Consider the following 265,355-nt stretch of genomic DNA (forward strand, 5'->3'; position numbering starts at 1 on the left):
TGGCTTCTGCCTCTACGGCACCCGCTGCTGCTTCCAACATGGCCTGCCGAGCAGCATCCAGGGGGGTGCCCGCACCCATCTGCTGTCCCTAGCTTCAGACAGGTTCTCATCTCCCTGCTCCTCATCCTCCTCCTCTCCACCATCTGGACTGCCCTCCCCGGTCTGGCCTGATGATTCATCCACCCCGCTGAACAACCCCGTGGCCCACAATGCCTTCACCTTCTCCAGCCAGCTGAATGATGTGCTGCTGCCTCTGGCCCTCAGGCTCCAGCAGCTGGACAACAGCCAGGCCATGGAGGCTGCCTGCAACATGCAGGGTGTCTGGGGGAACAAGCTTTAGTCACTTGACAAGAATGGTATTGTAACTAATGCGATGTATAGCCAGCCTACTGTATATTGTGATGGTTTGCTATGATCTTGGAAGCCATATGTATTTTAATAGAGGGGTGGTGCAAGTGTCTTTTGGGATGTTCCATGTGACGATCTTCAATGTTAGTTTGGAGAGACTGATTACTGTCCTGCATTACAATTTGTATGGCCTCATTGGTGTTTTGACTGATCCACTCATTTTTGTTTATGTAGATTAGGCCTTGTAACTGTACATTTTAATGAGGTTATACATGTTTATTTATGAGTTTTAACTTAAGTTTTTATTTATTGTGTTACTTCTGCCTTGAATAAACCACAATTTTTAATTACTTGCCCTTCATTCACTGAACTAGCCAGAACTTTTCACTGCTATCATGCATTCCATTTTAGTTATCTGTTTTCTATTTTTGGCCAATGGGCAACTCCTTTTACCTTGTCTGGGTAGGCTTTAATTACCTAAATTATGCTCTTAATTGAGACTTCCCTAACTGTACTTGACATTTGGGACGCAAGCCCCATTTGACTTGGCCTGCACTAAAAGGGCATGCTCTTCTTCTCTTCCTGACTTCTGCTGGCCTTAATTTTAAACGACTACTTGCAATCACTTGATTCCTTGAACGTGCTTGATTGCACTGACTGAAGACTTGGCTCATTGTCTCTTAATACAGTCTTAAGCTCAAAAGAATCAATTCGAACGGAAGCATTTTGCTGCGGTTGGTCATCAATTTGACAGCTGTGTGGCTGCACTACGCATTTACACCACCGTCAGGAGGGTCTTTGTTTTAAATTAAAGGGCGGGGGCTTGGTCGGCGTGACGGACAATTCCTGATCTGCTAAGTGAGCAAGTCTAGAATTGTGTAATGTGTCGCTTTGCACAAATCTGTTGGCATTGGTGCACGCAAAGTGGCTAGTTTACGACTTAACAAACAATAGTTTACACAAGTTGAACCTGTGGTTTATTTTTCAGCAATGTCCACGAGGCGGCGCTTGGCGGACAGGGAGCAGAGGCGCGTCACTGAAGCGTACGAGTCAAACTCATGAGTCATGGCCGAAAGTGCGCGAGTTAAGCTTAGTGACGATGTCTGCTTTGCTGGCTGAAGATGTCTGCTCCCGGCTTAGGGAAGCCACACAGGTACATAATGAAGCAGTTAAATCAATGGCGATTGTTCGATGGCGTTAGTGTGGCCAGAAGCGAATACATATTTTTAAACGAGACGAGGCACAATCTCTAAACCAAAGAGATTCGCTGCTGAAGTGTCCAACTGATGTGGAGAACAAGCCTCCAAGGACGTTCATTCGCAGAGACGGACGAACCCCCGCTCGCTGGTTCTAGCAGTGAAGAGGGCGAACCGGATGAGTCCGAGCCGTGCACTTCCACCGATGATGACAGCTCCCTGGGTGGACAAGAGCAGGTGGTCGCACCAGGCTTAGCCACACCTCCAAACAATGCTGGCAGAGACCCTACTATCTGAGACCCGGACTCAGATTCGTCGCGATATGAATGGATCTTTACGGGATATGTTAGTGCAGGCTGGGCCATATCAGGATAAGGTAGGGGAGTTGAGGGCCAACGAAAATGTTCGGTGGCCAACTACAATATGAGGATGGCGAACGGAGAGAGAGTGGAGATACCATGGCTCGTTAATTCCAAGCAAAATGATGCGGCCTTCTATTTTTGCTGTTTTTCACGAGGGCAAATCTGCGCTGGTCTTGGATGGAACCAGGGACTGGGAATAATCTGTGCCACCTCCTCAGCTCGCATGAGAAGTCGCATGACCGCCTAGATAGTATCCAGAGGTGGAAGGAGCTGGAGATCAGGCTGGTGTCCAAGGAAGCTATCGATGCCCAAGCCCAACGGGCTATTGACAGAGAGACTCTCCATTGGCAGTATGTGCTGCAGAGGCTCATAGCCCTGATATGTGTAATGGCCACCCAAAACATTGCGCTACGTAGGACCAGGCTGAACGAGCCAAATAATGTGAACTTTCTGAAGTTCTGGATTTCTTTGATTTGATTTCAGGACCATGGACAGCTACCGAGAGAAAACATCGCTGACTGCAATGCAGCATCACAGCAAAGGGAAGAGACCACTCTAGGCGGGCCACGAATTGAAGAAATGCTGAAATGTATGTTGGACAATCAAATTCGGTATGTAAATAAACCATATTTGGTAAGAATGGGTCATTGACAGAAAGCGTATATTACCCTGCTCCAGCAAAACGAGGTCCGCCATGTATAAATGAAAGCACTTGTTTCCAAAGCTCAAATGATCTCACTCCTTTTACAGTTCTAAAGGAATATTAAATGATATGTTAGATATGTTAAATAAAAGTGTCATTTGCAACATTGTAACTCTGATGCAGGAGTTCAAGTAAAATTCATTTTTGCCCGGTAAGGGACCTCCTATATGTGCACGCGCGCACCAACTATTTTTATGGGCCAAATCATATAATTAGAATTGGAGCCTATTTCGTCCTATTCAAAAACGTGGTAGGCCTACCTGTTTGACAAATACTATTATGCTATCCATAGATGTCGGTATAGCCAAATCCTCCAATACTGTCCCATGCACTCCTTAAATACATATCAAGTAAGAAGTTTACACTTAAGTTGGAGTCATTAAAACTCGTTTTTCAACCACTCCACAAATTTCTTGTTAACAAACTATAGTTTTGGCAAGTCGGTTAGGACATCTACTTTGTGCATGACACAAGTAATTTTTCCAACAATTGTTTACAGACAGATTTTTTCACTTATAATTCACTGTATCACAATTCCAGTGGGTCAGAAGTTCACATACACTAAATTGACTGTGCCTTTAAACAGCTTGGAAAATTCCAGAAAATGATGTCATGACTTTAGAAGCTTCTGATAGGCTAATTGAAGTCAATTGGAGGTGTACTTGTGGATGTATTTCAAGGCCTACCTTCAAACTCAGTGCCTCTTTGCTTGACATCATGGGGAAATCAAAAGAAATCAGCCAAGACCTCAGAAAAAATGTGTAGACCTCCACAAGTCTGGTTCATCCTTGGGAGCAATTTCCAAACTCCTGAAGGTACCACGTTCATCTGTACAAACAACAGTACACAAGTATAAACACCATGGGACCACGCAGCCGTCATACCGCTCAGGATGGAGAAGCATTCTGTTTCCTAGAGATGAACATACTTTGGTGCGGAAAGTGCAAATCAATCCCAGAGCAACAGCAAAGGACCTTGTGAAGATGCTGGAGGAAACGGGTACAAAAGTATCTATATCCACAGTAAAACGAGTCCTATATCAACATAACCTGATAGGCCGCTCAGCAAGGAAGAAGCTACTGCTTCAAAACTGGCATAAAAAAGCCAGACAACGATTTGCAACTGCACATGGTGTTAAAGATTGTACTTTTTGGAGAAATGTCCTCTGGTCTGATGAAACAAAAATAGAACTGTTTGGCCATAATGACCATTGTTATGTTTGGAGGAAAAAGGCGGAGGCTTGCAAGCCGAAGAACACCATCCCAACTGTGAAGCACGGGGGTGGCAGCATCATGTTGTGGGGGTGCTTTGCTGTAGGAGGGACTGGTGCACATCACAAAATAGATGGCATCATGAGGGAGGAAAATTATGTGGATATATTGAAGAAACATCTTAAGACATCAGTCAGTAAGTTCAAGCTTGATCGCAAATGGGTCTTCCAAATGGGCAATGACCACAAGCATACTTCCAAAGCCACCATATTAAAGTCAAATCAATGCACATTCTGTGTTTATGAGATGTAGTAACATTTATAGTGACTATGATTTGTTCTCCTACTTGTGAACATGTCTTACTGTATCTGATAGGAAAGGGAACGTGGAAGTTTAAGATACAGGTAAGGGCTCTGAGTAAATGTGAACATTGAGTGAGATTTACTCCCATAGCTTTTGCAGAGTTGTTGAGCCCTCTCTTTGCCCTCCTTCAAATTATCCGGTGCTGTACAAACTCTCTCTGAGCATCTACTTATGTACAATCAGCCTGCCTATCACCTGGCTCATACTGGGAGAGGACCCACCCCTTATGAAGGCACACTACAGTTTCCCCCTGAGATCTCCATGGAATACAACTCAATTGAATGGAGAAACTGTTGAAATCGCTCTAACATGTAATCCATGGAGGATTAACTATGTATTCTACATGTGGCTTTGCTGGGTCTCCAGTCCAACTGTAAGACTGCTTCCCTCCTGCAATAGTTTGTACATGTCATCAGTGGGGTATGTTATACTTATTTCAAACATTTAAAAAAAATCTAACTTCATTAATGTCACTTCATACATTCAATTGTCCAGTCATTTAGTGCCTATAGGGCACAGAGTTTATCTTGACCACATGACCTGACCAGGGCTGATCATTTTGGATGACAGTAATTGGCCAGCCAAATGACCACAGTCACCATAACTAATTGAGTAGCATATTTTCCCCTTTCTGTACTAAATCCATGCTTCCTTTTCTATACTAAATGTAGCTAATACTGTATTTCATATATCCCCTCTCATCCCCCCCAGGTGAAGTCTGTTCTCCTCTCATCCACCCCTTTCTCCACTCTGCCCACCAGGTGAAGTCTGTTCTCCTCTCATTCACCCCTCTCTCCACCCCCGGGTGAAGTCTGTTCTCCTCTCATCCACTCCTCTCTCCACTCTGCCCCCCAGGTGAAGTCTGAGCCATGAACTAGAACAGCTTAACTGCGTATATGGTGAAGAGCCTGCAGACTCCATATGGTGAAGAGACTCCATATGGTGAAGAGCCTGGTTCAGAACCCTGTACCTCGGCTCGTAAGTACGCATCCTGGTGTCCAGCGTCGTGTACTGCATCCTGGAGCCGCTGGTCGCCTCCAACTCCCTCAACGACCACTGGACCCTTATGGAGTACGCAGCTCTGTGGGTCACCCACATGTTCTGGTATGTTATCCAGCTCTCAATACACGGGGCCCTGAAAGTTATGTTCCCAGTGTCGTCCTCCTCTCCCTTTATACCAATCTGATATTCATGTGTTGTGTGGCTCTGTCGGGAGAGCATGGCGCTTGCAACTGCAAGGGTAAGGGCTCAATTCCCACTGGGTCTACCCATACATATAAATGTATGATGCATGACTTAAGTCACTTTGGATAAAAGCGTCTGCTAAATAACATATATTTTATTGTGTGACCATGACATTAGACACCAAACGGAAGTCAGACACCACACTGATCCATCCTGTTAAAATGTCTTTTCATTTCCTCTACACAAGATGGTGGAGTAGAAACATGGCCATACTTCAACCATTGATCTAATTCCCTCCTAATAGCAACATGGCCATGCTTGAACCATTGATCTATTTTCCGTGTCTTTGCCAGGACCCATGGAGACCTGGTCAGTGGTCTGTTGTCTCTGCAGAAGGTTCTGTCAGACCCGGTCCGCCCGCTGTGTTCTCACTATGGAGTTGTAGGGGGCTACATGCACTTAGAGGAAATGTATCCACCTCCCATCCATCTTGTATCCATCTTATCTATGTATGAAAATATAATTTCTTTCATTTAGAGATCCTTGGCTTTGTTGATCACTGTGTGTGTTGTCTGTCTTTGTAGGCTATTGAGTGAGTCATATACCCTTACCTGCAAGCTGTCCTGGATGACTACTCTGTCTCCAATGCCCAGGTGAAAGCAGACAGACACAAGTCTATGGAGCAATCCTGGTGAGTACAGCAGACCAGTCACTGAATCTGAAATGTTTTCTGGGATGCAAACAGAGCTGTCCAAAGTAATACAAGAGAATCCCAATAATGTATTGTTACAAATTGCATTTATGTATGACCTTTCACCCAATCTCAAAGCACTTTGCATTTTATGTTGGTTAAACTCCCTGTCAACCACCAAGTACCAATGCCCTCTCTGTCCTGCCGGTGGCAGTGGAGCACCTGCTAAAGATTAGAGCCCTGTCTCTGTCCCTGCCAGCAGAGGGGTCGACAGCACCCAGCCACGCTTCGGGAGTGTGATTTCCGCCGGGCTCAGCCTCTCTCCGAGGCCACGCTGGGCATCGTCAGTCCCCTGCAGGGACCTGGGGGAGCTGGAACCCCCTGGAATGACTGGACCACATCCCCCTGCCCGCCATGTACTGTGAGCAGGTGGTTAAGAGTGTTGGGCTAGTAACCAAAAGGTTGTTGGTTCGAATCACCGAGCCGACGAGGTGAAATTTTCTGTCTGTGCCTTTGAGCAAGACACTCAAGTCTAATTCCACCTGTAAAGCACAGCTGTCGCTATTTGATATTTGATATTATTTATAAATATTGGATTTAGTTGCATATATTATTAAGTTGCATACAATAACTGTACCATTTACAATGCACTTCTCTGTGCAAACAGGTAATAACTTTCTATCATCTTACACATTGTCCTTGGGATTGGTGGACAGTCAAACTGAAAGGAAGCAACTTCTATTGCTTAGGGATGGATCGACATTTACATAATGGGTACCTGATGGAAAATGTGGGAGGTTCATGCTTTTAATATTTCAGCCAAGGGGTTTCAATTTTTTTTTAAATCTAGTCCAGGGGAGGGTCATGTCATTTATGAAATGTCAATATTTTTCAGTTGCTTATTAGGCTATATATACACATCTGCATTGTTTGCTGTTTGGGGTTTTGGTCTGGGTTTCTGAACAGCACTTTGTGACATCTGCTGATGTAAAAAAGGCTTTATAAATACATTTGATTGTGTTGGAGTTTATTTCGTCCTATTTAAGAAATAACAGGTAGCCTGCTATATCCATAGATTTGTCAATCAATTCCTCCACCCACAATGCACTCTTTAAATATCCTATCTCCGTGTCAGTGAAGTGACGGGCTTTCCGAGTCTTTTAGGTGAGCCTACTCATTTGGCTCCACACCGCTCTTCGTTCAAAATGCTTAAAAGTGACAAGCCCTGATCTGTTTCACCTGTCTTTGTGCTTGTCTCCAACCCCCTACAAGTGTCGCGCAATTTTCCCTATTATCCCCTGTGTATTTATACCTGTGTTCTCTGTTTGTCTGTTGCCAGTTTGTTTTGTTCGTAGAAACAAGCAGCGTTGGTTCCCTGTTCCTTGCGCCTGTTTTCTAGTTTCCCGGTTCTGACCGTTCTGCCTGACCTGACACTGAGCCTGCCTGCTGTCCTGTACCTTCCATCCTCTCTGGATTATTGACCCCTGCCTGCCTTGACCTGTCGTTTGCCTGCCTCGTCTTGACGTTTGCCTGCCCCTGTTTAAGGAATACACTTGTTTCTTCAACATTGTCTACACATGGGTCAAACCTTAAAACGTGAAAAAAAGTCTACCTAGAATCCTAGATATAGCAAATGTAAAGCCCAAAAGGTAGGCTACTGTTATGTGAGATCATGAAATGTGTTTTCAAATACATTTTGACCTGTTTTTTTTTTTAAAATACTACTTTTTTTTTTAACACACTGAAAACATTTGCGTGGACCAGATTGACCGTTCTCCCCACAATTTTTTGTTTCTTCAGTTAAGATTCACAAGTATTTTGTATCTGCAGAAAAATGTTGTTTTGAGCTCAACAAGCAGTAGCATCAGTATACAAATCAGGGAGCCAAGTGAACAGCTCTTTTCTTCGATGCGTTCACCAAAAAGATCTGTTCAAAAAGAGCCGTACGACTGATCACTATGGCAGTGAAGCGCTGTTAAGTGAAAACCACGACTTGAATTCAGGAAGTAGGAGAGGGTATGCCATAGGCCTACTAAGAAAATGGCAAAAAGCACAGGCCAACCTCTTGTTAGCTTAAGATTTTGAAGAAAATAAAATGGATCCGATTATATATAACGATATATAACAGCAACATGTAGTGTTGGTCCCATGTTTCATGAGCTGAAACAAAAGAAAATGTGTTTACATCCCTGTTAGTGACTTTTTCTCCTTTGCCATGCATATCAACAAGCTAATTATGCAGCTTGCACACAGGTGCACCTTGTGCTGGGGACAGTAAAAGGCCAATCTAAAATGTGCGGTTTTGTCACACAACACAATGCCACAGAGTTTTGAGGGAGCATGCAACTGGCATGCTGACTGTGGGAATGTCCACTAGAGCTGTTGCCAGATAATTGGATGTTAATTTCTCTACCATAACCTCCAATGTCGTTTTAGAGAATTTGACAGCATCTCCAACCGGCCTCACAACCGCAGACCACGTGTAACCACGCAAGCTCTGGACCTCCACATCCAACTTCTTCATCTGCGGGATTGTCTGAGACCAGCCACCCGGACAGCTGATGAAACTGGGGTTGCACAACCAAGGAATTTCTGTAAAACTGTCAGAAAACATCTCAAGGAAGTTCCTCCGTGTGCTCGTTGTCCTCACCAGGGTCTTGACCTGACTGCAGTTCGGCGTCGTAACCGACTTCCGTGGGCAAATGCTCACCTTCGATGGCCACTGGAGAAGTGTGCTCTTCACGGATGAATCCCGGTTTCAACCTTCCCGGGCAGATGGCGTCGTGTGAGCGAGTGGTTTGCTGGTGTCAACGTTGTGAAAAGTGCCCGGTGGTGGGGTTATCGTATGGGCAAGCATAAGCTATGGACAACGAACACAATTGCATTTTATAGATGGCAATTGTAATGCACAGAGATACCATAACGAGATCCTGAGGCCCATTGTCGTGCCATTCATCTGCCGCCATTACCTCATGTTTCAGCATGATAATGCACAACACCGTGTTGCAAAGATCTGTACACAACTCCTGGAAGCTGAAAATGTCCCTGGCCTGCATACTCACCAGACATGTCACCCATTGAGCATGTTTGGGATGCTCTGGATCAAGGTGTACGACAGCGTTTTCCAGTTCCCGCCAATATCCAGCAACTTTGCACAGAGGAGTGAGTCAACATTCCACAGGCGACAATCAACAGCCCGAGCAACTCTATGCGAAGGAGATGGCAAATGGTGGTCATGCCAGATACTGACTGGTTTTCTGACCCACGCCCGACCTTTGAAAAAAAAGGTATCTCTGACTGATAGATGCATATCTGTATTCCCAGTCATGCGACATCCATCTATTAGGGCTTAATGAATTTATTTCAATTGACTGATTTCTTTGTATCAACTGTAACTCTTTGAAAATCTTTGAAATTGTTGGATGTTGTGTACATCGGCCCTAAAGCAGTCTTTTGAACAGCATACACTACTCTACACTATCCTCAATAACAAACTACAACAAGCAAGAGCCTGACTTTCAACCTACCACATCATCAGAACTATAGATGGGGCAAGCAAGCCTACATATCTACTCTATTCCGAGGTAACCAGAGCACGGTTCCCAACTCTCCCCATTAGCATTACATTTCAGTCTTTCAGAATATACAGTATATGGTGATTTGGTCCTCTGTACTGCTGTAGCAGTACAGCTAATAGTCTTCCTCTTGGGGATGGATACATATATTTATTTGTTTAAAACAACTTTAACAGATATGTGAATATGACCACCAGATGGTAATCTAGTCTACACGTAGGCTGCTAAGGGCCATTAAAGTCATCTTGATTGTAAATATGTTTAAAAGATTATATATTCATAGTCAACAGATAATATTTATTAGGACTATGTAGAATGATGTAAATCATGTGATGCGGTGAGTTTCTTTTATGAATGTAAAACCCGTAGAAGGGTTGTGTTTGTGTATTCTGCCTGTGTTTGTGTATTCTGCCTGTGTTTGTGTATTCTGCCTGTGCTTGTGTATTCTGCCTGTGCTTGTGTATTCTGCCTGTGTTTGTGTATTCTGCTTGTGTATTCTGCCTGTGTTTGTGTATTCTGCCTGTTTGTGTATTCTGCCTGTTTGTGTATTCTGCCTGTGTTTGTGTATTCTGCCTGTGTTTGTGTATTCTGCCTGTGTATTCTGCCTGTGTTTGTGTATTCTGCCTGTGTATTCTGCCTGTGCTTGTGTATTCTGTGTATTCTGCCTGTGCTTGTGTATTCTGCCTGTGTATTCTGCCTGTGTTTGTGTATTCTGCCTGTGTATTCTGCCTGTGTTTGTGTATTCTGCCTGTGTATTCTGCCTGTGTATTCTGCCTGTGCTTGTGTATTCTGCCTGTGTTTGTGTATTCTGCCTGTTTGTGTATTCTGCCTGTGTTTGTGTATTCTGCCTGTTTGTATGTTCTGCCTGTGTTTGTGTATTCTGCCTGTGTTTGTGTGTTCTGCCTGTGTTTGTGTATTCTGCCTGTGTTTGTGTGTTCTGCCTGTGCTTGTGTATTCTGCCTGTGTTTGTGTATTCTGCCTGTGTTTGTATGTACAATACAGTTTAGTGACAATGTTTTTCTACATCCTCTGTGTGTTTTAAAAAGATAAGAGATAAAAGTATCTGAGAAGCCAGCCTTAACAATAACTAATAACAGACCGCCTTAACAATAACTAATAACAGACCGTCTTAACAATAACTAATAACAGACCGTCTTAACAATAACTAATAACAGACCGTCTTAACAATAACTAATAACAGACCGTCTTAACAATAACTAATAACAGACAGTCTTAACAATAGCTAATAACAGACAGCCTTAACCATAACTAAGGTTAACAGCGCCCCTTCTGCGGCGCTGTTGTTTTGGGTCGCCTACTGGGATCCGATCCATTGTCCTGGGTGGTAGGCCGAACAGAGGATCCGCTTCGGGAAAGTCGTATTCCTGGTCTGTAACGGCTGTCGTGGGAAGAAGGTGAGGACCAAAGCGCAGCGAGGTGAGTGTTCATCTTATTTAATGAAAACTGAACACTGAATAACAAACAACAAAGAAACAACCGGAACAGTTCTGTCTGGTGTCGACACACAAAGACGGAAAACAACCGGAACAGTTCTGTCTGGTGTCGACACACAAAGACTGGAAACAACCGGAACAGTTCTGTCTGGTGTCGACACACAAAGACGGAAAACAACCACCCACAAAACACAATCGAAAACAGGCTACCTAAATATGGTTCTCAATCAGGGACAACGATTGACAGCTGCCTCTGAATGAGAACCATACCAGGCCAAACACAGAAATAGAAAATCATAGAAAAACTAACATAGACAACCCACCCAACTCACGCCCTGACCATACTAAAACAAAAGACAAAACAAAGGAACTAAGGTCAGAACATGACATGGTCGTAATGTTGGTCAGTTGACATTGCTCTTATATCCAATAGTTCCCCCAGGCTGTAAGTAATAAGATTTAAGATTTCCTGTGGTAACAGTGTAAGAAATAATACATTAAAAAAAAAATACTGCATAGTTTCCTAAGAATGCTTTGTGTCATGAGAAACAAAGCATTTTAATTTCTCCCACTCCATACTATGACTCAAAACTAACAAGAATGGCATGCCTATAGGTACTCCAGAAACAATTGTGGTTAGAATCGAAGTCCTACACTTTGCTATTACAAGTGGTAGTCATCTAAATGACTGACAATACAGTCCGTCCCTAATGAATGCAATGGCTTAGGACTGTCATGATCACGAATGCACTAAACAGTTGTGGTATAAGTTTTCCTTATCCATAATTGAACCCGATTTTTATTCTGGGCATGCTCTGTACATGTTTTTCTTGCAGTTTCATAATGTACCTTTCTTTTACCAAATCAAATGGAAACTGTACCCTATCTTGTGAGAGGAGCTCTCTGATGACGCTTTGTCATTGACAGCAGCCCAGTTAGTGGTAGTTCTGCCCTGCTTAGACTCTGTTTCTGTGTGAAAGAGTGAGGGCCTGTGGACCATGACTCAGAGCCTGTGCCCAGTACTGGCAACCCTGCCCTGGCACCAAACCAGCCAGCTGCCCAGCCTCCTAGGCACCCACATTGCCTCTCTAAACACATCATCCACAGCAGTGCTTATTAGGTCATTCTCTTGAATTAGGTCATTGTGAGGGTGTTAAACTGGATGTGGGTATGCATTGAGGTGGTATCTTCCTAGTTATCATTGGATATAGGAACATGTTTTTGATGTAATCTCACTGTTGCTGAGATTTGTAATATGGGTATGAGATTGTGTTCGGTCTTTTCAGTACTGTCTATATGAATGATATACAGATTTTAAGATGACGACATGACCGGAATATCAATAAGACCAGTAGCATACCACTGCTGGCTTGTTTCTGAAGCTAAGCAGGGTTAGTCTTGGTCAGTTCCTGGATGAGAGACCAAATGCTGCTGTAAGTGGTGTTGGAGGGCCAGTAGGAGGCACTCTTTCCTCTGGTCTAAAAAAATATCCCAATCCCCCAGGGCAGTGATTGGGGACACTGCCCTGTGTTGGGTGCTGTCTTTCGGATGGGATGTTAAACGGGTGTCCTGACTCTCTGAGGTCATTAAAGATCCCATGGCACTTATCGTAAGAGTAGGGGTGTTAACCCCGGTGTCCTGGCTAAATTCCCAATCTGGCCCTCAAACCATCACGGTCACCTAATAATCCCCAGTTTACAATTGGCTCATTCATTCCCCTCCTCTCCCCTGTAACTATTCCCCAGGTCGTTGCTGCAAATGAGAACGTGTTCTCAGTCAACTTACCTGGTAAAATAACAGATAAATAAAATAAGTTTAGTAAAGACGTTTTTTCACAATATTTTAGTTTAATTAGGTCCAATGTGATGATATTATAAAAACATAAAGTGCATATTTTTCTCTAATGACCATTTAATAAAAACATTACAACTCACCATGTTGCTGAATCAGTGGGAGCCCTGAGCTTGTTTCCCGGCAACAAGATGGTCCCAATCTAGGGGTGATGGGAGACAGTGACATGTTCCTTATGTCCAGTCTACTCCGTAATTGCGTTTTTTTGGCGTCATTGCGGAAAACCCTGCTTTGCAGAAATAGGATGTTGGAAATGGAAGCAACGTTTTCAGTGCTTTTGTGGCTATCTCAGGATATTCAGCCTTGATTTTAATCTAGAAGTTCGGCAGAGATGAAGTTACCTCAAACATACTTTTAAGGCCACCGTCATTTGCAACCTCAAGTAGTTGATCTTCTTCCTGCACGGACATGGACGGTTCACCTGGGACATTCACAAATGGGTCGCGGATCCATTCCCTGTGCATTTTGTGGGTCTTTGGCGGTTGGAAAGTTATGCTCGAACTTCGTTGACAGTGAAGCTAGGTGATCGCGCACCAGCTGGAAGAAAGACGGCCTGGTCTCAGTCTCTCCCAAAATCTCCACTAATGTTTGGAACATGTCAAATATGTCCCTGTCCACTCACCGTCCCCACAGTTCTAGTTTGGCTTTGAATACAACCACTTCATCTGCCAAATTCAAGACAGATGTCATTCTCCCCTGAAGTGACAGTGAGTTCGTTGAGCAGGTTGAATATGTCGCACAGGTAAGCGAGTTTTGCGACCCATTCCTCGTCATTGAAATGTGCTGGCAGTGGTGACTTTTTTTTCTGAAAGAAATCTCTGCAGCGTCTCTCGTAACTCAAATACTCTGGCAAGCGATCTCCCCCTGGATAGCCATCCGACTTCTGTGTATAAGAGAAGGCGTTTGTGCTCTGCGTCCATTTCCTCAGACGCGAGTTAAGGGCGTGTGCTTTGATGTGATTCATAACTTTAATAACATCATTCAATACGACGTTACATTCAGGTGACATCTTTCGGCTAGCCAGCATTTCTATGTGAATGACAGTTCGTAGACTCACATTCAGGCGCAACATCTTTAACCCGGGTAGTGAAACCAGACAGCCGTCCAGTCATGGCAGCAGCCCCATCCGTGCATACGCCAATGCAGAATGACCAATCCAATTTTCCTCACATGTAATCATCCAAAGATTTGACTAGCTCTGCGGCCGCTGTGTTAGTCAGCAGGGACAGCGCACACACCAAATCCTCATGCACATCATCCTGAAATATATATCGCACATAAACAAGCAGTATTGCCTTGATGTCGATATCGGTAGATTCGTCAACCTGGATTGCATACCACGGTGACTCGTTAAAGCCTTTCTAACAATTGTGCCTCAACGTCCTCCGCTACTTCATCAATTATCTTAGTGAAGGTTGGTAACCGAAAGAGGAACCTGTGCTATCTTTTTAGCCGCAGCCTCTTCTAAGAGTTCACGGCAAATGTCCTTTAGCAGCAGGTAGAATCAACTCCTCGTCAATAGTGAAAGGCTTCTTGGCCTTAGCAATACAGCTAGCCACTAAGTATGAAGCTCTGTGCAGCCACGTTTGTTGATGCGGTGACTTTCAAAACTTGCTTCTGTCCTTCTTGTTCACGTTTTCTTCGCTCAAAGTATTCAACAGTTTTGTCTTTAAGTGTAGGGTGTTTGGATTCGATGTGCCGAAGCAGTTTTGAGTTCTTCATTGCCTCGTTAGAGCTCCACATACTACACACGGGGCTTGGAGCATGTGAGTCGCAATAAAGCCATATTTTAGGTAGGACTGATCATATTTTATATTGAATGAAGCTTGCTTTTTTTGGCAGTCTCGGGCTCTGCTGTCTCTGCATTATTGACATCGTCGTTGGACCTTTTACCTCCCTTACCCCTTCCGAAGAAGCTCTCCAGCAACGTTTGTTTTTATTCATGTCAGCTAACGTAGCTAGCTTGTAAAAAGTTGTCAGGCAACACAGCACACGCGGACCGTGTTGAACTCCTGGTGCACGCTGCTGTGGCTCTGATCTGTCTCCATGACTCATCTCTCTCCATTAACACCATGTTATTTTTTCACTCTTAGAAAGAGAGGGACATTATGGCCTTTTCTCAGTCAACTATTTAGTTGGCAACTATTGGAATTCCCCTAAATTCCAATGTGAACTGACGATTCAACTTTGTGTCACAGAAAAAGCTTGTGACAGAAAATAAACTAGCCTAATTAACACAGACTTAATGGATGCTATGTTGACCTCCTGTGGCTGAGACTTCCCACCCATTCATCCTCTACTGATATTGTAAACAAACCTGGACAGGATCCTTATCTCAAACGGTGCTCTCATTAGAGGCGTGACATGTTGTGCCCCATGCCATTTCCCCCAGCACATTTGTGGACCCAGGTGGCACTGAATAACAGTGCAGCTGGAAAACAGGAAGTGGAGCGACCAATGGGTGGCCCACCAACAGGAAATATATTGATGTGGAAACATATTACCTCTAAATAACACCCTAGAACCTGTCTACATTAGTTAATAAGGGAGTTATTCTCATCTCTTGGGGCAGAGAGTGTGATAGTTTGTGCTAAGTAAAGTAAGTCAAGTCAATTCTTGGGACAAAGTGAATGGCCATTGTATAAAAAGCTTGTCAGACAACAGCAGTGGTGTAGTGGAGGTACACGCCATTTCAATTAATAAGGCTGATGGAACAGATCATAATGCTTATCTGAAAATGTTAAAATATTATTCATTCACATTTTAGGTGCAGCAATGTGCACAGGACAGCAGGGCCATAACTAAGGTTTGAGTCGTTAGGTCCGGAAGGAGGGAATTCTCCCCAGGATATTTTTTGAACGTTGAAGCTTGTTTACTTTCTTTATATATAACAAATGCTATTTGGAGAACAGCAAAAACAAGCAAAAATGACCCTTTCCATTACCACATTGGCTGCTGTAGGTACATTCAGCTATATTTAGCTATGCAATGGTAATGCTATACCCCTGAAAATTGGGAAGTATGATAAATGATTCACACTGACACGTAGCAACAGTGACAAAACAAAAACGTATGACATTTTGAAACTATATTGTTTGAATTTTGATAGCATTTTAATATCGGCCTATAGGGAAGATAGGCAATGTGGATATATTCATATATATGTTTCAATATCTTATTTTTTTAAAGTTCCTAACTTGTTTGATAAGATTGGTACAAGTTTAGGAACAACTGTGCTAACCTGTCTCTCGGCTTGCTTCCGCGATGACCTAGCTAAACGGCGCATGTGGAGGATACATTCAAGGTAATGTGGATGGAGAAAGAAATGCATTGCTTTACAAGGTGTAACCTTTCCATGCACACTAAATGTTTGGAATTTTGGTGACTTGACCTACATTACTCTGTCAATATTGCATGATTTATGGACTGTATTTAATTTTATATATTTTTTAATTGAACCTTTATTTAACTAGGCAAATCAGTTAAGAACAAATTGGAAACAGAGATGGAAACATTCGTTAGAAATGTAGAAAGAGGGGAGATCTAAAGATGCAACAACTATCATGGGTTGCTAATATGACTAGGATAATGCCTTTGGCTGCTCGACAATGAGAGAAAGTTGAAAGAAATCCAGTAGAACAGGATAACACATATGAGGAAGTCTTTATAAAATAATTGCATCTATGTTTCTATGGTGGGATTTTGGCTATAGACTACTTTGAAGCAAGGAAAGCCATGCCACATAATATGAAGTAAAACGTCAAAGTTTCAAACTATTAAGGAACAGGAAAAATATAGAGATGGTAATGATAGGCCTAACTGTCTTCTGGTAGATGGAGAGGCTTCCCAAAAACCTTCTCTATTAAATGTTAATTAGCTACAAAGAAGCCAATGCCTACCTGGCAGAATTATATGATTATTTCTATCAATCCAGTGGCCATTTGTCTTGCAAACTGGGTAACTACACTCAAATCAAAATGCATTACATTTTTTCCTAGCTGAGGAAAGCTCAACTGTTCTCTTATATTGAGGCGGAGTTGAGTTTGGTAACTGGTCGCAGGTTTTGCTAGCAACAACATTGAGTCACCATCAGTAGCAGTGCATCGGTAAAATCCCTGAGGATGCAAAGCCAAGCCAGTCAAAAGGCCTTATTACAACCTATGTTGTGATAATTGCGTTGTTTTCTCTATAACACATTTCGCCACCGTGATATACAATTTACAAGGCCGTGACAACAAAAAGGCAACAGTCACACAGTGGCAGAATAAATGTAACTACACATACGTTTGTTTCATCACAAAACCGGAGAGCAACAAAGCAAATATAGCATGTAACAAACATTCATATGATCTGCAGCATGGTCAAGAAAGTTAATGTTTTTGACAGTTTACTAAACAATTACTGATTTACAACTACAGAGTTACCGCAAGTCAGCACAAAGACAACAGGAGCCCTGCCTCCGCTATTCCAGCACCATTTTAACTTAAACATTTAAACATCATCAAATCAACAAGGCTATATATGTTTAGTTTAACACACGGAAAACAAACTTAAAAAATACCAAAAACAATTTAGTCCAATCAATTTAGCTAAATATCACATGGCTGTCCATGGTACTGATTTCTGTCTCTCTCTGTGTGTGTATGTTTGTGCAAGTACAACAAAAATGTTTGGACTCACTCTACTTGTAGACTAGTTGAACGCCAATGCCATCCTTCTGTCTTTGGCGAAACGGTCTATGGCTCTATCATTCAGTACACTTGTATTTTTTGTTGTCATAGGCTACCTAGCTAAAATGCTTGCTTGCCTAGCTTCCTTGCATTGGCAATAATGAACTAGCTAAGTTAGCTAGCTAGTTAACATGAGTCTGCTAGGCTACATCTAGTGGCACAACTTATGAATATATGTTTAGCTCAGAATTGCCATCATAATCATTGGCCTGTACAGAGAATTAAGTCAAAACCACCAGTCCAAATCCCCATCTCTATCCATGGTTTAGGAAAGGACTGATTTAGAAAGCTAGCTACTGCAGGACATCAACACAAGCAGACCAAAAACAGACACCTTTTTCTGAAAATGACATTTTGCTTAGGAAGTGATTTGATTGGTGTGAAGCGAAATCCAAACTGGCCTCCCTCGGAGGGCGTTTCGTTGCACCAGCACTACCCACAGGTGAGGTCAGCTCAAAGCTGATTTAGCTAATCCTTTCATTTAAAAAAGCATCAACGGAGACTAAATGCTTGCTGGCATCAATCAATCAAACAAATGCTATGGTAAAAACATGTCATACTCTTTTGGTCCAAACAGCATCAGATACATGGGCTACACTGAGACAGAGGGGCTTGGTTTCCCTACCTCCAATGATTTCTCCGGTGAGATTCAGCTACTTGCGAATTGACAGAGAAATTATGAAAACACAGACAGAGACTAAAGATTCATTTAATTTAATTTATATAATAGTTTTACAGGTCAAATTTTGGCCCTGGCCATCCATGAATATACACCACTGGTCACCATTAGTTGATTCTTGTAAAAATGTCAATTCTGAAAACTCTTACCTGTACCTACAGTATGTTTGTCCTGTACAACCAAGGCCCTTTCGCCGGGTGCTGAAATTCATACTTTTAATAAAAACTTTTATCGACTACAACCATCGATTTAAAAAAATGAATGATTCCCCCCCTCATTTGTGTTGCTCAGCGTGAATGTGCATGTGTCAATTGAATTGTTCAGTGCTATTCGGATTTCCTTGGGACGTCCCTACCCTAAACCCTAACCTTAACTCTTACCCTAACCATAAACCTTACCTAACCCTTCCAGGAACCACTACACCACTGGCCAACAGGTACATATTTGTCCTCATTTGATATATGAGCAGCTCAGCGTACAGGAACAATATCATTAAAATCTATGAACTCCCTGACCCACATTACCAAAAATATTGTTAACATATTGGAATGGGATTAGGTCCTGGAAAGACCTGCAGTTTTACATCCCAGAGCAGATATTTGTACTGGTACTGGTATCAGAGTCCTCACATTTCCAAATATATAGTTAATATATTGATTAACTTGGTTAATGTATTCGTTATAGTTAACATAGGGTTATAGTTAACATATTGGTTAGTATAGTTAACATTTTGGTTTTAGTTAATGTATTGGTTAATATAGTTAACGTATGGGTTACCGTAACGTATTACGTTGTGGGATGTCCTGGGATGATGCTTTGCAGGGAATATTTCAACAAGTTAGTATATGTATCAGAGTCTTACTGTAGCTTCAAATAACAAAATCCGTTCCTAAATGTCTACACTAGTGTATTAAATAGTTATAACACTACTACTACTACTGTAATATTACTGCTTGGGTTTGATGAACTGTTGTCTGTTTCCAGAATTTAAAGCTCTGTAATTATAGCTATTTGGGACCAGGAAATACAATTCCAAGAATAGTTTATCAGATAAACATAACCTCACCATAATGGACCTTTGGCAAAGGACCAACTAGAAAAAGACTGGTATTCCCATGTGTGCTGAACCCTCTCGTTTCTTCCTTATTTCTGCCTTTAGCTGGCGGGACTTTTCCAACCCGAATCCAGCTGCTTCCCAACTCAAGCCCTGCTGAGAAGGAGGATGTGTGTGTGCAGACAGGCGAGGTTAAGCACACATGGAAGCAGCTCATAGGAATGGGCTGGGAACAGAACCCATCATTCAGCGTCTGTCAAGGACTCTCACCATAGCCTACATTTCGCGACAGATTTATGACCTCACAAAAAAAGAGTCTAGGAACTGACCAATGGCATTGCTCCACCAATATGACTAGATAAAGTAACCCTATGGCAACATATTAGGATTTAGACTCGTAGAAAAGAAGAAAAAAAACGGAATATTATTGATTCATATTCAGTCATAGAATAATCGTATATAAACTGTTACATCATATAATGTATTGGGCAGCCATGGGAAGAGATATGGTTGTATTGCTTCTTGTTTTTTCTTCTTAGGGCCAGTAAGAAAATCCCCAGCTGCCTGTGTCTGTCGGCGTTGCGCCACTGTTTATAAATAAACGGCAGATTAAACAGGATCTGTTATTGGGGACAGTGTACCGTAGCCTATGGTTTGCTGTGTGAAGGGGCTAAACTCCAGCATATTGGCCTGACATGTTTCCTGACCCCACAAGAATTCCAGGTCTCGCGTGTTCCCCAGTTATTTTTGTAGGCTATTGGTACCTGTTGAATATCACTTACCACACCTAAGCAAAAACAAGCAACCTAGTGAGTGTGTTTTTTACCATGGGATGACATCATACTTTGAATAATTGACAAACATCATTTTCATATTTAACCAACATAATTTGCATATTCCCCTCCCAGCCCTTTACTCTAAAAAGGTACATTGCTTTCCCACCTTCATCTCAAACAATGGTCTAAACCAGGCAATGCTTTCTGTTTTTTCAGACTTAAAAAAAATAAAAAATCAGTAAAATATGATTTAAACAACATACAGGTCAAATGTAAAATTGTAATTGTTTTTAATAAAGTCATAGGCTACTAGGGATAATGCATTCACTCTAATAATTTTTAATTACAAGTGTTATGATTAGCTATTAAGTTTTGTGTTTGGGGTGCCACCGCTCGTTCCTGTCGCAGCGTGCATTTGTTTTGCTTCAGTTCTGTGTGTTGTGACATTCTAGACGTGAAGTTGTGAACACGTCAGTAAGACTGTTGAACATTGAGTGAACATCGACTGTCTTTCTTGCGCAGCAAACGCAAGTGCTGCATCAACAGACTCCTTGGCAGAACGCGAGGAGGGCAGAGGGGTACTGTGACGACGATTTTAGTAATGTCTCTTGAGAAATAACATTATAGCGTCTCTAAACATGACTTCGGTGTGGAAGAGACTTCAGCGTGTCGGCAAGAAAGCGTCGAAGTTCCAGTTTGCGGTGACTTTTCAAGAACTGACAGTAGAATGCACGAAGAAATGGTGAGTAAACATGTTTTTTTGTTGTTGCCTTGATAAAAATGGTCATGTCTGAACCGATAAAACGCAACCTCGTGGGACCTTTGTCACTGACTGTGTCCCCAGCTCGAGCTGTGATGTTTTAAGGGCATACTTTTAGATTCACATTTGGTTGGTGCAAAGCTATGTTGTCAGTTATATAGGCTAAATGATGGTTTAATGTTGTCAGTTGCGTACTGCTATCACATTGTCTTCCCCATTACTTTTTTTGTTGATTGTACACGTTTATGCCATCAGTGCATCGTGCATTACACTGTACTGTACAGCTTTGGATGAGCGTACGCCTTTGACAGCCAATGCACTTCCGCATTTGCTCTTTTCCTATTCTAATCATCGTCATGCGACAAGCATCCTAATTGACATTCAGTTATTCAGAGGGGAAACATTAAAACTGGTTGTTTTGAGGGTAAGCAATAGATGTGTCCAAATTCAAATATAAAAATGTGTAAGCCTAAACTATGAAGTATCACAGGTCTATAACAGGTGAATGAACTACAGGTGATGCTGTACGATGATGATGATGATGTCATTTATTCATGGTTCATCATTGTTGTCATCACATCATGGATGATCATCATCATCCATCATCATCATCACCTGTAGTGCATATAATTTCCCCTTGTTCCAAGCAGGTGTTATTATTTTTCGACCATACAGTGCATTCAGAAAGTATTCAGACCCCTTGAAATGTTCCACATTTTGTTACGTTACAGCCTTATTCTTAAATTGTTTTCCCCCCTCATTAATCTATACACAATATCCCATAATGACAAAGTAAAAACTGTTTTTTAGAAATGTTTGCAAATGTATTACAAATGTCAAACTGAAATATCACATTTCCATCAGTATTCAGACCCTTTACTCAGTACTTTGTTGAAGCACCTTTTGTCGCGATTACAGCCCCGTGTCTTCTTGTGTATGTCGCTACAAGCTTGGCACACCTGTAGTTGTGGAGTTTCTCCAATTCTTCTCTGCAGATTCTCACACCCCTGTCAGGTTGGATGGGGAGCTTTCAAGTCTGGGCTCTGGCTGGGCCACTCAGGAACATTCAGATACTTGTCCCGAAGCCACTCCTGCGTTGTCATGGCTGTGTGCTTAGTGTCGTTGTCCTGTTGGAAGGTGAACCTTCGACCCAGTCTGAGGTCCTGAGTGCTATGAAGCAGGTTTTCATCAAGGATCTCTCTGTACTTTGCTCCGTTCATCTTTCCCTCGATCCTGACTAGTCTCCGAGTCCCTGCCGCTGAATAACATCCCCACAGTATGATGCTGCCACCACCATGCTTCACTGTAGGAATGGTGCCAGGTTTTCTCCAACGTCTAGTTTGATTTACATTTGGTTGAGTTGTCAACTAACGTGAAATCAACCAATAATGTTCACCTTATCATAGGATTTAGCTTAAAAGTTAGGTGGGGAATTTTTTTTATTCCCTTACCTTGATGACTTTTTGCAAATCCAATCAGTTATCCATGTTGATTCAACGTCATCATATAACATTTTTGTTGTGGAAATAATGCGGAAACAACGTTGATTCAGCCAGTTTTTGTCCAGTGGGATGTTATTTCAGCATTTTAAGCTGACACTGTATCTCTTAGTCTGACCTAACCTAATATAATCATGTAATCAATCGCTCATGTGGAATAAAGACTCTCAGGCTGGTGAGGCAGAGTGCTATGCAGCCCCTCTGACAACCCAATGCACTGCTGCCTACGACTGCTGTGCAGCCAGGTGCTGCTCACACACGCGGCAGGGTTTTAACTTAAGTCAGTTCTTATGTATGTATGGAATGCGCGTACAGCCAGTGGTGCTGTGGTTCCTGTCTGGGCCCTGGCTCTGCTTGAATTCCATTAGCATTACTCACATTGTACCTAGAATGTGCTTCCTCCAACCGCCCAGCCCTAGCTGGCAGACGACCTCCCTGTCTCTCTACCTTCATTGTTCTATTATACACCCCCTTAGTAGTATTAGCATGTTCTTGGTATTGCTGTCTATCGAACCATTCTCCTATACCTAGTGTATGCATATGCAGCTTGATGATAACATCATTCAGTACAGTGTCATTTTAATGTGGTAAGAGTCAAGTTTGACCAGTTTGAAAACAAGGTCATCAATTGCATGGCTTTTATGACTGTTTGATGTATGAGATTAACACAAGTGGTGTTTTGTCGGCTGGTGATTGAGTCAGTATGTTTTGGTGATCTGACTCTTGGCAGCAAACTGTGGGTTCTGTATGGGCCTCTGCTTGTTCACTGTTTAGCAGTAATATCATGTGATGCTGTGAAACCACAGACCACGCAACGTCACATCAGTCACTCAATCAGCCCCAGCAGCACAGCATTAAAAGACCAATATCGGCAGTTAATATTGTTGAAATGATATATTGGTCCGACTCTACAGAGAATAGCAGTAATGTTACCAGACGTGGTGTATGTTTCCATGTTTCCACTTCGCTAGAAGAATGTGAACAATGTGGATCAGCTAGACAGGTCGTCCTGCTTAACTGATTAGCAAAATGACTGTTCAGTTTGCAACAATAGAGGTGTGTGTGCGTACAGTGCATTTGGAAAGTATTCAGACCCCTTGACTTTTTCCATAATTTTGTTACGTTACAGCCTTATTCTAATATATATATATATTTAATAATCCTCATCAATCTACACACACAATACCTCATAATGACAAAGCGAAAACAGGTGTTTAGACATTTGTGAAAATGAATACAAATAAAATAACTGAAATAACTTATCTATATAAGTATTCAGACCCTTACAACCAACTAATTGCAGCATTACCGCAAAGCGGAAGGGGGGAAAAGTAAGGATCTTGTAAGTCGGGCCTGCATTAAAGATCAAAGTTATTTAAAGAAAATTGTGATAAAAAAAAGATATACCATTTTCATTTAAGGACCAAAAAATTGACAGCTGTGTCATATAGATTGCAAAATAGTTGTGAAGAAATTTTCGATGTACCGATTCCATGGCACAACTGATATGCAAAACGACACCGGATTCAAAACTTCACATTTTTCAATTTAAATTATTATACATTTACCTGGAGCTAACGCTGCATATAGCAATACTGGGTGATTTGAAAAGTCATAGTCAATCGGTCAATAATATAATAACACTTTTAGTAAAAAAAATTATCTTTAATTTACAATCTGTAGATGTAGGTATATAGTGTTTATACATGTTGTTGTTCATTAGTTTTCAACCAATTAGGGGAGGGGTGGTAGGGTTAGTGGAAAATAATAAAGTAAATATATTTTAAATAAGGTATGTGTGTGTATATGTACACTAGCGTTCAAAAGTTTGGGGTCACTTAGAAATGTCCTTGATTTTGAAAGAAAAGCACATTTTTTGTCCATTAAAATAACATCAAATTGATCAGAAATACAGTGTAGACATTGTTAATGTCGTAAATGACGATTGTAGCTGGAAACGGCAGATTTTTTTATGGAATATTTACAGAGGCCCATTATCAGCAACTATCACTCCTGTGTTCCAATGGCACATTGTGTTAGCTAATCCAAGTTTATAATTTTAAAAGACTAATTGATCATTAGAAAACCATTTGGCCATTATGTTAGCACAGCTGACAACTGTTGTCCTGATTTAAAGAAGAAATACAACTGACCTTCTTTAGACTAGTTGAGTATCTGGAGCATCAGCATTTGTGGGTTCGAGTGCAGGATCAAAATGGCCAGAAACAAAGAACTTTCATCTTAAACTTGTCAGTCTATTCTTGTTCTGAGAAATGAAGGCTATTCCATGCGAGAAATTGCCAAGAAACTGAAAATCTCATACAACGCTGTGTACTACTCCCTTCCAGAACAGCATAAACTGGCTCAGACCAGAATAGAAAGAGGAGTGGGAGGCCCTAGTGCACAACTGAGCAAGAGGACAAGTACATTAGAGTGTCTAGTTTGAGAAACAGATGCCTCACAAGTCCTCAACTGGCAGCTTCATTAAATAGTACGCGCAAAACACCAGTCTCAATGTCAACAGTGAAGAGGCGACTCCGGGATGCTGGTCTTCTAGGCAGAGTTGCAAAGAAAAAGCCATATCTCAGACTGGCCAATAAAAATAAAAGATTAAGATGGGCAAATGAGCACAGACACTGGACAGAGGAAGATTGGAGAAGTGTTATGGACAGACAAATCTAAGTTTGAGGTGTTCAGATCACAAAGAAGAACATTTGTGAGACGCAGAAAAAAAATGAAAAGATGCTGGAGGAGAGCTTGACACCATCTGTTAAGCATGGTGGAGGTGCTTTGGTGGTGGTAAAGTGGGAGATTTGTACAGGGGAAAAGGGATCTTGAAGAAGGAAGGCTATCACTCCATTTTGCAACGCCATGCCATATACCCTGTGGACGGCACTTAATTGGAGCCAATTTCCTCCTACAACAGGACAATGACACAGCTCCAAACTATGCAAGAACTATTTAGGGAAGAAGCAGTCAGCTGGTATATTGTCTATAATGGAGTGGCCAGCACAGTCACCGGATCTCAACCCTATTGAGCTATTGTGGGATCAGCTTGACCGTCAAGCCAATCCAACTTGTGGGAGGTGTTTCAGGAAGCATGGGGGGAAATCTCTTCATATTACCTCAACAAATTGACAACTAGAATGCCAAAGGTCTGCAAGGCTGTAATTGCTGCAGATGGAGGATTCTTTGACGAAAGCAAAGTTTGAAGGACACAATTGTTATTTTAATTAAAAATCATTATTTATAACCTTGTTTCAATGTTTTGACTATATTTCCTATTAATTTTGCAACTAATTTCATGTATGTTTTCATGGAAAACAAGGACATTTCTAAGTGACCCCAAACTTTTAAACGGTAGTGTATGTTTTTCACAATTCCTGACATTTGATCCTAGTAAAAATCCCCTGTTTTAGGTCAGTTAGGATCACCACTTTATTTTAAGAATGTGAAATGTCAGAATAATAGTAGAGAGTGATTTATTTCAGCTTTTATTTCTTTCTTCACATTCCCAGTGGGTCAGAAGTTTACATACACTCAAATAGTATTTGGTAGCATTGCCTTCAAATTGAACTTGGGTCAAATGCTTCAGTAGTCCTTCCACAAGCTTCCCACAATAAGTTGGCTGAACATTGGCCCATTCCTCCTGACAGAGCTGGTGTAACTGCGTCAGGTTTGTAGGCCTCATTGCTCGCACATGTTTTTTTCAGTTATGCGCACAAATTTTTGATTTGATTTGAGGTCAGAGCTTTGTGATGGCCACTCCAATACCTTGACTTTGTTGTCCTTAAACCATTTTGCCGCAACTTTGGAAGTATGCCTGGAGTCATTGTCCATTTGGAAGACCCATTTGAGACCAAGCTTTCACTACCTGACTGATGTCTTGAGATGTTGCTTCAATATATCCACATAATTGTCCTCCCTCATGATGCTATCTATTTTGTGAAGTTCACCAGTCCCTCATGCAGCAAAGCACCCCCACAGCATGATGCTGCCACCCCCTTGCTTCACGGTTGGGATGGTGTTCTTCAGCTTGCAAGCCTCCCCCTTTTTCCTCCAAACATAACGATGGTCATTATGGCCGAAAAGTTCTATTTTTGTTTCATCAGACCAGTGGACATTTCTCCAAAAAGTACGATCTTTGTCCCCATGTGCAGTTGCAAACCGTAGTCTGGCTTTTTTATGGCGGTTTTGGAGCAGTGGCTTCTTCCTTGCTGAGCGGCCTTTCAGGTTATGTCGATATAGGACTTGTTTTACTGTGGATATGGATACTTTAGTACCTGTTTCCTCCAGCAATCTTCACAAGGTCCTTTGCTGTTGTTCTGGGATTGATTTCCACTTTTCGCACCAAAAGTACGTTCATTTCTAGGAGACAGAACGCGTCTCCTTCCTGAGCGGTATGACGGCTGCGTGGTCCCATGGTGTATATACTTGCGTACTATTGTTTGTACAGATGAACTTGGTACTTTCAGGCATTTGGAAATCGCTCCCAAGGATGAACCAGACTTGTGGAGTTCTACAAAACTATTTCTGAGGTCTTGTCTGATTGCTTTTGATTTTCCCATGATGTCAAGCAAAGATGCACTGAGATTGAAGGTAGGCCTTGAAATACATCCACAGATACACCTCCAATTGACTCATGTCAATTAGCTTATAATAAGCTTCTAAAGCCATGACATACTTTAATGGAATTTTCCAAGCTTTTTAAAGGCCTAGTCAACTTAGTGTATGTAAACTTCTGACCCCCTGGAATTGTGATACAGTGAGTTATTTCAATTTCTTTTTTCCAGTTTTGAATTAAATATACCTTCCTCCATCCCGCCTCACCCAATTTTGTACAGATCTGTTATTTTTTAGACCTTATAACTGGAACCTCTATCAGAAGCTAGCTGTCAGAGACTAGCTAGCTAATTAGCTACTAGCTATTTAGTCATTGTTAGCCACTGCTAGCAGTCTTTACCTTTAGCTCAGACACTAGACGCTTTAGTCTGGATAATACCTGCCAGTCTGCACAGGGTGATATCAGCCATGAGCCTATCAGACATCACCGGATTACTGCAGCAAGCTCTGGACCATTACACCGGATCATCACAGCTAGCTAGCTGCTACTGAGTGGCTATTGTGGCTAACGCCCTTGTCCAGAAGCAAGCACCAGTTAGCCTCGAGCTAGTCTCGAGCTAGGCCCATCTCCCGGCTAGCCAACGAAGTACACCAACTACAGTACCTCTCTTGCCAATTGGCCTGGACCCTTTGTCGACACGGAGCCCCGCCGATCCATCACTGCTGGTCTGCTGACGTAATTCGGCCGATGTGCTCTCAACCGGCCTCTGCGTCGTGTATGTCTGCTAGGCCCGGCCCGCTAGCTTTCTGAATGCTGTGTCTCCCACTCGCCTAGCATAGTAACGACTACCGAACGGCTCCTTGTTTCATCTATTGCTGCTCATTGAACCCTATGATCACTCGGCTACACAGCTGATGCCTGCTGGACTGTTCATTAACACAGTACTTCATTTTGTTTATATGTCGGCCGCAGCCTCGAACTCAGGCCATGTGTGTAGCTAACTGACCCTCTCTGCTCATTCATCGCCATTTACCTGTTGTTGTTGTCTTAGCTGTTTACCCGTTGTTGTCTTAGCTCTCCCAATCAACACATATGATTGCTTTATGCCTCTCTCTAATGTCAATATGCCTTGTATACTGTTGTTGAGGGTAGCTCTCATTATTTTATTTTACTGCGGAGCCCCTAGTCCCACTCAACATGCCTTAGATAGCTCCTTTGTTCCCCCCCCCCACACACATGCAGAGACCTCGCCTAGCTTAACTGGTGCCTCCAGAGATGCAACCTTTCTCATTGTCACTCAATGCCTAGGTTTACCTCCACTGTACTCGCACCCTACCATACCCTTCTCTGTACATTATGCCCTGAATCTATCCTACCACGCCCAGAAATATGCTCCTTTTATTCTCTGTTTCCAACGCACTAGACGACCAGTTCTTGTAGCCTTTAGTCGTACCCTCATTCTACTCCTCCTCTGTTCCTTTGGTGATGTAGAGGTTAACCCAGGCCCTGTGTGTCCCCAGGAGCTCTCATTTGTTGACTTCTGTAACCATAAAAGCCTTGGGTTCATGCATGTTAACATCAGAAGCCTCCTCCCTAAGTTTGCTTTATTCACTGCTTTAGCACACTCCACCAACCCTGATGTCCTTGCCGTGTCTGAATCCTGGCTTAGGAAGGCCACTAAAAATTCGGAAATTTCCATCCCCAACTGCAACATTTCCCGTCAAGATATAACTGCTAAAGGGGGCGGAGTTGCAATCTACTGCAAAGATAGCCTGCAGAGTTCTGTCATACTATCCAGGTCTATGCCCAAACAGTTCGAGCTTCTAATTTTAAAAATGAATCTCTCCAGAAATAAGTCTCTCACTGTTGCCGCTTGTTATAGACCCCCCTCAGCTCCCAGCAGTGCCCTGGACACAATATGTGAATTGATTGCCCCTCATCTATCTTCAGAGTTCATACTGTTAGGTGAACTATTCTTTTTTTCATGTTTATTTAACCAGGTAGGCCAGTTGAGAACAAGTTCTCATTTACAACTGCGACCTGGCCAAGATAAAGCATAGCAGTGCGACAAAAACAACACAGAGTTACACATGGGATAAACAAACGTACAGTCAATAACACAATAGAAAAACCTGTATACAGTGTGTGCAAATGAAGTAAGGAGGTAAGGCAATAAATAGGCCATAGTGGCTAAGTAATTCCAATTTAGCAATTAACACTGGAGTGATAGATGTGCAGATGAGGATGTGCAAGTAGAAATACTGGTGTGCAAAAGAGCAGAAAAACAAATCTAGGGATGAGGTAGGTAGCTGGATGGGCTATTTACAGATGGGCTGTGTACAGCTGCAGCAATCTGTAAGCTGCTCTGACAGCTGATGCTTAAAGCTAGTGAGGGAGATATAAGTCTCCAACTTCAGTGATTTTTTGCAATTCGTTCCAGTCACTGGCAGCAGAGAACTGGAAGAAAAGGCGGCCAAAAGAGGTGTTGGCTTTGGGGATGACCAGTGAAATATACCTGCTGGAGCGCATGCTACGGGAGGGTGTTGCTATGAGTTGAGTGAGTTGAGATAAGGCGGAGCTTTACCTAGCAAAGACTTATAGATGACCTGGAGCCAGTGGCTTTGGCGACGAATATGTAGTGAGGGCCAGCCAACGAGAGCATACAGGTCGCAGTGGTGGGTAGTATATGGGGCTTTGATGACAAAATGGATGGCTCTGTGATAGACGACATCCAATTTGCTGAGTAGAGTGTTGGAGTCTATTTTGTAAATGACATCGCCGAAGTCAAGAATCGGCAGGTTATGAAGAGTCAGTTTTATGAGGGTATGTTTGGCAGCATGAGAGGAGGCTTTATTGCCAAATAGGATTAGTCTTGTTCAAGGAGGTGACCAAGAACTCGATAGTCACTCTGACAGAACTCCAGAGTTCCGCTGTGGAGATGGTAGAACCTTCGAAAGGCCAGATGAAGCCACTCCTCAGTAAAAGGCACATGACAGCCCGATTTTCTGGTCTGATGAAACCAAGATTGAACACTTCGGCCATAATGCCAAGCGAGCAAAGTACAGAGAGATCCTTGATGAAAACCTGCTCCAGAGCACTCAGGACCTCAGACTGGGGCGAAGGTTCACCTTCCAACAGGACAACAACCCTGAGCACACAGCCAAGACAACACAGGAGTGGCCCAGTCAGAGCCCAGACTTGAACCCGATCAAACATCTCTGGAGAGACCTGAAAGTAGCTGAGCAGTGACGCTCCCCATCCAACCTGACAGAGCTTGAGAGGATCTGCAGAGAAGAATGGGAGAATCTCCCCAATTACAGGTGTGCCAAGCTTGTAGCGTCATACCCAAGAAGAGTCAAAGCTATAATCCCTGACAAAGGTGCTTCAACAAAGTACTGAGTAAAGTGTCTGAATACTTATGTAAATGTGATATTTACGTTTTTTATATTTAATACATTTGCATAAATTTTGAAAACTTTTTTTGATTTGTCATTATGGGGTTTTGTTTGTAGATTAATGAGGAAAAAACAATTGAATCAATTTTAGAATAAGGCTGTAACGTAACAAAATGTGGAAAAAGTCAAGGGGTCTGAATATTTTCCGAATGCACCATATGTCCTGGTTCGTTCTGCACGTTCTCTCCAAATACAGCGCATTAGTCTGTCAAGTGTTTTTCCTCAAGAATGCATGCTGGGAGTGGGAACAAAAACATACACTCATGTGACAGGATGTAATATGAAAGTGTTATGGTACAGATTATCTCTTATAACACCGTGACCTATAAGACGATGTGGTCCCATTCACACAACTATGGTTATTTCCCTTAGGCTACTTGGTATAACTACCCCTGTAAACACTTGTTTCAGTGGCATCAGCATGTTGAGGGACCCAATTAGGTGACAGGTCAGTCAGATGTAAGCTCGGGTTAGTTACCGACCATTACGTCTCATGTATTTCCCAATTAGGTAACTTCATTGTGCAACACATCAGTGCTTATGTTGGGCAGGTCCTAAAATGTTCTACTGCTTGATTACCTGCACCTCTTATATAACATTGTCTCTAGAAAAGTTTAGAAACCTTACAATACATCCCCAAAGATAGACTGTGGTTTGTAACACCTCTAGAGCGCGTGGCGGGCGTTGTGTGAGGCAGGCTGATATTGGGCTGGCAGGTGTATGGTTGCAGGCTGATATTGGGCTGGCAGGTGTATGGGGAAGGCTGATATTGGCCTGGCAGGTGTATGGGGCAGGCTGATATTGGGCTGGCAGGTGTATGGGGCAGGCTGATATTGGCCTGGCAGGTGTATGGGGAAGGCTGATATTGGGCTGGCAGGTGTATGGGGCAGGCTGATATTGGGCTGGCAGGTGGGTGAATTAGCAGTTAACCTAATGGTTAAGCCCCACCATTCCACGGGTCTATTTCTGTGGCCCCCCCACCACCTCACCTTTCCCCCAGCCTCCTCCACTTTGCCCTTACTCTCCGATCCTACCAACTTCTATAACTGGCCTGCAACATGAGAGAGGCCCATCCCGTCCAGTCATACTGTTTACTCTACCCTTACTCTCTACCTCCCTACTTCTCTCATCCTCAGCCAGCAAACAAGTAGTTAGTTACTCACAGGCAGTTCAACTTTTAAGAACCTATGTTCATTCTAGCGTACTAAGAAGACATAAGAGTGCATTCTGTTACATTTCCACATGCAAATAGCCTGTTGCTTGTTTTCTGTCGGAGTCATCCGGACTGACTATCTTGCCGACTCTCACTATTGGTTCTTGTTATTGGGAGATGAAAAAAGGTCAACAACATGGCGCTAGGTTATTTCACATCCACACAACGAATCTCTTCTAGGATTACATAATAGCTGATCTAGTCTAGAATAGGTCTGTTGGTATACAACCATCTTTGTGTGACGTACATGTAGGAGGTAGCTGGCCTCAGCTGCTGGAGACAAGGTGAAGTATTGTGGCCTGACGGTTGCTAGGGACCACACCCTCCAGTAATAGGGCACTGAGGACTGTAATTGCACAAGTGAAAAAAAACATGCCCAAGCTGAGATTTGTTCAGTAGGGAGCAAGGAGGTGTGAAACATGGAGTGTAACATGGAGGTTCTACCTACCCCAAACGTGTCCAATGATGATGTTTTAGAAAGTTTTTGCTACAGTGGGACCTGCTGAACACTACACTCATCATGTGTCTCATAGCAGAAGCAACCAGAGGAGGCATCCTCTTTGACACTCAGGCTATAGTTAGTTTGTTGATGTTGATCCCATTGTGGAGTTCATTCTATACTCAGTCTGTTAGTTAGAGCTTTGATTATTTCAATCAGATGTGTCGTGCTAGGGCAAAAACCAAAACGTGCACTCGGAGGCGGGACCAAGCCCTGAGTTACAGCCCCGAACAGAGTCACAAGATGGCTGACGCTTCCCCTCCTTCTCTTGTGTTTACGCAGCAGGCAGATGTGTGTGTTTGAGAGAAGGCCAACGGGTCATTCCTTAAGCTTTTATCTTTGTGTCCCTTAATTCCAATCACTTTATGGGGGGTATTCATAAACCCTCGACTTAGTCCACATTTTGTTGTGTTACAGCCTGAATTCAAAATTAATAGCTGTAAGCCATTCTTGGTAAGAGCTTTGAACACCTAGATTTGTACGATATTTTCCAATTGTTATTTTCAAGCTCTGTCAAATTGGTGGTTAATCATAGCTAGACAACCATTTTCAAATCTTGCCATAGATTTTCAAGCAGATTTAAGTCAAAACTGTAACTCGACCACTCACTGTCTTCTTGGTAAGCAACTCCAGTGTAGATTTGGCCTTGTGCTTGAGGTTATCGTCCTGATGAGAGGTTATCGTCCTGATGAGAGGTTATCGTCCTGATGAGAGGTTATCGTCCTGATGAGAGGTTATCGTCCTGATGAGAGGTTATCGTCCTGATGAGAGGTTATCGTCCTGATGAGAGGTTATCGTCCTGATGAGAGGTTATCGTCCTGATGAGAGGGGTTATCGTCCTGATGAGAGGTTATCGTCCTGATGAGAGGTTATCGTCCTGATGAGAGGTTATCGTCCTGATGAAAGGTTATCGTCCTGATGAGAGGTAAATTAATCTCCCAGTGTCTGGTGGAAGCAGACTGAACCAGGTTTTCCTTTAGGATTATGCCTGTGCTTAGCTCCATTCTGTAAATGTTTTATCCTGAAAAACTGTGGTATACAACCATCTTTGTGTGACGTACATGTAGGAGGTAGCTGGCCGCAGCTGCTGGAGACAAGGTGAAGTATTGTGGCCTGACGGTTGCTAGGGACCACACCCTCCAGTAATAGGGCACTGAGGACTGTAATTGCACAAGTGAAAAAAAACACTGTGTGAATACTGTTCATAGTATGTGTTTACATGCAGCATGTTTGTGGCATGCTGTGACCAGAAGGAAGGAACAGAGGATACACTGAGAGCTCTGTCCTGATAGTTATTCTGTGCTATAGTACCGGTATCTTCCTATGCACTGTACACAATTTGAATACCTCAGGCTAGGCTTGAGCGGTATCCAGATGTTCATTTCGTCATACCGTCCTTCTCTCATCCCGGGGATTTACGCTATTACGGGGGTAGCACACAAGGGGGTGCTAAAAAGGCAAGAAAAGCCCATTGGACCTCTATTACCAGAATGCTAATTACATTTTCACAAACTAATAGCGAAATCACATAAGAAAACTAACATAAACTAATTGCAAAGACGGCTCAAAGTTATCCAAGCATAGCTAGTAGTTATTAAATCTCATTTTCGGTAAGTGTGGACATTTACAAGTGAAAGGGAACGATATAAATTGTGCAAATAAACAAAGTTGTTGTGCATGCTTTTCTGAAGGAAGTACATGGAGCAGAGGGGAGAAGAAGAGAGGAGAAAAGAACACCTGTGTCGGAAGCACAGGGAAAAAATGGCAACTGTACAGATAACTCCTCCAGAGTTCTTTGACTTCTGGCAGAAAGACATAAGATATCTGATGGCAAACATTTTGTAGTGAATTGAATAACTTCATCACCTCATGTACGCTGAACAACAGACTCGCTGCTAGATATAGAACTTTATGAACTCAGCAGCTCCCGCTTTCTCCCGCTGTGCTATTTACAAACAAACACGTGACTGTCTCAACTGTTCTGGGGAACTACAGTACGCTTCATAATGTAAAATAATGTGACTGGCTCAACTGTTCTGGGTAACTACAGTCAGCATAATGTAAAATAATGTGACTGGCTCAACTGTTCTGGGGAACTACAGTAAGCTTCATAATGTAAAATAATGTGACTGGCTCAACTGTTCTGGGGAACTACAGTAAGCATAATGTAAAATAATGTGACTGGCTCAACTGTTCTGGGGAACTACAGTCAGCTTCATAATGTGACTGGCTCAACTGTTCTGGGGAACTACAGTAAGCATAATGTAAAATAATGTGATCGGTGAAATAAAGAGCGCAATCTGCTTTATCTCCTAATGTATTGCACAAGTTGACTGCAGGTAAATATTCACATTTATTGAACAGCTCATGTAAAAAGCATATCAAACAAACTTCCTCTCAATTAAGTGAGAATTGGCAGAAAAATCAGAGTATTTTTGTTAACAATGTTAATGTATGTTCATACATTGTATTTTTTTTACCCCCTTTTTCTCCCCAATTTTGTGGTATCCAATTGGTAGTTACAGTCTTGTCTCATCGCTGCAACTCCCTTACGGACTCGGGAGAGGCGAAAGTCGAGAACCATGCGTACTCCGAAACAGAACCCAACCAAGCCGCACTGCTTCTTGACACAGTGCCCATCCAACCCGGAAGCCAGCCGCACCAATGTGTCGGGAGGCTTGCTTTAACATTGTTAATGTATGCTTATACAATGCTTATGTGTGCTGTTACAGTGTGTATGTGTGCTGATACAGTGTGTATGTGTGCTGATACAGTGTGTATGTGTGCTGATACAGTGTGTGTGTGTGTGTGCTGATACAGTGTGTGTGCTGATACAGTGTGTGTGCTGATACAGTGTGTGTGTGTGTGTGCTGATACAGTGTGTGTGCTGATACAGTGTGTGTGTGTGTGCTGATACAGTGTGTGTGCTGATACAGTGTGTGTGTGTGTGTGTGCTGATACAGTGTGTGTGCTGATACAGTGTGTATGTGTGCTGATACAGTGTATGTGTACTGATACAGTGTGTACAGTGCCTTGCGAAAGTATTCGGCCCCCTTGAACTTTGCGACCTTTTGCCACATTTCAGGATTCAAACATAAAGATATAAAACTGTATTTTTTTGTGAAGAATCAACAACAAGTGGGACACAATCATGAAGTGGAACGACATTTATTGGATATTTCAAACTTTTTAAACAAATCAAACACTGAAAAATTGGGCGTGCAAAATTATTCAGCCCCCTCAAATTAATACTTTGTAGCGCCACCTTTTGCTGCGATTACAGCTGTAAGTCGCTTGGGGTATGTCTCTATCAGTTTTGCACATCGAGAGACTGACATTTTTTCCCATTCCTCCTTGCAAAACAGCTCGAGCTTAGTGAGTTTGGATGGAGAGCATTTGTGAACAGCAGTGTTCAGTTCTTTCCACAGATTCTCGATTGGATTCAGGTCTGGACTTTGACTTGCCCATTCTAACACCTGGATATGTTTATTTTTGAACCATTCCATTGTAGATTTTGCTTTATGTTTTGGATCATTGTCTTGTTGGAAGACAAATCTCCGTCCCAGTCTCAGGTCTTTTGCAGACTCCATCAGGTTTTCTTCCAGAATGGTCCTGTATTTGGCTCCATCCATCTTCCCATCAATTTTAACCATCTTCCCTGTCCCTGCTGAAGAAAAGCAGGCCCAAACCATGATGCTGCCACCACCATGTTTGACAGTGGGGATGGTGTGTTCAGGGTGATGAGCTGTGTTGCTTTTACGCCAAACATAACGTTTTGCATTGTTGCCAAAAAGTTCAATTTTGGTTTCATCTGACCAGAGCACCTTCTTCCACATGTTTGGTGTGTCTCCCAGGTGGCTTGTGGCAAACTTTAAACAACACTTTTTATGGATATCTTTAAGAAATGGCTTTCTTCTTGCCACTCTTCCATAAAGGCCAGATTTGTGCAATATACGACTGATTGTTGTCCTATGGACAGAGTCTCCCACCTCAGCTGTAGATCTCTGCAGTTCATCCAGAGTGATCATGGGCCTCTTGGCTGCATCTCTGATCAGTCTTCTCCTTGTATGAGCTGAAAGTTTAGAGGGACGGCCAGGTCTTGGTAGATTTGCAGTGGTCTGATACTCCTTCCATTTCAATATTATCGCTTGCACAGTGCTCCTTGGGATGTTTAAAGCTTGGGAAATCTTTTTGTATCCAAATCCGGCTTTAAACTTCTTCACAACAGTATCTCGGACCTGCCTGGTGTGTTCCTTGTTCTTCATGATGCTCTCTGCACTTTTAACGGACCTCTGAGACTATCACAGTGCAGGTGCATTTATACGGAGACTTGATTACACACAGGTGGATTGTATTTATCATCATTAGTCATTTAGGTCAACATTGGATCATTCAGAGATCCTCACTGAACTTCTGGAGAGAGTTTGCTGCACTGAAAGTAAAGGAGCTGAATAATTTTGCACGCCCAATTTTTCAGTTTTTGATTTGTTAAAATAGTTTGAAATATCCAATAAATGTCGTTCCACTTCATGATTGTGTCCCATTTGTTGTTGATTCTTCACAAAAAATACAGTTTTATATCTTTATGTTTGAAGCCTGAAATGTGGCAAAAGGTCGCAAAGTTCAAGGGGGCCGAATACTTTCGCAAGGCACTGTATGTGTGCTGTTACAGTGTGTATGTGTGCTGTTACAGTGTGTATGTGTGCTGTTACAGTGTGTATGTGTGCTGTTACAGTGTGTATGTGTGCTGTTACAGTGTGTATGTGTGCTGTTACAGTGTGTATGTGTGCTGTTACAGTGTGTATGTGTGCTGTTACAGTGTGTATGTGTGCTGTTACAGTGTGTATGTGTGCTGATACAGTGTGTATGTGTGCTGTTACAGTGTGTATGTGTGCTGTTACAGTGTGTGTGTGTGCTGTTACAGTGTGTGTGTGCTGATACAGTGTGTATGTGTGCTGTTACAGTGTGTATGTGTGTACAATGCTTATTATGTGAACTTCATTGGTCTGTGTTTTTGTTACTTACAGGCAGCCAGACAAACTGAGAGTAGTATGGAGCAGGAGAAACCGGAGAAATTGCACCAAGGTAATATGGGGAAGGAACTTCATTCAACAAGTAGACTAGTGACATATGTAGGCCTGTTTGTCTAGCACTTGTCATCACGATAAAGTGTGATAAGGCCCCTAATGTATGTAGCCTACCTGAGGGTGTGTAGCCTATAAGGTGAAAGGTCAGATTTTCTGGTGTTTGAGGAAATGGAACCATGTATACATAGAAGTGTGGTATGTTTTGAGTTCAGACATAAATCATTCTGGCTTTATTCATCACAGTAATTGCTTCATTAATCACATCACATTTAAGGTGCACTATGCAGAAATCACTCTGCCATTTCCTGGTTGCTAAAACTCTAATAGTTGGCCTTATTTCAGTTTATGTGACAAACTAAACAAGTGTAGTGTAGAGAATTATTCTACCCTCTAAACCCGCTGTGAAATGTCTTTCCCATAACCAAAAACATTGTATTTCCAGCTGTTTGAAGCTGGTGTACAAAAAGAAAAGGAGAATACAGGAAGCATAGAAATATCGCACATAGAAGAGATCTACAGTTTCTTAGACTTGCTTTCAATGAGAATGACAGATCTATAACTCCCATTTCTATGTGAATTTGGTCGGGTCGCCCAAAAAGTGACATAGTGCAGCTTTAAGGCTCAGTTGCTTATAGTCACAATGTGTTCATTATTTATCACGTTCAACACTCTACAAGCCACACGTGACTTATTCAGTATACAGTACAATTCATAGGTATGACTGGGTTCCCCCAGTCAGCGTATTATCAGATCCTTTCCCTGACTTGATATTTACCCCATTTCCTCAGCTACATGGGTGGCAGCCTGGCATCAAGAACCCCTACAGGGGCACGGTGGTGTGGCAGGTGCCCGAAAACCTGGACATCACTGTCACACTCTTCAAGGTATGGAAACTCACCCCTGGAAAGATATGTGCAAATGATTGGGAAATTATTTAGATGAATCTGTGTTTGGATGGACAAAACACGTTTCCTTATTCTCAGAATCGCTCTTCTTTTAGGACCCGACTGCAGATGAATTTGAAGACAAGGACTGGACATTCATCATTGAGAATGTGAGTCTTTTTGTCTGATGTGGTGGCATGAATAGATGTTTCTATCAATTAGAATTTTGAGTCAAAACACACATACAGTACATTGAGTGTTTCAAGTTTGACAGAGCTGTTGCGGATGACATAGTGCATGTTACCCAAAACATTTCCTGGGTTTAAGCCTTTATACAGTTTAGGGGGAAAAAATCCTCTTGGATATACCAAAGTATTGGATTTAAACAGCATCAGTAGGAAAGCCTGAGTTAACCCCTGACCTTTGCCTCCCAGGAGACTAACAAGGGCCACAGGAAGGTGCTGGCGTCGGTGGACGTCAACATGAAGAAGTTTGCCAGCGCCACCCCTGCCCAGTACGACCTGACGCTGAAGCCCAAGCCCCTGTCTGTGAAGGTGGTGGAAGCCACACTCAAACTGACCTTGACCTGCGTCTTCCTCAAAGAGGGCAAGGCCACGTGAGTTGCCATTTATCTAATCAGTCATGCTTATCACAGGCTTACCGTATTATGTTGAGTCCCTTGGCTACTAAAATGCTTACCGTATTATGTCGAGTCCCTCGGCTACTAAAAGGCTTACCGTATTATGTCGAGTCCCTCGGCTACTAAAATGCTTACCGTATTATGTCGAGTCCCTCGGCTACTAAAATGCTGACCGTATTATGTCGAGTCCCTCGGCTACTAAAATGCTGACCGTATTATGTCAAGTAGACAGAGATAGAGATACTAAATGGTTTACCACATTATGTGAAGTAGAAAAGGCCTTGAGTCAACGGTCTCTCAACAAAGCTTACCGTTAAAAAAACAAAGCTTTGTGATGAGGTATAACCTTTTGAGTTTATTACTGACCTGTAATGTTATAGTCAGTTAATGGTGTTTAGTGATTAGTCATATACAGTCAATTAAACAGTATTACTGTTTCTGGACAAGTTATAATACAAGGCTTCTTCCTTTGTAATCCAACAGAGATGAGGACATGCAGAGTCTGGCCAGTCTGATGAGCCTGAAGCAGAGTGACATCGGCAACCTGGACGACTTCAACGATAGTGACGAGGAGGAGGGCGAGAGGAGGGTCAGCATCGGAGCCGGCATGGGCCCCGCCACTCCCGTCACAGGTATGGGTCTCGACACAAATGACAAGTCATCCGCTCTCGCGTTCCAGGATCGAGTCAAGATGGAGAAGAATGTGTATGAGACCGAGACACTCAAAATGCTCTGGTCTTGACACTGATAAACACAGTAGCTTTGTACAGTACTAACCCTGCATGCACACCGGAAAACAAATGCCCACTTATCCACTCAATCTCACAGGTAAACAAAACTGCCATAGGAGATACTTACTTTGCATATGTTTGCCAGCCTTCTGAGGTGTGACAGATTTGAAGTGTTTAATGTTTGAAAACATTGCTCAATACACCTGCATGGCATATTGCTCCACTCTCCAGCCTCACACGTAATGTCTCAACTACGGTTGCCCAGTAGGAACTCACAATTGCCCTCCTATACATTTTCCCTTTCGAATGTATGAATGCCAAACAAATCTCTTTCCACGCCAAATCTCTTTCCACGCCAAGCTTCCCTTTCCATAATAAATCAATATCCTTTCCTTCCTTTTCTTTTCTTTAATATTTTCCTTTTCCTTCCCCTCCCCTCCCCTCCCCTCCCCTCCCCCCCCCCCCTCCCCTCCCCTCCCCCCCCCCCTCCCCTTCCCTTCCCTTCCCTTCCCTTCCCTTCCCTTCCCTTCCCTTCCCTTCAACTCTGAAAGCACCCACGAGAACAATACATGATCAGGTGTGATTGACCCAGAGCCCACAGGTAACTTCCTGTTTCTGCCCCTGCTCCCGCCTCCTATGAATCCTGATTGGATCTTTTCCCTGGCTCTGGTCCTATCCCCTCTCCTCCTATATAACATCCCATCCCTCATTTGAAATGTTAATATTTATGTGTTATAAGCATTTATCTAAATATTGATCATCAAATTATTCACATAATTTGTATGGTTTGATTAATCATATTTATTAAACCCAAAGGATATTAGCCAATGAGGTGTCAAATGAAGTTGTTTACCTCATTACATTCTCATGTTAAATCATTAAATCAGATACTCTCTGCAAGGCAGTACATGTACCTCAAACTTGTCTGTCCATAACACTTTTTTCCAATCTTCCTCTGTCCAGTGTCTGTGCTCATTTGCCCATCTTAATCTTTTATTTTTATTGGCCAGTCTGAGATATGGCTTTTTCTTTGTAACTCTGCCTAGAAGGCCAGCATCCCGGAATCGCCTCTTCACTGTTGACGTTGAGACTGGTGTTTTGCGCATACTATTTAATGAAGCTGCCAGTTGAGGACTTGTGAGGCGTCTGTTTCTCAAACTAGACACTCTAATGTAATTGTCCTCTTGCTCAGTTGTGCACTAGGGCCTTCCACTCACTGCTCTTTCTATTCTGGTTAGAGCCAGTTTATGCTGTTCTGTGAAGGGAGTAGTACACAGCGTTGTACGAGATTTTCAGTTTCTTGGCAATTTCTCGCATGGAATAGCCTTCATTTCTCAGAACAAGAATAGACTGACGAGTTTAAGAAGAAAGTTCTTTGTTACTGGCAATTTTGAGCCTGTAATCAAACCCACAAATGCTGATGCTCCAGATACTCAACTAGTCTAAAGAAGGCCAGTTGATTTGCTTCTTTAATCAGAACAACAGTTTTCAGCGGTGTTAACATAATGGCCAAATGGTTTTCTAATGATCAATTAGCCGTTTAAAATGATAAACTTGGATTAGCTAACACAATGTGCCATTAGAACATAGGAGTGATGGTTGCTGATAATGGGCCTCTGTACACCTATGTAGATATTCCATTAAAAATCAGCAGTTTCCAGCTACAATAGTCATTTCCAACATTAACAATGTCTACACTGTATTTCTTATCAATTTGATGTTATTTTAACAGACTAAAACATGCTTTTCTTTCAAAAACAAGGACATTTCTAAGTGACCCCAAACTTTTGAACGCTAGTGTAAGTAAACAAATTAGAAGTCGTTTCAATAACTGTTTGAAGTGATGGAATCTGTTACGTGTTAATCTTTATAGTTAAACAATATGGATTCCTAATGTAGTCATTTATAATGAAGAGTTACAGTGAGAGAACATTTATTTGAGCAACTGTACCGTTTGAAAGTCTGGGATGAGTATCTGAGTACTATCCCTATCCATTTCTTATCTACTTTCATTCTTCCTCTCTTTCCTTTTCTCACTTCCCCTTCCCTGCTGTTCTCATTTTCCCTCTTCTCTTTTCTCTGGAACCCTCTTCCTCAACTGCATTTCACCTCTTTTAATGTCTTTGATACCTGTATATCTCTACAACACTTTGTCTCTACTTTCTCTTCTGTTCTCTCCTGCATCTGTCCTCCTTCCTATCTGCTGCTCCACATCTTCTCCCACCCCATCACCTCTTCTCCCACCCCATCACCTCTTCTCCCACCCCCATCACCTCTTCTCCCACCCCTTCTCTCCCACCCCATCACCTCTTCTCCCACCCCATCACCTCTTCTCCCACCCCATCACCTCTTCTCCCACCCCATCACCTCTTCTCCCACCCCATCTTCTCCCACCCCATTACCTCTTCTCCCACCCCATTACCTCTTCTCCCACCCCATCACCTCTTCTCCCACCCCATCACCTCTTCTCCCACCCCCCCATCACCTCTTCTCCCACCCCATCACCTCTTCTCCCACCCCCACCCCATCACCTCCATCACCTCTTCACCCCCCCATCCCTCTTTCTGCCCATCACCTCTCCCACCCCCCCTTCTTCCACCCCATCACCCCTCATCTCTGACCCCCCTCCCTCTTTCTGCCCATCACCTCCCCTTCCCTTTCCTGACCCCACCTCCCCTTTCTGCCCTCATCTCTGACCCGCCTCCCTCTTTCTGCCCATCATCTCTCCTCTTACCCCACCCTCATCTCTTTCACCCAGCTGCCAGTGAGATAGATTGGAGTAGCTCATTTAGCACTGTCTCTACCATCTCACTCCTGTCACACCCCCCTCTGCCCGTACCCCTCGACCCCTCTGCCCCGCCCCTGCCTCCCGCTCCCGAGTCAACACCGACCCCGAGGGCACCACTCACCCGGCACGACCCTCCCCCTATGCCTACCAAGTGCCAGCCTTTGTCTGCTCCTACCCACCTGCACTGGCAGAAATCTTCCAGCCCGCCGCTGGCTCCGGTACTGGCAAACAGACTGACTGACTCACGGTCTTATCACTGTGATTTTGAATCACAGACCGCACCTATTGTAATAAGTAAATAGTCAAGTTGCAGCTTTTATTCAAGGAGTGAATACCCGCATGTTTGATTCTGTGCATAGCGTTAACTAGTACATCAGGTAGAATATTTGTTTGACATTTGATACATGATTAAAGGTTGATTGCTTTAAAGAGAAGAGAGAGTTCTGAGAAATTGAGAGCGGCATTTGTTGTTTGGGAATTCTGACTCATGGGCAGACATTAAAGGGGCCTCAGACTTGTTATATAATGTAACTGTCTATGGTCTGAGGCACCCCCTGCTGTTGAAAACAGTTTAGCCACAGCAAGATTGAGAAAAACACGTCGACAGATTCCTGGACGAATGAACTGAATGTCCTGAATGTGCTGAATTACCTTGAGACATACACAGGCCTGGAATAATTTTTTTCTCCACGGACCGAAATGCTAGCCGTTGAAAGTTTTATTGCCGAGGTTGCCAGGGGCGACTGCCTCATTTCCATAGCAACTGTCCTAACTCGCAGTGAATTTGTTCATCAAAGCGGTGACATATTTTATGGTTTCTGGTGTTGGTCCATTTACTTCCTGTCACGACTGTTGCTAGGGAAGTGAGGTCGCAGTTAATAGGGCTGTTCAGGGAGATTTTTGGACACACTAGAGGAATGCTTCTTTGCTGGATTTCTATGTGGAGTAGTTTAGTTGTTGAGTGCTTTACTTTATTTAGGCTAGTTTTAAGAGAAAGCATGTTATTTTTTTGAGAACATTTAGCCAAGCTTAATGACGATGTATTTCCTGTATTTTCTCCGTACTGGTCGGAGTACTAGTAAATCTATGACGTTATCCACAGATGTTGGCATATTTCCCAGAATGCTCTGTTGCAGGTTTGTTTCAATATCTGTGTTTTCGCATGTGCATTGATTGTTTTTTATCTTGAGCTCCACAAGGATAAGAAACTTAAATTTTTCTAAACTAATCAAATCTCTAAGTGATTGGATTCATAGCAACCGTTAGTTGTTGGTGGAGGTCGTCTTCTTGTAGTATATATTCTAACCTACTCTCCGGCATTTTAAATGCAAGATGTGAGTGATGGAAAAGTGATGGATATCCAACACAGATTGGATATCACATTGCAAACCACCCTTATAACACAAAGGAAGTCAACTGAAACACAAATGTACTTTGCTGTAGTTGATTTTTTATGAAAAACAACACAAAAGTGTAAAAAGGCAAGGGAAAATGACAGGGAAAACAGTAACATGGCAATTGGAGTTAAATTTAAGAAACTTTCTGAGAGTTGGATGTTTATACCATTTAGTGTCGTTTTGACTCCAAAAATATCAACACCATGACCAGAGTACTTTTAACACAAAATAGGGTTGGGACCATATAAACCCCAAAATAGTGTTCAATTTGACTCCCTAGAAGTTTAATTAACGCTTGCTATTTTACTGGCTTCCAGAGTGACCCGGGTCTGGACCCTGACAGTCTTTCTGAGGGCCACATGGCTCCGGGTCTCTCCACCGTCTCTCCATCAAGACCCCTCACAGCCTCCATCACTAGTCATTCCTCCACCTCTCCTCTCTCCTCTTCCCCCTCTTACCCATCCGTTCTTCCACATCCCTCTTTCTCTGATATTCCACAGACAGGTACTGCATGGGGAAAAAATTATGGGGTAGTTTCAAGGAATTTGTCCGTAGTTGTAATTTTTTAAAATTCCAATCTCATCTCTTTCTTTCTCTTTATTCCAATCTTATCTCTCTCTCTTTCTCTCTCTTTATTCCAATCTTATCTCTCTCTCTTTCTCTCTCTTTATTCCAATCTTCTCTCTCTCTCTTTCTCTCTCTTTATTCCAATCTTCTCTCTCTCTTTCTCTCTCTTTATTCCAATCTTCTCTCTCTCTCTTTCTCTCTCTTTATTCCAATCTTATCTCTCTCTCTTTCTCTCTCTTTATTCCAATCTTATCTCTCTCTCTTTTTCTCTCTTTATTCCAATCTTTCTCTCTTTCTCTCTCTTTATTCCAATCTTCTCTCTCTCTCTTTCTCTCTCTTTATTCCAATCTTATCTCTCTCTCTTTCTCTCTCTTTATTCCAATCTTCTCTCTCTCTCTTTCTCTCTCTTTATTCCAATCTTCTCTCTTTATTCCAATCTTATCTCTTTATTCCAATCGTATCTCTCTTTATTCCAATCGTATCTCTCTTTCTCTCTCTTTATTCCAATCTTCTCTCTTTATTCCAATCTTCTCTCTTTATTCCAATCTTCTCTCTTTATTCCAATCGTATCTCTCTTTATTCCAATCGTATCTCTCTTTCTCTCTCTTTATTCCAATCTTCTCTCTTTATTCCAATCTTCTCTCTTTATTCCAATCTTCTCTCTTTATTCCAATCTTCTCTCTTTATTCCAATCGTATCTCTCTTTATTCCAATCGTATCTCTCTTTCTCTCTCTTTATTCCAATCTTCTCTCTTTATTCCAATCTTCTCTCTTTATTCCAATCTTCTCTCTTTATTCCAATCGTATCTCTCTTTATTCCAATCTTATCTCTTACTCTCTTTATTCCAATCTTATCTCTCTCTCTTTCTCTCTCTTTATTCCAATCTTCTCTCTTTATTCCAATCTTATCTCTTTATTCCAATCGTATCTCTCTTTATTCCAATCGTATCTCTCTTTCTCTCTCTTTATTCCAATCTTCTCTCTTTATTCCAATCTTCTCTCTTTATTCCAATCTTCTCTCTTTATTCCAATCGTATCTCTCTTTATTCCAATCGTATCTCTCTTTCTCTCTCTTTATTCCAATCTTCTCTCTCTTTCTCTCTTTATTCCAATCTTCTCTCTTTATTCCAATTGTATCTCTTTCTCTCTTTATTCCAATCTTCTCTCTTTATTCCAATCTTCTCTCTTTATTCCAATCTTCTCTCTTTCTCTCTCTTTATTCCAATTGTATCTCTTTCTCTCTTTATTCCAATCTTCTCTCTTTATTCCAATCTTCTCTCTTTATTCCAATCTTCTCTCTTTCTCTCTCTTTATTCCAATTGTATCTCTTTCTCTCTCTTTATTCCAATCTTAATTCCTTTTCTTCTCTAACCACCCATATACAATCCCTCTTTCTCCCTCACCCCCTCTATTTCTCCCTCACATCCCTCTATTTCTCCCTCACATCCCTCTTTCTCCCTCACATCTATTTCTCCCTCACATCCCTCTATTTCTCTCTCACATCCCTCTATTTCTCCCTCACATCCTCTCTCCTGTTCCTCTTTTTCTCAAACTTGTGCCTTATTTTAATCCCTTGTTACCTTTCCCTCCCCCATTCTTCCCCTTCTCATCCCTCCCTCCTACCCCTGCTCATCCCTCCCTCTGTTCTACCCCTGCTCATCCCTCCCTCACAGTTCCTTGGCAGAGTGAATGGATGCCGCCCAAAACCCAGGCCCCTCTGGCCCAGCCAGGCCAAATTTCTGCACCCCTCTCCCCCTGAACCAGTAGAGCTGGTGCCCCTGGAGCAGACAAAGCAGAGCATGGCAACATGTAATCCTGCTTTGTGTCCCTCCGTGTCCTTCTCCCTTGATGTGTCCCCTTCTCCCATGTCGCAGTCTCCTCTCCCTTCACCACCCTCTCCCCTTCCTTCACCTCCTTCTCTCCTCACCTCCCTGTCTCCTCACCTCCCTCTCATTTCACCTCTCCTCTCCCCTGTTGCCCCATGTTGTGACCCCGCTCCTGGTTCCTCCCCTGATGCTATTGGTGCTTCTCCATGTGCTGCAGATCCCACTTCTGCCACTGTCCCCCAGTCAGGTATAGATCTCAAAGATAGACTCAGCCCCAAGCATTGACATTGGACAAATGCTTGTCTAACCAGTCTACAAAATTATACTATGATCGCAACTGGTTGATACGTTTATGAATCAAATTCTTTCCTCTACTCCCTCTTTTCTCCCTTGTCCTTTCCTTTCCTTCTTTGTCTTCCCTGTGCCCTACTATTTTTTCTCTGCCCTCCTCCGGCACTCCCCCCTCACCCTCTCCTCTCACTCCCTATCCTGCTCCTCCTCCTGGGCTCTCTCCTGGCCAGCCCACTCAGACTCAAGTCCCCAATTCCCCCCTCCCAGTACCAGTCACTACTCCCCTGTCTGTCCAAGAGACAGGTATACAACCTGAGGCAACAGACAGAGAAGGCAATCACTGACAAAGTCCTTACGTTTAGTAATGAGGGAAATACATGGCAGAATGTTATGATGAAAACATGTATTCCCTTCTCAGACTTCACATGAGAACACCTGGCTCCTGGCTAGTTGTTTTGGTTGTAACAGTCTCTTGCCAATTCTAGTTGAATGTAAGAATTGTATGTTAGCATTTTATGTTTCCTTCATTCATTGGTCACTTCACAGGTGTCAAGCCGGTTGCCAAGCCAACTCTCTCGTTCAGATAATCGTGTCTAACCAGGTCCTGTCTGTCCCCTTCTAGAGTTTCAGAGGCAGTTGAGCACTCTGACAGAGGAGGAATACAGCACTGCCACAACTCCCAGTGAGTAAGACCTAATGCAAACACAATGCCTGTTAGGAACATCCCCAAATCTATACAACAGGGCCAAATCCTAACTTGAGATCTGTGTGCTTAACTTTGCTCAAAACTTCAAATTTATAGGGCACAGTGTTAAAAAGGCTATGATATACTAGCAATTTTTTGTGGCAATATTGCTAAGCAATGTTGCTTGGCAACAGATAGGGGTATGAGACACTGGAGCAATGGTGAGCAATGAGCAACATGGACAGGAATAATATATTTCATATGAAACGTAGATCAACTTAAAACTTAATTTTCCCATTTATTTACTCATCTTTTATACCAATACCAATATTTCTTGTTATCAAACTATAGTTTTGGCAAGTCGGTTAGGACATCTACTTTGTCCATGACTCAAGTAATTTGACCAACAATTGTTTACAGACAGATTATTTCACTTATAATTCACTGTATCACAATTCCAGTGGGTCAGAAGTTTATATACATTAAGTTTACTGTGCCTTTAAACAGCTTGGAAAATTCCAGAAAATGATTTCATGGCTTTAGAAGCTTCTGATAGGCTAATTGACATAATTTGAGTCAATTGGAGGTGTACCTGTGGATGTATTTCAAGGCCTACCTTCAATCTCAGTGCCTCTTTGCTTGACATCATGGGAAAATCAAAAGAAATCAGCCAAGACCTCAGAAAAAAAATTGTAGACCACCACAAGTCTTTCATCCTTGGGAGCAATTTCCAAACGCCTGAAGGTACCACGTTCATCTGTACGAACAATAGTACGCAAGTATAAAGACCATGGGACCACGCAGCCGTGTCAAACCGCTCAGGATAGAGAAGCATTCTGTCTCCTAGAGATGAACATACTTTGGTGCCGAAAAGTGCAAATCAATCCCAGAACAACACCAAAGGACCCTGTGAAGATGCTGGAGGAAACAGGTACAAAAGTATCAAAAACCCTATATCGACATAACCTGATAGGCCGCTCAGCAAGGAAGAAGCTACTGCTCCAAAACCGCTAATAAAAAAGCAAGACTACGGTTTGCAACTGCACATGGGGACAAATATCGTACTTTTTGGAGAAATGTCCTCTGGACAAAAATAGAACTGTTTGGCCATAATGACCATAGTTATGTTTGGAGGAAAAAGGGGGAGGCTTGCAAGCCGAAAAAACACTATCCCACCCGTGAAGCATGGGGGTGCAGCATCATGTTGTGTGCGTGCTTTGCTGCAAGAGGGACTGGTGCACTTCACAAATAGATGGCATCATGAGGCAGGAAAATTATGTGGATATATTGAAGCAACATCAAGACATCAGTCAGGAATCCTAAGCTTGGTCGCAAATGGGTCTTCCAAATGGACAATGACCCCAAGCATACTTCCAAAGTTGTGGCAAAATGACTTTAGGACAATGAAGTCAAGGTATTGGAGTGGCCATCACAAAGCCCTGACCTCAATCCTATAGAAAATGTGTGGGCAGAACTGAAAAAATGTGTGCGAGCAAGGAGGCCTACAAACCTGACTCAGTTACACCAGCTTTGTCAGGAGGAATGGGCCAAAATTCACCCAACTTATTGTGGGAAGCTTGTGGAAGGCTTCCCGAAACGTTTGATCCAAGTTAAACAATTGAAAGGCAATGCTACCAAATACTAATTGAGTGGATGTAAACTTCTGACCCACTGGGAATGTGATGAAAGAAATAAAAGCTGAAGTATATCATTCTCTCTTACTATTATTCTGACATTTCACATTCTTAAGATGAAGTGATGATCCTAACTGACCTAAGACAGGGAATTTTTACTTGGATTAAATGTAAGGAATTGTGGAAAAACTGAGTTTAAATGTACTTGGCTAAGGTGTATGTAAACTTCCGACTTCAACTGTAGCTGGTGTATCATCAGGGTTGACTTCAGCTTCATGATGTCCTCCACTGTTATCCCCTCTAGACCACACTGCTGGAATGATCAGTATTGCCAGTCAGAGGCCAGACCCATCAACATCCACACTTGACCCATTGGCTAAGCCCTTTGGGACAACAGTCCATGAGAGAAGGCAGGAGGCATTCTCAATGTTTGGAGTGGAGGTTGTCCAGGCAATGGCAGGGTGAGTAAATTCAAAGGTTGTACAGCTATAGACTGTTTGGTTGTCTAGCAACAAAACCGACCTGTGGTTGTCTAGCAACAAAACCGACCTGTGGTTGTTTAGCAACAAATCCGACCTGTGCGCAACTATGGGGCAAAACAGACGGGGTTGGCTTGGAATGTTGATAACATGTAAACTATATTTCATCTCCAATGTTTATTGAAAACATAAATACATTTGCACAATGAGCACGTGTTGTCTCTCAAATACATAATTACAGTTATTGGTTAGCTAGCTAGCGAATTTAAGCAATAAAATTAAATTAATCAAAACATCTCAAAACAAGACATGGTATCAAGAACAAGATGAAACTAGCTGAAACGAGCCTCTGACGATTCCCCACATGGCAGCTTCGTGTCATTGTTGCTAGCTGTCTGGCCATCCAGAATCACAACAACTCACAAACATCTGCCCCATTGAAGCGTGCTGTCACGGATCCCTCTGGAACTGTGTCATTACGCACACCTGGTCCCCATTTCCCCGATTGTAATTGTGTAAATGTGCCCTTTGGTTTCCATTGGGCTGTTGATTATTGTTCCTATGTCCGTTGGTCGTGTGAGTACCTGTGCTGTGTTGTTTTGGCGTTCGGGCCACATGTATTGCGCAGATGATTACGGGTCTCACCCTGGTGTATTTATTTGAGGTACTCCTCGCACTTTTGTATAGATTTCAACCATGTGTTTTGTATACGTGTTTGTTTGGTCTTCGATCCCCGTGCCTCTACACGGCACGCTGTAATTTGGGTAAATAAAAACCCCTATTACGTATTCCTGCGCCTGTCTCCCGATCCCTTTATACCGACATGCACGTTGCTTTGGTGATGTTGTTTTATTTTTTTTATTTTACTAGGCAAGTCAGTTAAGAACAAATTCTTATTTTCAATGACGGCCTAGGAACAGTGTGTTAACTGCCTGTTCAGGGGCAGAACGACAGATTTGTACCTTCTCAGCTCGGGGATTTGAACTTGCAACCTTCCGGTTACTAGTCCAACGCTCTAACCACTAGGCTACCCTGCTATTAGTGGCAGTGATCATTATTTCTGCTTGGAATGACTGGATTGGTTTTAACCTTTGCATGATGGAAGTTTGTAAGACAACGACAGAAGATGACACTTTGAAAGAAAAAAAAGTGTGTTCATTTATCCTTAATTTGTGAATTTCACCTTCCTACTAACTTGAAGTAGGCCTAAAACATGTGTGCTACAGCATATCATGGAATATCAGGGGCAGTATAGATGTGTCTTATTAGTTTATAATGGTGACATAGATATACTGTCATGGATAACTGTATGAAGGAGTTTTTCCTAAATTGTTGGAAGAATGGCAGGTTTCATAAAAGTTGTAATTATAACCACTTGTTCGCTGTGGCACAAGATAGAACTACATATTCTTTCATACTCAGGATGCATGGTCACTGTAACAACGTAACAACGTATTCGAAAGGTCGCTGGATCGAATACCCGACAAGGTGACAAGGTAAAAATCTGTCATTCTGCCCCTGAACAAGGCAGTTAACCCACTGTCCCCCGGTAGGCCATCATTGTAAATAAGAATTTGTTCTTAACTGACTTGCCTTGTGATTCATTGAAAACTACTGGAAACCAAAATGATTGTATAAGTTTCCAGTTGGCAGACCGATAGTGTGTCAAGTTTCCTCAAGCTGCAATACTGTTGCAATACATATCAAATCACTGCTCATCTTGACCCAGGGATGGTCTTACACGATGGGCTTCTTTTTACTGAACGCTTGCTGGTTGGCTACTCTGTGTGCAGTCTAGTAGTACGCTACCTCAGGTAGCATGCCAAAGAATTCATGTAAGATCCTTAGCAAAGCTCTTCTTACAGTAGCACCCCATAGAAGGGTCTCTGACCGTGCTTGAGATGGGCAACCTTGCCTGTTTTTTTGTCTGCATTGTTGCCATCGAGATACAAGCTCCCCCACCCTTGAGCTCTGAACTCTGACCTTGATTTTTTGTCCCTCAGACCTGAGAGCATGACCCCTCTCTTACCCTTTAGCCCCAGAGGCACCCTCTGTTCCGGGACTCCAATATTTTGAGATGCCATAACTGTAAAAAGCAAAGAGTTAGGGAGAGGGGAGGTCAACCAGGGCACTCCCAGTTCCAACACCCCCAACAACCTCTTCCTTCTGCACCCATACAAGGGCCTGGCTTACCTGAGCCCACAGCCATGAAGTCACATGACAGAACAATGAGTCACTTGATCAAGATGTCCATGTAGATAGGGACACCATTATGCCAAAACCAGAGCCTGAACAGATTGTGGCGGTAGCCATTGGATATCAGAGCGTGCTGCCAAAAGGGTCTGACACTTGGTCCCTAAGAAAGACACTCCTAAAGATTCTCCCAAAAGAACAAGAGGGTACAAGATGTTCAAGAGGTTTCAAAATAACAAGTGGTACCCATGGACTGGGGGTGTGGCATGGTGCACAGTCACTACACACCCATGTTCCTCAATGTGTCACTCTCATTAAACTAGTTCTAAAAGATGTAAGCATGTCCTGAAGACATGTAATACTAATGTAGGTTTGCATTTCAATAAATATTAAGGGCTTTTCCCACTAGTTATTTAAATACAATAGCATGTTTTGGGAACTACATTGGCACCATTTTCTGGGATATTTCCTTGTTGTCCCCTGTTCCTTTAGAACTAAAAGTATGGCTGCCTTGCTGCCATCTTGTCCAAGAGTGTGCAGTTTTCCTGGTTTCCCAGCCGTATTGATTAAGAACAGACTTAAGGCTTGACCTGAAGAATGGCCCATTAATAAAAGCCCATTATGGGAGAAGCCACTGAAAGGAACCCCAATAATCACCACTGCTCCTGAAAGATTGGATGAGGACCAGAAAGTAACGGAACATATGGCTGCCCTGTTGCTAAGTTATCCAAGGGTAGCCAGTGTTCCTGGGTTCCCCTCGGCACCACCACCCAAAACAGAAAGACCAGCACAACAACCCAAAACAGAAAGGCTTGAAAAACAAATGGAATCAAGTACGGGGAATCTAGCGCCAACTTGCACAAGGGTATCCAGTGTACCCGGTTTGGCCTCCAGGAAACCAAAGAAGACTGAAGGGGCTGAGACTGTAAGCTGGGCTGTAGATAAGAAGCTGCTATGGGAGAGATCACATGATGAGAAGACAGTTATAGGGCTTTCTCCATCAGTTGCTTTAGACAAGGTGTATTCGAGATGTTGAAACGTATGGTAGAACTTGTCACATCTTGTCTAAGTGAGAGTACTTTTCCCAGTTTTCCATCTGTTCCAAGGCCCAAAGCCCAGGTTGTGCCAAGCATACATACATAATGCCAACTTGCCCAAGGGTATCTAGAGTTCCTGGATTGCCAACCACAGACCAAACAAAGGCAATAGACAGGTCAGTAGATATTAAGTCTCTGTTTAAGAGGTCACCTACAGATGTAGAATTATTGATGGTCCATTTAGAGGATGTTGACACAGTCTATCATGATAGTGAAAAGAACAAGGAAATAGTGTCTCTTGCACCGCCCTGCCCAAGAGCAGACAGTATTCCTGGCTTTCCCTCTGCACTAGGGCAAGCGCCAACCAAATGACCCAATGTTGGGATAATAAGCCTTTCTGAATCTGAGCCGAGTATGGTTAACCTTCTGCTTACATGCCCTTTAATGGCTTGAGTTTCTGGTTTACCCTCTTAAACAGCCAATTAGATCAGATAATGTTAACTGGCATGTCACTTTTAGAGAAGCCATTGAAGAAAATAACTTACAAATAACATGGTACAGTAGATATGTTACCATCTTGCCCAAAGAAAGCCAGGATTCCTGGCTTCCCTTCTGCAACACAAGCAAAAGCTCTTATAGCAGCAAAAGGGGGGACCAACTCCATATTAATGCCCATGAAGTGTGAGCTGTAGATCAAAGACCATTCTGGAAAAAAAGACAGATTGAGATTCCAGCTTTTGGAGTCAGTAGATCTGGTGATGCAAAGGGTATGGCAGCTATATGTGCTTGGTTTCCATTCAGCACAGCATCCAATTATAGAACCACGAGAGCCAAACATGGTCAGTCTACAAGAGTCAAACATGTTCAGGGACCATGCCTCAGGACTACCTGGCCTGATGACTCCTTGCTGTCCCCAGTCCACCTGGTCGTGCTGCTGCTCCAGTTTCAACTGTTCTGCCTGCGGCTAGGGAACCCTGACCTGTTCACCGGACGTGCTACCTTGTCCCAGACCTGCTGTTTTCGACTCTCTCTCTCTCCACCGCACCTGCTGTCTCTAACTCTGAATGCTTGGCTATGAAAAGCCAACTGACATTTACCCCTGAGGTACTGACCTGTTGCACCCTCTACAACCACTGTAATTATTATTATTTGACCGTGCTGGTCATCTATGAACATTTGAACATTTTGGCCATGTTCTGTTATAATCTCCACCCGGCACAGCCAGAAGAGGACTGGTCACCCCTCAGAGCCTGGTTCCTCTCTAGGTCTCTTCATAGGTTCCTGCCATTCTAGAGCGTTTTTCCTAGCCATCATGCTTCTATATCTGCATTGCTTGCTGTTTGGGGTTTTAGACTGGGTTTCTGTATAGCACTTTGTGATATCAACTGATGTAAAAAGGGCTTTCTTTATATATACATTTGATTGATTGATTAATTGATTCAGTCTTTTGCCAATTTGCCCAATGGTTACACATGTCTAAAGGATCCCATCTACAAAAACGCTAAGTCAAGAGGATCCTCTGATTCAACAGTGGCCTGTGGAGGAGAGGCCATTTTGGGAAAATACACTGAAAGAGGAAACAGTGAAGTCTGGCTCCCGCGCATGATGAATTAAAGAAGGGAATGGTGGCTGTTGCCATCTTTCCCAAATGAGGCCATTGCCCCTGGTTTTCCATCGACACATTCTCAAACGCCTCTGTGGTTCTTCTCTCCATCTGTGTGGACAGAGGAGATCTATGACTGCAAGAAGGCGAGCCATACAGAGCCTAGCTACAAACCTCAACTAACCAAAGTAGTGCTGAATGAGAACAAACAAGAATCTGGACATGGCTCAGTGTTGGAGGGGCACAAAGAGGAGGGGGGCATTGAGACTAGATATGAGGTATAGGAAGTGGGCGTTCTAGAAAAAGGGTGAGTGAGTGGGAGTAGGAGAGCAAACAATTCCAAATCTGCATTATGACGTTTTTCTAAAACTTTAAAGTACATTTCTATGCCTGTCAGTTGAATTTCAACCCTGTTTTCAGACACTTGCACTGCAGAATGTGGCTCGCCATTCCTGCAGACATGTCATTATTCTTGACTGTCAGAGATAGGTGGGTTGTGTTGATTTGCTGCAGGAGTGCAGCTGTTCTTGTTTGGCCGCTTTTGAACCATCTCATCCACATCTGACTGACATTACTGTGCTTCTTGCACTATTCTTGCAAGGCGCCTGCCCTGTGCTCTTTTCCCTCATTTATTTAGTATCTCTCTTCGTGTCGCTCTCTTTTCAGCCCTTCATGTCAGTCTCCCATCCAAGTGGGACAGACATTGCAGTATGAGATGGGAGCAACTGTTGACAATGAGCCAAAAGAGCCAGACCACAGCCAGACCACTTGTGAGGTTGTGGCCCTGGCAAAGTGTCAAGTTGTAGAGGACTTGGAGATGATATGTAAGGAAGAAATGGAAGAGGAAGTCATAGAGTCAGGCTCCGGAATAGAGCATTCTGGGAAGGAAGAGGTTACTGTGGCTAGGCAGGTGGAAGTGTATGAGATGCGGTAAGTGTATAAGGGCCACAGCGCTCAACCTCACCACCTGCCATAATGGTGCTGGTTTAGGAGTGTTGATCTGCATGGTGCTGGTTTAGTAGTGTTGATCTGCATGGTGCTGGTTTAGTAGTGTTGATCTGCATGGTGCTGGTTTAGTAGTGTTGATCTGCATGGTGCTAGTTTAGTAGTGTTGATCTGCATGGTGCTGGTTTAGGAGTGTTGATCTGCATGGTGCTGGTTTAGGAGTGTTGATCTGCATGGTGCTGGTTTAGCAGTGTTGATCTGCATGGTGCTGGTTTAGTAGTGTTGATCTGCATGGTGCTGGTTTAGGAGTGTTGATCTGCATGGTGCTGGTTTAGGAGTGTTGATCTGCATGGTGCTGGTTTAGTAGTGTTGATCTGCATGGTGCTGGTTTAGGAGTAATCTGCATGCATGGTGCTGGTTTAGGAGTGTTGATCTGCATGGTGCTGGTTTAGGAGTGTTGATCTGCATGGTACTGGTTTAGTAGTGTTGATCTGCATGGTACTGGTTTAGTAGTGTTGATCTGCATGGTGCTGGTTTAGTAGTGTTGATCTGCATGGTGCTGGTTTAGTAGTGTTGATCTGCATGGTGCTGGTTTAGTAGTGTTGACCTGCATGGTGCTGGTTTAGTAGTGTTGATCTGCATGGTGCTGGTTTAGTAGTGTTGATCTGCATGGTGCTGGTTTAGTAGTGTTGATCTGCATGGTGCTGGTTTAGGAGTGTTGATCTGCATGGTGCTGGTTTAGGAGTGTTGATCTGCATGGTGCTGGTTGAGGAGTGTTGATCTGCATGGTGCTGGTTTAGGAGTGTTGATCTGCATGGTGCTGGTTTAGGAGTGTTGATCTGCATAGTGCTGGTTTAGGAGTGTTGATCTGCATGGTGCTGGTTTAGTAGTGTTGATCTGCATGGTGCTGGTTTAGGAGTGTTGATCTGCATGGTGTTGCATTTCTATTGCCGTTTTTGCGGTTGGGATTTAAAACGACTTAAACAGAGCATTTAGCCCCCTGCAGCAATGGAATAAAATCACATTGTAGGATTTGTGCTTTAAGACTTGTTCATTATATTTTACAATATTTTGCATTCTCCATTTTAATTTGGATGAATATATAACATTTTGCGAGCAAAGGCTTTGAAAAAGGATTTACATTTGATTGTATGGTATTTATGCACCTTGGCCGGCTCTTATACGGTTGCGTTATTAACTGTCATTTTCATGAATAGTCAGATAATATTTTTGAGCGTGAGTTTTGGTTTGTGTGTGATATTTTTAGAACTTTCCATTTGATGGCTTTGTTCTTACTGGAAGACTCTGCTTTCTTGGTTTTCATAATCACCTCTGACCATGGTCTCCCCTCTCCTCAGACCTGAAAACATGGTTTCTCTGCCGCCATCATGCCTAAGAGTTGCCAGTGCACCAGGGTTTCTATCCACTCAAGCATCCTGTTCAGAGGCTCAGTTAGAATACCGTCCAGTGGACAATAGCATATTATGGGAGACGCCAAGAAAGGATGGGTCAGAGCTCTCTATCGAAAGATCAAAAGAGAAGAGAGACATGGTGAGAGGAATGGCAGATATGGTCTCATCTTGTCCAAGCACTGTCAGCATTCCGGGATTTCTGTCTCCACATCTGTCCAAGGAAGTCAAGTTAGAGAGGGAACCTAGCATGGCAGATCTAATGCCATCCTGCCCAAGACTGGCTGGCACACTCGGATTTCCTTCTCTTGAAAGTCAAGTAAAGGAGTGTACAACCAACATTGAGGCCATTTGGGAGAAGCCCCCGAAGGGGAAAAAAAGGATGGCCTTTATGTCCACTCCACATTTGGACAGATTAAACGAAGACAAAGAGCTAATGAAACACATGGTGGCTCTGGTACCATCATGTCCTACTACAACAAATCTTCCTGGCTTCCCCTCTGCACCACATCCAAAAACGGAGGTGGGGCCAAGTAGTGTGAATCTTGTTCCCTCCTGCACTAAAGTTTCTAGTCTCCCTGGTTTTCCATCCATTGAGAAGGATAGGTGGGCAGGGTGGGTTGTTGACCAGGGGCCATTGTTGAAGAGACCACTAAAGGAGAGGAAAGTCATTATTGACAGCTCAAAAGCAGACCAAGAGGAAATGAAAACCAATGTTCCTTTGAGGCTATCATGTCCACACGCTGCAAGGATCCCTGGCTTCCCATCTGTACCACAACCCAATATGATGATTATTTTGCCTGCTTGCTCTAAAGCTTCCAGTGAGGAGGCTACAACATTAAAGTGGCTTGTTGACCCCAAGCCTGTGTTTGAGCACTTGCCGAAGAAGGAGGAGGAAGATGTTTTTCCAAAAGACAAATCAAAAGAAGACATTGACAAAATGAAACCAGTAGTTGCTTTGGTGCCATGTTGCCCAGAAGCAGCCATCATTCTTGGCTTCCCCTCTTGTTTCCCTTCTGTACCACAACCCAAAGATGTCTACGTGGGGCAAACTGTAGTCAACCTTCTTCCATCTTGCCCAAAAGTCTCCAGTATTGCAGGTTTCCCATCTCATCAGCAAACTGACAGAAACTATTGGCACACAGATCCACCCAGAGATCATCAGCCATTATGGGAGAAGCAACTGAAAAAGAAGCAGAAGTTATTGATGGAAATATCAGAAAAAGACAAACAAGGAATGAAAGGAATGGTGGCTCTGGTACCATCATGTCCTACTGCAGCAAGTATTCCTGGCTTCCCCTCTGCACCACATCCCAAAGCTGAGGTAGAGCTAAGTATGTTGAGTCTTGTGCTCGCTTGCCCCAAAATGTCCAGTCTCCCTGGTTTTGCATCCACTGATGGGGCTACAGCATTAGAGTGGCTTGTTGACCCAAAATCTATGTTTGAGCACTTGCAAAAGAAGAAGGAAGAGGAAGAAAACATTCTCCCAAAAGTCATTGGCAAAACGAAAGCAATGGTTGCTTTGGTGCCATGTTGCCCAGAAGAAGGCAGGATTCCTAGCTTCCGCTCTGCACCACAACCTAAGAGGGAGCTTCATAGTGTGGATCTCACGCGATCTTGCCCCAAAAGCTCCAGTCTCCCAGGTTTCCCATCGACGGCCAACGTCCAGACAGGAGATTGGCACGTTGAACAGAAGCCTTTGTTTGAGAAGAAGCTGAAAGATAAGACCGTAATGATCAAAGATTGGTCACCAGAAGACAGAGAAAATAGGGTGTCACTGGTGCCATCTTGCCCATGTGAGAGTCTCACTTCTGGGTTCCCGTTCTTTACACAACTAAAAGCAAAAGAAGAACAAACCGTGTTTTCCCTAATGCGAGCTTGTCCAAGTGAATCTAGAGAACCAGGATTACCTTCTAGACAGCCATCTGAATTAGCTCGAACCCAGGGAGAAGAATCTGTGAGTTCTATGCAGCCAATGTGGGAAAAACCATTGAAGGATAATAGGTCAGAGGATATGGTGCTTTCCAAGCCTGACCTAGGCAGTGCAGTTGGAGATGAAAACCTGAAAACTTTGCTTGCACTGGTACCATCTTGCCTCGAGGCAGCAAGCTTTCCTGGTTTCCCGTCTGCCCCTCCTCACAGTCTAGAGTCTATAGAGGCAAATGGTAAGGCGTGTGTGGTTAGGCATGCAATATCTTTTTTTCCAGTGTCTCGCATTGCAAGTGGAAAGCAACATACTTTTGTTTTTTGGTTTCTAAGAGACAAGTATGCAGACAGAGAAGAAACAGGTTACTGGAGAACCAGCAGAGTGTGTTCTAGATAAGGGGTAAGTGTTTGAGCATATGGCTCTCTGCATGGAGTGCAGTGGTAGTGAAACAGTTTTTTGTTTGGTCTGCAACGGCCACTGTAAAGCCAGATATTTTAGCTTTGGCAAACCTCTTAAGACTACATGGCGTGATACTCTGCATCTGAGATGTGCTTTGGGTCTGTGAACCTGTTACATGGAGATAATATATTATAGGGTGATATTCCTTCTAAATTTGTGACGGATGAGTTGTTTTGGTGCATGCCAATGCATGTGTGTTTTTCTGTGTGTAGCATGGATTCTGTAGGGATGTTCGTTTCAATGTTCACCTCTCATGTTAGTGTCCTCGACAGCCCACAAATAGAGAAAATCCCATCTGAGGAAATCCAGAAGTCCTCTGCAGTGTTAGAACCAGAGCTGGTCTTAGGATGGGAGGTGTTGGAGGCTGAGGGGTCTGTGGCAGAGAAGCAGCAGGAGGCCTCTGGCCTAGTACAGACCATTTTTGGTGTCTTCTCCAGGGGGTAAGTGGGAGATTGTAGGCTCCTATGTAGCACGGCAAAGTGTGTGGTGTGTTCTGTAGATTCTTAGTCTAATTGTCACCAGTGTCACCCTCATGTTCACTGGTTTATTTATATTAATGTTTGCATACAATGGCATTTTCTATTTTTGATCTGCGTCATTGATTTAACAAATCCTATTTTGGTCGAATCAAGTACTTTTAGCAGCTCTCACATACAGTTAATAAAATAAATGTCTTGAAGTTTGAATGATCTGTGTTTAATCTGTCAGATTTTTAAATGTGTTGAGACTTTTTTTATATGGTTTCGAATGCTCCCAATGTTTACCATGCCTGTTTTTAAAGCTCAGTCCCTCAATTACAGTAAATAATCCCTCTCTCACAGTTATGAAACAGTAGCAGCCATGCTGGGTCCGTCTGGCTCCTCTCCAACAGAAGGTGCAGCCCCATCAGAGAGCTCCTCTGAACCTGTCCCAGATACATCTACCCTCGTCCAGGAAGCAGTGTCTGGAAAGGCACCGCACCTTGAGGGTGAAACCAAAAAAACTATTGAACTCCCAACCACCGCTGAGCCATGCTTGTTGAATATGGAAGACCAACAGTCAATGAGTGAGGCAATGAGACAAGACACTGAGGATGGGTTTGTTCAAGTCCAAGATCTAAGCAGTATGAGAAAATGGCCGTCATTGACGGAGGCTGACCTTACTGAGATCTCCAGAGGAAAATTTGTGGTAACTGGGGAAGAAGAGATTTACCTTGACTTGTGGGCGCAAATAGGGGAGAAATCGACGTTAAAAGCACAGGACTCTGGACAGATAACAGGTTATGTTGACATTTATTCAGCCGGGTCACCTGTCGAGACAGAATTATCAACTTCATTACACCAGGACAAGGGGTGAGTGTCCTGGCAGCAAACCGGTGTCTGAACTATTTGGCTGCACTGCTTGAAAATACAAATGCGGTATTATGTCATAACATTGTCTTTCGTTCGCATAAAGTTTGGCTCAGCCATGCTTGCTACTCAGTGAACTGTGATGGACAAGTCTACAGTATGTGTCAAATTTAAGCTGAGTCTTGATGTTTAAGGCACTTGTTTGTGGGCCCAGGTGTTCTAATGTTAACTAAGGTCTTCAGTGTCTCTGTGTACTGTTTATGCTGCTACCTATGTCATGCATGTTTGTCTCGTAAAGAAAAACCTGTGGCTTTTTCTTAGTTATAATCAGTCAATGTGTTGAGTTTTTCTATATCTGGAACAGTTCTCCAGTGTCTGCTCAGTGGAATGGGATATGTAATCGCTTCAGTGAGGTGTGCCAGCTTGTGGACTGTGAGGGGCTGCTTTACTGATATTACCATTTCAATAGTCATTTAATAGAATGTAATTATATAGCAAGATCTGAGCCATGATATTTTCTCACCTTTTATTTATTTTTTTAACCTTAAGCGCCCAACATGCAAGCACAGAGGAAGCCTCTGCCCCTACCTCACAACCTACTACAGACAAGTTGCTGTTAGAGGACAAGGCTCAAGAACATATAGTCCCCATCCCAGATAAACCCTCTGATGATCAGATACTCACCTCAGATGAAACACAATCGGACGTTGCCCTTGTTGTCGCTGGCCAGGCTGTCCCTGCACAGGTAACAACTGAACTGGTCGCTCCTCATCATGCAAAGAAACGAGACGGTAGTCTTCCTCCAGAAACTCAACAGGAAGCTGATGATCAAGGGATTGTTTCTAAGGTAGTCCCTTCACGGCCTCCAAGGAGAAAAGACTGTCTCACTTCAGAGCACACACAGAAATCTGAGAATGTATCTGTACAGAAGCCCACTGAAGTGAGAGGAGACCGTAGTCTTTCAACAGAACCTCTAAAGAAAGATGATGTCCAGAAGGGTTTTACTGCCCAGGCACCAGAGGAGATGGTACCATCACATCCTGGTAGGAAAATAGATCGTTGTCTTTCAACAGAGCCTCAACAAAAAACTGATGCCCCTGTCCAGGTGCCCACTGAACTGGTCCCTCCTCGCCGTACTAAGACAAGCCTCACTAAAGAGACACCACAGGCAACCGGCGTTATCCCAGCTCCACGCACAAGGGGAACCTATAGTGCTTCCAGTGCAGAACGTTCACAGATACCTGGCCAGGGAGCCACTGAACTGATTCTACCATGGCCTGTGAAGAAACAAAACATCTTCACTCCAGAGCCATCTCAGAAAGCTGATGAGCCAGAGAATGTGATTGCCCAGGCGGTCGCTAAGCTGATTCCACCTCAACGCACCAGGAAAGCATCTCTCTCTCCCGAACCGCGACCGAAAGCTGACGATTTAAAGACTGTTACTGGTAAGGCCACAATTGTTCCCCTAACTCCATATCATGTACCTACAGAGTCATACCCCGACTTTGGTGTGGGAGAGACTGCCCCCCTCTCGATCATCAGAAAAATAGCCCCGCCCAGGCGCAGCAAAAGAACTCATTCTCCCCCAGTGGAATCAAGCAAAGCAGAGGATGGCGCAGATGAAGCTATGGCTTTAGAGGCCCTGAATGCTGCCAACCAGGGGTCTACAGCTCCAGCCCAGACACAGGATCTTATGATAACCTTTTCAAAGGAGTCTGAGGTGGAGACGCAGTCTCCGGAAGTGACCGAAACAGCCACTGAGTCACTCGAAGATGAGCCAGCTCAGAAGTCCTCACCAGAAGTTACAGACCCATTCGAAAAGGTTGAGGCGGAGAAGCAGACCTTGGAAGTGACTGAAACAACCAATGATTCACTTGAAGATGAGCCAGCTCAGAAGGCCTCAGCAGAGGACATTGCACCAGGAGTAAAGATGAAAGGCAAGCAGGAGATCTTTCCAGTCCCAAAGCCTCGTGGGAAACGAGACCCAACCCCACCTGTCCAAACAGATGCTACCCAACCAAAGACCTGGCATGCCTCTATTGGGGATAACACCCAGTCTACCAGAGATGGAGGACAGTCACCTGCAGCCTCTGGGCTGGTACCACCTCAACGCAACAAGAGGAGCAGTAGTCTTCCTCCCGTACCCCCTCGTGGCCAGCTTGCAGCATCTGGGGAAGTGGTGGTTGCTCCTCTGCGTAAAAGGAGCAGTAAGCTAAACATAAAACGATCGAGCATGCCTGTTCCAGTTCCCCGCTCTAAAAAATGCCTTAGTTCCTCTTTTTCTGATGGAAATCCTCCAATGGACTCCTCATTCACCAGACAGGCAGACTCCCTTGAGGGCTCACTGTCTCTCTCTCAGGAAGACAAACAAGACACCAGCCAGGAAGCCTCAGAGGGTTCAATATCATTAACCTCAAACATGGCCTCCGATGGGAGCTTTGTCACAATTTCTCGCTCAGAGGAGATGTCACCAGAAGTTCAACTCTGTGAGAAGGGACTGGAGGAGAGCTGGATCTTCACAGAAACTACTATGTTCACAGAGGCCTTCACAGAAACTGCTATGGTCAGTGAGTTCTTCGTAGACACTGTAAGAGAGGACATTGAGAGGGGTTCAGTGGTAGAGGCTGTCTTTGAGAAGGGCCTGGAGGAGAGCATGGAAAGCTGGACCTTTACAGATACTACCATGGTCACTCAGGCTTTCACAGAAACCCCTATGGTCACTGAGTTTTTTGAAGACACTGTAATCAAGGATATTGAGAGAGGTTCAGAGGCAGAAGTGCTTGACACGACCTCTCCAACCACCGGTACACCAGCTGAGGACGTCTGGTTACGTGTTGAGGGAGCCAAAGAGACAGAGCAGATGGAGGTAGAGAGCAAAGACATGTGGGTTGAAGAGATGGACTTTGGCTTTGAGTCAGTAGACATATCTGCTGGTGGCTTAGATGAGGAGAGGTACGTTATGTTGAGTTGGACACGCCTGTGCAATACAGTGGTTGATTGACACGTGGCAGTTTTCTGAGTGCATTTACATATAGTTGTTAATTCTGTGTGACTAGAATGCTTTTATGAAAGGAAACTGATTGAGAAAATGCCATATATTTAATCCTTTACCATTATTTGAAATGTGTTGCTTCTAAACTGTTAGAACTAAACATCCAGAATATACTGTGAAGTCAGGTCATTAAATTAAATCCCGGTCTTTCTCTATTTAGACAGCAGGGGGCAGCAGACGAGCCAACAACACCTAAAGGCAGAGCTGTAAACTCTCAGGAAACGGGTCTAGGCAGTGCTGAATCCCCAGAAGTATGTTATTTATAGTCTATCAGTTGACCAATCCTCCACCATCATTTTGCATCAGTGACCTTTGAAATGAAATTCTGATTCATAACTGTCCATTTTGTCAATGACAAAAGCTACTTTTTTAGGTTATTACAGTGTGATACCTGGTCATTTCTGCACCATAAACTGAAATGCCACATGTATTTTACTCTGAATTGACCTATTTTATCTGATGTAATTTGTTGTCTTAGGGCCTCATGGCCAGTCCTGGCCTTGTTACCTCCAGCCAGTCCCTACTGGAGTGGTGTCAGGAAGTCATCAAAGAACACAAGGGGGTCAAGATCACCAACTTTAGCACATCCTGGAGGAACGGCCTGGCCTTCTGTGCCCTGCTACACCACTTCCACCCGGACAGGATGTAGGTACCCCCTCTGTGATGCGTTTAGACATAAACGTGAGCAGGCATTGTGTTATGGCTTGTTTGTTAACCTTTAAAAATGACATCATCATTTTTGTGTTAACGTGTTTCCTGTTCTTGTAGTGTGTATTGATGATCTATTTCTTTGCTGCTTAGAAACTTTGAGATGCTGGACCCTTATGACATCAAGCGCAACAACAAGAAGGTAGTTTGTTTTCTTTATGTTATCTCATCATGTCATAATCACTATCAACAGCCAGGCCTTAAATGTGACCATCAACTGCTGAATATTTTCCCCACCCAACCCATCTTCTCTCATTTCCCCCAAGGCCTTCGACGGTTTCGCAGAGTTGGGCATCTCTCGGCTGATAGAGCCCTCGGACATGGTCCTCCTGGCCGTGCCTGACCGCCTCATCGTCATGACCTACCTCAACCAGATCCGCACCTACTTCACGGGCCAGGAGCTGAGCGTGCTGCACATCGAGGCGGACAGCAGTGAGTCCAGTTACGGCATGGCCGGGGAGAGCCGGGAGGGCCCCGACCCGGAGGCCGCCGCACGCTACTGTCAACGGATCCAAGATGAGGCCCTCACAATGGAGACCAATGTGGGCGCTGCAGAGAAGAAGGCAGATAGTGACACTAAGGAGGGCACCAATAGGGAAGTGGTCCCACCCCCTAGAACCAAACGGCTGCAGGCTGCAGGGGAAGCAGGAGGGGCCCAAGCCCCCGTCGTACCCCCCAGGACACATTTTTTATCTGCCAAGTCTGGGTTCTCCCACCTAAAGGATGTAGATCTGGTTAAGAAACGACGGTCACAACGCAGGTCAATAGACGAGGCAGACTCAACCGAGGTCAGTGGCCTACGATCTCTCTCTCTTCACTTTCTCTCCCTCTCATCCCCCCCTCTTTCGCTCTCTCTCTCTCTCTCTCTCCACTTTCTGCCACTTAATCTCTCTGTGAGTGATTGCTTTGTTGTTGATACAGGTTGCTGCAGCACAGGAAGAGAGTGGAGCTGACAGAATAAAATCGGAAACAGGTACATACAGTATATTGATTTTGTATGATGTGTTCTGAGTTCACACACACACACACGACTTACTGAGTCCCCAGTTTCCCAGGTACCTTATGATTGTGAACCACCCCTCAGAGGAGCAGTGGAGAGGAGAGATGGAGAGGAGGGATGGAGAGGAGATATGGAGGGATGGAGAGGAGATATGGAGAGGAGGAGAGATGGAGAGGAGAGGAGGAGAGGAGAGATGGAGGAGAGGAGGAGAGATGAGGAGGAGAGATGAGGAGGAGAGATGGAGAGGAGAGATGGAGAGGAGAGATGGAGAGGAGGGATGGAGAGGAGATATGGAGAGGAGAGGAGGAGAGATGGAGAGGAGGGATGGAGAGGAGAAGATATGGAGAGGAGAGATGGAGAGGAGCAGTGGAGAGGAGGGATGGAGAGGAGAGATGGAGAGGAGATATGGAGAGGAGAGGAGATGGAGAGGAGAGAGGAGGAGAGGAGGAGAGGAGAGGAGAGGAGGAGAGGAGAGGAGGAGAGGAGAGATGGAGAGGAGAGGAGGAGAGGAGAGATGGAGGAGAGGAGGAGAGATAGATGGAGATGAGAGATAGATAGAGATGGAGAGGAGAGGAGGAGAGATGGAGGGGAGAGATTGAGAGGAGGATAGGAGAGATGGAGAGGAGAGATGGAGAGGAGGGGAGGAGAGATGGACTTGTGTCTGTACTCCATCCCCTGAGCGGAGAGAGAGAGGAGAGATGAAGTACAGACAAGTCATCACAGTTGTCTCTGTTGTACTTGGCTCATCCATCCCCTGAGAGGAGAGAGAGAGGAGAGATTGAGTACAGACACAAGTCATCACAGTTGTCTCTGTTGTACTTGGCTCATCCATCCCCTGAGCATTGACTCATTCTAATTACTTTGATGGCTTCCTGTCGTTAGGATTAGAGTCCTTAGCCTATCAAACGATGTTAATTACCTCATCATCACAGTCTAGTTTGCCACTTTCATGCTCTTCCAGTAATTGGAGCTACTGCATCATGTTGCTGTGTATCTCATTACGCTGTGTGTGTGTGTGTGTGTGTTTCATATAGGAAGGACAGCTGTTGAAGAAGGACGATCGGCTGAGGAGGTCTGTCACTTTCACAAGTCACTGTCTGCAGCTGTCATAAACACTGGAAATACCAATGTTCTTTATCAGAAAGAAGTATCATTCTCTTGTGTGTGTGTGTGTGTGTGTGTGTGTGTGTACAGGACACCAGCCAGTATGTGCTGAGGGAGATGCAGGCCCTAGAGTTTGAACAGAAGCACATTGACAGCAGGGCAGACATCGTGGAAAGTAGTCTACGGCGACTGATGGAGTCAGGTGAGAGGAGGATGGAGAAAGAGAAAGAAAAATACCCTTGAATAAAGGCTTTCAGTATTTTCAAAACGTCTCCTTATAATGATGTCCTCTCGGTCTCCACACATGTAGGTAGTGACAAGATGCAGGAGGAGAAGCTGATTCAGGAGTGGTTCACTCTGGTCAACAAGAAGAACGCCCTCATCAGGAGACAAGACCAACTACAGCTACTGTAAGATCCACCATCCCCACCATGTTCTCCACCGTTACCTAGTGCTTTAAACAACACGGTTTATTTTTTTTATTTAACCTGGCAAGTCAGTTAAGAACAAATTCTTAATTACAATGATGACCTACACCGGCAAACTCGGACGACGCTGGGCCAATTGTGTGCCGCCCTACGGGACTCCCAATCATGTCCGGTTGTGATACAGCCTGGAATCGAACCAGGGTGTTTGTAGTGACGCCTCAAGCACTGAGATGCAGTGCCTTAGACCACAGCGCCGCTCGGGAGCCCTAAACACGGACATATTATAGACACATTACATTGATCTAACCACAAGGCATTCTGCTCCACAGGCAAGAAGAGCAGGACCTGGAAATGAGGTTTGAGATGCTGAACCGAGAGCTGAGAGACATGATGGCTATTGAAGGTAAGACTACAGTACCAATATACTGAACTACAAGATCCATGATGCCACTCTATTCTGTGATACAGCTCATTAATGTGGCCAGATGTGGTCATAGTGACACTACAAACCATACAATAACAAAAATATCTCTGCAAAAGAAATGAGAATAGTGTGCTGTTCCGTATGGCAGTGTTAGGTTCTAATTTCTGGTACAATGGACGGACTCAGACAAACTCTAACTAAATATATGCAACACACTGTGTGTTGCAGTTGCAGAGCACAAACATACACTGACAGTGTCATCTGCAAAACACCATCACACCTTTTCCTCCGTGCTTCATGGTGGGAACCACACATGCGGAGGTCATCTGTTCACCTACTCTGTGTCTCACAAAGACTGCGGTTGGAACCAAATATCTCAAATTTGGACTCATCAGACCAAAGGACAGATTTCCACAGGTTTAATGTCCGTTGCTCGTGTTTCTTGGCCCAAGCAAGTCTCTTATTATTATTGGTGTCCTTTAGCAGTGGTTTCTTTGCAGCAATTCAACCATGAAGGCTTGATTCACGCAGTCTCCTCTGAACAGTTGATGCTGAGATGTGTCTGTTACTTGAACTCTGTGAAGCATTTTTTGGAGCTGCAATCAGAGGTGCAGTTAACTCTAATGAACTTATCCTCCACAGCAGAGGTAACTCTGGGTCTTCCTTTCCTGTGGCGGTCCTCATGAGAGCCAGTTTCATCATAGAGGTTGATGGTTTTTGCGACTGCTATTGAAGATACTTTAAATGTTCTTGAAATGTTCCGTATTGACAGATGTCATAAAGTAATGATGGACTGTCATTTCTATTTGCTTATTTGAGCTGTTAATGCCATAATATGGACCTGGTCTTTTACCAAATAGGGCTATCTTCTGTATACCACCGCTACCTTGTCACAACACAACTGATTGGCTCACACGCATTAAGAAGGAAAGAAATTCGACAAATTAACATTTAACAAGGCACACCTGTTAATTGGAATGCATTCCAGTTGACTACCTTATGAAGCTGGTTGAGAGAATGCCAAGAGTGTGCAAAGCTGTCATCAAGGCAAAGGGTGGCTACTTTGAAGAATCTCAAATATAAAACATATTTAGATTCGTTTAACACTTTTTTTTGGGTTACTACATGATTCCATATGTGTTATTTCATAGTTGTGATGTCTTCACTATTATTCTACAATGTAGAAAATACTAAAAATAAAGAAAAACCCTTGAATGAGTAGGTGTGTCCAAACTTTTGACTGGTACTGTATATTTATACCTTCTGATTAGACTGAGTGCCCTCCGTGTATTTCTAGGATAAACAATCAGTCTCTGAGTCTGTACTGAGTCTGTTCCTCCTATTGGTATTGTCGTGGCCCAGCCTGAGTCCAGAACCTTGGTGCTCCTCCTTGCCTTTCACAGGTCTTCTCATCAGTCAGGAGAGGCTTTGAGTTATTGGGAGGACACATCCGCACAGGTGAATTTTTTTGTCTTTTTTTCACCTTTATTTAACCAGGTAGGCTAGTTGAGAACAAGTTCTCATTTACAACTACGACCTGGCCAATATAAAGCAAGCAGTACAACAGAGTTACACATGGAATAAACAAACATACAGTCAATAATGCAATAGAAAAAGTCTACATACAGTGTGTGCAAATGAGGTAGGATAACGGAAGGCATAGTGACAATTAATAGTCCATAGTGGCGAAATAATTACAATATAGCAATTAAACACTGGAGTGATAGATAAAAGTATGGGGATGAGGTAGTTGGATGGGCTATTTACAGATGGTGTCACGACTTCTGCCGAAGTCTGCTCCCCTCCTTGTTCGGGCAGCGGTCGACGTCACCGGCCTTCTAGCCATCGCCGCTCCATTTTTCATTGTTCCATTTGTTTTGTCTTTTTCCCCGCACAGCTGGTTTACATTCCCTAATTACACTGCATATATATATTCCTCTGTTTCCCCCATGTCTTTGTGTGGAATTGTTTTGTTAGACGTTTAGTGTTACGCGCCAGACTGTTTTTTCCCCGGGTATTGTGTTTTGACCTGTAGTATGTTTATTGTCATACATTTGCATTATTGTGAGTGTTTTCGCGCTTATTCACTTTTTCCATTGGCTGGAGGTTTTTTGACGCAGTTGCGTCTGTCTTTTGTGTTTCTGACAAATAAAGTGCTCCTGATCACAACTCTCTGTTCTCCTGCACCTGACTTCTTACCAGTAGCGCACAACCTTGACAGAATTCCACACCATCCATGGAGTCAGCGGGAGCAGGTATCCCATTCAGAGGAGTCGAGGAGCGCGTCCGGGAACACTCGGCGATGCTGCAACATCTCGGCACCACGATGGATCGCGTTGTCCAGACCATGGCCTCGAACAGCACAACCAGGGGTATCTCTACCCGTCCCTCCTGTATCCGGTCCCATTGGGATGAGTCTCTCCCTTCCCAAGGAGTATGATGGGACGGCAGCACAGTGCCAGGGGTTCCTTTTACAACTGGGCCTCTACCTGGCCACCGTTCACCCAGCTCCCTCGGGAAGAGAGAGGGTGTCCGCCCTCGTCTCGTGCCTCTCGGGGAGAGCTCTGGAGTGGGCAAACGCTGTGTGGGGAGAAGGAGATACGGCGTTGGACCACTTCGAGGAGTTCACCCACCACTTTACCCTCGGACGGATGGTCGAAGAGGCAGGGTTCGAGGAGTGCCCAGGAGTTCGCCCTGGAATTTCGGACCTTGGCCGCTGGAGCAGGATGGAACGACAGGGACCTCACCGACCACTACAGATGCAGCCTGCGCGAGGACGTCCTGTGGGAGTTGGCCTGCAGGGATGCCACCATCACCTTTGACCAACTGGTGGATCTGTCCATCTGGTTGGATAACCTGCTGGTCACCCGCGGGCGTCCAGAGAGGACTCTGTCGGTTCCATCTTCCAGCACCACCTCTCCGGTGCCAATGGAGCTGGGAGGGGCTGCGCTTAGGGAGGCTGGAGGAGGGGCCTTCACGTGCACCATCTGTGGCCGCAGAGGGCACTCTGCCTGTCGGTGCCGGGTTGGTTCCTCTGGGAGTCGAGGCAGCAGGCAGGGTTCTCTGGCGTCACGCTAGGTGAGTCTGCACCACTCTCATCCAGAGTCCTCTGTTGTCCATCTGTTTGTTTTCCTGAGTTTTCCCCGCATTCCCAGCATAAGGCTCTCGTCGATTCAGGCGCAGCTGGGAATTTTATCGACAGAGCGTTCGCCCTTAGTTTAGGGATCCCCATTGTTCCTGTGGTTAGACCTTTCCCGGTACACGTCGCAAGCGGAGACGGTGGCTATGGAGACATATGTCTCTGAATCCCTGCGTCAGGGGTACATTCGGTCCTCCACTTCACCCGCCTCAGTTTATTTTTTGTGAAGAAGGAGGGAGGTCTGCACCCATGCATTGACTATTGAGGTCTAAAACAAATCACGGTGAGGTACAGTTATCCGCTATCTCTCATCGCCATGGTGATTGAGTCAATGCACGCGGCACGCTTCTTCACGAAATTGGATCTCAGGAGCGCTTACAACCTGGTGCATATCCGGGAGGGAGACGAGTGGAAGACGGCGTTTACTACCACCTCAGGGCATTATGAGTACCTCGTCATGCCGTACAGGTTGATGAATGCTCCATCAGTCTTCCAATCCTTTGTAGACGAGATTTTCAGGGACCTGCATGGGCAGGGTGTAGTGGTGTATATCGATGACGTTCTGATATACTCCGCTACACGCGCCGAGCATGTGTCCTTGGTGCGCAGGGTACTTGGACGACTGTTGGAGCATGACCTGTACGCCAAGGCTGAGAAATGCCTGTTCTTTCAGTAGGCCGTCTCCGTGCGTAATTGTCCGTTTCCCACCACAGTAAAGGAGGGGCAGTGGTTTTTAGGGTTTGCCAATTACTACCGGAGATTTATCAGGGGTTTTGGCCAGGTGGCTGCTCCCATTACCTCACTGCTGAAGGGGGGGTCCTGTACGTTTTCAGTGGTCGGCTGAGGCGGACAGGGCTTTTGGGCATCTAAGGGCTCTGTTTACCTCAGCTCCCGTGCTGGCCCATCCGGATCCCTCTTTGGCGTTCATAGTGGAGGTGGACGCGTCCGAGGTTGGGATAGGAGCCGTGCTCTCTCAGCGCTCGGGTACGCCACCGAAGCGCCGCCCCTGTGCTTTCTTCTCGAAGGAAGCTCAGCCCGGCGGAGCGGAACTATGATGTGGGGGACCGGGAGTTTTTCGCTGTGGTTAAAGCTTTGAAGGCGTGGAGACTTTGGCTTGAGGGGGCTAAACACTCTTTCCTCATCTAGACTGACCACCGCAACCTGGAGTACCACCGGGCAGCGAGGAGACTGAATCCTCGTCAGGCAAGGTGAGCCATGTTCTTTACCCGTTTTGTGTTTACCCTGTCCTAAAGACCAGGTTCCCAAAATGTTATGGCAGACGCATTGTCCCGGCTGTATGACACAGAGGAGCGGCCCATGGATCAGACTCCCATACTCCTGGCCTCCTGCCTGGTAGCGCCGGTTGTGTGGGAGCTGGACGCGGACATTGAGCAGGCGTTACGTACAGAGCCCGCTCCCCTCCAGTGTCCCATCGGGCGTCTGTACTTTCCGTTTGCTGTCCGTGACCAGTTGATCTATTGGGCCCATACGTCATCCGGGGATCGGCCGGACGGAGCGCTGTCTGAGTGGGAAGTACTGGTGGCCTACCTTGGCAAAGGACGTGAGGGTTTATGTTTCCTCCTGCTCGGTGTGTGCCCAGTGTAAGGCTCCTAGACACCTGCCTTAGAGGTAAGCTACATCTCTTACCCGTTCCACAACGGCCTTGGTCACACCTGTCGGTGGATTTTCTGACCGATCTTCCTCCCTCACAGGGAAACACCACGATCCTGGTTGTTGTGGATCGTTTCTCTAAGTCCTGTCGTCTCCTCCCTCTGCCCGGTCTCCCTACGGCCCTACAGACTGCGGAGGCCTTGTTTACACACGTCTTCTGGCTCTATGGGGTGCCTGAGGATATAGTGTCTGATCGAGGTCCCCAGTTCACCTCGAGAGTCTGGAGGGCGTTCATTTTTAAACATTTTATTTCACCTTTATTTAACCAGGTAAGCTAGTTGAGAACAAGTTCTCATTTACAACTGCGACCTGGCCAAGATAAAGCAAAGCAGTGCGACAGAAACAACAACACAGAGTTACGTGGAATAAACAAGCATACAGTCTATAACACCATAGAAAAAAAGAGTCTATACACTAGAGGTCGACCAATTAATCGGAATGGCCTGATTAATTAGGGCCGATTTCAAGTTTTCATAACAATCGAAAATCTGTATTTTTGGGCGCCGATTTTCGATATATATATATAATTTTTTATAGCTTTTATTTAACTAGGCAAGTCAGTTAAGAACACATTGTTATTTTCAATGACTGTCTAGGAACTGTGGAATAACTGCCTTGTTCAGGGGCAGAATGACAGATTTTCACCTTGTCAGCTCAGGGGTCCCAATCGTGCAACAGCACAGTTAACTAGTCCAACGCTCTAACCATGGCACTCCACGAGGAGCCTGCCTGTTACGCGAATGCAGTAGAAGACAGGGTAAATTGCTAGCTAGCATTAAACTTATCTTATAAAAAACAATCAATCATAATCACTAGTTATAACTACTGATCCAGTTTAGCAGGCAATATTAACCAGGTGAAATTGTGTCATTTCTCTTGCGTTCATTGCACGCAGAGTCAGGGTATATGCAACAGTTTGGGCTGACTGGCTCATTGCGAACTAATTTGCCAGAATTTTACGTAATTATGACATACATTGAAGGTTGTGCAATGTAACAAGAATATTTAGACTTAAGGATGTTAGATAATATACCGAACGGTTCCGTATTTCACTGAAATAATAAACGTTTTGTTTTCGAAATTATAGTTTCCGGATTTGATCATATTAATGACCAAAGGCTCGTATTTCTGGTGTAACCAATGTGAAATGGCTAGCTAGTTAGCTGGGTGTGCGCTAATACTGTTTCAAACGTCACTCGCTTTTAGATTTGGAGTAGTTATTCCCTTGCGCTGCAAGGGCCGCGGCTTTTGTGGAGCGATGGGTAACGATGCTTCGAGTGTGGCTGTTGTCTGTGTTCCTGGTTCGAGCCCAGGTAGGACCGAGGAGAGGGACGGAAGCTATACTGTTACACTGGCAATACTATAGTGCCTATAAGAACATCCAATAGTCAAAGGTATATGAAATACAAATGGTATAGAGAGAAAGTCCTATAAATACTATATTAACTACAACCTAAAACCTCTTACCTTGGAATATTGAAGTCTCATGTTAAAAGGAACCACCAACTTTCATATGTTCTCATGTTCTGAGCAAGGAACTCAAACGTTCGCTTTTTTACATGGCACATATTTTTATGTATTTTTATTACTTTCTTCTCCAACACTTTGTTTTTGCATTATTTAAACCAAATTGAACATGTTTCATTATTTATTTGAGGCTAAATTGATTTTATTGATGTTTTATATTAAGTTAAAATAAGTGTTAATTCAGTATTGTTGTAATTGTCATTATTACAAATTTAAAAAAAAGTTTTTTTTAAAAACTTGTCCAATTAATCGGTATCGGCTTTTTTGGTCCTCCAATAATCGGTATCGGCGTTGAAAAATCAAATCGGTCGACCTCTAGTATATACAGTGTGTGCAAATGGCATGAGGAGGTATGGCAATAAATTGGCCATAGTAGCAAAGTAATTACAATTTAGCAGATTAACACTGGAGTGATAGATGAGCAGATGATGATGAGCAGATGATGGTGTGTAAGTAGTGATACTGGTGTGCAAAAGAGCAGCAAAGTAAATATAAACAATATGGGGATGAGGTAGGTAGGTTGGGTGGGCTATTTACAGAGGGACTATGTAGCTGCAGCGATCGGTTAGCTGCTCAGATAGCTGATGTTTAAAGTTAGTGAGGGAAATGTAAGTCTCCAGCTTCAGCGATTTTTGCAAATCGTTCCAATCACTGGCAGCAGAGAACTGGAAGGAAAGGCAACCACGGTAGGTGTTGGCTTTGGGGATGACCAGTGAGATATACCTGCTGGAGCGCGTGCTACAGGTGGGTGTTGTTATCGTGACCAGTGAGCTGAGATAAGGCGGAGCTTTACCTAGCATAGACTTATAGATGACCTGGAGCCAGTGGGTCTGGCGATGAATATGTAGCAAGGGCCAGCTGACTAGAGCATACAGGTCGCAGTGGTGGGTGGTATAAGGTGATTTGGTAACAAAACGGATGGAACTGTGATAGACTGCATCCAATTTGCTGAGTAGAATATTGGAAGGTATTTTGTAGATGACATCACCGAAGTCGAGGATCTGTAGGATAGTCAGTTTTACTAGGGTAAGTTTGGCGGCGTAAGTGAGGGAGGCTTTGTTGCAAAATAGAAAGCCGATTTATAGATTTGATTTTGGATTGGAGATGATATGAGTCTGGAAGGAGAGTTTACAGTCTAGCCAGACACCTAGGTATTTGTAGTTGTCCACGTATTCTAGGTCAGAACCGTCCAGAGTAGTGATGCTTGTCGGGCGGGTGGGTGCGGGCAGCGAATGGTTGATAAGCATGCATTTGGTTTTGCTAGCGTTTTAAGAGCAGTTGGAGGCCACGGAAGGAGTGTTGTATGGCATTGAAGCTCGCTTGGAGGTTAGTTAACACAGTGTCCAAAGAAGGGCCAGATGTATACAGAATGGTGTCGTCTGCGTAGAGGTGGATCAGGGAATCACCAGCGGCAAGAGCGACATCGTTGATATATACAGAGAAAAGAGTCAGCCCGAGAATTGAACCCTGTGGCACCCCCATAGAGACTGCCAGAGGTCCGGACAACAGGCCCTCCGATTTGACACACTGAACTCTATCAGAGAAGTAGTTGGTGAACCAGACGAGGCAGTCATTTGAGAAACCAAGGCTGTTGAGTCTGCCGATAAGAATGTGGTGATTGACAGAGTCGAAAGCCTTGGCCAGGTCGATGAATACAGCTGCACAGTATTGTATTTTATCGATGATGGTTATGATATCGTTTAGGACCTTGAGCGTGGCTGAGGTGCACCCATGACCAGCTCAGAAAGCAGATTGCATAGCGTAGAAGGTACGGTGGGATTCTAAATGGTCTACTGCCGTCCGCTAGATAATTACACCTCAAATACACAAAGAGCTTAAACCTAACACTACTTTCCATTCTCTAAGAATATATTTAAACTGTATATTCATTCTAAGAGTATATAATGATTTGAAACAGTGACAATATATAAGAACCGTAATTTATGATCTATCAGCTCCAACTCATGGCTCCTATTCAACCCTAATGGACTCATTCTGGCACTCAGAGACAGCCCTCTTTGTACTTTCCCTCTGCCCAAATACAATGCTCATAGATCATTCCATCTAACCCATGTTTACTGCTGCTAGGCTTATTTAGAATTAGAAACGGATTCAAAAGGGCTCAAGTCAGAGTCTCCAACAGCAGTAAATTTTGGACGTGATTGACTCACACAATTAATATGTCTGTTTCGTAAAGTCAGACTTCCCAACTATGCCGTGGTATCTGTCCACCTGCTGGTTTGAGGAAGTGACCCTTTCTTTAATTACGTAATTTATTGTAATCCTTTGTTTACTTCCAGTTGAATCACAAGGGTATAGTTTAAAATTAAACACATTGCAATAAAAACCTGGTCATGGAACTCAATTTCATGTTGGCAAAGCAACAACTGTCTTCTCTACTCTGTACCACCCTCAATCTCTTACCGCTCTCTCCCTCTCACTCTCTTCCTCTCCTCTGCTCACTGTCTCCCCTCTTTTCCTCTCTCTCTACCTCTCCTCCTCTTACTCTCTCCCTCTGCTATCTTCCTTTCACTCTCTTCCTCTCCTCTGCTCACTGTCTCCCCTCTTTTCCTCTCTCTCTACCTCTCCTCCTCTTACTCTCTCCCTCTGCTATCTTCCTTTCTCCCTCTTCCTCTCTGCTCACTCTCTTCCTCTCTCTCCCTCTCCCTTTTTCCTCTCTTCCCCTCCCCTTTTTCCCTGTCCTCCAGAGTGGCAGAAGACAGTGGCCCATAAACACAGGGAGCAGCTGCTACTGCAGGAGCTGGTGTCTCTGGTCAACCTGAGGGACGAGCTGGTCCACGACATGGACGCCAAGGAGAAAGGGTGAGACAGCCAGGGCTGCATCCCAAATGGTACCCTATTCCCTATATAGTGCACTACTTTTGACTAAAGCCTAATTGGCCCCTGGTAAAAAAAAAAAAAAAGAAAGTAGTGCACGATATAGGGAATCGGGTGTCATTTGGGATGCATCCCATGGCCCAGCTGAGTCACACACGCTGAATACACACAGCAAACACAGGAGCTCATCTGGGTGGACGGGGTGCTATGGGGTGAATGAGATGTCAGGTGTCTTTTGAGTTTTGTCTTCCTCTGCCACACAGTTGAACGTAAGTCTGAGAGAGTGACTGTTTGATATGAGACTACTGTTCTACCTGTTCTCTGCGTCTAGGGCTCTGGAGGAGGACGAGAGGCTGGAGAGAGGCCTGGAGCAGAGACGAAGGAAGTACAGCAAGAAGAGCAAGCAGGAAAAGTGTGCACTGCAGTAAGGCCTGGCGTTGGACACACCCGAACCAGGCAGCCCAGTGGAAGGTCACACCCGAACCAGGCAGCCCAGTGGAAGGTCACACCCGAACCAGGCAGCCCAGTGGAAGGTCACACCCGAACCAGGCAGCCCAGTGGAAGTTCACACCCGAACCAGGCAGCCCAGTGGAAGGTCACACCCGAACCAGGCAGCCCAGTGGAAGGTCACACCCGAACCAGGCAGCCCAGTGGAAGGTCACACCCGAACCAGGCAGCCCAGTGGAAGGTCACCTGGATGCACATTGGGACTAAAGTGGTATGTGTGTGGATCATGACATCAACACTGCATGGAAGAGACTGAGAACTGTGTTATGGGACTGCACTAGGAGGACATTAAACAATGTTCACTCACCCCCCTCTATGATATGACTGAGCCTCATCGCAACCTATGACTGGTTGTCAACAGTCACCCTGCTCTTCAGATTGTGTTTTGATTGGATTTAAGTTGAGTTTTTTTGTGCATAGTGTGTGTATACTGTTGGGTTTTAATTTTGAGTAAATAACTCAAGGACACTAGAGAAGCTTAACCAAGTTGAATTCTTCCAAAAGGGTCGATATAGCTGTAATTCAGACAAAGACATAGCTTCCCCCGCGGCAGGGTAGCCTAGTGGTTAGAGCGTTTGGACTAGTAACCGAAAGGTTGCAAGTTCGAATTCCCGAGCTGACAAGGTACAAATCTGTCGTTCTGCCCCTGAACAGGCAGTTAACCTAGTCCTAGTCATTGAAAATAAGTATTTGTTCTTAACTGACTTGCCTAGTTAAATAAAGGTAAAATAAATTTTTTTACTTCAGGTCACAAAGACATATCCCTAACAAACTAATCACCAGATTAAGTGCCTTACACTTTTAGAAAAAAGCATTCCAAAATGGTTCTTCAACTGTCCCCATAGGATTTTTGGTTCCAGGTAGAACCTTTTTTGGTTCCAGGTAGAACCCTCTCGGGTTTTACATGGAACACAAAAGGCTTCTACATGGAATCAAAAGGGTTCTACCTGGAACCAAAAATAGTTATTCAAAGGGTTCTCCTATGGGGATAGCCAATTAACCGTTTTAGGTTCTAGATAGCACCTTTCTTTCTAAGATACTGTAGAATCTGTTACAGTAGTGTATTATGGGTTACTTCAAAAAGGTATTTTCTACTGAATGGGATATTAGGGAAGGGGCAGGGCTCCTGTACTTAGCTACATCAAATACCTACATTAGACCCATGCAGCAGGTGGATTGATTCACCCCTTTTCACCTATTGTTAAATAAGCAGTCTGATTATTGAAAATTACAATGGCGAAATGGAAGTGAAATGCTGAATTTGTGCAAACAAAGAATGCCAAAACGAGCCTCCTCATTTATTGCAGTATGTTGGCTTGGACTGTGCAGACAGCGAGCACCTGTTGTCTGATTCTTCATTGAGGTGAATGTATGTGGATGCTCCAACACTCAAGCAGAGTGGGAGATCTTGGATGAAAGAGGCAAAGGACAGAAGTCAGTATACTGCAGCTTGGTGTCTGAAAGAACAAAGCAGTTTAAACGTGTTGGAAATATTTGAAGCTTTTATTTATTGAATAGGTATTCGACAGATAATCCGACCTATCCTGCCTGTCATATGTGCCTTTAACCAGATCCAGAGTTTTAAAAAAAATGTTCAGAAGTAGGACTCAACTTTGTGTTCCTAGTTCTCAAATGTTTATGCAGTGAGTTCAGTTACTGTTTGTGACATTAGTCTTGTCATGCCTTGTTTTCCATTGATTGCTTTTTGTTGTTGTTTCGAAAGGTAAATAAGGAAGCGGTGGAGTCTGAAAATGATCAATTTCAAGATGCTCTAAAATGCTAGAGAACAGGAATATTCAAATGGAAAACGTGAGGCAAATGCATGTTTCTTAGTGTTTCCATCTTAACCATACAACTATCAATTGCTATAGTCTTATTAGCAAATCTGTAACGTGCAAAAGTGTATGCGTTAAACGAATAACCCTCATACATGATACAAAAAAATACACTTTAGCTAAAATATATTCTAGTATTAAAACTCCAGCACTTCGCTACAGCAGGATTACTGCAGATGTAGGATCTGAATTTGAGCCAGTTTTCTACAGCAGGAAAATAATCTTGCAGCAACAGGAAATGTGAATTATTATGTGGATTATAAGTAATGGACATTTTGTATGGGGTTGATACATTTATAATTATGGCAAATCAAGTCTGAAATTTCAAAGTGGAAATTACAAACTTTAGAAGCATTTTTAAAACTCAAATACACTACAAGTTTGTGTTTCCTGCAACAAAAGAGTGATCAAATGAAGATCCTACATCTATATTATTGGCCAGGCAGGAGTGCACCAGAGCATGATATTTGCTTGACATCTTCTCCACTACACTTTGTGTAATGTTAAGTTATCATGAGCGCAGGCGTTTCTATTTCAGTGGGAGGAACTACTTAACAGAGTAAAAACATGATTCTGTCCGGAGTTATTTTGGGTGACACTGGAGAGTGATTTTTTTTTATTTTTAGAAGTGTTTGAATTGTTGTTCCAGCTTGTTCCCCCTCTGCCCCACTGTTAGTTACTGTGTTAATGTTCCTACCACTGTGTGAGTTTGAGAGATTTTACTTTCAGTTTTCTGAAATAGCTTTTGGGGAAGGTTTTGTTTATTTTAATGTACTTTTGCACTATTTGTGATGTTTGGAGAATTAAAAAGGTATCTTGGATCAGTATTTTGGATCAGTATTTTTGTAAACGACATCCACCTTGTTTATTTTAATTCATATGGATATCATACATTTACATTATGAATCCATCAGGATTATCAGTTGTGCATAATATAATACAAAGTACATTTATATTCTCACTTAACCCCCATATTGATTTGTCCTTTAATGCTATAGCCGATAGAAAAACGTTGAAACAGTCAAAAAATAAATCATAAGGAATAAGGTTTAGAAGTGTCTGTCCTATATCTAAGAGATATAAGAAAGTTCAGGATTTAACCCCTTTTTTTTGTCAGCACAAAACTACTTCCATAATTCCTTCCATTAATTGTTTCAACCAGAACAGGGTTACCTTCAGACGAGTGTTTTGCGAGTCTCCCCTTTCCATAGTGGGGTCATATTAGTTTGTAGCCCAAACCGTTAGGACGCTACAGATGTTTTCATGAGAAGACTGATTTTCGGGATGTCTCCTGGTCTGACAAACAGCACTGTAGGTCTTCCACGGCAGATGGGGAAGGCCAACACAGGCAGATGTGGTGGATTGCGATGTAGTCCATACTCAGTGACCTCAGCTGAAATGCCCAATAATAGAGTATAAAGTTGGGTATATGTAACAGTATAACGCACCGCTAACTAAGCTAGCCGTTTCACATCCGTTACATATAGAAAGCCTTCCAAACTTTTTGGGACGCTGAAGCCCTAGGACGGTTCCCAAGAATGACGTTAGGGGAGGAAGAGGAAGCATTGAAAACAGGAAATTAATACTGGGGATTTTGGTGGGGATTTTTGTATTACGTTAATTATATTGACGTCAATCGATTCATTAACCAACAATTATACCTGGCTACACTTCAAAGCCGAAACATATCCATAACTGAACGTCAGTGCTGAGAACCAACACCTCAAATGTATTTTTTTATTTCACCTTTTATTTAACCAGGCAGGCTGGTTGAGAACAAGTTCTCATTTACAGCTGCGACCTGGTCAAGATAAAGCAAAGCAGTGTGAACAGACAGCAACACATAGTTACACATGGAGTAAACAATAAACAAGTCAATAACACAGTAGAAAAAAAGGAGTCTATATACATTGTGTGCAAAAGGCATGAGGAGGTAGGCGAATAATTACAATTTTAGCAGATTAACACTGGAGTGATAAATGTTCTACTGCTTGAGCTCCTGTTCGTCTAATAGAATATTAGCGCAAAAGTATTGTGCAGCTCCTAAATATAATACGTTTCAGCAACCAAAATGAGTACCGGCACATATTTGAGTTCAAGTCGAGCACTGCTGACCGTAGAAATCGACTTACTACCATGAAAGTCATTTTTAGTGTGCCAATGCGTGGATGCTATTTCCCTTCGGGTTGTTTTTACTCCCAAACTATCTTTTGATATTTGTTTCATTAGTCCATTGTTGGTATTGTCCCAAAATGTTCTGCATGTCAGCCATCAAGATGTCAAGATATATAACTTTCAAAATAGAGAAATACAGCCGCTATTTCCCTTCAGGTTGTTTTTACTCATTAATTTCCATTCCACTGAGAGTTGGTCCTCATTGTTAGTCTCAGTGTATTGCCTATGGGCACAATGATGATTTAGTTAGTCCAGGGCACGGAGCTCTAGATCTGGAACTATAGGGGCCTGCCCAACAATAAAAACAATGTTCATCGGGAGTATCCCATCAAAGGTATGTTGTTTAGATTGGGTGCTGGATCATGTTGTAATGCGTTTTCCTGTTATTAAGGAAACGAGATTGAATCTCGGGAATAATACAGGACTGCCCACTCCTGAAAGACTTGTTAACCCCTTATTGTCTCATGTCAAAGGATTATGTAAATTGCTCCTGGCCATAGAGAAATATGTACTTCCCTGACCTCTCCAATACATTTAAAAAAATGTATTGTATGTATGTGAGCTATCAAAAATAACATTTCCAGAGAGCTGGTGTGTAATACATTGTATGCCACTGGTATGGCCTGAAACTAAGAAGGATAGTATACTTAATTATAAAGTGAGAAAGTGCTGTGAAAAGTAATCATTCAGGAAACAGGCTCGAACCGCACACATGGAGCATGTCTGGCTACACAATGCATCCCCATGGGTCATATCCACAATGCTTTGTCAGCATGAGAAACAGTTACAGTGGGGCAAAAAAGTATTTAGTCAGCCATCAATTGTGCAAGTTCTCCCACTTAAAAAGATGAGAGAGGCCTGTAATTTTCATCATAGCTACACTTCAACTATGACAGACAAAATGAGAAAAAAAATCCAGAAAATCACATTGTAGGATTTTTAATGAATTTATTTGAAAATTATGGTGAAAAACAAAAGTTCTCTACTTTGACTCGCGCTCTCTCCCTCCCTCCACTGAGACATAACCAAGAGTAACGAATTTACGTATGCCTACAGTGGCAATTTTAGCTGTAAATCTTGGTGGGGCAAACTTACATTTTGTTGTTGATGCATGCCAGCAAAGCCACCACACAACACTAAACAATACATGCACTATAATGGTGACAAACGGTGCCCATAAAGCCTACATAAAACTGTCCCAACAGCCGAGATTTGTTTTCAGCACAGTGGAGTGAATCCCTGCCACCGCTACACCTGGCTATCAGTGGAGCCTTGTCTGGCAGCGAAACAGTTCATGCAGCCTCATTTACTGCCTTTAAAAAAACATGGCTGACTTGCTTAAACAAATGTAATTTCTTCTGACAATTGAGATGTAAAAACTATGGCATGAGCGGATCAGAGGCAATCCGTAATTTAGATTGACATTAATGAGCGAGCTAAGACGGATGTAGTCAATATAACTATTTATTCAGCACTTTTGATATGTACAGTGACAGAATTCAGAACATGGAGCGTTCTTACAGTATTCTCCCTGTACACCAACTCAGAACCGTAGGATAAATAAAGGGGGCATATAAGCAGACAATGAAAGCTCTTACAGTGTTCGATGATGACATTTCTCTAAAACAGGCTATAGGCTACATGTACACCACCAATTTAGAACAGTAGGCTAAGTTATGAGGGGGAAAGGGACCAAGTGATTAGGGTGAGCCACATGGGCTACGAACAGCTTACTACACAACATACACTTAGTATTATTGTCGTAGCTACAGTATACATATCTCACTGGAATATTACATAATTTCTGCAGCAGCATACAATATGTTGTTGGACTCACCTTGTTGTGCTGTGCTCACTTAAACAGCAAAGCTGCATGGCGGTCCTTCTTGTGGGCAAACTTTGTCATCAAAGTCTGGCATTCTCTGGATTTGTGGAGTTTAACACAACTGGGAACTCGGAAAAAAAACTAGGTTAAATCATGACATCAGTGATCTTCAGGTCAGAGCTCTAGGAAGAGGCCTGAGTTTCCGACTTGGAATTGCATGTTGGACAACTGTTCAAAATGTATTTTCCCAGTCGGAGCTTGTTTTTTTCCTAGTTCCCAGTTGTTTTGAACTCACTGGTGTCTGAGATTTCCCCGTTCTGTGTTTCCAGTTGTTTTGACTGCAGCTGAAGTCACGCTGGATTGACAGCATGGCCAATATATGTAATATTTTCTGGCCAGTGGTGTTGCATGTGAATGTTTATCATTTTAAGCTTGGAAAAGTGAGCCTTAAAACCAGACTTGGACCACCTCTCCACTGAATAGAAGGCTAGTGATTGCTTTGCAGTTAGCTAACGCTTGCAATTAGCCACTGATTCCTTCCAAACCACTCTGTTGAATTTGCGATTTCCAACTTGTTGTGTAATGTTAATGTCCAATGGCCGATGAGCACCGATATGTTTTATCTATAATTTCTCTTCATATGACAAGGATTTGCCAGTAGATTGTCAACATAATTCTTGAAGATGACTGCTTGTCTAGCTTTCTAGCTAAGATTTTGAAAGTATGATGTTGACATGATCAGTCCAATCAAGGCTACAGTAGATATAATGTGATTTGACGTAATTTTATCTGTGACCAATGACCTTGAGCCTTATTGGATTGGCACTTCTAATGTAAATCTATGGCAGAACCCAAGGGGCTTGAATTTTTGAGTTCTCCCTGTAGATTTTGTGGTGACGTAGTGTCCCCATGAATGACATAACACTGATCCAATCACTGCGCAGCTAGAGAACATTACCAACGCGTCCGCTCTGTATTTTAAGCTGGCTGCCCCACCACCACAGAAAGCACTGAGCTAGGCTGAAACATCTGCATTTTGAGGCAGCCTTTGGTGGCAAACTAATATGTGATATGTATTGTCGCCAAACAAACATGCAAAACAGGTGGGTCTTTCACAATGACCGGTAGCAACTGTGCCTACAAGACTACTTGATCTGAAAAGTGAAATCACAGTCAGATTTTTTTGTTGTTGTGTGCGATAGATGACAGCAGAAAAATATTTAAAAGTTCGTAATACAACTAAAAAAGTATTTACAAGCAAAACCAGCCAAGATTACCATTTGTACAACATAACTGTCATCGATGACAGTTGGCCCACATACTGCACATTTTAGCTGGCCCTGCCATCAGTAGATTTCTGCCTACGCCACTGAATTGAACTAAATGAAAACCTAGAGTGCATTTTAAGAAGCTATTCATTAGACTTCTACTTCTTCTACTGTTTACCATTACTCCACAATGATTGTTGCGACACCTCAGTCTTATAAGCAGGCCACAAATATCTGTTTTCTTTGTACTTGTACTGTGGAAAGCAGAAATTGACCAAAATGGCAAAGTCATGTGATTTCAAATCTGAAAAGAAGAAGAAGTGGGAGATATTGACCAATACTGGGCTTGTGTTGATCAGTGGGAGGACACGCATCCTTCATGGGATAACAGTAAGTCTGTACAGGATGACATCAGAAACGAGTGAATAATATGCCTCTCCTCAAGACTTCTCTGCCTTCATATGACCTGTTATGAGCAGTTTTGTATGAGCGATTTTACACCTTTCTAAGCTTGATGAAGTTAACAAACTGAAAATCATCTTGATATATAATATTTGATTGGTTGATCATCATCATCGTCATCAACAAAAAACAACAACAGAGAAAACAAAAACAGTGACAGCCCCCCACTGACCCTTTCAGAATTATACTATTATTCTAATGTAAATTATTCTAAAAAGTATTCTGAAAAATTAAATATTTTGATAAAGCTAGGACTAGGCATCTATGCATTTTTAATGGAGCTACTACTATAGGATATTTGAGTGACGGAATGGAGGTTATCAAATTAACTTCACGCCTCAGCACTCTAATCTTCCTTTCTGTCCTATTGTTATTCTAGCAAGGGGTGAGTGGAGGAGGGAACAAAAAGTAATGTAATAGCCTTCAGGCGTAGCGACATTCTTATGGTCAAACTGAGGATTCCAGGCTGAAAGAATTTCCCGCTATCGCAATATGACCAAAATATTTGACATGTAGCCCAGTTTAGCTATAGACTTCTTACAGACCAAATGCATTGTGGAAAAAGTGGTTCCTGTTTAAACTTCTTCATAATAGCACTTCGTCGTCGCTTGAAGACAGCGTGTTCTGATGTATATTGACAGAACTTGAGAAGACTGGGAAGTGTGCGGACGATGTCGGCCGTCAGGTGGAATGTTGTACTTTGGTTATGTATATACTGTGGCTGCACCTTTGCGCAAACAACCTCGCGAGAAGGTAAGTCATTCATACAGGTGTTCAAGATGACGTCCGAATGATGTACATTGTTGTGTATACGTTGACGAGCACGCAAATAGCCTGTACTGTATATTTGATCATATTTTCAGATTAACAATAGTTTTCTTTTCAATTCTCCTGGTAGTAATATGCCTCTGTATTGTACATTACACTACTAAAATGAATAAAATTATACTTGTATTTATATATATATTTTAAATAGAATAGAACGTTTTGTATAATGTAATTACTGCCACTGTCTGTGCACTTTACAGTATTTACATTTCATGCCAGAACACCATGTTATTTGAGAGCTGCAAAAGGCTTACATTATGGGTCATATAAACCCTTTTTACTTCCAATCCTCTCCCGTCGTTCCCCGCCTCTGTCCCCTCTCTTCTCTTCCTTTCAGTGGAGCTCTTCAACTCAGTCAAACAGGCCAGTCTGAAATGGACATCTTATCCAGACCCAAAAGCAGTACGTAGAATGGCTACCCATTCTGCTCTCTATGTCTAGCAGAAACACTAGATGCTGTGGAGGTTTAGACCAGTTACTTTATAGATCATTTATGAAATACATTTTTGGCCAGTTTCCCTGACACAGTTTAAGCACGAGAATCTCTGTTGAATAGGCTTTTTAGTCCATTACTTGGTTAAATCTGTATGAGGGAAACTGCCCCCTGGTGTTTTTGGCCCTGTCCTACAGTAGGCCTATGGCTGTATGCCTAATAACATGTTGTATCCTCCTCTCCTGTCACTACAGTGGAGTGAGAAATTACTGAAGATGGGTTCAGAGACCCAAGTCCCAGTCTATCAAGCCTGCGCTGTCAACAACAAACCCAGTTCAAGATCACTACTGACTAATTGGATTGCACGGAAGGATGCCCTGCACCTGCTATTGGACCTACAATTCGCCCAGGAAGAGGAGTCATCATCTAATCAGCTGAGTCCACTCCAGGTCCACCTTCTGGAATCAGACTCTCCACTCACCAAATTTAGTGAATCCCAGAATCCCCTCAATCTAAAAACCTCTCAGACTTTCAGCACCACAACAGAAGTGCATCGGATCAAGGAGTACCTTAAAAACAGCCTGGAATTAGTGTTAAACACTGAGCCTCTCTCACACAACGGCTTCCATCTTGGATTCACCTACTCAGGGCCCTGCATCTTCCTATCCTCTGTCAGGCTGTACTACAGGAGATGTCCTCGTTTGGTCAGCCACCTTGTTGGGTTTGAGGGAGCGTCTGCAGGAGCGGGGCCATTGACAGGGTCTTGTGTTGAAGGCGCCGTGGGGGTAGAGGGGCAAGTGGAGCCCCCTCAGAGGGAGTGCCAGGTGAATGGGGTGTGGGGTCCACTGCAAGGGGGGTGCACCTGTGCCCCGGGTCACCAAGAAAAGGTGGACTCTTGTGAAGGTATGTGACGACCAACCCGAAAAACACCACTATGATGAGTTTGACTCTAGTAGATACACAGTATATTTTTTGGGACAGGAATTTTTCCAGGTCAGGTCGCATAGTCGGGAAAAGCTCCTGGCCCCATGCATCTTAAAAGGGCTAGCCGTCTATTTGTGTAGTAGCCTTGACAGATTTATTTGGGTTTCTTCCAACAGCCTGTGGAGTTGGATACTACAAGGCAGCCAATGAGAGTGGGGGTTGTCGCTCGTGTCCACCCAACAGGAAGACAGACAGGGAGGGTGCAGAAGGGTGTGACTGTCGTCAGGGGTACTTCAGCCTCCCGGGTGACCCGTATGTCATGGGGTGCACACGTAAGACACTCCGACGAGTTCCTCAAACCACATTATTTTTGTAATTTCGTAGTATCAAACAAGATTTATGGATGAGTTGTGTAGAATGTAGTAAATAGTTCAACAACTTGCTTCAACTGAATAGGGATGTGCCATATTAGAGGAGTCAGAGGGTAATTCATGAATCTTAATAACAATGGGAAACAGGTTTGTAGATGACAACCATGTTTCTTTCATTTCCTAATTTTCTTATGTTGCAATATCTCGAGCTGTTTGGAACTTAGTATTTCTCTTCCACAGGACCACCCTCTGCTCCTGTAAATGTAACAGTCCAGCACCTCAATGACTCAATACTGACTCTGCTTTGGGACCCTCCCATTGACCTGGGGGGGAGGCAGGAAGTGATGTATGACGTGGAATGCTCAGAGAGAGAGGGAGGGACTGCTGGTCAGTGGGCAGTGTGTGGGGAGGCGGTCATCTTTCTCCCTGCCTCAGCGGGACTGACCGTCACTGCAGTCAACCTCACATGGGTCAGCCCATGGTCGGACTACCGGCTGTCGGTCCAGGCAAGAAATAATGTGTCATTCCACCAGGGGGCAGCAGCGTCATCAACAGCATCTATAATCATTCATAGATGTGAGTGTCTGGATGATGTCATTACTACTACCTCATTCTAACACAGCTGTAACTGCTGCTGCTGATACAACGGGTGGGTCTAATCCTGATTGCTGATTGGTTAAAATTAAGGAAGAACATGTGAGTCATGATCAAGATAAGAATTGTACCATCCTACTGTGATCATACCCTTATCATATCATAACATGTCATCGTGAGTTTGGATGATGTCATCACATTTGGCATCGCTGTTACGGTATATTAACAAAACCAAAACGGCTGATGCTAACAACGCTGCTTAAAGATAATCATGACTCAGAGCACTAACCTTGGCTGTTAAAAGCCTCACTGTGCTGATGCACACATGTGCAAGGTTATGGGTAACACATACAGCTCATTTCCTTTTGATGTAGAAGGACATGGAATGTCAGGACAGATATGAATCCAACCCACTTCAAATGATGTGAAGATACCCATCTGTCTACAGGGAAATCTCTAGTGACAAGCACCCCTGGTTCCATCCCCCTGGATCCCCACCACTCCCATGTGGAGGGTCCCTCTCCCTGGGTGATCATAGGAGCTCTACTGGGAGTCCTACTGCTGTTGATTCTGGTCCCTGCTGCTGTTTATTCTCTGCTACGCAAATACACCAAGCTCAGGTAAATACACCAAGCTCAGGTAAATACACCAAGCTCAGGCAAATACACCAAGCTCAGGCAAATACACCAAGCTCAGGCAAATACACCAAGCTCAGGCAAATACACCAAGCTCAGGCAAATACACCAAGCTCAGGCAAATACACCAAGCTCAGGCAAATACACCAAGCTCAGGCAAATACACCAAGCTCAGACAAATACACCAAGCTCAGGCAAATACACCAAGCTCAGGCAAATACACCAAGCTCAGGTAAACCAGAATACCCACCTGGGGACCAGAGGAGGCTGGTGGGAGGAGCTATAGGAGGAGGGGCTCATTGTCATGTCTGAAATGGAATTATTGGAACCGTATCAAACACATCAAACATATGGAAATCACGTTTGACTCTGTTCCAAAAATTACATTCCAGCCATTACAATGAGCCCGTCCTCCTATAGCTCCTCCCACCAGCCTCCTCTGCTGGGGACAGAGCCTTTGTGATCTAGCTTGGATGTAGAGGTTCATATATATATATATATATATATATATATATATATATATATATATATATATATATATTTATTTATTTTCCAGTCAAGACCAAGAGGTGGAGCTGCTGCCTTCTCACTCAGGTGTGAGCTATGGTCGTAATGAGGGCCCACACGCTGCCCCTCAGGAAGTCAACAGTGAGTCTGAGACATGGCCAAGAATTCACTATAAACAGTAGACACAGCATTTGACTCAGAAAGACAGGACTGTCAGATGAACTATCTAGATAACAGTGTTGTGTCCCCATTTGACTCCCCCCTCCGTTCTCTTTTGCCCCCTTTCCTTTCTCTCGTCTCCTATAGTGGTGTTGGTACCTGGTGTGGTTCAGTTGCTGGAGAGTGTTGGTGACAAACTACTTACCAGTCTGAGGGATGTCCTGGTGGACAGGAACCAGCTGACCCTGGGAAAGGAGCTGGGAGCTGGTCAGTCAAGGAGACGTATCATATAACATTCTATTCTAGTCTGCAGCCTGCTTTACTATTCTATCCTGATAATGAAGCATGTTCCAGTGAATTATAATGGGTTTTGACTGTACCTCCAGGAGAGTTTGGCTCTGTCTACGAGGGGATCTTTACTCCAGAGGAAGGGATAGACATCAAAGTAGCTGTCAAGACTATGAGAGGTACGCATCATTCAGGGAATTATCCCCATGTAACACGAATGGATATCTTGAAATATCCCCATGTAAAAAAATGGATATCTTGAAATATCCCCATGTAAAAAGAATGGATATCTTGAAATATCCCCATGTAAAAAGAATGGATATCTTGAAATATCCCCATGTAAAAAGAATGGATATCTTGAAATATCCCCATGTAAAAAGAATGAATATCTTGAAATATCCCCATGTAAAAGAATGGATATCTTGAAATATCCCCATGTAAAAAGAATGCATATCTTGAAATATCCCCATGTAAAAAGAATGCATATCTTATCAAACACATGTAAAAAGAATGCATATTTGACCAATATCATTCCATTCCAGCCAAGAATGGCCCTATCCTGAAATATTTATGTAAAAAGAATGTTTTCTTGAAATGTGGCTTCAGTTGGAAAAGAATGCAGGATCTTAGAAATATTTCTGTAAAAAGAATGGATATCTTGAAATACCATGTAAAAAGAATGCATATCTTGAAATATCCCCATGCTCAAAAAGAATGGTATCTTGAAATATGCCATGTAAAAAGATTCCATATCTTGAAATATCTTGTAAAAAGAATGCATATCTTGAAAAATCTGTGTTAAAAAGAATGGATATCTTGAAATATCCCCATGTAAAAAGAATGCATATCTTGAAATATCCCTTCATGTAAAAAGAATGGATATCTTGAAATATCCCCATGTAAAAAGAATGCATATCTTGAAATATCCCCACAAAAAGAATGGATATCTTAAAATATCCCCATGTAAAAAGAATGGATATCTAAATGAAATATCCCCTCCTAAAAAGTTTGGATATCCTCATCCCCAGTAAAAAGAATGGATATCTTGAAATTGCATGTAAAAAGAATGGATATCTGAAATATCACATGGAATGGATATCTTGAAATATCTGGCTGTAAAAAGAATGGATATCTTAAAATATGCCAGTCAAAAAGAATGGATATCTTAAAATAGCCCCATGTAAAAAAAAATGGATATCAGGAAATATCCCCATGTAATTGGGAAGGATATCTTGAAATATAATGGATGTAAGTGGAATGGATATCTTAAAACATCCAACGCATGTGTAAAAAGAATGGATATCTTGAAATATCCCCTCCCCTCAAAAGAATCCATGATCTTGAAATATCACCATTGTATTCAAAAAGAATGCATATCTTGAAATACCAACAGGTTCAATGAGAATGGATATCTTAAAATATCCCCATGGTAAAAAGAATGGATATCTTGAAATATCAGACATGATAAAAGGAATGGATATCTTAAAATATCCCCAGTTGGTAAAAAAGAATGGAAACAAAGCCTTGTCACATTGAATATGCCTGAAAGATCACCATGCAAAAAAGAATGGATATCTTAAAATATTTATTAAAAAGAATGTATATCTTGAAATATCCCCAGTCAAAAAGAATGTGATATCTTAAAATATCCCCATGTCTTAAAAAGAATGGATATCTTGAAATATCCCCAGGTAAAAAGAATGGATATCTTGAAATATCCCCAGGTAAAAAGAATGCATATCTTGAAATATCCCCATGTAAAAAGAATGGATATCTTAAAATTTCAGGTAAAAAGAATGGATATCTTGAAATATCCCCATGTAAAAAGAATGGATATCTTGAAATATCCCCATGTAAAAAGAATGGATATCTTGAAATATCCCCATGTAAAAAGAATGGATATCTTGAAATATCCCCATGTAAAAAGAATGAATATCTTGAAATATCCCCATGTAAAATGAATGCAGTCTATTCCTTATGACTGTATGTCTGTAGCACAGGATGCTGTTGAGGGGAGGACAGCCCATAATAATGGCTGAATGGAATGTTATCAAACACATGGGAACCGATATGTTTGATACCATTCTATTCATTCCATTCCAGCCATTAATGAGCCCTCACCTGTGGTTTATATAGCTTATACCGTATGTTTTCTCCCTATGTGGCTTCAGTTGGACTCGACAGGCAGGAGGACTTAGAGTCGTTTCTGAAGGAAGCAGAGATCATGCAGCACTTTGACCATAACAACGTTGTCAAACTTCTTGGTAATTCTGCCCTACTAGCTCACCTTACTCTAACGTATTTTAATGCCGACTTTAATGCCATCACTCAACATTCCATTCATCCTTCAAATTCTTGTTGCAGTATTGGCATCCTCTGAAAGTATCTGTGTTTGTCCTGCAGGGGTCACCTTGGAGCAGGATTCTCCTTTGCCAGTCCCTCTGGTGATACTACCCTTCATGAAGCATGGAGACCTGCGCCGGTTCCTCATCGCTACCCGCTACGGGGATATTCCCATGGTGAGACACACACACCCACACACAAAGAGGCATGGACACAAGGACGCACATCACACGTGCACAGTCTCTGACTAATATGTATAATCTAAATGAATACCTCTTCCCTCCTCACAGTTTGTGCCTCACCAGAGTCTTCTGCGCTTCATGGTTGACATTGCAGCAGGGATGGAGTATCTGAGTTCACATGGCTTTTTGCACAGGGACCTGGCTGCACGCAACTGCATGTAAGTCCACCAGGGGGTGCCAGTCAGTCAGAGTGTACTTACACGGGAGCCTCAGATAAGGAAGACCGCATGCATCTATGTCACAGGAGGTCGGTGGCACCTTAATTGGGGAGGACGGGCTGGTGGTAATGGATGGAGTGGAATTGTATCAAATACATCCAACGCATGTGTTTGATGCCATTCCATTTGCGTCATTCTAGCCATTATTATGAGCCGTCCTCCCCTCAGCAGCCTCCACTGATCTATGTCCACACCATTGGTATTCAGCTAAGGGAATACTATACGATGAAACCTACCAACAGGTTCAATGAGGATGGGTAAGGTTCTTCCAGGTCTTCGAGGACATGGTACCAAGAAACACAGACTGATATCAGGATAGTGGGATGGATGAATACACCAGTTGGTAAATCAATTGAAACAAAGCCTTGTCACATTGAATATGCCTACAGATCACCATGCAATAGTAAACATGTTTTCTTTGTAGCTGTAAGTACATTTTATTAAATAGTGTATAACGTAGTTGACTACCAGTCAGACTTGTTGTGTTTGTATCTGTGTGTGTCTGCGCTCGTGTGTGTCTTTCCCAGGTTGGGGATGATGTGTGTGTGTGTCTTTCCCAGGTTGGGGGATGATGTGTGTGTGTGTCTTTTCCAGGTTGGGGGATGATGTGTGTGTGTGTGTATGTGTATGTGTGTGTGTGTGTGTGTGTGTCTTTTCAGGTTGGGGGTGATGTGTGTATGTGTCTTTCCCAGGTTGGGGGATGATGTGTGTGTGTGTGTCTTTTCCAGGTTGGGGGATGACGTGTGTGTGTGTGTGTGTGTCTTTTCCAGGTTGGGGGATGATGTGTGTGTGTGTGTTTTCAGGTTGGGGGATGATGTGTGTATGTGTCTTTCCCAGATTGTGATGGGGATGTGTGTGTGTGTGTGTGTGTGTGTGTGTGTGTGTTTGTGTTGGGTGTGATGTGTGTGTGTCTTTCCCAGTTGTTTTCAGGTTGGGGGATGATGTGATGTGATTTGTGGTGTGTGTGTGTGTGTATCTTTTCTAGGTTGGGGGGATGATGTGTGTGTGTCTTTTCCCAGGTTGGGGGATGATGTGTGTGTGTGTGTGTGTGTGTGTGTGTGTGTGTGTGTGTGTGTGTGTGTGTGTCTTTTCAGGTTGTGGGATGATGTGTGTGTGTGTCTTTTCCAGGTTGGGTCTTTCCCATGGGGGATGACGATGACGTGTGTGTGTGTGTGTGTGTATGTGTGTGTGTGTGTGTGTGTGTGTGTGTATGTATGTGTGTATGTGTGTGTGTGTGTGTGTGTGTGTGTCTTTTTCAGGTTGGGGGATGATGTGTGTGTGTCTTTCCCAGATTGGGGGATGACGTTTTCAGGTTGGGGGATGATGTGTGTATGTGTCTTTTCCCAGGTTGGGGGATGATGTGTGCATGTGTCTTTCCCAGATTGGGGGAGGTTCAGGGGGGATGATATGTGTATGTCTTTTCCCAGGTTGGGGGATGATGTGTGTGTGTGTGTCCCATGTATGTATGTATGTATGTGTGTGTATGTATGTATGTATGTATGTATGATGTGTGTGTGTGTGTGTGTGTGTGTGTGTGTGTGTGTGTGTGTGTGTGTGTGTGTGTCTTTTTCAGGTTGGGGGATGATGTGTATGTGTCTTTCCCAGATTGGGGGATGATGTGTGTGTGTGTCTTTCCCAGATTGGGTCGTTTTCAGGTTGGGGGATGATGTGTGTATGTGTCTTTTCCAGGTTGGGGGATGATGTGTGTGTGTGTATTTTCCAGGTTGGGGGATGATGTGTGTGTGTGTCTTTTCCAGGTTGGGGGATGATGTGTGTGTGTGTGTGTATTTTCCAGGTTGGGGGATGATGTGTGTGTGTGTGTCTTGTGTGTGTGTGTGTCTTTTCTAGGTTGGGGGATGATGTGTGTATGTGTATTTCCCAGGTTGGGGGATGTGTCTTTCCCAGGTGTGTGTGTGTGTGTGTGTGTGTGTGTGTGTGTGTGTGTGTGTGTGTGTGTATGTGTGTCTTTTGTATGTTGGGGATGTGTGTGTGTGTGTGTATCTTTTCCAGGTTTGGGGGATGATATGTGTGTGTGTCTTTTCCAGGTTGGGGGATGATATGTGTATGTGTCTTTCCCAGGTTGGGGGATGACTTGCGCGTGTGTGTGGCTGACTTTGGCCTCTCCAAGAAGACATACAGCAACAACTACTACAGACAGACAGTGACTATCCGAATGCCGGTCAAGTGGATGGCCATAGAGAGCCTTTCAGAGTCCATCTTTACTAGCAAGAGTGACGTGGTAAGTCACACATGACTAAGAGATGACTTGCTTGCATGACATCTGACTGACCCATCACTTGGACCAGCAGTGTGAGCTGACCCTGTGACCTGACCAGGGCAAACTCATTCCTGAAGCTAGCAGAGGGTGATCCTAAAGATAGCTGTAAATAACTGGCTGTTATGACAATGCATGTTTAAATTGAAGAAAGTGTGTGTGTGTGTATCCCTTTACTACAGTGGTCATTTGCGGTCACCATGTGGGAGATAGTGTCCAGGGGAAGGACACCGTATCCTGGGGTCCACAACCATGAGCTCCTGGAGCTGCTGAACGCTGGACACAGACTCAAGCTTCCTGAGTGTGATGACAAACTGTGAGTCCTCACTTTATTCTTGTCTAGTTTAGTAGTATGACCTCACTTGTTATGGAGTCAATGGGGGAATGTAGCTCAATGCATGTTCACAAGAACTGATGCTAGTTTTGTGAACGTAGATATGGTTACCAGTAGCCTGTGTTTACAATGTAACGTGTGAATGCAATAATTAATTGAATTTGAGGCTGTATTTAGTGAAAACTTCAGTTTACAGATTCACACAGAGTTGCTGACAACTTGGGCCATGTTTGAATCCCACTGGGCAAAAACTGGTTGAATCAATGTTGTTTCCACATCATTTCAGCCAAAATCTGTAATGTGATGACGTTGAATCAACGTGGAAAACTGATTGGATTTCCAAAAAGTCATCAAAGTCAGGGAATTTTGTATTTTTTCACCCAACTTTTAACCTACATCAAATGACAGGGTGACATTTTTGGTCGATTTCACGTTGAATTCACGTTATTTGACAACTCAACCAAATGTAAATCAAAGCCAGTAGTGAAAAAAGTACTCAATTGTCATACTTGAGTAAAGATACCTTAATAGAAAATTCCTCAAGTAAAAATGAAAGTCACTCAGTAAAATACTACTTGAATAAAAGTCTAAAAGTATCTGGTTTTAAATGTCCTTAAGTACAGATGTGGAAGAAATACTAAATTGTCATACTTGAGTAAAAGTAAATGCTGTACATCAAATTCCTTTTATTAAGCAAACCAGATGGCATGATGTTCTTGATTTTAAAATTTACGGACAGCCAGGGACACACTCCAACATTATTTACAAATGCAGTATTTGTGTTTAGTGAGTCCTCCAGATCAGAGGCAGTAGGGTTGACAACATGTTATATTAATAGGTATGTGAATTGGACCATATTGCTGTCCTGCTGAGCATTCAAAATGTAACGAGTACTTTTGGGTATCAGGGAAAATGTATGGAGTAAAAAGTACATATTTTCTTCAGGAATGTAGTGGAGTAAAAGCAAAGTAATGTCCAGATACCCCCCAAAACGACTTAAGTAGTACTTTAAAGTATTTTTACTTAAGTACTTTACACCACTGATCAAAGCTAGATGTTGAACTGACGTCTGTGCCCAGTGGGACATAAAGTGCGCCTGGTTTCTCCCCAAATATTTATTGGCTAGCTTCTGGACCTCCCCTGTAGTTCTAACTAATTGAATCAACGTGAGCCTTATTGGCACGACAGGCTGTAACTGAGAGTTGGGCAACATGGAGCATGTCCACAGAGGTGATATTGTCTGTGTAATTAATTCTATGTTCACCCTGCCTCTCCCTCTCAATCCATCTTCCTTCCTCTCTCTGATACGGTGTCTCTTTCCTTTGTTCTATCTCAATCCATCTTCTTCTCCCCTTCTCTCTTCCTTTCTGCACTGTCTGACTTATTCCTCTCTCTCCCTCCCTCTCTACCTCCCTCTCTCTCTACCTCCCCCTCTCTCTACCTCCCTCTCTCTCTCTCTACCTCCCCCTCTCTACCTCCCTCTCTCTCTCTACCTCCCTCTCTCTCTCTACCTCCCTCTCTCCCTCCCTCTCTACCTCCCCCTCTCTCTACCTCTCTCTCTCTACCTCCCCCCTCTACCTCCCCTCTCTCTCTACCTCCCCTCTCTACCTCCCTCTCTCTCTCTACCTCCTCTCTCTACCTCCCCCTCTCTCTCTACCTCCCTCTCTCTCTCTCTACCTCCTCTCTCTCTCTCTCTCTCTACCTCTCTACCTCTCTCTCTACCTACCTCCCTCTCTACCTCCCTCTCTCTACCTCCCTCTCTCTCTACCTCCCTCTCTCTCTACCTCCCTCTCTCTCTCTACCTCCCTCTCTCTCTCTCTCTACCTCCCTCTCTCTCTCTACCTCCCTCTCTCTCTCATCTTGCGAGATGAGGGAGAGAAAGTAGATATATATACTGTATATATGCACTGCACTCATCTCATCCCTGCACCTCTCATCTCCCCCCTAGTTATGAGGTGATGCTGAGTTGTTGGCACAGGGAGCCAGGACACAGGCCTGATTTCAGGGAGCTGGGGGAGACGCTCAAAGCCCTTCTGTTTGAGCTGCCCCCGCTGGAGGCCAGCCAGGAGGCCCACTACATCAACCAGGGCCTGGAGGCTGCCACTTACAGTCCGTGGGTTGCCGATGGATATGACAACCCTGGTTTTGAGGAGGGCGCAGTGGGGAACGTGTACCTGCCCACCCCTGTGGGGGCTGGGGCTAATGCCAAACCTCCACCCAAGAAAGATGAGGAAGGATGAAAACTGAGTCTGCTGTGTAGACAGTGGATTAGGAAGGCATTGTGAAAGAGGCTCTGCTTTTTAAAAACGTTCTCTGGTGTTTTTGTGTTTCAGTCAGTTTGGTGTTTTATGTTCTGTCAGCTACGGTTATAGCCTACAACAATCCAAGCGTGTTTGAATGTGTTTATTCCATGCGTCATCTCTGTGGTTAGATACCTCTGCACAAATCAACATATCAAATTTCGATAAATTCAAATCACCTTGACACTTTTATATGTACAGTATCTCGCTCTCCCTATGTGTGTGTGTGTGGCAGACAGATTGCTGGGCATTACCTTGTCTACTGATGATTGGTGTGCCACAATGTTTCTCCAACTTCTGTAAATAATGTTTGATAATCAAATATGATTTTTTTATGAACATTGTTTTAGGGATGATCTTTGAAACCCATAACTACATAAAAGCATTACATTTTTTCCAGAGTTCAAATTTGCATGAAGAAAGAGTGATATTATGCAAGAATAGAGTGTGATGTGTCACCAAAGACAGTACAGTATGAAGATAAGCTAAAACTGCTTCTCCAAAAGAAATCCCCGATCACACTTGTTTGCGAGCTCAAGGCGACGTTAGCTTGCAATGCTCATGCGTAGATACACGTCATCTGGTCTAACCGTCGTCTGGAGCGGAACTGCGCATATGCAGGCCGTCAAATCAAAGGCACTCCGTAATGAAGTTGTTTTTCACGAAAGTGTAAACGTGTCAGTTTGTCACTTTCGCTAGTTTGGAGTAATAACATGTTCAACTACTTAAGACATTGGCTCTGATCTAGGTTGTGCCTTCAGATTTCGAAAAAGTAACAATTTTTCAATTTTCTCATTGTCTTCTCAAACCCCGGCCGGTCTGTTTGGTCTGTTTCGCTAGCGTTCGCAGCAGTCTCGCGATGTTGCGCCTTTGGGCTTAGAAAGTCTGCGGTGTCACCATGTCCAGGTATGGTGTATTCATGACAACTGGGAACTCGAATAGAAACGAGGTCAAATCACGACGTCAGTGATCTTTAGGTCGGAAAGTCGGAGCTCTAGAAAAAGGTCCGAGTTCCCGACTTGGAATACAGAGTTGGAGCAATTTTTTTTTTCGAGTTCCCAGTTGTCTTGATCGCACTAAAGTCGGATATTTCCGAGTTCCTAGTTGTTTTGAACGCGGAAGTAGACTTTGAACTACAACTCCCATCATCAGACCCTTTCTAGATTTGTCTGTAGTGCCACGTCATTTGATGTCACTGCCGCACCTGCGCAGCCATCTTGTACTTCTAGCGAGGAGCGGACACAGAAAGAAATCAAAAGGATCAAATAAACCTTGTCAAAACAGAAGAAAATAGGAATGTCTTTAAACGTTATATAGCCTCATAACGATTAGACACCCAAGAAGGACAAGGTTAGGTTAAAAAAAAGACGGTGAAATAGACATTCAAGTGCTTCGGATATCCAGACCTACAAGTCATCTATATTTTGCTTGTGAGTGAGAGGAGGAAGGAACTGTCAAATCGCCGAAAGAAAAACACATCCCGAACATCAGTCAAATCATGAATCCAGAATAGTGAGTAGACCCGCCGACCCACTAATATATTTTACTGTAATGGTACATGAATTATCAAACAAGCTATTGTTTGGTGCGGTCAGTTCCATAACAAGAGTTTCGAGCGGTATGTAGCTATTCAGCTAGCTAGCGTCAGCTGATCTCTTTCCCGTGCCAACCAACGCTAGCTGGCATAATGTTTTACATACACATAGCTAGCTAGGCATCACGTCATTGATATAACGTTACGCATGGTCAATAAATACAGCTAGCTTTCTTGTCCCTCAAACATCTGTCACTTGTGTGTGGCCCTGAAATGCTCGGTGCGGTGGCGACCGGAGAATTAGGACGTTGTGCTTAAACGTCACCCCGGTGCAGTCGTTACAGTAGCAGGTGAGATCTGAGATCGCTTGGTCAGAAACACACAGTTCTGTGAAGGTTCTTTGTCTCTAGCTGCAACGTAATGTAGCTAATTAGCTAATAATAACTTTGTTAATGTTCGGGACAAAACTTAGGTCATCTTAGGGACAAAACTGAGCCAGAGTATATGGGCTTGAGGAGACGAGATCTTCTCTGACGCACAGGATCCTTCAATTCAAAGTCCCATTGACCAGCTGTGCAAACGTTATGCCAATTCCTTTCGGTGCTCACCAGAATATGCAATTTCGCCGAACAACTATCATCATTACTGCCGTTGCCAACGTTATGTACTTTTAAAAAAAAGGTCTAGAATAAAAATAATATTCTTTCGTGATACTGTATTGCTGCTGGATCAGTCGACCTGTGCGCGGCAGTAATGAGTGATTTTTTTTTTTTTATCGGAGGTGCTGAAGGGAGAAGGAGCCTCGTAAGGAGACCAGAGTGTGGGTGTGTCAAAAGCGCTCTGCCATAGATTAGACCAGGGATTGGGCAATTTTGATGGGGCTGGGGGCCACAAAAAAACGGAACTCATCATGAGGGGCCAGTGGCTCATGGGTCTGCATACCCACATTCATACCCCCCCACCTTGCAGGCAAAACATTTTAGCAGCCCCCCTCTTGACAGTGAAGAGAACATTTACGTTTTAAAGTTCATCTCCTGCAATTCTACACATTTTTCCATAGGGTGGAGGCAGATGTTTGCAGTTTTTAATATAACTGATGATCAATTGGTTTAGATAGTTGGCCGCTAGACTAATTTACCAATCTATAAAATGTTAGCTGACACGGGCTAATTGAGTGACTGCTGATTAGTTTTCCATACACCCACTCCTTTCCGTACACCCACTCGCCCATACTCCGGTCGCCATATTGGACTGCAGCTAGCCATACTTGGCCGAAGGTGGATTTGGGAGTACATACCGTGTGTAACAGCAGTAATGGCAGTCATGATGATAGTTGCTCAGCATAATATGAAACATTTAGTTCTGTGTACAGCCAGAGGCACAGCTAAATGCCCTATGTAGAAGTAGTTGCTTGAACACAAATTAATATTGGTATCACCATGATGTGATCATTTCTTGCCTCGGCAGTCTTTCTCCACACTTTCTCTATATTGGGCTTAAGCCTACAATCCTAAACTATCCTAAGTAGTGTTGCAAGGTATACTAGTACCACCGCAATATCACGGTACCAAAACATAATTCAACTTATGATACCAACATTTTAGAATACCGTTTCAAATGATACTACCACATTTTTCAGCCCTACCGATCGAAAGAACCTGCTGGCGCCTGTTGTAAGATGTTTATAAAGTCCTTTTTGTTGATAAATTCAGTTGAATTTAAGAAAAAGCCATTAGTCTCCTTGTATGCGCAGGTCCAATAATATCCATTTCACTTTCATGCACATATCACGTGTGGCAGCTGTAATCATCGAGCTACATCCTCTGCCAGCCCTCACTCACCTCCATCTCTCCATCCTCTCTTCATGCGCATCTATTTTTCCATCAGTTTTTAAAATATAATTAAGCCATGATGGCGAGCAGGGATGCAGACCCTGATGAGTCTTCTGTTAGAGTTGTACATTTGTTACATTGGAGCAGCGTGCAGAGTGTGCCATGTTGATACATTGTATAATTTCATCGCCTGTTATAACCAAGAGCACCCACCAGCCTGTGTAGACTTTGCAAGTTCACTGTCATGCCGCCTCTGAGTGTCAGACAGGGAAACTGGAGCACCGTTCGCGACAGGCATGCCTGCACCTTTACAGCAAAGAAAACGGTTCGTCTCTAGCCTAAACGGTTCAAATATGACCCATATTACCTATTGGGATTAGCACACATTTTATATAATTTCACAAACAACATTGTTCAGTCATGTTACCAACTAGCTGACAGTAGGTCTAGGCACATTTGATTGGCCCAGGAAAAAAGGACAAGGCTCTGCTCTCTTGAGATGTATTTCAAAAAGTAGGATTCATATAGGCCTAATAACTATTTCAAAAATCTATTTCTTACAAGTGCTCTTTAAATTCTGTTTGGTTCCTAACGTCTTAAAAGTTGGTTGCAGTGTGTGTGTATTTGTTGGAGAGGGAGACCAGGGAGTGTGTGCGGAACAGAGGGAAAATGTGTGTGTCTGTTAACTGAAGGGTAAAGAAGGTTTCATGTTGTGTTTTCCCCTTACTGCTACAATAACATGTAGATCATTATGCATGTATACTGAATGAAAATATAAACGCAACAATTTCAAAGATTTTACTTAGTTATAGTACATAGAAGGAAATCAGTCAATTGAAATAAATATATTAGGCCCTAATCTATAGATTTCACATTACTGGGCAGTGGCCATGAGAGGGCATAGGCCCACCCATTTGGGAGCCAGGCCCAGCTAATCAGAATGAGTTTTTCCCCACAAAAGGGCTTTATTACAGAAAAAAATACTTCTCAGCAACCCTCCTCCTCAGACGATCCCACAGGTGAAGAAGCCAGATGTGGAGCTCCTGGTCTGGCTTGATCCCATGTGGCTGTGGTTGTGAGGCCAGTTGGATGTACTGCCTAATTCTCTAAAATGACGTTGGAGGTGGATTATGGTAGAGAAATGAGCATTTAATTCTCTGGCAACAGCTCTGGCTGGCAACAATTCTCTGGCAACAGCATGCCAATTGCACGCTCCCTCAAAACTTGAGACATCTGTGGTGTTGTGGGACACAACTGCACATTCTAGTTGCCTTTTATTGCATCCAGCACAAGGTGCACCTGTGTAATGATCATGCTGTTTAATCAGCTTCTTGATATGCCACACCGGTCAGGTAGATGGATAAACATGAAACACTTTGCATGTTGCGATTTAAATTTTTGTTGAGTATATATTCCTTCCTCCCATTCCTCCAGCCAAATCACAGATATGCCTTTGCAAATATGACCAAATCAGCCATTCTATGCCGTATTTTATGATTTGTATTGAGTGAGAAGTGTGAATTTCAGTGACAGGTTTTTGCGTAGCACATGCGTAAAACGTTTAGAAAACGGAAACAACCGTCCGGGGGACGGGGCGAACAGGACACTAGGCCACTGATTATAAAAATGTTTCTTCCCGTGGTATTGCGATACTACTCTATCATATCGTTAGTAAAACTTTGGTACCGTGACAACACTAATCCTAAATAGAATAAATTGATGCAACTTGACATCAGTGGTAGGGCTTATTACTAGAGTCAAGTAGCAACAGTGTTTATAATGTCTAGTCTTTGGTCTAATGCTGGATGCTTTCATTTCAGTGACTACCTGTTCAAGCTCCTCCTTATTGGTGACTCCGGTGTGGGAAAGTCCTGTCTTCTGCTCCGCTTTGCTGTAAGTCTACTCACTGTATATACTATTACTGTACACAGCTATTTAGTAAGTGGCGTTCGTTCTGGTGCCTTCTGTCAAAAATGCAGTTTCCTGGATCTGTTTAACTGTTCTCTCTTCCCTGCCTCCAGGATGACACCTACACGGAGAGCTACATCAGCACCATCGGTGTAGACTTCAAGATCCGTACCATCGAGCTGGACGGCAAGACCATCAAACTACAGATTGTGAGTCTGACACAATGACCACCTCTACCAACACCACTACCACGGTCGACCGATTTATGATTGGAGGACCAAAAAAATGCAGATACCGATTAATCTGACATTTTTTTAAAATTAATTTATTTGTAATAATGACAATTACAACAATACTGAATGAACACTTATTTTAACTTCATATAATACATCAATAAAAATCCATTTAGCCTCAAAAAAATAATGAAACATGTTAAATTTGGTTTAAATAATGCAACAACAAAGTGTTGGAGAAGTAAAAGTGCAATATGTGCCATGTAAAAAAGCTAACGTTTGAGTTCCTTGCTCAGAACATGAGAACATATGAAAGTTGGTGGTTCCTTTTAACATGAGACTTCAATATTCCAAGGTAAGAGGTTTTTAGGTTGTCGTTAATATAGTATTTATAGGACTATTTCTCTCTATACCATTTGTATTTCATATACCTTTTGACTATTGGATGTTCTTATAGGCACTATAGTATTGCCAGTGTAACAGTATAGCTTCCGTCCCTCTCCTCTCCTCGCCTCGAACCAGGAACACATCGACAACAGCCACACTCGAAGCAGCGTTACCCATCGCTCCACAAAAGCCGCGGCCCTTGCAGAGCAAGGGGAATAACTACTCCTCAGAGCGAGTGACGTTTGAAATGCTATTAATGCGCACCCAGCTAACTAGCTAGCCATTTCACATCGGTTACACCAGCCATTAGGCTGATAGGCTTGAAGTCATAAACAGCGCTGTGCATGCGAAGAGCTGCTGGAAAAACTCACGAAAGTGCTGTTTGAAATAATGCTTACGAGCCTGCTGCTGCCTACCACCGCTCAGACTGCTCTATCAAATCATAGACTTAATTATAACATAACACACACAAATACGAGCCTTTGGTCATTAATGTGGTCGAATCCGGAAACTACCATTTCGAAAACAAAACGTTTATTATTTCAGTGAAATACGGAACCGTTCGGTATATTATCTAACGGGTGGCATCCCTAAGTCTAAATATTCTTGTTACATTGCACAACCTTCAATGTATGTCATAATTATGTAACATTTTGGCAAATTATTTCGCAATGAGCCAGGCTGCCCAAACTGTTGCATATACACTGACTCTGCGTGCAATGAACGCAAGAGAAGTGACACAATTTCACCTGGTTAATATTGCCTGCTAACCTGGATTTCTTTTAGCTAAATATGCAGGTTTAAAAATGTATACTTCTGTGTATTGATTTTAAGAAAGGCATTGGTATTTATGGTTAGGTACAGTCGTCTAACGATTGTGCTTTTTTTCGCAAACGCGCTTTTGTTAAATCATCCCCCAGCGTTGCATCGATTATATGCAATGCCGGACACGCTAGATAAACTAGTAATATCATCAAGCATGTGTAGGTATAACTAGTGATTATGATTGATTGTTTTTTATAAGATAAGTTTAATGCTAGCTAGCAACTTACCTTGGCTTCTACTGCATTCGTGTAACAGGCAGGCTCCTTGTGGAGTGCAATGAGAGGCAGGTGGTTAGAGTGTTGGACTAGTTAACTGTAAGGTTGCAAATTTAGATCCCCGGGCTGACAAGGTGAAAATCTGTCGTCCTGCCCCTGAACGAGGCAGTTAACCCACCATTCCTAGGCAGTCATTGAAAATAAGAATGTGTTCTTAACTGACTTGCCTAGTTAAATAAAGGTATAAAAAAAATCTGCACCCAAAAATACAAATTTCCGATTGTTATGAAAACAGCTTGAAATCGGCCCTAATTAATCGGCCATTCCGATTAATCGGTCGACCTCTACTACCAACATCACCGCACCACCACTACCAACAGTGTGACTACCACCACTGACCCCAATTATTCGTCTGGTTCAAGATTTTTTGTTGTGTCGAGCAGCAGCAAATGTATATTTTTTGTTATGGCACACGAGACACCTGTCTTATTTGCACCCATCTCAGTGAACTAATCCACTGCGGAGGCACAGTTCAAGAAGGGGAGTGTGGCTGTGCTATGCACATCTCTCTAGAATGCACTCTCTCCCGCAAATTTGTGCACATTCATTGTTTAACTTCATTGTGTAAATCGTTTGCGTTTTAATTGCTAGTATCTATCAATTCCCCATTACATACAGTATCCCCAGTAGTACATTTACTGTTAATTCCTTTCATTTCTAATCTACAATGTTTGTTTGGTTAAGGTAATGTCTGGTAATGCGTTCAATATATTATTATTCTAGTCTTTTACCATTCTCATTGAGGAGTGGACATGTTATTTACAGAGCGCACAAGCTATGCTACATTTATGAGAAACTTGTTTTTGGATTATTTCATTCCATTTACGAATTTAGTCAATTTAGTCATTGTCTGTTGTTTGGAGCGCTCCTGTCCATGTTGAGTAAGGACGCGCTCCTGATTACGCATAGAAGCAGGCCAATAGGCTACCGTGCATGCTCGCAAATGTAGGCATATAAATGTGCCCATTTGTGGATCTGATAGTATTTCTGATTGGCTTAATGCACCACTGCTAATGACCTGTGGAGCTTCTCAAAGTAATGTTTTCTTCACCTCTAACAGCAAGCAAAACACAGTCTGTTTTTAACATCCATTGAGAATTACAATAGTTCCTCATTAAATAGGCCTACGTGATTACTTCTTATCCCAAGCGCAAATAAGGGAAAGGGGGATACCTAGTCAGTTGTTCAACTGAAATGTGTCTTCCACATTTAACCCCTCTGAATCAGAGAGGTGCGAAGTAGCCTACAGCTGTGTGTCTGTCCCGAGCTTACTGGCACAGTAAAGGCCCAGAATATTTTAGACAATGTTGCAAGGAGCTTCCGTTCTGACCCAAGTTTATAGTTTATACAATGTTTTAAGTTCATTGCAGACAGGCCATTTTTAGCCAATGTGATTTATATAATATTTATTTGAATCAGGATATTTTCTACCTGCAATGGGTTTATTTGTTTGCTTCATAGGCAAGTTTTACATATTTGGCAATAGAAGTAACTTATGTTTATCATTTTCATTTAGGTTTGGATAGAATTTTGATTAACCACATGACAATGATTTTGGGATATGAAGACATTATTATAAATTAAATGAAACTATATGCATATTAAAACCATAACTGGCATGCAGATTGGTAGAAATGGTAAGATAAATGGATGTTCCACATGACAGTTTGCAGACTCTTTGTGTAGCCTTTTACCGGCAATTTCCGGAGAGTAACGACAGAATCTGGGAAAGCCAGTAGGAGCGGGAAGAGGATGGTCGGGACAGGTTAGGTTTTTTTTCCTTCTGGTTATCTGTATCTCTGGCTCCCTCTTGAGTAATGTGTGTCTTATTTCATCAAACAGTGAAAAGCATCAGACAAGCTCAATGCATATATCGTTGATTTGATTAAAACAACACCACCATTACTGCCACTGCCCACTCCCAACACCACTGCCCACTCCCAACGCCACTGCCCACTCCCAACGCCACTGCCCACGCCACCCCACTGCCCACTCCCCCACTCCCAACACCATTTCCTGATGTTCTAAAGGCTTGAGTAGATTTGATAAACGGTTCAGTAACCTAGTTATGTTGCTTAGCTTTACCTCCTGTGTTTGCTCTGTAGTTTAACGACTCGCCCTAAGGCTAAACAACAGGGACCCCGTTCTGTTCCTAACATGCCTCTTTAGATCCAAGGAGAGGAACTATAGATGTTAGTGTGATTTTTCTATTGACCATACATACCTAGTGCTAATCCAGATGCTTTCAGGACAAGAAAGATGTGAACTTGGGTGACGACAAGCAAGTGTGTGTTTTTTAGTCATTTAAATGAACCTGGTCTGTTTTGTTTGTTGGCATTAAACAACACTCTCTCTCCCCTCCATGTCACTTTTGTCATTCTCCACTCCCTCCCTCTGTCAGTGGGACACTGCTGGTCAGGAGAGGTTCCGCACCATCACCTCCAGTTACTACAGGGGCGCCCACGGCATCATCGTGGTCTATGATGTCACAGATCAGGTGGGTCATTAGTCCAGAGGTGATCTGTGCTAAGACCTAGTCCTACTGGGTTTGAACTATTCTTAATTAAATGCTGTACTTCCCAAGTCCTTTTGACATACTAAAATGTTGTCTTTTGCATGGACATATTAGGCCTCTACCTGTTTCTCACATGCCTGTAGGATAGGCAGCCATTCACTGTCACTAATCTCACACTCTGTCTTGTGTATCTCCGTCCTGCTCTGTAGGAGTCATACAACAATGTGAAGCAGTGGCTGCAGGAGATCGATCGCTACGCCAGCGAGAACGTCAACAAGCTGCTGGTGGGGAACAAGTGTGACCTCACCACCAAGAAAGTAGTGGACTACACAACAGCCAAGGTACAGCTACCATACAACACCTACAATCTCAGATGAAATGCACTCCCAATGAGTAGTGTTTAGGAGATTTCAGGCTACACAAATCAATTATTGAATTTCTTTGTTTTGAGCGCTCAATATCTCTCTAAATCTATATTATCATTAATGTGGTAATACCTGAGGGGATCGAATGCATAATATATATTATATAATATTATATTATTTCATTGGTCAGATAAAAAAAAAAGATACTTTGAGTCAAAAGTACAGATATAATATTGTGATATGCAACTGTATAAATAATTTCCCCACCACTAGTGCATATTAAACTCAGACAAAATTACGCACCATACTGCCAGTACTTTTTGACAATTTAACGCATACAATACCAACATTTTTGAACCGTTATACAGCTTTTTAATGAACAATACAACAGGCTGAGAGAGGCTGGACTGAGGGCTTGTTGGCCTGTTGTAAGGCAGGTCCTCACCAGACATCACTGACAACAACGTCGCCTATGGGCACAAACCCACCGTCGCTGGAACAGACAGGACTGGCAAAAAGTGCTCTTCACTGACGAGTCGCGGTTTTGTCTCACCAGGGGTGATGGTCAGATTCACGTTTATCGTCGAAGGAATGAGCGTTACACCGAGGCCTGTACTCTGGAGGGGGATCGATTTGGAGGTGGAGGGTCCATCATGGTCTGGGGCGGTGTGTCACAGCATCATCGGACTAAGCTCGTTTTCATTGCAGGCAATCTCAATGCTGTGCGTTACAGGGAAGACATCCTCCTCCCTCATGTGGTACCCTTCCTGCAGGCTCATCCTGACATGACCCTCCAGCATGACAATGCCATACTGCTCATTCTGTGAGTGATTTCCCGCAAGACAGGAATGTCAGTGTTCTGCCATGGCCAGTGAAGAGCCCGGATCTCAATCCCATTGAGCACGTCTGGGACCTGTTGGAACAGAGGGTGAGGGATAGGACCATTCCCCCCCAGAAATGTCCGGGGACTTGCAGGTGCCTTGGTGGAAGAGTAGGGTAACATCTCACAGCAAGAACTGGCACATCTGGTGCAGTCCATGAGGAGGAGATGTACTGCAGTACTTAATGCAGCTGGTGGCCACACTGTTACTTTTAATTTTGACCCCCCTTGTTCAGGGACACATTATTCCATTTCTGTTAGTCACGTGTCTGTGGAACTTGTTCACTTTATGTCTCAGTTGTTGAATCTAGTTATGTTCATACACATATTTACACATGTTAAGTTTGCTGGAAATAAACGCAGTTGACTGTGCGAGGACGTTTCTTTTTTTGCAGATGTTACATACACACACACACACACACATAAAATACATACGTTTGACCCCTATCTATTCTGTCCCTATTTGCCGCCTGCAGGAATTTGCTGACTCCCTGGCCATCCCCTTCCTGGAAACGAGTGCCAAGAACGCCACCAACGTGGAGCAGGCCTTCATGACCATGGCTGCTGAGATCAAGAAGAGGATGGGCCCCGGGGCCACAGCTGGAGGGGACAAGCCCAACCTGAAGATAGACAGCACCCCTGTCAGGCAGTCTGGAGGGGGGTGCTGTTAAACTGGACTCTGTTCTGGATGCTCTCCTCTTCTTCACCCTCCCTGCTCTGGGCTTCACTTCCTCCACCTCTTAATCCCTCAGCCTCCCTCCCATCTCCCGTTCTCTTACTCTTGCCGCGGGATGGGTGGTTGGATAGGGAGGGGAGGAGTTGAGGGGTGAGAACTGGGGACTGACTTTAAGACCGTATCTCCCCACAAAAAAGTAAAGAGAAAAGTTAGGTGGGGGTTAGGTTGAGAACTTTTTTTCTTTTTTTCCAAGCGATGAGTCAGGAATGTGAACTGATATGAGAAAAGATTGGTATTGACTTAGAGGAGAACTGGGTGATAGAAGATTAGGTTTTAGATTCCGGCGAGCGCTTATCTTTCTCCCTCTCCTGTGTACACACACACGCACACACACAGACAGACAGAACAGGGGGCGGAGTGATTCTCCCATAGGAAGTCGTCACAGGTGAGGTTCTCTTTCCTTTAGGCTATGTCTGTCATTGCTATCCAATGGAAGTCCTTTAGCAAATTCAGTTTAGAGTGCTACAGTAATCTGTCATTTATGTATTGGACCTGTTTTATCTCAGACTGCTGGGGTGCCTTGTAGTCATGGCGACGTGTCACCGTCTTAAGTCCGTTTATAGGTATCAAGTGAGTGACGTTTTCAATCTAGCCTACGGTCTACGTTCCACATGCAATAGTAACACTAATGCACTATTTATACCCATGTATCCATCCATCCATCCAGTATGAACTGAATTGGCATTGGGGCAGACTGCACCACTACCAGCGTCCTAACAACTGAGTCATTCATCATATTAATCGATGAGGATACGGGTATCTAGGATACGGGTATCTTAGAAATAGAATGAATAGACCGGACTCTGAAGGAAGGCATCAGCAGAGAGGGGAGAGACATACACTTTGTCTGTGTGGAGAAGAGGGTGCTGGGAAGGATCGCTCTGACTCCCCGTAGAGCCTGAGCTTTAGGTTGATTCGACACAGAACAGGAGAACTTTTGGTTGAACTTGGAATCACTCCTTCCCTTCATCCCTCTACATGCAGATGGGAGGATGTAGTGAGAGACTCTTGGTTTTTGAGTGCTTTAATATACTGTATGGTGTTAGTTAGCTCACATCACTCCTCTTGTTAGGATTTCACATGTAAAAAAAGACCAAGCATAAATATTTGAGATCTGCTTAAGTCATGTTTGTATGTCTTTTAAGTTGTCAGGACTCCATATTACAGTATGCCCAAGGTGGTTCTTCAACATAAACAGACAGTGTACACACACACACACACACACACACAGAACGGGGCATGACGTAGTACTAGATTAGTGACGGGAGTATGTCGGGGCTTGGGCAAGCGATATTCAACTAATTAACAGGACATATGAAATAAGAAATTGGCAATATTCTCTCTTCATATTCATAGATTATTGTTCATATTTTATTGTTATTACAATGATTTTATTATTTGATATTTGTATTTTCTGTCATTTTTTCTAATGGAAAAAGCTTGTAAAAATTGCTTGAAATGTTGTCCAACTTCCTTTATCGGGTGGGTTGGGATGTTGTTTGGTCGGGGGAGTTGGGGAGTTGTCTCTGAAAGCTACTGTTCCCTCCTGTGCCTCACTGGACTCCGAAAGATACGGACCGCGTGCATATCCTCTGTAGCATGTCACACCACAGGATCTTTACGCCTTGGCCATGGCCCACTTCTCAGACCGTGTTGCCATCCACCATTTGTCATCACGTGTCCCACAGTGCAGTTCTTTTATGGTTGTCATGGTTTCATGTCAGTTAGTGTGGTCATTATGAAAGGTAGCCATTATGAAGCGTAGCCAACTCATTACCCCTCTCTCTAGATCAGTGCGTGAATGGTGTTCTTCAATCTTCATCATTGTCAACTGCTAGCTAGTTCCAGTAGCCTCTATATAGCTTAAGACATGGAGTGTGTTTGGCTGATCAGAATGTGTGTTAATGGGCCTGGCTTTCCTGACTGAGTCCCCCTTCTACAGGAACCTGCCCTGCGCTGTTCCCTTCCCAGTCTGTTCTCATGGCTGTGTGTGATTTCTCAGGCATTCCTATGGAACTATGGAACCTAGCAGGAAAGTGGAGAAAACCCTCCAACCCCTGACCTTAACCTACCCCTGACCCTAACCTACCCCTGACCTTAACCAACCCCTGACCTTAACCAGCGCTAGTTTTGAATTAATGTAATGCACTACAGTACGGCTAATACTACTAATATGGCCTCTAAGCTTTTTATGTTCTTGACAACAAAGAATATAGGCCTTTGTCGGTTATTACAACCTCAGTTTTCGATCCATTTTTCTGTAGAAGTAGTCATGGTTTACAACGGGACTGGGAGGAAAATGGTTGAAATTGCAGTGACGTACTGTTAGCCAGGACTGGACCCACAGACCCGTTACAGCACTATAGTGAGCCTGTTGTGGAATGGACACCTCCATCTGGTCCTCTTGGTTAGCCCTTGGTGTTGCCAGTCTGACATGGTGCAGTAGGCAGTGTGTGACCGTTCTAACCTTCGACCTGTACGTCTTTATGACTATGAGAAGAGCAGACTGGAAGGGTCGTACTCTTAACGACAACTATGTAAGCGTGTTGCACTGTCATGTTATATGGTCATTGAGCCTTGTTCAGTTTGGCGTTGAGCATTCCATTGGGTTTGAGCATGTTATGTCATCATGGTCACGTTACGGTCTTAGAATAAGTCCTAGATTCTGGTTCATTGGGTCGGAGTGAGTTTGACTGTGCTTGAACGTTCAGGGGTAGCAGGGACTGACTGGTTTTGGCATGCAGACCGGATAGGAACTCCCATCGGCCTCTTTAAGCCAATCAATATATTACAACAATGTTCTCTGAATGGCTCCTACTACTCATCGATAAAACGGAAACTGGCTTGGACTTTCCCGGTCGGTCTTTGACAGGTAGTTGAAGTTAAGGTGGCACAGACTCGGCCTCCCACAGCCTCGGCCTCCCGGCTCAGAGCTCCATGTAGTAACGTGAAGTTGCAGCCTCAAACTGATGTCCAATGTGTACTGACGAGTTAGTGAGCGCTTACTCTGCAGAACACAGCTACCAACCAGTCTATGGCATTAAGGTCTAGAAGAGCGACGCGAGGGCTGAGAGCAGGTTTAACAGAAAGTATCTGTTTGTAGATGTGATTCTTTAGGGTAGTAGATACAGCAGTCATCTTAGCACTAATGTTAAGGTGTTGTCTTTTTGGTAGAGCCTTTTACAGATGTGGTTTGGCCAAGCCTGCGATGCGATGCAAGACTCAACCAGACTGGATTGTGTGCCAGCTCTCATTTCATGCTCATTCAGTTTGGTATGATGAATTTGAGGATCTGGTAGGCCTAAGTAATCGCTGGTAGGAAGGGAGGGAACAGTAGTGTGTGGGGTCAGGGTCGGGGACGGTCTGTGTGCGTGACATTCCTGCTCCCTGAGCACAGGTAGGCTTTTCTCTCAAATCTCACAAGTCCTTCTGAGAATGAAACGATTGTTTGCAACTCTCCACACAGACACACGCACACTCGGTCACACAGACTCGCTAAATTGGACGTTTCACGCTATAACAGTGCTTTTTGATTTGTTCTGAATGTGCTTTTCCTACCAAGAATTCTTGATATTCTGATTTTAATATATTAATTGAAAATATACTGTGGTAATATTGTGTCCGGTCCATCGACGGATATGAGGGAGGGGTTTAGGAAATGAGGGTGGGACAACACGTGGGGGTGGAGTTAGCAGCTGGCTTTGTTTGGGCTCGTACTCAAATGTGATTGATGGAACTGCTCAAATCTTTTATTTTTTTTATTTTTTTCTGTGTAATTTGCACACTTCTTTGTGGCTTTCCCATGGCTTAATAATGGAACACGTGTTCTTTAATAGCGAGCGTCATGCAGGTCCCCTCCTGATCCTCAATTTTTTTCAGTTTTTCGCTTGTCCACTTTGGTGCTCTCTGTCTCACTGCTGAGTTTGATCATGATGTTTTTTTTTATGTACATATTATAAATATATATATATAATAAAATGAATACAAAAGATCAATGTCAACATGGGTAAACTGTCCCTCATTCCCCTCCCATGTAATGTGTATTATTATTATCAGTACACCAGTGTTGTCAGCTATATGAAGGTCTGTTTTATATGTACAAGTCAATGTCAACCGTGTGTGTCTGCAGGAGGGTGTTTGGCTGGAGGTGCCGCAAGAGGTCACTTTCTTCCCTGAATCACCACCGGAGGGCAGGAACAGTTCCTGTATCTGCCTGGCAGCCTGCCTATCAGCTCTACTTTGTCCTTGATTTGACACACGCATAAACAAATGTTGAGAGTGAAGAAGGCCCAGACAGCTGTTCATCTGATGGTGTACTCTTTTACTCTGCATGAGAGGGAAGTAATGTGTTCAGTATGGAGCTGCTTCAAATAGAATCATTTACAATGAGTATTGCTTGGGAGAAAGAGTATGCTGTGGGCAGGGAAATGACAGCTCTAATATAAAGTACTCTAATATAGTCTTAGGACTGCTGCTGCAGACTACTCATTGCTGTAGGAAGACCCTCTCAGCAAAAAACATACCAGCTAATTCCATTCTAGCACTTTTTGGATTACATATTAAACAATGAAGCTACTTTTAGCATGGCAGTCTGAAAGTCACTACAATGGAGAATTGCAGTCGTGTGTGTACTGAAATTCATATTTTGATTTTGAATTCAATTAGGTTTTGTGATACATGCCAAATACATCATTATTTTCAGTCATCAGCCAGACAATGGTCTAGACACGTATCCTTAAGTAGCGGTCAGGCTAAGAAATAGGACATTGTCCAAAATCAGTCCAATGATATATGCACTGATCTGAGAGTGTGATACGGTCATTGAACAGGGCCTGTATTCACAAAGTGTCTGGAGTGCTGAGTGCATTTTAGATCACAGTAAATACGATTACATGGGCGGGGGGGGGATCTGATCCAAGATCAGCTCTCCAGGACCCTGACCTATGTGGAATCTCTCATGACTAAACTGACCCATTGTCCTTCCTTCATCTCTCCCTCCCTCCTCCTGTCGTTGTGGCAGGGCGCTGCTGACCTTGAGTGGGTTATTTAAAGTGTGGTGACGCCGCAGACAGGGAGCAGGGTACCAGACACTACTCAGGGGGAGACTGAACAGACAGAGAGAAACAGGGAGGTTCTGTAGGTTGAAATCAAACCTCACTGAATGGGTTTTCTCAAGTGGAGGATGATAACCACTCATGTCATCAATTAGCTGTTGAGGATGCTGTTGATTGGCTAATGGCCTGGTAGGAAGTCAGCCCTCATGGTGCTTCAGACCCATGCTGATGAATCCGATTTAATGAGTCAATCACCAGGATAGAAACATGTAGCAGATCTAGCTCTAACATTGAGTCAATGTAAACACCATCACACACAATGGATGGTTTCATCATTAGATCTGATTCATCTGGATTGACTAAAACTAGTAGTCCGACGACCCATCCACACCGCTCCGGCCAATTGCCACACCCTCTAGTGTTTATTTTCCACACGATTCAGGATGAGTGGTCAGGCAATGAAACCATAGCCAGTTCACCAGTTCAATTAATCTGATGATGAACCTATTCACGCCTTTTATCTACAATAAGTAATCCAAAAATCACCAAACACTTGTCACGTTTTCATTTCAACACATTTTATTTACATATTCCCCAAATACAACTTAAATACCATTTCTGCTTCATCTGCTTCCATCACGTTTCCCTCTTCAGTTCAGTCCATCTTCATTTCAACAGTTTTTCCAATGATTGTCCCTTCATGTTTCCTTTTAGACTTTTCCATAGTCCACCCTCCCTCCACCCTGCCCTCTATCTCACCCCCCAGGGGCAGGCTCAGTCGACGGGCCCCTGAAAGATGAGTTTGATGTGCCCGTGCTCGCCCGTCAGCCAGGTGCCACAGAAGGGGCATGCGGCGTGGAAGGCGTGTGTGCCGTGCGGCAGCGGGATCTGGCTCCAGCCCGCCACTGTCTTTTCCGAACACACGTGGCCACAGGGGCAGAAGGCGTGCGTCGGGGGGCCCGCGTCCAGGTACAGCCCGCCCTCACAGCCCAGCCACAGGGGCACGTAGGGGCCCACGCGCCGGCACATGGGGCACTCCCTTTCCCCGGTGCTCGCCGGAGCCGTCCCTCCGGGGCCCACGTTATGGCCCTTGTCTTTCCGGTAGCCCCAGTTGTGGTAGCCGTGGACGTGACCACAGTTGACATAGACCCAGGGCTGCTTCTTGTCCACAATCTCTCGCCGGGCCAGGCTGGGGAAGGCCAGGGTGTTGAAACCCACGGGGCACTGGGGCCGTGCGGCATTCAGCTCCTGGCGGAGGGTCTCCAGCTGCTTGAGGGTGGGGGTGCGGCGCAGGCCCGACGGGGTGCGCCACAGAAGGGTTGCGCCGCACAGGTCGATCAGAGAGCCATCCTGCAGGGTGTTGGACTCGTTCTCCACCTGGGGAGGAGGGGAGGGGGGAGGAAGGGAGAGGGAGGAGGGATAGGGGGAGGATTAGTAAACAAGCCCAGAAAATACTGTAAATACTGACAAACCCATAACTATTTGCATATGTTGTTTCCTTTTTCGGTGTTTGGAATTTTATTTCCTTTCCCAACAACCACTTGATGGCACTGTGATCATCCCATTAAAGACATTAAAGCCATTATTCACATACCATCAAGAGTCTAATCAAATGATTCACATACCATCAATTATCTAATAAAATTATTCACATACCATCAAGAGTCTCGTCAAATGATAATAATACCATCAGGAGTCGAATCAAATGATTCACATAACATCAAGAGTCTAATCAATTGATTCCAGTAGTCCTGATAATCAGACAGGTTTGAGGCTTTATTCCCCCCACCTTACCACTGATGACCCCCTTCTCACCAATGTTCCCCTCTGCTGGGCCGAGCGTGTCTCCCGCAGGGCAAAGACGTTCCCACACACCGAGATCTCCCGCCACACGCCCGGCGCCGGCTCAGACACAAACTCCCCCGCCGGGTGCATCACCAGCACGCCATTGGTGGTCAGGCCGTCCATCAAGCCGTCCGACGTCCGCCATTTGGCAGCCCGCTCCTGAGAGACCCACCCCCGCACACAAAGAGACAGACAAAGAGCCAAGGTAAGGGATAGTGATGATAGAGGCAGATAGAGAGATCAAGAGGGGAGGGAGGTAGAGCGAGAGAGTGGAAGAGAAAAAAAGAGAGAGAGAGAGGGGCTGGGGCAAATAGAGAAAGAGGGGGAGAAAAAAACAGCTAACATTGCTTTTTTGTACTTCTATATTTAGCACAGAGTAGGACTGCTATACTGAGATGCACACACACAAACATTGCAGGGCATTCAATCCCTCCAGCGGCTGTGTTCTCTGATATTCTCTCAATGGACATAGAATTCAAAGCAGTCACGACTGCAAGCCATTCAACCAGTATTATTGTATAAGCTTTACAGTAAATGTACGTCCTTATATATTTTTTTACAAATCCCCCCTCTCTCTTTCCATCCCTCTCTCTTTCCATCCCCCTCTCTCTTTCCATCCCTCTTTTCTCCACCTCCACACTATCAGTGTGCCAAGCCGCCTGCCTGACCCCGCTTTCTGCCAAGGACATTGTGTGTGCCAGTTATAGTATAGAGGAGGTTATTCAGCCTGCGTTTCATTGACAGCAGCTAGCAGCTCTTCAGCTATTATCCTGTTCTCTAGCTGTATGTTTAGCATAGCCGTGCACCGACGACATGCTACGAAGCAGAGATGAGTTATTAAAGTCTCTATAGTTGGGTTAGGTTAGTCATCTGGATGTTTTGTCACAATTATGTCATGACTTGGTAACATTGTCCTTGTGGGTTGACTTTTTAGTGTCACGTCACACTATAATTGTCATCAACGTCATCATTTTGTGTTAGCTGGAAGGCAGGGCAGGAGGCAAGATCAGGTGGGACCATTCTAGCCAATGAAAGGGCAGATACGGGTGTGAACAATAGGCACAATGGGCACAAACCTAACCACTATGAAACTTATATTTGATCAAATAAGCCACACATAGCAAATATGCCATATATTCTTTCTCAACCAAATTTGACACGCTCTCAAATTCCTCGCTTGGTGAGCAAAAAATATATTTAAAAAAATAAAAAGATTTTGGACTCAGCTTTCCCTCTCGCTTCTCTGGCTGTAGTCAGTTAAACCATTTTCAGAATAAACAATGCCTTCTTGTGTTATATTCACTAAAACACATATAATGTATCACAACTGCATGTATCATAATTAATAACTGCATTTGGTGTATTAACTATCCTGTCATTGGTCACTGTTGGCACAGGATGCAGTATTCATCCCCAGGACAAACTTTTTAAAAAACATTACCTCCTTCCTTAATCCAATCCAATATGGCCACCCTTCCTGCCCCTCATAATCAAGTGCTAGTGGAGGTCAGTGGCAGTACAGTGTGTCTGACTATGACTCTGGGGCTGGGGAGTACTGATGAGTACTGCTGGACTCCTGCCTCCAATGTCTTCCACAATGACAATGCCCTCCCTCTCTACCCCCTCTCTCTTTTCCTCCCTCCCCCCACTGGCCTCCCTGTCTCTCCCCTTGCCAACTCTCTGTCTCTCCGTTTACAAATTAATCTTGCAGAACCCCTTCAATAGCTCATTCCATGGTATAGGCGAGAGGAGAGGGGAGGGGGAGAACTGAGTGTCTCTGCCAGGAATGGATCAAAAGCTTATTTTGTCAATGAGTAAGCAAGCAACCCCCCCCCCCCCCCCACTTCATGACACTGGACCACTGCACTGTGATTTTGTGCCAGTCGATTGTTGTGTTTACTGATTGGAGCGGTTTTCAGCAAACTCACACTCACACACACACACATAGACAGACACAAGTGTTTGCACACACACATAACATGCATTCATATCAATTTAATCACAGCTCCTTGACTCCCACAATTCCCATTTCCCTGCAGTTTGTGTGTGTGTGTGTGTGTGTATAGCATCCAACAATGCTGTCATAAATCCAATCCATTAAAAGAGTTGTGGCCCTTAGAGCCTGACAAAGCAAATGCGGCTTGGCCATCCCGGACGTGTGTTTATTGATAATTACCGTTGATAGTACTGTTGATCTTTAAACAAAGTGCAGGCGCAGGCTGTTTCTGTGGCTGGGAGCTGGGCCAACCGTGAGAAGCCCTAAGCACTAAGGCGAAAAAGATGCCCAACACCAGAGGAGTGTGTATGTGTGTTTGCTACGTGTGCTCCCTCTTCCGCCTCTAGGTCACCAGGCTGCTCGTTATGGTGCACGCCAATCACCATCGTTACGTGCACCTGTGCGTCATCAGACTCACCTGGAGTCCATCACTTCCCTGATTACCTTCCCTATATATGTCACGGCCTTTGATTCCTTCCCCAGGCTTCATTGTTTCTGTTTCATGTCTGTGTGATGTTAGTGGTTCTTGTTTTGTATTATGTTGCATTTAAAATACCCACTCCCTGAACTTGCTTCCTGACTCTCAGCGCACATTGTTACAATGTCAGTGGAGGCTGCTGTGAGAACAGCTCATAATAATGACTGGAACGGAGTGAATGGAATGGTGCATTTGATACAATGCCACTCCAGCCATTACCACGTGCCCATCCTCCCCAATTAAGGTGACACCAACCTCCTGTGGAGACCAGAGGTGTTTGTGTTTAAGATGGGGACAACAGAGTGCTAATGGGTTTGTCCAGTACAGAATGCTGTGTATGAATGTATACCTCGACAAAACATTCCCAAGAAGCAGATCACAGGGTGACGATTCACACAGCCACTTACAACTCCTCCACACCACACCACCACTTCCGCCCTGATTTGTCTCCACAGTATATCACACATAACGATGACATCAATGGGGTGTGATGTCGCCCATGCTGTCACTCACACTGTAGTCGTCACCGCGATGACTCACCCCCAGGAAGATGTTTTTGGAGGAGTCGAAGCCGGCGGCGTAGATGCGGGCCGTGTACGGGGCACTGCGTTCGCACATGATACGGCACGCATAGCGGGATATTGTGCTCTGGACCGACTGCCCTCCTCCTCCGCCCCCCTCGCCCACCGCACCCTGGCCCTGCCCCCTGGCCACGCACCCTGGCCCCGCCCCCTGGCCCTGCCCCCCACCACCACTGGTGCTGCTGCCTGCCGTGTCCGTCACCACAAAGTCAATCATGTTCTCTGTAGAACGCCCGATCTGTTGAGGGAGATAGAACGTAGGAGATAGAACATAAGTGATAGAACATAGGAGATAGAACACAGGAGATAGAACATAAGTGATAGATTATAAGTGATAGAACATAGGCGATAGAACATAAGTGATAGAACATAGGAGATAAAACATAGGAGATGGTTCATAGAATTATACAATAAAGTACAGCAGAAGAGAGTGGAGTAGTGTAGAGCAGTGTGGAGCAGTGTAGAGCAGTGTCGAGTAGTGTAGAGCAGAGTGGAGCAGTGTAGAGCAGTGTGGAGTAGTGTAGAGCAGTGTGGAGTAGTGTAGAGCAGTGTGGAGTAGTGTAGAGCAGAGTGGAGCAGTGTAGAGCAGTGTGGAGTAGTGTAGAGCAGTGTGGAGTAGTGTAGAGCAGTGTGGAGTAGTGTAGAGCAGTGTGGAGCAGTGTCGAGTGGAGTAGGGTGGAGTAGAGTGGAATAGTGTGGAGTAGGCTGGAGTAGGGTGGAGTAGAGTTGAGTAGTGTGGAGTAGTGTGGAGTAGAGTGGAGCAGTGTGGAGTAGAGTGGAGCAGTGTTGAGTAGAGTGGAGCAGGGTGGAGTAGTGTTTGGTAGAGTGGAGTAGAGTGGAGTGGTGTAGAGCAGTGTGGAGTAGAGTGGAGCAGTGTGGAGTAGAGTGGAGTAGAGTGGAGCAGTGTGGAGTAGAGTAGTGTGGAGTAGAGTGGAGTAGGGTGGAGTAGAGTGGAGTAGTGTGGAGCAGAGTGGAGCAGAGTGAAGCAGAGTGGAGTAGTGTGGAGTAGAGTGGAGTAGTGTGGAGCAGTGTAGAGCAGTGTGGAGTAGAGTGGAGCAGAGTGGAGCAGTGTGGAGTAGAGTGGAGCAGTGTAGAGGAGTGGAGTAGGGTAGGGTGGAGTAAAGTGGAGCAGTGTGGAGCAGTGTGGAGTAGAGTGGAGCAGTGTAGAGGAGTGGAGTAGGGTGGAGTAGGGTGGAGTAAAGTGGAGCAGTGTGGAGCAGTGTGGAGTAGAGTGGAGCAGTGTGGAGTAGAGTGGAGTAGGGAGGAGTAGAGTGGAGTAGTGTGGAGTAGTGTGTAGTAGGGTGGAGTAGAGTGGAGTAGTGTGGACTAGAGTGGAGAAGTGAGGAGTAGAGTGGAGCAGTGTTGAGTAGAGTGGAGTAGGGTGAAGTAGTGTGTAGTAGGGTGGAGTAGGGTGGAGTAGAGTAGAGTAGTGTGGAGTAGTGTTGGGTAGAGTGGAGCAGTGTGGAGCAGAGTGGAGCAGTGTGGAGTAGAGTGGAGCAGTGTGGAGTAGGGTGGAGTAGAGTGGAGTAGTGTGGAGTAGAGTGGAGCAGTGTGGAGTAGAGTGGAGCAGTGTAGAGTAGAGTGGAGCAGGGTGTAGTAGTGTGTAGTAGGGTGGAGTAGTGTGTAGCGGGATGTAGCAGGGTGGAGCAGGGTGGAGTAGTGTGGAGTATGTTGGAGTAGGGTGGAGTAGGGTGTAGCAGTGTGGAGTAGTGTTGAGTAGGGTGTAGCATGGTGGAGTAAGATGGAGGAGTGTGTAGCAGTGTGGAGTAGGTTGGAGTAGGTTGGAGTAGGGTGGAGTGGGGTGGAGTAGGTTGGAGTAGGGTGGAGTAGGGTGGAGTAGGGTGGAGCAGTGTGGAGTAGAGTGGAGTAAGATGGAGTAGTGTGTAGCAGGGTGGAGTAGGGTGTAGCAGGGTGGGTAGGGTGTAGCAGGGTGTAAGATGGAGTAGGGTGTAGCATTGTGGAGTAGGGTGGAGTAGTGTGGAGTAGGGTGTAGCCGTGTGGAGTAGGGTGGAGTATGGTGTATCAGTGTGGAGTAGGGTGGAGTAGGGTATAGCAGTGTGGAGTAAGGTGGAGTAGGGTGTAGCAGTGGGGAGTAGTGTGGAGTAGGGTGTAGCAGTGTGGAGTAGGGTATAGTAGGGTGTAGCAGGGTGTAGCAGTGTGGAGTAGGGTATAGTAGGGTGTAGCAGTGTGGAGTAGGGTGGAGTAGTGTAGAGTAGAGTGGAGTGTAGTGTGGAGTAGGGTGTAGCAGTGTGGAATAGTGTGGAGTAGGGTGGAGTAGGGTGTAGCAGTGTGGAGTAGGGTGGAGTAGGGTGTAGCAGTGTGGAGTAGGGTGGTGTAGGGAGGAGTAGGGAGGAGTAGGGTGGAGTGGAGCAGTGTGGAGCAGTGTGGAGTAGAGTGGAGCAGTGTGGAGTAGAGTGGAGCAGTGTTGAGTAGAGTGGAGTAGTGTGTAGTAGTGTGGAGTAGTGTGACAGTAGTGTGTAGCAGGATGTAGCCGGGTGGAGTAGTGTGGAGTAGGGTGGAATAGGTTGGAGTAGGGTGGAGTAGTGTGGAGTAGAGTGGAGTAGTGTGGAGTAGTGTAGAGTAGGGTGTAGCAGGGTGGAGTAAGATGGAGTAGTTTGTAGCAGTGTGGAGTAGGTTGGAGTAGGGTGGAGTAGGGTGGAGTAGGGAGGATTAGGGTGGAGTAGGGAGGAGTAGGGTGGAGTAGGGAGGACTAGGGAGGAGTAGGGTGGAGTAGGGAGGCGTAGGGAGGAGTAGGGCGGTATAGGGAGGAGTAGGGAGGAGTAGGGTGGTGTAGGGAGGAGTAGGGTGGAGTAGGGAGGAGTAGGGAGGAGTAGGGTGGTGTAGGGAGGAGTAGGGTGGAGTAGGGCGGTATAGGGAGGAGTAGGGTGGAGTAGGGAGGAGTAGGGAGGAGTAGGGTGGAGTAGGGAGGTGTAGGGAGGAGTAGGGTGGTGTAGGGAGGCGTAGGGAGGAGTAGGGTGGTGTAGGGAGGAGTAGGGAGTAGGGTGGTGTAGGGAGGGGTAGGGTGGAGTAGGGAGGTGTAGGGAGGCTTAGGGAGGAGTAGGGTGGTGTAGGGAGGAGTAGGGAGGAGTAGGGTGGAGTAGGGTGGAGTAGGGAGGTGTAGGTAGGAGTAGGGTGGTGTAGGGAGGAGTAGGGTGGAGTAGGGAGGAGTAGGGTGGTTAGGGAGAAGTAGGGAGGAGTAGGGTAGTGTAGGGAGGAGTAGGGTGGAGTAGAGTAGAGTAGTGTGGAGTAGTGTGGGGTAGAGTGGAGCAGTGTGGAGCAGAGTGGAGCAGTGTGGAGTAGAGTGGAGCAGTGTGGAGTAGGGTGGAGTAGAGTGGAGTAGTGTGGAGTAGTGTGGAGTAGAGTGGAGCAGTGTGGAGTAGAGTGGAGCAGTGTAGAGTAGAGTGGAGCAGGGTGTAGTAGTGTGTAGTAGGGTGGAGTAGTGTGTGGCGGGATGTAGCAGGGTGGAGCAGGGTGGAGCAGGGTGGAGTAGTGTGGAGTATGTTGGAGTAGGGTGGAGTAGGGTGGAGTAGGGTGTAGCAGTGTGGAGTAGTGTTGAGTAGGGTGTAGCATGGTGGAGTAAGATGGAGGAGTGTGTAGCAGTGTGGAGTAGGTTGGAGTAGGTTGGAGTAGGGTGGAGTGGGGTGGAGTAGGTTGGAGTAGGGTGGAGTAGGGTGGAGTAGGGTGGAGCAGTGTGGTAGAGTGGAGTAAGATGGAGTAGTGTGTAGCAGGGTGGAGTAGGGTGTAGCAGGGTGGAGTAGGGTGTAGCAGGGTGGAGTAAGATGGAGTAGGGTGTAGCATTGTGGAGTAGGGTGGAGTAGTGTGGAGTAGGGTGTAGCCGTGTGGAGTAGGGTGGAGTATGGTGTATCAGTGTGGAGTAGGGTGGAGTAGGGTATAGCAGTGTGGAGTAAGGTGGAGTAGGGTGTAGCAGTGGGGAGTAGTGTGGAGTAGGGTGTAGCAGTGTGGAGTAGGGTATAGTAGGGTGTAGCAGGGTGTAGCAGTGTGGAGTAGGGTATAGTAGGGTGTAGCAGTGTGGAGTAGGGTGGAGTAGTGTAGAGTAGAGTGGAGTGGAGTAGTGTGGAGTAGGGTGTAGCAGTGTGGAATAGTGTGGAGTAGGGTGGAGTAGGGTGTAGCAGTGTGGAGTAGGGTGGAGTAGGGTGTAGCAGTGTGGAGTAGGGTGGTGTAGGGAGGAGTAGGGAGGAGTAGGGTGGAGTGGAGCAGTGTGGAGCAGTGTGGAGTAGAGTGGAGCAGTGTGGAGTAGAGTGGAGCAGTGTTGAGTAGAGTGGAGTAGTGTGTAGTAGTGTGGAGTAGTGTGACAGTAGTGTGTAGCAGGATGTAGGGTGGAGTAGGGTGGAATAGGTTGGAGTAGGGTGGAGTAGTGTGGAGTAGAGTGGAGTAGTGTGGAGTAGTGTAGAGTAGGGTGTAGCAGGGTGGAGTAAGATGGAGTAGTTTGTAGCAGTGTGGAGTAGGTTGGAGTAGGGTGGAGTAGGTTGGAGTAGGGTGGAGTAGGGTGGAGTAGGGAGGATTAGGGTGGAGTAGGGAGGAGTAGGGTGGAGTAGGGAGGACTAGGGAGGAGTAGGGTGGAGTAGGGAGGCGTAGTAGGGCGGTATAGGGAGGAGTAGGGAGGAGTAGGGTGGTGTAGGGAGGAGTAGGGTGGAGTAGGGAGGAGTAGGGAGGAGTAGGGTGGTGTAGGGAGGAGTAGGGTGGAGTAGGGCGGTATAGGGAGGAGTAGGGTGGTAGGGAGGAGGAGGAGTAGGGTGGAGTAGGGAGGGTAGGGAGGAGTAGGGTGGTGTAGGGAGGCGTAGGGAGGAGTAGGGGGTGTAGGGAGGAGTAGGGAGTAGGGTGGTGTAGGGAGGGGTAAGGTGGAGTAGGGAGGTGTAGGGAGGCTTAGGGAGGAGTAGGGTGGTGTAGGGAGGAGTAGGGAGGGTAGGGTGGAGTAGGGTGGGTAGGGAGGTGTAGGTAGGAGTAGGGTGGTGTAGGAGGAGTAGGGTGGAGTAGGGAGGAGTAGGGTGGTTAGGGAGAAGTAGGGAGGAGTAGGGTAGTGTAGGGAGGAGTAGGGTGGAGTAGAGTAGAGTAGTGTGGAGTAGTGTGGGGTAGAGTGGAGCAGTGTGGAGCAGAGTGGAGCAGTGTGGAGTAGAGTGGAGCAGTGTGGAGTAGGGTGGAGTAGAGTGGAGTAGTGTGGAGTAGTGTGGAGTAGAGTGGAGCAGTGTGGAGTAGAGTGGAGCAGTGTAGAGTAGAGTGGAGCAGGGTGTAGTAGTGTGTAGTAGGGTGGAGTAGTGTGTAGCGGGATGTAGCAGGGTGGAGCAGGGTGGAGTAGTGTGGAGTATGTTGGAGTAGGGTGGAGTAGGGTGGAGTAGGGTGTAGCAGTGTGGAGTAGTGTTGAGTAGGGTGTAGCATGGTGGAGTAAGATGGAGGAGTGTGTAGCAGTGTGGAGTAGGTTGGAGTAGGTTGGAGTAGGGTGGAGTGGGGTGGAGTAGGTTGGAGTAGGGTGGAGTAGGGTGGAGTAGGGTGGAGCAGTGTGGAGTAGAGTGGAGTAAGATGGAGTAGTGTGTAGCAGGGTGGAGTAGGGTGTAGCAGGGTGGAGTAGGGTGTAGCAGGGTGGAGTAAGATGGAGTAGGGTGTAGCATTGTGGAGTAGGGTGGAGTAGTGTGGAGTAGGGTGTAGCCGTGTGGAGTAGGGTGGAGTATGGTGTATCAGTGTGGAGTAGGGTGGAGTAGGGTATAGCAGTGTGGAGTAAGGTGGAGTAGGGTGTAGCAGTGGGGAGTAGTGTGGAGTAGGGTGTAGCAGTGTGGAGTAGGGTATAGTAGGGTGTAGCAGGGTGTAGCAGTGCGGAGTAGGGTATAGTAGGGTGGAGTAGTGTAGAGTAGAGTGGGTGGAGTAGAGTAGAGTGGAGTGGAGTAGTGGAGTAGGGTGTAGCAGTGTGGAATAGTGTGGAGTAGGGTGGAGTAGGGTGTAGCAGTGTGGAGTAGGGTGGAGTAGGGTGTAGCAGTGTGGAGTAGGGTGGTGTAGGGAGGAGTAGGGAGGAGTAGGGTGGAGTGGAGCAGTGTGGAGCAGTGTGGAGTAGAGTGGAGCAGTGTGGAGTAGAGTGGGCAGTGTTGAGTAGAGTGGAGTAGTGTGTAGTAGTGTGGAGTAGTGTGACAGTAGTGTGTAGCAGGATGTAGCCGGGTGGAGTAGGGTGGAATAGGTTGGAGTAGGGTGGAGTAGTGTGGAGTAGAGTGGAGTAGTGTGGAGTAGTGTAGAGTAGGGTGTAGCAGGGTGGAGTAAGATGGAGTAGTTTGTAGCAGTGTGGAGTAGGTTGGAGTAGGGTGGAGTAGGGAGGATTAGGGTGGAGTAGGGAGGAGTAGGGTGGAGTAGGGAGGACTAGGGAGGAGTAGGGTGGAGTAGGGAGGCGTAGGGAGGAGTAGGGCGGTATAGGGAGGAGTAGGGAGGAGTAGGGTGGTGTAGGGAGGAGTAGGGTGGGTAGGGAGGAGTAGGGAGGAGTAGGGTGGTGTAGGGAGGAGTAGGGTGGAGTAGGGTGGAGTAGGGAGGAGTAGGGTGGAGTAGGGAGGAGTAGGGAGGAGTAGGGTGGAGTAGGGAGGTGTAGGGAGGAGTAGGGTGGTGTAGGGAGGCGTAGGGAGGAGTAGGGTGGTGTAGGGAGGAGTAGGGAGTAGGGTGGTGTAGGGGGGGTAGGGTGGAGTAGGGAGGTGTAGGGAGGCTTAGGGAGGAGTAGGGTGGTGTAGGGAGGAGTAGGGAGGAGTAGGGTAGTGTAGGGAGGTGTAGGTAGGAGTAGGGTGGTGTAGGGAGGAGTAGGGTGGAGTAGGGTGGAGTAGGGAGGTGTAGGTAGGAGTAGGGTGGTGTAGGGAGGAGTAGGGTGGAGTAGGGTGGAGTAGGGAGGTGTAGGGTCATGAATAGAATAAAATGTATATGAGTGGAAATATGTCATTAGGGAGGAGGGAGGTAGAAAGACCCAATTCCATTTCAATCCCACTGAAGTCATGATATTGTCTGGGGCACAGTGGACAAATGCCCACAACATTTCATTAAACAAGACTGTCCCAAGCCCAATTTCTCTTCAAAAAGTTCAATTTCCTATCAGCTCCCTGCCAGGCTGCCAGGAGATAAAATGTCAGCCTCATCACAGCCCCTGGTTGGAGAGAGAGCTGACAGAGGAACAGATGGGCTCACTGCAGCCTTGGAGCATTCCAGCCATGCAGCCTGCAGCCCCTCCAATCCATTCAGTCTGCAGGAGTTGGGACTCCACATTCATCACAGGGATAAGAGAGATAGATATCGGATGGGAGGAGAGGAGAGGAGAGAGAAAGGAGGGGAGGACAGGAGAGGAGAGGGGAGAGAAAGGAGGGGAGGACAGGAGAGGAGCAGACACCACCACAGTCTTCTCCTGACTCTGCATTTCTAACAATCCCTATGGCATCTGCCAACAAATTGCATTTTCCATGAACTGTGACATCTGCTCACAGTGAGTGTGTAGGTAGACTGGTCCCAGGTCAGTTTGTGCCATACAGCCAACTCCTACGGCCGTTGTTTTGCTATAAAGTACAAACTGAACCAGGACCAGGCTAGCTTGTAGGCAAGAACAGGGGAGTCTGCAATAAGGCTGTGACTGTGTTGATCCCAAATGGTATCACATAGGGTCATACTCTGTTGTGCGTTTCTAGGTCCTTGTTTTGCGGAAGCGTTGGGGCTCTGGCTGAGTTGGCATGTCATGTTAAAGATGACTCACCTGAAACATATCTGTGTTGCTGTCATGGGTGTATTCTACAATGACCGAGTGACTCCTGGACAAGGTGTAGGAGATGCTGTGCTGGCTTTTGTTGCTGAGAGCCTGTCGATGCAGAACACACACATACACAGGAACCAGGTCATATAGCCAGCTACTTAGGAAAGGGCATTCCTGTTTGGAAATGTTTTAGTACCACACATGGTAAGAGTTAACAAACATAGTCCTTTATATGTACTACTCATTCCTGTAGTAAACATTTTATAGACAGTGTTTAATACCGTGGAAGACTGTATAATTATAATGTGACCTCTCACCTTTGACACCAGAGGGGTAGAGACATTGTGGATGACATCAGGTTTGACCCCGTTGGCTTTGGGTCTCTTGTAGAGGGCCAGGCGACTTCTCCTCCGTCCCTTGTCCCCATTGGCCAAGGAACCATTGTGCCTGAGTACAATATGGGTCATCATAGAAAACACGTATCCAATAATCAACATGGACAAAATATACACTTTGATTAGATGGTGCCTATATTCCATTCAGTTGGGATTGCTGCTTGCAGTTTTATCCTATTATATATAGTGGGATCTACACAACTAAAACATGTGACAGTCTTCTCACTGGGCACAGACGTCATTTCAACTTTTAGTGTTTATTTACATCTCGTTGAGTTGTCAACTCATGTGAATATTATGTGAAATCAACCAAAACAACGACCACGTCATTGGATTTAGTTTAAAAGTTGGGTGAACATCATCACATAGATTTTTGGGTTGTTGAATTGACGTGAAAACAATGTTGATTCAACCAGTTTTTGGCCAGTGGGTTTAGTTTTGGCGCAAATTATTCCTTTAAACCTGGACCAAATGTACTGAATCTCAATCCATAATCCTTGGGTTCTAAGGGGAATATTCCTAATTTAGGTTAGTCTGAGTAAATTCTATTAGCTGTCTATGTCATGATTGGATAGGGATCACAAAATGTCTGCAGTTGGCAATACACTGTTAAAACTGCCTCGAATCTATTGACGCACCAGTGCACAAACTAATGTGGCCCCACTGTGGAAAGAGGACATTCTCATGAACACGATAGTGGTGGATCACTGTCTCTCTCATTGAGGGTTTCATTTTCCTATTCTGCCCCATGGCTCTGTTTTTTATTGACATCTTTGTAAAGTAGGTAGGATGAATAGTGTTTTCAAATCATGTTTTAAGGTACACACAAGTCTATTGTACACACAACCACTCAGACTTGAAACCCCATATAAAATATGCTTTCTTAGGGCATGCTGTTTGTCAAACAGTCTGGAATGGGATGAATGGGATGGCAAATGGACCAACTGTTGTACATATCAACCACTAATGAAGACACATGAGCAAACACACACACACACACAACGTCACAGCCACACATGTACACACATGCACTCACAATCACAACCTTCACCACCACACATCTCCACCACATACATCAGAGGGACAGGTAGATGACCCACCCTAGAACCATGAGCTCCCCATACTTGATGGGCTCCTTGTCCCCGGTGAAGAGTCCGTCGTGGGGCGTGGAACATGAACCCGGGGGGCTCTTGTTGCAGGACGGGCGCAGCTCCAGAGAGGGTGGGGGACACAGGGCCTCTGAGCTACCCTCCAAAACCATGCCCACCGGCCACAACGTGGGCTCACACCTGGGAGAGAGAGAAGGGGGCGAGAGAGGAGTGAGGCAAGAGAGAAGTGGGGAGAGAGAGAAGGGGGAGAGAGAGAAGTGAGGCGAGAGCGAAGGGGGAAAGAGAGAAGGGGAGAGAGAGAAGGGGAGAGAGAAGGAGGAGAGAGAGAAGGGGAGCGAAATAGAAGGGGGAGAGAGAAGGGGGAGAGAGAAGGGGGCGAGAGAGAAGGGGGAAAGAGAGAAAGGGGAGAGAGAGAAGGGGGGAGAGAGAGGGAAGGGGCAGAGAGAGAAGGGGGAGAGAGAGAAGAGAGAGAGAAGGGGAGAGAGAGAAGGGGGAGAGAGAAGGGGGGAAGGGGCAGAGAGAAGGGCAGGAGAGAAGGGGAGAGGGAGAAGGGGGATAGAGAGAAGTGGAGAGAGAGAAGGGGGAGCGAGAGAGAGAAGGGGGATAGAGAGAAGGGGGAGAGAGAAGGGGGAAGAGAGAGAAGGGGGAGAGAGAAGGGGGAAGAGAGAGAGAAGTGGAGAGAGAGAAGGGGAGAGAGAGAGAAGGGGAGAGAGAGAGAAGGGGGAGAGAGAGAAAGAAATGGAGAGAGAGAGAAGGGGGAGAGAGAAGGGGGAAGAGAGAGAGAAGTGGAGAGAGAGAAGCAAGACAATCAGTGAAGTAAGAATGATACAACTGTAGACCATCACTGATGTATCATCACAGTATCAAACAGGGTCTTCCCTCCCTCCCTCATCCACCTGTCAGGTGTCCTTTGAATGGGACAATGTCATGAAAGGTCTCTATTCATTTCAAATGACTGGCATGAGGGGGGATGTCAGTTAGTCCTAATGCAAAGGAGCCTCTCAGCGTGACAGCTTGTCAAGTCAGGAAAACAAGTCACTTCCTCTTGGCATCCATTTGTGTTGGTTCATTACTGGCTCAAGCCCCCTGCACCTAAAAGCTAACCAATAGGCTTAATCTATGTAATGCGGCCCTCATCGTAGATGCTGCATTTGTGGTCAGACTCAGACAGTCATCCTGATGTTGTTGCTATACTAGGTCACCTGAATTGTAATTCTGCATTATGTGACTGAACAGAAGTACTGTCTCTTCTTTGCTGACTTGATGCATTTACATTACAGTGTAATTGTGTGAGTCCACGACAGGCAAAACTAATGGGACTGGATTTTGGCCTAGCATTTCCACACAGGCAGCTAAACAAGCGCCTAAATCAACAGCCTCAGTTTGTACCGCATTGTGTATCTGTCTGACATATCCTACCATGGTTCTAAATTAACTTGTGCTTCCTAGAGCTTTTAAAGTTAGCAACCAGATAACCATCAATCAATGTTCTGTCATGTCCGAGATTTTTAACGAGCCCTGTGAGAGTTTCAACCTTTCCCTGGGCATCGGGTCCCATCCAAGGGTGGACCCGGTTCAACATTATTGGTTTTCATTTCTTACTAAAGGTTTATGGGTGTCTGGCTGCCTGTGGCACTTCAACGGTTCGATTGGGGGCCCTGTCAAATTAAAACAAGCACTTGGCATTAAATGAATTGGACTAAAAATATATTTTTATGATAGCCTAATGCAATTGTATAATACCACAGGGTCACATTTTTTTTGTGGCGCTTTACAGTAACAAGCATCATATTTGATGAATTATGAACAGAGGGGAAAAAATTATATCCTAAACAGTGGGTGTGTTTAGTAAATGACTCACAATATTCATTTATATGTAGATACTTTGACATTTGCAAATGTCGCTACACAAGTAAAAACAAACCTCTCCATTGCTATCTGTCTTGGCAATGAGACAAACACAAATTCCATGCCAATGTTTAATATAAAAACTATATTATTCATCAGCAGTGGGCGAGACCACCTATACCACAAACCCAATGAAGCCAGTGACATCACACTGCCAGCCTAATGCCTTGTTCCCTATTTATGGACCATGCAAATTAACATATATTTTTATTTTATTTTACCTTTATTTAAACAGGCAAGTCAGTTAAAAACAAATTCTTATTTTCAATGACAGCCTAGGAACAGTGGGTTAACTGCCTGTTCAGGGACAGAACGACAGATTAGTACCTTGTCAGCTCGGTGGTTTGAACTTGCAACCTTCCGGTTACTAGTCCAACGCTCTAACCACTAGGCTACCCTGCCGCCCCTGATAGAGTTGGGGTTATAAACATACTGGAATTCCAACTCTCCAATATGTTATCTTCTCCCAGCAGCACACATACTGTACGTCTGATCATAGAATTCGATTTACTAGAACTGTCCATTTCTATTCTATTTCTATGTGACTGATATCTTAGATAACCTTGAGTTTGTGCTTTCATCCCTCTAAATGAATGGCCCGACCAGACAAAGAGCATGGGAACTACAGCTGTACCGACGAGTTGTCAATTGCGTCATGATGTGAACATCAGACTTTATTCAATATAAACACGTCTAATTGGAAGCCAGCGGGGAAAATATCCCCTTGTAATCAGGATGACATAGAGTAGATTTAGTCAGCCGGTCACCATTTCATTACGGCTCTCCATTGCTATGGCTGGGAGATGGAATGGTAGAGGCATGGGATGGACAGAGCGAATGGAGAGAAGGGGAGTAGAAAGAGAGAGAGAGAGAGAGAGAGAGAGAGAGAGAGAGAGAGATAGAGATAGAGAGAGAGAGAGAGAGAGAGAGAGAGAGAGAGAGAGAGGGTGAGGGGTTATAGAGAGAAAGAGAAAGAGGGGAGAGAAACAAAGAAAGGCAGTGTGACAAGACAGAAAAGGAAAAAGCATGGTGGCATGGTGGCATGGTGGATGGATGGATGGATGGAGGGAGGGGGGCTAGTGGTGTGTGTGTGTGTGTGTGTGTGTGTGTGTGTGTGTGTGTGTGTGTGTGTGTGTGTGTGTGTGTGTGTGTGTGTGTGTGTGTGTGTGTGTGTGTGTGTGTGTGTGTGTGTGTGTGTGTGTGTGTGTGTGTGAGGGAGGGAGGGAGGGAGAGAGTGTATGTGTATGCATGCATGCGGGTGCAGGGGTTTGGCAGGGTGATGGATTGCTTGTTCTCTGCCATGCACTTTCTAATCAAGCCAACGCCACAACCTGGGGGTGGAGAGAGATATATATATATATATAGAGAGAGAGATAGAGAGATAGAGAGAGAGAGATAGAGAGAGATAGAGAGATAGAGATGGAGAGAAAGAGGGTGGGGGTTAGAGAGAGAGAGAGAGAGAGAGAGAGAGAGAGAGAGAGAGAGAGAGAGAGAGAGAAAGAGAGAGAAAGAAAGAGAGAGAGAGAGAGAGAGAGAGAGAGAGAGAGAGAGAGAGAGAGAGAGAGAGAGAGAGAGAGAGAGAGAAAGAGAGAGAAAGAGAGAGAGAGAGAGAGAAAGAGGGTGGGGGTTTATAGAGAGAAAGAGGGGAGAGAAACAAAGAAAAGCAGTGTGACAAAGGAAGACAAAGGGAAATGGAATTATAGAGAGAGAGAGAGAGAGAGAGAGAGAGAGAGAGAGAGAGCGAGAGAAAGCGAGAGAGAGAAAGAGAGAGAGAGAGAGAGAGAGAGAGAGAGAGAGAAAGAGATCAGAGAGAGAGAGAGAGAGAGAGAGATCAAGAGAGAGAGAGAGAGAGAGAGAAAGATGGGTGCAGCTCTTCCATCTCCATCCATTTATAAATGAACAGAGAGCTAAATATATACACCAGGAAATGATCTCAGGAATAAATTATGAATTCCTCGCAACATTGATCATATTTTTTTCCTCTTTAGCCATTTAAAAAACACATTTTTTATATTCTTCCATATCTGATTTTTTTTTTGCCACTGTCATATCAGTAGTATACAATTATAGAGGTTGGGATATCAGTTGAGTTATTGTTTGTGGTTTATCACTCGTAGCAGTGGTACTGATGTTTGCACAGTAGCGCCACTATCATTGCTTGTAGTATTAGGGTTATTACTGTAGTGCATTCCATGTTATTGACTAGAGACTGCTCCCTGACGCTGAATATCATAGTGAATAAATCTGAGCTGCTGATGACCATACTGTCGTGGTCTCTCTGACTCCAGAGGCAAAGACGGAAACAAGCCAGGGACTTAGACGTAGTACCTTGCTAAGAAAAGCAAGATGTTGGCATGAGATAAACAGTAAATCTACTGTATGTTGACGTTCATATCTCTACCTCGATTCCTGACTTTGCCCAGTGCCAGCTGATAGAGGCTATCTAACTGTGTGCACAGGCACATGAGAACATACTACGCTATTGGCTCACTTTGTGTTATGGCATTGATTGCCAGTCACTGGTTGGTCATGGTCTATGGTAGCTAAGGCGTCACCTGTTATAGAGGCAGACACCAACAAATCCTGATAGCACCGGTGTTGTTTACTAATGGCCCTACCTGAGACTGTCTGTGACTGACCAGTGTTGTGTACTAATGTCCCTACCTGAGACTGTCTGTGACTGACCAGTGTTGTGTACTAATGTCCCTACCTGAGACTGTCTGTGATCGACCGGTGTTGTGTACTAATGGCCCTACCTGAGACTGTCTGTGATGGACTGGTGTTGTGTACTAATGGCCCTACCTGAGACTGTCTGTGATGGACTGGTGTTGTGTACTAATGGCCCTACCTGAGACTGTCTGTGACTGACCAGTGTTGTGTACTAATGGCCCTACCTGAGACTGTCTGTGATGGACCGGTGTTGTGTACTAATGGCCCTACCTGAGACTGTCTGTGACTGACCGGTGTTGTGTACTAACGGCCCTACCTGAGACTGTCTGTGACTGACCGGTGTTGTGTACTAATGGCCCTACCTGAGACTGTCTGTGACTGACCAGTGTTGTGTACTAATGGCCCTACCAGAGACTGGAACAGTAGTGGAGAGGGTAGCAAGTTTTAAGTTCCTCGGCATACACATCACAGACAAACTGAATTGGTCCACTCACACAGACAGCATCGTGAAGAAGGCGCAGCAGCGCCTCTTCAACCTCAGGAGGCTGAAGAAATTTGGCTTGTCACCAAAAGCACTCACAAACTTCTACAGATGCACAATCGAGAGCATCCTGGCGGGCTGTATCACCGCCTGGTACGGCAACTGCTCCGCCCTCAACCGTAAGGCTCTCCAGAGGGTAGTGAAGTCTGCACAACGCATCACCGGGGGCAAACTACCTGCCCTCCAGGACACCTACACCACCCGATGCTACAGGAAGGCCATAAAGATCATCAAGAACATCAACCACCCGAGCCACTGCCTGTTCACCCTGCTATCATCCAGAAGGCGAGGTCAGTACAGGTGCATCAAAGCTGGGACCGAAAGACTGAAAAACAGCTTCTATCTCAAGGCCATCAGACTGTTAAACAGCCACCACTAACATTCAAATCAAATCAAATCAAATCAAATCAAATCATCAAATCATAACATTGAGTGGCTGCTGCCAACACACTGACACTGACACTGACTCAACTCCAGCCACTTTAATAATGGGAATTGATGGGAAATGATGTAAATATATCACTCGCCACTTTAAACAATGCTACCTTATATAATGTTACTTAACCTACATTATTCATCTCATATGCATACGTATATACTGTACTCCTTATCATCGACTGCATCCTTATGTAATACATGTATCACTAGCCACTTTAACTATGCCACTTTGTTTACATACTCATCTCATATGTATATACTGTACTCGATACCATCTACTGTATCTTGCCTATGCTGCTCTGTACCATCACTCATTCATATATCCTTATGTACATATTCTTTATCCCCTTACACTGTGTATAAGACAGTAGTTTTGGAATTGTTAGTTAGATTACTTGTTGGTTATTACTGCACTGTCGGAACTAGAAGCACATGCATTTCGCTACACTCGCATTAACATCTGCTAACCATGTGTATGTGACAAATAAAATTTGATTTGATTTGATTTGACTGTCTGCGACAGACCGGTGTTATGTACTAATGGCCCTACCTGAGACTGTCTGTGACTGACCGGTGTTGTGTGATGCAGTATGTATGATGGAGTAGAATGTCCTTCAGTCCTGAATGGCCCTCACTGGCCCTATCTGGGTATACAGTCAGTGGAGTGGACAGCATAGCACCTCAGAGAGAGAGAGAGAGAGAGAGAGAGAGAGAAAGTGTGTGTGTGTCTGTTTCTTCTCTCCTTTCATCAAATTTTATGAGGGTTCCACCTAATCAGGTTAGGAAAACCACTCAATGTTCTACACTAGATAATAGAAGGAGACAAATCCTCATTTCACATTAAGCTGACACACAGACTGTAGCAATTGAGGATGCCTTGGAAAACAACAACAACAGTAACATCCATTACCAGGGCCAACATCCATGCCATACTATACCTTAGTCAACGTTCTATCTCTATCCTTTTGGAAAGGGTCCCTCTTTCATTGATAACACTATTTATTTCCCTTCAAAGTTGCATTACGGTCTCTTTGTCAGGTCTTTTTAGGTGATACATCTTTGGTTCAAAGTACCTTTTACAGATACAGATAGGGATTCAGAATTGCAGCACATTCTCTTCCTTTGAGACTACTCTTTGTCAGGTTCAACTGGGTTCATATCTCAAATGGTTCAACTGGGTTCATATCTCAAATGGTTCAACTGGGTTCATATCTCAAATGGTTCAACTGGGTTCATATCTCAAATGGTTCAACTGGGTTCATATCTCAAATGGTTCAACTGGGTTCATATCTCAAATGGTTCAACTGGGTTCATATCTCAAATGGTTCAGCTGGGTTCATATCTCAAATGGTTCAGCTGGGTTCATATCTCAAATGGTTCAGCTGGGTTCATATCTCAAATGGTTCAACTGGGTTCATATCTCAAATGGTTCAACTGGGTTCATATCTCAAATGGTTCAGCTGGGTTCATATCTCAAATGGTTCAGCTGGGTTCATATCTCAAATGGTTCAACTGGGTTCATATCTCAAATGGTTCAACTGGGTTCAAATCTCAAATGGTTCAACTGGGTTCATATCTCAAATGGTTCAACTGGGTTCATATCTCAAATGGTTCAACTGGGTTCATATCTCAAATGGTTCAACTGGGTTCATATCTCAAATGGTTCAACTGGGTTCATATCTCAAATGGTTCAACTGGGTTCATATCTCAAATGGTTCAGCTGGGTTCATATCTCAAATGGTTCAACTGGGTTCATATCTCAAATGGTTCAACTGGGTTCATATCTCAAATGGTTCAGCTGGGTTCATATCTCAAATGGTTCAGCTGGGTTCATATCTCAAATGGTTCAACTGGGTTCATATCTCAAATGGTTCAGCTGGGTTCATATCTCAAATGGTTCAGCTGGGTTCATATCTCAAATGGTTCAACTGGGTTCATATCTCAAATGGTTCAACTGGGTTCATATCTCAAATGGTTCAGCTGGGTTCGGACTACACTTTGCCTACGCTCCCCTAAAGACTACATAATATTTTGTCGGTAGGCAATAAAAATCTCCTCTCTATGTTATTGCCACCTCCACCTACCTGCTTGACCCTCTGGCTCTACAGGAAGACACAGGTGGGTCGCTCTGATACCTCATCACCTCTCCACCTCTACAGGAAAGCAAAGGTGGGCTGCTCTGTTACCTCATCACCTCTCCACCTCTACAGGAAAACACAGGTGGGTCGCTCTGATACCTCATCACCTCTCCACCTCTACAGGAAAGCAAAGGTGGGCTGCTCTGATACCTCATCACCTCTCCACCTCTACAGGAAGGCACAGGTGGGCTGCTCTGTTACCTCATCACCTCTCCACCTCTACAGGAAGACACAGGTGGGCTGCTCTGTTACCTCATCACCTCTCCACCACTACAGGAAGACACAGGTGGGTCGCTCTGTTACCTCATCACCTCTCCACCTCTTCAGGAAAGCAAAGGTGGGCTGCTCTGTTACCTCATCACCTCTCCACCTCTACAGGAAGACACAGGTGGGTCGCTCTGTTACCTCATTACCTCTCCACCTCTACAGGAAGACACAGGTGGGTCACTCTGTTACCTCATTACCTCTCTACCTCTACCACACACACTCTCCCCAGCCATTGTCCGGGTTAGAGTTTGGCCGGGGTAGGCCGTCATTGTAACTAAGAATTTGTTCTTAACTGACTTGTCGAGTTAAATAAAGGTTAAATAAAAAATGTAAATGATGGTTGTCTTTATTTGCTCTATGAAGTTGTAAACAGCATTAATATAGTTGTAAACCGTACTAATTAAGTTGTAAGCAGTATTAATGTAGTTGTAAACAGCATTAATGTAGTTGTAAACAGCATTAATTAAGTTGTAAATAGCACTAATGTTGTTCTAAACAGTATTAGTGAAGTTCTAAAACATATTAATTAAGTTGTAAACAGTACTAATTAAGTTGTAAACAGTATTAATGTAGTTGTAAACAGTATTAAGGAAGTTGTAAACCGTACTAATTAAGTTGTAAACAGTATTAATGTAGTTATAAACAGTGTTAATTAAGTTGTAAACAGTATTAGAGAAGTTCTAAAACGTATTAATTAAGTTGTAAACAGTATAAATGTAGTTGTAAACAGCATTAATTAAGTTGTAAACAGTATTAATGTAGTTCTAACCAGTATTAATTAAGTTATAAACAGTATTAATGTAGTTCTAACCAGTATTAATTAAGTTGTAAACAGTATTAATGTAGTTCTAACCAGTATTAATTAAGTTGTAAACAGTATTAATGTAGTTCTAACCAGTATTAATTAAGTTGTAAACAGTATTAATGAAGTTCTAAACAGTATTAATTAAGTTGTAAACAGTATAAATGTAGTTGTAAACAGCATTAATTAAGTTGTAAACAGTATAAATGTAGTTGTAAACAGCATTAATGAAGTTGTAAACAGTATAAATGTAGTTGTAAACAGTATTAGTGAAGTTCTAAAACGTATTAATTAAGTTGTAAACAGTATAAATGTAGTTGTAAACAGCATTAATGAAGTTGTAAACAGTATAAATGTAGTTGTAAACAGTATTAGTGAAGTTCTAAAACGTATTAATTAAGTTGTAAACAGTATAAATGTAGTTGTAAACAGCATTAATTAAGTTGTAAACAGTATAAATGTAGTTGTAAACAGTATTAGTGAAGTTCTAAAACGCATTAATGAAGTTGTAAACAGTATAAATGTAGTTGTAAACAGTATTAGTGAAGTTCTAAAACGTATTAATTAAGTTGTAAACAGTACTAATTAAGTTGTAAACAGTATTAATGTAGTTGTACACAGCATTAAGTTGTAAACAGCATTAATGTAGTTGTACACAGCATTAAGTTGTAAACAGCATTAATGTACTTGTAAACAGCATTAATGTAGTTGTACACAGCATTAAGTTGTAAACAGTATTAATTCAGTTGTAAACAGTAGTTGTAAACATTATTAATAAAGGTGTGAACCTTATTAATGAAGTTGTAAACCATATCAATGTGGTTATAAACAGTATTAATGAAGTTACAAACAGTTTTAATGAAGTTGTATATTTACTCTATAGGAGGAAGAGGAGGAGTAAACATTGAAGAAGGAGAAACAAAACAGACAGCCTCCCCGTAGGCTCTATTAAGGGCACAACAAGAGAACACCGAGGCCTCTTTAACAAGACGACTGTACATCATAGGGAATAGGAGACTGGTTATGGTGCACACAAATTGAAAATGAGTGTCTCAAAACATGCTGTTGAATCATGAGTGTGTGTGTGAGTGAATGAGTGTGTGTATGTTATGCTGTGGACACAATACAGTATATGGCAAATTAACACTGATTTCTTAGACTGAGGCTTGAGTTTATTTCTAGATCTATTAAATGTACAGATCAACCTACCTATACAGCTTATCATAAGAACTTCACAATATGTTTGTGTGTTGGACAAGAGGTCCTAAAGGAACCAAACATGCTCAATAATTGTTCTTACATAATATTGACACACTTCCAGGTTCCACATTGTGTACTTGTCCTCCAAAGTATGCGGGAGTTGTGAGCCATCTTGGTCCCCATTATCATCATGCCTGTCTCATCAAGCAGGCCTCCCCGAAGAACAGAATTTGCCACGCACCAATAATCAGAATAAATCAAATATGCACAAAGCCCGTTGGTTCTGCAATAAGGCTAAGCTAGAGATATTTTGATATGTATGTAAAACCAACTAGCTACACACTGATTTGAGAGATGAAAAAATGATCATGGCTGGTTCTGTGCCTTCAACCGGCAGATTGCAGAGGATTGCGTCTCCCTCTGTCACACTCACAACGGTCGTCTATGATCGCTTTAAGATGCAGTTGTGTTAAAAAGGACATGTCATTTGACTTTAAATAATCACAGCCGTAACCGTATGGAATGATGACATTTCCGTTGGTTATAAATATTGTAGCTATAACAACCTTTGTTTAATGTGCGTATAGGCTTGCTGAAAGAACCATCACTGAAAAAGATATATTAAGCTATATGAAAACATGTTATGTTATTGTAACATCAAAAATGTAATTAAATGTTATTACGGTGGAACGTGACGGTCTGTTTATTACAGTATCTTTAAACTTAATGAGGTTAGTGTATATTTTAATAGCCTATCCATTGTAATATGTTGTTCTTTGTTCAACGTTTCTCGGCTCCATAGCACAGCAGTCTATGAGGCAGAGAAGTACACAAGGGAATCCACTGCACAGACAATACATACTACAATGTAAGACATCACCACGCACGCAAGCACACACGCACGGACAACAAAATAGGCTATCCTATCTCCTAGCATCGTGTCATGAATGTAACAAAAGAAGAAAAAAAGCACACGACCGGCCAATTGTCACCACACTTCAGCACTCAAAAACACAATGATGGCCAGTAATTTAACAGGTAGCCAAATGAATCAATAAATACCCGCTGATGTTTTCCGAAGTAGGTCCGTAAATTTTTTTATTCCCTTTTAGATTGTGTCAATCCCCGTGTGGCCTCAATATCGGGCGTCGTGCCGTTGTTAAAAGACCACCTGCTAAGGTAAATTGGATGGAACAACCATTGGACAGGACAGTCGGCATTGCCTCTCCGTTGTCATCGGGTACATGGGAGACTGCGAGATGCTCTTTCCCCCTGGAGACTAATCGTGGTCCAGACACCCGGTTGTCACGCCCATCTCTCTCTAGCGCTGCTCTCCTTTGGTGAAAACTCAGTAGTCACACGGATCCACCATCGCCCACATTAATGCGTCTCTGCAGTTGGTCAGGATTCCGCGACTATTGCGTAAGGCCGTCTTCAGATTCGCACAACGTGCTGGCTCCAGCTATCTGCTGATTCCTGAGCGTGGTACTTGTACTGTACAGTAGGTAAACTACTGTAAAAAAAAAAAGGCGCGCTTCAGGCAGGTACAGTAGCATGTGTAGATTAGTCTGTGTGAATGACAATGTTTTTTTGTTTTTTTCAGAAACACCTCACTGCTCTATATTCTAGGGAGATACGATGTGGCTGTACATTTGAAGAATGAGCAAGCTGTTGACTTGCTGAGAAACATATGCTACCTTTCCCCAAGGCAAAAAAGGTAATTTCCTGCCTGCTACTTATGTATGTAAATTATATGAATAATAATGTATGAACATTTTTTTTAAAGTAGGCCTATAATAAAATTAAGAAGATTTGCATGTAGAGTTATGCTTTGCGTTAGCTTAATAAGACGTGAGAAAAAAAAATGCTCTAATACAAATGTTAATGTTTTTTTGTTAATTGACTGCCATTATACTCCTATTATAGTCCTAATAATCCACTGACATTCGAATGTGTCACGGGAAGGCGTGCGTCTGACGCCACATGATGACGATAAATTACAGCGCCCAGGATAAATTATGTGAGCGAGCAAGAACTGACATTTTTCTCAGCTCGCGTTTATGAATATTTTTTCACCAATTAAGGTGGTCAGGGAATTATCACACCACTGCATAATATCTTTGTCCAAACACAACCATTGACTCTGTACCCTCGCCATGGTAGAGGATGACGATTTAACGCCAAATGTTATGTCAAACCAAATGTGGAGCAGCAATGGCGAGTTTGTCCCTCCTGACGGAATATGTTGGGTGTCTGTTCTGTCATGTTTGCTGCTTGCCTGCTCCTACGTTGGGAGCTTATACGTGTGGAGAAGTGATTTGCCAAGGTAAGCCTCGTATTTCTTTGCTATCTTGATTCGTAGAAGATTCTACAGACATACGGAAGTGGTCGTTTGCCAGCTTGTCGGTGGATAACTACCTCGCACGGCTTTCGTGCAGGGCAATTCCATGGTAACGGAATTACGCTGAATCTCCGTTGTTTCACTTAAATGTATGCCAAACCAAAAACATCGATTTCAAAGTTGAACAAGCCATACTACTCTGAACAATTTGCATAGTAATTTCAACAAAAAAAGCTCAAAGGCCAGCAGATGGAGTTATTGAGGCGTTTACATATAATTAGTGGATTTTCTAAAGCATACTGGAATTGTAACTATTTTCTTTTAAATAATTCGTCATTTAGTTACAGTCTAAAGCACTTATCAGAGAGACCTGCCTCGATTCTGCTCTTTCTTCTGCTAACAAATACGAAATGATTCAATTCAGAATTGCCATCACTACTGGTAAAATGCCTTCACTACTAGTAAAATGCTAGCTCAGAAAAGATGATCCAAGCAGATGGATATTATTGTTGATATTAACAGGCTGAGCAATCAACTTGATTTAAAATGAAGATGAAAAAGCAGCGCTTGCTAAATGCTAATGTGATCTGGATGATATGTATAACAATTAGTCACAGAGTGCGTGTTGGCAGGTACCTAGTGTTTAGCACGTTGGGCCAATAACCGAAAGGTTGCTAGATCCCCGAGCTGACAAGGTAAAAATCTGTTGTTCTGCCCCTGAACAAGGCAGTTAACCCACTGTTCCCAGGCCATCATTGTAAATAAGAATTTGTTCTTTTAACTGACTTGTCTAGTTTAATAAAGTTTTAAAAAAGGGTGCCTTGATCAAAGACCAAATGGATTGAAAAAGGTGACCCTCCCCCTTATTTCTTTAATTTGAAGAGTAGGCAGACTAGTATTACATCCATTTGTGTAATTTACACTATCTGATTATCTTGAAGTGATTAATAAGAAAATACTCTTTCGACAGTTCACTATATCAATCTCATCTTTCAGAAGGCAACTTGGATTCATTTTTTGATTCAGTTAATAACTCTGCCAATAGAAGAAAGGTTTAAGAAACTTCTGATTCTGATATAGATATTACGGAGTTGGACCAAGCCATTAAACAAATGCCTATAGGTCAATCTCCTGGACCGGATGGTCTGACTCCTGAATTCTATTGACATTTTTGGCCTGATATTAGAAAGCTATTTTTTTCTAACTACAAAGAGGTTATTGCTAATGCTATCTTATCTCCTTCTTTGAGACGGGGAGAAATGGTTCTTATACCCAAACCAAAGAAGGACTCTCTTTACCTGGACAATTGGAGACCAATCACGTTGTTGGCAACTGACTATAAGTTACTAGCCCATGCCTGCTAACTGTTAGCTTGCTAACCCGGTCTGCTAACTGTTAGCTTGCTAACCCGGTCTGCTAACTGTTAGCTTGCTAACCCGGTCTGCTAACTGTTAGCTTGCCAACCCGGTCTGCTAACTGTTAGCTTGCCTGCCCGGTCTGCTAACTGTTAGCTTGCCTGCCCGGTCTGCTAACTGTTAGCTTGCCTGCCCGGTCTGCTAACTGTTAGCTTGCCTGCCCGGTCTGCTAACTGTTAGCTTGCCTGCCCGGTCTGCTAACTGTTAGCTTGCCTGCCCGGTCTGCTAACTGCTAGCTTGCCTGCCCGGTCTGCTAACTGCTAGCTTGCCTGCCCGGTCTGCTAACTGCTAGCTTGCCTGCCCGGTCTGCTAACTGCTAGCTTGCCTGCCCGGTCTGCTAACTGCTAGCTTGCCTGCCCGGTCTGCTAACTGCTAGCCCCTGCTATCTGATAGCTTGTCTGCCACGGTCTACTAACTGCTAGCCCCTGCTAACCCGGTCTGCTAACTGCTTGCTTGCTAACCAGGTCCGCTAACTGCTAGCCCCTGCTATCGGCTAGCTTTCCTCCTGCAGTCTGCTAACTGCTTGCTTGCTAACTGCTAACCCGGTCTGCTAACTGCTATCCCCTGCTAACTGCTAGCTTGCTAACCCGGTCTGCTAGCCCCGGGCCTACTGCTAGCCCACACTGCTAGCCCCGGGCCTACTGTTAGCTTGTTAGCATCGGCCTGCTAATTATCTGAATCGCCGTGTCCCCAGTCAGCCTAACCACTCACTGGACCCATATGTTCACTTGGCTACGCATGCATCTTCCAGAAACTCTCACTGTTGTCGCTTGCTATAGACCTCCCTCTGCCCCCTGCTACTAGGTGACCTAAACTGGGACATGCTTAACACCCCGGTCATCCTACAATCTAAGCTTGATGCCCTCAATCTCACACAAGTTATCAATGAACCTACCAGGTACAACCCCAAATCAGTAAACACGGGCACCCTCATAGATGTCATCCTAACTAACTCGCCCTCCAAATTCACCTCTGCTGTTTTCAACCAAGTTCTCAGCGATCACTGCCTTATTGTCTGCATCCGTAATGGGTCTGCGACCAAACGACCACCCCTCATCACTGTCAAACGCTCCCTAAAACACTTCTGTGAGCAGGCCTTTCCAATCGACCTGGCCAGGGTATCCTGGAATGACATTGACCTCATCCCGTTAGTAGATGATGACTGGCTATTATTTGAAAGTGCCTTCCTCACCATCTTAAATAAGCATGCCCCACTCAAAAAATGTACCAGCACAAAAACATCTTGTGGCGTTCTGCATTAGCATCGAATAGCCCCCGTGATATGCAACTTTTTAGGGAAGTTAGGAACAAATATACACAGGCAGTTAGAAAAGCTAAGGCTAGCTTTTTTAAACAGAATTTTGCATCCTGTAGTACTTACTCAAAAATGTTCTGTGACACTGTAAAGTCCATGGAGAATAAGAGCACCTCCTCCCAGCTGCCCACTGCTCTGAAGCTAGGAAACACTGTTACTACTGATAAATCCACTATAATTGAGAATGAAAAAAATATTGTCTGACAACTTGGATGGAAAATTACTGAGGATGATGGGGGATGATATTGCCACTACTATTTGCCATCTATTCAACCTAAACTTACATAAAAGTGTGTGCCCTCAGGCTTGTAGGGAAGCAAAAGTCATTCCGCAACTCAAGAATCGTAAGGCACCCTTTAATGGCTCAAATAGCTGACCAATCAGCCTGTTACTAGGCTTTAGGAAACTTTTGAAAAACATGTTGTTTGACCAGATACAATGCTATTTTATAGTGAATAAATTAACAAACTTTCAACAATTTATAGGGAAGGGCATTCAACAAATGAGGATTGATGGATATAAATTGATTGTGGGAGCTGTTTTGTTAGACATCTGCAGCTTTTGACATTATCGATCATAGTATGCTGCTGGAAAGAGTACATTTTGGCTTTACACCCTGTGCTATATTGTGAATTGAGTTAATTGTCTAACAGAACACAGGGTGTTCTTTTAATGGTAGTCTCTCCAACATAATCCAGGTTGAATCAGGTATTCCCCAAGGCAGCTGTCTAGGCCCCTTACTTTTTTTCAATCTTTACTAACGACATGCCACTGGCTCTGAGTAAAGCCGGTGTGTCTATGTATGCAGATGACTCAACACTACACACATCAGCTAATACAGCGAGTGAAATCACTGCAACACTTAGAGCTGCAGTCAGTTTCAGAATACCCTTTGCCTTGATGACAGCTTTGCTCACTTTTGGCTTTCTCTGAACCATCTTCATTAGTTGGTAGGAACCACAAATTGCACTCATCAGACCAGATTTCCGCCGGTCTAATGTCCACATTACTCGTGTTTCTTGGCTCAGGGAAGTCTCTTCTTCTTATTGTAGTTTAGTAGTTGCTTCTTTGCAGCAATTCAAAATGAAGGCCTGATTCACGCAGTCTCCTCTGAACAGTTGATGTTGAGATATCTGTTACTTGAACTTGGTAAAGCATTTATTTGGGCTGCAATCTGAGGTGCAGTTAACACTAATGAACTTATCCTCTACAGCACAGGTAACTCTGGGTATTCCTTTCCTGTGGCGGTCCTCATGAGAGCCAGTTTCATCATAGCGCTTGATGGTTTTTGCCACTGCAAAAGTTATGTTAACGTTAAAATGTTCCATATTGACTAGAGGTCGACCGATTTAATCGGCAGGGCCAATTTTCAAGTTTTCATAACAATCGGTAATCTGCATTTTTGGATGCCGATTACATTGCAATCCACCAGGAGACTGCGTGGCAGGCTGACCACCTGTTACGCGAGTGCAGCAAGGAGCCAAGTCAAGTTGCTAGCTAGCATTAAACTTATCTTATAAAAAAACAATCAAGTTTAACATAATCACTAGTTAACTACATATGGTTGAATATATTATTAGTTTAACTAGCTTGTCCTGCATTGCATATAATCAATGCGGTGCCTGTTCATTTATCATCGAATCACAGCCTACTTCGACGAACAGGTGCTGATTTAACAAAAGTGCATTCGTGAGAAAAGTACAATCGTTGCACCAATGTGTACCTAACCATATACATCAATGCCTTTCTTCAAATCAATACACAAGTACTGTATATATTTTTTTTCCTGCATATTTATTTAATATTGCCTGCTAACATGAATTTCTTTTAACTAGGGAAATTGTGTCACTTCTCTTGCGTTCAGTGCAAGCAGAGTCAGGGAATATGCAGAAGTTTGGGCCACCTGGCTCGTTGTGAACTGTGTGAAGACCATTTCTTCTTAACAAAGACCGTAATTAATTTGCAAGAATTTTACATAATTATGACATAACATTGAAGGTTGTGCAATGTAACAGCAATATTTAGACTTAGGGTTGCCACCGATTCGACAAAATATGGAATGGTTCCGTGTTTCACTGAAAGAATAAACATTTTGTTTTTTCGAAATGATAGTTTCAGGATTTGACCATATTAAAGACCTAAGCCTCGTATTTCTGTGTTTATTCTAATTTAAGTCTATGATTTGATAGAGCAGTCTGACTGAGCAGTGGTAGGCAGCAGCTGGCTCGTAAGCATTCATTCAAACAGCACTTTCCTGCGTTTGCCAGCAGCTCTTCGCAATGCTTGAAGCACAGCGCTGTTTATGACTTCAAGCCTATCAACTCCTGAGATTAGGCTGGCAATACTATAGTGCCAATAAGAACATCGACTAGTCAGAGGTATATGAAATACAAATAGTATAGAGAGTCCTATAATAACTACAACCTAAAACTTCTTAATTGTGAATATTGTAGACTCATGTTAAAAGGAACCACCAGCTTTCATATGTTCTGAGCAAGGAACTTAAACGTTAGCTTTCTTACATGGCACATATTGCACTTTCACTTCAACACTTTTGTTTTTTAATTATTTAAACCAAATTGAACGTTTCATTTTATTTGAGGCTAAATGGATTTTATTGATGTATTATATTAAGTTAAAATAAGTGTTCATTCAGTATTGTAATTGTCATTATTACAAATACATTTTTAAAAATCGGCCGATTAATCGGCATCAGCTTTTTTTGGTCCTCCAATAATCATTCTGTATCGGTGTTGAAAAATCATAATCGGTCTACCTCTAATATTGACTGACCTTCATGTCTTAAAGTAATGATGGACTGTCGTTTCTCTTTGCTTATTTGAGCTGTTCTTGCCATAATATGGACTTGGTCTTTTACCAAATAGGGCTATCTTCTGTATACCACCCCTACCATGTCACAACACAACTGATTGGCTCAAATGCATTAAGAAGGAATTCCACAAATTACCTTTTAACAAGGCACACCTGTTAATTTAAATGCATTCCAGGTGACTACCTCATGAAGCTGACTGCAAGAATGCCAAGAGGTCCTTGTACCTAGCATTGAGCATGGTGGTGACACAGTAAAGAGGCTCAGAGAGAATGCCACCGAATCGCTTGTTATGTGTGGGCAGTCTTGTTGAGCAGGCGTTTTAAAGCCATGACCGAGGGTATCACGTCTGCTGCAAACGCAGTTGATTAGCCTATTTCTCGAGTCAGTTGTTCGAATGGAGCTAGGAGTGATCATGTTTCCAAGTATCAAACGTTCTCAAATGCCATTGAAATGGCTGCAGCGGTCTGAGAACCAGCACATTCTTGAGTATGCAATAAGCCTTTCCTCAGTACGAAATCCTTGTCGACCTACTGTGCTGTCAGACTCCGCATGCTCATGGGGTTGACATCGCTGGTCCAAATGTCAGTCGTGAAGCTAATAGCAGTGACGCCCATAGCAAGCAGCTCATGGATGTGTGTTTTAGCATTGTGTATTGTTTTGTGTATTGTTGTGTAACTCCAGTCGAGCAATTTGAGAAATAGCGCCTACTTGATAGTATGTACCGGGGCTCGAGGTGTTCGACCAGTCGGCTAATACCAACATCACCCACGACAGAGAACGGTTGATTGTCAAGGTAAATTATCTTTGCGTTAATGGATTTCGCCTTTTGAGTTGTCTCGCTGAAATGTTCTTCTTTCAAATGACTGCTCGACTTGAACTTGTTTAGTTGTTGGAAGTGTGCGCTTAGTCTTTTTCTGCTTTTGTTCTGTGTAGTGCTGTATTCTTCATGCCATCATTACGCCAATTACCTACTTTATGCACGTCAGCTTTGTCATCGATTTTTCACATCGGCGTTAAACTAGACATTGTGCCGATGTTGGCATTTTTATCTGATATTGTCCGATTCCGATGTGCATCCCTGGTAACTAGTGTTCCATTATTAAAGATAAACCACGCAGGCCCTGTTGTGTGGTCAGGTGCCACAAAGAAGGACTTGGGAAAATTACAACTGGCCCAGGACAGCACGGCTGCCTCTTAAATGTACATGTACAGCTAACATTAATAATATACATGTCAATCCATCATGGTTCAATGTAGAGGAGAGATTCACTAGCACACCGTTCGAATACCCATGCATACGCCACAACAAATGTCACCAGAGGTCTCTTCAGTCACCAAGTCCAGAACAGACTATGGGAGGTGGACAGTACCTCATAGAGCAATGACTACATGATGCAAGCAGTAGAATCAGATTTAAAGACAGATAAAAATACACCTTATGGAACATTGAGGACTGTGAAAAGTCACACACACAGGTACACACACACACAGACTATACACACGTACATCTGGATAGTGTGTTGTAGGACACTAGTGACCAGAGGGCGCACACTTATTGTATTGTGAAATCTTTTGTAAAATGTATTTTAATGTTTAAAAGTTGTAATATAATGTGTATTACTGCCTTAATTTTTGCTGAACCCAAGAAAGAGTAGCTGCTGCCTTGGCAGGAACTAATGGGTATCCATAATAAACCCCAGGAAGAGTAGCTGCTGCCTTGGCAGGAACTAATAGGGATCCATAATAAACCCCAGGAAGAGTAGCTGCTGCCTTGGCAGGAACTAATGGGGATCCATAATAAACACAAATGGTGAGAAGGTGGAATAAAGCGGGGAAAATATGCGTACTTTCTTTATGAAACACCATTTTCCACCACCATGGTAGAATAGCTAATGCTAGTCCCAGATGTTGCGTATCGCGTTCAGCCAATCAGGTTGCAGCCATCTTTTTATTTTGAAACTATCAGACTAGGGGTGGAAGCTTATTTATTATGTAAACCGTTTAAGAACCAAACAAAACTGTGAGGGACCTTCCTAAATTTGTCCAATAGAAACTGCTATGTTAATTTTCTGTTTAGAGTGAACAGTGGTGTTTCTGTACTTTACTATTTATATATTTTTACAGATACTTTTACTCAAGTAGACTTTCACTTTTACTTGAGTCATTTTCTATTCAAGATAAACTGAAAGGCTAAAACAAACCATGACATCTTTTAATATTTAAATCTGGTCTACACCTGTTGTATTCAGCACATTTGACAAATAAAATGTGGTTTGATATGTATTTAAAGGTGCAGTATGCAGAAATCCCTGGGCCGTTTCCTGGTTGCTAAAATTAAAATGGTTCAACCTAAATTTCAGTTTGTGTCAAAATAAGCAAGTATAGGGTAGAGAATCATTTGCACCTTCTACACCACTGTGAAATATATTTTCCTTAACCAAAAATATAGTATTTTTAGCTGGTGTACAAAACCGAAAGTAAAAGATGCCAAAACTAAACTTTAGAATGGGAAGCATAGAAATAGAACAGATCTACCACTTTTTAGACTGGTTTTCAATGAGAATAACAGTGTTGCATACGTTCCCTTTAGACAGTAACATTAAATTACTTAATATCGCCATCTGCTGGCTTCTGGGCTCGTGCAGATGCAAAGTTTGGTAACAGAATTACTGTAACATCTCCCAAATATTGATTCTGTTACCAAACCCTTCTGTTTTTATAAAATGTTAAGTGTAAATTGTTAAAATTAGTTGTGCATTGTTATATGGTTTGTTAAACTTTGAAATGAATTGTTTGTGTTTGGTTATACATTTTTAAATTGAAAATTCTGAGTGTCCGTGTAATTCTGCTACCATGGAATTTCCGTGCAGCAGTCTGCTAGCCTTTCATTATTTGCTGATAAATTGGCAAGCAAACTAAACCAGAGAGCTTGTTTGTTTAGTTTCCTGCTTAACTGCAGTGTTCTTGCTCTTTGAGGGGCTGGTTTGTTTACAAAATGTAATGTTGACACGTGCATCTCCTGTGTGGCAATCACGTGCCTGCTCCCAGGGACCACCCGGCCGTTATCAAGAGGCGCTTCACCAGTGTCCTAATCGTGTCTGCCTTGTCGCCTGTCTTTGTGTGGACATGGAAGGTGTACACTGGTGTGATGGTGAGTCTCTACGCCGCGCTGTCTCAGCTATAGGTCGACTGCTATAGGCCGACTGCTATTAGATGACAAGGCTCATGATTGGAAATGACAGCTGAGTCCGTGTTGATGCTTTCAAGTGCCTTTGAATAGCAGTCTGCTGTAGTTTTTATATGGGGAAACGATGGGTTATATTAGCTTAGTGCGTCACATACGCCAATACAGTACAACTACACCATAGCCAGCTTTCCAAGAAACCTCTTGCCCTGGCCTATAATGGACTTGATACATTGCAATCCTTTATCTGGGCACAGATGCATGACACAGTTCATTTAAGGCTGGGGCACAGGATAACGGTTGATTACAACCTATTTCCTGGTTTGTTCATGGAGTGTTATGTTATGCTATACACAAGAACATTTCCATGAATTCCATCACTACTTCTCTTGTTCCCCTATAGCCCGGCCCGTCGTTGCTGGCTCTGATGGGCATTCGCTTCGAGGGCCTCATCCCAGCCATCATACTGCCTCTGCTGCTCACCATGGTAACAGACACAACAGACTGTTGTAGATATACTTTTGGTATTGTCTGACCTACAGTTGTTAACCTCTGACCTTTGCTCTGGTAGGTTCTGTTTCTTGGCCCTCTCATCCAACTGGCTATGGACTGCCCCTGGGGCTTCATGGATGGGATACGAGTGGCCCTTGGTGAGAGACTGTCTAGAGATGATTATTCACCCAATATGGTTATTACTGCGTTATTCTGGAGACTATCTCTCTCTCTCCCCTCCCCCTACTCCAACAGACCCATGGTTCTGGGCTCTGTGCCTCAGGGACATGCGCTGGCTGAGGAACCAGGTGGTGGCCCCTCTGACTGAGGAGCTGGTGTTCAGGGCTTGTATGCTGCCCATGCTGGTACCCTGCGCCAGCCCCTCCACTGCCATGTTGACCTGTCCCCTCTTCTTCGGAGTAGGTAAGTCCCATCAACATGCAGATCTGGTTTGCATTTAGAAAAATCTGCTTGCCTCAACCCCAACTGAATTGAACAAATAATGTATTGGATTTAGCAGCATTTCATCATGTATGTATGTGTCATGTCAGTTAATGTCTGTGCGAGTCAATACGAACACCATCTGCCATTTTGACCTACATAAATATTGATGGAAAAGCTGTGCTCTACACCAGGGGTGCAACAGCTGCAGCCAACATGTACAGTGCCTTCGGAAAGTATTCAGACCCCTTAACTTTTTCCAATTTTGTTATGTCACAGCCTTATTCTAAAATGGATTTAAAAAATAAAATTCTCAGAAATCTATACACAATACCCCATAATGACAAAGCTAAACAGCTTTTTAGAAATGTTTGCTAATTTATTACAAACAAAAAAACGATACCTTATTTACATAAGTATTCAGACCTTTTGCTATGAGACTCGAAATTGATCTCCGGTGCATCCTGTTTCCATTGATCATCCTAGATGTTTCTACAACTTGAATGGAGTCCACCTGGGGTAAATTCAATTGATTGGACATGATTTGGAAAGGCACACACCTGTCTATAAACAAGATTCTCTGGTCTGATGAAACCAAGATTGAACTCTTTGTCCTGAATGCCAAGCATCACGTCTGGAGGAAACCTGGCACCATCCCTATGATGAAGCATGGTGGTAGTGGCAGCATCATGATGTGGGGATGTTTTTCAGTGACAGGGAATGGGAGACAGGATTGAGGTAAAGATGAAGGGAGTAAAGTACGGAGAGATCTTTGATGAAAACCTGTTCCTGAGTTCTCAGGACCTCCGACTGGGGCGAAGGTTCACCTTCCAACAGGACAACATGGGAGTGGCTTCGGGACAAGTCTATGAATGTCCTTGAGTGGCCCAGGCAGAGCCCGGACTTCAACCTGATCGAACATCTCTGGAGAGACCTAAAACTAGCTGTGCAGCAATACTCCCCATCCAACCTGACAGAGCTTGAGAGGATCTGCAGAGAAGAATGAGAGAAACTCCCCAAATACAGGTGTGCCAAGCTTGTAGCGTCATACCCAAGAAGACTCAAGGCTGTAATCGCTGCCAAAGGTGCTTCAACAAAGAACTGAGTAAAGGATCTGAATACTTATGTAAATGTTGTTTACATTTTTAATTTTGTATAAATGAGCAAAAAAATAACTGTTTTTACTTTGTCATTATGGGGTATTATGAGGAGGAAAAAAACAAATGTAATGAATTTTAGAATAAGGCTGTAACCTAACAAAATGTTGAGAAAGTCCAGGGGTCTGAACACTTTCCGAAGGCACTAGTTTTGTGTGTGTCTTGATTAATAATTTTCATGCAAATGGAACACCTGGCATATCAACGTAAAGCGAGAGAGAGAAGCACTCTGCTTTTCTCTACTAGTTTTTGGGCTTCGCTAAGCTCATTTAGGTGCTTCGAGCATCTGGGCATAAGTCCAATCTATTATGATTATGATTAGTATTCATATTATTATCCATATTTGTATTATTATTATTATTATTATTATTATTATTATTATTTATATAATTATTAATTCATAGTATTAGTATTATTATTCATCGTCTTATAATTCACATTTATTATTATTCTTATTCTTAATGTTATTCATATAATTATTGTTATTATTCATATAATTGTTTTGATTCATATTATTCATTTTACAGAAAGGCAGTAGGCTTAAACCTCTATTGACCTGATATGTTCTTAATAATATAGGAGCAAACGAGACGATTTTCAGTCAGACCAACTGTCCTCATACAACTGTCGCTGGAAAGCAATGTTTTTTTAACTGCCACAAAAAAATTATTCATACGAGTTTTAGCTAGATTTTTTTTTTTTTTAATAATGAACCCGTAGCTCTCACCAGTACCGCAAAAATTATGCATGTGAAAGTGGTAAACAAAATGTAAATGGAGAATACATTTGGATGATGACATCATTTTTTAAACTCTGTCCATGATGTCTTATTTTCTTGTCCGGAAACTCTAAAGATGTTGTCTTCACAGCTCACTTTCATCATGTGATTGAACTGCTGCGATTCAGACAGGGCAGCGTGTCTGGGATCTTTCTCGCTGCAGGTAAGGACCAACCGATTAACTTCAGCTTTTCTACTTTGTCTCACATGTGGTAGATGGCTCCTGTAGCCTAGCTATGTGTTCTTCTTTTCCACTGACTGTTAAATAGACTGTATATGATTATTAATGCTGTGTGTTAATGTTTGCGTTGCAGTGTTCCAGTTTTCCTACACCGCTGTCTTTGGAGCTTACACTGCCTTCATATTTATCAGAACAGGTGGGTACTAGCTACACTACATGACCGACATGAGGTCTGTCTGGGTCTGTGGGCACTAGCTGGGTCTGTGGGCACTAGCTGGGTCTGTGGGCACTAGCTGGGTCTGTGGGCACTAGCTGGGTCTGTGGGCACTAGCTGGGTCTGTGGGCACTAGCTGGGTCTGTGGGCACTAGCTGGGTCTGTGGGCACTAGCTGGGTCTGTGGGCACTAGCTGGGTCTGTGGGCACTAGCTGGGTCTGTGGGCACTAGCTGGGTCTGTGGGCACTAGCTGGGTCTGTGGGCACTAGCTGGGTCTGTGGGCACTAGCTGGGTCTGTGGGCACTAGCTGGGTCTGTGGGCACTAGCTGGGTCTGGGGGTCTGTGGGCACTAGCTGGGTCGTGCCTGGGTCTGTGGGCACTCGCTAGGTCGGGTCTATGGGCACTCGCTAGGTCTGGTCTGGGCCTCTTGGCAGATTGGTAGTTGTGTGGGTGCAACCATTTTTGTTACCTTGAGTATTTCTATCTACCTAATATTGGTTAATATTTACTGAATATTTCTAGCTACTCTTTTCTCTCTGTCCTCAGGTCACCTGGTGGGACCGGTGCTGTGCCACTCTTTCTGTAATCACATGGGCTTCCCTGCCCTGAGCACGGCCCTGGAGCACCGCCACCGCCTCACCATCCTCTCCTGCTACCTGCTGGGGGTCCTCCTCTTCCTCCTCCTCCTCTTCCCCCTCACAGACCCCCTCTACTACGGCCTGCCCACCCCCGTCTGCACCCTGGCCTCTGTCCCCAGCTCCCTATGCATCTCCTGATCCCACGCCCACCCACCACACACACCCCTCTCTACTTGATGGACCGGTTCACTGATTCTACCACCCATCAGCAGCCAAAAGGAGGAGCAGTCCAAGTGGTCCTAGCACTAGGGGTGTTTTAGCTCTTCGGTCATGCCTGCTTGGATGGGCTCTCTCTGGGGGGAGGTGGGAAGGGTTATGGCTGTGTCAGGTATGGACATTCAGTACTATCGGCTGTCTATACTATGTATGCTGCTGGGGGCAACAGGGTAACTTAGACAGCCATTCCCTATGTTCAGGTTACATTTGCAGTCAGTTAGCCAGTCAGTTAATATGTGGTCTGTAGTGTCAACTCAACAAAGGAACTGTATCTGGCCAAGATGTGAGGCGCTGTAGTAGTAAGACATTCTGGTGGTCAATAACGTCAGTGTTTTCATCGGTTCTAGAAGCTGAATAAGAGTTATTTATTTACACATCTGCATGTTTCTATACTGTGGTGTTTTATTGGTAGGAGATAGTTGGGTTGTTCCAGTTGGACTGTAGTTGGACTGTAGTTGTCCATGATAGTTTAGCCACGGTTCTCAGTCTTCCTCTTAGGCTTTTAAGACACCAGACGATTGGTGTTTGGCGAGATCACAAAGTGTACAGTCTTTACCCAGCCCTGAATTCAGTCATACACTCGCGTTGTCGCTCATTCCAAGTCATGCCGATAGAAGCCTATAATCCCGAAGCTAACATTACCATTCTTAGGGCCAGGAGTTTTTCCCTGACTATGTGAACCTGATAAGGAAAAACTCTGGGCCCCTATCATTCTCTGCACACAGTTTGGCTCTTTGTTCTTGAACTGCTTCTTTATTTGAGCGATTTGAAGGGGGAGGAACCTTAAGGTGGGGTGGGATGATGGACAGTTTCCCCCTTAAGGGACTTGGACCCTTCTAAGACTCAGGTGTACTGTAGTCGTATGTATGTAGGTTTGAATGCTATCTAAACACTACTTAGCATGCTGCTACATGTTGCAATATGGATGTCAGACAAGATGACAGGTCTATATTCTTCTACAGATGGACACACACACACACACACAACAAACTACAGTGCATTTGGAATGTATTCAGACCCCTTGACTTTATCCAAATTTTGTTACGTTACAGCCTTATTCTAAAATTGCTGAAAAATTATTTAATCAATCTACACACAATGACACGTTTAAAAACATTTTTTTTTTACACATGAATTACAAAAGTAAAAAATGATACCTTATGTAAATAAGTATTCAGACCTTTTGCTATGAGACTCAAAATTGATCTCCGGTGCATCCTGTTTCCATTGACCATCCTAGATGTATCTACAAATTGATTGGAGTCCACCTGGGGTAAATTCAATTGATTGGACATGATTTGGAAAGACACACACCTGTCTATATAAGGTCACACAGTTGACAGTGCATGTCAGAGCAAAAACCAAGCTATGAGGTCGAAGGAATTGTCCGTAGAGCTCCGAGACAGGATTGTGTTGAAGCACAGATTCCTGTGGCATTTGAGGTTCCCAAGAACACATTGGCCTCCATGATTCTTAAATGGAAAAATATTGAAATCACCAAGACTCTTTCTAGAGCTGGGCAATTGGGGGAGAAGGGCCTTGGTCAGGGAGGTGACCAAGAACCCGATGGTCACTCTGACATAGCTCCAGAATTCCTCTGTGGAGAAGGGAGAAACTTCCAGGCGGACAACCATTTCTGCAGCACTCTACCAATCAGGCCTTTATGGTAGAGTGGCCAGACCGATGCCACTCTTCAGTAAAAGGCACATGACAGCCAACTTGAAGTTTGCCAAAAGGCACATAAATGACCCAGACCATGAGAAACAAGATTCTCTGGTCTGATGAAACCAAGATTGAACTCTTTGTCCTGAATGCCAAGCATTACGTCTGGAGGAAACCTGGCACCATCCCCACGGTGAAGCATGGTGGTGGTGGCAGCATGCTGTGGGGATGTTTTTCAGTGGCAGGGACTGGGAGACTATTCAGGATTGAGGCAAAGTACACAGAGATCCTTGATGAAAACCTGCTCTAGAGCGCTCAGGACCTCAGACTGGGGCAAAGGTTCACCGTCCAACAGCACAATGATCTTAAGCACAGAGCCAAGACACCGCAGGAGTGGCTTTGGGACAAGTCTGGCCCAGCCAGAGCCCAGACTAGAACCCGATCGAACATCTCTGGAGAGACCTGAAAATATCTGTGCAGCAACGCTCCCCATCCAACCTGACAGAGTTTGAGAGGATCTGCAGAGAAGAATGGGAGAAACTCTCCAAATACAGGTGTGCCAAGCTTGTAGCGTCATACCCAAGACTCGAGGCTGTAATCACTGCCAAAGTTGCTTCAACAAAGTACTGAGTAAATGGTCTGAATACTTTTTGTAAATGTGATTATTTAATTTTTAAAACAATTTATTTAGCGAGAAAATTGTTCCCTGTTTTTACTTTGTCATTATGGGGTTATTGTGTTTAGATTGAGGGGGAATAAAAACAATTGAATCCATTTTAGAGTAAGTCTGTAACGTAACAAAATGTGGAAAAAGTTGAGGGGTCTGAATACTTTCCAAATGCACTGTATTACCCAAAAGAAGGTAATGTACAGACAGTGTTACATCCCAATGTTTACTCACTCACCGCAAATGATACTTTGCGTTTGTGAAAATACATTTACTTGACCAGGCTGTGACCATTGTAGTCCATTGCACTATATAGACAGGGTGTAGGTTAGATTCAGGGTGGGTTGTTGATTTTTATAGGGCATTGTAATGGGACCTGATGTAATGCTATATAACAGTTCCACCTGACTAGAACAGAAGTGTGGTTCATGAACCAGCAGATTGAATCACACTGAATGTATTGCAACGGGATGTCGAGGCAGTTGAAGTCACTGGTCCGATTTATAAACAGACTTCACTGTGTAAATTGGAACCATATCTCTGGAGAGTCCCATGCAGGAGACGCTAACATTCACTGACAAAGATCTGTGAAGCGATCTACCACAGCAGTGAGGACTGTACTGTATAAGCTATGAAGGAGTTACATTATGGTTCTTCAGCAATAACTTAGTTGATGGACCAAAATCAGGGAATTATCTGAAATGGGTGTGTATGTGAATTGAAAAAGCTAAAAAGCCACTTCTTGTTGCTTGGAAATTTCAGAATAATGACCAGCCATTATTTTTAATAGATAGTTTATGTTTGGGCCAACCTCAGATGAGCCATGTATCTCCTAGTTGAAGGTTCAATAGACATGGTCTTGAATAAACCTGCATGGTGCGTCCAGACCATCTGTAATGACCTGAATTGTACGTCAGAGGGCGCAAGAGTACCATGTCTGGGCGTGCTGCCGTCGTTATGTGAAGCACAGGAACCTGGGACTTTCACACAGGCTGTTCATGGGGTTGTTCTTGACGGGTAGTCATCCGTCACTTGAAAAACCAATCTGTTTTTATTCAGTTTTTTCCTCCCACAAGCCTTGATCCAATAGACAGGACGGATATAGGCTTAGAGAAGAGAAAGTGGGTTTGAACCTAACAATTTAGTGATACAGATCGGCTAGCTACCTTCGCTCTGTTGAGTAATCTCTCAGATTAATTAAACAAGGACTGTAGGATCTAGCCTCCCTTTTTAGAGTCAAACTCTAAACTATCTTGATGTCTCCCTCTCACAACCTGCATGTGAATGTTTTGACTTGAGGCACTAGGCACTGGCCTAAGATGTCATTTTGGACCAATAACTCAGAGATGACCATTGTTTCCCCCTACAGTGATGACCGTTGTTTCCTCCTACAGAGACGAACCATCTGGTTCAGATAGCTGCTAGATTGACTTTGTTGTCGAAATTTACACACACAAATTTATACATGACGAGGCTGTGTCAAATTCTTATTAGGTAGGCTCAGGAGGCCGTACATCTACAGATTAATATTGTCAGGAGATGGCACATCTACAGATTAGAGAACTGTTTCATCAATACAATCAAATGTCATCTAACATCTCATTCTCCCACATCATCAACGTTGTCCCCTTTTGGAAAACATTTTGTCACTGGCTCGAATTGTCTGAATCCCGCCTTGTCATGGTTTAGGCTGCTTCTCACCAGAATGTTCTTATTTTATTTTCCTGATATTGACTTGAATTGAAATGCGTAGGCTACATTTGCAAGGCACTTGGGAGAAACGCTGACTCCCCTTTCCTGCTTGACAACACTTTCACTTTGTCTTTTTACATTTTTTTTCTCTCTAAAATGTCAGAACCAAACAATCCCGTCTATAGTACTCTCATACTAGTGACATCGTGTACATGCATGAAGCGGACACACAGCGGTAGAGACAGGAATATATATTTTTGCAAGTTAATATGAAGCTCTCTTTTACTAAAATGACAAAACATAAGAATGATATAGTATTTTAAAAGATTATATTTTTCCGAGTAGTTGACTCTGACCTGGTTGTGAAGACAATAAGATGATGCACATGTTTTATATTGGATACCCTATTTTGTAATCAAATCTATTTTAGTGACATGGACTTGAATCTACTGATCTGTGTATTTGGGTTTCTGGCCACAGTGTACAATGCAATTTTTTGAGACTTATCAATATTGAACAGACAGTGTTTTATAATGACCATCTTTTATGAGATCTTATAGAAATCGCACACTGTAAAAAGCTCAAGAATTTGGAAATAAACAAGCTAATTTTCTAAAATGTCTCTGGTGTTTATTATCGTCCTTGTGCCCAATGTTTTACTTTTCACTTAAATAATTTGACTCAATCGTTGAATTCCTGGTACCGTCCCCAGTTATTTTTTATTTATTTTTATTTCACCTTTATTTAACCAGGTAGTCCAGTTGAGAACAAGTTCTCATTCACAACTGCGACCTGGCCAAGATAAAGCGTAGCAATTCAACACATACAACAACAGAGTTACACATGGAATAAACAAAACATACAGTCAATAATACAGTAGAACAAAAGAAAACAAAAAGTCTATATACAGTGAGTGCAAATGAGGTAAGTTAAGGAAATAAATAGGCCATGGTGGCGAAGTAATTACAATATAGCAATTAAACACTGGAATGGTAGATTGGCAGAAGATGAATGTGCAGGTAGAGATACTGGGGTGCAAAGGAGCAAAATAAATATCAGTATGGGGATGAGGTAGGTAGATAGATGGGCTAAGTACAGGTGCAGTGATCTGTAAAATGCTCTGACAGCTGGTGCTTAAAGCTAGTGAGGGAGGGAGATGTGAGTCTCCAGCTTCAGAGATTTTTGCAATTCGTTCCAGTCATTGGCAGCAGAGAACTGGAAGGAAAGATGACCAAAGGAGGAATTGGCTTTGTTGGTGACCAGTGAGATATACCTGCTGGAGCGCGTGCTACGAGTGGGTGCTGCTATGGTGACCAGTGAGCTGAGATAAGGCAGGGCTTTGCCTAGCAGAGACTTGTAGATAACCTGTAGCCAGTTGGTTTGGCGACGAGTTTGAAGCGAGGACCAACCAACGAGAGCGTACAGGTCGCAATGGTGGGTAGTGTATGGGGCTTTGGTGACAAAACGGATGACACTGTGATAGACTGCATCCAGTTTGTTGAGTAGAGTGTTGGAGGCTATTTTATAGATGACATCACCAAAGTCGAGGATCGGTAGGATGGTCAGTTTTACGAGGGTATGTTTGGCAGCATGAGTGAAGGATGCTTTCGGAAGCCGATTCTAGATTTAATTTTGGATTGGAGATGCTTAATGTGAGTCTGGAAGGAGAATTTACAGTCTAACCAGACACCCAGGTATTTGTAGTTGTCCACGTATTCTAAGTCAGAGCCGTCCAGAGTAGTGATGCTGGACGGGCGAGCAGGTGCGGGCAGCGATCGATTGAAAAGCATGCATTTAGTTTTACTTATTGAGTGCTCAACGTACGGGCTAACGATTTGTATTGAGTCTGTGTCTAACTGATGTCGAATTTCCAAACCTCTCTATGGTTTAGAACAACATGTCAATGTCTGAAGCACACAGAGTTATGTAGTGATGAATGTGAGCCAACCACATCAAGTAGACCCATAGTCCATGTGGTATTCATCATCACATTCTTATGTTACTGATACAATTTGTCTTTATCTTCTATGAACTGCAATCAAGGCATTTCTGCATCGCTTGCTGTTTGGGGTTTTAGGCTGGGTTTCTGTACAGCAGTTTGACATCTGCTGATGTAGAAAGGGGCTTTATAAATATATTTGATCGATAGATCGGTACACACATCGTGGAGTTGTGTAACTAGAATCCATGCCTATTTATTCCTGGTACACACGTATTACCACATTATACTCCAGAATAATCATCCTTGCCATTGTCAACACAAGAAAAGCCCAGCAAATGATTTATCATTAGTTAAAGGCCAGGCTCCATTCAATGGTGCTGCAGACACTTTTTTTTTTACACAATGGAAAGTTGTCTCTTTGTGCTGGGTCTCCTGTGGTGCATCATATTTGAAAAGATGAGTAGACGCACAGAGATTGCTTGAAGTTCTCTGCATGGTGATGAGCCATGGCAGAAAGGCGATGTGGGGACACTGTTGGCTAAAACCTTGTGTGTGTGACACACTGATTCATCAGTGGCACAGTTGCACTAGTATGAATTGTGTGTGTGTGTGTGTGGGGGGTCCAGATCTGTCAATTACTGACTCTCCATTCCTATGATATTTTCTGATAGTTTTCTACTTCCTCTCCCTGCATCGTCCCCTGTGGCATCTTTCACATCTTACCCCACCCACCCTTTGTCTCTGTGTTTTCATACACTTTGTAGAACTCAGTCTTTTTCTAAAGCTGCCCTTGTTCAAGGGCTGTGAATCAGGCTTCGTGAAAACATCTCAAAGGAGAGCGAGAACGTTACTCACTCCGTAACAAAAATTCTTTTTTAATCTGAATGGTCGGCGTGGGCGCAAGCAAACAGCTTCTCTAATTCGATCATAAGTGCATCTTCCAACCTTGATGCGTATGTTCATATATAAATGAACTGGTGCTCGCCGGGAAACTAGCTTGCGATAGTGTGTTAATGTGTGTCATACGCGTGGATGCAGCTCTACATAAGACTCCCATCATGGATTTTTATGTCTGCGTCACATTCAATTCCACTTAGGCTACTTTTAGACAGGCAGCCCAATTTCTGTTTTCAGATCAGCTATTAAGATCAGCTCTAAGAAAAAGAGTAGATGTCATGATTGGTCATAAGAACAATTAATGTAAAACTGGGCTGCCTGTGTAAACGCAGCCTTACTGTCTCTTATTGCAGCAGCATGAAAGGAGCTGATTATGGAGTCTCTAGTATTGCTTCATTTAGATTCCTCCTCACCAGGATCTCGATAAGACTACGAAGCAACTCAAGTTACGAGCTTGTATCAATATTGAATAAAGGTTTATACACCAATGATTTGAGTGATGGCAGCTGGCGGAATGTCGTCTGTAGGTTATCATTCATACTTGTTCCTGACTTACGGGTCTGGATTGATATTTCTTTACTGGCCTGTCCTCACAGCTTCCAGATGTAATGTTTCTCTGTCTTGGTCTTTAAATCCAGACCCAGTCCCTCTTAACTGTAACTCTCAGGTTATTGCAGTTAAACAGAGGGTGAAGGCTTCTTAACAACGTCTACCACCCCCCCAAGCCATAAGACTCCTGAACAGCTAATCATATGGCTACCAAGACTATTTGCATTGTCCCCTCACCCCCTCTTTTACGCTGCTGCTACTCTCTTGTTATTATCTATGCATAGTCACTTTAACTCTACCTTACACTACCGATCAAAAGTTTGGGGTCACTTAGAAATGTCCTTGTTTTTGAAAGAAAAGCTAACTTTCTTTGACCATTAAAATAACATCAAATTGATCAGAAACACAGTGTAGACATTGTTAATGTTGTAAATGACTATTGTAGCTGGAAACGGCTGATAATTAATGGAATATCTACATAGGCGTACAGAGGCCCATTATCAGCAACCATCACTCCTGTGTTCCAATGGCACGTTGTGTTAGCTAATCCAAGTTTATCATTTTAAAAGGCTAATTGATCATTAGAAAACCCTTTGGCCATCATGTTAGCACAGCTGAAAACTATTGTTCTGTTTAAAGGAGCATTAATATTCCATTAAAAATCAGCCATTTCCAGCTACAATCATCATTTACAACATTAACAATGTCTACTCTGTATTTCTCATCAATTTGATGTCATTTTAATGGACAAAAAATGTGTTTTTCTTTCAAAAACAAGGACATTTCTAAGTGACCCCAAATGTTGTACCGGTACCCCCCTGTATATAGACTCGCTATTGTTCTTTTACTGCTGCTCTTTAATTATTTGTTACTTTCTATGTTTAACTTAACACAAATTTTTCTTAAAACTGCATTGTTAGTTAAGGGCTTATAAGTAAGCAGTTCACCTGTTGTATTTGGCACAACATTTGATTTGATGTCTTAGTTGCTCAGAAACCAGGGACATATTAATGTATATTAGCCCATATCCTTCGTAACACCAAGTTCCTAGCAGTTCAAATCCAATGGAGAGGAGACCCACGGTGAGTAAACTAGTCGTCCGGGGTAGATGCAGTAGTCTGTGGAAATGAGATAGCTAGCACGGGTCAACAGGCTCTTCAAACATACTGCTTCCGATGTCCATCTCATGAGGGAACCTATAGTTTGTGACTGAATTGGATAGATTAGAAGTGGCCTCTCCAACCTCGACCTGCCTACTCAATCTCCTCCTCGCAATCTGACGCTCTATCTCCATACTTTAGAAGGCCTGGGCAACCAAATAGCGAGGAGAGGGAGGGAGGGAGAAGGAGAGAGGGAGAGAGAACGAGGGAGAGATTAAAAGGCCCAGGAAATAGTGACGATGAGTAAGCTCTTCATCATACACCACTGGAAGGTAAGTTCATCACAGAATATTAAACTATTTTCTGCCATCAGTTCGATATTGAGGGTAAACTGCATTACATAGCAGGGGTGTGTGAGAGAGAGAGAGAGAGAGAGAGAGAGAGAGAGAGAGAGAGAGAGAGAGAGAGAGAGAGAGAGAGAGAGAGAGAGAGAGAGAGAGAGAGAGAGAGAGAGAGAGAGAGAGAGAGAGAGAGAGAGAGAGAGAGAGAGAGAGAGAGAGAGAGAGAGAGAGAGAGAAAAAGTATGTGTGATTGTGTGCGTGTGTTCTGTGCCACCAACATCTCTGTGTGAATAGAATTTTAAACATGGTATTATTACTTATTCTTCCCTTCTCAAGGGCAACTGGAGCTGTTATGCATCATGAGGACCTGGGAGGAGGATTTTCTCTTCCAGTGGAACATGTCAGCCCCCTGTTAGAAGAGAATATACACAGGTAGTTACTATGCAAGGCTAGAAGACAGACTGGAGAGAGGTTTTCTACTCCCTATCAAATGATCCATAGCCTAATTGGTATTTATTTAGTATTTATTAGGATTCCTAATTAGCTGCTGTTGAGCAACGGCTACTCTTCCTGGGGTCCAAACAGGAAACAACACAACAAATAAAATACATAAATATACATAGCACAACATTTGCATTACAATTTAGCCATCCAGAGCGACCCACAGCTAGTGCATCCCCTTTCATGTGGAGACAAACACATACATGCCCAAACGTATGTGGACACCTGCTCATCGAACATCTCATTCCAAAATCATGGGCATTAATATGGAGTTGGTCCCCCCTTTGCTGCCATAACAGCCTCCACTCTTCTGGGAAGACTTTCCACTAGATGTTGGAACATTGCTGCTATAACAGCCTCCACTCTTCTGGGAAGACTTTCCACTAGATGTTGGAACATTGCTGCCATAACAGCCTCCACTCTTCTGGGAAGACTTTCCACTAGATGTTGGAACATTGCTGCTATAACAGCCTCCACTCTTCTGGGAAGACTTTCCACTAGATGTTGGAACATTGCTGCTATAACAGCCTCCACTCTTCTGGGAAGACTTTCCACTAGATGTTGGAACATTGCTGCTATAACAGCCTCCACTAGATATTGGAACATTGCTGCAGGGACTTGTCAGGGCTCTGTGGAGGTCAGGGCTCTGTGGAGGTCAGGGCTCTGTGGAGGCCAGTCAAGTTTTTCCACCTTGATCTTGACAAACCATTTCTGTATGGACCTTGCTTTGTGCACGGGCGGCATTGTCATGCTAAAACAGGAAAGGGCCTTCCCCAGACTGTTGCCATAAAGTTGTAAGCAAATAATTGTCTAGAATGTAGCGTTAAGATTTCCCTTCACTGGAGCTAAGGGGCCTATCCCGAACCACGAAAAACAGCCCCAGACCATTATTCCTCCTCCACCAAACTTTACAGTTGGCACTATGCATTTGGGCAGGTAGGGTTATTCTGGCATCCGCCAAAACCAGATTAGTCCAGAGAACGCGTTTCCACTTCTCCAGAGTCCAACGGCGGCGAGCTTTACACCCCTCCAGCCGACGCTTTGTACATGGTGGTCTTAGGCTTGTTTCCGGCTGCTAGGCCATGAAAACCAATTTCATGAAGCTCCCAACGAACAGTTATTGTGCTGACGTTGCTTCCAGAGGCAGTTTGAACTCGGTAGTGAGTGTTGCAACCATGGACAGACGATTTTTACGCACAAAGCTTGTGTGGCCTACCACTTTGCGGCAGAGCCATTGTTGTTCCTAGGCGTTTCCACTACACAATAACAGCACTTACAAGTGGCAGCTCTAGCAGGGCAGAATTATTTTATGTTTTACTTTATTTCTAGATTTTCAGATATAACAAGTACAGTACAAACCCAACCCCTCATTCTCCCTCCCTCCCTCCCACCCTCCCTCCCTCCCTCCAAACCACCAAGGCATCCATAAGAGTAAGTTTAATAGGAAAGAAAAACAGAAACAAACAGTAATAGAAATGAAAACAATGGAGAAAGAAAAGTTCAATAAAAATTCTTAACAGCACAAATGGCCACTAGAACAGACATGACTGCTTACCAAACGATGCAAGTTACCCTAAGTAAAAGACAGGCTCTCCAGGTATTGCATTAATGGAGACCAGGTTAAGTCTAACTTCTGTCGGGACCCAAGCACAGTGTACCTAACCTTCTCCAGAGGCAGAGATCACATCACCTCCTTAACCCACTGCATAAAGGAGGAAGGCTTTGCAGACTTCCAGTGAAAGATGACAAGGCGGCGAGCTGGCAGCTATGGCATTTGCCTGATGCGTGGTAGCATTCTGGTCTAGGGGATGTACCCCAAAAATGGCAGTGACTGGGTTGTGGCTAACAGTTGTATTACACCTATGTGAGAATGCCTCAAAAATGGGGTCCCAGAGGCCACTCAAAGATTGGCATGACCAAAACATGTGTCCCATATTCGTTGGACTCTGGTGGCATCTCAAACACTTGGGGTCAACATGTGGGTATATTTTTGCCAATCTGTCATTTTGAGAAATGGAGACGGTGTAAAACCTTAAACTGAATAAACCCATGCCTTATGCAGAATGGTGATGTGTGGATACACAAACCTTAAACTGAATAAACCCATGCCTTATGCAGAATGGTGATGTGTGGATACACAAACCTTAAACTGAATAAACCCATGCCTTATGCAGAATGGTGATGTGTGGATACACAAACCTTAAACCGAATAAACCCATGCCTTATGCAGAATGGTGATGTGTGGATACACAAACCTTAAACTGAATAAACCCATGCCTTATGCAGAATGGTGATGTGTGGATACACAATAATTTGTTGCCATATATCATTGGGTAGTTCGCCACCTATGTCTTGCTCCCATGAAGATTTTGTATTTGCAAAGGAAGGCGGATGAATGTTCTGTATTATGTCGTATAATCTGAAGATTGTGCCCTGCAGATGTGGGTTAAGATCTAAGCATGTTGGAAATGTTATTTGGCAAAGCTGCGAGTTTGCAGGTATCTAAAAAAAAAGTGGGTATTGAAAATATTATGGTCAAACGTCAGAGTATCGAATGAGACGAATGTGATATCAACAAATAGGTCACAAAAAAACCACCAGACCTGGAATGCCGTGTCAATCTGTGACGCTGGGAAGAGAGGATTAGATGTTAATGGAGAGAATCCGCTTGCTTGTTTAAGGATAAAGTGACTTCGGAATTGGGACCAGATTTGAAGGGAGTTCTTATAAATGGGGTTCAAAACATGGTTGCCAAGGTTCATGGGCAGTGGGGAGCACCGGAGGGAGACGGGGGAGTTGGAAGGCTTGACTGTAACTCTATGATGGCCGAAGTTGGACCATCCTTGTTTTCAAATGTAGAAACTCAATAAAAAACATTTAGATATACATTGTATTTACTGTATCCGCCTGCGGGCTTAGGTCTCTCGGTACAGTTGAAGTTGGAAGTTTACATACACCATAGTCACATTTTTCACAATTCCTGACATTTATTGCTATTAAAAATGTCCTTGTCTTAGGCCAGTTAGGATCACCACTTTATTTTAAGAATGTGAAATGTCAGAATAATAGAGAGGAATTTATTTCAGCTTTTATTTCTTTCGTCACATTACCAGTGGATCAGAAGTTTACATACACTCAATTAGTATTTGGTGTTTAACTTGGGTCAAATGTTTCGGGTAGCCTTCCACAAGCTTCCCACAATAAGTTGGGTGAATTTTGGCCCATTCCTCCTGACAGAACTGGTGTAACTGAATCAGGTTTGTAGGCCTCCTTGCTCGCACATGCTTTTTCAGTTCTGCCCACAGATTTTCTATAGGCTGGAGGTCAGGGCTTTGTGATGGCCACTCCAATACCTTGACTTTGTTGTCCTTAAGCCATTTTGCCACAACTTTGGAAGTATGCTTGGGGCCATTGTCCATTTGGAAGACCCATTTCCGACCAAGCGTTAACATCCTGGCTGATGTCTTGATGTTGCTTCAATATATCCACATCATTTTCCTCCTTCATGATGTCATCTATTTTGTGAAGTGCACCAGTCCCTCCTGCAGCAAAGCACGCCCACAACATGATGCTGACACCCCCGTGCTTCATGGTTGTGATGGTGTTCGTCGGCTTGCAAGCCTCCCCCTTTTTCCTCAAAACATAATGATGGTCATTATGGCCAAATAGTTATATTTTTGTTTCATCAGAGCAGAGGACATTTCTCCAAAAAGTACGATCTTTCTCCCCATGTGCAGTTGCAAACTGTAGTCTGGCTTTTTTATGGCGGTTTTGGAGCAGTGGCTTCTTCCTTGCTGAGCGGACTTTCAGGTTATGTTGATATAGGACTCATTTTACTGTGGATATAGATACTTTTGTACCTGTTTCCTCCAGCATCTTCACAATGTCCTTTGCTGTTGTTCTGGGATTGATTTGCACTTTTTGCACCAACATACATTTGTCTCTAGGAGACAGAATGCATCTCCTTCCTGAGTATGACGGCTGCGTGGTCCCATGGTGTTTATACTTGCGTACTATTGTTTGTACAGATGAACGTGGTACCTTCAGGCGTTTGGAAATTGCTCCCAAGGATGAACCAGACATGTGGAGGTCTACAATTTTTTTCTGAGGTCTTGGCTGATTTCTTTTGATTTTCCCATGATGTTAAGCAAAGAGGCACTGAGTTTGAAGGTAGGCCTTGGAATACATCCACAGGTACACCTCCAATTGACTCAAATGATGTCAATTAAACGTATCAGAAGCTTCTAAAGCTATGACATTTTCTGGAATTTTCCACGCTGTTTAAAGGCACAGTCAACTTAGTGTATGTAAACTTCTGACCCACTTGAATTGTGATACAGTGAATTAAATAATATGTCTGTAAACAATTGTTGGAAAAATTACTTATGTCATGCACAAAGTAGATGCTAACCGACTTGCCAAAACTATAGTTTGTTAAAACAAGAAATTTGTGGAGTGGTTGAAAAACAAGTTTTAATGACTCCAACCTAAGTGAATGTAAACTTCTGACTTCAACTGTATGTACCTTTCTCATTCATGGATTTGACTTGTTCCAAATGTAGCTGGAAATGTAGCTCTCCAGTTGTTTGAACATCGATTTTTGCATAAAAATGGTAATCATTTGGAATAAGTACAAAAACCTAGGTAGTACAGTCATCTTAACAGAATTAATGCGACCTGTTAATGAAATGGGAAGAGACAACCACCTTATGAAATCCTGCTTAGTGCTCTCCAGGAGTGTTTTAAAGTTATGTTTAAACAGAGCCTTAAATGAGCGTGTTAACTTTATCCCCAAATAAGGCCTGAATGGGCATACCCAATTCCTTCTGCTAACTGATTCATGGGGAGGAGCACACTTTTTGTTAGCTTTAACTTATAACCAGAAAATGTCCCAAAACCTTGTAGCATGTCCAAGAGATCGGGTATAGACTCCACAGGGTTAGAGATGTATACAAGAAGATGGTCTGCCTATAAGGACACCTTGTGAGTTATGTTGCCCGACTATATTCCCTTAATCCTCCCCTCCGCCCGCAGGGCGATAGCAAGAGGCTCAATAGCCATATCAAATAGGAAAGTAGATAAACAGCAACCCTGCCTGGCCCCCCTGTGGAGAGGAAAGTAGCTGGAGGTAACATTGTTGGTGCGAACAGAAGCCACTGGGGACCAGTACAAATTCTTAATCCAGGAAAGGAATGACGGGCCAAACCCAAATCTCTCTGGTACTGTAAATAGATGTTCCCACTCAACCCGGTCGAAAGCCTTCTCAGCATCAAGAGTGATGACAACATCTGGCTGTTGAGTTGAGTGGGCAGAATAAAGAACATTCAATTAGCCGGAGCATATTATAGAAAGATTTCCTACCTGAAATAAATCAGAGTTAATTACATTAGGCATCACTGTCTCTAAACGGCGTGAGAGGACCTTAGTGAGAATTTTACAATTGCAGCACAAAAGGCTTATAGGGCGGTATGAGTCACAGTCTAGGGGATTCTTGTCTTTTTTAAGAAAAAACGAAATAGTCGCCTGGGTAAGTGTTGGTGGCAGATTCTGACTAGAAAGGATTTCATTGTACATTGAGCTGAGGATAAGGGATAATTTAGAGGAGATTGCTTTATAAAATGCAATAGGGAAGGCATCAAGCCCAGGGGCTTTATCGCTCTGCATGGACTGGATTGCCAGAGTAGCTTCATCATCACTTATTGAGGCATCCATGTTGGTTTGTTCATCTGAATTGAGGCAAGGGGATGTCCAGATTGTCTAGAAATGCATGCATACGTTATGTGTCAGGAAGAGCCTCTGACGAGTAAAGAGCAGAATATAATTGCTTAAATTGATTGTTGATTTGAATTTTTGCTTCGACTTAAACAGAAGCTGCTCCGTTTGTTTGGTGGAAAAGATTGTCAAATTCCGATTGGTGTAGCAGACTCCCTTTGAAGAGTTCAGGAGTCAGAGAAGAGACATATCTGTTGTCCACATCTAGAATGAGTTGAGATAGCGCACCAAACGCCTATCGGAGATGTTTGTTGTCATACGCTGTGTATGAAATCATTTAGCCCCTTAGATATACTTTTAACAACTCCCACACAGTAGAGATACGTCAGGGACGCAGTTGATATGTACAGGATAGTGGTAGTGGGTCAAGTTGCCACGCGCGTTGTGACACAGTACTGTCAGTACTGTCCGGAAAGAGGATATCTAGCTGGACAGGGCTATGATCTGAGATAACAATGCTGTGATATTGGCTATTAGTTACAAAGGAAGAATTCTATTGTCCAGCAGGAAAAAGTCAATCCTAGAGTATGAGTGGTGGACTGGAGGAAAAAAGGAGTACTGTTTAGCAGTGGGATTGCTCCTAGAAATGAGTTGATTACTGCACCTGATTTTGAAATGACATTGTTGGGTTTCCGTCTGGATCTGTCTAGACTTGGATTCAATACACAATTGAAATCTCCGCCCAACATCAAATGATGAGAGTTAAGGTCAGGAAGTGTTGCGATGATGTCAGAGAACAGTTGAGCGTCATCCCAAATATATATATATATATATATATATATATATATAACAAAACAAATAACAAACAAAAAATATATATATATATATATACACACACACATATATATATATATATGTATATACACATATATATATATATATGTATATATGTATACACACATATATATGTATATATATAACAACAACAACAAAAAAAAATATATATATACACACACTACAATGGGTCTGGGCGGCTCCCCATTCTTCGGTGCGGACTGTATGCTTCTGTGAGCATGGTCAAGGTGGGGGCATAATCGAGGCCTAGAATTTCATGTAGCAGTTTAGCTCTGGACAGGGTAGGCTACATTCCGCCTACGGTCTCGAGTCCCTCTCTCACGCCCGAAAATGCAGCCGTTCCCCAGGCGCTGTCTGTTCTTGAGGTCCTCAAAACCTTGGAAGTGAGTTTGACGACATCTGATGATAGCCGGGTGCCTTGCTCTTTGTGTCACCACTTTGTCGGAGTAAATATTTTTTCCATCTTCCAGGCTATTCAGACGGGTGTCACGTCTCGCCAAGTCTTATTTTAAGGAGTCGATCTTTATGTTGACCTCAGTGGCGATAGCTATTTGTGAGGATAGGTCAGTGGATTATAACTCCACTTTAGCCAGCACATTCTGTTCAGATTTAATGATAGCCGCCATTACCATGGCTAGGTCGGGGGGGGATCAGAGTCCATGTCAGGTGAGCCCAAGGCTTCAGCAGAGGCCTGCTCCTTAAAAAGCCAAAAATGTCAGAAAAAAAAGCCAGATTAGTAAATTAGGTTCGATTCCAAATGAAATGTTACAAAATGAACACGGTGGGGGAGGTGTTGGTCAAGTATTAATAGTAAATTGTTTGCCTTGGATTGGAGCACCGACTGACTTGTTGGAAAGGTGGCATCCTATGACGGTGCCTCGTTGAAAGTCACTGAGCTCTTCAGTGAGGCCATTATACTGCCAATGTGGGGATGGAGACTGTGTTGCTGTGTGTTCGATTTTATACACCAAATACACTAATTTGAAGGTGTGTCTACACATACTTTTGTATAAATAGTGTATCACAGTCGTATTCCAACCATGTATCACATACATAATACAATACAAAATGCATAAACATTTCTGTGTTTCTCTTCACAATCCCCATCGTGTCGTAAAGTGTTCTTTTATCTGTTTTCTTAATCTGGTTGAATCTGTTTTTATTAGCAAGTACCTCAAGGATCCATAGGGTAATGGAGGAGTGATTGTTGTGTACAGAGAGCATCCCAGGACTCAACCCTAGGGCAAAGTGCTGCTGGTCGTGAGGGTATGCCAGTGTAAGGTGGTGTGGTATTAATGAATAATGCAGTGTTGAATGGCTGTGCTGTTGGTCCTGTGAAGGCTATGATGGGTGGCGTAACATCATGACATGGACTCATGTCCCTGTAGAGTAGCTGTCTAGGTCACTGTACTGTGCTGTGATGTGATGGGGACTAGTGTCCCTCCAGCGGTGTTATGAGAGTGTGACTGTGTGAGGATGGAGCCTCATATCCACCACACTGGGTCACTGTGACCCGAGGACTAATTACAGTGGCAACACCTGCTCACTGTAAAATCAGATTGATAAATCCGAGGCGCAATCCAAATTCGACTGAGTTCTGCACCATCATGAAGGGAACTGCTATTCTCAGTATCTTCCATTTTGAATGATTAGGTTGTAGTTGGAATGTCCAGAGTTTTTCCTACTAAGGTTAAATGGTCAGCTTCTGTTCCTATGATGTAATTACACAACTACCTGTCTAGTAATATTCCAATAAAAGTAGAGGGTATAAAGAAATGGCTGGCAATTATATAGCCAGTGACTTGTAATGATGTTACCTGTCATCATCCTACTAGTGAGAGAATTTATGCAGCCTCCAAGAGGCTCACCATTTTGAAACTCACCAGCTGGCTGAGCAGAGCTTCATAGTATCGCCTCTCTACATACATATAGAGTGTGTCCTGTAACATGGTGTCTATGAGGTCACGTCTCTGTCCTTCACACACAAACCAGAGCATCACCACAACGCTCCGGGCTGGATGATATGAAGACCAGAGCCTCACCACAACTCTCTGGGTTGGATGATATGAAGACCAGAGCATCACCACAACTCTCTGGGCTGGATGATATGAAGACCAGAGCATCACCACAACTCTCTGGGCTGGATGATATGAAGACCAGAGCATCACCACAACTCTCTGGGTTGGAGGATATGAAGACCAGAGCATCATCACAACTCTCTGGGCTGGATGATATGAAGACCAGAGCATCACCACAACTCTCTGGGCTGGATGATATGAAGACACCCAGCACCCCACGGGTAATGAGGAGTGTTTGCTTAACCCACACCCTTGGGATCCAGTCGCTCTCTTTCTCTGTCTCAATAAAGACACAACACACACACATTCATGCTCACACACCTACGTGCACACTTACATATACACACGCACGTACACACTCTCACACACTCGCACGCAGACACACTCCCCTCCCTGTCTCTGTCTCTTTATGATCACATACCAGAGAGGACTGATAGACTGATAAAGGCCTATTCATCCATACAGGCGTGAAGGCAGATATTTCCTGCCCCTGCGAGCCAGGCGGTGGGAGACGGCTGTCAGCTCAGAGCCCAGACGTGTGAAGTGTGTTTGTTTAGAAAAAAAAGGGAGTAGAGAGAAGGGTGTAGTAGGTGTGTGTGTGTGTGTGTGTGTGTGTGTGTGTGTGTGTGTGTGTGTGTGTGTGTGTGTGTGTGTGTGTGTGTGTGTGTGTGTGTGTGTGTGTGTGTGTGTGTGTGTGTGTATATATGTGTGTATGTGTGTGAACATGTGTATGTGTGTATAGGCCTTCCCTCAGTGTGTATGTGTTTGCATGTGTGTGTATGCGTGTGTTTGTGCAGGCACGTGCATGTGTGTGTGTTTGCCCCATGCCAGTCTGCTCACCTCTCACCCTGGACAGGATAGGGTCAGGTCAGTCTTTTCATTACGGGGGCTTCACAGGACCTCTCTATGTTTCTTACTGAACGCCTGGCGCTCTCTCCCTGGGTGAAAGATATGCAGAAGGAATGTCTTCCTGCTTGGTTTAGGGCTTTGGTCCCCTACCAGAGCTGAGGGGAAGTTAAAGCACCCAGAGGGGGGTTTCACTCTTCTAGTGAGAGTCTTAAATAAATCCTTACATCTTTAAAAACCCATGGAAAGTGTATGGTTGGGCATATATGTGGATTCAGACGTGCCACTGCTTTGTCTATTTTTGTTTGGCAGACGTTTTTTTTGTTTGAAAGCCATCTGGGTTGTTTTTTTTTCACGCAGACTTGCACGCCTACATAGAGGGGTTTGGAATTACATTAGTGCAGCAAAAACAGGAAAAGTATAGAAAACTGGGAACGTCGCTATCCTAAGTCAGGGGTAAGCAAATCTTTCCCTAAGAGGTCTGGAGCTTGCTGGTTTTCTGTTCTACCTGATAATGAATTGCACACACCTGGTGTTCCAGGTTTAAATTAGTCCCTGATTAGAGTGGAACAATGAAAAAATGCTGTGGAACTGGCTTCAAGGTCCAGAGTTGAGTTTGAGAGTCTTAGGTAATCGAGAAATGGGATTACGAAACAAAGTGTTTTGCAGAATGTGATCCCCCAGCTGTCATCCTAATGGTCAGGCCCAATACATGGTAACCAGAGAGGGGAAACAAAGACTGATGTTTGGGCTCACTGAGTGCCTGGGTCTCTGAGGTGGATGTAGGCGTTCTTCCTAATTCAATTTGAAGGGAAGCTATGCAGCCTATTCAGTAAAATGACCCTCTAACCCAGCCTACTATCCGTTCTTGGTCCTCTTTTCGAGGTCGTCCTTCAGCCATTACGAACGCATGACTCCCAGCTTCCTGTTGTTATGGTTGTCGGGAGGCATTGCCGTGGCACAGGTCGCCGGGGGAGTGAGGGGAACGGAATGCGGTGGTGGGCAGCCTCTTTGAAAGTCTAATTTCAGTCATTCTCGGGAGGCCCTGAGAGCGCCTGGGAAAAGGCTGATTTACAGAGGACAACCATCTAGACTAGAGAGGCAGACGGTCTATGTTCCAGACTAGATAGGCAGATGGTCTATGTTCCAGACTAGAGAGGCAGATGGTCTATGTTCCAGACTAGAGAGGCAGATGGTCTATGTTCCAGACTAGAGAGGCAGATGGTCTATGTTCCAGACTAGATAGGCAGATGGTCTATGTTCCAGACTAGATAGGCAGACGGTCTATGTTCCAGACTAGAGAGGCAGATGGTATATGTTCCAGACTAGAGAGGCAGATGGTCTATGTTCCAGACTAGAGAGGCAGATGGTCTATGTTCCAGACTAGATAGGCAGATGGTATATGTTCCAGACTAGAGAGGCAGATGGTCTATGTTCCAGACTAGATAGGCAGACGGTCTATGTTCCAGACTAGAGAGGCAGATGGTCTATGTTCCAGACTAGAGAGGCAGATGGTCTATGTTCCAGACTAGAGAGGCAGATGGTCTATGTAATGGTATACTGTCTAAAGGTTAAGGTCTGCCATTAACTGGGAATGCAGTGTGTCGTTTTATTCAGTCATAGTTGCTATACGTTGCATTGTCCATCTTCCTCTTGTGCTGATAAGAAAGGTTTTCCCCCATTGACAACATTCCCTAACATGGGCACTGCACTACAAATGAATTAATTGTACACACTCTAAATGGCGCTGTATGGCTTTTCAACCGAAGTAATAAATCCATGCTAGATCACATTTACATAAAGGCCATAGAGTAGCTTACCTCTGGGTTCTATTAAAAGGGAAAGGGGGTTACCTAGTCAGTTGTCCAACTGAATTTATTCAACTGAAATGTGTCTTCCGCATTTAAAACCCAAACCCTCTACACAACATGCCTGATCCTGCTTCATTTGACCCGATTCATTCCTACCATACAACTACTAGCTAGATTCTGTTTCACCACTCCCGTCCAATCAAATCATGGTTTTGTATTGGGAAGTGGGTGATTTGAGAGACTGTCGTCACAGTGAATCTTTCATCACTGTTTCATTCATGTGGCACTCTTCCTAACTTTCTCAGTGGTTTCAGACCGTAATGCGTTCACCACGCGGTCGACCATACCTCTTCTTTGAGCTGTCCCTTTACGGTCCTCCTGCATTTCAGGTGTCCCAGCTAAAACTGGTCCGATACAACTGGGAATTGGTTGATATGTGACCGGCCGGCTCTTAAGGGGAAGGTTTATCCATCCGGCCTGTCTTGTTCCTGGGGCATTGTGCTGTTTTTCTAATTTCCTTCTTCTGTAAGCGACCAGGGCTGAGTGGACAAACTCTGAACACAGCCTTTAGTTACAGGAGAGTACTGTCCTATGGGGTCTATACATTCACTATACGTACCAGTACATTAACTGTTAGTACATTTACTATACATTCTAGTACATTCACTATACATACAAGTATATTTACGATACATTCTAGTACATTCACTATACATAGCAGTACATTAACGATACATTCTAGCACATTCACTATACATACCAGTACATTTACTATACATACCAGTACATTTACTATAAATTCTAGTACATTCACTATACATACCAGTACATTTACTATACATACCAGTACAATAATTAGATAGGAGAATGGAGCTTCTGTGGTGATGGAATCTCTCCCTCACGTGATAGGTCGGTCTAGACAGTCCTTGCTGACATGGGAGTTAAATGACAGACAAGCCAGGCTTTTTTGTTGTTGTTTAATAAGGAATGATTATTCTCAGGAGTTGTACCTGACCTTGTGAACTGACTGGGGAAAATGCACTTTTTAAATGTCCTAATGATCTAATTTCTGATTATGTACGGTATGCTGTATAGGTTGTGTAGTTTTTCCAAGATAGTGACCTGCCTTAGGGATGATAGACAGGAGCTCTGTTTCTCTGTCTCTCTCCCTGACACCCTGTTTCTCTTGGTCTTAGAAGTATTTTTTACGCAATTTCCGAATCCATCGCAGAGGAGAGTGATTTGAGCATCTCAATATCTACCCATCAGCCAGACAGAGAGTTTAACTTTAGTTGATCATTTATCTTTGCAAGAAAGCCAAACGCTTCTGTCTCAGGACATCTATCAGAAGGGGAGAGAAAGTGTGTGTGTGTGTGTGTGTGTGTGTGTGTGTGTGTGTGTGTGTGTGTGTGTGTGTGTGTGTGTGTGTGTGTGTGTGTGTGTGTGTGTGTGTGTGTGTGTGTGTGTGTGTGTGTGTGTGTGTGTGTCTGCCATTGCAGTCACAGCCAATATTTCATATGGGAGGTGCATCATCCAGGCAGTAAGTGTCCGTATTCATCTGGCCTCCGAAGCTCAGAAAATCTCTCATATCTCTCTCTCCGTTTCCTAGGGCACAATTAGTTAGAATGTTAAGAATTATTATGAAAATAAACTGAAAAACTGAACACAAACACTTGATAATGCTCTCTGCAACCTCACTGTTATGCTCGTCTCTGTAATCTAAATGGACAGCTTCTTCCATTGTAACTTTTTACTGAGCTCGCCAGGAAATATCTTCTCCAATTCAACACACATTTCTATATTGTCGTTTTTCTGGCTCTAATATTTACACGGGGTCTCCTGTCCCGGTTCAGCTCCCAGAAATGACAATCCTGTGTGATGCACATGTTGAAACCACCCTGGTACACATGTTGTAACCCCCCTGGTACACATGTTGTAACCCCCTGGTAGACATGTTGTAACCCCCTGGTACACATGTTGTAACCCCCTGGTACACATGTTGTAACCCCCTGGTACACATGTTGTAACCCCCTGGTACACATGTTGTAACCCCCTGGTACACATGTTGTAACCCCCTGGTACACATGTTGTAACCCCCTGGTACACATGTTGTAACCCCCTGGTAGACATGTTGTAACCCCCTGGTAGACATGTTGTAACCCCCTGGTACACATGTTGTAACCCCCTGGTACACATGTTGAAACCCCCTGGTACACATGTTGAAACCCCCTGGTACACATGTTGAAACCCCCTGGTACACATGTTGTAACCCCCTGGTACACATGCTGTAACCCCTGGTACACATGTTGTAACCCCCTGGTACACATGTTGTAACCCCCCTGGTACACATGTTGTAACCCTTCTGATCGCATCTCTCATGTAGCCACTTAACTCTTCTCATATCAGTGCTTCATGGCTTTTGTAGAGCGTAACAGCTTGTCATAAGATTCACAGGACCTTCTCGTTATGGAACACTGTGATGTTGACCTGTCAGTGTTGATAACACTGTGTGTGTGTGTGTGTGTGTGTGGTTCTTCTCACTGCGGGGTATTTTTAGAGTCCATCAGGTTCCAGCTGAGTCTCGTCCAGGTCTCCATCACTACCAAGCACGTCTGTGTTAGTGTGTGTCGGCCATGCCATATCTCCAGTAACAGCCTACCCCTGTCAACGTCAGCTAGAGATATTTTGTATTCATACCAAGACAGCCTGCAGTCTTGTCAATATGGGTTCTGGCTACATCGGCTAAAGCATTTCCCCATTTCCTCCTATGACCATAGCCAAGGCACTGTCTTATAGAGAAGTCTGCAACACGGCTGAGGTAATGCCCTTCCATTCCATTACAAAAGGCCCCTTGTGACTGTGCAGTTTCTTCTTCTTATAGCAATCAGAGACATCTGGGTCAAACTCTTAGTGAACACAGCAGCTCTTCCTCTCTCCTCCTCTCCTCCCTCTCAACCCCCCTCTTCTTTCCCCCCCAGTCGGGGCCCCATACAGTGAGGAATGTAACACTTGGAGGTGTCCTACCACTCCTACGTGACATTCTTTCCCCCCTGACCCGAGCTTAGGGTGCCTGGAGTGGGGAGGAGGGTATAGGAAAAGGGTCACTGGGGGTCAACATCTGGACTAGATTAGGTCTTTGGGATGGTGCTGGTTGTGTGTGTGTGTGCGTGTGTGTGCGTCCGTGTGTGTGACAGACAACTAGGCGTGATAGCCTGTGATAGTCGTCACTCCATCTCTCCTGGAAGCTCAGATGAGATGGATGGAACAAATCCCAACCTTCCCTTTGAAAGGGCACATACCAGCGCGTGACAGGAAATCACTATAGCATCCGCCTTTTGAAGGACAGACATTAGATGTTGGTATTATGGTTTTATCATTGACATTGTTCTCACCTGCTAAGGAACGGGGACATGAGCTTTACTGTCTGTGAGGTTGTGCGAAGCTGAAATGATGACCTCGCCGTAGCTATGGTAATAGGCAGGGGCATGTAACATGGACCTCCATATGCATTATGTGAAACATAACATTATAGGGTACTATACAGTGCATTCAGAAAGTATTCAGACCCTTTGACTTTATCCACATTTTGTTACGTTACAGCCTTATTTTAAAATGGATAAAATTCTGTTTTCCCCCCTCAATCTACACACAATACCCCATAATGAGCAAAAATAGGTTTTAACATAGGTATTCAGACCCTTTAATCAATCCTTTGTTGAAGCACCTTCGGCAGCAATTAAAGCCTTGAGTCTTCTTGAGTATGACGCTACAAGCTTGGCACACCTGTAGTTGGGGAGTTTTTTTTCTCTGCAGATCCTCTAAAGCTCTGTCTATTTTTAGGTCTCTCCAGAGATGTTCAATCCGGGCTCTGGCTGGGCCACTCAAGGAGATGGTTGTCCTTCTGGAAGGTTATCCTATCTCCACAGAGGAACTCTGGAGCTCTGTCAGAGTAACCATCGGGTTCTCGTTCACCTCACTGACCAAGGCCCTTCTTCCCCGTTTGACCAGCTCTAGGAAGAGTTTTGGTGGTTCCAAACTTCTTCCATTTAAGAATGATGGAGGCCACTGTGTTCTTGGCGACCTTCAATGCTACTGAAATGTTTCCATGTCCTTCCCCAGATCTGTGCCTCGACACAATCCGGTCTCAGAGCTCTACGGACAATTCCTTCGACCTCATGGTTTTGTTTTTGCTCTGACATGCACTGTCTACTGTGGAACCTTATATAGACAGGTGTGTGCCTTTCCAAATCATGTCCAATCAATTGAATTTACCACAGGTGGACTTCAGTCAAGTTGTAGAAACATCTCAATGATGATCAATGAAAGCAGGATGCTCCTGAGCTTAATTTCAAATCTCATAGCAAAGGGTCTGAATACTTATGTAAATAAGGTATTTCAGTTTTTTATATTTAATAAACTTGCCGAAATGTCTAAAAACCTGTTTTAATCTTGTCATAGGGGTGATAGTAACGGAACACCAGCAAAGTGTTCGTATGTGATTCATTCATGTTGGAAACTTATCATTACATGAATAATATAGATTTAGTAGACTGCAGGTGTGTCCTAATAGTGCAGAACTACCATCTGGCAATTCTGGCAAATACCAGGCTGAACCATTTTTTAGTTGGCTGGGCTGGTCGAAATTGACACACACACCAAAAAATATATTTTTTCTCGAAAAAGTTAACATGGCCAGCAGCCCATGAGCCTGTTAAGATATATATTTTTAAGGTATTTGCCCAATTTATTAGTTATATAGTGGACAACGGCTGGCCCCCCCCTATCAAGATAGACCGGCCCGGTTTTCTGATAGGCTGAGCTGAGGTCATGCAAACTCATGTTCGAAGTCAAACGCGACATCAGCAGGGCCGTGCTCCGGCTCTGTCATTAGACAGATCTTTAAAAAAATGAATACGGTGACTATAAACATAGAAACATTCTACATTGTCACACAAAAATTCCTGTAATGAAATTGTCTGCCCTGCCCCTCTGCCTGTTTCGCTGTGATGAGCGCTCCACTCTTCTCTCCCCCCACGCTCTCCAGAGAAAAATGTGTTCTGATCGTATAACATTTCAAAATGCAATTGTGGGAAAAACACAGGTGATAAACTGAATTGAAGTGCTGTATAACCTGAGGCTAATATACGGAACAGAAATGTTAACGCAACAGTTACAGTTCATGTAAGGAAATGGATTCCACTTTACTGTTGGTCACAGATACCTTAAAAAAAAGCTAAGTGCGTGGATCAGAAAACCGGTCAGGGTCTAGTGTGACCACCATGTGCCTCAAGCAGCGCAACACATCCCCTTCACATAGAATTGATCAGGTTGTTGATTGTGGCCTGTGGAATGTTGACCCCCCTCCTCTTCAATGGCTGTGCAAAGTTGCTGGATATTAGCTGGAACGGGAACATGCTCCCTCAAAGTTTGAGACATCTATGGTATTGTTTTGTGTGACAAAACTGCACATTTTAGAATGACCTTTTATTGTCCCTAGCACAAGGTTCACCTGTGTAATGACCGTGCTGTTTATTCAGCTTGTTGATAAGCCACGTCTGTCAGGTGGATGGATTATCTTGGCAAAGGAGAAATGTTCAGTAAGAGTGATGTAAATACATTTGTGCACAAACATTTTAGAGAAATATGCTTTTGTGTGCATATGGAAAATTTCAGGGCTATTTAATTTCTGCTCATGACACATGGGACCAACACTTTACATGTTGAGTTTATACAGTTTTTTTGTTCAGTGTATGATTGTCAATGTCTCCTTTTCTGTCTACAACTAATGTTTCACACAACTACACAAACAATTTAAACATTATTCAAATTTCTCACAATCATTGTTTATGCTGATACTGTATTTGCAGAGAATTTGATAGGAATTTCCTGATTTTTGATTGAATATTTTCACAAAAATATGGCTCCCTGACAGTTAAATAAACAGTTTTCGATATAGATTTGCTTCGCAACCCTTATGCGTCAACAGAAATCCTTCAATACATTGCCTTCGGAAAATATTCAGACCCTATCACTTTTCCCACATTTTGTTACGTTACAACCTTATTATAAAATGAATTAAATTGTTTTTTCCCCATCATCAATCTACACACAATACCCCATAATGACATCACAGTACCCCATAATGACATCACAGTACCCCATAATGACAAGGCAAAAACTGTTTTTTAGAAATGTTTTATTTAATCCATTCTAGAATAAGGATTGTAACGCGACCGGTAATGTAACAAAATGTGGAAAAAGTCAAGGGGTCTGAATACTTTCCGAAGGCACGGTATGTATATGCCTTTGGAAACCCAGCGTTAGAACGTAGAGACCACCAAACATTAAAAACTATAGTAAGTGATCCACATAGTTTCAGTCTTCGGCTTATGTGTGTTGAGATTAAAATAAACTAAGGGCGGTATCTAGTTATGTTTACTTAAGTCTAGTTAAGTCTAGTTAAGTCTAGTTAAGTCTAGGATACTTTAACATTGTTTGGAAGAAAGTGAGGAAATGTTTCCTGCCTAATGGCATTTGCATTTCTTCAAGTGTATGTGCCTGACCCACTGAGCACAAACTGTTATACTCCTAGGGCCATTAGTTTTTTCTTGTAAACAGACATGTCACTAAGGTGTCATTTTGGGTGACGTACAGTATAATGACTTTGGGTAAATGTCAACATTTTGACATATTACGAATGAGAAATGTGTTTCCTCACGTGACCTAACAAGGACAAATTCCAGATCCCAGTAGCCTTGTCATCTGGTGACCTTTGTCTCTACTTTCTCCCCTGAGCTCCGACAGACACACAGTAGAATCTCCCATGATGCTCTGCCTGTTGGAATGCCCTCACACACATTGGACAGACACATAGAACCTGTGGTCATAAAGGCTTCTAGCTTGTGTGTTTGTGTAGGATCTGATAACCTCACAGGGTCAACAATGTGTAGCGACTGACACAGAACTGTACCAGGGACCCCCTCCCTTCCACCTCACCCGATACACACACCACTACCACCATTAGTCAACTCATTAAACCAGTGTTTGGATAAGGGGCCTGAGGCAGCCCCTGTTCTCACTTTTCCCACATCTGTCCCGGCCTCTTCCACTAACCTTCCATTCTCAGGCTCTGCTAACCGGACAGCAGCGGGACACCTGGGAATTCCGGAATGAGCCATGGATAGATTGCTCATTCTACAGGTTATAGACTTGCTAGGCTAAGAGTTTTCTAATTTTCTCAATCCCTCTCTTTATTTGGCCTCTATTGGAATGTGTTAGGTTCCTTGTATGGCTCGCTGATGTTCGTTGAGATTCCTCCCCTGTCGTTGTTCCTGACGCCTATGTCGGTGAGGGTGTATTTTCTCAGTAAGATTTTCAATGGCTTTTGGGGTGGAAAGTTCCCTAGCAGTCTTTCCCAATAAATCAGTGCTACACAGTCACTGCACCCTATGGACCCATAAAATTGCATGGAAGACCAATGTATTAGAAATATACTGTATATCCCTACTGCTGCAGTGTCATGACGAAGGTAGCCATATGTTACGTAACATTTGCAAGATTTACATAAGGTGATTATACCAATGTCAAGGGCCTGCAGGGCTACAGAGTGGGGATGTAAGTGGAAAGGGATACATTCTGATGAAGTAATTGGATTTCAATGGCAACCTAATCAGTGTGTGAGTGTGTGTGTGTGTGTGTGTGTGTGTGTGTGTGTGTGTGTCAAGGTTGTTTGCGAACGACATCTAACAGATATCCGATGAGACGACGTGTGGACTCTCATTAATTAATGATCTGTTTGCACTATGAATTCTACATCGTTAAAGAGCCATATTGACCATGGTGTGAGTTTCTCCCTTAATGAGGCATAAGTCTTCCGACCGTGTCTCCAATTTGGTTCATTACCCGGTTTCTCATGAATCATTACCCGGTTTCTCATGAATCATTACCCGGTTTCTCATGAATCATTACCCGGTTTCTCATGAATCATTACCCGGTTTCTCATGAATTATTACCCGGTTTCTCATGAATCATTACCCGGTTTCTCATGAATCATTACCCGGTTTCTCATGAATCATTACCCGGTTTCTCATGAATCATTACCCAGTTTCTCATGAATCATTACCCGGTTTCTCATGAATCATTACCCGGTTTCTCATGAATCATTACCCGGTTTCTCATGAATCATTACCCGGTTTCTCATGAATCATTACCCGGTTTCTCATGAATCATTACCCGGTTTCTCATGAATCATTACCCGTTTCTCATGAATTTCTCATGAATTATTTACACGATATACAGAACTGATGAATAAAGCAATCAATTTTGGGGGACGGCCAATGGCTATCTTATAGAAGCATCCATATGCATGCCGGTTATCCATATGCATTTCACTAAGGTTCTATTCAGGGCACGTGAGAAATAAGCTTTGATTTGATTTATTGGCCCTCCTATTGAAACGAGTCACTTTTAGTCAACAACGGTAATAGCGTACAATGCGTAAAATGTTGACGTAAACACATCAACAGCAGTTCCGTATTACAAACAGCTATTTCCGCTGCCACGGCTCGTTACGGTGATAGACACATCTGCATCCATTAGCTGGGCTCTCCGAGGTACGAGTCGGTCCGTTTCTCTCTCAACCCGCCACGAGTCATCACGATTACGCAAGCTGAGACATTTAAGTCACAATGACTCTGGCTAATGACCAGAGATTTGCCTTATGGGTCACTCTAAAGGACATTGACTAAGATGTCTCCAAGATAAAAGACTTGGTTGGTTGTTTGTTGTGGTTTTGAAAAAGCTTTTAGTTTTCTAGTTAAATGATGCCAGTACTTAGGTTGTGTTTGCCATCAACATGACCAGTGTGTTTCCAAAACCAGTCGAACCGTGGGAATACTCTGAGTTGATAGTAGTGAGTTGATGGAATCTGCACATACTACAGTTGAAATTCTCCAGAGCATTAGTGAGGTTGGGCACTGATGTTGGGCGATTAGGCCTGACTCGCAGTCTGCGTTCCAATCCATCCCAAAGGTGTTCAATGGGGTTTAGGTCAAGGCTCTGTGCAGACCAGTCAAGTTCTTCCACACCGCTCTCAACAAACCATTTTTGTATGGACCTCACTTTGTGCACGGGAGCATTGTAATGCTGAAACAGGAAAGGGCTTTCCTCAAACTGTTGCCACAAAGTTGGAAGCAAAGAATTGTCTATAATGTAATTATATGATGTAGCGTTTCGATTTCCCATCACTGGAACTAAGGGGCCTAGCCCAAACCCTTAAAAGCAGCCTCAAATCATTATTCCTCCTCCACCAAACTTTACAGTTGGCACTATGCAAACAGGTGTAGACCTTACAGTGAAATGCTTACTTACAGGTTCTAACTTTTACACTTGTCGAAATGATCGGACCAAGGTGCAGCGTGGTAAGCGTACATTGTATCTTTATTAAAAATGAACACCTATAAACAACAAAAGGAAAACAAACGTAACGTTTGGTAGGCGACACAGAGCTGTACAAAAACAACATCCCACAAAACTAAGGTGGCAAAACAGGCTGCCTAACGATAGACAGCTGTCCCTGATTGAGAACCATACCCGGCCAAAACATAGAAACAAAGAAACATAGAGTTTCCCACCCGAGTCACACCCTGACCAACCAAACAGAGAATAAAAAGATCTCTACGGTCAGGGCATGACACTAACCAATAGTGCAAAAAAGGTATTAGGTGAACAATAGGTAGGTTAAGAAATAAAACAACAGTAAAAAGTCTATATACAGTAGCGGGGCTATAAAAGTAGCGAGGCTACATACAGACACTGGTTAGTCGGGCTGATTGAGGTAGTATGTACATGTAGATATGGTTAAAGTGACTATGCATATATGATGAACAGAGAGTAGCAGTAGCGTAAAAGAGGGGTTGGTGGGTGGGTGGTGGGACACAATGCAGATAGCCCGGGTAGCCAATGTGCGGGAGCACTGGTTGGTCGGGCCAATTGAGGTAGTATGTACATGAATGTATAGTTAAAGTGACTATGCATATATGATAAACAGAGAGTAGCAGCAGCATAAAAGATTAATCCGTCAGACTGCCAGATGGTGAAGCGTGATTCGTCACTCCAGAGAACGCATTTCCACTCCAATCCATTGGCGGCGAGCTTCACACCACTCCAGCCGTCACTTGGCATTGCGCATGGTGAGCTTAGGCTTGTGTGCGGCTGCTCGGCCATGGAAACCCATTTCATGAAGATGAACAGTTCATGTGCTGACGTTGCCCCCAGAGGCAGTTTGGAACTCGGAAGTGAGTGTTGCAACCAAGGACAGATGATAGTTATTACCGTTCTGAGAGCTTGTGTGGCCTACCACTTCGCGGCTGAGCCTTTGTTGCTCTGAGATGTTTCCACTTCACAATAACAGCACTTACAGTTGACCGGGGCAGCTCTAGCAGGGCCAAAATTTGATGAACTGACTTGTTGGAAAGGTGGCATCCTCTGAAAGTCACTGAGCTCTTCAATAAGGCCATTCTACTGCCAATGTTTGTCTCAAATTGCTTATGAATGTGATCTGCATAATTGCAAAACTAAAGTCTAATGAGACACTTTTCCTCAATAATCTGAAAAGTCCAAATAGTGACAAACAGTTCAAAACGAACTGGCAACAGACAAACAGAGAACACAGGTATAAATACACGGGGGATAATGGGGAAGATGGGCGAAACCTGGAGGGAGGTGGAGACAAGCACAAAGACAGGTGAAACAGATCAGGGTGTGACACGAAAGTAAGAAACATAAGAGCGACTGGGCCGGGGAGAGAAGCTGTGATCGGTGATGTGATCTTTTCTGGTTATCTTCCGTTCCCACTCTTCCGCCTGCCCCCTGCGGTGATGAGTACAAGATGTTCCCACTCGGTCTTAGAATGATCATCTATTAATAGAGTCCACACAAACAATAAAACATCACCTCTGTGACTAACTGTCCCCAAATTCCTCTGTTGGTCACAGTATCCCAGAGAGTGGGATGGGGATGAGAAGGGGGTCCCTTAAGGTGATAGTCCATCCATCCATCCATTATTTCTCTCTCTCTCTCTCTCGCTTTCTTTTTCTCTGACCCCCTTTCTCATTTGTTTTGGGGGCAAGTAGGCACTCCCTTAGGAGGAGGAACAGTACTGTACATTCCTAATCCCGCTCTCTTTTTTTCTCTTTCCCTTTCCTTTGCTCCCTCCTCCTGGAGAAGAAGATGTCTCTGAGAGATGTCCACACCGTTCCACAGTCATTCATCCTCTCAAGGGTATTTGGCTTCTTATTTGTGTTATTCTAGTTTGTTTGTCCTCTTCTTCGCCTACGCTTCTTCGGGCTTGACACGAACACAGAAATTCCACAGATTCTCTGACAGCGACAGCGAGAGTCATAGTCCAATTTTACATTGGCTTGGAGAGGAGTGGGGCCTGCCTGTATAATATTCTTTAGTCATATGGTGTTTTTTCCCCTTTTAAGGCATGCAGCCTTAAAGGACTACTGACAGACTGGGAGATGTGAGTTTGGCTCCGCTCCCCATGTCTTCAGCACTTGATCCTCTTGTCTCCTATTTGGAACAGAATGATCAATCGTTTGTTTAGGCTGGAAGTCATACAATATTTGGGACCCACTAAGAAATTGTGAGTTTTGTTTTAGTTGCCTATCACTTTCTCAGACTGTTGTCAGTGTTTTTTGCACAGCCATTTTTCGTTGTTGAAATGTCTGTATACTACAGGACTGGAATTGCTCATATCCAACATGGCAAATCCCCCTCCTCTCACTGAAAATTATATTGAAATACCACATCCACTCAATTCAAATATCTAACTCAGCAGAAGTCAAATTGAAGTTCATCCGCCAACAGTCTCCGGCAGTGTTTTTTGCAACACGTCTCCAATTGTCCCTTAACTCGAGGTCTTCAAGACATCCTTTGGAGGTCGGTCTAAATTCCCCCAAACAGTGGGAGTTATAAGGAACACCTCCTCTCTCACACCAACAGCTCAGACAGGGGCCACGATGAGTGTAATACAGGCCCCTGCTATTCTCTTTAATCACACCAACATGCTGAAAGCACTCTGCGCCTGCAGATGGATCATGGGGTCCGTCTATAAAACCATGTGAGAATGACTCACCTCTTTCCTGTCCTCTATCTACTCCTGTAGGCCTAGATTTGTCCAACCTGTCTTACCATACTTATGTTTCACAGACATCAATGTACATTTGTATATCACAAGATCAAAATAGACCTTACTCAGAGTGGATTACTATGATTACATGATAGTTTTTCTGGGGGGGGTTAACAATGATGTGATGACACATTTAGACAGTTTAATTGAATATGTTCTGTGGCTTGAGAAGCAATGGCCGTGTGTCACTCCAGGGACCTCATGTGGTTTTCTTTGAATGTTTAAGTGTTGCTTTGAATGATCTCCCAGAGTACTGTAGCCCCTTGGGGAGAAAGGAGTACCCTTTTTTCGGGCCCAATTTATACACTACTAGAGGGTACGACAAACGGCGGTTCGGTGGGTCAAAGCTGTGGTCACGGTTGGGTTGTGTCGTCAGGGTGGGTGGGTGGGTGTTGTTGCTTGGTAGTGATGGAACTCAGCTGGAACCTGACGGACTCTAAAAATACCCCGCAGTGAGAAGAACTACACACACACACACACACACACACGCACACACGCACGCACACACACTGTAGGCTACCAGGCCCCTGCTCCTCCCGTTGACAGAGCCTTCTTTCCACGGTCTGACCCACTAACTTCCTGTTGTATTTTGGGAGGCTCAGTCAGAGCGTGAGAATGGTTCGGGCCAGGACATCATGACCCAATGGGAGATCAGTGGGGACAGTCCACACACACACACACACACACGCACACACGCACGCACGCACACACACACACACACACACACACATACACACATACACACACACACACACACACACACACACACACACACACACACACACACACACACACGCACACACGCACACATACACACACACACGTCTCAATGTCTCAATCCCTCATTCTAGTGCCATGTCCATGTCAGAAAACCTCTGGAATCAATTTGTACCATAGAGTGCCAGTATTCCCTGTCCTCTGTCCTGATCTTTACTTTCTTCGTAGGTCGAAGGCATTGAGAATTCGTGGGACAATGGACTGTCTATGTTATGACACTGATCTAAGAGCATTGCTTGCATTCCTGGACTACGTCTTAACAGCTAGAAAAATAACCAGAGAGAGATTCAATTAGTTATTTTCTCTCCAACAGCTACTTAACATTCTGTAAAGATCATTTATTGAGCTTTTCTCCCTCAAAGAAACCTGCATGTTTTAAATGAATCTGTGAGATACATTCTAATACCTGAGCATGCAGACATAATGGGATTGGAATATATAACAACCCTCAAGTTCGTAAAAAAAAAAGAATGGAAGATGAAAGGGAATGTGTTGATGAGTGTTTTTTCCCCGGTCTGTGATTTTGACGAGAGAAAATTATTCCAATCTTGTTCTCACCAATTACTTAACCGCAATGAGTTAGCCTAATTGCTTCCTTGTGCATACAGGGGGAGAGCCATAATCAGTGACATGGTGCCTTATAAACACAGACAGGCATGAAGGGAAGGTCACTGTGAGACAGAGACAAAATGGCCACCGTCATTACATTCCTGTCAAAGAGCCACAGCTGTCCATCATCATGCCTGAAGAAAAATGCCTCCCATAAACAACTTAAAGGAAACCAAGTGGGTTCAGTAAGGGAAATACTCCAGATTGAATGAGTTAAAATAGGGTCTAGGTCTGAGAATAAACACTGAGTTGACCTCCCTGGAGGATATGTTTGGTTAACATCCATCTCTGGTCCCACAGCCTGGCTGGCTGAGCTCCAGGGCTCCCACACCACAGCCCTGGATCTTGCCCCAGAACGTTCTCCTTGAGCTGGGTACGGCCTGGCCGGTTATCCCTTACAAGCCCTGGAAGACTCATATCTTATATCCTGTGAGTTGCAAGGTTTTGGGGGTTTTGAGGCTGAGTTTCTTGGTGGTGATTAGTGGTTGTCAGTATGATGGCTAGGCTGAGTGGTGATTGTGTTCTGTGGTTGGCTGTATGCCTCTCCAATGTAATCTGAGGGATTTGTGGTTGCGCCACACTACACGCGTGTGGAGCAATCCCCCACCATTTTGTGTGTTTGTGCTACTTTAGAATCAATTGCGAACAGCACTGTTCTCAACAACAGTACAAGAACAATTTTGTCGTAATGATAGTCAATTTTATTCTCTCTTGTAAATGGAAAAGAAATGGGTCTTCATTTTCTAGGTCGGGTCTTCATCTTGCTGGGTTCGTAAGATGCCATTATTTCACAAAAACTGTTGTACTCACTCCTGCAGGCTGAGGAGAACAAGGAGAACAAGGTTACACTTCCTGTCCTCACTCAGTACAGTAAACAACCAGGTGCTCTCAAGAGCATACCACCAGATAGATACGGATACATAACACGTAAACAGTATCGGTCAGATTCGGGTGTCCAACATCCATGAAGCATTCACACATTCTGAATTCCTGTAGTGTGAACAGGTGGACATCTGTCTGATTGTTATTCAGAAGTGGGTTTCTGGCAAAATGTCAATCCCAACTGATTTGTCCATGTCAGAAAGGTCAGGGAGGCCTGCTTTTAGGGAATTGTTTTCCTTAGTTGTTTTCCTTAGTGTCTGTCTGCCTGCCTACCTGCCTGCCTGCCTGTCTGTCTGTCTGTCTGTCTGTCTGTCTGTCTGCCTGTCTGTCTGTCTGTCTGTCTGTCTGTCTGTCTGTCTGTCTGTCTGTCTGCCTGTCTGCCTGCCTGCCTGTCTGCCTGTCTGCCTAGCTAGGCTGGCCGTACTCTGTGCAGCGTCCACTTCAAGGAGACTGTTATGACAGAGTGCCCTGGCAGCCTATTTAGTTGCTGTGGTAACAGTTGAGAGAGAGTCATATATGTACAAAAGTCAGACAAATTAGAAACATGAGGTTGTTGACAAAAAGGTTGAGCAAAACAATGATGTTATTTGGCCAAACCTTTTTCCACATTTTGCTACATTACAGCCTTATTCTAAAATTGATTCAATTGTTTTCCCCCCCAACCTCATCAATCTACACACAATACCCCATAAGGACAAAGCAAAAACAGGTTTTTAGATATTTTTGCTAATAAAAAAAATAGAAAAGCAGAAATATCACATTTACATAGGTATTCAGACCCGTTACTCAGTCCTTTGTCCCGCGATTACAGCCTCGAGTCTTCTTGGGTATGACGCTTTGATTCTACAAGCTTGGCACACCAGTATCACACTTGTACCATTTTTCTCTGCAGATCCTCTCAAGCTCTGTCAGGTTGGATGGGGAGCGTCGCTGCTGGTCCACTCCAGGACATTCAGAGACTTGTCCCGAAGCCACGCCTGCGTTGTCTTGGCTGTGTGCTTAGGGTCATTGTCCTGTTGGAAGGTGAACCTTTGCCCCAGTCTGAGGTCCTGAGCATTCTGGAGCAGGTTTTCATCAAGGATCTCTCTGTACTTTGCTCCATTCATCTTTCCCTCGATCCTGACTAGTCTCCCTGTCCCTGCTGCTGAAAAACATCCCCACAGCATGATGCTGCCACCACTATGCTTCACTGTAGGGATGGTGCCAGGTTTCCTCAAGACGTGATGCTTGGCATTCAGGCCAAAGATTTCAATCTCGATTTCATCAGAGCAGAGAATCTTGTTTCTCATGGTTTGAAAGTCCTTTTGGTGCCTTCTGGCAAACTCCAAGTGGGCTGTCATGTGCCTTTTAATGAGGAGTGGCTTCCGTCTTGCCACTCTACCATGATGGCCTGATTGATGGAGTGCTGCAGAGATGGTTGTCCTTCTGGAAGATTTTCCCATCTTCACAGAGGAACTCTAGAACTCTAATCAGTGACCATCGGGTTCTTGGTCACCTCCCTGACCAAGGCACTTCTCCCCCGATTGCTCAGTTTGGCCTGGCGACCAGCTCTAGGAAGAGTCTTGGTGGTTCCAAACTTTTTCCATTTAAGAATGATTGAGGCCACTGTGTTCTTGGGGACCTTCATTGCGGCAGACATTTTTTGGTGCACTTCCCCAGGTCTGTGCCTCGACACAATCCTGTCTCGGAGTTCTACGGAAAATTCCTTCAACCTTATGGCTTGGTTTATCCTCTGACATGCACTGTCAACTGTGGGACCTTATATAGACAGGTGTGTGCCTTTCCAAATCATGTCCAATCAATTGAATGTACCCCAGGTGGACTCCATTCAAGTTGTAGAAACATCTCAAGGGTGATCAATGGAAACAGGATGCACCTGAGCTCAATTTAGAATCTCATAGCAAAGGGTCTGAATACTTATGTGAATAAGTTATTTCAGTTTTTTATTTGTAGTAAATTTGCCAACATTTCTAAAGCCTGTTTTCACTTTATCATTATGGGGTATTGTGTGTAGATTGATTGCACCATATACTGTACATCTTACCTCTTTCAGGTAATACATTCAATGCAGTATTAGCCTTATATTTAGCTAATTAATGATGGGTTATGCATAATAAGCTTCTAATTTATAGCTCTTGCGCAATACCTCTGCTCCACTGGCATCTCCTTAAAAAAACTCCTTAGCTGTTGGAGTCCCACGCAGGAAAAGCTAGACTAGAATAGCTATTCGGAGAGGGACGCATGCTCTTTTTTTGCTGAATAGCAGTAGTTTGAAAGAAGAGCAAACTCACGATGGCGTTAGGCTTCAGCAGTAATTTATTCAGACCCATAACCATCCAATCTTCGTGAAGAGAAGTCAACGCCTTCTGAATCTAATTCTAGTCCCATATTATCCAATGGAATTAGAAGCATGCAGATATGATGATTAGATTGATTATTAGAATTAGAATGATGCAGATATGATGATTAGAATGATTCTTAGAATTAGAAGGATGCAGATATGATGATTAGAATGATTATTAGAATTAGAAGGATGCAGATATGATGATTAGAATGATGATTAGAATTAGAAGGATGCAGAAATGATGATTAGAATGATTATTAGAATTAGAAGGATGCAGATATGATGATTAGAATGATTATTAGAATTAGAAGGATGCAGATATGATGATTAGAATGATGATTAGAATTAGAAGGATGCAGATATGATGATTAGAATTAGAATGATGCAGATATGATGATTAGAATGATTATTAGAATTAGAAGGATGCAGATATGATGATTAGAATGATGATTAGAATTAGAAGGAAGCAGATATGATGATTAGAATGATGATTAGAATTAGAAGGATGCAGATATGATGATTAGAATGATGATTAGAATTAGAATGATAGTAATACAGTAATACAGTTCACACTCAAAAAGATTGGCCTGGATATAGTTTGATATATTTATCCATTATAGCTAGCTACATCTATGGGCTTTTATGTGTTTTCGGGTGTGCGTAATGTGCAATGGCCTATATAATATTGGATAATGGCACAGTCATTTGGGCTTGGGCTCATTAAATGTTGTTAATGTAGAACTCATAAAATGTACTTAATATACGACTAATCAGGCTCAGCTAGCATCAGATTAGAATTGTCATGGTGATCAAAGCTCTAATCAAATCCAGACATACTGTGTTTATATGCTTTGTAATGCCTTTGAATGACACTTCCGGTTTTAGTGGGAAACCCGGGAGAAAAGGGATTTATTCTCGGGATGGGACATTTGTAAAATACCGGGAAAATATTCAACCCTAGTACATTCTGAACAAATATAACAATTGCCACGTTTAATCAAAACAAAGACACAATTTGCAGAAACTTTAGTGTTTCTGGTGAATCATGAAAACGCCCCCAAAACGGAAGAAACCTGTCACGCCCTGGTCTAAGTATTTTGTGTTTTTCTTCATGTATTGGGTCAGGCCAGGGTGTGGCATGTTTTTTTTTATTGTGGTGTGTTTTGTCTTGGGGTTTTGGTGTGTATGTATTGGGTTTGTAGCTAGTGGGGTTATCTAGCAAGGTCTATGGCTGTCTGGAGTGGTTCTCAATCAGAGGCAGGTGTTTATCGTTGTCTCTGATTGGGAACCATATTTAGGCAGCCATATTCTTTGAGTTGGTTGTGGGTGATTGTCCTTAGTGTCCTTGTTCCTATCGTTGTTAGTTTTCACAAGTATAGGCTGTTTCGGTTTTTGTTTCGTTCTTTGTTTTGTAGTGTTTGTTAATTCGTGTTTACGTTGTTCATTAAACATGGATCGCAAACTACACGCTGCATTTTGGTCCGACTCTCCTTCACACCTAGAAAACCGTAACAAAACCAAGTACATCTAGGTGCATGCTCATCTAGAGAGCCATTTCCCAGCAGTGGTGAGTAGAGACAGGTTAGTATTTACCGACAGATGAGACGAAGATAAACATTTAGTTACCAGACCTTTTACAGGCGATAGTACACCATGTTTAATGGCACTAGCGATAGCTTAGTTTCCTGATTTTAATATATATATTTTTTTTTAGCAATTGTGGCAACCGGAGGCTTGCTGGCATCAATTCCTAGATGCCATTGCCTGTCATTGTGCCCTTGAGCAAGTCACTGAACCCACCCCACAACAACTGCTCATCAGGCTCCCAGCAGGGATGGCTTGGCCGTCTGCCATTTCGGGCAAATGCCAGATGGACTGGTCCAATTTTAGCCCAGTGGGCTTGTCTAACTTGGGTATTTTTAAATTGATTTTATTATTTGTTTTACCCCTTTTTCTCCCCAATTTCGTGGTATCCAATTGTTTTAGTAGCTCCTATCTTGTCTCATCGCTACAACTACCATACGGGCTCGGGAGAGACGGAGGACGCGTGACTTTCAACCTTCGATACACAACCCAACCAAGCCGCACTGCTTAACACAGCGCGCATCCAACCCGGAAGCCAGCCGCACCAACCCGGAAGCCAGCGCGCATCCAACCCGGAAGCCAGCCGCACCAATGTGTCGGAGGAAACACCCTGCACCTGGCAACCTTGGTTAGCGCGCACTGTGCCCGGCCCGCCACAGGAGTCGCTGGTGCGCGATGAGACAAGGACATCCCTACCGGCCAAGCCCTCCCTAACCCGGACGACGGCCTGGGCCCGAACCCAGAGTCTCTGATGGCACAGCTGGCGCTGCAGTACAGCAGCCTTAACCACTGCGCCACCCTGGAGGCCTAACTTGGGTATTTTGTGTGCACTTCCTGTGGTAATTAAGAGAACACATTGTTATATATTTATCTGTATCATTACACTGCTATAAGTGGTGGTTAGGTGGTAGGTAGGCTGTGGATTACAATTCAGCCCATTCACTTTCTAACTGCCTGACATTGTCAGACTAGTGAGGATGTTACTGTGTCTGGAATCATCCCCTCTTCATGTTAAGACGTTTCCTCTACTGAGAGCTTTTACAGTCAAATCAACATGTCTGAGACACAGCATGTCAGTAAGAGCTGTTCTTAGGAACTGTTGACCTACGTCGATTAGTTGAGCTTGTGCCTAAAGACTGTGTGTCTGTCTGTCTGTCTCTCTCTTTCTGTGTGTGTGTACATGTGTGTTTCCTTGTGATATCTGTGTGTATATATTTACACTTGTGTGTTTGAAAGAGTATATAATTATTGAATAAAATGATTGGAGAAATGGCTGCTTGTCGCCCCCAATAGTCAAGGCTCCTCATTGTGAAGGTGCAGTGGCTGTTATGTCAGCTTCACAAGATTAACCTGTTGTCCTACACTGTAAAAATAATGATGTTGTTTTACGGTAACTTACCGGCAGACAGTTGTACGTTGCTGTAAAAATGTTTAAAAAGGTTACAGTATGTTACCTTCAATTCCAAATAAACTTTGATTTAACAGTACATTACTGTAAACCTTATACATGTTAAAGTGTTCAGATTCATATGGGTGGGCCTCCCAAACACTGGCCATTTAACGCCATTGGTCAGACACCGCTGTTGGAGCCTTGCCAACTGGCTTCCTGAAACGACATACGATAGTTAGCCTTGCATGCAGCAGCCAATATTTATGTTAATATGTAGTGGTGGTGACGTGTATCATAATTGCAGGTGAATAATCCATTACTGAGGAAGCATTAATCATGTCGTCTTTGTTCCCGGGGGACTATAATTGCATGGTTAGACGATACTACCTGATTTTTCCAGCTCATTTAAATGCTTTGCACAGGTGATTTGCACAATGCAGGGTAAATAAGCTGTCACAATAATGCAAACAACACACAATAGCACAGCACGTCAACTCAAATCTACAGGCTGCAGCTCCATTATTCTCTCTTGACGACAAACTATTCTCACTTGCACGGAAATACCTACTGAATTTTGATTTCATTGTCATTTGCTAACTTGGGCACTTAGTCAATTTAGACATTGTCTTTCAAAACGTAGGTTCTTGCTTATTAGACCCAGATTTAGTTGCCATTCAAAGGAAGATGCTTTGTGGATATACTGCAGTCGTACTGGGTGAGTGTACAGGGACAGAGGGACCCACAGGGCTGGGAGATGCTCTTTTACAGGTCTATGATATCGCAGGAGCACGATCATACGCCTGGCGCACTTTAATGCGTTTCTACGTGACATGAATCAGCTGCAGGTTACACAGTCCAACAGGAACACCCACATTGATCCGTGCAGGTGGCTCTCGAGCGGAGACGGAATGTCCTCCTTTGCACACAATGTCCTCCTTTGCACACGCAATGTCCTCCTTTGCGCACGCAATGTCCTCTTATAGCAATCTATTGCGAAAACTTTGTGATCAATTCGATTCTGTTCAGTCAAAATCCAACGAGACTATCACAGTGCAGGTGCATTTATACGGAGACTTGATTACACACAGGTGGATTGTATTTATCATTAGTCATTTAGGTCAACATTGGATCATTCAGAGATCCTCACTGAACTTCTGGAGAGAGTTTGCTGCACTGAAAGTAAAGGGGCTGAATAATTTTGCACGCACAATTTTTCAGTTTTTGATTTGTTAAAAAGTTTGAAATATCCAATAAATGTCATTCCACTTCATGATTGTGTCCCACTTGTTGTTGATTCTTCACAAAAAATACAGTTTTATATCTTTATGTTTGAAGCCTGAAATGTGGCAAAAGGTCGCAAAGTTCAAGGGGGCCGAATACTTTCGCAAGGCACTGTATATTCCATAGACAGTTGCCAACAATACAGTAGCTACCTGTTATGCTTACTGCCTTGATCGCTATCAATCATTGGCATTTGTTGTGTTGTAATCACCCTGACGTTGGTTAGATTGAACAGAACACACACTGTAGCTAAAAACAACCAGTGGTTAAGGGTGTATACTAGTGAAGTAGTTTGATTCAGCTGCCCTATCCGGTAACTCTATGGACCTAGGAGTATCAACAGCAGCGTTTGACTGACCCCATCTATCTCTGAAGGTGTTCCAGATGGTTTTTATATGTGTTAGCTTCAGCCCCCCACACCCAGCTTCCCGACTCTATGGACTCAGTATTTCAGATTGGGTTAGATAGGATCCGCATTGCTCCTAACTTTAACTCAGATCAAATCACCACCAGCTCAAGCTCTCAGTCTGCTTCCCAGACACCCCCAGACCTCCAGTCATCATGGGCAGCTGGGGCCCCTGTGGGCCCTCTGGGTGTTTGGGCTCCTGTGTTTGTTGTGAGTCAACCGACCGGACCATCTCATGAATCCCCCTCTTTTCCCTCAGCCTCAGCCACTAGCCCGTCAGGCTCCAGCTACCCACCTCAGACACGGACAGAATACTAAATCACACTGCTGACACCAAATACACAATCAGCAGCTAAGAAGCGTAGCCCACAGTCCAGCGCTCTCTCTCTCGCTCTCTCTCATCCTCTCGCTCTCTCTCATCCTCTCGCTCTCTCTCATCCTCTCGCTCTCTCTCATCCTCTCTCTCTCTCATCCTCTCTCTCTCTCATCCTCTCTCTCTCTCTCTCTCTCTCTCTCTCTCTCTCTCTCTCTCCTCTCTCTCTCTCTCTCTCTCTCTCTCTCTCTCTCATCCTCTCTCTCTCTCTCTCTCTCTCTCATCTCTCTCTCTCTCTCTCTCTGTCTGTCTCTCATCCTTTCTCTCTCTCTGTCTCTCATCCTCTCTCTCTCTCTCTCTCTCATCCTCTCTCTCTCTCATCCTCTCTCTCTCGCTCTCTCTCTCTGTCTCTCATCCTCTCTCTCTCTCTCTCTCTCTCATCCTCTCTCTCTCTGTCTCTCATCCTCTCTCTCTCTGTCTCTCATCCTCTCTCTTTTGTATAATCAAATTGTATATCCCTCATCTCTCTGTCTCTGTTTCCTGCTCTATCAGCGTTCCTCTCACCTATGTATCGCCCATCCTCTCTAGATATGCAAAGTCCTGACAGGGGCTGTTTACATTTTGTCAGACAGTGGTTTTCCCCTTAGGGGTGTCATGGTTAAACAGGTTACCCACAGCTGGTCTGTTCCACTCTAGTCTGGCAATAATGAGCAAAGTCGGTCAGTCAGCGCTGATAGTCAGTGCACCATGCCAGCAGCAGGTCCTGCCAAGCCACGGCTGCAGTTCTGGTTCGTATCTCTCTCTCTCCCTCTTTCTCTCGCGCTGTCGCTCTCTCTTTTCTCTCTGTCTCTTACTCTCCTCCCCCCTCCCTTTGGTTCTTGCTCCACAAGCCTGCAGCCAGATGACTTGTGAGTTGGCAGGACTTAGCTCAATCCCGTTGGCATTACTTTTGGTCAACAACAGATGTGTTAGGTAAACTTTATAATTAGGCTAAACGGTTTGTTCTGAAATGTGGCATTGTTAAACGGCCATAATAACAATATTTAATATAATTCAGTGTGTACACTCCATTCATTTTGTTGGTTTCATTCTTCTGTCAGTTTGCAGGGTAGTTAATTTGCTTGTACACTGTTTTTGTATCTGTTTATTGACTCATGTCAACTATAATGGAGGTGTACACAGTCTGGGTTTATTATGTGAGAGCCTAACTGCTACGGTCCTTATCATTACAGAGCACACAACCAGTCCACCTTCACAATCTCAATAAAAGCCCTCCCTCTGGCTATAAAAACAAAGTAACAACTAAAACCGGGGTTTTCCACATTGTGCAAATTAAAGTCCCTGTATCAAGGTTCCTAAGGTCTGTAAATAACTCCCCAGTGGGTTGTGTGTGTGTGTGTGTGTGTGTGTGTGTGTGTGTGTGTGTGTGTGTGTGTGTGTGGAAGACCTCCCATACTGCACCATGTTGGCCGTCTGTTAGTGCTCCAGCTTACTCTGCTGCAAGGCAAACAGCAGCCTCTTGAAGAAATGGTAGCCTGTGAGGGAGTACGTCTGGTGGAAGAGAGAGACGGAGAGAAAGAGAGAGAGGAGGAGGTTAGGGGAAGAAGAGAGACTGAGAAATAGAGAGAGGAGGAGGTTAGGGGAAGAAGAGAGACTGAGAAATAGAGAGAGGAGGAGGTTAGGGGAAGAAGGGAGACTGAGAAAGAGAAATAGAGAGAGGAGGTTAGGAGGAAGAAGAGAGAGACAGGGAGAAAGAGAAATAGAGAGAGGAGGTTAGGGGGAATAAGAGAGAGACTGGGAGAGAGGAGGTTAGGGGAGGAAAAGAGAGATGGAGAGAGAGAAATAGAGAGAGGAGGTTAGGAGGAAGAAGAGAGAGACAGGGAGAAAGAGAAATAGAGAGAGGAGGTTAGGAGGAATAAGAGAGAGACTGGGAGAGAGGAGGCTAGGGGGAGGAAAAGAGAGATGGAGAGAGAGAAATAGAGAGAGAGAAAGCAGGAGAGAGAAATCTCCAGGGCCCGATCACCCCTCCCTGTTACTGAAAGAAATTGTCCCCAGAAAGATCAAGCTTTCTCCGGGGACTGTGTTAGACATCAATGGAGGAATTTAAAAAAAAAAATCTGTTTATTTTTCTGTCATTTGTGTCCCCTTTCATTTCTCCCCTTCCACATTTGGGCTTGACGCAATCTTTTATAATGATGCTTTTGTTGGTAGGAAGGAGAGGGGGTGTTTGATTTATTTGAGGTTTTTGGCCAGTGGCTCCGTTGCTCAGCAAGGACGTGGGCGGAGACTGAGAATACGATTGACAGCTGATTACGAGGGTAGGGCACTAACCCAGGCAGAGAAAGTAGGTGAGAGATTAGGCAACAACGTGGCAAGATCTTTGTCCCACTTACTTTCTTGTCCATCTCTGACACATTTAATCAGAATGTGGAACATTGTGTAATAACTTATAACAAATCATATCTTGATGCATCATGCCAGTGGATTGCATTCACAAGAGTAGACAACAGTTCTACCCTATTACAGTCAGAACATTTGTTTGCTGATCATACTGCCTCTCCATATGACCTTCTCCGAGCCTGTAAAAGCAGTAAAATTATGTTTTTCAGCTCATACACATACATACAGAACACTTTAAGCACATCTCCAGAGTGCCATGAAGAGAACATTGAAGTGCAGAGAGGGAGGTGCAGGAAACCAGTCCATAGGAAGATAATTACAGCATTTTGTCTTTTTCCAGCATTTATTTGAATGAAGGCATGAGAAACACATTGCATGAGGGGTTGAAACAGGGAGATGTATAGAGGGGGAGATACAGACGGGGAGATGTATAGAGAGGGAGATACAGACGGGGAGATACAGACGGGGAGATGTATAGAGGGGGAGATACAGACGGGGAGATGTATAGAGGGGGAGATACAGACGGGGAGATGTATAGAGGGGGAGATACAGACGGGGGAGATGTATAGAGGGGAGATACAGACGGGGGAGATGTATAGAGGGGGAGATACAGACGGGGAGATGTATAGAGGGGAGATACAGACGGGGAGATGTATAGAGGGGGAGATACAGACGGGGAGATGTATAGAGGGGGAGATACAGACGGGGAGATGTATAGAGGGGAGATACAGACGGGGAGATGTATAGAGGGGGAGATACAGACGGGGAGATACAGACGGGGAGATGTATAGAGGGGGAGATACAGACGGGGAGATGTATAGAGGGGGAGATACAGACGGGGAGATGTATAGAGGGGGAGATACAGACGGGGAGATGCATAGAGGGGGAGATACAGACGGGGGGAGATGCATAGAGGGGGAGATACAGACGGGGGAGATGCATAGAGGGGGAGATACAGACGGGGAGATGCATAGAGGGGGAGATACAGACGGGGAGATGCATAGAGGGGGAGATACAGACGGGGAGATGCATAGAGGGGGAGATACAGACGGGGAGATGCATAGAGGGGGGAGATACAGACGGGGAGATGCATAGAGGGGGAGATACAGACGGGGAGATGCATAGAGGGGGAGATACAGACGGGGGAGATGCATAGAGGGGGGAGATACAGACGGGGAGATGCATAGAGGGGGAGATACAGACGGGGAGATGCATAGAGGGGGAGATACAGACGGGGAGATGCATAGAGGGGGAGATACAGACGGGGAGATGCATAGAGGGGGAGATACAGACGGGGAGATGCATAGAGGGGGAGATACAGACGGGGAGATGCATAGAGGGGGAGATACAGACGGGGAGATGCATAGAGGGGGAGATACAGACGGGGAGATGCATAGAGGGGGAGATACAGACGGGGGAGATGCATAGAGGGGGAGATACAGACGGGGAGATGCATAGAGGGGGAGATACAGACGGGGAGATGCATAGAGGGGGAGATACAGACGGGGAGATGCATAGAGGGGGAGATACAGACGGGGAGATGCATAGAGGGGGAGATACAGACGGGGAGATGCATAGAGGGGGAGATACAGACGGGGAGATGCATAGAGGGGGAGATACAGACGGGGAGATGCATAGAGGGGGAGATACAGACGGGGAGATGCATAGAGGGGAGATACAGACGGGGAGATGCATAGAGGGGGAGATACAGACGGGGAGATGCATAGAGGGGGAGATACAGACGGGGAGATGCATAGAGGGGGAGATACAGACGGGGAGATGCATAGAGGGGGAGATACAGACGGGGAGATACAGACGGGGAGATGCATAGAGGGGGAGATACAGACGGGGAGATACAGACGGGGAGATGCATAGAGGGGGAGATACAGACGGGGAGATGCATAGAGGGGGAGATACAGACGGGGAGATGCATAGAGGGGGAGATACAGACGGGGAGATGCATAGAGGGGGAGATACAGACGGGGAGATGCATAGAGGGGGAGATACAGACGGGGAGATGCATAGAGGGGGAGATACAGACGGGGAGATGCATAGAGGGGGAGATACAGACGGGGAGATGCATAGAGGGGGAGATACAGACGGGGAGATGCATAGAGGGGGAGATACAGACGGGGAGATGCATAGAGGGGGAGATACAGACGGGGAGATGCATAGAGGGGGAGATACAGACGGGGAGATGCATAGAGGGGGAGATACAGACGGGGAGATGCATAGAGGGGGAGATACAGACGGGGAGATGCATAGAGGGGGAGATACAGACGGGGAGATGCATAGAGGGGGAGATACAGACGGGGAGATGCATAGAGGGGGAGATACAGACGGGGAGATGCATAGAGGGGGAGATACAGACGGGGAGATGCATAGAGGGGGAGATACAGACGGGGAGATGCATAGAGGGGGAGATACAGACGGGGAGATGCATAGAGGGGGAGATACAGACGGGGAGATGCATAGAGGGGGAGATACAGACGGGGAGATGCATAGAGGGGGAGATGCAGACGGGGAGATGCATAGAGGGGAGATGCAGACGGGGAGATGCATAGAGGGGAGATGCAGACGGGGAGATGCAGACGGTGAGATGTATAGAGGGGGAGATACAGACGGGGAGATGTATAGAGGGGGAGATACAGACGGGGAGATGTATAGAGGGGGAGATACAGACGGGGAGATGTATAGAGGGGGAGATACAGACGGGGAGATGTATAGAGGGGGAGATACAGACGGGGAGATGTATAGAGGGGGAGATACAGACGGGGAGATGTATAGAGGGGGAGATACAGACGGGGAGATGTATAGAGGGGGAGATACAGACGGGGAGATGTATAGAGGGGGAGATACAGACGGGGAGATGTATAGAGGGGGAGATACAGACGGGGAGATGTATAGAGGGGGAGATACAGACGGGGAGATGTATATAGGGGAGATACAGACGGGGAGATGTATAGAGGGGGAGATACAGACGGGGAGATGTATAGAGAGCGAGATACAGACGGGGAGATGTATAGAGGGCGAGATACAGACGGGGAGATGTATAGAGGGCGAGATACAGACGGGGAGATGTATAGAGGGGGAGATACAGACGGGGAGATGTATAGAGGGGGAGATACAGACGGGGAGATGTATAGAGGGGGAGATACAGACGGGGAGATGTATAGAGGGGGAGATACAGACGGGGAGATGTATAGAGGGGGAGATGTATAGAGAGGGAGATGTATAGAGAGGGAGATACAGACAGGGAGATGTATAGAGGGGGAGATACAGACAGGGAGATGTATAGAGGGGGAGATGTATATAGAGGGAGATGTATAGAGAGGGAGATACAGACAGGGAGATGTATAGAGGGGAGATGTATAGAGAGGAGATGTATAGAGGGGGAGATGTATATAGAGGAGATGTATAGAGAGGGAGATACAGACAGGGAGATGTATAGAGGGGGAGATACAGACAGGGAGATGTATAGAGGGGGAGATACAGACAGGGAGATGTATAGAGGGGAGATACAGACAGGGAGATGTATAGAGGGGGAGATACAGACAGGGAGATGTATAGAGGGGAGATACAGACAGGGAGATGTATAGAGAGGGAGATACAGACAGGGAGATGTATAGAGGGGGAGATACAGACAGGGAGATGTATAGAGGGGGAGATACAGACAGGGAGATGTATAGAGGGGGAGATACAGACAGGGAGATGTATAGAGGGGGAGATACAGACAGGGAGATACAGACAGGAGATGTATAGAGGGGGAGATACAGACAGGGAGATACAGACAGGGAGATGTATAGAGGGGGAGATACAGACAGGGAGATGTATAGAGAGGAGATACAGACAGGGAGATACAGACAGGGAGATGTATAGAGGGGGAGATACAGACAGGGAGATACAGGCAGGGAGATGTATAGAGGGGGAGATACAGACAGGGAGATGTATAGAGGGGGAGATACAGACAGGGAGATACAGACAGGGAGATGTATAGAGGGGGAGATACAGACAGGGAGATGTATAGAGGGGAGATACAGACAGGGAGATACAGACAGGGAGATGTATAGAGGGGGAGATACAGACAGGGAGGTGTATAGAGAGGGAGATACAGACAGGGAGATGTATAGAGAGCGAGATACAGACAGGGAGATGTATAGAGAGGGAGATACAGACAGGGAGATGTATAGAGAGCGAGATACAGACAGGGAGATGTATAGAGAGGGAGATACAGACGGGGAGATGTATAGAGGGGAGATACAGACGGGGAGATGTATAGAGGGGGAGATACAGACGGGGAGATGTATAGAGGGGGAGATACAGACGGGGAGATGCATAGAGGGGGAGATACAGACGGGGAGATGCATAGAGGGGGAGATACAGACGGGGAGATGCATAGAGGGGGAGATACAGACGGGGAGATGCATAGAGGGGGAGATACAGACGGGGAGATGCATAGAGGGGAGATACAGACGGGGAGATGCATAGAGGGGGAGATACAGACGGGGAGATGCATAGAGGGGGAGATACAGACGGGGAGATGCAGAGGGGGAGATACAGACGGGGAGATGCATAGAGGGGAGATACAGACGGGGAGATGCATAGAGGGGGAGATACAGACGGGGAGATGCATAGAGGGGGAGATACAGACGGGGAGATGCATAGAGGGGAGATACAGACGGGGAGATGCATAGAGGGGAGATACAGACGGGGAGATGCATAGAGGGGGAGATACAGACGGGGAGATGCATAGAGGGGGAGATACAGACGGGGAGATGCATAGAGGGGGAGATACAGACGGGGAGATGCATAGAGGGGGAGATACAGACGGGGAGATGCATAGAGGGGGAGATACAGACGGGAGATGCATAGAGGGGGAGATACAGACGGGGAGATGCATAGAGGGGGAGATACAGACGGGGAGATGCATAGAGGGGGAGATACAGACGGGGAGATGCATAGAGGGGGAGATACAGACGGGGAGATGCATAGAGGGGGAGATACAGACGGGGAGATGCATAGAGGGGGAGATACAGACGGGGAGATGCAGACAGTGAGATGTATAGAGGGGGAGATACAGACGGGGAGATGTATAGAGGGGGAGATACAGACGGGGAGATGTATAGAGGGGAGATACAGACGGGGAGATGTATAGAGGGGGAGATACAGACGGGGAGATGTATAGAGGGGGAGATACAGACGGGGAGATGTATAGAGGGGGAGATACAGACGGGGAGATGTATAGAGGGGGAGATACAGACGGGGAGATGTATAGAGGGGGAGATACAGACGGGGAGATGTATAGAGGGGGAGATACAGACTGGGAGATGTATAGAGGGGGAGATACAGACGGGGAGATGTATAGAGGGGGAGATACAGACGGGGAGATGTATATAGGGGAGATACAGACGGGGAGATGTATATAGAGGGAGATACAGACGGGGAGATGTATAGAGAGCGAGATACAGACGGGGAGATGTATAGAGGGCGAGATACAGACGGGGAGATGTATAGAGGGGGAGATACAGACGGGGAGATGTATAGAGGGGGAGATACAGACGGGGAGATGTATAGAGGGGGAGATACAGACGGGGAGATGTATAGAGGGGAGATACAGACGGGGAGATGTATAGAGGGGGAGATACAGACAGGGGAGATGTATAGAGGGGAGATGTATAGAGAGGGAGATGTATAGAGAGGGAGATACAGACAGGGAGATGTATAGAGGGGGAGATACAGACAGGGAGATGTATAGAGGGGGAGATGTATATAGAGGGAGATGTATAGAGAGGGAGATACAGACAGGGAGATGTATAGAGGGGGAGATGTATAGAGAGGAGATGTATAGAGGGGGAGATGTATATAGAGGAGATGTATAGAGAGGAGATACAGACAGGAGATGTATAGAGGGGGAGATACAGACAGGAGATGTATAGAGGGGGAGATACAGACAGGGAGATGTATAGAGGGGAGATACAGACAGGGAGATGTATAGAGGGGGAGATCCAGACAGGGAGATGTATAGAGGGGGAGATACAGACAGGGAGATGTATAGAGAGGAGATACAGACAGGGAGATGTATAGAGGGGGAGATACAGACAGGGAGATGTATAGAGGGGGAGATACAGACAGGGAGATGTATAGAGGGGGAGATACAGACAGGGAGATACAGACAGGGAGATGTATAGAGGGGAGATACAGACAGGGAGATACAGACAGGGAGATGTATAGAGGGGGAGATACAGACAGGGAGATGTATAGAGAGGGAGATACAGACAGGGAGATACAGACAGGGAGATGTATAGAGGGGGAGATACAGACAGGGAGATACAGGCAGGGAGATGTATAGAGGGGGAGATACAGACAGGGAGATGTATAGAGGGGGAGATACAGACAGGGAGATACAGACAGGGAGATGTATAGAGGGGGAGATACAGACAGGGAGATGTATAGAGGGGGAGATACAGACAGGGAGATACAGACAGGGAGATGTATAGAGGGGGAGATACAGACAGGGAGGTGTATAGAGAGGAGATACAGACAGGGAGATGTATAGAGAGCGAGATACAGACAGGGAGATGTATAGAGAGGGAGATACAGACAGGGAGATGTATAGAGAGCGAGATACAGACAGGGAGATGTATAGAGAGGGAGATACAGACAGGGAGATGTATAGAGAGGAGATACAGACAGGGAGATGTATAGAGGGGGAGATACAGACAGGGAGATGTATAGAGGGGAGATACAGACAGGGAGATGTATAGAGGGGGAGATACAGACAGGGAGATGTATAGAGGGGGAGATACAGACAGGGAGATGTATAGAGGGGGAGATGTATAGAGAGGGAGATGTATAGAGAGGAGATACAGACAGGGAGATGTATAGAGGGGGAGATACAGACAGGAGATGTATAGAAGGAGATGTATATAGAGGGAGATGTATAGAGAGGGAGATACAGACAGGGAGATGTATAGAGGGGGAGATGTATAGAGAGGGAGATGTATAGAGAGGGAGATACAGACAGGGAGATGTATAGAGGGGGAGATACAGACAGGGAGATGTATAGAGGGGGAGATACAGACAGGGAGATGTATAGAGGGGGAGATACAGACAGGGAGATGTATAGAGAGGGAGATACAGACAGAGAGAGAGAGAGAGTGAGAATACATTTTCATAAGAGAGAAAGACAAAGAGTGTAAGAGAGAGGGAGAGAAGGTTGAGTGAGGGATCAAATAATATATTTTTCAAGAGAAGGATACATAGTGTAAGAGAGAGAGAGACAGATACAGAGAGTAAGAGAGAGAGAGAAGGATACAGAGTGTAAGAGAGAGAGAGAGAAGGATACAGAGTGTAAGAGAGAGAGAAGGATACAGAGTGTAAGAGAGAGAGAAAGAGAAGGATACAGAGTGTAAAGAGAGAGAGAAGGATACAGAGTGAGAGAGAGAGAGAGAAGGTTACAGAGAGTAAGAGAGAGAGAGAGAAGGATACAGAGTGTAAGAGAGAGAGAGAGAAGGATACAGAGTGTAAGAGAGAGAGAGAGAAGGATACAGAGTGTAAGAGAGAGAGAGAAGGATACAGAGTGTAAGAGAGAGAGAGAGAGAAGGATACAGAGTGTAAGAGAGAGAGAAGGATACAGAGTGTAAGAGAGAGAGAAGGATACAGAGAGTAAGAGAGAGAGAAGGATACAGAGAGTAAGAGAGAGAGAGAAAGACAGAGTGTAAGAGAGAGAGAGAAGGATACAGAGTGTAAAAGAGAGAGAAGGATACAGAGAGTAAGAGAGAGAGAAGGATACAGAGAGTAAGAGAGAGAGAGAAAGACAGAGTGTAAGAGAGAGAGAGAGAGAAGGATACAGAGAGTAAGAGAGAGAGAAGGATACAGAGAGTAAGAGAGAGAGAGAAAGACAGTGTAAGAGAGAGAGAGAGAGAAGGATACAGAGTGTAAGAGAGAGAGAAGGATACAGAGAGTAAGAGAGAGAGAAGGATACAGAGAGTAAGAGAGAGAGAGAAAGACAGAGTGTAAGAGAGAGAGAGAGAGAAGGATACAGAGTGTAAAGAGAGAGAGAGAAGGACACAGAGTGTAAGAGAGAGAGAAGGATACAGAGTGTAAGAGAGAGAGAAGGATACAGAGAGTAAGAGAGAGAGAGAAAGACAGAGTGTTAGAGAGAGCGAAGGATACAGAGAGTAAGAGAGAGAGAAGGATACAGAGTGTAAGAGAGAGAGAAGGACACAGAGTGTAAGAGAGAGAGAAGGATACAGAGTGTAAGAGAGAGAGAAGGATACAGAGAGTAAGAGAGAGAGAGAAAGACAGAGTGTTAGAGAGAGCGAAGGATACAGAGAGTAAGAGAGAGAGAAGGATACAGAGTGTAAGAGAGAGAGAAGGATACAGAGAGTAAGAGAGAGAGAGAGAAGGATACAGAGTGTAAGAGAGAGAGAGAGAAGGATACAGAGTGTAAGAGAGAGAGAGAGAAGGATACAGAGTGTAAGAGAGAGAGAAGGATACAGAGTGTAAGAGAGAGAGAGAAAGACAGAATGTAAGAGAGAGAGAGAGAAGGATACAGAGAGTAAGAGAGAGAGAGAGAAGGATACAGAGTGTAAGAGAGAGAGAAGGATACAGAGTGTAAGAGAGAGAGAAAGAGAAGGATACAGAGTGTAAGAGAGAGAGAGAGAAGGATACAGAGTGTAAGAGAGAGAGAGAGAAGGATACAGAGTGTAAGAGAGAGAGAGAAGGATACAGAGTGTAAGAGAGAGAGAAGGATACAGAGTGTAAGAGAGAGAGAAGGATACAGAGTGTAAGAGAGAGAGAGAGAGAAGGTTACAGAGAGTAAGAGAGAGAGAGAGAAGGATACAGAGAGTAAGAGAGAGAGAGAGAAGGATACAGAGTGTAAGAGAGAGAGAGAGAAGGATACAGAGTGTAAGAGAGAGAGAGAGAGAAGGTTACAGAGAGTAAGAGAGAGAGAGAGAGAAGGATACAGAGAGTAAGAGAGAGAGAGAAGGATACAGAGAGTAAGAGAGAGAGAGAGAAGGATACAGAGAGTAAGAGAGAGAGAGAGAGAAGGTTACAGAGAGTAAGAGAGAGAGAGAGAGAAGGATACAGAGAGTAAGAGAGAGAGAGAAGGATACAGAGAGTAAGAGAGAGAGAGAGAGAAGGATACAGAGAGTAAGAGAGAGAGAGAGAGAAGGTTACAGAGAGTAAGAGAGAGAGAGAGAGAAGGATACAGAGAGTAAGAGAGAGAGAGAAGGATACAGAGAGTAAGAGAGAGAGAGAGAAGGATACAGAGAGTAAGAGAGAGAGAGAAGGATACAGAGAGTAAGAGAGAGAGAGAGAAGGATACAGAGAGTAAGAGAGAGAGAGAGAAGGATACAGAGTGTAAGAGAGAGAGAGAAGGATACAGAGAGTAAGAGAGAGAGAGAGAGAAGGATACAGAGAGTAAGAGAGAGAGAGAAGGATACAGAGTGTAAGAGAGAGAGAGAGAAGGATACAGAGTGTAAGAGAGAGAGAGAGAGAGAGAAGGATACAGAGAGTAAGAGAGAGAGAGAGAGAAGGATACAGAGAGTAAGAGAGAGAGAGAAGGATACAGAGAGTAAGAGAGAGAGAGAGAAGGATACAGAGAGTAAGAGAGAGAGAAGGATACAGAGCGTAAGAGAGAGAGAGAGAAGGATACAGAGTGTAAGAGAGAGAGAGAAGGATACAGAGCGTAAGAGAGAGAGAGAAGGTTACAGAGAGTAAGAGAGAGAGAGAGAGAGAAGGATACAGAGTGAGAGAGAGAGAGAGAAGGATACAGAGCGTAAGAGAGAGAGAGAAGGATACAGAGCGTAAGAGAGAGAGAGAAGGATACAGAGTGTAAGAGAGAGAGAGAGAAGGATACAGAGAGAAGGATACAGAGAGAGAGAGAGAAGGATACAGAGTAAGAGTAGAGAGAGAGAGAGAGAGAGAGAAGGATACAGAGTGTAAGAGAGAGAGAGAGAGAGAAGGATACAGAGGATAAGAGAGAGAGAGAAGGATACAGAGCGTAAGAGAGAGAGAGAGAAGGATACAGAGCGTAAGAGAGAGAGAGAAGGATACAGAGTGTAAGAGAGAGAGAGAGAGAAGGATACAGAGTGTAAGAGAGAGAGAGAGAGAGAGAAGGATACAGAGTGTAAGAGAGAGAGAGAAAGAGTGTAAGAGAGAGAGAGAAGGATACAGAGTGTAAGAGAGAGAGAGAAGGATACAGAGTGTAAGAGAGAGAGAGAAGGATACAGAGTAAGAGAGAGAAGGATACAGAGCGTAAGAGAGAGAGAGAGAAGGATACAGAGTGTAAGAAGAGAGAGAGAGAAGGATACAGAGTGTAAGAGAGAGAGAGAAGGATACAGAGTGTAAGAGAGAGAGAGAGAGAGAGAGAAGGATACAGAGTGTAAGAAGAGAGAGAGAGAAGGATACAGAGTGTAAAGAGAGAGAGAAGGATACAGAGAGAGAGAGAGAAGGATACAGAGTGTAAGAGAGAGAGATACAGAAGGATAAGAGAGAAGGATACAGAGAAGGATACAGAGAGTAAGAGAGAGAGAAGGATACAGAGTGTAAGAGAGAGAGAAGGATACAGAGTGTAAGAGAGAGAGAGAAGGATACAGAGTGTAAGAGAGAGAGAGAAGGATACAGAGTGTAAGAGAGAGAGAAGGATACAGAGTGTAAGAGAGAGAGAGAAGGATACAGAGTGTAAGAGAGAGAGAGAAGAGAGAGAGAAGGATACAGAGTGTAAGAGAGAGAGAGAAGGATACAGAGTGTAAGAGAGAGAGAGAAGGATACAGAGAGTAAGAAGGATACAGAGTGTAAGAGAGAGAGAGAAGATACAGAGTGTAAGAGAGAGAGAGAAGGATACAGAGTGTAAGAGAGAGAGAAGGATACAGAGTGTAAGAGAGAGAGAGAGAAGGATACAGAGTGTAAGAGAGAGAGAGAAGGATACAGAGTGTAAGAGAGAGAGAGAAGGATACAGAGTGTAAGAGAGAGAGAGAAGGATACAGAGTAAGAGAGAGAGAGAAGGATACAGAGTGTAAGAGAGAGAGAGAAGGATACAGAGAGTAAGAGAGAGAGAGAAGGATACAGAGTGTAAGAGAGAGAGAGAGAGAGAAGGATACAGAGTGTAAGAGAGAGAGAGAAGGATACAGAGTGTAAGAGAGAGAGAAGGATACAGAGTGTAAGAGAGAGAGAGAGAAGGATACAGAGAGTAAGAGAGAGAGAGAAGGATACAGAGTGTAAGAGAGAGAGAGAGAAGGATACAGAGTGTAAGAGAGAGAGAGAAGGATACAGAGTGTAAAGAGAGAGAGAGAAGGATACAGAGTGTAAGAGAGAGAGAGAGAAGGATACAGAGTGTAAGAGTAAGAGAGAGAGAAGAAGGATACAGAGTGTAAGAGAGAGAGAGAGAAGGATACAGAGTGTAAGAGAGAGAGAGAGAAGGATACAGAGTGTAAGAGAGAGAGAGAGAAGGATACAGAGTGTAAAGAGAGAGAGAGAGAAGGATACAGAGTGTAAGAGAAGAGAGAGAGAGAGAGAAGGATACAGAGTGTAAGAGAGAGAGAGAGAAGGATACAGAGTGTAAGAGAGAGAGAGAGAAGGATACAGAGTGTAAGAGAGAGAGAGAAGGATACAGAGTGTAAGAGAGAGAGAGAAGGATACAGAGTGTAAGAGAGAGAGAGAGAAGGATACAGAGTGTAAGAGAGAGAGAGAGAGAAGGATACAGAGTGTAAGAGAGAGAGAGAGAAGGATACAGAGTGTAAGAGAGAGAGAGAGAAGGATACAGAGTGTAAGAGAGAGAGAGAAGGATACAGAGTGTAAGGATACAGAGTGTAAGAGAGAGAGAAGGATACAGAGTGTAAGAGAGAGAGAGAGAAGGATACAGAGTAAGTAAGAGAGAGAGAGAGAAGGATACAGAGTGTAAGAGAGAGAGAGAAGGATACAGAGTGTAAGAGAGAGAGAGAGAAGGATACAGAGTAAGAGAGAGAGAGAGAAGAGAGATAAGAGAGAGAGAGAGAGAGAGAAGGATACAGAGTGTAAGAAAGAGAGAGAGAGAAGGATACAGAGTGTAAGAGAGAGAGAGAGAAGGATACAGAGTGTAAGAGAGAGAGAGAAGGATACAGAGTGTAAAGAGAGAGAGAGAGAAGGATACAGAGAGTAAGAGAGAGAGAGAGAAGGATACAGAGTGTAAGAGAGAGAGAGAGAAGGATACAGAGTGTAAGAGAGAGAGAGAAGGATACAGAGTGTAAGAGAGAGAGAGAGAAGGATACAGAGAGTAAGAGAGAGAGAGAAAGACAGAGTGTAAGAGAGAGAGAGAGAAGGATACAGAGTGTAAGAGAGAGAGAGAGAAGGATACAGAGTGTAAGAGAGAGAGAAGGATACAGAGTGTAAGAGAGAGAGAGAGAAGGATACAGAGTAAGAGAGAGAGAGAGAGAAGGATACAGAGTGTAAGAGAGAGAGAGAAGGATACAGAGTGTAAGAGAGAGAGAAGGATACAGAGTGTAAAGAGAGAGAGAGAAGGATACAGAGTGTAAGAGAGAGAGAGAGAAGGATACAGAGTGTAAGAGAGAGAGAGAGAAGGATACAGAGTGTAAGAGAGAGAGAGAGAAGGATACAGAGGTAAGAGAGAGAGAGTGAGAGAGAGAAGGATACAGAGTAAGAGTAAGAGAGAGAGAGAGAAGGATACAGAGCGTAAGAGAGAGAGAGAAGGATACAGAGTGTAAGAGAGAGAGAGAAGGATACAGAGTGTAAGAGAGAGAGAGAGAGAGAGAGAGAATACAGAGTGTAAGAGAGAGAGAGAGAGAAGGATACAGAGTGTAAGAGAGAGAGAGAGAAGGATACAGAGTGTAAGAGAGAGAGAGAAGGTAAGAGAGTAAGAGAGAGAGAGAGAAGGATACAGAGTGTAAGAGAGAGAGAGAGAAGGATACAGAGTGTAAGAGAGAGAGAGAAGGATACAGAGTGTAAGAGAGAGAGAGAGAAGGATACAGAGTGTAAGAGAGAGAGAGAGAAGGATACAGAGTGTAAAGAGAGAGAGAGAAGGATACAGAGTGTAAGAGAGAGAGAGAGAAGGATACAGAGTGTAAGAGAGAGAGAGAGAGAGAAGGATACAGAGTGTAAGAGAGAGAGAGAAGGATACAGAGTGTAAGAGAGAGAGAAGGATACAGAGCGTAAGAGAGAGAGAGAGAAGGATACAGAGAGTAAGAGAGAGAGAGAAGGATACAGAGAGTAAGAGAGAGAGAGAAGGTTACAGAGAGTAAGAGAGAGAGAGAAGGATACAGAGAGTAAGAGAGAGAGAGAAGGATACAGAGAGTAAGAGAGAGAGAGAGAAGGTTACAGAGTGTAAGAGAGAGAGAGAGAGAAGGATACAGAGTGTAAGAGAGAGAGAGAAGGATACAGAGTGTAAGAGAGAGAGAGAAGGATACAGAGTGTAAGAAGAGAGAGAGAGAGAAGGATACAGAGGATACAGAGAGAGAGAGAGAAGGATACAGAGTGTAAGAGAGAGAGAGAAGGATACAGAGTGTAAGAGAGAGAGAGAAGGATACAGAGTGTAAGAGAGAGAGAGAGAGAGAGAAGGATACAGAGCGTAAGAGAGAGAGAGAAGGATACAGAGAGTAAGAGAGAGAGAGAAGGATACAGAGTGTAAGAGAGAGAGAGAGAAGGATACAGAGAGTAAGAGAGAGAGAGAGAGAGAAGGATACAGAGTGTAAGAGAGAGAGAGAGAGAAGGATACAGAGTGTAAGAGAGAGAGAGAGAGAGAAGGATACAGAGTGTAAGAGAGAGAGAGAGAGAGAAGGATACAGAGTGTAAGAGAGAGAGAGAGAGAAGGATACAGAGTGTAAGAGAGAGAGAGAAGGATACAGAGCGTAAGAGAGAGAGAGAAGGATACAAAGAGTAAGAGTGAGAGAGAAGGATACAGAGCGTAAGAGTGAGAGAGAAGGATACAAAGAGTAAGAGTGAGAGAGAGGGAAGGATACAGAGAGTAAGAGAGAAAGAGAGAAAGACAGAGTGTTAGAGAGAGAAGGATAGAGTGTAAGAGAGAGAGAGAGAGAGAAAGAGAGAAAGACAGAGTGTTAGAGAGAGAGAAGGATACAGAGTGTAAGAGAGAGAGAGAGAGAAGGATACAGAGTGTAAGAGAGAGAGGGAGATCCAGAGAGAGAGAGAGAGGAGGGAGAGAGTGAGAATACATTTTCATAAGAGAGAAAGACAAAGAGTGTAAGAGAGAAGGAGAGAAGGTTGAGTGAGGGATGAAAGAATATATTTTTCAAGAGAGAGAGAAGGATACAGAGGATAAGAGAGAGAGAGACGGATACAGAGAGAAGGATACAGAGTGTAAGGGAGAGAGAGAAGGACACAGAGTGTTAGAGAGAGAGAGAAGGATACAGAGAGTAAGAGAGAGAGAATGACACCGTGTTAGAGAGAGAGAGAGAAGGATACAGAATGTTAGAGAGAGAGAAGGATACAGAGAGTAGAGAGAGAGAATGACACCGTGTTAGAGAGAGAGAGAGAAGGATACAGAATGTTAGAGAGAGAGAGAAGGATACAGAGAGTAAGAGAGAGAGAGAAGGATACAGAGAGTAAGAGAGAGAGAGAAGGATACACAGTGTAAGAGAGAGAGAGAAGGATACAGAGTGTAAGAGAGAGAGAGAAGGATACAGAGAGTAAGAGAGAGAGAGAAGGATGCAGAGTTAGAGAGAGAGAAGGTTACAGAGTAAGAGAGAGAGAGAAGGATACAGAGAGTAAGAGAGAGAGAAGGATACAGAGAGTAAAGAGAGAGAGAGAAGGATACAGAGAGTAAGAGAGAGAGAGAGAGAAGGTTACAGAGAGTAAGAGAGAGAGAGAGAGAGAAGGATACAGAGAGTAAGAGAGAGAGAGAAGGATACAGAGAGTAAGAGAGAGAGAGAAGGATACAGAGAGTAAGAGAGAGAAAGAAGGATACAGAGAGTAAGAGAGAGAAGGATAGCGAGAGAAGGATACAGAATAGAGAGAGAGAGAGAGAGAGAAGGGTACAGAGAGTAAGAGAGAGCGAAAGAGAGAGATAAATATTTATTTCCCTTTTGACTTTAACTATTTGCACATTGTTACTAAACTGTATATAGACATAATGACTTTTGAAACATCTCTATTCTTTTGGAACTTTTGTGAGTTTAATATTTACTGAACATTTTTAGCGTTTATTTCACTTTTGTTTATTATCTATTTCACTTGCTTTGGCAATGTTAACATATGTTTCCATGACAATAAAGCCCTTTGAATTGAGATCTGAATGGTGGAATGGGGTGAGTTTTAGAAGGCCTGTGGGGTGTTAGTACCCGGGGGTTAGGGCTACACCTCTCAGCTGTAACAATAGAGACATTCATCCCTGTGGTGGGAGGCTCAGTAGTCCCACTGACTGTCTGACCCTAGCATGATTAGTGCAGGCCTCCCCACAGTTTAACATAGGGGGCTTCACCCCTCAACACACACAGGAAGTCATCCAACAGGGAGACCTTGAGTCCTGGTAATGTGACCAAAGGACACTTTTACCTTGACTCCACTCACCCTTTCATCTCTCATTCTCCCTCTCCCTCTCTCCCTCTCTCTCGCTCTTTCGCTCTTTCGCTCTTTCGCGTTCTCTCTCGCGCGTTCTCTCTCTCGCTCGCTCGACGGGCTGGGTAGGAAGAGAAAGAGAAGATTCCAGGTCACTAGTGTTCCCAGGGAGGAGAACCTGCAACAAGCCCCTAAGTTCAGTAGGAAATATCAAGCATGTTTCAGTCTAGACGTGCAGAGGCCTCCTAGTGTACTCTGGGGGTTGCCTCAGTTTTGACAGATCAAATTCACAGTGTGGTAGGTATTCTTTTGACAAAGAACAGTAATCATCACTTTGGCCTACACATATCATGCTGATATCTCTTCTAGAAAGCAAACATTTCCAAGTGAAAACATCATTTAAGGGATGGCAGATCACCAACATCACCAGCCTGACTGAAACATGGCTTAAGCCTGATGAATTTACTGTGTTAAATGAGGCCTCACCTCCTGGTTACACTAGTGACCATATCCCCTGCGTATCCCGCAAAGGCGGAGGTGTTGCTAACATTTACGATAGCAAATTTCAATTTACAACAAAAACAAACAACGTTTAAATATCTACTGTTTACAGGCCTCCTGGGCCATATACAGCGTCCCTCAATGAGGTCCCTGAATTCCTATTAGACCTTGTTGTCATAGCAGATAATATTCCAATTTTTAATATTCACATGGAAGACTTTTCCAAAAGGCTTTCGGAGCCATCATCGACTCAATGGGTTTTGTCCAACATGTCTCCGGACCTACTCACTGCCACAGTCATACTCTGCGGCAGTGTCTGGTGGAATAAATGTTGTGGATCTTAATGTTTTTCCTCATAATCCTGGACTATCGGACCACCATTTTATTACGTTTGCAATCGTAACAAATAATCTGATCAGACCCCAACCAAGGAGCATCAAAAGTCTAGTGCTATAAATTCTCAGACAACCCAAAGATTCCTTGATACCCTTCCAGACTCCCTCTGCCTACCCAAGGACGTCAGAGGACACAAATCAGTTAACCACCTAACTGAGGAACTAATTTAACCTTGCGCATTACCCTAGATGCAGTTGCACCCCTAAAAACTTTTGTCATAAGAAACTAGCTCTCTGGTATACAGAAAATACCCTAGCTCTGAAGCAAGCTTCCAAAAAATTGGAACGGAAATGGCGCCACACCAAACTGGAAGTCTTCCGACTAGCTTGGAAAGACAGTACCGTGCAGTATCGAAGAGCCCTTACTGCTGCTCAATCATCCTATTTTTCCAACTTAATTGAGGAAAATAAGAACAATCCGAAATGTCTTTTTGATACTGTCGCAAAGCTAACTAAAAAGCAGCATTCCCCAAGAGAGGATGGCTTTCACTTCAGCAGTAATAAATTCATGAACTTCTTTGAGGAAAAGATCATGATCATTAGAAAGCAAATTACGGACTCCTCTTTAAATCTGCGTATTCCTCCAAAGCTCAGTTGTCCTGAGTCTGCTAGGATCAAGGGAGACACTCAAGTGTTTTAGTACTATATCTCTTGACACATTGATGAAAATAGTCATGGCCTCTAAACCTTCAAGCTTTATACTGGACCCTATTCCAACTAAACTACTGAAAGAGCTGCTTCCTGTGCTTGGCCCTCCTATGTTGAACATAATAAACGGCTCTCTATCCACCGGATGTGTACCAAACTCACTAAAAGTGGCAGTAATAAAGCCTCTCTTGAAAAAGCCAAACCTTAACCCAGAAAATATAAAAAACTATCAGCCTATATCGAATCTTCCATTCCTCTCAAAAATGTAAGAAAAAGCTGTTGCGCAGCAACTCACTGCCTTCCTAAAGACAAACAATGTATACGAAATGCTTCAGTCTGGTTTTAGACCCCATCATAGCACTGAAACTGCACTTGTGAAGGTGTTAAATGACCTTTTAATGGCGTCAGACTGAGGTTCTGCATCTGTCCTCGTGCTCCTAGACCTTGGTGCTGCTTTTGATACCATCGATCACCACATTCTTTTGGAGAGATTGGAAACCCAAATTGGTCTACACGGACAAGTTCTGGCCTGGTTTAGATCTTATCTGTTGGAAAGATATCAATTTGTCTCTGTGAATGGTTTGTCCTCTGACAAATCAACTGTAAATTTCGGTGTTCCTCAAGGTTCCGTTTTAGGACACCTATTGTTTTCACTATATATTTTACCTCTTGGGGATGTCATTCGAAAACATAATGTTAACTTCCACTGCTATGCGGATGACACATAGCTGTACATTTCAATGAAACATGGTGAAGCCCCAAAATTGCCCTCGCTAGAAGCATGTGTTTCAAACATAAGGAAGTGGATGGCTGCAAACGTTCTACTTTTAAACTCGGACAAAACATAGATGCTTGTTCTAGGTCCCAAGAAACAAAGAGATCTTCTGTTGAATCTGACAATTAATCTTGATGGTTGTACAGTCGTCTCAAATCTAAAAAACTGTGAAGGACCTTGGCGTTACTCTGGACCTTGATCTCTCTTTTGACAAACATATCAAGACTGTTTCAAGGACAGCTTTTTTCCATCTACGTAACATCGCAAAAATCTGAAACTTTCTGTCCAAAAATGATGCAGAAAAATTAATCCATGCTTTTGTTACTTCTAGGTTAGACTACTGCAATGCCCTACTTTCCGGCTACCTGGATAAAGCACTAAATAAATTCCAGTTAGTGCTAATTACGGCCTCTAGAATCCTGACTAGAACCAAAAAAATGTATCATATTATTCCAGTGCTAGCCTCCCTACACTGGCTTCGTGTTAAGGCGAGGGCTGATTTCAAGGTTTTACTGCTAACCTACAAAGCGTTACATGGGCTTTCTCCTACCTATCTTTCCGATTTGGTCCTGCCGTACATACCTACACGTACGCTACGGTCACAAGACGCAGGCCTCCTAATTGTCCCTAGAATTTCTAAGCAAACAGCTAGAGGCAGGGCTTTCACCTATACAGCTCAATTTTTATGGAATGGTCTGCCTACCCATGTGAGAGACGCAGACTCGGTCTCAACCTTTAAGTCTTTCCTGAAGACTCTCTTCAGTAGGTCATATGATTGAGTGTAGTCTGGCCCAGGAGTATGAAGGTGAACGGAAAGGCAAGAACCGCCCTTGCTGTCTCTGCTTGGCAGGTTCCCCTCTCTCAACTGGGATTCTCTGCCTCTAACCCTATTACAGGGGCTGAGTCACTGGCTTACTGGTGCTCTTCCATGCTGTCCCTAGGAGGGGTGCGTCACTTGAGTGGGTTGAGTCGCTGACGTGGTCTTCCTGTCTGGGTTGGCGCCCCCCCTTGGGTTGTGCCGTGGCGGAGATCTTTGTGGGCTATACTTGGCCTTTGCTTCAGGATATTAAGTTGGTGGTTGAAGATATCCTTCTAGTGGTGTGGGGGCTGTGCTTTGGCAAAGTGGGTGGGGTTATATCCTGCCTGTTTGGCCCTGTCCGGGGTATCATCAGATGGGGCCACAGTGTCTCCTGATCCCTCCTGTCTCAGCCTCCAGTATTTATGCTGCAGTAGTTTATGTGTCGGGGGGCTAGGGTCAGTCTGTTATATCTGGAGTATTTCTCCTGTCTTATCCGGTGTCCTGTGTGAATTTAAGTATGCTCTCTCTAATTCTCTCTTTCTCTCTTTCTTTTCTTCTCTCTCTCGGAGGACCTGAGCCCTAGGACCATGCCTCAGGACTACCTGGCATGATGACTCCTTTGATGTCCCCAGTCCACCTGGCCGTGCTGCTGCTCCAGTTTCAACGGTTCTGCCTGCGGCTATGGAACCCTGACCTGTTCACCGGACGTGCTACCTGTTCCAGACCTGCTGTTTTCAACTCTCTAGAGACAGCAGGAGTGGTAAAGATACTCTCAATGATTGGCTATGAAAAGCCAACTGCCATTTACTCCTGAGGTGCTGACTTGTTGCACCCTCGACAACTACTGTGATTATTATAATTTGACCATTCTGGTCATTTATGAACATTTGAGTATCTTGGCCATGTTCTGTTATAATCTCCACCCGGCACAGCCAGAAGAGGACTGACCACCCCTCATAGCCTGGTTCCTCTCTAGGTTTCTTCCTAGGTTTTGGCCTTTCTATCGAGTTTTTCCCAGCCACCGTGCTTCTACACCTGCATTGCTTGCTGTTTGGGGTTTTAGGCTGGGTTTCTGTACAGCACTTTGATATATCAGCTGATGTTAGAAGGGCTATATAAATACATTTGATTTAAAATTTGATTTGATACAGCATCCACATTAAGAAGTGGTCAGACAAAACTCCCTCCGCTAACGAGTTCCTAATATGGATGCTGTATCAGCATAAACCCCTATAGCCATGCCTGTCCGCAACCACTTTGAATTCATTAGAACAACAAAGTGTACCTCCATGCTGTTTTCCTCTCAGTTCTTTAGCCCCCACCATGTGGATGGCAATGCTGAGCGTCCTGTCAATTGATTAGGAGCGGATCATGCTCTGGCTTTAAACTCGTGTGTGTGTGTGTGTGTGTGTGTGTGTCTGTGTGTGTGTGTGGCTGGGGTTGTAACTGATAGCTGCTGGTGGATCAATGAGAGGCCTGTAGGGTTCTTAGCTGAGTATAATATAACCCAGCTCTGGCTTATTGAATCAGACCCGGGTCAGTAGCCCCAGGCACAATCTTCCCAATGGTTCTGACACAGTCTGACTTTGTCTATTGATTTCCGTCTACCGCTCTCACCCGTTCTGTTACTGACCTCCGTGACCTCCGTGACCTCTGCGACAGAGTAACCGAAAAGTGCAAGAACCATGGATAGAAATCAACAGTCAAAGTCAGACGTTTTTTCAAAACTGACATGTTGGTGAGAACTTTCAGAACTCTGGTGTCATGGAGAGTACGCAGGAGGAGAGGTGTTAGACTGCCGAGCTGAATAGAGACTGCAGACCAAGAGAACACGCAACCCACACGATGGGTTCTGGATTGAGCTGGATGGAGTGTTACCATAGCTACAGCATGGTAAAAGGGTCTCTTTCTCCTGTCAACATCCGTGTGTTTAGTATGCTGTAAAAGTACTAAGAAAGTTACAAACTGGAAAATGCAAACACAGTTGGAGCTACCTCGTCATTTTAAATGCATGAAGCAGAATTAGCATGAGAGAAGGAGCCGGAAGCTAACTTACTGTACATTAGATCATTGTTTTGCCCAACAGAGTGTATTTTAATATCAGCTAGTTAGCTAGACACCTCTCCGACTCCTTCCTGCTGGCTCCCGTAACCGTCTCACCCCTCTTAGAATTTGACACAGTAACTCATTTTGGAGCCGTTTGTGACCATGCACAATAGTGACCAGGGGTGTATTCACTACGGAAACCGTTTACCGTTTAAGAACCAAATGGAAGCGAACAGATCAAAACAAGAGTTTCTATTGGACAAATTCAGATAGGTCCCTCCCTGTTTCGTTCCGTTTGCTTCTGTTTAAGAAACATTTTGCAATAGAATCGGCTGAATGAATATACCCCAGGACATTGTTTCCTAATGGAACCCAGAGAAGGTCCAGCTACAGTATATACTGAATATAGACTGTTATTCAAAGGCATGAACATTACCTGGATGCAGTGTCTCAAAGACAGGACACAGAACCGTTGCACAACAGCCTTTGTGTGTGAGGGGATGAGAACAAGTGTTTTGTCCACGCCCCAATTTATTCCATTCTATTCAACAACTGTTTCTACTCATGTAATGTCATCCTACCTGTTTCAGCACAGCGGGTTACAATAGCAACTCTTAACGGAGAGACTGCCTACCTGCCTTCGTTAATGTGAATGGTAGCCGTGGCTTGTCAAGGTCCAGCAAAGAATAGACTGACCCACTTTTCTCCTTTTTTTCCTCCATTTATCAGCCACCAATTGTGTTCTTTCTTGAGCTAATGGGAAATCTGGCGGTGGCCTATCTCCAGCACTCTGTGAGTGAGTTTTCAGTTATCAGCTCTGAGCGTCTTCAGAGAACTAGTTATGAGCGCCAAGTCTAGGTCCAAGAGGCTTCTAAACAGCTTCTACCCCCACAAGCCATACGACTCCTGAACATCTAGTCAAATGGCTACCTAGGCTATTTCCATTGCCCCCCTCCCCCCCATCTCCACACCACTTTCACTCTCTTTTGTCATCTATGCATAGTCACTTTAATTAGCTCTACCTACATGTACATATTACCTCAACTAACTGGTGCCCCAGCACATTGACTCTGTACCAACACCCCCCTGTATATATTGTTATTTTTTACTGCTGCTCTTTAATTACTTGTTACTTTTATCTCTTATTCTTATGCATATTATTTTTAAAAACTGCACTGTTGGTTAGGGGCTCGCAAGTAAACACTTCACTGTAATACCTGTTGTATTCGGCACATGTGACAAATAACATTAGATTTGATTTGATTTTATCGCCCCAACAAGGCCTCGTCTCCAGGGCTGTGCCCTACCCCCCAACTCCCAAGTCTCAACCCCTCTGGTCTCTGAGTCCCACTGCAGCCAGAATCTCTTCCCCATCTCCAGAGTTCCAGCTCCTTCCTTCATGCATTCCACACTCTCAGTCCCCATGTAGGGTTGGGCATCAAATGGGCAGGTTGTCCCTCGGCCCCTCAACCACCCACCCCTTCAACCCCTGCACCTCTCCCTGGTTCCAGCCCTCTCCCTGGGTGGAACTAATTCAGTGGACCGTTTATTAGGTACATAACCCCGTTCAGGAAAATGGTTCGCTTCTACAGATGGTGAGTCACGTGGCCGTGGCTTGCTATATAAAGCATGCAGACAGGCATCGAGGCATTAAGTTACTGTTCAACTGAACGTTAGAATGGGCAAAACCAGTGACCTAAGAGACTTTGAGCGTGGTATACGAGTGTACAAAACATTAGGAACACCTTCCTAATATTGAGTTGCACCCATCTTGACTTTTGCCCTCAGAACAGACTCAATTTGTCAGGGCATGGACTCTACTTGCTTCCCACAGTTGTGTCTAGTTGGCTGGGTGTCCTTTAGGTGGTGAAACTGTTCAACGTGAAAAACCCAGCAGAATTGCAGTTCTTCACACAAGCCAGTGTGCCTGGCACCTACTACCATATCTTATTCAAAGACACTGAACTCTGTTGCCTTGCAAATTTACCCTCTGAATGGCACACATTCACAATCTATGCCTCAATTGTCTCAAGGCTTAAAAATCCTTCTTTAACCTGTCTCTTCCCCGTCATCTACACTGATTGAAGTGGAATTAACAAGTGACATTAATAACGATCATAGCCTTCACCTGGATTCACCTGGTCAGTCTACGTCATAGAAAGAGCAGGTGTTCTTAATGTTTTGTACTCAAACCACCCACGAGCTGGATTGGACCCCCCACGGGCTGTACGTTTGACATCCCCGGTATAGAGTAATGCAGGGAGCATGAATCGTGCTGGAAGGCTCTAGAAGGCTAGCCTAAACAGAAAAAATCTGCTCGGCTTCAGCCAGCCCGTGACTCGTGACAGATCCTCCAACTGGCCCTTTAAACACAACACACTGCATTGTTCCTGCTTCCCACGAGGAACAGGCACAGCCATGGAAGCATAATCACATATGACCAGGACATAATCACACATGACCAGGACATAATCACATATGACCAGGACATAATCACATGACCAGGACATAATCACACATGACCAGGACATAATCACACATGACCAGGACATAATCACACATGACCAGGACATAATCACACATGACCAGGACATAATCACACATGGCCAGGACATAATCACACATGACCAGGACATAATCACACATGACCAGGACATAATCACACATGACCAGGACATAATCACACTCGGCATTCCGTCGCAGTGCAACAATACATGACAATAGAACCGGTTAGTCCTGCTTACTGTTTCAGTGACTTGTATATACAGCCAGTATCAGACATTTCTCACATGCAGTCCATCTATGGTTTGCAGTGGTTTTCAGGTATTTCCCCCCTTTTCCTCTCTGTCTCAGCTGTAACGATAAGTGGATGTAAATTACTCCAGCGGGACGGGTTACTGGTAAAGAGGTCGAGGGTCAGCGTGGATAAAGTCTGTCAGTCTGTGGGAAAATAGAGGTGGGAGTTGATACCGCTTATCTACATCTCTGTGCAGTGACGGAGCACAACTCAGTCTGGCCTGACCCGGCCAGTACCCTATTTTATCACTGACTCTATAAGCAAAATCCACAAAGCATATCTAGCACCTATTCACTCTCTGTACTCCACTCCATCAAGTCAGGAATGCCAAGAGAGGCGGTCGGAGACAGTGACGTATCTTCCTCGAGCCAGCAGAAGCCACAGGGCTCAATTGTCGTCCCTCTTGAAGTGAAGTGACTGTTTATTGGAAAGATTGTCTGACTCAGTTTAGTGTACCTTGACACTAATTGAATACAGATTTTGAGGAAGTCTCTTGGTTTCCCCTCAAGATAAGCAGTGACGTCTCTCTATTCATAAATCTTTTTGATCTTGGATATGTCACGGCAATGACCCGCTGTACGACTCGACTAGACGTCAGATTCCTTGTAATCATATGCTGTAGCTTCCACGGTGGATACTGAAGCTTCTCTGTTTACAGTAGAGGTTTTTAAAACAGTCCTGTCCAATATGGACATACACTCAGTTGGAAACTACGCTCTTCCATTTCAATTTCTGCCGTTGATAATGGAAGACCCTGGCCGTGACCCCGGCCGTGACCCCGTTCTCCGAGGGTGTCTCAGGGAGAGTTGGGATATGCAAAAAACACATTTCCAATTCACACATGTATATTAAAACACACTTACAAATGTGTGAAATAGGACAAATATCAGCACCCAAACTGCCCTTTCCCACCTGGACAAAAGGAACACCTATGTGAGAATGCTGTTCATTGACTACAGCTCAGCGTTCAACACCATAGTGCCCTCAAAGCTCATCACTAAGCTAAGGACACTGGGACTAAACACCTCCCTCTGCAATTGGATCCTGGACTTCCTGACGGGCCACCCCAGGTGGTAAGGGTAGGTAACAACACATCCACCACGCTGATCCTCAACAAGGGGGCCCATCAGGGGTGCGTGCTCAGTACCCTCCTGTACTCCCTGTTCACTCATGACTGCATGGCTAGGTATGACTCCAAAACCGTCATTCAGTTTGCCAATGACACAACAGTGGTAGGCCTGATCACCGACAACGACAAGACAGCCTATAGGGAGGAGGTCAGAGACCTGGCCGTGTGGTGCCAGGACAACAACCTCTCACTCAATGTGATCAAGCCAATGGAGATAATTATGGACCACAGAAAAAGGAGGACCAAGCACGCCCCCATTCTCATTCGACGGGGCTGTAGTGGAACAGGTTGAGAGCTTCTAGTTCCTTGGTGTCCACATCACCAACAAACTAACATGGTCAAAGCACAACAAGACAGTCGTGAAGAGGGCATGACAAAACCTATTCCCTCTCAGGAGTCTGAAAAGATTTGGCCTGGGTCCTCAGATCCTCAAAAGGTTCAACAGCTGCACCATCGAGAGCATCCTGACTGGTTACATCACTGCCTGGTGTGGCAACTGCTCGGCCTCCGCCTGCAAGGCTGTCACAATCGCCTGGAGTGGTGGGTGCAGAGTCAATTGCAGAGAGCAGAGGATACTGGGCAAACCGTCTTTATTTAGATTCCCAAACAAACGGCCAAAACAATAGGCGATAAATAGACAGGAAAATAGTCCGACCCAACACAGGGCACAAACGGACAGGAACACAAACACACACACCCTGACGAACAGAAAACAATCCCGCACAAAAATAGGCGGGCATAACAGGCTTAAATAGACATGAATTAAGAAACAAAATAAGAGACAGGTGCAACCAATAAGACCAAACGAACAGAAAAGGAAAAAAGGGATTGGTGGCGGCTAGTAGACCGGCGATGACGACCGCCGAGGGCCGCCCGAACAGGCAGGGGAGCCACCTTCGGTGGGAGTCGTGACAAAGGCACTACAGAGGGTAGTGTGTATGGCCCAGTACATCACTGGGGCCAAGCTTCCTGCCATCTAGGACCTCTATACCAGGCGGTGTCAGAGGAAGGCCCTAAAAATGGTCAAAGAAAATGGATCGCCAAGTCTAGGTCCAAGAGGCTTCTAAACAGCTTCTACCCCCAAGCCATAAGACTCCTGATCATCTAATCAATTACCTCAACTACTGGTGCCCCCGCATATTGACTCTGTACCGGTACCCCTTGTATATAACCTTGCTGTTGTTATTTTGCTGCTGATCTTTAATTATTTGTTACATTTATTTCTTATTTTTGGGGGTATTTTTCTTAAAACTGCATTGTTGGTTATGGCCTTGTAAGTAAGCATTTCAGTGAAGGTCTACACCTGTTGTATTCGGAGCAAATGACTAATACAATTTGATGTGATTTGATTATTCTTCAGTGCTCGTACCTTTGCCTTTGAGAAAGAGTCAACCTAAACCTGTGGTATGTGTGCTATAGGGAACAGGGACTTTCTCTAAGCAATTCATGTCCTGTGTGGACATGAGGAGAAGCTCTCTGGGGGTGTTGGGGAGAGGTGGATCTGTAGGGAGAGAGCTATCGCCATCAGTATAACAGAGAGTAGAAGATGAAAAGACAGGGGGAATAGTGATAAAGGTCATGGCCCTCCCCTTCTTCTCCTCTCCTGATGTCCTGGTTACCTCAGAGAAGGAGATAAAGAGGGGGTTCTGACCAGACCAGCAACAAGCAGACAGCTGATTGCAAAGCCAGACACACTGCTGTTGAGGAGGGGATAGAGAGCGAGAGAGAGAAAGTTAGGGGGAGAGAGAGGGAAAGAGACAGAGAAAGAGGTGGGAGAGACAGAGTGACAGAGAGAAAGAGACAGAGTGACAGAGAGAAAGAGACAGAGAAAGAGGTGGGAGAGACAGAGAGAGGGAAAGAGACAGAGTGATAGAGAGAAAGAGACAGAGAAAGAGGTGGGAGAGACAGAGAGAGGGGGGAGAGAAAGAGAGTGATAGAGAGAAAGAGACAGAGAAAGAGGTGGGAGAGACAGAGAGAGGGGGAGAGAAAGAGAGTGATAGAGAGAAAGAGACAGAGAAAGAGGTGGGAGAGACAGAAGAGGGGGGAGAAAGAGAGTGATAGAGAGAAAGAGACAGAGAAAGAGGTGGGAGAGACAGAGAGAGGGAAAGAGACAGAGTGACAGAGAGAAAGAGACAGAGAAAGAGGTGGGAGAGACAGAGAGAGGGGGAGAGAGAGAGAGTGATAGAGAGAAAGAGACAGAGAAAGAGGTGGGAGAGACAGAGAGAGGGGGAGAGAAAGAGAGTGATAGAGAGAAAGAGACAGAGAAAGAGGTGGGAGAGACAGAGAGAGGGAAAGAGACAGAGTGACAGAGAGAAAGAGACAGAGAAAGAGGTGGGAGAGACAGAGAGAGGGGGAGAGAGAGAGTGACAGAGAGAAAGAGACAGAGAAAGAGGTGGGAGAAAGAGGTGGGAGAGACAGAGAAAGAGACAGAGAAAGGGAGAGACAGAGAGAGGGGGGAGAGAGAGAGTGAAAGAGACAGAGAAAGAGGTGGGAGAGAAAGAGGGGGAGAGGAGAGTGACAGAGAGAAAGAGACAGAGAAAGGGGAGACAGAGAGAGGGGGAGAGAGAGAGTGACAGAGAGAAAGAGACAGAGAAAGAGGTGGGAGAGACAGAGAGAGGGGGAGAGAGAGAGAGTGATAGAGAAAAAGAGACAGAGAAAGAGGTGGGAGAGACAGAGAGAGGGGGAGAGAGAGAGTGATAGAGAGAAAGAGACAGAGAAAGAGGTGGGAGAGACAGAGAGAGGGGGGGAGAGAGAGAGTGATAGAGAGAAAGAGACAGAGAAAGAGGTGGGAGAGACAGAGAGGGAGAGAGAGAGTGACAGAGAAAGAGACAGAGAAAGAGGTGGGAGAGACAGAGAGAGGGGGAGGAGAGAGAGTGATAGAGAAAAAGAGACAGAGAAAGAGGTGGGAGAGACAGAAGAGAGAGACAGAGAGAAAGAGACAGAGAGAGAGGGGGAGAGAGTGACAGAGAGAAAGAGACAGAGTGACAGAGAGAAAGAGACAGAGAAAGAGGTGGGAGAGAGAGAGAGGGGGGGAGAGAGAGAGTGACAGAGAGAAAGAGACAGAGAAAGAGGTGGGAGAGACAGAGAGAGGGGGAGAGAGAGAGAGTGGGGAGAGAGAGAGAGTGACAGAGAGAAAGAGACAGAGAAAGAGGCGGGAGAGACAGAGAGAGGGGGAGAGAGAGACAGAGAGAGGGGGGAGAGAGAGACAGAGAGTAACAGAGAGAGCGGGGAGAGAAACAGAGGGGTGGTCAGGTAGCCTAGTGGTTAGAGTGTTGGACTAGTAACCAAAAGGTCACAAGATCAAATCCCTGAGCTGACAAGGTAAACATCTGTCATTCTGCCCCTGAACAAGGCAGTTAACCCACTGTTCCTAGGTGTCATTGTGAATAAGAATGTTTTTACTTAACTGACTTGCCTAGTTGAATTAAGAGAGGGAGAGAGAAGAAGAAGGAGGGAGAGAGATTGCCCCAAGTGATACACCATACCTCCTCCTGCCTGAAAGCTTATAGCTTGGAGGATGTGTATATGTTAGCGCTTGTGCTAGATAGTTTGTTTGTCATTTTCTATGCGTGTGTGAGTCAGATTCCGCGCGAGTTCATTTCTTAGTAGTTCTTCCTTTTCCCGCTGGAGAGACGCTGCCAGCACATAGAGGTACACCAAGGGCTTTCATTGTACCAAAGTTCAACGCTTTCCCACCTCAGCCCACGAAGGCACATTCATAATAAAAACTCACAGAGGTGTCGGCCAAACTTAATGATCCAGATCTCAGACGCACTGTATTGAATATTTCTCCTATGGTAATGTGTAGATTTTGTAATTGTACCCACGGGCCAGGGTGCGTGACTCTGGTCTCAGCCAGTAAAAGCAATCGTACAAGCCAAAGGAACTGATCATGAAGGTTCTGTCAGCCAAGTGACAAGGTGGAGAAAGGATATTGTTCTCCTAAATGACATTCATGTGTGTTCCGCAAATGGATTCACAGGGGAGCAATTTTCGGATGGACAATAAGTGCCTTTCACTGTCTAACTGATGGGGTTTTGTACTATACAATTACAAGCCTTGTAGAGAGCACTTCACCCCATCACCATATATCCCTGTTAACTGACTCAAATGAAATGAATTCATACATCAATTAAATTACAACTTGGCTCTCGCCCCAGCTGGCATAAAATGTACTTCTGGCAGACATCTTGGCCTGTAAATGAACTCCTAGCTGAGTTGAAGGATATTGACACTGCCCAATAGTTTAGTTCTTAGTTTCTAGATATTTTATTTGAGTCTTGAGCTCCTTCGGGCTACTATTGTTGCGTTCGTTACCTTGGCAGTAGAGTGTGAGCTGAGCCTTTTGTTCTCCGTCAAGAAAAAAACAACATGTATATTATAGAGAAGAAAAGTGGGTGGGAGACTATTATAGAAGTGCATTTATAATTCAAGGTCCTTCCGTCAAACAAATCCCCTCGGACATACTGTACATTCCAGGTTCATTGCACAAAGAAGAGATACAGCACCTTTTTTGTCAAACTCAATTCCAAAATGAGGACAAACGCCTTTAAAACGGCCTCGAATTGCTCGAGTTACAACGTAATGTTCTGTTCACATTCTGTAGGATTAAAACGTTATCTTCAAATTACTGTGCTGACCGTTTTAAGTTTAGGAGACATTTTTGAAGATATTTCTTCAGACATATTGTAGGCTAGCTCTGTTTCTTCTCCCTCGGTTGCACTTCTTGTTCAATTACTTCTTCTCTCTAATCTTTATCTGTCTTTCCCCTCTCTGTATTTCGCGTTGAGATCTGAGGTCAAAATGAACCGCTGCAAAGAAGAGTAAATTCTTCAGGGGAAATTATAAATTCCACTTTTCTTTAGTGGGTCTGCTTCCTGAGCTCTATAAGCCCAACACCCTGAGATGTTATTCAAATGTATTCAGCCTCTCCTTCGTCTCCCTGTCCACTTTACTAAACAGTGAACACTCCAGAGCTACAGTGGCCAGGCCTTGGTAGTTTACGTAAACTCTGGAAATGTGTTTGTTTGGACAGCAGGAGGTTGGTCCGGTGACCTGGGAAATGTTCAAGCATCAGGAAATGTTCGACCAATACGAGGGGAGATTTATGTTCAATTTATGTTATGTATATGTTCACCTCTCAAGACACTACTGGTAATGTTATATGGTAAACATTGATTATGAGGAGGCTCGTAGATAGTATGGTTCCTTGTTTATTTTTCCTTGTTTTTTAACCACAATAGACAAGATGTTCCCTCATGGGAAAAATAAAGTGAATTGAATTGAATTCTCCTTTCTCATCCGTCTTAAATGATCTGCCTTTACTGTAATAATTACACTACGCTCTTTCTACGCTCTCTCTACGCTCTTTCTACCTAGAACCATAAAGGGTTTATCAGTAGTCCCCATTGGAAAACCCTCTGAAAATAACTATTTTTGGTTCCAAGTGGAACCCTTTATTGGTTCTACGTGGAACCCTTTCACCAGAAAAAGTTTCTAACTACAAGAGCGTAAGTATCTGTCAATATGGCCTTCTAAACAGGGTGTCCTTGTCCACCCTATGCTCAGGTCATTTCCTGGTGTAAATATAGTAAATGGTCAATTAGGCTTTCCTGTCCAATAAGTCATTACTTTTGCCGCTAAAAGCTCTAACAACCAACCCTCATCTTCTCAACCACTCCTAATACAGCCTCCAAATTAGCCAGGCTAATAGTAGCTGGTATAAAAGTGTGTGTGAGTCCGCGTTAATGCCTGTCTGTTGTGTGGTTGGACGGATGTGTGTGTGATGGTGTAAATGTATCAACCGGTGGCTATGTGTATGTGTAGGATGTATGTTTGTGTATATGGCAAGAGTTACCATAGTATTTGTTTGAGGGTGTCTTATGCTGTTAGGTGTCAGAGAGTGTGTCTATGCTTATGTTTGTATAGGGAGAGGGGTGTATACAGTGCCTTCAGAAAGTACCTAATTCTATCAGACCTCCGGTTAAGAACCAAATGCAGACAGTTCGAGAACAACCAGATGCAGACAGTTCGAGAACAACCAGATGCAGACAGTTCGAGAACAACCAGATGCAGACAGTCGAAATAACAAAATGTTTATTTATGAAACAGAGGGCAGGCAAACGACAGGTCAAGGGCAGGCAGAGATCAGTAATCCAGGACAGTGTCAATAGGTACAGAACAGCAGGCGGGCTCAGGGTCAGGGCAGGCAGGGGTCAGTAATCCAGGACAGTGTCAATAGGTACAGAACAGCAGGCAGGCTCAGGGTCAGGGCAGGCAGTGGTCAGTAATCCAGGACAGTGTCAATAGGTACAGAACAGCAGGCAGGCTCAGGGTCATGGCAGGCAGGGGTCAGTAATCCAGGACAGTGTCAATAGGTACAGAACAGCAGGCAGGCTCAGGGTCATGGCAGGCAGGGGTCAGTAATCTAGGGCAGTGTCAAGAGGTACAGAACAGCAGGCAGGCTCAGGGTCAGGGCAGGCAGGGGTCAGTAATCCAGGGCAGTGTCGAGGTACAGAACAGCAGGCAGACTCAGGGCAGGCAGAATGATCAAAAACCGGGAGAACTACAAAAAAGAACTAACTAGGAACAGGAGTATGGGAAAACCCCTGGTAGGCTTGATGAGACAAGAAGAACTGGCAACAGACAAACAGAGAACACAGGTATAAATGCACCAGGGATACAGTAATGGGAAAGAGGGGTGACACCTGGAGGGGGGTGGAGATGAGCACAAAGATGGGTGAAACATCAGGGTGTGATTGTTGTATTACAGCCTGAAGTTGTTCATACATCTCCACGCAATACAAATCAAATGAAATGTTATTAGTCACATGCGCCGAAGTCCTGAGGAGAGTGAACGAGGTTTGTTATAGGTTACAGCTTCCACCCGATTACCGTATTAACCCCTCATTTCTCCGCCCCCCGGTGTACTCCGTTCGCTTCCTACTGGATTCGAGGCGTCGGGCGAGGGGTCTTCAGTATCTCGTGGTGGGAGGGGTACGGTCCAGAGGAGAGGTGCTGTGTTCCGGTCGAGGACGTCTGGATCGCCCTGCGTCTCGCCCTCTGGGTCGTCCCCGAGGTCGGTGTCGGCGCGCTGCTGGAGCCGCATGTCAAGGGGGGGGGGTACTGTCACGACTTCCGCCGAAGTCGGTCCCTCTCCTTGTTCGGGCGGCATTTGGCGGTCGGCATCCCCGGCCTTCTAGCCATCACCGATACAAATTTTATTTTCCATTTGTTTAGTCTTGTCTTCCCATACACCTGGTTCCAATTCCATAATTACATGTTGTGTATTTAACCCTCTGTTTCCCCCATGTCCGTGGCCGGAATTGTTTCTTGTAAGTGTTTGTGCACGTTATGTCTGGCGAAGGGTTTTGTCCCATTGTATATATTTATTGTTTTTGTTCACTGTGATTTTTATTATTGAACTGCACCATTGTAACACAGTCTTTGCTCTCCTGCGCCTGACTTCTCTGCCGCCAGTACGCACCTCACTACACAGAGTCAATGTGCGGGGGCACCGGTTAGTTTAGGCAGTATGTACATGTAGGTAGAGTTAATTAAAGTGACTATGCATGGATGACAACAGAGAGTGGCAGTGGTGTGGAGGGGAGGGGGGGAGGCATTTGACTAGATGTTCAGAAGTCTTATGGCTTATCCCACAATAACAAAGTGAAAACATGTTTAGGAGAATTATTTAGCAAATGTATTGGTCATTAAAAAGCTGACAGGTTTGGATGCACATACTGTACAGACGCTGGTAGACATGCATCTTAGTTAAAGAAGTGGTCATGGGTTGCATGCCCAGTCCTCTCTTCACAGCCAGTCAGGCCAGCTTTGAAATTTGACGTTTGAGAAACAATGATGAACGTCAAATCCTGATGTGAGACTGTGAGAGCTGGTTGCGTTTTCTCCACTAGCCATCCGCTAGCTATCTCCGCTAGACATTAGCCAAGTGTTGGCTATGGGCTCAGATGGCCAGTTATCAAACCTCCTCCTTACCGACAGAAAAATCTGCCACAAAATCTGACGGGAAAATCCAACCCGATTGAGAAAATAAATACCAATGAATACAGGGGGCAGGCTAGGGGCGCACTGTTGTTACTGTTGCATAACATTGGATGTCCACTAGCGAATTATTGGAGCCTTTGATCATTCCATTTTTTTTAAAGTTACATATTGCAGCTTTAAGCAAATTTTTACTCCTGAACGTATTGTGGCTTGCCATTAAAAATGGGTTGAATACTTATTGACTCAAGACATTTCAGCTTGGCATTTTTCATTCATTTGTAAACATTTCAAAAAACATAATTCCACTTTGACATTATGGGATATTGTGTGTAGGCCTGTGACACAAAACCTCAATTTAATCCATTTTGAATTCAGGCTATCACAAACAAAAAGTGGAAAAGGTCAAGGGGCGTGTATACTTTCTGAAGGCACTGTATGTGTGGTGAGGACTGAGGACTGGGAGGTCACAGGGTTGGGTGAAGTCTCTACAGAACACCATTATGAGGGTCATTGGCAGGGGCTCTCGGTTGCATTTCCCAGGCACTTCCTCTGTTCTGGGTGTTTAGAGTAGAACAGAGCAAGGGGCAAGGAGGAGGTGCTGAATCAGAGGGAAATTCACGTTTTCAACACAGAACGTCCAGGATAGTCCTTGATCTTCATCTCAGATGTGAAGTGGACAACAGCTCTGTTGAAACTGAACAGAGAGACAGAAAGAGAAAAAGAGGGATGGATATGTTAGGGGGGATTTATGAGTCTTGGCACATCTCCAAAGTGGAGTAAAAAGTGCTTCCCCTCTTATAGTGGAGGGCTGTAAGTCCAGGGCAGACTGAGATTAGACGGCAAGGCTTGGAACCCTCTTATAGTGGAGTCCAGGGCAGACGGAGATTAGATGGCAAGGCTTGGAACCCTCTTAATTATTAGGAACAGCAATCTGATCGTAGCATGAGAGCACAATTTGTCAAGGCCCTCAGCGAGACAAGTAATGGTAATAATGTCCCATTAGGGATTGTTGATAGTGAAGGGACCAGGGGTAAACTTACCTTTAACTGTCATAAATTGGCAGCTGCAGAGCAGCAAACTGATAAGAAGAAAGGAATGTCCCTTTAAACTGTCATTTTCACTTTACAGAAAATAAATTACCTCAATCATTCAACAATTGATCTTTAAAATTTGGCACAAAATCTCCACTCTTAGAGAAATTGGGTAACTTAATACCGTCATCAAAAACTTGGAAGGACTAAAGACAGTACCCTGTGGTACCCCTACAATTGTCCTCACTGCAGCTGGTCTGCCTCGTCTTGTACAACACTGTACAACATTGAGGAGGAAAACATAAACATTCCTCATTGGTCAAAGTGAAGTGTTCCAAGGGGTTACCAGAGGGTAGTCAACAAGGGGGCAGGGGAGAGAGGGATATTGTTGGTCCCAGCCCAAATGGTTGTTTTCCATTACAGGCCAGCGTGCCAAATGTCCCGGCCCAGGGGGAGTGCATGTGACCCTCCTGAACTGATATTGCGGTCACATCCCCCTTCAGATAACAGAGACCTAACAAGAGCCAGGTTTGATTCAGTGGGTGTCTGCCTGCCTGTGAAGAGAGGACTGGGCATGCAACACATGACCACTTCTTTAACTAAGATGCATGTCTACCTGCGTCTGTACTGTATGTGCATCTAAACCATCTGTCAGCTTTTTATTTAGTTTTTTACTTCCCATTATGCAACAAGTAAATTGACTTTCGTGAACTAACACTCACACTTGTCTTTTTTTCCGACTAACTAGCACTGACCTTTGCTGATAGCAACTTTATTGAGGAAAAATATACTTACTATGACTGAGATGTGTGTTTGTCCCATCTAGTTATCTTAAGAGAAATGCACTAACTGTAAGTCACTCTGGATAAGAGCGTCCGCTAAGTGACTCAAATGTTAAATGTAAGTACAACAATATACCAGATACATCACTCCGATAACAACGAAGTAGATCACGTGTAGACTTTGAGTTGCTATGAGTGCTTGCTGTGGATTGCATGACTTCACTGTTTAGTGCTGGCTTCTCTCAATTGCTGCGCTATATGATACCCACTGTTGAAAGGGGATCCCTTCCTGTTTACAGTTGCATTGTGTTTCACGGTGTGGTTTGTCTCAGAGAATCTGTGTAAGCATCATAATGTGTGGTCCTAGATCAGCATCTGGGATACATTCACCCGTAGAATGGTACTATATTGTGGATATCTGTGCAGTAAACAGAGCTTTGAACAAGGAATGAGTGACATCCAAGCAGCAGGTACAACTCTAGACGCACACACACACGCGCGCGCACACACACGCACACGCACACACACAAACCCCTCCAAACCACTCCACACACTGTCCAAAGCCTTGCATCGTACTCCAGATGTTACTCTGATGGTCTCTTCCTGAGCAGGGGCAGATGGGACTCATTCTGTCTAGGCATGGAACACCAGAATACCAGAACCTACACTGTAAAAAACGATCTTGTTGATTCAACTAATTATTATTTAGTAACTGGTTCCATAGCTTTTTTTGTTTGTTTAGTGTTACCTGAACTTAGTGTTTAGTTGTCCCAAACTTAGCTCCAACTTGAGAAAACTCTGTAACACATTTGGTTAAGGACACCCCAACATTCTAATAGTGCTTTTAACATACAATGTTTTCAGTTTACCTATTTGACACATATTGACATAATACTGAACAATAATATAAATGCAACATGCATTCATTTAATTGATTTTACTGAGTTGCAGTTCATATGAGGAAATCAGTCAATTGATATAAATTCATTTGGCCCTAATCTATGGATTTCACATGACTGGGAATACAGATATGCATCTGTTTGTAACAGATACCTTAAAAAATGGGCCTCACAATGGCCCTCGTGATCTGGTCCCAGTATTTTTGTGCATTCATAAATTATGCTGGAGGCGGTTTCTCTGTCAACAACTCTGGTGGACATTCCTGCAGTCAGCATGCCAACTGCACGCTCCCTCAAAACTTGAGACATCTGTGGCATTGTGTTGGGTGACAAAACTGCACATTTTAAAGTGGCCATTATTGGCCATTATTGGCCCCAGCAGAAGGTGCACCTGTGTAATGATAATGCTGTTTAACAATCTTCTTGATATGCCACACCTGTCAGGTGGATGGATTATCTTGGCAAAGGAGAAATGCTCACTAACAGGGATATAAACAAATTTGAAACAGTGACTCAACTCACTCAAATCGAGTATAGCGGGGAAAAGCCTGGCGAGACGTGATGCACCCATCCTAGGGACGGCATGGAAGAGCGCAAGCAAGCCAGTGACTCAGCCCCCATAATAAGGTCAGAGGCAGAGAATTCCAGTGGAGAGTAGATTCATGTTCTGATACACTCATTCACTCCTTATTGTAGTGCTTCTTCTCCTGTAGCTAGTGTTACACTACAGCATGACTGTAAAATTCCATTGTTTCTTCACTCTCCACTCACTCTCAACAGGCCTCCTTGAAAATTTTGGGAACTTTCAGAATTTTGTCAATGTCTTTGTCCTAGTCTCCTAGCCTCCTTGAAAGTTGGTAACTAGGACATTGGGAAACTTCTGAAGGGGACTATTTTAATGGCAGTAGCCGTTCAAAGTAGCAGGGTTCCATAGAAGTCAGGAAGAGAACAGACACTGCGACTATGGCTGAGTACAAGGGTCCATGAGGGAGGAGAGAAAGAGAGGATTTAAAGATTGCCTGTGGATGGGGGCCAGGAAAAACTGGGCTCATAGGTCTTAGCCATGTTATAGTGGATGTTTCTGGGGAGGCTGGGAGCTGGAATGGTTTCAGCTCAGCTTCCTCACTCCCGGCCTGGGACCACCGATTGGTCTATCTGGGGCCTAGGGATGTCACTGAAATAAATAACAGTCTTTAAACACATTGGTGAGCGCAGATGCAGACACACACACACACATACACACACATACTCTGATGTGCACATTCACACAAACTCAGCAAAAAAAGAAACGTCCCTTTTTCAGGACCCTGTCTTTCAAAGATACTTTGTAAAAATACAAATAACTTCACAGATCTTCATTGTAAAGGGTTTAAACACTGTTTCCCATGCATGTTCATTGAACCATAAACAATTAATGAACATGCACCTGTGGAACGGTCATTAAGACACTAATAGCTTACAGACGGTAGGCAATTAAGGTCACAGTTATGAAAACTTAGTACACTAAAGAGGCCTTTCTACTGACTCTGAAAAACACCAAAAGAAAGACGCCCAGGGTCCCTGCTCACCTGCGTGAACGTGTCTTAGGCATGCTGCAAGGAGGCATACGGACTGCAGATATGACCGGGGCAATAAATTGCAATGTCCGTACTGTGAGACGCCTAAGACAGCGCTACAGGGAGACAGGATGGACAGCTGATCGTCCTCGCAGTGGCAGAACACGTTTAACAACACCTGCACAGGATCGGTACATCCGAACATCACACCTGCGGGACAGGTACAGGATGGCAACAACAACTGCCCGAGTTACACCAGGAATGCACAATCCCTCCATCAGTGCTCAGACTGTCCGCAATAGGCTGAGAGGGGCTGTACTGAGGGCTTGTAGACCTGTTGTAAGGCAGGACCTCACCAAACATCACCGGCAATAACGTTGCCTATGGGCACAAACCCACTGTTGCTGGATCAGACAGGACTGGCAAAAAGTGCTCTTCACTGACGAGTCGCGGTTTTGTCTCACCGGGGGTGATGGTCGGATTTGCGTTTAGTGTCAAAGGAATGAGCGTTACACCGAGGCCTGTACTCTGGAGGGGGATCGATTTAGAAGTGGAGGGTCCGTCATGGTCTGGGGCGATGTGTCACAGCATCATCGGACTAAGCTTGTTTTCATTGCAGGCAATCTCAATGCTGTGTGTTACAGGGAAGACATCCTCCTCCCTCATGTGGTACCCTTCCTGCAAGCTCATCCCTCCAGCATGACAATGCCACCAGCCATACTGCTCGTTCTGTGCGGGATTTCCTGCAAGACAGGAATGTCAGTGTTCTGCCATGGCCAGCAAAGAGCCCGGATCTCAATCCCATTGAGCACGTCTGGGACCTGTTGGATCGGAGGGTGAGGGCTAGGTCCATTCCCCCCAGAAATGTTGGGAACTTGCAGGTGCCTTGGTGGAAGAGTGGGGTAACATCTCACAGCAAGAACTGGCAAATCTGGTGCAGTCCATGAGGAGGAGATGCACTGCCGTACTTAATGCAGCTGGTGGCCACACTGTTACTTTTGATTTTGACCCCCCCTTCTTTCAGGGACACATTATTCCATTTATGTTAGTCACATGTCTGTGGAACTTGTTCAGTTTATGCCTCAGTTGTTGAATCTTGTTATGTTCATACAGATATTTAAACATGTTACGTTTGCTGGAAATAAACGCAGTTGACGTTGAGAGGACGTTTGTTTTTTTGCTGAGTTTGTGTATGCCTAATATATGCACAAAAACACACATACACAATATCTCAAAAACACTAAATACACTGTAGCTATTCAACTTTCTCACACGATCTCCTTGTGCCTCGACTCCATTCAACACTCTATCTTCCCAGTCCACAAAAGGTTATGCTTCTTTTATCGATAACAATACATTTCAGTGGTTAAAGAAATAATTGTAATCAGCAGAGTAAGTATCTCTGTCCATTCTCCATTCTGAATGACCTATAAAAAAAAAGTTAAACATTAATGTGTCGTGAGGATGTCACAGTGACTGATTCAACTCTCATATGGTTTGTGTCAGACTCGGCTCAATGCTTATAATTAGTGGATCTTGTGATAAAGTCCTTGACATTGTGGAAGGGTTTTTAGAGTCTGTATTCTAGCCTAGCGAGGGACTTAAAGGATAGTTGTTAGATGCCTGTTTGCAGACACCCTATTGAGAGTATTTAAATAGGAACTAACGAGGGCAGGAGAGACTGATAGAGAGTAGGAGAGATGTTAGAGGGCAGGAGGGACTGTTAGAGGGCAGGAGGGACTGATAGAGAGTAGGAGAGATGTTAGAGGGTAGGAGGGACTGTTAGAGGGTAGGAGGGACTGTTAGAGGGCAGGAGGGACTGTTAGAGGGCAGGAGGGACTGTTAGAGGGCAGGAGGGACTGTTAGAGGGCAGGAGGGACTGTTAGAGGGCAGGAGGGACTGTTAGAGGGTAGGAGGGCCTGTTAGAGGGCAAGAGGGACTGTTAGAGGGCAGGAGAGAGGTGTTAGAGGGGGAAGGATGTATTAGAGGGGGAGGTGTTAGGGGGAGGGGGTGTTAGAGGGGGGGAATAGTGATCATTAAACACCATCCAAACACTTGGAACCATAAAACTGCCATAAAACTGAGTTCTGCTGTGGTCCCCCGTTTTAACGTTTGTCACCGCGGGGGACAAATGGACTCAGGTCACTGCTTGGTTAGAGTATCACTGCACTGCAGCTCAAGCTGTCGGCACGTGTTGGAGTAGGGCAAGACAACTCTCTACCACCTCCTATACCTCACTCCAAAAACCTGGTCCTTTTTCTATGGCTCAGAGGAACCCAGATGTGTGTTTTGCCTTCTGCTCCATCAGAGAAGTGTACCTTTATGGCTTTGAGACCCTGACAGCCCTAGACCCAGCTCCTACACCACAATTCCCCTTAACCCTCAACCCACGGCAATTTCAATATGTCGGAGGAAACCAAAGGGCTGTGTGCACGTGTGTGTTTTATCGTCTGGTGCATCAGAGAAGCCTTTCCTGACTCTTAGCCCCCTATACCCTTTTTTAAAAGGTGACGAGCTGGTGTGTACCATTTGGCTGGGAGATTTGGTCAATTTTTTTTTTAATGAGCTCATAGTGACTCTTCTACGTCCTCCCCAGACTGATACCTCCTCCCCAGACTGCTACCTCCCCCCCCAGAATGATACATCCTCCCCAGACTGATACATCCTCCCCAGACTGATACCTCCTCCCCAGACTGATACCTCCTCCCCAGAAGTATCAGTCCTCCCTAGACTGATACCTCCTCCCCAGACTGCTACCTCCCCCAGACTGATACGTCCTCCCCAGACAGATACCTCCTCCCCAGACTGATACCTCCTCCCCAGACATATCAGTCCTCCCTAGACTGATACCTCCCCTCCAGAATGCTGACTCCCACCCAGACTGATACATCCTCCCCAGACTGGTACCCCCCCCCCCAGACCACCTCCCCCCAGACTGACACCTCCTCCCCAGACTGACACCTCCTCCCCAGACTGACACCTCCTCCCCAGACTGACACCTCCTTCCCAGACTGATACACCTCCCCCTTCCCAGACTGATACCTCCTCCCCAGACATCCTCCCCAGACTGATACCTCCTCCCCAGACTGATACCTCCTCCCCAGACTGATACATCCTCCCCAGACTGATATGTCCTCCCCAGACGGATCAGTCCTCCCAAAACTGATACCTCCTCCCCAGACGTATCAGTCCTCCCAAAACTGATACCTCCTCCCCAGACTGCTACCTCACCCCCAGACTGATACGTCCTCCCCAGACATATCAGTCCTCCCTAGACTGATACCTCCTCCCCAGACAGCTACCTCCCCCAGACTGACACCTCCTCCCCAGACTGACACGTCCTCCCCAGACTGACACCTCCTCCCCAGACTGTTAGCTCCTCCCCAGACTGACACCTCCTCCCCAGACTGATACCTTCTCCCCAGACTGATACCTCCTCCCCAGACGTATCAGTCCTCCCAAAACTGCTACCTCCTCCCTACCTCCTCGCCAGACTGCTACCTCCCCCAGACTGATACTCCCCCAGACTGATACCTCCTCCCCAGACTGATACCTCCTCCCCAGATGTTTAGCTCCACCCCAGACGTTTAGCTCCTCCCCAGACTGATACCTCCTCCCCAGACTGATACCTCCTCCCCAGACTGATATGTCCTCCCCCAAACTGATACCTCCTCCCCAGACTGCTACCTCCCCCAGACTGATACCTCCCCCCAGACTGATACCTCCTCCCCCAGACTGACACCTCCTCCCCAGACTGACACCTCCTCCCCAGACTGACACCTCCTTCCCAGACTGATACCTCCTCCCCAGACTGATACCTCCTCCCCAGACTGATACCTCCTCCCCAGACTGATACCTCCTCCCCAGACTGATATGTCCTCCCCAGACGTATCAGTCCTCCCAAAACTGATACCTCCTCCCCAGACGTATCAGTCCTCCCAAAACTGATACCTCCTCCCCAGACTGCTACCTCACCCCCAGACTGATACGTCCTCCCCAGACATATCAGTCCTCCCTAGACTGATACCTCCTCCCCAGACAGCTACCTCCCCCAGACTGACACCTCCTCCCCAGACTGACACGTCCTCCCCAGACTGCTACCTCCTCCCCAGACTGCTACCTCCCCCAGACTGACGTCCTCCCCAGACTGATACCTCCTCCCCAGACTGATACCTCCTCCCCAGACGTTTAGCTCCACCCCAGACGTTTAGCTCCTCCCCAGACTGATACCTCCTCCCCAGACTGATACCTCCTCCCCAGACTGATATGTCCTCCCCAGACGTATCAGTCCTCCCAAAACTGATACCTCCTCCCCAGACTGCTACCTCCCCCAGACTGATACGTCCTCCCCAGACTGATACGTCCCCCCCAGACTGATACCTCCCCCAGACTGACACCTCCTCCCCAGACTGACACCTCCTCCCCAGACTGATACGTCCTCCCCAGACTGACACCTCCTCCCCAGACTGACACCTCCTCCCCAGACTGTTAGCTCCTCCCCAGACTGTTAGCTCCTCCCCAGACTGATACCTCCTCCCCAGACTGACACGTCCTCCCCAGACTGTCACCTCCTCCCCAGACTGATACCTTCTCCCCAGACTGATACCTCCTCCCCAGACTGATACCTCCTCCCCAGACTGTTAGCTCCTCCCCAGACTGATACCTCCTCCCCAGACTGACACGTCCTCCCCAGACTGTCACCTCCTCCCCAGACTGATACCTCCTCCCCAGACTGATACCTCCTCCCCAGACTGATACCTCCCCCAGACTGATACCTCCTCCCCAGACTGATACCTCCTCCCCAGACATATCAGTCCTCCCCAGACTGTTACCCTCCCCCAGACTGCTACCTCCCCCGCAGACTGATACCTTCTCCCCAGACTGATACCTCCCCCAGACTGATACCTCCTCCCCAGACGTATCAGTCCTCCCAAAACTGCTACCTCCTCCCCATACTGCTACCTCCCCCAGACTGATACTGAGACCTCCTCCCCAGGCGTATCAGTCCTCCCTAGACTGCTCCTGCACAATCCCCCCCAGTTTGGCTGGCAACACAGTCTCCATTAACTCATGCCTTGTTTTCATTACAGAACCCTGAGGCCCTTTCCTGTGCAGGGCCTTGGCCACTTTCTCTGCTTCCATATCAAAAGGAGCGTTATTAGCAAGGTGAGTGGAATGATTGTTGTTATCATGGTTGAAAATGCAATGTGAGCTAAGCAGGTATCTTCTCTCTTGCTTAAGGCTATAGCGTCAGTGTCGGATGACACATTTTATGAGCGAAAGGAATCTTAATTTGATTCCAAAGGACAGACAAGCAAGTGGGGAATGCAGTATTTACAAAATGTATTACATGTGGGTGTACACACACACACACACACACACACACACACACACACACACACACACACACACACACACACACACACACACACACACACACACACAAAGAAGAACAGACGCAAGTATCATTCAGGTATACAGACACCCATTGAGGATATCCATTCAAACCTTTCGTTTCTTCCATTAACAGACATGCTCGTTAAGCAAAAAGTGTTCATGTTCTCTCTGATAAAACAGATATGAAAGACGGACCAAAGAAAAGAGAGAAAGCTTCAGCTATGGACTGAAAGGAGACCAAGGGGAACAGAGTGGTGGGCTATTGGAACACAGACAGGTCTTTGTCTGGTAATTCTCCTGCTTGTGGAATTATTGAAGCAAACCAAAACATTTTGAAGTGTCATAACTGAATATCTGCCTTGAAGGCCTGGTGGGATGGTGTGTTTTTGTGTGTGTATGTTTGTGTGTGTTTGTGCCTGGGTGTGTGTGCCTGTGTGTGTGTGTGTGCCTGTGTCTGTGTGTGTGCCTGTGTGTGTGTGTTGTTGGAGGGTAGCGGATATGGGGGGGTAGGGGACATGGGGGGTATGGCTGGGTCCCAAGCTATTTCCATAAACTGACTTATGAAAACCTTACGACACACTCTTAGAAAGATAAATATACACAGTGCAGTGCACCTCCCCAGCCTTCCCCGATACACTCACAGGCATCCCCCTCTCTCTCTCTCTCTCACACACACACACACACACACACACACACACACACACACACACACACACACACACACACACACACACACACACACACACACACACACACACACATTGAGAACCCCCCACCTCTTCCAAAAACATAATTATTTTGTTCAATTCCCTCCCTCTTTCCTTCGCTCATTCCCCTTTTGCCCTCCCTCCCTCCCTCCCTCTCTGAAATCTAGGGACAATCTGCAAGCACTCAACACCGGCACAGAACTCTGTTAGCAGGGAAGACTGAGGTAGTTGGAGAGAGAGAGGTTTGGAGAGGTATTGTGCAGATGAAGAGAGAAAAGTTTGGATGAGAAGAAAAAAAACAAGAAACAAATAGTAAAAAAGTTGAAGAGGAGAAAGAGAAAAAAGCAGAAGAAAAAGCGAGGATTTGAAAAGTAAGCTGTGGTGAGTGAACTAACAATGGGCTCCCCAGTGCGCTGTGCTGCTGCTGTAGTTGTCTCACTACTGGGTCTCCTCTACTATAGTCCCCCTGTATGGGGCCAGGAGCTACAGGAGAGGGACGCTCTGTGCAACGAGGACGGCTGCTTCGTGGTCTACTTCCAGCGCAAGACCTTCCTGGACTCCTGGAGGAGCTGCAAGGAGAAGGGAGGCAACCTGGCCACAGTCAAACTCCAAGAGGGGGCTGACGCTATCGCTGCTCTCTTCTCCAGCGTGGAGCTACGGGGCCTCAGAACCAAGGTCCGGGTGTGGATTGGTCTCCAGAGACAGCCTCGCCAGTGTACCGCCTCTCGCCCTCTCCGTGGGTTCTCCTGGATTACGGGTGACCAGGATACCCAGTACACCAACTGGCTGAGGGACGACTCACCCAGTACCTGTTCGGCCCCGCGCTGTGTGGTTATGACCTATGGCACAGCCGCCCACGAGCAGCATGATAATTTTAAATGGCTGGACGGCTCGTGTTCGGTGCCCGTGGATGGCTACTTGTGCCACTACACCTACAAGGGCATGTGCCCGGCTATTTGGAGCGAGGGGGGCGGCAATGCCCTCTATAGTACCCCTTTCAGTCTCCTCAGTAGCCTTCTTACCCACGTGCCCTTTGGATCTGTAGCCACGGTGCCCTGCCCGGGGGGCACCAAGGAGGAGCAGTCAGTGCTGTGTGTGCTGAGGGAGGATGGCTCTGTGGGGTGGTCCAGGGAGACGCCCCTCTGCTCCGACACCACAGAGAAGAGCTGGTGTGATCGGGACAACGGAGGCTGCGAGCATTTCTGCCAGGAGGCCAGGGAACACTACTACTGTGAGTGCTCGGACGGCTTTCAGCTCGGTGACGACGGGCAGACATGTGTTGCTGTCGACCCGTGCCACAGTGCCCCCTGTGAGTTCGAATGCCTTCCGCTGTCGGACGGCTACCGCTGTGCCTGCCCTGAAGGATACATGCTGGACCCGGATGAGCGTGGTTGCCTGGATGTAGATGAGTGCCTGCAGAGTCCCTGCGAGCAGCTGTGCGTCAACGCCCCGGGAACCTTTGAGTGCCGCTGCCGCCAGGGCTACCGGCCGGACCAGGAGGGCGACTGTGAGGATGTGGACGAGTGCATGGATGACCCCTGTGAGCACGCCTGCGAGAACACGCCTGGCTCCCACATCTGCCACTGCCACCTGGGCTTCTCCCCCCTGCCCGAGGACCCCTCCCACTGCCAGGACACTGACGAGTGTCAGATCCCTGGGACATGTCAGCAGATGTGTGTGAACTACGAGGGGGGCTTCGAGTGTTACTGCGAGGTGGGCTACGAGCTACTCTCTGACCAATTCTCCTGCAGGAAGATAGGAGAGGACTCACCCACCGCAGTCACGCCCTCGTACCCCTGGGTCACCGGCCAACCTGGTTCCAAGTGGGACCCCCAGCAGACCTACACCGACTGGCCCCTGGAGGAGGAAGAGTCCCTGGACTGGCTCACAGACCCTCCCAGGCTGGAAAGTGACATCATCTGGGTCACCAGCGCACCCCAGGAGGAGCCAGTCCTAAACCACAACCCATTCCTGCCCTTCCCCACGGAAGAGCCTGAGGAGGAAGAGGAGGAGGAGGAAGAAGAGGAGGAGTATACACCTGGCTGGGACATCATGAATTGGAATGTCCCAGCCAAGGTCCAGCCAGAGTTGGAACCCATGCCCAGTCTCTCTCCCAGCCCCACATCCGACACAATCCCCACCCCAACACCCACATCTGACAGGTATTGGTTTGAGGAGGATGAGGAGACCACTACCAGTCCCTCAGTCCTCCCCACCTCCACTATCTCGGGAGGGGCCTGGAACTGGTTCTGGATCAGTTCCACCCCCACCAGCCAGGACCAAGGACTTACGACGTGGCAGGAGCCAATCACTGACCAGTATGTCCCCGCATCCAACTATGATGAAGCTGATGAGAATGAGGAAGTGGGGGTAATTGACGATGGGTGGGTGACATCCCCCCCAGAGATGGACCAGGACCCAGGCCAGCACACCCCCTCCCTGCCTTTCCCCCTGGCTCCTCAAACCCCCCTCACACCCAACCAGGGAGTGGTGGAGGTGGAGAGGGAGGATGAGAGGGAGCCGCCCCAGGAGGATGTGTTGGAGGTGGAGGATGAGAGGGGGCCGCCCCAGGAGGACGTGGTGGAGGTGGAGGATGAGAGGGAGCCGCCCCAGGAGGATGTGGTGGAGGGGGAGGATGAGAGGGGGCCGCCCCAGGAGTACGTGGTGGAGGGGGAGGATGAGAGGGAGCCGCCCCAGGAGGACGTGGTGGAGGGGAAGGATGAGAGGGAGCCGCCCCAGGAGGATGTGGTGGAGGGGGAGGATGAGAGGGGCCGCCCCAGGAGGACTTGGTGGAGGGGGAGGATGAGAGGGGGCTGCCCCAGGAGGACGTGATGGAGGGAGAGAGAAAGGATGAGAGGGGGCCGCCCCAGGAGGACGTGGGGGAGATGGAGGGGGAGGATGAGAGGGGGCGCTCCAGGAGGATGTGGTGGAGGTGGAGGGGGAGGATGAGAGGGGGCCGCTCCAGAAGGACGTGGTGGGGGTGGAGGATGAGAGGGAGCTGCCCCAGGAGGACGTGGTGGGGGTGGAGGATGAGAGGGAGCCGCCCCAGGAGGACGTGGTGGGGGTGGAGGATGAGAGGGAGCCTCCCCAGGAGGATGAGGGGGAGCCTCCCCAGGAGGTTGAGCGGGAGCCTCCCCAGGAGGATGAGAGTATCCAGAAGCAGGATGGTGCCAACTGGCTGCTGGTAGGCCTCCTGGTGCCCCTTTGTATCTTCATCGTGGTGATGGTGGCACTGGGCATCGTCTACTGTACCCGTTGCGTTGTCACGCCGCGCAATAAGTCCGCCACCGACTGCTACCATTGGATCTCCGGGGCGCACGACAAGCAGGGCGCGTCCAATCCCAGCAAGGGGATGCAGTCACATGTTTAAACAGAATGAGGAAAGACTTGTAGATAAATAAACTGGTTTTATAAATAAGAGGAGAGGATATGAAGAAGGTAAGAGAGGACTTGGGTGGTTGTTTTATTGAATGCAACTCTGTGAAACACTTGGATGTTTCTGTGGAATATCGGTTGAAAGAGAAAAGAGAAGAAACAGGAAGCAATACAACAACAAAAAACACTGATCCTTTTCTTGGGATGATTTGACATTATTGTTGCTTACGCAGATCTCACAGGACAAGGTATATGATCCCTATATGATTGCACTATAGGGTCATAATAGAAACCATCTATTGGGATTGTGGTTGAATGCGTCATCTGGTTATAGTTACAGATGCTGTGGGTAGACACTGTTAATGTATTACCAGTGCCATCTGAAAACCTAAGCCAAAGAACTATACTGTAGCCTATAGCATTTTTTTGTTGTCCATGAAATCTGGGTGTCTGCATCTTTCAAACAAATGCTCAGGTTTTGAGCTCATTCCCCAAAGTGTGGTGTCACAAATTACTGTTTTTTGTCCACTTTGTCAAAGAAGCAGGTTCTTATTTACCTCAGAAGTTGGTGAATGAAGGCGGTTGTGATTCACGCCCCTTTGCAGGACAGCAGACATTTCAGTAGTTGAACCAAACTATACAAGCATGACTGTCACGACGCTGTTGACTGTCACGACGCTGTTGACTGTCACGACGCTGTTGACTGTCACGACGCTGTTGACTGTCACGACGCTGTTGAGAAGTAGTCACTCGGATATTACTTTTACGCTTCTGCTTTTTTAAGTACCGGAACAAATCAATTCACACCACAGACCAAATTAGTTTTATACAGTACGCGTGTATATATGTGCTTGATTGATTGTTTTTGTGTATGTATAGTTTGTAGCAATGACTTTTCCAGACAATGTGTTAGTGTCATGATTCCTGATCCAACGAAGTGCCTTTTGTTTCATATTGACCACAGAACTCTTAGTAATTCCATGGAATGTCTGTCTGTCTAAGGGGATGGTTCCTTCCATTCAACTCCAATTAAACTAACTATCTCACCCACATGCTCCTCGTGAAGGTTTGAGTGCAGATGGAAGATGCGTTTGTATTACAGACTACAAGGACTGTAATGGGGGGTCACAGGCTCCCGTTTGACTTTACCATTGGCCTTTTCAGTGAACTCGTGATCTTTCACTCGCTCCCCAGTCACCATGTCACATACTGTAAGTGTTCAGCACGCCCCACTTCCTCTTGTCACAGGCCTGACCTGAGCTTTCTATGAACTTCCTTAATAGTCATGATGGGACAATACCAACATTTACAGTTTGAAGTCAATGCACCCTCTAGCAACTTTGACAGTTACTGCAGTCCCCATTCAAATGATGGCTTGCACTTGTAAATGACAGACAATGGAATCAATCTAAGATGTGCCTTCTGATCTGAGGACTGTGAAATGCTTTTTTAAATGTTTTTGTTACCCGTTAGGTTTTACGTAATTGTTAATTAAAATGATATGATAAGGGTTCTATCGATATTCATGTCTTGTGATTTAATGGTTCATGGTCCAATCACTTCATAATGTAATCCTGTCTGTTTTAGTTTGAAATTGATTCCTTGTGCACAGAGAGTATATGGAAGCAGCACTAAGTCGAAGAGGCCCTATCGGGTGTTTAAACAAACATCTTCAGGCGCCCTTCAACGACAGGAGAGGCGGGAGGGTGTGTGAACGTAGGAATATCACAGCTCTGCGACAAACACAACGTTTAGAATCCATCAATCAAAGCCCACAGGGGTGGGAAAGGATTCATTAAAACTCTCCGACAACAATCTCACTGTATTAGGCAACACCCGTCCCGATACCGAGGAATTGTTTATTTTTCATGTGTCAAATACAACAGGTGTACACTTTAGCGTGAAACGCTTACTTGGGAGCCCTTTCCCAGCAACGTAGAGTTCAAAGGATAAATGATAAAATACTCGTCTTGTCTTATTAGGCAACACCAGTCCCCAATACCCAGGCTGCATTGTGGTGTGTCATCGTGGCTGGCAGGGTCGGCTCCTTATTGCATATTAACGGAATGTGTTGATCACAACCAGACTGGGGCTCAGTGTGGAGCTCTAAGGGGGTTTCTTCTGTGTTTAATCTCTGATCCACCCGGGTCACCTCTCACTGGAGGCCTGCTTCATGGCATGCTGCTCTTAAAACCGGAGGTTATCTGATGCCACTGACCATCGAGATCACAGAGATATTTATTCATCTGCAGCCAGCCCAAGGCCTGCCTGTGAGGCCGGGCGGTGATCACTCACAGGGGATAGATGTGCCACTGACTACAGAGATTTTATTTTTGTAAATATCTTTATTCCTTTCTGTGCCACAGACAGAATGCAGTCAGATGGCGCCCTGTAAGGTGATAGCTCATGGGCCCTTCTGTGTGTTCAGGGTCAGGCTTAGCCACTCAGACACAGTGGGGTTGTGTTGTTAAGGGGCGCCTCCTTGATGATGTAAGCCCCATAGGGACAGATCTGGTCAGCTACTCTGCCTGCCTTCCGTCATGTTCTGCCGCATCTATCACCTAATCAGCTGATGACGCAATAGAAGGGCCATCGTGTCATGGATGGACGCACAAGATTTATATACCGCGAAACGGTGACGTCAGCAACAGTTGGCTTCGCCATACGTATATTCCTGGGTACCTGCGCAAGTTGGCCATCTCCAAAAGCACGTGCGTATCAGGGGAATAGTGGTGCGTTGGAGCTCTGTCCGGCAAGTTTAATATTTAATAGACCACAGAAAGGGGTGTACACTGGAGTACATTCTGAAGTTCAGGATGGCGACTTCCATTCGATAGTCTGTAATGATGAATACCAATTGAATACAATCAGAATACAAAATTGGCGTTGAAACTGAGTTATTGAAACATGATAGAGTAAGGTATTTCTCACTAAACTGTAACATACATCAAAGTAGAGTAGAACGTAAGTCAAATCATATCCAACTTTATTAGTCACATGCTCCGAATACAACAGGTATTCACCTTACAATGAAATGCTTACTTACGAGCCCTTAACCAACAATGCAGTTTTAAGAACCCCCCCCCCCAAAAAAATATATATTTAAAAAATAAACTTGACTGAAGTAAAAATGATACATACAGTGCCTTGCGAAAGTATTTGGCCCCCTTGAACTTTGCGACCTTTTGCCACATTTCAGGCTTCAAACATAAAGATATAAAACTGTATTTTTTTGTGAAGAATCAACAACAAGTGGGACACAATCATGAAGTGGAACGACATTTATTGGATATTTCAAACTTTTTTAACAAATCAAAAACTGAAAAATTGGGCGTGCAAAATTATTCAGCCCCCTGAAGTTAATACTTTGTAGCGCCACCTTTTGCTGCGATTACAGCTGTAAGTCGCTTGGGGTATGTCTCTATCAGTTTTGCACATCGAGAGACTGAATTTTTTCCCATTCCTCCTTGCAAAACAGCTCGAGCTCAGTGAGGTTGGATGGAGAGCATTTGTGAACAGCAGTTTTCAGTTCTTTCCACAGATTCTCGATTGGATTCAGGTCTGGACTTTGACTTGGCCATTCTAACACCTGGATATGTTTATTTTTGAACCATTCCATTGTAGATTTTGCTTTATGTTTTGGATCATTGTCTTGTTGGAAGACAAATCTCCGTCCCAGTCTCAGGTCTTTTGCAGACTCCATCAGGTTTTCTTCCAGAATGGTCCTGTATTTGGCTCCATCCATCTTCCCATCAATTTTAACCATCTTCGCTGTCCCTGCTGAAGAAAAGCAGGCCCAAACCATGATGCTGCCACCACCATGTTTGACAGTGGGGATGGTGTGTTCAGGGTGATGCGCTGTGTTGCTTTTACGCCAAACATAACGTTTTGCATTGTTGCCAAAAAGTTCAATTTTGGTTTCATCTGACCAGAGCACCTTCTTCCACATGTTTGGTGTGTCTCCCAGGTGGCTTGTGGCAAACTTTAAACGACACATTTATGGATATCTTTAAGAAATGGCTTTCTTCTTGCCACTCTTCCATAAAGGCCAGATTTGTGCAATATACGACTGATTGTTGTCCCATGGACAGAGTCTCCCACCTCAGCTGTAGATCTCTGCAATTCATCCAGAGTGATCATGGGCCTCTTGGCTGCATCTCTGATCAGTCTCCTCCTTGTATGAGCTGAAAGTTTAGAGGGACGGCCAGGTCTTGGTAGATTTGCAGTGGTCTGATACTCCTTCCATTTCAATATTATCGCTTGCACAGTGCTCCTTGGGATGTTTAAAGCTTGGGAAATCTTTTTGTATCCAAATCCGGCTTTAAACTTCTTCACAACAGTATCTCGGACCTGCCTGGTGTGTTCCTTGTTCTTCATGATGCTCTCTGCGCTTTTAATGGATCTCTGAGACTATCACAGTGCAGGTGCATTTATACGGAGACTTGATTACACACAGGTGGATTGTATTTATCATCATTAGTCATTTAGGTCAACATTGGATCATTCAGAGATCCTCACTGAACTTCTGGAGAGAGTTTGCTGCACTGAAAGTAAAGGGGCTGAATAATTTTGCACGCCCAATTTTTCAGTTTTTGATTTGTTAAAAAAGTTTGAAATGTCGAATAAATGTCGTTCCACTTCATGATTGTGTCCCACTTGTTGTTGATTCTTCACAAAAAAATACAGTTTTATATCTTTATGTTTGAAGCCTGAAATGTGGCAAAAGGTCGCAAAGTTCAAGGGCGCCGAATACTTTCGCAAGGCACTGTATATATATTTAGAAAAATAACAAATAGTTAAAGAGCAACAATAAAATAACAGTAACAAGGCTATATACAGGTGGTACCAGTACAGAGTCAATGTGCAGGGGCACAGGTTAGTCGAGGTAATTGAGGTAATATGTACATGTAGGTAGAGGTAAAGTGACTTTGCATAGATAATAAACTGAGAGTAGCAGCAGACAAAAAATGTGTGTGTGTGTGTGTGGGAGGGGGGGGTCAATGCAAATAGTCCGGGTTGCCATTTGATTAGCTGTTCAGGAGTCTCATGGCTTGGGGGTAGAAGCTGTTAAGAAGCCTTTTGGACCTAGACTTGGCGTTCCGGTATCGCTTGCCGTGTGGTAGCAGAGAGAACAGTCTATGACTACTATGCCTAAGGTGGCTGGCTTCTGGCAATTTTCAGGGCCTTCCTCTGACACCGCCTGGTATAGAGGTCCTGTATGGCAGGACGTTTGGCCCCAGTGATGTACTGGGCCGTACGTACTACCCTCTGTAGTGCCTTGCGGGCAGAGGCCGAGCAATTGCCATACCAGGCAGTGATGCAACCAGTCAGGATGCTCTCGATGGTGCAGCTGTAGAACTTTTTGAGTATCTGAGGACCCATGCCAAATCTTTTCAGTCTCCTGAGGGGGAATAGGCATTGCCGTGCCTTCTTCATGAGTGTCTTGGTGTGTTTGGACCATGATAGTTCGTTGGTGATGTGGTCACCAAGGAACTTGAAGCTCTCAACATGCTCCACTACAGCGTGCTTAGCCCTCCTTTCCTGTTGTCCACAATCATCTTCTTTGTCTTGATCACATTGATGGAGAAGTTGTTGTCCTGACACCACACTGCCAGGTCTCTGACCTCCTCCCTATAGGCTTCCTCCTCGTTGATCAGTGTCGGTGAACAGTGGAACACAAGTTGAGTTTACTATATTTTCTTGTCTCTAACTGGTCGTTATTCATGTCAAAACGTCTTAAGGGCGTCGTCCACCTCCAAAATGAAGTGAAATCCAGACACACATGCCCTCAACCATGTTCAAAAAGTTAAAAACTTGCCAATGTTCATTTTTTCATAGCCCCAACCTTTGCAAAAAGAATAAAAACTCCCATTCATGCTGTTAATGCCCTGGCCTTGAGTTATTGAAATGTGAAACTATTTTCTGACTGAGGGAGAACCTGTAGCATCAGTTTTCCTCATTACACATTCCTAGGTCTTAAAGTTGAAGTCAGAAATGCATTGAACAGAGCACAAAGAAGGATTGGTGCCAAATAGGTATGAGAGAGAAATCAGGAGCGTGTGTCTGCATCTGCTCATACGCAGACTATTGTTAAACATGTGTATATTTAACAGTGACGGCCAACCCTGGCCAACCCCTAACCCAGACGACGCTGGGCCAATTGTGCTTCACCCTATGGGACTCCCAACCAAAGCCGGTTGTGATACAGCCTGGAATCAAACCAGGGTCTGTAGTGACGCCTCTAGCACTGAGATGCAGTGTCTTAGACCGCTGCGCCACTCGGGAGCCAAATCAAAGCCATCACCAGCAAATAATACCAGACTCCTGCTTGAATGGCCAGCTCTCCATTTTCTTAAGTCAAATCAACAAACGTTGCAGGTCAATTCAGATGTAATACGTGGCGTTTGTATTAGTAGGGACGGGGAACGTTCAGGCAGCTGCAGTCACTACAGAAGCTCTAGAGCAGTGCCCAGTTAAATTGTGTTTGATAGCATTTTCTCTAAATGGTTAAATGAGTGAGAACTAGATGTAGTTGTCGCAATAGTTAGTGACATACTTTACACTGTCCTCCAACATTATTTAGCCATATTCAATTATTTTACAAAGCGCTAATATCACCGCGGACAGCTTGTGTTACTACCTTACACAAGCTCACATTTTCACCTCACACAATTGAGTGAAAATAGAAATCATTCTTTACCTCAGATTGGTGACAACAATATAAAGGTATATAGTCATCAAGAGGACACTAAATCGATACAGAGATGGGCTTAACCCCCCTAACCTAATTTTCCTCTCCCGTGTGCCTCCCCCTCCTCCCCTCAAGACATCTGACAGAGGATCTGTCTCTCCGTGACTCCCTCAGTACTTTTCAGAGCCACTGTGGTGCTCAGTTTCCATCATGTTATTCACCTTTGTTGCTGTTGTCTTGTGTTGTGTTAGGTCGATGGGGTGAAGTCATTAGGAAAAAAGTGAGTGATTATCGATGGTAGTGTCGCCCTGTCTCACCCCCCCACTGATCAATGGCTTGTCATTACAAATCGTGCTCCTTCGCAAGGGAATTGTGTTGAATCAAATGGAAGGCCAGCGGATTGACTCCTAGTGTAGTTGACTGTCTGGCTGTTTTACTGACTGGATTAGTTGGCTTCTGGCTGTTTACTTTGAACATACATTGTGTTTCTGGTCGATTGCCAGATAGACCCTGAGGAAGCTGGGCTGGGACTGGTCCATGTGCAGTCCTCCATACAGACATGCCAGTACCTTGAGCATCTTTCTCACAGATCAATGCTCGGCCGTGGCCTCGGGGGCTAAGCAGGGCTTCTTTGGTAATGGCGGTCTGTCAGCACATGCGGAGAAATATGGAATACGGAAATATTTGATCTAAACTATGTGAGGGAGGAAGGGAGGGAAGAGGGAGAATAAGAAGACAGGAAATAGGGCTTTGGACTGGGGGTCTAGTATACTCTGTAGTAGTAAACAGAATATATAAGGGACAATGGGGGATCTGGTTACCATGGGGATTCTCAATGTGTCTCTACCATTGGTTGGCTAATTAGAACAGTGTGTAATGGGAACATAATGCTGCAGAACACTGGTGACGGGAATGTGCATCCCCTTCTCACAGAAGGGATCGGTCTCTGTCCACATCTGTTTATTGTTCTCTGTACAAGTGTGCTTGTGTGTATGTGTGTCCCTGCCTGCCTGCCTGCCTGCCTGCCTGCCTGCCTGCCTGCCTGCCTGCCTGCCTGCCTGCCTGCCTGCCTGCCTGCCTACGAGCATGGGAGCATATGAATATGTGTGTGAACGTTTCTCTTTTCACTGTTTGTGAACATTTCTCTTTTCACTGTTTGTATTTAGAATTTGTACTTCCTGTAAGAGTGTGTGAACATGCAAATTCACACAGAGTGTAGCTTTTGCTCAGGACTATGCTTGTCAGTCAGTGTTGACTTTCTAGTGTTGAGCGTACAGTACCCTTCAGCCATTCCACACCAGTGCACTCTTGACAGACATAATTACCATTTGCTGTGTCAGGGATCAGTGAATTTCTCTCAGTGAAAGTGCTTAATTCAGTTCAGTAATAGACCATACAGTGTTATATTTGAATATGTAATACAGTATGTGTAATGCGACAAGGTCTTGTATGTTTGCTTTACGTTCACTCTGAATCCACACGACATGAGAAATTGTGTTTCCCAGGTCGGGTGACATCACCCTAATCATCAGCACCCTAATCCTTTTGTGTCACGTCCTGACCTTAGTTCCTTTTTTATGTCTCTATTTTAGTTTGGTCAGGGCGTGAGTTGGGGTGGGCATTCTAAGTTTTGGTTCTGTCTGTTATATTTCTAGGTGTTTGGCCTGGTATGGTTCCCAATCAGAGGCAGCTGTCAAATCAGAGGCAATTGTCTCTGATTGAGAACCATACTTAAGCAGCCTGTTTTCCCACTATGGGTTGTGAGTAGTTGTTTTCCATTTCAGTGTTTGCACCATACGGGACTGTTTCGGTTTTCATTTATTATCTTGTTCTTTTGTATTTAGTGTTCAGTTAATTAAAGGAAATATGAACATGTACCACGCTGCGCTTTGGTCTACTCCTTCTTCCTCACACGAACATTGTTACATTTTGCAACCACCGGAATGTTCTATTCGCTTATCTGTGTTTCCATCTACAGCACACATCCAGACACATCAGATGTGCTGCCAACTTGTATCGTCTGGTAATATTTATTCGTAAGGGATCACACGAAAGCCTGTTGGATTGCCATCGAGTGGCAGTTTGATCCTAGAGCTTGCCTAGCGTTTGCTTCTCAAGGTCACGAAGGTGGTCTGTTTTTGATTGAAATAACAACCTCAACCTCAAACCCCCCCCCCCCATTCCAAATCGCAAGACAGTTTCTTTACAACACTATTAACAAGTCGTCTCAATATCTCTGTGTTTATAAAACAAAGGGGAAACATGAGGATAACTATCGCTGTTCATTCCTTGTAATCTGGTACACATCATAGGCGATCGTAGATTTATCTATTTGCACAAGTGCTGGAGCGGATGATCAGGGTCACGGCGTTTTGGTAATGGTGGAGTTTCTTCGGTCTGTCAGCCAATGTTTTGTCTCGTTTCTCAATCGGACCTCCCCCCTGACTGTGGATCCTGGGGTGAGAAGGACAGTTCTGAGACTGTTCTGGTTGGATAGTTCCTACAACGACGACCAGATGACACATCAACATGGCCGCGAGGGAAATAAACAATATTGCATGAAAAAAATATACAGTTACAGTGTTTACGAGCCATTTGAAGTACAGCAGAGATGTCAATAACTTGACAGTTCAGTGAAAAGGTTCTGAGGAAATGGGCAAACTTTGAAAAAGAACCACTGTTTTGCCAGTAATCATTTGCACTGCCTTATTCCGGTTTCTTTTCGTTCCTATGCTCGGATTGCTTCTTCTATCGAAAAGCACAGATGCCGAATGTATATCTACAGTATATTGGCACTCTATTTTTTTTTTTTACTTCCCTCTTCACTCTAATATGAAAGCTTTCTGGTCGTGCTTTAATGCCAACTCCCTACCTCTCTAGCTGAAGACACCATTGATATTTTGATCCAACTCAAGAAGCCAAGGGTAAGAGGGCAGGGGTTTAACTGTGATTCAGCCAACGGTTTTAACAAGGCAACATCCTCCTCAGCTTATCTAAATGTCATGCAAAGGGAGATCAGAGTTGATAATGCCTGTTTGTGTGTTCACCTCAGGATCATCCCTAAGGATCTCTGCTTCCATGTACGAAGCACTATAGATGTAGGATTTTAATTTGAGCCAGTTTGCTACAGCAGGAAAATATTCCTGCAGCAACAGGGAATGTGAATTATTGTGTGGATCATAATTAATGGGGTGAAAATTAGGGGTTGATACATTTTTTCGTAAGGGAAAATCAGGAAATGCAACAGGGTGATCAAATGAAGATCCTACATCTGTACACGAGGCTTCACACACAGTAGGACTCAGAACGTAGTACTGGAGTGGAATATGAGGGACAGCTTTCTTTCCTAGAAAACCTAATGCGTAGCCAACAGTGAGTCATATTCCTTGTCATTGTAATGTCAAGAGACATTTAGGTTTGGCACGTATTTGATTATCATCATAATTACAATATTGTGGTCTTTAAAAAAAACAAAAGCACCTCACATTTAGAGCCTCGATGCCACTTCGTATGAATGCTAATTACTTCTCGATGGTGATTAAGAAGGTGATTCTATTCTGCTTCCGTCTACCATGAAAGAAAGTCGAAGACTCTGTGCATACAGAGACTCTACGTTTGATGTAAATCCTGACAACTTTCACAAGACTTTGTGAAGACAAAAAGCAGCGGCGAATGACAAGAGTAAAGCGATGAGGTCAGAAGTCGGATCTGAAGCTCAGCCAGGTGTGGTCTGGGATACTGAGAGGCCGGAGAGGAGCAGCAACAACAATAGCAAGGCTGACGGGGGGGGGGGACGACGACGACCAGGGTGAGAAGGGGAAAGTGCAGGAGGAGATATTAGAACCAGATGTCTGGAGAAACTCTTGGCAATACAGCAAGGCAGGCTGTTCTTCCTCTGCCTCCCTCCAAACACACATCAGCCTAATAACGGTTTGTTCTTCGAAATGGTAGGACAAGGGAGAGATACAAGTATCTCTGGAGAAAAGAGACAGAGCTCCTCAGCAACATGCAGAGACTGAAGCCCCATCACTCTACATCTCTACATGTCTCCCTTTCTCTTTCAAGACAGTTCAATTTCCATTCAATTTCCATTCAATTCAAAGGGCTTTATTGGCAATGGGAAACACGTTTACATCACCAAAGCAAATGAAATAGATAGTAAAAGTTAGATTAAAAATGAAAAATGAACAGTAAACATTTCACTCACAAAAGTTCCAAAAGAATAAAGACATTTCAAATGTTATTATGTATTTATACAGTATTGTAACGATGTGCAAATAGTTAAAGTACAAAAGGGGAAATAAATTAATATAAATATGGGTTGTATTTACAATGGTGTTCGTTCTTCACTGGTTGCCCTTTTCTTGTGGCAACAGGTCACACATCTTGCTGCTGTGATGGCACACTGTGGTATTTCACCCAATAGATATGAGAGTTTAACAAAATTGGATTTGTTTTCAAATTCTTTGTGGGTCTGTAATCTGAGGGAAATATTTGTATTTGCCCCCATGCTCCTTATTGGACACATCACTGCACTCTATACTCCTCTGTAAACTGGTCATCTCTGTATACCCACCGCAAGACCCACTGGTTGATGCTAATTTATAAAACCCTCTTAGGCCTCACACCCCCCTATCTGAGATATTTACTGCAGCTCTCATCCTCCACATACAACACCCGTTCTGCCAGTCACATTCTGTTAAAGGTCCCCAAGCACACACATACCTGGGTCGCTCCTCTTTTCAGTTCGCTGCAGCTAGAGACTGGAACGAGCTGCAACAAACACTCAAACTGGATGGTTTTATCTCAATCTCTTCATTCAAAGACTCAATCATGGACACTCTTATTGACAGTTGTGGCTGCTTTGCGTGATGTATTGTTGTCTCTACCTTCTTGCCCTTTGTGCTGTTGTCTGGGCCCAATAATGTTTGTGCCATATTTTGTGCTGCTACCATGTTGTGCTACTGCCATGTTGTGTTGCTGCCATGTTGTTGTCATGTTGTGTTGCTACCGACAGGTTAGGTCTCTCTTTATATAGTTTTGTGTTGTCTCTCTTGTCTTGATGTGTGTTTTGTCCTATATTTAAAAAATATATATACTGGCCCCTATCCCAGCAGGAGGCCTTTTGCCTATTGGTAGGCTGTCATTGTAAATACGAATTTGTTCTTAACTGACTTGCTTAGTTAAATAAAGGTTAAATAGAAATAGATAACTCTTCGTGTTGTTGCTTGTTTATTGTTTTCCAATTTTCCCAGAAGTGGTTAGATTCTATGGATTCTTCATTTAAATTGAGCTGATTTCTGACGTGCTGTTCCTTCTTTTTCCGTAGTGTATTTCTGTATTGTTTTAGTGATTCACCATAGTGAATGCTTAGGCTCAGGTTTCCTGGTTGGATAGGGTTCTCAATTTCTTTCTAAGATTTTTGCATTCTTCATCAAACCATTTGTCATTGTTGTTAATTTTCTTAGGTTGTCTGCTTGAAATGTTTCGATTTTATAGGAAAGCTGAGAGGTGAAATATACTGTTTGGGTTTTCTACTGCCAAGTTTACACCTTCACTATTACAGTGAAACATTTTGTCCAGGAAGTTGTGTTAATTGGGATTGAATTTGTTGTTGTCTAATTGCTTTTTGGTAGGTTTCCACGCTACTCTCCTTCCATCTATAGTATTTATTAATATTATTCAGTTCCTTTGGCTTTGATGCCTCATGATTGAGTATTGCTCTGTTCAAGTAGACTGTGACCCAGGGATCTCTCTCTCTCTCTCTCTCTCTCTCTCTCTCTCTCTCTCTCTCTCTCTCTCTCTCTCTCTCTCTCTCTCTCTCTCTCTCTCTCTCTCTCTCTCTCTCTCTCTCTCTCTCTCTCTCTCTCTCTCTCTCTCTCTCTCTGAAATTTAACATTTTCTCTGGAATTTAACATTTTCCCTCTCTTGCTTTGCTTTTCACCCATCGATGCTCAATTGATTTAAATGAGAACAATTTGTGCCTGGGGTCCCGTACTTCCTAATGCTTGGGGAACCCCCATAGCAAGCATTGTCTTTTCAGAAAAGATACTGCAAACTACAGAGCCCACTGAATGCCAATTAACTGCTCTTAATTTATTTTCCTGCATTTGTGAACGCTCATCCGTTACGAGCTGTTGTGTCATCACATTGAGAAGTGTCTAGAAATTCTATTAGTTAGTCTGCTTTTCATGCAGAAATCAGAGTCAGTGAAGCCTAAAGCCATAATTACCGAAAAGTAAGCAAAAGTTTCTCTGGAGATTTCTGTCTAGGCAATTCAACATGTTTAACTCCACCCGTGTTTAAATTCGCTACTTTCGCTTTCTAAGCCCCCCCATCTGAAGCTCCATTTAAAACTGAACTAAACGGACTCAACAACAAAACATCCACCCCTTGACAAGTCATTGGACACAAAAAAAGATAACAAAAAACTACGAAGAGAGTTCAAGCTTTGAACCTCGAAGTAAATTTTCACGGGTAACTTTGACAAGAAGAGAAATCTAAGCTTGCTTTAACGAGGTGAAGAGTTAAGCAACAGTGATGGGACTGAGGAAGGATGGTATATTATAGCATTAGCAGCACCATCCACGTGCCATTTATCTCAATAGGTGCCCCTTGAAGGCAGAGATCTGGTACCTCGCAAACTCCAGCTGAACTGGTTATTTTCTGCAGGTCGAGGGGGTCAGGAACGTGACTGCTATCAGCTGCAGCCTCGGCCCATCTGTCTTCATTTAGCTCTGGACTTTGTTTAAAACTAGAGACTTAGGGATATCCTCTCCTCTGAGAAAGAGGTCAGGCTTGGGTCCCTGAGTTCTTCCTCCTGACCAGGAAAGCCTCTGGGTCCCTGTTATAGACTATGTGGGGCCTGGTCATGTCCTTATTAGTGCTCTAGCTGTATGACTGGTAAGGGTTTAGGGCTCAGACACCCCATCATAGCACTGAGACGGCACTTGTGAAGGTGGTAAATGACATTTTAATGGCATCGGACCGAGGCTCTGCATCTGTCCTCGTGCTCCTAGACCTTAGTGCTGCTTTTGATACCATCGATCACCACATTCTTTTGGAGAGATTGGAAACCCAAATTGGTCTACACGGACAAGTTCTGGCCTGGTTTAGAGCTTATCTGTCGGAAAGATATCAGTTTGTCTCTGTGAATGGTTTGTCCTCTGACAAATCAACTGTAAATTTCGGTGTTCCTCAAGGTTCCGTTTTGGGACCACTATTGTTTTTCACTATATATTTTACCTCTTGGGGATGTTATTCGAAAACATAATGTTAACTTTCACTGCTATGCGGATGACACACAGCTGTACATTTCAATGAAACATGGTGAAGCCCCAAAATTGCCCTTGCTAGAACCATGTGTTTCAGACATAAGGAAGTGGATGGCTGCAAACTTTCTACTTTTAAACTCGGACAAAACAGAGATGCTTGTTCTAGGTCCCAAGAAACAAAGAGATCTTCTGTTGAATCTGACAATTAATCTTAATGGTTGTACAGTCGTCTCAAATAAAACTGTGAAGGACCTCGGCGTTACTCTGGACCCTGATCTCTCTTTTGAAGAACATATCAAGACCATTTCAAGGACAGCTTTTTTCCATCTACGTCCAACATTGCAAAAATCTGAAACTTTCTGTCCAAAAATGATGCAGAAAAATTAATCCATGCTTTTGTCACTTCTAGGTTAGACTACTGCAATGCTCTACTTTCCGGCTACCCGGATAAAGCACTAAATAAACTTCAGTTAGTACTAAATACGGCTGCTCGAATTCTGACTAGAACCAAAAATTTGATCATATTACTCCAGTGCTAGCCTCTCTACACTGGCTTCCTGTCAAAGCAAGGGCTGATTTCAAGGTTTTACTGCTAACCTACAAAGCATTACATGGGCTTGCTCCTACCTATCTCTCTGATTTGGTCCTGCCGTACATACCTACACGTACGCTACGGTCACAAGACGCAGGCCTCCTAATTGTCCCTAGAATTTCTAAGCAAACAGCTGGAGGCAGGGCTTTCTCCTATAGAGCTCCATTTTTATGGAACGGTCTGCCTACCCATGTCAGAGACGCAAACTCGGTCTCAACCTTTAAGTCCTTACTGAAGACTTATCTCTTCAGTGGGTCATATGATTGAGTGTAGTCTGGCCCAGGAGTGGGAAGGTGAACGGAAAGGCTCTGGAGCAACGAACCGCCCTTGCTGTCTCTGCCTGGCCGGTTCCCCTCTTCCCACTGGGATTCTCTGCCTCTAACCCTATTACAGGGCTGAGTCACTGGCTTACTGGGGCTCTCTCTTGCCGTCCCTGGATGGGGTGCGTCACCTGAGTGGGTTGATTCACTGATGTGGTCATCCTGTCTGGGATGGCGCCCCCCCTTGGGTTGTGCCATGGCAGAGTTCTTTGTGGGCTATACTCAGCCTTGTCTCAGGATGGTAAGTTGGTGGTTGAAGATATCCCTCTAGTGGTGTGGGGGCTGTGCTTTGGCAAAGTGGGTGGGGTTATATCCTTCCTGTTTGGCCCTGTCTGGGGGTGTCCTCGGATGGGGCCACAGTGTCTCCTGACCCCTCCTGTCTCAGCCTCCAGTACTTATGCTGCAGTAGTTAATGTGTCGGGGGGCTAGGGTCAGTTTGTTATATCTAGAGTACCTCTCCTGTCCTATTCGGTGTCCTGTGTGAATCTAAGTGTGCGTTCTCTAATTCTCTCTCTCTCTCTCTCTCTCTCTCTCTCTCTCTCTCTCTCTCTCGGAGGACCTGAGCCCTAGGACCATGCCCCAGGACTACCTGACATGATGACTCCTTGCTGTCCACCTGGCCGTGCTGCTGCTCCAGTTTCAACTGTTCTGCCTTATTATTATTCGACCATGCTGGTCATTTATGAACATTTGAACATCTTGGCCATGTTCTGTTATAATCTCCACCCGGCACAGCCAGAAGAGGACTGGCCACCCCACATAGCCTGGTTCCTCTCTAGGTTTCTTCCTAGGTTTTGGCCTTTCTAGGGAGTTTTTCCTAGCCACCGTGCTTCTACACCTGCATTGCTTGCTGTTTGGGGTTTTAGGCTGGGTTTCTGTACAGCACTTTGAGATATCAGCTGATGTACGAAGGGCTATATAAATAAATTTGATTTGAATAGCTTTTACTGGCCGAGAGAACTTAGCACCTCTGAACAGAGGGCCAGCTGTAATTTGTAAACCGAGTTCACACTGATTTTACATGTACAATCGCATGAAAATGTCAGCAGTCAGACATCTAAGGCGGGAGGTCCCCAAAACACAGCGCGCTGAACGATTGGCAGATGGAACACTAGATCCACATTCAGTGCGATGTGTGCCAGCCTTTAGACTTGATATTTACTTTACTGATTAAGTCGATAAGGAAAAATGATGTGAACGCTGATGTCTTTACAGTCAAAGGGAGCTCCAATCCCACGGCAGTCAGGTCTATCCTACCAGGCCAAGATGGGACGACCACTCTTTCATCCTAGTGGCTGATTTAGACTGCGAGTGAAGCGGTGGTATGTAAATTGGAAAAGGGCAATTAGAACTCCACTCTCTCCCGTCCATCAGTGTACCGTCCATCAGTGTACCGTCCATCAGCGTCCCGACCATCAGCGTCCCGACCATCAGTGTACCGTCCATCAGCGTCCCGTCCATCAGTGTCCCGTCCATTAGTGTCCCGTCCATCAGTGTTCCGTACATCAGTGTCCCATCCATTAGTGTCCCGTCCATTAGTGTTCCGTACATCAGTGTTCCGTACATCAGTGTCCCGTCCATCAGTGTCCCGTCCATCAGCGTCCCGACCATCAGCGTTCCGTACATCAGTGTTCCGTACATCAGTGTTCCGTACATCAGTGTTCCGTACATCAGCGTCCCGACCATCAGTGTTCCGTACATCAGTGTCCCATCCATCAGCGTCCCGACCATCAGTGTTCCGTACATCAGTGTTCCGTACATCAGTGTTCCGTACATCAGTGTTCCGTACATCAGTGTCCCGTCCATCAGTGTTCCGTCCATCAGTGTCCCGTCCATCAGTGTCCCGTCCATCAGTGTCCCGTCCATTAGTGTCCCCATCAGTGTTGTACATCAGTGTGTCCATCAGTGTTTCATTAGTGTTCCATCAGTGTTCCGTACATTAGTGTTCCGTACATCAGTGTTCCGTACATCAGTGTTCCGTACATCAGTGTTCCGTACATCAGTGTACCCATTAGTGTTCCGTACATTAGTGTTCCGTACATCAGTGTTCCGTACATCAGTGTTCCGTACATTAGTGTTCCGTACATCAGTGTCCCGTCCATCAGTGTTCCGTCCATCAGTGTTCTGTCCATCAGTGTTCCGTACATCAGTGTTCCGTCCATCAGTGTCCCGTCCATCAGTGTCCCGTCCATCAGTGTCCCGTCCATCAGTGTTCCGTCCATCAGTGTCCCGTACATCAGTGTTCCGTACATCAGTGTCCCGTCCATCAGTGTTCTGTCCATCAGTGTCCCATACATCAGTGTTCCGTACATCAGTGTTCCGTACATCAGTGTCCCGTCCATCAGCGTCCCGACCATCAGTGTTCCGTACATCAGTGTCCCGTCCATCAGTGTCCCGTACATCAGTGTTCCGTACATGACCAAGTACAATGCTGTTCAGTGTCAGACAGATGAGTGATGGTTCATTATGTGGGGGTTCAGTACATGTAGAGCCACCCTCTTTAAGGGTAATTGCTTTGTGTTGTTTCCATGACATGTCAGGTCCATATAGTGTTGAGTCCATGCCTAGAGGAGCTATACGGACAGCCTCATTGACTTTCTGACACTGGGGCTTTACGCCTGTGACCATTGTCATAATGTCCTCCGTCACTTAATCTAAAGACACGCCTATATGAATGACCAGACACTGTTTTTGAAACCGTATTTATGTGTGGATAATGATGCGATTATGACCTGAATATGGCTGAATTGAATTTCATCCATTGTGAATGGTAATTGATCATTGTAAGAAGTGTATGGTTTCCATTGGTCAGATGCATGTTGGGTAGTCCTATTTAAGCCCTGTCATTTCCTTGTTTGAGAGACAGGACAGGATAAGGACGGCATGCTGCAAGGTTTTCCAGGATTACTGAGCCTGGGTTTCTCTGTGATATAGTTCTACTCGTTTTGATTCAGTTCAGTTTGTATTTGTTGCAATGACCACTTTGTTATTTTGTTTCGGAAATACCTGTTCAGTCTCCGGCATTATTCCTCACTCCGGCAAGAACAACCACATCTTCATCATGTGCCTTCTCACTGTAAAATCTCCGCCTTGCCAACTGTTGTTTAGTTCCTAGCCGTGTTGCTGATTCAGTCAATGGCGTGTTTTCTCTGGGTCTTCAGGTCAAACATGTGCTTCTGAAACCATCTCTCTCTGTTTATTGTGTTGAAACAGAGAGCCAGGAAGGATGGGTAGGACAATTCCCTGGACTATTAGAAAACGTAGAGCCCCCTCTCTCTCATCCTCCCCTTTGATATCAGGTCAGGCATGTCTTTGGACCGGCTGTGTCTTTGAGGTGAGGGTCCTCAGTTTGTGTTGCTAATCTCCGGATAGAAGACTGGTGCACAATAGCTGCTTCTTAAGACCCCTATGTAGAACCAGATGTGGAGGCTAGCTGGCAAATAAATCCACTTTGAAAATCATCAGCGGTGTGTTGTGTTCTTTATTGCCACCATAAATTGGGATATTGGATATTATCACATCACATGTTTAGGGGGCTAAGGTCAGGTCAAGCCAGACGTTTTGTCCAAGTCATGCACATTAAAAATGTATGTTGTTGACTTTACAGGGGAATCGGAAACCCCTGCTTTAGTTGAAAACTGATAACAAGCTGTTAGTGATGGGGGAAAAAATGTATAGTTACATTACGGGATATTATTTTTGACAATACATCATATCGTTTTGACAATATTGCAATATAATTTTTGCCCTAGTTGGCTGTACCTGCACCAAAACAGTATTCTTCCTTCATAGCTTGTTCTCCATTTTCATTTAAATTGGGATCCAATTTGTTTTCAGCACTTTTATTTCCATGACTGATCAAACTCATTTTCTCATGACTCTCTCTTGTCCCTCTGCAGCAGAAATACGGTGAGCAATACGTTTGGAACAATAAAATCACAGTTTCGAAAGGCAATACATATAGAATCGTGAGAATGGTGAGAATCGCAGTACATATATTGGCACCTAAGTATGGTGATAATATCGTATGCCAAGGTCCTACAAGCTATACTTCCCAACACACTTCCCCACATCTACCTTAGGGGTTTGATATTACAGTGTTTCCCAAACTTGGTCCTGGGAACCCCAAGGGGAGTATGTTTTGGTTTTTGCCCTAACACTACACAGCTAATTCAAATTATTAAAGCTGGATGATTTGTTGATTATTTGAATGAGCTGTGTAGTGCTACGTCAAAAAAAAAAAAATGTGCGCCCCTTTGGGGTCCAAGGACCGAGTTTTGGCTATTTCAGCAAAAATCATCTGTCCTCTGTTTCAACGCTCACTACCGAGTTCCACACTGCCTCCAAAAGCAACGTCGGCACAAAAACTGTTCGTCAGGAGCTTCATGAAATGGGTTTCCATGGCCGAGCAGCCGCACACAAGCCTAAGATCACCTTGCACAATACCAAGCATCCCCTGGAGTGGTGTAAAGCTCCCTGCCAATGGACTCTGGAGCAGTGGAAACGCAGTCTATGGAGTGATGAATCACGCTTCACCATCTGGCAGTCTGATGGACTAATCTGGGTTTGGCGGATGCCTGGAGAACGCTACCTGCCCGAATGCATAGAGACATCTGTAAAGTTTGGTGGAGAAGGAATACTGTTCTGGGGATGTTTTTTGTGGTTAGTTCCAGTGAAAGGAAATCGTAACTCTACAGCATAAAATTACATTCTAGACGATTCTGTGCTTCCAACTTTGTGGCAACAGTTTGGGGGGAAGCCCTTTTCTGTTTCAGCATGACAATGCCCCAGTGCACAAAGCGAGGTCCATACAGAAATGGTTTGTTGAGATTGGTGTGGAAGAACTTGACTGGCCTGCGCAGAGCTCTGACCTCAACCCCATCGAACACCTTTGGAATGTATTGGAACGCCGACTGCGAGCCATGGCCTAATCGCCCAACATCAGTGCCCAACCTCACTAACGCTCTTGTGGCTGAATGGAAGCAAGTCCCTACAGCAATGTTCCAACATCTAGTGGAAAGCCTTCCCAGAAGAGTGGCTCTTATAGCAGCAAAAGGGGAACCAACTCCATATTAATGCCCATAATTTTGGAAGGATAGTGCTGGGTATATATAGTTCTCTATAACCCAGCACTGTCCTTTTCGAAGTTGGTTTCAGATTATTGGGGGCAAGGAAAAGGTTTTTCACAAGCAGCCTCAACTTTTAAGGTCTGCATAATCCCTTTCTGATCCAGAGACCATGTTTCTCTAAAGGGCCTCTCTCTCTCTCTCTCTCTCTCTATCAGCAGTAAGGCTTAGTTGCCATTGTGCAGCAGAACTTTTAATAAACAACTTCCCAGCCACCAAAACAACATTACTATAATGTAAACTGGATTGTAAAGGCTGTAGTCATCATTCAATTCCAGCTCAACCTGTCTGTCTGTCTGGAGGACGCTGGATAATGGTATATTTTTAAACATCTGGAAGGCTCAGCTCTGTTTAAAGGTGGTATTGTTTGGGTGAAGCATTTTTTTAAATGTGTGCTATCTATTGTGAAGAAGTTCAGTTTGGGTAGAAGATGCACGCACACACATATATATACACACACACACATTAAGTTGTCTCTCTCTCTCTCTGGCTGTTTACACAGGCAGCCCAATTCTGATATTTTTTCCACTAATTGGTCTTTTGACCAATCACATTAGATCTTTTTCAGAGCTGGTCTGATTGGTCTAAAGACCAATTAGTGAAATGAAAGGGTCGGAAGGGGCTCCCTGTCTAAACCTTTTCTCTGAATTAATGAAATCTGTGGAGATCAAACAACCATTGAATATGAGCTCTCAGCGGTGTGTATCCCTCCCTTCACAATACGCTCGCTGTCTCTGCAAACCCTTACAGACTGAGAGGAATATTATACAATTGTGAATCGACATGTGGTGTTATACTGTTTAACCCCACAACTTCCCCCTATACAGAGCATATGTCCCCCTCCTCAGAGTACCTTGGACCTGGATATATGAATGTGAAAGATATGGCACACAGGTGAAAATGCTAAATCTAACCTGACCTCTGAAGTATTGTGGTTCCACCGTTCTATAAAAAAAGCACAATGGAACAGAATGGGAATGAATGAATACATGAATGAAGAGAGAGGGAACATCTGCATTAAAACAGTGTCTTTCGTCTCCATCGGTGTCATGGAAATAGAATCTATTTCTATGATAGGTGGGCTCTGTCATAGAATCTATTATTCTGTACAGTATGTGCGTTCTATGGGCTGTGTACAATGACCTGCCTCCTCAACTTTTCTATGGATGATCACTATAGCCTAATGTTTCACTCGGCGCCATTGGGGAAAAGTACAGAACAAATTAATTTGAATTTAATTGCATTTCCCAAAGTAGAATAGAATATAAATATATTCCACCAAGAGTGAAAATGTATTTTGTCTTCACTGTACCTTATTAAATTCATATTTCTTCACTTACTGTACATTGACCCTGATCTGGTAGCCTGCAGCACATAAAGTCAGTAGGGGGACGATTCTCACTACCTTCCATAGCCTGTTCTGCTGACTGTGTTTGTTGGGCTGTGTGTATCTCTAGAGTCTTAATTATCACCACAAAAATGGCAGACTATAAACCACTCAAGAATTCCAATGTTTCAGACTAGAGGGGATGGTTAAATGGGATAATGGTTAGGGGGCTAGTCCACTGGCCCCCATACTGACTCTGCACCCCCTAACCAGTGTCCCCCTCTCTTTCTCCGTGTACATAATGGAGGCTTTATTCATTGGTAGCCTTGTGGTGTAGGCAGGGACTTGGTTAGTGCTCTCTCTATTTTTCCCCTCCCTCAATCTCTTTGTCTCTTTCACTTTACCACCCTATCCCCCTGTGAAAGTGGGAACGGCTTTGGTTTGCTCTCTCCCCACCTATCTTGTTTCTCTCCACATCACCACCACCTCCCACCTCACTGCCCTTCTCTGACTATG

The 265,355-nt window shown here is 44.5% G+C and overlaps 7 protein-coding genes and 1 long non-coding RNA gene across 22 annotated transcripts in view; 7 read left to right on the plus strand and 1 right to left on the minus strand.

Annotated features, from left to right (window-relative positions):
• Positions 1 to 695, plus strand: part of cth1 (cysteine three histidine 1) — a 2,016-nt gene extending 1,321 nt beyond the window's left edge. Inside the window, exon 2 of the mRNA XM_024374004.2 lies at positions 1 to 695. This exon is cut by the window's left edge and continues 593 nt beyond it. Within this exon, the coding sequence (XP_024229772.1) occupies positions 1 to 340 (340 nt within the window). The 3' untranslated portion in view covers positions 341 to 695.
• A 252-nt stretch (positions 696 to 947) lies between these two features.
• LOC112214976 lies at positions 948 to 7,461 on the plus strand. 6 transcript variants are annotated; one of them, XR_006078955.1, is made up of 5 exons: positions 948 to 2,256; positions 2,390 to 2,517; positions 5,039 to 5,838; positions 5,953 to 6,059; positions 6,274 to 7,461. It is a non-coding gene; the product is annotated as an uncharacterized LOC112214976 (long non-coding RNA). The 6 variants fall into 6 exon arrangements; XR_002948181.2 differs by having other exon boundaries at positions 1,202 to 2,256; positions 5,039 to 5,287; positions 5,722 to 6,059; positions 6,274 to 7,459; XR_006078953.1 differs by having other exon boundaries at positions 950 to 2,256; positions 5,039 to 6,059; positions 6,242 to 7,461.
• Positions 7,462 to 19,161: 11,700 nt separating this feature from the next.
• LOC112214800 (EH domain-binding protein 1-like protein 1) lies at positions 19,162 to 79,138 on the plus strand. Of its 9 annotated transcripts, none has more exons than XM_024373826.2 (26): positions 19,272 to 20,920; positions 37,196 to 37,253; positions 38,044 to 38,139; positions 38,256 to 38,309; positions 38,574 to 38,755; positions 39,263 to 39,411; positions 47,002 to 47,061; positions 49,003 to 49,159; positions 54,677 to 54,940; positions 56,314 to 58,529; positions 58,624 to 58,690; positions 59,011 to 59,190; positions 59,572 to 60,081; positions 60,628 to 63,030; positions 63,291 to 63,381; positions 63,609 to 63,775; positions 63,932 to 63,980; positions 64,105 to 64,626; positions 64,760 to 64,811; positions 65,873 to 65,910; positions 66,033 to 66,144; positions 66,253 to 66,352; positions 66,700 to 66,773; positions 75,840 to 75,954; positions 76,301 to 76,425; positions 76,457 to 79,138. In XM_024373826.2, exons 1-25 carry the CDS (start codon positions 20,817 to 20,819, stop codon positions 76,395 to 76,397), a joined length of 7,917 nt encoding a protein of 2,638 aa, XP_024229594.1. In that variant the 5' UTR covers positions 19,272 to 20,816; the 3' UTR covers positions 76,398 to 76,425; positions 76,457 to 79,138. The 9 variants fall into 9 exon arrangements, 6 of the variants coding, with proteins under 6 accessions (XP_042154345.1, XP_024229594.1, XP_042154344.1 ...); XR_002948155.2 differs by having other exon boundaries at positions 19,282 to 20,920; positions 76,301 to 76,687; positions 78,200 to 79,138; XR_002948156.2 differs by having other exon boundaries at positions 19,282 to 20,920; positions 76,301 to 76,626; positions 76,658 to 79,138.
• A 5,283-nt stretch (positions 79,139 to 84,421) lies between these two features.
• Positions 84,422 to 96,676, plus strand: si:ch73-40a2.1 (tyrosine-protein kinase receptor TYRO3). Of its 2 annotated transcripts, XM_042298412.1 has the most exons (15): positions 84,423 to 84,794; positions 85,207 to 85,271; positions 85,557 to 86,205; positions 86,403 to 86,558; positions 86,838 to 87,173; positions 87,640 to 87,811; positions 88,383 to 88,474; positions 88,640 to 88,759; positions 88,879 to 88,959; positions 90,952 to 91,044; positions 91,184 to 91,299; positions 91,414 to 91,523; positions 93,663 to 93,822; positions 94,041 to 94,174; positions 96,141 to 96,676. In XM_042298412.1, exons 1-15 carry the CDS (start codon positions 84,713 to 84,715, stop codon positions 96,430 to 96,432), a joined length of 2,658 nt encoding a protein of 885 aa, XP_042154346.1. In that variant the 5' UTR covers positions 84,423 to 84,712; the 3' UTR covers positions 96,433 to 96,676. The 2 variants fall into 2 exon arrangements, with proteins under 2 accessions (XP_042154347.1, XP_042154346.1); XM_042298413.1 differs by lacking the exon at positions 85,207 to 85,271 and having other exon boundaries at positions 84,422 to 84,794.
• Positions 96,677 to 97,711: 1,035 nt separating this feature from the next.
• Positions 97,712 to 111,983, plus strand: rab1ba (zRAB1B, member RAS oncogene family a). Its single transcript, XM_024373834.2, has 6 exons — positions 97,712 to 98,004; positions 101,679 to 101,751; positions 101,880 to 101,975; positions 105,888 to 105,983; positions 106,211 to 106,342; positions 107,723 to 111,983. Exons 1-6 carry the CDS (start codon positions 97,991 to 97,993, stop codon positions 107,915 to 107,917), a joined length of 606 nt encoding a protein of 201 aa, XP_024229602.1. The 5' UTR covers positions 97,712 to 97,990; the 3' UTR covers positions 107,918 to 111,983.
• Positions 111,984 to 113,597: 1,614 nt separating this feature from the next.
• LOC112214805 (E3 ubiquitin-protein ligase pellino homolog 1-like) lies at positions 113,598 to 138,617 on the minus strand. Its single transcript, XM_024373836.2, has 7 exons — positions 138,181 to 138,617; positions 127,146 to 127,334; positions 125,968 to 126,097; positions 125,654 to 125,755; positions 117,896 to 118,174; positions 114,852 to 115,040; positions 113,598 to 114,413 (listed from the first exon to the last, which is right to left on the minus strand). Exons 2-7 carry the CDS (start codon positions 127,304 to 127,306, stop codon positions 113,811 to 113,813), a joined length of 1,464 nt encoding a protein of 487 aa, XP_024229604.1. The 5' UTR covers positions 127,307 to 127,334; positions 138,181 to 138,617; the 3' UTR covers positions 113,598 to 113,810.
• Positions 138,618 to 139,083: 466 nt separating this feature from the next.
• On the plus strand, positions 139,084 to 153,094 carry LOC112214806 (CAAX prenyl protease 2). The gene is made up of 8 exons (XM_024373837.2): positions 139,084 to 139,444; positions 148,071 to 148,173; positions 148,610 to 148,693; positions 148,778 to 148,856; positions 148,954 to 149,121; positions 151,166 to 151,237; positions 151,389 to 151,451; positions 152,016 to 153,094. The coding sequence occupies exons 1-8, from the start codon at positions 139,275 to 139,277 to the stop codon at positions 152,243 to 152,245; spliced, it is 969 nt and encodes a 322-aa protein (XP_024229605.1). The 5' UTR covers positions 139,084 to 139,274; the 3' UTR covers positions 152,246 to 153,094.
• An 87,199-nt stretch (positions 153,095 to 240,293) lies between these two features.
• LOC112214894 lies at positions 240,294 to 243,504 on the plus strand. Its single transcript, XM_042297813.1, has 2 exons — positions 240,294 to 242,962; positions 243,048 to 243,504. The coding sequence occupies exons 1-2, from the start codon at positions 240,531 to 240,533 to the stop codon at positions 243,502 to 243,504; spliced, it is 2,889 nt and encodes a 962-aa protein (XP_042153747.1). The 5' UTR covers positions 240,294 to 240,530.
• Positions 243,505 to 265,355: the final 21,851 nt, after the last annotated feature.

Source organism: Oncorhynchus tshawytscha, linkage group LG15 (assembly GCF_018296145.1).
Source record: "Oncorhynchus tshawytscha isolate Ot180627B linkage group LG15, Otsh_v2.0, whole genome shotgun sequence".
Taxonomy (NCBI): Eukaryota; Metazoa; Chordata; class Actinopteri; order Salmoniformes; family Salmonidae; genus Oncorhynchus; species Oncorhynchus tshawytscha.

Bases quoted from the DNA above. Each gene is read 5' to 3' on its own strand.
- LOC112214800 (XM_024373826.2), top strand. From the start codon at position 20,817: ATGACTTCGGTGTGGAAGAGACTTCAGCGTGTCGGCAAGAAAGCGTCG. The intron at 54,941-56,313 runs GTAAGTGTATAA...CCCTCTCCTCAG, and splicing joins GTGGAAGTGTATGAGATGCG to ACCTGAAAACATGGTTTCTC. The intron at 63,981-64,104 runs GTAGTTTGTTTT...ATTTCCCCCAAG, and splicing joins TCAAGCGCAACAACAAGAAG to GCCTTCGACGGTTTCGCAGA.
- si:ch73-40a2.1 (XM_042298412.1), top strand. From the start codon at position 84,713: ATGTCGGCCGTCAGGTGGAATGTTGTACTTTGGTTATGTATATACTGT. The intron at 84,795-85,206 runs GTAAGTCATTCA...TCTTCCTTTCAG, and splicing joins GCAAACAACCTCGCGAGAAG to TGGAGCTCTTCAACTCAGTC. The intron at 88,475-88,639 runs GTGAGTCTGAGA...CGTCTCCTATAG, and splicing joins TGCCCCTCAGGAAGTCAACA to TGGTGTTGGTACCTGGTGTG.
- rab1ba (XM_024373834.2), top strand. The intron at 101,752-101,879 runs GTAAGTCTACTC...CCCTGCCTCCAG, and splicing joins GTCTTCTGCTCCGCTTTGCT to GATGACACCTACACGGAGAG. The intron at 105,984-106,210 runs GTGGGTCATTAG...CCTGCTCTGTAG, and splicing joins TCTATGATGTCACAGATCAG to GAGTCATACAACAATGTGAA.
- LOC112214805 (XM_024373836.2), bottom strand. From the start codon at position 127,306: ATGGTTTTGGAGGGTAGCTCAGAGGCCCTGTGTCCCCCACCCTCTCTG. The intron at 125,756-125,967 runs GTGAGAGGTCAC...CTGCATCGACAG, and splicing joins CTACCCCTCTGGTGTCAAAG to GCTCTCAGCAACAAAAGCCA. The intron at 118,175-125,653 runs GTGAGTCATCTT...CTCCCTCAACAG, and splicing joins GCAACACAGATATGTTTCAG to ATCGGGCGTTCTACAGAGAA.
- LOC112214806 (XM_024373837.2), top strand. From the start codon at position 139,275: ATGGTAGAGGATGACGATTTAACGCCAAATGTTATGTCAAACCAAATG. The intron at 139,445-148,070 runs GTAAGCCTCGTA...GCCTGCTCCCAG, and splicing joins TGGAGAAGTGATTTGCCAAG to GGACCACCCGGCCGTTATCA. The intron at 148,857-148,953 runs GTGAGAGACTGT...CTACTCCAACAG, and splicing joins TGGGATACGAGTGGCCCTTG to ACCCATGGTTCTGGGCTCTG.
- LOC112214894 (XM_042297813.1), top strand. From the start codon at position 240,531: ATGGGCTCCCCAGTGCGCTGTGCTGCTGCTGTAGTTGTCTCACTACTG. The intron at 242,963-243,047 runs GTGATGGAGGGA...AGAGGGGGCGCT, and splicing joins GGGGGCTGCCCCAGGAGGAC to CCAGGAGGATGTGGTGGAGG.